The following is a 284,119-nucleotide window of genomic DNA, read 5'->3' as shown; positions in this document are numbered from 1 at the left end:
CCTCTGGGCCTTCCTCCTCAGCCTCCTCCCGGCTCCTCTGCCCAGCCCCTTCCTTCAGTGGTCCTCCATTTTCTCCCTGGGCATCCCCCCCCCCAAGACCTCCCATGGATGCCTCCCAGGCCGCCCGTCTCCCCACGCCCCCCTGGTGACAGCAGCAGGCAGGGCCCCCTCCCCAGAGGGAGCCAGTCCTGAAGTGTGTCCTCCGTGGGGGTTGTGGATCCGGGTCCTGAGGGCAGAGCCGGGACGCAAAGGATGCTCCGCTTTTTAAAGTTCTAGCAGCTTCCATGTAGAACTAATTTATCTGTGCGTGAGGCCCAGATCTGTTACGCCCTCCATTCTAAGGTGGATCCGTTGTGTAGTAAATGGTTCAGTTCGTCCCGGGGGTGGGTAGTGAGGGAAGACCACATATCAAAGCAGCAGATAAATGATAAGATAGGACTCATCCTCATCCCTCCCCTCCCCCCTCCCTGCAGCCATCAATCTGCAGATCTGACCTATCCTGCCTCTGAAATATTTCTGGAATCTGGCCCCTGTCCCTTCCCCATCCAGACCCCCAAGGTACCTCAATCCCCTCATCCGGAGGAGTTCAACACAGCCTTATTCCTGGTCACCAGCCTGTCCCTCTTTCTACAGCCAGCGTGACCCCCCTGCCCCTCTTTCTTTCTCTCTTTTCCTTCTTCCGTTCTTTCCTTCTTCCGTTATGTCTTCCAAAATATTCTAAGCATACTGAAAAGTACAGAGAAATATATCATAGCACCCAAGTAGGCATCACAGCTTTGTCAAATCTTAGTATTTCCCTCCAGTGTTTCCTTAAATAAAACCCTGTCTTTAATGAAAGCCCTTGGGAGCCCCCCCCCCCCCCCGCCTTCCAAGCCCCATCCTTCTTCCCTCTTTGTGGAGGTAACCAGTATCCTGATTTTTAAACTGCTCATTCTCATGCCTGCTTTTACTATTTTGGTGACGTATTACGTATCCAAAGATCCAGGGGGCTCATTTGGTCGAGCATCCGACTTCAGCTCAGGTCACGATCTCACAGTTGGAGCCGCAAGTCAGGCTCTGTGCTGATGGCTCTGAGTCTAGAGCCTGTTTCCGATTCTGTGTCTGCCTCTCTCTCTCTCTGCTCCTTCCCCTGCTTGCGCTCTGTCTCTCAGTCTCTCAAAAAAAATAAACATTAAAAAATGTAAAAATAAGGACGCCTGGGTGGCTCCATTGGTTAAGTGACTTCGGCTCAGGTCTTAATCTCGCAGTTTGTGAGTTTGAGCCCCACGTCGGGCTCTGTGCTGACAGCTCAGAGCCTGAAGCCTGTTGGGTTCTGTGTCTCCCTCCCTCTCTGCCCTTCCCCTGCTCTCTCTCTCTCTCTCTCCCTCAAAAATAAACATTTAAAAAAATGTAAAAAAAAAAAAAATTAAAAACACTAATCTTTTTAATTATGGAAAATTTCAAACGTATACAAAAATAGTCTACTGAATGCCCGTTACTCACCACGTAAGTCCAACAATTATCAACTCATCCTATCATCCCCCATACCTTCTTCCCACCTCCGCCATTTTGAAGCAAATGATATTTTTTTAGCCTCTAAGTATTTCAATATGTGACTCTCCAAGATAAGGGAAATGCCATTGTCACACCTCGTAAAAATGTGACAGTAACTCCTTAATATTAAATATCCAGTCAACATTGAAATGTCCCCAACTGTGGCACACGTGCTTTTTGTACAATTGATTCAATTTGTTCCAATCATGGTCCAAACAAGGTCCCCACATGGCATTTGGTTGGGATGTTTTTCAAGTGTCACATACATGATTCTGCTGATCAAAAGAATCCAAACAGGGGCACCTGGGTGGCTCAGTCAGTTGAGCGCCCGACTTTGGCTCAGGTCATGATCTGGCGGTCTGTGAGTTCAGCCCCGCGTCGGGCTCTGTGCTGACAGCTCGGAGCCTGGAGCCTGCTTCGGATTCTGTGTCTCCCTCTCTCTCTGACCCTCCCTCAGTCACCCTCTGTCTCCTCTCTTTTTCAAAAATAATAAATTTTTAAAATTTTTTTAAAAAGCCGAACAGAAAAGAGAACATACGTATGATCCTGCTGATATATTTAAAAAGAGGCACAAGTGAATCCTTGGTGATAGAATCCACAATTCTGGTTTCTCTGATAGTGGGGGGCAGCTACTGAAGCATAAGGGGGTGGAAGATCCTTCTAGAGCTGGAAATGTTCTGTCTTCCCTTCTTCACGTATTAGTGAGAAAACTACCACCGGGAGAAAGATATCATAGACGGGCTCTTCCTTTCATCAGCTACCTTTGATGACCTCGTGAGTCCTAAGGGAAAGGCTTGTTAAGTGCCGGACTCTATATTCCCGTTTTCACATTAATGAACAGATTCTCCGGCAGCTTCCAAAAGTGACCTGTAATGTTGTTGGTATCGCTACGAATCCGTGGGTTGTTGACACATTTGGTGTGCTGTGATCCTTTGCGCTCACTCTGGCTGATGTTTCAATGTCCCGTCTTTACTTGTTTATTTTTTTAAGTTTATTTGTTCATTGGGGGGAGGAGGAGAGAGAGAGAGAGAGAGAGACAGAGAGAGAAAATCCCAAGCAGGCTCCACACTGTCACCACAGAGCCGACGCGGGCGGGGCTTGAACCCAGGAACCTCGAGATCACGACCTGAGCCGAAATCCAGAGTGGGACGCTTAACCGACTGAGGCACCCAGGTGCCCCGGAGTGTCCCATCCTTAAACAGCGGGAGCCTCTGCAGGTGGGCACCCCAGTCCCTTTGACATCAACACTGAGTACCCTTGGGAGCTCCGTTCAACTTAACTGTCATGTGCTCTTGGGTCGTGGACTCGGTGAACTTCCGGAAATGCAGACGTAACGTTCTCTCTGCTTCTTAGAATCCTTGAATGGAGGAAGTCCACTCTCCTCTTCCGGGTTCACGGGGCATTTCTTTTTTTTTTTTTTACTTCCTGCAGGTGGACCTCTCCGTCCCCATCTTGAACCCAGGCTATTCGTCCTAAACCTGCCACACCCCCCGCCCCACCCTGTATCATTGGGCTGGCAGCTCCCTTACCTGTCGCCTTCCCCCACCTGCCCCGCCTGGCCGGCTATTTCATACCTCTGGCCTCACTTTGGCCACCCCAGGAAACCTTTGCTGGCTGTCCCCACCTCCTCTAATGCCGGGTTGGGTGGTCCCCCCCCACAGGGGCATGCTGATGGAAAGGCCCACAGGGCACTTCCCGGAACGTCTGTCACTGGGAATGTCACGAGATGGAGAAGGCTCTCAGGGCGTGTCCCCTGGGCAGCCGGAAGGCCCACTCCGATAAACCCCTGGGGAGGTGAGTTGGCATCCTGGATCGGGTGCCCACGCCACCTTCTACGGAGAGAGGGCCACAGGGCTTTGTTCTGCTGCCCGTGGTCTGCAGGGTCGGGTCAGAATGTCACGGCCCGGCACCGTGCTGGAGGGGACAGCCGAGCCCGGCAGGCCACCCGCCCGCCGGTGCCCTCTCCAGCCCCCAGCTGGAGGCGGACCTTAGTAAGTGTGAACAAATACCAGAGAGCCTTGGGCTGAAGATACTACCCTACAGTCTTTGGCCGGCCCCATCCTCCAGTCCTAGATAGGGCTTATCACTCGAGTTGTAACTCTTTCCCTGTCTGTCTGTCCTCACTCTGTACCACCCCGAGTTTCAGGCTTCCTAGGAGCAGGGTCTGCCTTTCTTATCTCCTGCTCTGGGCCTAGCGCTTAGCATCCGGCCTGGCTTACAAATGGTTCTGGGTACATTCTTGTTGGATATGGTCATTACTGCCTTGGGAGACATCTCAAAATGCATTTCCCGCCCCCCCCCCCAAGCCCCAACCACCAGGTCCCTCTAGAATTCCAGCTGGGGGGAACCTTTGGTGAAAATTCGGGTGCCAGGACCCCCCCTCAGAACCCCCGCGTGTTTATTAAACGAACGTCTTGGTGGAAGGGAGCCTGGGTGGCTCAGCCCGTTAAGCCTCCGACTCTTGATTTCGGCTCAGGTTCGAGATCTCACGGTTCGTGAGTTCAAGCCCCACGTCAGGCTCTGTGCTGACAGTGTGGAGGCCGGCTGGTATTCTCTCTCTCTCCCTCTCTCTCTCTGCCCCCTCCCCTGCTCGCACTCTGTCTCTCTCTATCCCTCTCTCTCAAAAACAAAATAAACATTAAAAAAAATGTAAAGCTCCCAGGTGATTGCCACGTGCAGACCGAGGACCCTAGCTCCCGATTGCACGTGCCCCCGACACCTGTCCCATGGCCCATACCAACCCAGGAGGTGCCAGCGGGGGGACTCCTCACGGCCTCTGCCCTTTGACCTTGGCCGAGGGTCTCCCCACTAGGCTGAGGCATCCAGCCAGGGACCTGGCAGGCGGGCCCTGGGGGGCGGCCGTGCCGTGACGGGAGCCCCCCTGCAGTTCGAGGAGATCCACGAGGTGATTTCACGCTACAAGACGCTGATAAGCATGCACCACGACCTCATGCAGTCGGCGCAGGAGGGCCAGGAGAAGATCGAGCGCGCCAAGGCACGGCTGGCACGCTACATGGAGGAGAAGGACGACGAGATCCTGCAGCACAACAACGAGCTGGCGCGTCTGCAGATGCGCTTTGACCGAGCCCGCAGCGACGTCATCGTCTGGGTAAGCGTGGGGGTGGGGGCTTCTGGGTGAGCAAGGGACACACACACACACGCCTGCTCATGCCCCGGCCCCGTCGCCTCCCCAGGAATCTCGCTGGGCACACATCCAGAACACGGCCGCCAAGAAGACCCTCTTGCTTGGCACCATCAAGATGGCGGCATTGAACCTCTTCCAGATCGTGAGCAAGCAGCTGAAGGAGACCGCCGCCGTGTCCCTGGAGGACACCCACAAACAGCTGGACATGGTAAGAGGGGGTGCAGGTGCCCTGCCCAGCTGCCTCGACTGAGCTAAGATGGCTGTCCATTGGTCCAGCGGAAGAATGAACCCCACAGAGCAGCGGTTCGCAAATTTACAGGATCAGAGAGTCCACCAGGTCAGGGGAGGTACTACTGGTCACCGCCTCCAGAGTCTCTGACTCGTGGGTCCAAAATGAGAACCCAGGGATTTTCATTTTTCAACAGGTTCCCAGGTGATGGTGCTGGTCTGGCTTCCACGCTTTGAGAACCACGGCATTAGCGCTGAGACCCTTTTGACCCCAGTGAACGCGGGCCCCAACGGGGACCCACGATTGTATTCATCGCTGGTGCAAAAACAGTCTTCTTAGATTCTAGAGACGTGCTGAAAGCTCCGCGCCTGGGCCCACGCTTTGGGAAAAGAGGAAATTGGGGGTGGGGGGAATCAGCAAGTCTAGGAAAGTGTTGGTGTCTGTCTTATTAGGGGCACCCTGAGATTGTTCTCTTTGAAGTAACTAAAAGGAAATTGGAAAGGAAATAACTTTCTCACTATGCTTCAAAGCCGTGTGATGCTGTGTCCATGTGCCACCCCCAAATTGGTCTCCCTTCCGTAAATTTTTTTTTTAACGTGTATTTATTTTTGAGAGAGAGAGACAGAGCGTGAGCCGGGGAGGGGCAGAGAGAGAGGGGGACACAGGATCCGAAGCGGGCTCCGGGCTCCGAGCCATCAGCACAGAGCCCGATGCGGGGCCCGAACCCACGAACCGCGAGATCGGGACCTGAGCCGAAGTCGGACGCTTCACCGACTGAGCCCCCCAGGCGCCCCAGAATCATCTCACTTCCCACCAAAGGCACAGGTATCCCGCACTTTGGGGAGCTCTGTACCAGAAGACGGGTTAGCCTACTTCCTGTCAGATGCACAGAACCGTGACTAATTATTTGTTCCTTTGGCAAAAGCCTTGAGTGCTGCTGTCAAATAACAGAAAGCTCCTCAAGACTGGGGTCTGTGTTTTGTTTAGTCGTTTGCTGTATCTCGGTGTCTAAAACAGTGCCTGGAACACAGTAGGCGCCCAATAAGCGTTTGGTGAATGAATATCAAACCCAAGCCAACGAAAGCAATGGACCAGAAGGCATCTCCCTTATTTAACAACAACAACAAAGTAAAACCCGTGAAATCTAAAGATGTCACCCCCGCTGACCAGCCAGGAGGAGGGATTTCCTCAACCCGGAGAACCAGCCTGCAGCTCAGAGCACATAGAACAGAATTATCGACAGTTCAAAGACGTCGAAGGCAGTTTGTAAGAAAGCTCGCTCCCGAAGCCACAATTCTCAAATTTTCTGCCAGCAGGAGGCTTGTGTACCCTTCACGTTTATTGAAGACCCTCAAAGAGCTTTCGTTTGTATGGGTTATAGCTGCTGATATTTACCGTAGGAGACATTCAAACAGAAAAATTAAAAATCTTGGGGTGCCTGGGTGGCTCAGTCGGTTAAGCATCCGACTTCAGCCAGGTCATGATCTCACGGTCCGTGAGTTCGAGCCCGCGTCGGGCTCGGGCTGATGGCTCAGAGCCTGGAGCCTGTTTCCGATTCTGTGTCTCCCTCTCTCTCTGCCCCTCCCCCGTTCATGCTCTGTCTCTCTCTGTCTCAAAATAAATAAAACGTTAAAAAATTAAAAAAAAAAAAAGAAAAATTAAAAATCCTTAATTCCTTGTTCAAGGACAACAAGAAGCATGTTAACGTAAATGGCGTTCCTGACGCAAAGCACATTTCCAAAAGAACGCTCTGTGGGACGAGGAACATTTCTGCAAATCACTTAATGTCTGGCTTCCTGGAGGACAGGTGGGTTCTCCCTTCGGCTTCAGCGTTCGTCTTGTTGTGACAGCCTGTGTCACAGAAACGTCCCGCTCTGGTAAAAGCCACTGTTCACTCGTGAGCGAATAAGAGAGACAAAGACAAATGATGTCTTAGTGTTATTGAAAAAGGAGCTTAGGGGCGCCTGGGTGGCTCAGTCGGTTAAGCGTCCGACTTCGGCTCAGGTCACGGTCTCATGGGTCTGTGAGTTCAAGCCCCAACTCGGGCTCTGTGCTGACAGCTCAGGGCCTGGAGCCTGTTTCGGATTCTGTGTCTCCCTCTCTCTCTGCCCCTCCCCTGTTCATGCTCTGTCTCTCTCTGTCTCAGAAATAAATAAACGTTAAAAAAAAAAAAAAAAAAGAAAAGGGTCTTGACACACAGGACTTTGCTGGGGCTCTGCCCCAGCCTTCCAAGCAGATAACATTTCCAAAGTTACTTGACCACAGAACCCTCTTGGGGGGCGGAGTGTGATCGCTTATTATAAGAACATAGTTGGAGGAGTGCTGCACTTGTCTTCTCCGTGATCTTGGGGAAGTTACTTTCCTTCAGTGACTCTGTTTCCTCTTTTGCAAAACAGGAATTGTATCTGCAATAGTAACCGTATGGGGGTGGGGGCGGAACGGGGCTGCTGAGAGTTTTGGACGGTCCGCGTGGTCCCATCCCCAGGAACATCCTTGAAGAGGAGACATTTAATTTGATTTTATTTTTAACGTTTATTTATTCTTGAGAGAGAGACAGAGAGAGGGGGAGGGGCAGAGAGAGAGGGAGGCACAGAATCCGAAGCGGGCTCCAGGCTCCGAGCTGCCAGCACAGAGCCCGATGCGGGGCCTTGAACCCAAAACCGTGAGATCATGACCGGAGCCGAAGTTGGACGCTTAACCGACTGAGCCACCCAGGCGCCCCGAAAAGGAGAGACTTTAGAACTGAGATCGTAGAGGCCATCTAGGCCAACCTGTTCTCCCCCTTCCCTTCTTAAAGATGAAGAAGCTGAGTGCCAGAAAGATGAACCGATTTCCCCAGGGCCGCGTGAGGAGGCCAGGTGCCCACGTAGCACGCCGAACGCGTGTTCCTTGAAACAGAAGCTTGCGAATAGAACTCAAGCTTCCGTCGATGACTCAAGAGGATCTTAAGGGGCGTCAGTTCTGGGTTCCGAGCAAACGCCCACCGTGAAGGCTGTTCAATTGTGGAGAGCCGTCTCCCCCAAGCTGCTGGCCCTGCCTGCCGGAGGCTTCTAGTACCAGGGTCTGCTCTGACATCCCCTCGGCCCCTCCCCTCCCCAGACGGTCAGCTGGACTTCGTGCTGTCACCGTGTGTGCCTCCAGGAGTTCCCTGGTTTGTGCACTTCTAGTCTGCCAAGCCTGAAGCTTCAACTAGAATAATTGTCAAATAAGGGAAAGTGGCCCCGAGAGAAATCAGTCACAGGGAGACAGTGACTCCTTACAAGCCTCTGCCCGGCCATGCTCCGTTTGGGGGTGGGGTGGCCTGCTGCTGTCTGGGCTGAGCCCCGGTCCCCTTGCCTTGTTAGATCCAACAGTTTATCCAGGATCTGTCAGACATCTGGACAGAGGTGAGGAGGAAGGAACAACAGCAAGTCCGGGTTTAAGGAGCAGCGGTGGTTCCAGAATGTTCTGAGACAGAGACGGAGAGAGAATAAGGCCCTGGTGAGCTTGTGGCCCACCCAGTCGGCTCCGTCTAGCCCTCTGGGACCCCAATGCCTTCCTGCTGGCGAGCACCCCACCATTTACCCCTTAAGGCCTCAGTCCCTCCCATCCCCGAAAACCATTAAATCCTATCAGACGTTGTTCCTAAGTTCTGTCTCTTTTTGGTTTATTCAGGGGGAAGAGGGTCCACCGAGGGGAGAAAGACACCCCCTCTTGAAGCTGGCCACTTAGGCCGCCCAGGGACCAGAAGACGAATCTCAGGTCTGGCAGCTCCCAGGCTTTGGACTTGCACGCAGAACTAGACCAGCACAGGGTGAGAACGTAGGACCCTTCTTTCCCCTATCACTTCAAAGAAAAGATTCTTTTTTTTGAAGTCGGTGTTTCTAACCGGGGTGCAAAGACTCACTAGAAACTATGGAGGCAGCTTCCCGAGTGGGAGTTCGACAGGTGGGGAGTCAAGAACCCTCCCCAACCCAGGGAACGAGCCCTGCCCTGCTCCCCCTGAGGACCCACAACGCGCAGTGTGGTACCAGCAGCACTAACGTGGGTATCGCAGGCAGGCTGCCCGAGGACGCATCTTAGCGGGCTGGAATGAGAGTTGAAAACCAGCAAAAACTGAACTAAATGCGGACCAATGCAAAGTCTTGCACTCGGGGCCCCAAACTCAAAACCATCAGGGCAGGTCCGAGACCAGACAAAGAAAGCGTTTATGGAGCCTAGACTTGGCGCACGTCATCCGGGTGAAAACCCTGTGTGGCACCACCGTCCCCGTCCTACGGGACAGCACGCTTGCTCAGGGACAAGGTCGCCATTCACATTGGGTCTGCCTGCCCTGGGCAGGTGCTCAGCTCAGCCAGGCGCCTCTCAGAAAGCGAGACCACCCGTGGCTTCCCCTCCGAAGCGGGTAGCAGAACAGGACTGAACAAGGTGATGGGGGGGGGGGACGCTGGGATCCCCAACTGACAAACACTTGGGCAGCCTCCTCTCCGCTGGGGTCCTGCGGGAGGCCCCGGCCAGCCCGGGCTTTGGAATACACCCTCTGCATCCGCCAGGTGGTTCTCAAGGCTCGCTCCCCAGACCCGCAGAACCAGCAGCACCTGGGAACTTACTAGAAATGCAAATACTCGGGCCCCGCCCCCAGACCTGAAAATCAGCAACTGCGGGGGCGGGACCCAGCCACGGAGGGGGTTTAATAAGCCCCGCCAGGTGATTCGGTTGCCTGCTTCCGGTTGACTGAGGGCCGCTGCTGTGCCGGGAGCCGCTTTCAAGGACCTGGGCTCCTCCCGCGTGAGTAACAGTACCGGAATCCAGCCTGTGCCAGTCGGGGTGCGAGCAGAGACTAGAGCCCCCGGAGGACGCACACGGATGTGTGTAAAGGGCTACAGTACAGGGATTTGACCTCAGGCAGGTGTCAGTGGCCTGTACAAAGCTGACGCTGGGGCTGGGAGCCCACAGCGGGAGGCAGCCGGGGAAGAGAGACGGGGAGGGTGAATCCGAATCCGCACGCACAAGCCGGAGTCCGTGAGGACGGACAGAAGCCGCATCCCGCCTGGGGGGAGCCGAGCACGCACACCTGGCCCGGGGACCGAGCCCAGGAGCCGGAGGAGGGGGGCCCGGGGAAGGGGGGCCAACTGCCGAGCTTCACTTCTCCCCCAGGCCTCCCACGGAGTCTCTCTGGGACCCCCAGGCCCCCTCCCCAGAGACACCCAGGGAAAGTGGCTCCGGGAGCTCCTGCTGCCCGGGCCCCAAGTGCCACACGGCCATCCCCTCCGTGTCACGTGGCCCCGGCCGGAGGGACTTCTCCGTGGGAGGGGCGCGGGGAGAGGCCATCTGGAAAACCCAGGGTGGCCAGTTCTGGGGGTGGTGCTCGGAGGGAAAGGGTCGAGTCTCTTACTGGAGGGACATGGGCGTCAAGGGCCCTCCCGGATCGGATCTGTGGGCGGAGGCCGTGCCTCTAACCCAGCTTCCCCGAACCTCTGAGCCTCCTGGGCTGTGTCCGGGGAGGCGGGAGAGGGTGTGGGACCGACAGTTTCCCAAAACCCTGTGTCTGTGAGGTGGGGGTGAGACAACCAGCCGGCAAGGACTGAACCCAGGTCCTGGGTGGCCTAGGGCCCCCTCAGCCCTGCCCCAACCCCCTTCCCCTCTCTTCCTCTTCCCCTCCCCCCTACCTTTCCCATTCCCCCTCCCTCTCTCCTCCCTCCCTCTCTCCTCCCCCTCCCCTCCCCTCTCCCCTCCTCCCATTTCCCCTTCCCTCCCCGTCTTTCTCCTCCTCCCCTCCCTCCCCCCTGCTCCTCATCTTCGGACTGTCCAGTTTCCTGCTTAATTGAACACGCTCAGGTTTACCTCCCCCGCACGTTTGTGCACATGTGTGTACAAATCACTCCAACACTACTGCACTTTTCAGGTTTCCAAAGGGGCCCGGCCCCGGCCGGGGAGGAGAAATTCTGTGGGTCTAGGCAGATTCTTGATTACGAGCAAAGCCACAAACCCGCAAACTCCTTCCCAAGCCCACAAAAAGGGGCAGAGCACATGCAGAAAAGCCCAGGGATCCTCACAAGGACTCTCTCACTGAAGAGCGCCTGGGGCAGCCGGGGACAGGCCCTCCCCCCCCCCCCCCCCCCCCAGCCCCTCGGCACCGGCTGCCCTAGGCCCTGGACCCCCAGAAAGAAGTCCAAGGCCTGCCCGATTAGGGCAGAGCTGGGCTCCCAGATGCATGAGATCACCTTCCAAGGAAAAGCTGGAGTAAAGGGCCTGATTAGAGCGTTCCCAACTAGAAAAGACACCAGCTCGTTAAAGCAGAAAGAACGGATTGGTTCCAGAAATGAGTGGTTCTCATCAGCCAAGGCAGGAAGCAGGGCTCCCCGTGTTTTCTGGGTAAAGGGAGGCAAGGGGAGGGGAGACCTTCACGGACTTCCTCTCAATGCTAGAACACCCCGATCCCCATGGAGCCCGTTAGCCCTTCCAGCCAGAAAAGGGGGAGGGGGCTGGAGGGGCTCTGGAACCTTCTTATTTCAAGCCAGCTGTGGGTGGATCACTCAGGTACCTGAGCAAGCTCCCCGACTCTAGGACCTTCAGTCTTAGCAATCTCTATGGGAAGCAGGTGCGTGCGCGCAGCAGGATGGCGTGGGCAAGCGGTGCCCCCCCCCGGGCCCAGGCCTCCAGAACTTCTGCTTCTCCCACACCGAGACGCTGTGACGCTCGCTGAGTGCAGGCCTCACCTGGGAAACTCACCCTCAATGGCCTGATGTTTCCACGTGCTTTCCCCCTTTGAAACTTTTTTTTTTTTTAATGTTTATTTACTTTTGAGAGAGACAGACAGAATCTAAAGCAGGCTCCGGACTCTGAGCTGTCAGCACAGAGCCCGATGTGGGGCTCAAACTCATGACCCTTGAGATCATGACCTGAGCCGATGTCGGAGGCTTGGCTGACTCAGCCGCCCAGGCGCCCCTCCCCCCTTTGAAAATTTAACATTTTGACGTTGAGACCGCTCCCCACGTAGACCAGGAGTGCTCGAGGGCACGGGGCCATGGGCTGGATCCAGAAACAGCCAACGGAGCCAAAGCCAGCTGCACAGAGATGCAAAACTGTGTGTGTTTTCCAGCGCGTGCAATCTGTGCACAGACCTGGAGCCTTAGACCAACACGCACTAATGATCTCACAGGTAGACCAGGAGTCCGAGGACGCACCGGGTTCTGCCCTCAGGACTGTTGTCACAATGTTGGTTGGACCAAGCTCTTTCCTGGACAGTCTAGGGAACAACCCACTTCCGAGCCCATTCGGGTTATTGGCAGAATAACTGTGCAGCCGGGAGCCTGAGGTCCGCATTTCCTTGCTGGTGCTGGCTCTCTGGCAAGAGGCTGCCCGCATTCCTTGTCCTATGCCCTCTATCTTTGGAGCCAGCAGCGCAGTCATTGTCCTGCTTTCCATCCCTCTGGCTTCCTCTTCTGAACCCAACCGGAGAAACTCTGCTTTTATAGGACTCGTGAGGGGCACCCCGGTGGCTCAGTCGGTCAAGCGTCCGACTTCAGCTCAGGTCACGATCTCGCGGTCCGTGAGATCGAGCCCCGCGTCGGGCTCTGTGCTGACAGCTCGGAGCCTGGAGCCTGCTTCGGATTCTGTCTGTCTCTCTCTCTCTCAAAAATAAACATTAAAAAAAAATTAAAGGGCTCATGATATTAGGTTAAGCCCATCCAGATCATCTCCCCCTTGCCATGTAACATGGGAGTCATACCAGGGGGTGATGGTCTTAGCAGCCGTGTTAAAACTTTGTCTTCCGCACTAATCAAGAAAAGACCTCATTGGGGCGCCTGGGTGGCACAGTCGGTTAAGCGTCCGACTTCAGCCAGGTCACGATCTCGCGGTCCGTGAGTTCGAGCCCCGCGTCGGGCTCTGGGCTGATGGCTCAGAGCCTGGAGCCTGTTTCTGATTCTGTGTCTCCCTCTCTCTCTGCCCCTCGCCCATTCATGCTCTGTCTCTCTCTGTCCCAAAAATAAATAAACGTTGAAAAAAAAATTAAAAAAAAAAAAAAAAGAAAGAAAAGACCTCAGAACAAGAGGGACTGTGACAAGGCGGGGTGTCGAAGGCCCAGATGAGGCATGGAGGGCAGGAACCCTTTCAGATGTGGACCTGACCTCCCATTTATGCGCTAGTGATAGCTTTGGGGTTCCCCTGGGGCTTATTGCCTTCTTGGGGGGGTCAACGAATGGACTTGAGTCAGTCTGGGAATCTCCTGATATTTCTTGAAACTTTTACATACACGCATGTATGGATTTTTCATGAGTGAGGGATGGGGGGGGGCAGGAGAAATTCCCTACCTTTCGGTAGATTTTCCCAAGAATCTTAACAAGACTAGGAAGTACTTTTTTTTTTTATTAACAGTTTTATTGAGATAGAATTCCTATACCATAGAGCTCATTCACTGAAAGTATACATTTCAGTGGCTCCAGTCGTGGAGCCATCGACACAATTTCAGAACCTCTTCATCACTGCACCCCCAGAAAACCTCCATAGCCGTCAGCAATCTTTCCCATTTTCTCTCAAACCCCGGCACTCAGGAACTACTAATCTACTCTCTGGATCTCCTATTCTTGGCATTTTCTGAAAATGTTTATTTTGAGAGTAGATGAGGGGAGAGAGAGAGAGAGAGGGAGAGAGAGAGAGAATTCCAAGGAGGCTCCACACGTCAGCGCAGAGCCCGGCACGGGGCTGGATCTCACAAACTGTGAGATCATGACCTGAGCTGAAATCAAGAGTCGGATGCTCAACCCACGGAGCCACCCGGGGGGCCCTATTCTGGGCCTTTCATATAAGTGGAATCACTCTATTGCCTTTTGCTTCATTTACTTAGTATAATGTGTTCAAGGTTCGTCCACGCCATAGGATGGGTCGGTACATCACTCCTTTTTATGGATGAATGATATTCCATTGTATAGACACAGCACGTTTTCATATCCAGCCATCAGTTGACAGACATTGGGATTGTTTCTCCTTTTTGGCTTTGTGAATAGTGCTGCTGGGAACATTCTTGTGCAAGGTTTTCTGGGGACATCGGTTTCCATCTCTCCTGGGTTACGTTCCTAGGAGACAAACTGTTGGTTCCATGCAGGAACTCTGTTTAACCTTTCTAGGAAGGGCTAAACTATTGGGAGCTACTGCATCTTGAGATACCGGGAGTGCTTTTGTATCAAGGAGTAATGGAAAATTAGCAAAAAGGAAGGCCAGCTGGCCAGGAAGAGTCAGAAGAAAACCAGAATTTGGTGAAACAGTGGCCCAGGACACAGTTGAAGATCAATGAATGAGATGCCCAATTACGTGCCATCCAGAATCCAAGGAAGGAGGCTGGACTGTGAGTTAGGGACCAGGAAGCCACCCTCCCCTACCCATAATTCACTTCACAGCCACCCCAGGCAGTATCCCTGCTCCCACCCACCCTCCCCCCTCACACCCGGGCTTCTGTCAATCAACAGATAGCGGTGACATTGAGTGCCTCCTATGTACCAAGCCCAGATAGAAGCGAAGGGGACAGATGGGGAAACAACTGATGTGGGTTCTACCTCTTGGAGCTTATGGTCTCTTGGGAGAGACATTAAACCAGTGGTTAGTCACACGGCGGTGAGGAGGAGGAGGAACAACGAGAAGAAGGTTGTCCTAACACAACATGGGACACCCTGGGTCTGGAAGGGCTGGGGTCACTGGACCAGAGACAGCGAGGACAGAAGATAGGCAGGGTGGGATCACGCTGGGGCTCGTGGGGAGGTCTTTCCAAGGATCTTGTGTTTTAGTCTAGCCTGAAGGGCACGTAGAGGGTTTTATTAAAGAAACACAATAATACGAGGCCAAAGACTGCGCTATGAGCAGAAGTTTTCTTGTTTTTTTGTTCTAGAGTGACAGGCTCAGAAACCCAGTTTGGCACCCAATCTAGGATCTGGGGAATGAGGTTTGGGCAAGGAGAAAAGGAATAGGTCTTTAAACCTGAAAAACAAAAACAAAACTCACACACCATGTCTGTCCTGTGCCGGGAAGGCAAGTCTGGTGAGATCCGAGCTTCGTCAGGTGGGCACGGGGTCCTCACCATTTGATGGCAGGCAGGGCGCCTGGCCCAGAGTGACGGCTCACACGTCTCAGCGCACGCCAGACCTGCACTTCTGTGTGTGGTCTACACAGCATGTCAGATTTAAGCCGGGGAAGAGCATGGTCAGACTTGCCCTCGGAAAAGATGGCTCTACCTCCTGAGTGTGTAGAATGAACTGGATGGGGCACAAAAGGAGGGGGCCCAGGGGGGCCCGGGTGGCTCCGTCAGGTCATGAGCTCAGGGTCCGTGAGATCCAGCCCACATAGAGCTCTGTGCTGACAGCACGGAGGCTGCTTGGGATTCTCTCTCCCTCTCTCTCTGTCTCTCCCCTGCTCATGCGCTCACACACTCTCTGTCGAAATAAATAAATACACTTAAAAAAAAAGGTGGCTCGAGTGGCCACAGGAGACCATGTTACTAAAGGATAATTGTTTTTAACTCAAAATTTGTTAATGTTTTTATTTTTGAGACAGAAACAGAGCATGAGCAGGGGAGGGGCAGAGAGAGAGAGGGAGAGAGAATCCCAAGGACTTGCAGGGGAACAATAATGCGACAGATCCAAGTGGGGTGTTGTGGGTGGACCGGGGTGCGGAGGGTCCACAGATCTTCCCGGCTCCCGACAGCAGATCCTGGGACGCCTCAGGAAGCCTGGGGCTCTTCAGAATCCAGATGGAAACTTTCTTGGCTTCAGTATTTGAAGGCCCCTGCCTGCTTAGCATTGCACATTACCTGGGATCTCTGGGTTCCCAAATCTTAACTCTCGATTATTTATATACTATTTAAGTTCCATCTCCTGCTTGAATTTTTATTACTTACAACGTTAAGGATGCAATTTTGGGGGTGCCTGGGTGGCTCAGTCGGTTAAGTGTCCGACTTCGGCTCTGGTCACGGTCTCACGGTCCGTGAATTCGAGCCCCACATCGGGCTCTGTGCCGACAGCTCCGAGCCTGGAGCCTGCTTCGGATTCTGTGTCTCCCTCTCTCTCTGCTCCTCCCCTGTTTGCATTCTGAACCTCTTTCAAAAATAAACATTTAAGAAATTTTTTTAAAAGGATGCAATTTTTTTTTCCAACGTTTATTTATTTTTGGGACAGAGAGAGACAGAGCATGAATGGGCGAGGGGCAGAGAGAGAGGGAGACACAGAATCGGAAACAGGCTCCAGGCTCTGAGCCATCAGCCCAGAGCCCGACGCGGGGCTCGAACTCACGGACCGCGAGATCGTGACCTGGCTGAAGTCGGACGCTTAACCGACTGTGCCACCCAGGCGCCCCTAAAGGATGCAATTTTTAAGAGGCAATCTAGCATCGTGGTTTTAAATTTTTTTTTTTTTCTTCAACGTTTATTTATTTTTGGGACAGAGAGAGACAGAGCATGAACGGGGGAGGGGCAGAGAGAGAGGGAGTCACAGAGTCGGAAACAGGCTCCAGGCTCTGAGCCATCAGCCCAGAGCCCGACGCGGGGCTCGAACTCACGGACCGCGAGATCGTGACCTGGCTGAAGTCGGACGCTTAACCGACTGCGCCACCCAGGCGCCCCGCATCGTGGTTTTAAATGCAGACTCATAAACTCTGAGCGCCATGACCTCGAGCATGTTTCTTAATCTCTCTGTGCCTCTGTTTCCCCATCTGTAAAACGGAGAGCCTTGCAAGCAGCTCATAGGATTGCTATGACAACCTATGCTATGCTATGCTATGACATATGCAATTATGCTATGACATAATTGACATAAATCAATTAATGTACGTACATCGTATTACGTACCTGGGACACAGGAAGTCTGGAATATTTTCTGTCATTGTGATTCCGGTGATTGAAAGAATTCACGAGCCATCATTCTGTTTCACTCTGCTCCAGAGGAGCCTGGAGGTTGGGACCAGGATGCCTGTCTCCATCAACACTGTGGTCCTTAACTAACGAGCGAGTGTCAGGAGTGAACACACAGATGGGAAGATTCAGCCGCGTCAACAAATAGCAAGGGTGAGAACTTCCAGCATCGTTGCCATCGTGTGCACGTTGAGTGCCTGCAGTCCCCTCCAAGTGTGGGTCTGAGGCACCAGAGAGGGGATGCTGGAGACAGTGATCACCCACCTCCCCATGCTGCCCCAGCCCTGCTGGGGGAAGGTATCGCTGAAAACGTGAAGGTAACTCCTAGTGGCCTCTTCCTTCTTGAGACACAGCAGGAGTGATGAAGACAGAGGGTAAGGGTGGTATTTATGCCAAGTTTTGGCCCATCCTTTTCTCCTTCCCCACAATTTTTTCCTGCATGTGCCCTCCAGGATCCCCTCTGCCTCTTAGAGCAAGCTGAGGACTGGTTAGCGGACGGTCCACACAGTGCCCCTCCTCATGGGAGGTACCAGCAGAGTTTAAAATACTCCTTCTAATAATCATTATAGGTACAAAGCTTGTGTAGCACTTGCAAAGAGTAGGCTTTGATACTCTGCTCTACAAAGAGGTGGAGCTAATTCCCTTCCCCTTGAGTGTGGGCTGGGCTTCCCAGCTCGCTTGGGAAGAAAGGAATATGGCGGGAGTAAGGGTTTCTGCCATCCAAGAGTAGGTCATAAAAGCACTGTGGTTTCCTCCTTTCTCTCTCTGGGTTCCATTCAGTCTGTGGAGAAACCAGCTGCCATGTCACAAGGACACTCAAGCGACCCTGGTGGGGAAGTCTACACGGCGAACAAAGTCCTCCCCCACCAATAACCATGTGAGTAGATCTCGGAAGTGGGTCCTCCCACCTTAGATGAGCCATCAGATGCCTGTAGCCTTGGTCAATATCTTGACTACACTTCATGATACACCCGGGGCCAGAATCACGCAGTTAAGCTGCTCTAGATTTCGGATCCTCAGAAATCATATTATTGGGGATTAGTTTTTTTTGTTTTTCTTTTGTCGTGATCTCACTTTCTCAGCCCTTTCTTGGCTGACAGCCAGTCTAAAGCAGCCACCCCATCACTCTCTACTATCCAAATCCCATATACTCTTTTATACCACCTATGACTACTTAACTTTCCTCTTTGTTCATGGTTTTTAGCTAGCTCCACTGTAATTTAAGTTCCATGAGAGCAGGAATAGGTTTTGGCGTATTCAGAGGTGTGTGAGCATTATTGGCAGCCGTGCCTGGTACACAGTAGGTACTCATTAAGTGTTTGGGGGGTGAATCAAACGAATGAAAGGTATATTCTTTCACGGAAGGATCTGTGTTGATCTTCGCATCTCCGCGATTCTGAACGCAGTAGCTGGAGCGTGATCAGAGCTCGGTTAACATTCCAGGACAAAAATAACTTTGTAAGATAGTAACGAAGTGAAAAATGAATAGTGGTGATCCCCGAACCCCTCATAAAATATGTGTGATATTCTTTTACGCCCCTAAGTCTGAGGTAACGTATTCCCTAGACCTACCGCAGATAACTATGACAAAGAACTAGTTTTCTTTTTCTTTTTTTTTTCCTACTCACTTGAAAACAGGTTGCGGACATCGTGACCCTTCGGGCCCAGATACTTTAGCGTGTTTTTCTAAGAACAGTAACACTGGATAATTTTATTTCAGTTTATTAGGATTTATGACACCCATTGTATTTGCCACGGCAGCACATACACTAAAAATAGGAATTATCGCACCCATGAATTCGATATGGGTTAATATCTAATATACAGTTGATGAATTTCTCCAACTATCCCAATGGCTCCCGGCGTCATTTAGAGCAAAAGACAAAGTCCTCACGGAGGCCATGAGGCACCACCAAGGTGCATTGGCTGTTCCCTGTGTGTCCAATTTGCTCTCATCTCCTTCAAGTCTTGGCTCAGATGGCTCCTCCTCTAGGGGGTTGACCATGACTACCCGTTCTTGAACTTCAGTCCCCCCACCCCCCCCCCCTGGCTCTCCCCTCCCCTTGCCCTGTAGATGTTTCTACACAAAGTATCCTCTTGGAACCTCTTCGATTCTGAGTAGTATGTGTCTCCCCTATTAGCATGAGAGCCCTGGGAGGTCAAGGGCTGTGGTCTGTGTTCTCTGCAACGTTCTACCGCCTAGAACGGCGCCTGGAGCAAACATCAGCGGCTGGTTGCAGGCTGGGCGCGAGCCTAGAGATGTGCCTCCCACCGGCTCTGGCAAAGGGGACCTTGGGTGGTGTAATGATAATGGGCCACGCGCCATCTCTGCTGGAGAACTTGGCCACATTTCGGGGAGACCCGGACAGGATGAGGGCGAGCCCTGCTAGCCAGAGAGGGACTGAGGGATGACGGTATTTGCTGGACTCTTATCCCTGGCACCACGATGTTCTGCCTCACATCCTGTATCTCAGAACATCCCTCTTACCCCGGAACATTTTTATACTCCCCTTTAAGAAAGAGTTAATAGGGGCACGTGAGTGGCTCAGTCCGTTAAGCCTCTAACTTCAGCTCAGGTCATGATCCCACAGTTTGTGAGTTCAAGCCCCACGTCGGGCTCTGCACTTGGAACCTGGAGTCTGCTTCAGATTCTGTGTCTCCTTCTCTCTCTGCCCCTCCCGCCCCCCCCCCCAAAATAAATACACATTTAAAAAAAGAGTTAATAGTACTAATAATCACTGGCATGTCATAATAAATGCACCCCGTGTAACAGTCATGATGCCAAACCCTTTAAACCTGGTGTCTCTAATGTAATCCTCTAATATCCTGCCAGGCGGGTTTTATCGTAAATCTCATTTTCTGGACAAAGATGATTCAGAGGTTTAGCTGACTTTTAAAATTCGTATTTAATTTACTGAAATTACAATTCAAAACATCTAGCTCTCTTCCTTAAGCTCCGGCTTACAAATCTTATTCTATTTATGCCCAACATATTTTAACTCTCACTTCTAAAAGGAGTTTGAACGTTTGATTCCAGTGACCAAGTTAAACTCCCGTAAACATTTTAAATTGCAGGCAAACATCTATTGTGTTCGGTTTCCTCTTAGTGTACTTTAATGGTGTGACAAGACAAAATCTTTCCAAGTATGTAAATTCACATTATTCACCCAATAAATTAAACTCAAATCAATAAATTTGAGTTCTCAGAAATGTTCCAATACTATGTATAAGTTTAAGAATTCTCAGTTTAAAATTCTAAAGCCAGAGGTGCCTGGGTGGCTCAGTCGGTTAAGCATCCAACTCTTGGTTTCGGCTCAGGTCATGATCTCAGGGTTCGTGAGTTCGGGCCCCACGTCGGGCTCGGTGCTGACAGCTCAGGGCCTGGAGCCTGCGTCTGACTCTGTGTCTCCCTCTCTCTCTGCTCCTCCCCCACTCGTGCTCTGTCTCTCTCTCTCTCTCTCTCTCTCAAAAATTAACATTAAAAAAATGTTTTTAACAACAAAGAAATAAAATAAAAAAAGAGGGGCGCCTGGGTGGCACAGTTGGTTAAGCGTCCGACTTCAGCCAGGTCACGATCTCGCGGTCCGGGAGTTCGAGCCCCGCGTCGGGCTCTGGGCTGATGGCTCGGAGCCTGGAGCCTGTTTCCGATTCTGTGTCTCCCTCTCTCTCTGCCCCTCCCCCGTTCATGCTCTGTCTCTCTCTGTCCCAAAAATAAATAAAAAACGTTGAAAAAAAATTAAAAAAAATAAATAAAAAAAGATTAGTCAGGTCATTTCTAAAGCTAAAGATCTCTGAGCCAGATGGAATCCAGCATTCTTCCCTACTTGACGGCCGCTGTGGACCAGGCAAGGCTTAGAGATATTAAACTGATGTGTGATTGAATCATGGTTCAGGAATCAACTGTTTTTCCACCGAGTGGTGGAAATTCAGGCGTCCGCCAACAACGGGAGGGGACTTGGGGAGGCCGCCAGTTCTTCCCAGGTCTGTGACATCACACCCCATTCTTCTAACCACCTGGGAGGTCAGCCAGCAATTAGGGCAGGAAATGGGGAGACTTCCGTCAAGAATCCTGTGTTGCCTTCTCTCCTGCCCTAAAGGGTAAAGGTCACCCGGTGGGACCAGAAGACAGAAGCAGCAGAGAGAGGTCCCTTCCGAGGCGCACAGAGGCGCCCAAACACCTGTTTATTGATCTCCTTTCGAGTTCCATTAAGCCCAGGTAGGCTGATAGGGCGGATGGATTGTTCCCATTTTTCATTCATCCAACAAGTATTCATCGCGCGTGTATTTCGGGCAAGGCGTTGCCTTCAAGGAGCTCACGGTCCCCAGCGGAAAGCAGTGGCCGGAGCTGGGGCTGAATGTAATCTACGTCACCGGAGGCTGGGGAGGGAGGGTCATCTCCCTCTGGTGGAAAGAGATCAGAGCTGGCTTCGTGAAGGAGGGGACATGCGATATTCGGCTGTGTTTGCTGGGCACCTACTATATGCCCGAGGGGCTTGGGGACGAACGAGAAAGAGCTAAGCAAGGTACTGCAGGTTACGAGGGGCTAATGTTCACTGAACGCTTCCGTCCCGCTGACCCTGTTCTAAGGGCTTTACCCCGACTGACCTGTGTAGTCCTCCCTGCCCTCTGTGAGGCAGGAAACCCTCGACGCCCCCATTTTGCGGGTCAGGAGACTGATTTCGCTTGCCTGTGGCTGCACAGCAGTCCCCTCCCGTCCGAAATGTAATGGCTTCGCACAGCAACCGTTGTATCTTACTGTTTATTCGGCGGGTCAGGAACTCAGGGCTCAGCGGGGACAGCTCATCTCTGCTCCACTGGGTGGCACGGCATCGCGTCCGCCACATTCACAACGCTGGTCAGCGACTGGCACAGAGCCAGCCCGGGTTCGAGGGGAAGGGATTCGGAGTCGACAGGCAAGGAGCGGCAAAGTCATGTGGCAAAAGACACGCGGGATGGAAGGGATTGCTCTGGCCATCTTTGGAAACAATCTTACGCCAACGTGGGGTTTAAGTGACTTGCTCGACGTCCTACCGCTAATAAGCAGGCTGTGGGCGGTCAGCGGGGTGCAGGTGAGACGTGCAGAAGCGTGGAGAAGCTTCGCGTACGACGGAGCCTGGAGCGTAACCGTTCAGGTGGCTGCTTGACGAGAATGAGGCAAAAAACGCTAGGCCGCGGATGACCTTGAGTGCCAGGCTAAGCTGTCTGGACTTGACCGTGTAGGCAGTGGGAAGCTGCGGGAAGGTCTGGAGCGGAAGGACTTGTCCAGGACCGTGCCATGGGGACACTGGGAGACTGGCGGGCCGGTGAATACGGACACTGCCGGAGTGATGCTCTCTGATCTGACCCGGATAGCACAGGAGGGAAGAGAGGGGCGGGTGTGTATGCAGGAGACATCCGGGGTGGATCCCACCTAACCCTGCAACTTGGCATTTAACAGGTGAGGAAACCGTGACTCCGAGAGGTCAACGCTCCGGGATGTCCTAGCAAAGCCACCGGCAAAGGCAGAGGGTAAGAGGCCCGTGGGTGAAAGTGTAAGCGGAGGGTGGGGGCCCGGGGTCCGGGTCTCATGACCCCTAATGCATTCAAGTGCAGTGGCAGCGTTCGCGGTGGGAAGCAGGGAAGTCGGGGCTCCGTTGACTTCAGTGTGGGACACGTGGCACCAGCCTGGCATGGCTGTCGGTCCAGTGCGCTGTCCAATGAGGGGGTGACTCGGCTTGAGTCAACAGAAAGAGCCCGCCCCGGGGGGTGGCAGGGTACCTTCTGTGCTGACAGCTCAGAGCCTGGAGCCTGCTTCAGATTCTGTGTCTCCCTCTCTCTCTCTGCCCCTCCCCGACTCGCTCGCTCTCGCTCTCTCTCAAAAATGAATACATGTGTAAAAAAATTTAAATAAAACTTTTTCAAAGCAGCAGGGAAGAGACAAGAGGGGGTGGGATACACAGGGCTTGCAAAGCTCTCACTTTGAAAAGATACTTTAAAAAAAAAAAAAGGGAAAGAGCCTGGTTGATCTCACTCTTAGCATCGTTGGCTGAAAGGGGGTTCCCCACCCCCCTCTGTACCGGTCGCTCCCCGGGATCTGTATTTTCTATTCTCCTGACACACTTTGTGCACAGAGAGCGCATTTTGGCTCCCTCCAAAATCGGGCTCTAAATTTAGAACCGGCCTCAAAACTTCTGCTCTTTGAGCTCGACTCGTCCGGCTCGGCCCAGCCTGCAACAGCCACTTATCACCATTCACGTTCTTCCTATTTGGTTCTCCGGTTGTCTTAGAAACGGGAACGGGTATGATAGGTCGTGGCCAAGAAGCCTCAGCCAGAGCCTCACCAGGACCCGGTGCCTGCTCTTTGCGTAAAGAACGTTCCCTCCAAGCAGAAAGCGTGTCGCCCTCGCTATCTCCGAGCTGGGCCCCTTGGGCGCCTTCCAAATTCCTCCGGTCTCTCTCCCATCTGTGGCAAGTTCCTGCCCTGTCTTCTCATCTCTGCAATCGCCGGGAAGGGGAGGAAGCCGTCCTTGGTTTGTGCCTCGGCCAGCCGCTTGCCATCTGGACTCAGGCCGATTAACCCCCGACCTCCAGCCAGCAGCCTTTCTGTCGCCTCCTTCCACGTGCCCAGGCGGGAGAAGGAGCTAAGAACCTCCTAGTCCCTCCCAGTCTAAAACGAAGAGTGGGACAGGTGGGCCTCCACCCCACGGTGCGCCCCGCTTGAAACGGCCCGTGCCTGCGGGTGCCTGGGTGGCTCGGTGGGTTAGCAGCGGGCTCTTGATTTCGGCTCAGGTCATGATCTCACGGTCCGTGAGATCGAGCCCCACACTGAGCTCCACACTGGCAGTGCGCGGAGCCTCCTTCGGATTCTCCCTCTCTCTCCCCCTCTCTCTCTCCCCCTCCCCTGCTCACACTTGCTCTCTCTCAAATAAACTTAAAAAAGAAAAATTCCACGCCTCTACGAGCGTGACCATTTTACCCAAGAAATGGTCCTTTAATAATCAAAGAGAGGAGCATCACAGAATGCCATCCACGCATCCCTGAGGGCAGCAGTGATGTCACATACCGAGTTCCAGCATCCCCTCGAGGAAATCCAGAGGCATAACCCTCCAAAATCACCCAGAACAATTCTGCGGGAGACCAGGCCCATCTGGGATCCCATCTGCAGTCGTTCTGAAGGTCCGTCCTAACCTTCTAGAGCAGGTTTCCCGAATCGCTCTCCGCGGAACACCAGGATCGCAAATGCACTTGGCCTTCGTCAACCTGTTGTCCGATACGTTTGGGGAAAGCGAGGTTGCTTTGCTGCAGGACTTCTCAGAGCCTTAAGGCTAAGGTGGCCTTGAGTACAGAGCCACAGACATTTTGCTTACCCTTCATAGCACTGTGGTTTTCCCATTGTGCTATTTCCCATTGTACTGATGAGAAAAGGAGTCCTCAGAGAGACTTGCACGTGAAGGAGTTGGGATCTGAATCTAGAGGCCACGCGCCTAACACAACGTTCTTATTTTCTCTCCCCATGTTAGTAAGTTCCAGAAAGAAGTTACGGGCCCGGAGAGGCTGCCTTTGTCCCGGCTGAGACATCTCAGAGAAACAGAACAAAGGGCGGGTTTGGCGGGAAGGAGAGGATGAGAGTAAGGGGGACACGTTAGGCATATGTAGAGTCAGGTGTAAAGGCTCACAGCTGTGACGGGGACGGGGACTCACAGACATCTCCGCTGCTCCTCACCACCGGAACCAGTCTCTGGGGCCGGTCAGGTGGAGGTCACAAAGGAGAAAGACACACAAAGACTTGTGAAGGTTCAAAGATGCCCATTCTAGAAACATCCGCCGTGCACCCAGATGCGTACCGCTCCACTGCCCTCCCCAACGTCACCCCCGGGTGGCCAGACTGCTCCTAGGGCATTCGAGAGTCTGGATCACCAGTCCCTCGTTCACTGAGGGAACACAGCGCCCTGTCTGGGAGACGCGGTGGCGAGAGAATCTATTGTTCTCCGGGAGAGACACGCCTTAAAATAGTGCTCCCCAGTGGTGTCGTTGCAGCCAAAGTAAGTCCTCTGAAGGGAAAGAACAGGGTTCTGTGACGGTACGTTTCAGAGGAACATGATCTAGCGTAGGGAGCCATGTGGCCACGGAGGGAGACCACTCGCCTGTCCCTTCCAGAGGCCCTCTTGCGAGGGACGCAGTTGGCTGGTGGCCCCCAGCTGCCACACCTTCAGCCTCAGTGTTCACACCGAGTGCTCCCTCCCCAGGGAGCTGCTAGCCAAGGAGGGAGCACAGCGGGGGACACTGTGGCAGGGCCATCTGCCGGTGGGGACGCTCTCAAGGCTGTAGTGTAATCTGAAGCTCATCCTTCCCTCTCCCCACTTAGAGGCTCCCCACCCCTCCCTGCCCCCTTCACATCACTTGGGGATCTGCCTCTTGTTGAACAACAGAATTCAACGGAGTAAATCTGGAAGGTCTCGTTGGCTGCAGTCAACAGTTCATGAATCCAGCAGCGTCCCATCTAGCAGAGAGAAAGGAGCTCTGAGTTGCTGTACAAAATGAAAGACTTTTATACGCAGAGGAGCGCAGGAAAAAGGAAGTTCTGTACTGGCAAAATAAATAAATAAATAAAAAGTGGGTTGGTTATTACCGGGTCACTTTCGTTTAATGGATGGCTGGGGTCTACCAGGCAGATGACCATCGGTGCTGATTAGGTGGTTCTTGGCTGACTGGCCCAAGATTCCATTTCCGGGAGAGCCGAGACTGGAATTAAGTTGAATCTTGGGGGCACCTGGGTGTGGCTCTGTCGGTTAAGCGTCTGACGTCCGCTCGGGTCACGATCCCCGGTTCATGAGTTTGAGCCCCACGTCGGGCTCTGTGCTGACAGTGTGGAGCCTGCTTGGGATTCTCTCTCTCTTTTCTCTCTCTCTGTCTCTCTGTCTCTCTCTCTCTCTGCCCCTTCCCCACTTGCACTCTCTCCCTCTCTCAAAATAAATAAGGAAACTTTAAAAAAATTCTTTAAAAAAGTTGAATCTTGGTTTGGGGACGCGGGGCTTAGCGTAAACAGCTCAGTTTGGATGGAGCCTGTTGTCCTTGTGTTTAAGACAAGGAAAATAAGAAAATAAATATTTTGAGCTGAATGATACATGGAAAGATAGTCCATCACAATTTGTAGTAGAGAGCTCAAGGGGTGCTTAAGGGAATACACTTGGCTTTATTAAAAAAAGAAGAAGAAGAAAGATATAAAATCAGTAGTCTGAGATTCTGCTTCAAAAGCTAGAGGATTTGACGAAAAGCAAAGTCAACCCACAGTAAGTAGAAGGAAGGAAGCAAATAATGATAAGAGCAAATATTTGTGACATAGGAAACAGATGAACAGGGGCGCCTGGGCGGCTCGGTTGGTTAAGTGTCCAACTTCAACTCGGGTCATGATCTCGTGGTCCATGGGTTCGAGCCCCGCGTCGGGCTCTGTGCTGACAGCTCAGAGCCTGGAGCCTGCTTCGGATTCTGTGTCTCCTCTCTCTGTCCCTCCCCTGCTCTCTCTTGCTCTCTCTCTCTCTCTCTCTCTCAAGAATCAACATTAAAAAAATAATTAAAAGGAAACAGATGAACAGAAAATTAACAAAGCCAAAAGTTGATCCATTGAAATATCAAGAAATTTGAAATTCCTAACTAGATGGATCAAGGAGAGAGATAGGAGGAGATCTCGCGGTTTGTGGGTTTGAGCCTCACGTCGGGCTCTGTGCCGACAGCTCAGAGCCTGGAGCCTGCTCTGCATTCTGTGTCTGCCTCTCACTCTGACCCTCCTCTGTTCATGCTCTGTCTCTCTCTCTCCCTCAAAATAAATAAGCATTTAAAAAAAATTGAAAAAACAACAACAATTTACAACCTCTCAAAACTGATGCAAGATGAAATTGAAAACCCAAACAGTTTTATCTATCGAAGAAATTGAATTCATGATCAAAACCCTTCCCACAAACAAACAGAAACAAAGAACAACTTCAAGCCCGGATAGTTTTACTGGTGAATTCTCTCAAATATTTAAGGAAGAAATAACACCAAACTTACACAATCTGTCAGGAGAAAAAAAAAAGGAATAGGAGGGAACACTTCCTGATTCATTTTTATTTCCTTTCACGTTTATTTATTTTTGGGGGGGGCAGGAGCAGAGAGAGGGAGATAGCAGTGAGTCTAATGCGGGGCTCGAACTTGTGAACTGTGAGATCATGACCTGAGCCGAAGTTGGATGCTCAACTGACTGAGCCACCCAAGCACCCCTTCTGAATTTATTTTATGAGGCCAGCAATACCCTGACACCAAAACAACAAAGAGATTATAAGTGGATGGATGGATGGATGGATGGATGGATGGATGGATGGATGGACGGATGGACAGAATCCAGGTCTCCATATCTCAGTTCAATAAGATTTATTTCTTCCTATGCTACCTATCCAGAAATAGGTCATAAGGAAGGCTGTGCTTGTCGTAGACACTCAAGGATCAGGTTGATGAAACACCCATCTAGACGCCTGCTTTCACTAGGATCACGGCAGAGAAAGGAGACATGGTGAATTGCATACCGATTCTTAAAGCTTCTGCCCTGAAATGACCTATTTCACTTGTGCTCATGTTCATGACCATGTCCCAAGGAGATGGGGAAGTCCTCACATGTGCTCAGCCAGGGAGAAGGGACAGTGACTCTCTCAGGAGCCACAGCCCTATACATAGTGACAGAAGAGCCTAAATAACCCAATGCGAGTGACTCGCCCAGTGAGAGAGGACAGAGTGGACAACACGGGGACCCTGGGACCTGGCCTTAAGAAATGCCACCACCCTGAGAGAGGGGATGAGCCCGTGACAGAGGCCGAGATGGGGTAACCAGGGGTGGGGTTGGGACCGGATGTGTTCGTGATGAGATGGGCCAACTGCGTCCAACGTGACCGAGGGGTCACGTAAGACGAGGGTGAGAACATTGAGGACATCACCAGACGTCACCAGTATGTCAGTGGAGCGACAGAGGAGGCAGCCAGAGTGGAAGGGGTAAGAACTGAGCGTGAGGCAGAGACAGGAGCGCGGAATATGTTCGGACACCCTTTGAAGACGCTGGCGGGGAGGGGAAGAAGGCTGTCTACCTGGAGGGGAACGATGTGTGTGTAGAGACGACTCGTGTGCTCTTTCGGCGGGAGAAGCTAGAGAACGTTCAGATGTTGACGGCAAGGGCTGAAATACACAAGAGAAGGCGGTCAGGGACAACGCGAGGTTCCTGGAAGGCGGGACCTGGAAACCGGAGGTGACAGAACGAGGAGGGAGGCGCCTTGCGATGGAGACAAGCCAGCAGAGGAAGCAGGGGAGAGGCAGTGGAAAGGAGGGAACAGAGCGGGGCAGCGGCGGGAGGGGGAAAGTCTGCAGCGGAGTCTTGGTGGTCCCTGGGGTGGCTTCCAGTTCTGGAAGCCCTTCCAGTTCCATTCTGACTTCCAGTTCTGGACCCTCTGGAGCCTCACGACCCCCTTTTTCTTGAAAATATTTCATGCATCCGTCCAACAGATATTTATGGAGTGTGTGCCATGGGCCAAGCCTGGTCCTGAGCACTGCAGGTAGAAAAGTCAAGAAGACAAATGCCATCCTCGTCCTCAGAATCTATCCCAACCTCTTTGGCGAGGCAGGTGCCCTCGGTTTGGACCGATAGACGTGACGGATATGGGGGCCAGGGGGGAACGGACTTGCCATACCAGGAAGAGGGCTGTTGGGTAGGGTTTGTCATGGGGAACGTCTTGGGGACTCTGGGCTTTGAGGGCTGTGACGTGCAGCTGTGTGCGGTCGATCATATGCATGCAAAGCAAGAGAGACGGATCGAGAAAGCGACGCCCTTGTAGGAAGCGTGCCCTCTCTGATTTCTTGCTGCCCCTTTTCACTTTTGTGATAGACGCTTGAACACGCAGACGATGAAGGAGAGAGTAGCGCCGTGAACTTCCGAGAACCCGTCATCCTCTCTAGGACTGCCCCCCCCTTCCACCGCACCCCTCTGTCTGTGCACGCCGCCGCACCCCCCCCCCCCCCCCGCCGGCAGTCCATGGTGCGTCTTGTCACAAAATCTCAGTTTCAGCTACTCCCGAAACCACGACTACGTCTCTGGGCTCTTCTGCAACGTGAGTCCATAGAGTTCTCTCGAAACTTCATTTCGAAGTGAATTTTCTTCCTCTGGTAATGGAAAGAATCCTGCCTAATTATAGAGACCCAGAGTTTCGTCCCACCCAACCTTATCTGCCTGTCACCCTGGGCCCAAGTACCCTTTCAAGGGCATCCGCCGTTTGCTTATCTACGGCTGCATAACGAGTTATCCCAGACTTAGTGACCAGCCTCTAAGATGGCCCTGAAAGATCGTCACTGGCTGGTAACCATGCCCCTGGTGCAGTCCCCTCCCATATCCTATCAAGGTGACTTGCTGAGGCCAACAGAATACAGTGGAAGTGATCACGTGCGACTTACAGTCGGGGTCGTAAGAGACATCGCGCTTTGCCCCTTGTTCCCGCTGGGCGTTTCCCACTGCACAGCCCTGGGGGGCTTCCTGGAGGAAGCAACAATCGAACCATACCCTAAAGTCTTATCCTCCTCTCCGAATGCTCAGTGGACACAGGTCTCTGAAGGCATCTTCGGTGATGAGACTCACCCCTCAGGACGGGCTCTCGAGCTTTCTAGGATGCCCAGGGACACTTCTCATCAATGTACGCACCCCCGAGGGCAGAAAGCCAGTCAAGGCCCCCAGCCCGAATTTTCCTGCAGGGCCACACCAGAGCAGCTCCTCGGGGACCCCCTGCCTCTGCGGTAGCTCAGAGAAGTGGAGCTGAAGGAGGGGCCACAGTCCTCGGGGCCAGGAGCGGGGGCCGTCCCAAAGCAGGTGCCGACACACAGACACAAACGTCCAGAGCTGAACCGTCAGTGTCAGGAGATCGAGCTACTAGCCTCCGCTCGGGTCCCCCACCCCACCTCTGCTGACCAGCTGTCTCCCTCCCTGTCGGTGCCTTCTCCAAAGGGGGAGCCCAGAGCCTGCTAGAACGTCCACCCCCTTCCAACCACTCCTGGCCTTCCCGCCCACACGCCCCGCTTCCTGGCAGAGCGCCTCCCCCAGGCCTGCCTTCTCTCCTGTCCTCATTTGGACTCCAATGTCCTCTTCTTCCCTTCTGCTAAATTTCCTTGTTAATGTCACGGGCAGTGGGAGGGCAGGAGCGCGTGTCTCTGCGCGTATCCCTGTGTGCGCGCGCGTGCCGGAAGCCGGTGTGGGGGTATGTGCCCGTGTTGCCAGGGGGGATGGGCTCAGATGCCACAGGAGGCTGGGGCCGGAAGAGGCCTCCCTGCTCTGGCCCCTGCCCACCCCCTGCCTCACATCACCCCACACTCCCCCAGCTCTTGCCCCTAAGCCTGGAATTTCTGTTCCCAATCCCCAGCCACTATTAGGCAAATTACTGCTTGTCCTTTAAGGCTCTGCTGTGTGTCACCTCCTCCCAGGACCCTCCTGGAGCCCCTGAGTCTGGGCTGGGTGTCCCCTACAGCAATGGCTAGGTACCCGGGGAGGGGGGGGGGGGGCTGCTGGAAGGGCCAGGCCGTTGCCTGTGCTGGTGACCGTCCCCCCCAGCATCAGAACAGCACCTGGCCCAGAGTGGGAACTCGGGCACAGGGGGTGAACGTAGCTGTGGGGTTTGGCTGCTGGGACAGGGCACTGGATTAGAAAGAATGGGAGAGGGTAAAAAAAAAATTTATATATATATATATATAGATATATATAATAGATATATATATATACTATATAAATATATATATAATATATATTTATAAATATGTATTTTTATAATTAATATTTATATTTATAATTTATAATATGTATAAATATATATAATATATATAAAAAATATATATTCTTTTCTTTTCTTTTCTTTCTTTTCTTTTTTCTATTCTTTTCTTTTCTTTCCCCCCACTAACAGTCTAGCCTAAACTTTCTCCTGGTGTGTTAAGGTCAAGGCCACCGCAGGGATGTCCGAGGAATGAGGGTTCATCATATCCTTGGAGATGCGGGGGGACTGTGCCCCCCACCCCGCTACCCACATACACACCGGCACCCTCCTCCCCCTCACCCCCCCCCAACCAGGCTGCTTTCCGGAAGGAACGTGGGTTTATCACTCCTAAATTCTAAACTTGCTGGTTTGGGGCCAGGATCAAACACACTGCAGCTCGGAGCCTCCCCTAACCGTCCTCAATCAACCGTCCTCAATCCCACCCCAAACTCCAGGGGAAGTCGGCCCCGGGCCTGGGCGAACGGGGCGGGGCCTCCCGAGCCCCCGCCCCGCTCCCCCAGCCAATCGCTGAGTCCCTGGGGTTTCCGGAGCAAGGGGTGGGGGCAGGAGTCCGGGAGCCCGGCTGCGAGGGGTTCGAGCCAGGCAGGCCGCGTGCTCCGGGGACTGACGCAACTGGAGAATTTGGCTTCTTTTTATCACATATATCATTTTGCCATATATGGTCACCAAACGCTACTGGCAGCGAGGCTCGGGCCCAGATGGTGGGCTCCCAGAGCGAAATGAGCTACATAGCAGCTCAGAACAAACAGACCATCGCTCACTGGGCTGGACAGGTGGGTGGGCCAAGAGAGGGGTTATATATAGTTCTGGTCACATTCCTTCACTAATGCATGTTGGCCCCCAAATGCGCAAACAATCTCCATTTCTGGCTCTTTTTACTGAATTTGCTAATTGCTATTCTATAACCAAGGGAACCGAAAAAAAATCCCGGCAGGAATGTGGGGGGAAGAGAGCCGCGGGCCATTTCCCTTCCTTGATCCTGTGACCCTCCCCGCCTCCTCTCGCCTTCTTCCCTCCTAGCCCCCTGAAGTCTTTCTCACGCAGCCACCGCCACCGCAGAGGGGCCCCCCTCTGCTGACTCTCCTCGTTCACCCCCCACCCCTGCCACTCCCCACCCCTCCAGCCCAGGTGAGGCTGGCCAGGTGCAGAGGAGCCCAAGGCTGGGCAGGCTTCAAAGTGTGGACACAACCCCCCCAGCTCCCAGAGCCTGCCCTTGCCAGATGTTGGAGGCTGGTTCCCCCCCCCACCCCCAGACTGTCTGACCAAGCAGGAGGTGGCACTCCAGCCCTCCTAGGGACCCGAAGGTCGCTTTAAGGCCAGCACAGGAAGCCAATCCCCGAATTCCAAGAGACCCAAATAAATAAATACTGGGATTCCCCCAAAGCCAGTGTCAGGACTTCACTTTCTCCATCCAGCCTGAGGTCTCTGGATTTCTGAGGTTCGCACCTCCAGCCCGGATCTCCTCCGGAGCACCAGGCTCGCGTTACAGGTGGGGACCCAAGCCTAAAAGCCTAAAACAAAGACAGACGGATCGAGGTTAGACCAGCTCTTGAGTGGTGGGTGCACGTTTGAGGGTGTTCGCAGGAGCGGCCGAGCCCCCAGTGTGAAGAGACCAGCTTCAGAGCACATGCACTCTGGGGGAAGTGTGGCTTTGGTGACCCCCGTCTTTAAATTCGCTCCAAATCCCAGGGACGTGTTGTTCCAGGATATACACACTGCCTTCTGCATGTGAGAAACCGGAGGCAACTTTTATAAACCGTGGGTGTCCCGGCCCGATACCTTGTGACGTAATGGTCTGGGGTAGGTCTCTGGCGTGTGATCTGATATATATCTGTTTCCCCAAGCTGTCCTGGTGACCTGATGTGTGCGTGCCACAAAGCAAGCTGGGGCTTCCTGGGGCACGAGCCCCCCCACCCCCAGCTCCTGATCGCAGGCCGGGCCAGCCTTCGGTCCCCCAAGCAAAGCCACTGACCAGGAGGCAGACGGGACCTAGCTGGTCAGGAAGGACGAGCCCCAGCCTGGGAGTAAGAATCCTGACTGCCGCCCGTCTCTGCCCTGAATTACCAGAGCCCATTCCTCGACCCTCCCAGTTTCTTAAAACCCCAGTCTCTTCCACCACAGGGTCTGGAGCCAGGCGAGTTTTATAAAGACCAGTGAAATCATTTACGCAGTAGGGACGCAACTGGACAATGACGATGCTGGGTGCTGAAGATGTGTTATTTCACTTGCTTCTGCTACCCTGCCCACTTCAAAGATGAGAGAATTGGGGCCCAGAGAAGCTAAGTCCCTTGGCCAAGGTCACTGACCGCATGCGGGAACTGGAATACAATTCCAGAGCGTGCGTGCCTATAAACCACGATTGGTGGGCACACACCAGACTTATTCCTGGCCGTCTTTGGGGGGATGTCAAGGCCAACCCAGGCAAGACCAGTTCTGGGAGGGTGCTTGAGGCCGTGCAGAGAGATGCCCTCCGCCGTGGGCTGCCGACGAGTGGGTCTCAAAGCCTGCCTCTGTGTTGTTGTTGTTGTTTTTAATGTTTATTTATTTTTGAGAGAGAGACAGAATGTGAGTGGGTTAGGGGCAGAGAGAGAGGGAGAGGCAGAATCCCAAGCAGGCTCCACGCTGTGAGCCCAGAGCCCGAGGCGGGGCTCGAACCCACAAACCGTGAGAGCATGACCTGCGCGGAGATCAAAAGTCAGACACTCAACCGACCGAGCCCCCCCCCCCCCCCGCCAGGTGCCCCTCTACCTTCTTTTGAGCAAAATCGGAAGGAGGAGGAATTTAGGTTGGGGGAGGGTTGGCGGTGAGCTTCATGTCAGGAGGGGGTGAAGGTAGCGGCAGTCTGGGGGATGGTAACTAGAACGGGCTACTCCAGGAAAAGCCAAGGGGCCCAGGGAGGGAGGTCGGAGGAATGGTCTTGACTGAGTGGACTTAGACGTGACAGATGGGAGTTCAAGAGGCCGATGATGGTCGCTGAAGGGCTTGGCTGGAACGTGGGGTGAGCCGCCACAGTGGGACCTTCGTCAGGGTGTTTGAACGGTCCGGCTGTGAAACCAGCACCCTCCCCTCTCATCGTCTCTATGAGGCATGCACACACACAACGCTTAAGTTAAAAATTAAGAAAACCAAGTTTTGGGGCGCCCAGGGGGCTCTGTCAGTTAAGCGTCCGACTCTTGATTTCAGCTCAGGTCACGGTCTCACGGTTCATGGGTTCGAGCCCTGCCTTGGGCTCTGGGCTGACAGCGTGGAGTCTGCTTGGGATTCTCTCTCTCTCTCTCTCTCTCTCTCTCTCTCTCTCTCTTTCTGCCCCTGCCCCACTGGCTCTCTGTATCTTTCTCAAAATAAATAAAAGCAAACTTAAAAACAACAACAACAACAACAAAAAACCTGTTCCCGTTTCATGGAGGCCAGACTCCCAGGGTTCTTGCCTCTCTTCCCTGTGGTGAACCCGCGAGCCGCGAGATCGTGACCCGAGCAGAGAAGGAGAGTCAGATGCTTAACCGGCTGAGCCACCCAGGTGCCCCTTTGGAATTTTCAAACATGGACAGAAGCAGAGAAAACAGTACAGAGAACCCCCTCATACCAACCACCCTGTTTCAACACTTAGCAACACTCGAGCTCTTGCCTGATGACCCCCTCACATGCGGGTTGTTTGTTTTGTTTTTTTTCCCTGGAATATTTAAAGGGAATTTCAGATACATTATTTCACCCATTAATACGTCAGTTCTTATCTCTAGCAGATAAGGACTTTGTTTTGTTTTGTTTTTAACACAACCATCATACCATCGTCACATCCAACAAAACCAACCGTAATTCCTTCAGATAACATAATCCGTGTTCTGTTTTGTCTGGTTGCCTCAGAAATGCCTATTTTGGCCTTGTTCGGCTCGGGGTGCAGACAAGGTCTGCACGCGGCCTCAGGGTGACATGTTTTGGGTCTTTTCATTTATGACACTTTCCGCCCTCCTGCTCTGGTTTTCATGTCGTTCTGTTGTTGTCGTTGAAGAAACGGGGTCATCTGTCCTGTAGAATTAGCCACGTCGGCTGACTGTGTCCTCACTGAGTGCCTTAGCTGTCCCTCGAGGGTAAAAGCATACGTTCAGATTCAGGACCTGGGTTTTCTCAGCCCTCGAGGCGCATCGGCGTCACCTGGGGAGATGTGCAACATTTCAGAATCCCTGGCCTTGCCCCTGGTGGTTCTGGTTCGGCAAATGTAGGGTAGAGCCCGGAGCCTCTTTTTTTTTAAGTTGCTCTGTTGATTCTGCTGTGTATCCCCTGGTCGAGAACCACTGACCCCATAGTTGGGCTTTTCTCAAAAAGGGCTGCTGATTATCCCAGAGGAGGAGAGAGAGCAGGGAGAGGAGGAAGGAGGAGAGGGGGTGGGAGGGGACACAAGAGGGGAGGAGGGACAGGAAGAGGGATGGGAGGAGGGAGAAGGAGGAGAGGAGGTGGGAGGAGAGGAGGGAGAGGAAGAGGGAGGGGTGGAGGGAGTGGAGGAGGGACAGGAGGAGGAGAGAGGAGGGAAGGGAATAAGGAGGAAAGGAGGAAGGTAAGATAGGAGGGAGGGAAGGAGGAAGGAGAGAAAGAAGGAAGAAAGAGGGCAGGAGGGAGGGGGGCAGGGAGAGGAAGGGAGGGGAGGAGGAGTTGTTACCAAATAGCTACTGAGCACCTAGCACTAAGTTAGACTAGAATGGCATTGTTGGGGGGGGGGGGGGGAATAAAAGACGTTCAACTTGCCGGCTTAAAAGTTTAGACCGGGGAGCCAAGAGTCTGACTGTAAGAAAGAACAGATTTCTATTACAAGACCTAAGCCTGTTGTCCCACAGGTCACTTTCATACTTTGTGAGTCTATCCGTGAGCAAGAGAGGACTAACGGACAGATGATGCTAAAACACAAAGATGCTCTGTGACATCGGGACCTAGGCTAAGTCCCTTACGTGGTTTATAAAGCAAGCCTCGTTCCACTGCAATGAAAAGAAAGAGAGCTCCTTTCTGTCCTCTTAAATAAAAGTCTATAGTCAGTATTTAAAGACTATCATTTGTGGGGAGCCTGGGTGGCTCGGTCAGTTGAGCGTCCGCCTTCGGCTCAGGTCATGATCTCGCAGTTGATGGGTTCGAGCCCCACGTCGGGCTCTGTGCCGACAGCTCAGAGCCTGGAACCTGCTTCGGATTCTGTGTCTCCCTCTCTCTCTGACCCTCCCCTGTTCATGCTCTGTCTCTCTCTCTCTCAAAAATAAAGATAAATATTAAAAAAATTTTTTTAATAAAGACTATCATTTGAAAACGTGATCTTTATGACTGAGTGTGAAAATATTTTTTAATTTTTTTTTAAGAGAGAGAGTGAGCAGGGGAGAGGGGCAGAGGAAGAGAGAGAGAGAACCTAAAGCAGCCTCCACACTCAGCATGGAGCCCGATGCAGGGCTCCATCCCATAACCCTAGGATCACGATCTGAGCCGAAATCGAGATTCGGACGCTCAACCGACGGAGTCACCCGGCGCTCCCTGAGTATGAAAATGTCTCGTTATTCACAGCGGTGAGTCTGATATTAGACAAGATGCAAATTGGGGGGGGGGGGCAGGGAAGCATAAAGGAAAAACTCACAAGTTTGACTCATCAAAACAGAATGTATTTAATGCGGCGAAACAAAATTAAGTCAAAAGCTACAGGTTAGGAGAAAATGCTGGCCACATGTTTTTCCAACATAAAGAAAACTCTCCAACAAGTCCGTAAGAAAAGTACAAGCAATGACCAGGGGGAAATGGGAACAGTAGTTCGCAGATAAGGATTTCCACGTGGCCAAGAAATAAAAATATGGTCAAAGAAGGACAAGTTAGAACAGCAGTAAGATACCTTTTTTGTTTTTCACTCATAAATTGAACAAAGAGTCAAGCGTGTTCATGGCAAATGTTGGCCAGAGAGGAAGTGAATTCTCTCAGGTATTACTGGAACTGTAGATTGGTCGGACTGGGGGTCTGGAGATATCGGACAGTATCTACTGAAGTTGTAATGCCTGCCCCCCCCCCACCTTGAGAGCCCCGCCGCTTTGGTACCTAATCTGAAGAATCTGTTCATCCAAAGAGCCGTTTACAAAAATGTCTTTCGTTCACCTGTTTATTCCGTGAATATTTCTTTTTTTTAAAATTTTTTTTTCAACGTTTTTTTTTTTATTTATTTTTGGGACAGAGAGAGACAGAGCATGAACGGGGGAGGGGCAGAGAGGGAGACACAGAATCGGAAACAGGCTCCAGGCTCTGAGCCATCAGCCCAGAGCCTGACGCGGGGCTCAAACTCACGGACCGCGAGATCGTGACCTGGCTGAAGTCGGACGCTTAACCGACTGCACCACCCAGGCACCCCTATTCCGTGAATATTTCTTGAGTGCCTACTGTGTACCACAGTTTTAGACACAACAAGCACAGGGCATCAGGAAAAGGGTTTTCAGAGGCGCCTGGGTGGCTCAGTCGGTTAAGCGTCTGACTTTTGATCTCTCGGCTCAGCTCATGACCTCGCAGTTCGTGAGATCGAGCCCTGTGTTGGGCTCTGTGCTGACAGTGTGGAACCTGCTTGGGATTCTGTCTGTCTCTCTCTCTCTCCCTCTGCCCCTCTCTCCCTCTTGCTCTCTCTGTCTAAAAATATATATATTAAAAATACCCATACTATAAATTATTCTAGGGATGTCTGGATGGCTCAGTCGGTTAAGTATCCAACTCTTGATTTTGGACTCAGGTCATGATCTCGTGGGTGCGTGAGTTCAAGCCCCAGGTCAGGCTTCGTGCTGACAGCACAGAGCCCTCTTGGGATTATCTCTTTCTCCCTCTGTCTCTGCGTCTCTCTCTCTCTCAAAATAAATAAACTTAAGGGGCACCTGAGTGGCTCAGTCGGTTGAGCGTCTGACTTCGGCTCAGGTCATGATCTTGCAGTTCATGAGTTCAAGCCCCACGTCGGGCTTTGTGCTGAGAGCACACAGCCTGCTTCAGACCCTCTGTCCCCCTCTCTCTGCCCCTCCCCTGCTTACACTCTCTCAAAAATAAATATTTTAAAATAAATACATATATTCTATAGAATCTTAAAAGGATGAAATGGGTCTCTATGTACTGACATCATGATGAATTCTCCAAGATATAATGTTGTTAAGTAAAAACAAACAAAAAACACATAGAACCTAAAGCCTACAATCCAGTATGTAGAATTTAATCCCATTTATGTAAAAAAAAAAAAAAGCACCATGTTATATATAGGTACATGTATGGATGGAAATGAAATGTTCTGGAAGAAAACCCAGCAAATGGGTAATGTGGTCACATCTGGCAAGGGCTTAGGATTTGAAGGGAGAGTCAAGGAGAATTTTTGCTTTTTTCGGTATGGTTTGAATTTTCACAGTGGGAATGTTTTTACAAATGCCTCGCATATTAAGAGGAAAAGAAAGCACTGTTACAGAACATAGAAAAAGATGGAAAGCTTCCCAATTCAATTAACAAAACTAGCACACCCCTGATATCAAAACCCAACAACGTTAGCACAAATACAGAAGGCTAGGGATCAATGTCACTTCTGAATATGGATGGAAAATTCCTATGTCGAACATTAGCAAATGGAATCCAGCAGTATATAAAAAAGCATGACTAAGCAGCGTTCATTCCAGAATCACAAGGATGGATGAATATCGGGAAATCTATTCATACAATCTATCGAGACAATCAGTACTGCCCTTGGGCCAAGACAACAGCACCCCCCTGCCCCCCACCAACCTCCAGCCCTCCTCTCAAAGGTTAAAGGATTCCTCTCAGCCAAGAAGACTTGTCCTTCCCTCTTCCCTAGTAGACCACACTTTCGGTACTGGGACTCCAAAATGACCCGCCCAGTTGGCCCCAAGCCCACTTCAAGGGCTGCCTGGGTCCGTGCCCTCAAGGGTGGCACATATTTTATTGAACAGTTTGACATGCTGGTCTGCAATTTCTTTTTTTATTTTTAATTTAAAAAAGGTGTTTTTTAATGTTTGTTTATTTTTGAGAGAAAGAGAGAGACAGAGCATGAGTGGGGGAGGGGCAGAGAGAGAGGGAGACACAGAATCCCGAGAGGCTCTGAGCTGTCAGCACAGAGCCAGACGCGGGGCTCAAACCCACGAACCGTGAGATCGTGACCTGAGCCGAAGTCAGACGCTTAACCGACGGAGCCACCCAGGCGCCCCTGGTTTGCAATTTCTAAATAATTAGACATATAACAGACCAGGCCTCCATTTATACTCTTGGCCCAGGCCCCAACAACCAGGGCCACCCAACAATAACAGAACCCAGGAGAAGAAAAGGGTGATACCAAAAATAGAACCAACATTGGAAAGATGGATTGAGGGGAAGAAGGGACAGACAGTGGGGTGGGGGGGGTGGAATTAGAGACATTCTAAAACTCAACCACTTGGTCCTTGATATATGTTTGCCATTGCCTTCCCTCCGCTAGATGCAGTGAGGAATACCAGGGTAAGGAGGGGTGGAGAAGAGAGTCTATGAATTTAGAAACTTTGAGGGGGTGGCAGCGGGGACTGCAATTTAAAAATTAGGAACAACTTTTCTGTTACCGAAGAGGGACTTTGCAATTTCTCTTTAAGACCAACTGCTTTTTTTTTAATTTTTTTTTTCTTTAACGTTTTATTTCTTTTTGAGACAGAGAGAGACAGAGCATGAACGGGGGAGGGGCAGAGAGAGAGGGAGAGACAGAATTGGAAGCAGGCTCCAGGCTCTGAGCCATCACCCCAGAGCCCGACGCGGGGCTCGAACTCATGGACCGCGAGATCGTGACCTGAGCTGAAGTCGGCCACTTAACCGACTGAGCCACCCAAGCACCCCAAGACCAACTGCTTTTTATCATCATTTGTCTTGGCCAAACAACGCTAGAATTGACCCTTTGTCGTGCGACTATGACACAGGTACGCACCCACTCTTCTTAGACACGCTGTGCGGTCAACACGCCCTGAGTGCCTTTGTTAATTGTGGTGGGTTCCTCGTGCCATTCTCTTTGTCTGCTGAATCAGAGTGTGTAAGAATGTGGTAGTATTCTGGCCTTTTCTACGGAGAGGTGGTTTGGGGCTTAGTTTTTAAGGGAGGTTGACTTCTGGAGACGAGAGTCTAAGGAACAAAGCACCAGAGAAGGTACTCTGACCTCTGAGACTTCCAAATCGTCTTCTATCTTTAACTCTGCCCTCCAATGATTTTTAAATATTTTTTCTTTTTAAGTAGCTTTATGAAGGCATAATTTACATATCGTAAAACCCACCCATTTTAAAGGGACAGTCAGACAAGTTTTAGTAAAACTTAAACAGCCGTACAGCCATCACCAGAGTCCAGTTTCTAGAATTTTTCCCGTCACCCCAAAGATTTATTTCGTGCCAATTTATTTCATGCCTTGCTCCCGCCGCCAGCCCTAGGCAACCACTGATCTGCTTTCTGGCTCTATAGTTTAGTCTTTTCTAGAAATTTCATATCAATAAAGCCGTACCCTATGTAGTCTTACATAAGTGCGGTTTCTTTCAGTCAGCGCCGTATTTCTGAGGGGCCTCTGTGTTGTAGAATACATCAGTCCTTCACCCTGACGTCGTGTTCATGCCATTACTGAGTCGTCTCTCATCGTATGCTTATCCCACGTTTTGTTTCTGTTTCATCAGCTGACGAACATTTGGGTTGTTTACAGTTTGGGGCTATTACGAAAGTCGTTGCCGTGAACTTTTGATACGAGACTTTGTATGAGCACACGCTTTAATTCCTCTGGGGTGTATGACCTCAGAATGGGATTGCCAAATCATCTGGTGAGTTTGTTAAGACTTTTAGGATCTGGGGTGCCTGGGGTGGCTCAGGCAGTTAAGCATCCCACTCTTGATTTCGGCTCAGGCCATGAGCTCATGGTTGTGGGATCGAGCCCCACGTCGGCCTCTGTGCTGAGCGTGGAGCCTGCTTGAGATTCTCTCTCCTCCTCTCACTGCCTCTCTCCCCCGCTATTACTCTCTCTCTTTCTCAAGATAAATAAATAAACATTAAAAGAAGAAAGGTGTTTAAGAATCTGCCCAACTGTTTGCACAAGTGACTGTATGGTTGTAATTCTCACAAGCAAGGACTAAGGGTTTCATTTCCTTCACGTCCTTGTCAGCACCTGGTTATCGTCACTCTTTTTCATTACAGCCATTCTGGTGGAATATTTCATTGTTGCTTTAATTTGTATTTTCCTAACGCCTGATAATGTTGAGCACCCTTTCATATGCGTTATTTGCCATCTATGTATCTTCAGGGAAGCGTCTGTTTAAGTCTTCTGCTCGTTGTTAAAATTGGGTTATCTTCTTATTAAGAATGAGGGGCACCTGGGTGGCTCAGTTGGTTAAGCGTCTGACTTTGGCTCAGGTCACGATCTCACGGTTTGTGGGTTCAAGCCCCATGTCGGGCTCTGTGCTGACAGCTCAGAGCCTGGAGCCTGCTTTGGATTCTGTGTCTCCCTCTCTCTCTGCCCCCCCCACCCCGCTTGCTCTCTGTCTCCCTCTTTCAAAAATGAACAAACATTAAAAAAAAAAAAAAAAAGAATGACCTGTTGTGGGGCGGAGGAGGGGGGGGCGCGCCTGGGTGGCTCAGTCGGTTGAACATCAGACTCTTGATTTCGGCTCAGGTCATGATCTTATGGTTTGTGAGATCGAGCCTTGCATCAGGCTCTGCACTGACAGCATGCAGCCTGCTTGGGATTCTCTCTCCCCCCTTCTCTCTGCCCCTCCCCTGTTCATATTCTCTCTCTCTCTCTCTCTCAAATGAACATTAAAAAAAAAAAGAACGATCTGTTAAAAACATAAATTGTGTCAGGGTGCCTGGGTGACTCAGTTGGTTAAGCATCCACCTTTGGCTCAGGTATGATCTCACAGTTTATGAGTTTGAGCCCCGCATCTGGCTCTGTGCTGACAGCTCGGAGCCTGGAACCTGCTTCGGATTCATTCTCCCTGTCTCTCTGCCCCTCCCCCACTCACACTTGCGTCTCTCTCTCTCTCTCTCAAGGATGAATAAACATTAAAAAAAATTTTTTTAAAGGTACTTTAGGGGCGCCTGGGTGGTTCAGTCGGTTAAGCATCCGACTTCAGTTTGGTCATGATCTCAGTTTGTGGGTTCGAGCCCCGCGTCGGGCTCTGCGCTGACAGCTCAGAGCTTGGAGCCTGCTTCGGATTCTGTGTCTCTCTATCTCTCTCTGCCCCTGCCCCTGCCCTGCTTGCATTCCCTCTCTCTCTCTCTCTCAATAAGCATTAAAAAAACATAAATTGGGTCACGTAACCTTTGTGGAAAACGTTTCAGCGATTCCTTGTTCGCCTCCCTCTCCTACACCCCCGGCTAACTCCCCATCATCCTTCTTCCCTCCCTTCCGATGTCTCGTCTTCAACCTAAGTCAGGAGCCTCTCACGTGATACTTTGTCAGGGCACTGGCTACCCTGGTAATGAAATATTTGAATGTGTGGTTTAAATCGTGGCCTCCCGTGCCCTCCGACAGGCCCCATGAAGGGGCTACGGCTACGGGCGCCATCTTGGTGCCCTACGGCAGCCTCAGCATTTCGCCATCGCCGGGCACACAGAGGGCTTCCCGAACACATTTGCCGAATGAAAAACCGAAACAAAGAGGCCCTGCTTCCCTGAGGAGCGAGGTCCCTGAAAGGCCAAGTTGGTTCCCAGCCAGGGGATGACAGCAGTGTGAACTGGCAGGAGGGTCAGCCATGATGGGAGCCGCAAAGAGGAGCCGTGCAGTGGAAAATCACAGGACGTGTCTGAGAGGAACTCGTACACCAGGAAGCGTCTGTACCAAGAGCCTGACCTAGAGACGGGCCTCTGACAGGAGAGAATTTGCACACTAGGCATTCCTTCCTGAGGAATAGTAATTTGGCTCTTGAACTGGGAGTCAATGAGAAATCACCACAGATGAGGTACAGAGAAAGCTCTACTGTGGGAGAGGCTGTGGGAAAGGCCTCCGTGACTCAGTCTCAAAGGAGAAATTCCCTCTCTCCACACCCCAGGTTATGGCACAAGAAGCCAACGGGAAGCCGGTCCTGTCAGGACAGTTGACAGGGCCGCTGGCCTCTGCGGATGTGCCGGGAATTTTCTCTCAACCTTTTTCTCTCTCAGCCCTGTTTCCTTCCTTGTCTCTCTCTTCACTTGGAGTGAAAACTTGTTCGTGGGTGACTCTATCTGTTTCAAGTAACCTAATGTTATTCAACGTTTGGGTACGTTGAACTCTTTGAGATATCGCACTCAAAAAAAAAAAAAAAAATCTAAGTGTCCCTCCGTGTCCCCAAATGAGGTTCTTCCATGTTATAGGTTTCCCGTAGGCTGGTGGCCTTGGACCGATGAGCTATGTGAGCCAGAATCCCTTTCATTTCTGCAAAGCTGTGTGACTTTTGATGACGGAGGAGAGAAAGAGCGCTAACCAAGAGTGCAGGGTGACTTGGAAAGGGTCAGCTGTGAGCCAGATGTTTCACACGCCACACTGGGAATCCCCAAGGGCCATGGGGATGAGGGACAAGGTACCCAGGACTGGGTCTTGAGACCCGGCAAAGTTTTAAGACCCTCTAGCAGATTGTGATTCAGAGAACCTGGTGGCAAACAGTGCCTCTTAAACCATGCGCATTGACTTCTTCATTCTTACACGTACAGGAGAGAGAGGATCTCTAGAGAATACACCAGGATATATGGTTACCTACTCTTGGGGAGGGGGAGGGGGTCAGGGATCAGAGGCAACATTTCTACCAGGTAACTTCAAACAATTGTTTTTATTTTGAAACAATCTCCACTTTATATGAAAGCGGCAGGTATGGTAAAAACGAAAAACAAATGAACAAAAAAACCAAAACAAGACAAAAAAATCAAAAAGCAAAAAAACTTTTTTTTTTTTTTTCCTGAGCCATTTGAGAATAAGTTGCCGAGGGGCGCCTGGGTGGCTGAGTCGGTTGAGCGTCCGACTTCAGCTCAGGTCATGATCTCACGGCTCGTGGGTTTGAGCCCCGCGTCGGGCTCTGCAGTGATAGCTCGGAGCCTGGAGCCCGCTTCGGATTCTGTGTCTCCCTCTCTCTCTGTGTCCCCTTCCTAGCTTGTGCTCTCTCTCTCTCTCTCTCTCTCTCTCAGAAATACATAAATGAACTTAAAAAGAAAAGAGAATAAGTTGCTGATAGGATGCCTCCATCATCCATGGTGGATCCCCTATGGCCAGGACCTTCTCTGACATAGCCACGATACAATCAATAAAAACCAGAAATTAACATTAGACCCGTTTCCGCCATTCACGTTTCGCCAAGGGCCAAACAACGTCCTTCCTAGAAATGAAAGGATCTGGTTCATAATCACGCATGACTGTGTAGTTGTCTTTGGTCTCCTTCGGTCTAGAACAGTCCCCGAGAGCCTAGAACAGTCCTCAAGAGCCTTCTCAGCCCTCGAAGACGTGGAGATTATAGGCCAGTAGCCCTAGAGAAGGTCCTTCAACTTGGGTGCGCCTGACGTTTCCTCACGATTAGATTTGGGTCCTGGAATCTCCGGCAGGGCCGTCACCGAAGTGATCTGTGATCTTCTCACATCTCATCCCGCCAGGTGGCACGTGATTTTGATTTGTCGCGTCGCTGATGATGTCATCAACTCTAACGGCTTCATTAAGGTGTTGTCTGCCGAGATTCTCCTCCGTAAAATTACTCTTTATCCCTTTGTAACGAATGGGTGTTTCATGGGGAGGTCCTCTGAGACTATGTAAAATGTCCTGTGCCATCTCAGATTTTCAGTGCATTCGTTTTTTAACGTAGAGACTCGTAGGTCCCTATTTTTTTTTTTTATTTTTTTTTAACGTTTATTTATTTTTGAGACAGAGAGAGACAGAGCATGAATGGTGGAAGGGCAGGGAAAGAGGGAGACACAGAATCGGAAGCAGGCTCCAGGCTCTGAGCCATCAGCCCAGAGCCCGACACGGGGCTCGAACTCACGGACCGCGAGATCGTGACCCGGGTGAAGTCGGACGCTTAACCGACTGAGCCACCCAGGCGCCCCCCTATTTTATTTTCTTTAGCTTCTTAAACTTTACTTTTTTTCCGAACCGTGTGAATGTATTAACTATTTGAAAACTATTTTTTATTTTTATTGTTTTTAAGTAATTTCTTTTTTTTTTTAAATGATGATGTATTTATTTTGAGAGAGAGAGCAAGCAGGGGGGGAGCAGAGAGAGAGAGGGAGAGAAAGAATCCCAAGCAGGCTCTACACTGGTAGCCCAGAGCCCTACTCAGGGCTCAATCCCACAAACCGAACCACGAGATCATGACCTGAGCTGAAATCAAGAGTCGGATGCTTAACCGACTGAGCCACCCAGGGGCCCCTAAAAGGGAACTTTTTTTTTTTAATGTTTATTTTTGGGAGAGAGAGGGTGGGGAGGGGAGGGGCAAAGAGAGAGGGAGACGAGGAATCCAAAGCAGGCTCCAGGCTCCAGGCTCCCAGCTGTCAGCACAGAGCCCAGTGCGGGCCTCGAACCCATGAACCATAAGATCATGACCTGAGCCAAAGTCAGATGCTTCACTGACTGAGTCCCCCAGGCACCCCTAAAAGGGGACATTTAAAAAAAATTTTTTTTAACATTTATTTATTTTTGAGACAGAGAGAGACAGAGCATGAACGGGGGAGGGACAGAGAGAGAGGGAGACACAGAATCAGAAGCAGGCTCCAGGCTCTGAGCCATCACCCCAGAGCCCAACGCGGGGCTCGAACTCACGGACCGCGAGATCGTGACCTGAGCTAAAGTCGGACGCTCAACCGACTGAGCCACCCAGGCAGCCCCCAAAAGGGGACATTTTAAAAGAAAGGACCTGAAGTCTAAAACCGTCACCGATCACACGCCTTCACCGAAGCCATCATTAATCCTTTGACCAGGCTGAGGGTGTGTGCCACCCAAGGTGCCTGGGCATGTGTGTGGGGTTAGGAGCGGGTGTCATCAACCCCAGTGGGACCCAGGGCTGAGAGTGGGAGCGCTGCTTTTCTATATGGAGGTGGGTGGCTGTTACCAAAAGCAGGGAGAACAGAAAGTAGTCATGAAAGACAATAGCGGGTGTGGAAACAACAACATACAGACCAGGGGCTGTGACCGGAGGTGGGAAGGAGGGGAAACAGAGGAATAGAACTGAATGCCAGCAAGTCAAGCAACAGGCCCCCAGGGCCGGACGGTGCGGGGCCCGGGAGGCCCCTGCTTGCTGGTGTTGCGAGTTGCATGCTGGGTCACTGTCCCTAAAGTAGGGACCCAAGCGGGGCCAGCTGACCCCAGCTGGCTGAGTGGCCTTTTCGGGGGGCCTGGGGATCAGCTCCTGGGAAAGCGGAACACGTCTTCAAAACAAAACAAAACAAAACTGAGCCTCGGTAAAAGACTTCCGCTGACGGGATGACCTGGTGAATCTCCTAGTTGTGCTTCCCAGGGGTGGCCGTGAGCCCAGCGTCTGACCTTGGGACAGATGCCGGTGCGGAGAAAGTCATCGGCCGCTGGGCTCTTTGGGAGACCCCGTTTTGTAAACGCAGGAAGTATCGCCACATTACGCGAATTATGCTTAATGCCGCTTACTGTGTGCCTCTCCCCCCCGCTTTTCTCTCTCCCCACCTCCCAGCCGCAAACCCGTGTAGTCTGCTTATCATTCCTGCGTGCACGGATATTTTAGGAAACTGTTTGCATGTTGGCGGCTGTCCCTAGTCTGACCAGCACACCTCCGCAGACAGACACATTCTGCAGATTTCTAACAAAGCAAATATGTTGGTTTTGGCACAGGTTAGCCCCAACTTATCAGACTATATTGCTTGGTTGACTAGGAGAAAATATCTAGGGAAAACACATTTTATGATTTTAATTGTTATTATAGGTACTCTCAAAAAATAAATCTGTGATCTGCAATATATTTCAGTGAAAGAACTCACATCTGGTTCCGATTAGCTCTGGAGTCTGTTGGCTGACTTAGCACGGGAGTCTTTTCTGGAAGTCAGCTCTGTGTCTCAGGGATTTTGTTTTCACCCAGAGAGGCACAGTGGAGACCTTGTTCCAACACAAAGGCATTAACTGTGTGACCCCCTCAAAACATGGCAGTGCTAACCAAAGACCTTACAGCGTCAGAGTCCTGTCCCGGAGGACTGAGACAGGCAAGTCTGAAGGCAAGGGCAGAACGGATGGAGAGTTCCAGAATAGCTCCACGGAGTCTCTGACGTTTGAACCTCCGTTCACAAGGAGGGACCAATAGTCTTTGATCAAGACAGTGGCACCTCTCACCCTTGTTCTGGGTAAGAGGACAGAATCAAAACCCTGTGATATGTTCACTTTTGTCATGAGCAAGATGGCGGGATTAATGGCGGGTTGGAAGAACGAGAGGGATTCAAGTTCCAGTTTCTCCCTCTCAGCTCACGTTGGGAGGCTTGCCCATTGGGAGCCATGTGGAAAAAATAGCATCCTGCCCTTCCTCTTGGGACATGAGTGGCTCTTGCTTGGGGTGGCCTCCTTTCTCTCCATCTATGTGGCCTTCAGTCCCCCAGCCACACCCTTCAGAAAGCCTTTGATGAGTTGCCCCATGCAAGTCTCCGGGAGCCACTGAATGACTAGTCACTTTTTGTCACAAGTAGGGAGCTACGTAGATACAGGGATGAACGGGTGCCTCTTGAGATGGAAATGTGTGAATAATAATATTTCAAACAGCCAACAGTTGTGGAGCATTGACTGTGTGCAAGACGCTGCTCCAAGAGCGTCCCAAGGGTTAACTCACTGAATCCTTACCACGGCCCCACGGGGGGGGGGGGGGGGCCACCATGATGATCCCATTCACAGGCAACGAAACAGTGACAAAGACTTGGCTGAGGTAACTCAGCCGGTTCTACAACAGTCATCGGCGACACTGTAATAATTCATTTATATTTCACAGGAGCATCCCTTGCGATGTTTGCAAATGACACAAAAACACTTAAAAGCATTGAAAATTCCATGAGAATTCCCGGCTCCTGGTCACAGTTTTGGCTCTGTCCAACCTCAGCGTCCTGATCATTCTAACCGTGCGTCGTCCCTCAACAATGTGCCCTCCTTCCCAAGCCTCAGCCCCCCGCCCTTATTCAGACCTGCCTCTGTCTGCCCCGAAGTGTTGTCATGGCCTCTTATCCGGTTCCTGGCTTTCTGTTGCTTCTGTCCTCCAATTCAGGTATCGCTTCAACTTTTCCAGCCTTGTGCGAGTTACGCTCTTTGACGCCCTACATTCTCTCGAGTGAGGAACTTGAGCCCAAGTACTGTGGCAGGTTATGGGAATTCAAAGTGGAAAGGTCACAGTCCTCATCCTCAAATTGTCTTCCATAGCGAGAAGACAGACTTGTTAACAGATACACAATCGCCATCATAGGAACATAACAAACACGGCAGTCGATGAAGGGTCTCCATCTCCCCGTGGGCTTCAGAGGGGGCTTCACAGGCAGGGAGCTTTGAGCTGGAGGAATGAGCCGGAGTCCTGAGTGGATCAGGGGAGCAAGTTCCAGGTAGAGGAACAGTGCACGGTGATAGGGAGCAGAGCGAGAGCCTGGGTGCACAAGGGTGAACTGTTATGTCTGGTGAGAGCACAGAGTTTGATGGGAGATGGACGGAGTTGAGAAAACAGGAGCCAGACAAGGTCACTCTGTGATTGTATGGGCCTAAGTCCAACTGCAAGGGGGCGCCTGGGTGGCTTAGTCAGTTGAGCATCTGACACTGGCTCAGGTCACCATCTCACGGTTCACGGGTTCGAGCCCCGCGTCAGGCTTGCGCTGACAGCTCAGAGCCTGGAGCCTGCTTCCGAATCTGTGTCTCCCTCTCTCTCTCTCTGCCCCTCCCCTGCTTGTGCTCTGTCTCTCTGTCTCTCTTTCAAAAATAAATAAACATTAGGGGCACCTGGGTGGCTCAGTCGGTTGAGCGTCCAACTTTGGCTCAGTTCATGATCTCACAGCTCGTGAGTTCCAGCCCCGCGTTGGGCTCTGTGCTGACAGCTCAGAGCCTGGAGTCTGCTTCTGATTCTGTGTCTCCCTCTCTCTGTGCTCCTCCCCGACTCATTCTTTCCCTCTTTCTTTCTCTCTCTCTCTCAAAAAAAAACATTTTAAAAAATTCAAATTACTCATTCTTGGGTCAAATTCCAGGTACCCTTACATCCCCCAAGTTTATTGTACTGGAAAACCCACAAATTAAGATCCCCAATGGCCTGTGTGTGTGTGTGTGTGTGTGTGTGTGTGTGTGCAGTGAGTTTTTACTTGATTGAATCAATTACTTCCGGATGGTCATCACTTAGGCTCCGTGATGGCCACAGTCTAGCTCCCGTCTCGTCGTACTTGGTGGCATTCCTCGTAGCAAAGGGGAGCCGTGGAAAAGTGAGATGTGTTCCAAGAGCTCAAGGAAATAATCATCGCTGCCGTTTGCTGGCATTCAGCGGGGCGCCCGGCACGGGACACACAGCCTCTCGTGTAATACGTCGTGAACCAGATAGCATTATGCCCATTTTCCAGATGGGAACCAGCCCCAGACCGTTGCAGCGCTATCCCCAGGCAGCCCGAAAACCAGGGTTGAAAGCCCGGTCTGTGGCTCCTAGCCATGTCCCTCTACCTGGCAAGGACCCCGGGGCTCCGTGCGGCATTGAGGCCCTTGCCGGGAGGAAGCCCGCTCAGGGAAGACCCTGCGGACAGAGCAGCTCTGACCCCAGGCTCCTCGGCCCCAATCGGGAGCGGAGCGTCCCCGGCAAAGGCAGGAGGACAGTTCCTAGTTCCACAGCACCAGTGATCTATGGATCTAGATCTCAGCTACGCCGCTCCTGTGACCCGAAATAAAGAGAACTGGTGTAGACGTGCGTGGGGAGGAGCTGGGTTTTGACTCGTTTGAAAAGACTAACTTGCTGAGGCTCTCAGAAGAGGAATTTGGGGAACTGAGTGTCCTCAGACCTCTCCACCTGCTCTCCGGCGGAGCCCTGCCAAGCGGCCGCGGAATGCAATGCCCTGCGTGTGCCCAGCCTCCCGGGGCTCATCCAGCTCGCTCATCCCGCTGGGGCACAGGTCCTGCAGCCGGGGTGGGTGGGGGTGAGCTCCTCGGGGAGGGAGAGCTCCGGGCTGCCGGCTCCCGCTCGCTGCATAGTTGGAGCCCCGGATAGCCGTGCGCTCAGAAGGAAGTCAGAGTCAAACACCGCGTGGCCTCCATCAACACGCAGGAAGCAAGTTGGGTCAGGGCGCCAGGCAGAGTTGGGTCTCCAGCAAGGAAGATGGCGGCCTGGATGTTCCCCGCGGTGGCTGGACCTCCCGAAAGAGCAGGAAAGAGGCAGGGAAGCTAGAGAGAAAGAGGGTCTCCCCCCGGGGCCAGGAGGGATGGAACGGGGCCGGTTTGCTGGGACGGACAGAGGGGAGCGTACAGATGCATTTTTTCTTTAAAGACTAAAAACCCAGGGTGCCTGCGTGGCTCAGGCAGTTAAGCGTCCGACTCCGGCTCGGGTCATGATCTCACAGTTCGGAGGTTCGAGCCCCGCGTCGGGCTCTGGGCCGACAGCTCAGAGCCCGGAGCCTGCTTCCGATTCTGTGTCTCCCTGTCTCTCTGTCCCTCTCCCCTTGCGCTCTGTCCCTCTCTGTCTCTAAAGGAAATAAATACACTTACAATAAAATCATAAAACCCTAACGAACCCGCATCTTTTTCCTGGAGGAAAGAAGGATTTTGCTTCTGTGTCTGTTTTAAAAGTTAGAAAAAGTAGCTGTGTGAATCTGGACGATCACTTCAGCTCTGTTGAGCCTCCTACCTGTGCAATGGGGAACGAAACCAGAGGATATTCTGTTACGATCCCTTTAATGTTTTTAACGTTTATTTATTTGTTTATTTGGGGAGGGAGGGGGGAGGGGCAGGGAGAGAGGGAGAGAGAGAAGCTCTGTTTTGACCCCATTTAGTGTGAAGGTCAGAGATACTCAAACCTTCCCAAGTCCTGCCCCAGACCTACTAGTCAGAGTCTCCAGGGAATGGGCCTGAGAATCTGTATTGTATTTTACTAATTATTTAATATTTTTTTAGAGAGGAGGAGACTGAAGTCTTATTTTTTTTTGATTTAACTTTATTTTTTATTTTTTTTTAATTTACATCCAAATTAGTTAGTATATAGTGAAGCAATGATTTCAGTAGATGCCTTAAAGCCTTATTTTTTTAATGTTTATTTTTTATTTCTTTTTGAAAGAGAGAGAGAGCGCACACAAGAAGGGGAGGGGCAGAGAGAGAGAGGGAGGGAGAGAGAGAATCCCAAGCAGGCTCTGAGCTGTCAGCAGAGCCCGACATGGGGCTCAAACCCATGAACTGCGAGGTCACGACCTGAGCCGAAGTCGGACGCCCAACCGACTGAACCACCCTGGCGCCCCAGCATTATTTATTTATGTACCCAGTTTTATTGAGATATAATTAACGTACAGCACGGTATGAGTTTAAGGGGTACAGCATAATGACTTGATGTGCATATATGTTGCAAAATGATGATTGCAGTGGGTTAATATTAAGCAGTTACCAAAAAATTCTCTTTTCCTTGTGATAAGAAATGTTCGGACCTACTCTCCTAGCGACTTTCTTTCTTTTTTTTTTTACATCTTTAACATTTTTATTTATTTTTGAGAGAGAGAAAGACAGAGCACAGCAGGGGAGGGGCAGAGAGAGAGAGAGAGAGAAGACACAGAATCCCAAGCAGGCTCCAAGCTCCGAGCTGTCAGCACAGAGCCCGGTGCGGGGCTTGAACTCACAGACTGTGAGATCATGACCTGGGCCAAAGCTGGACACTCACTCGACTGAGCCACCCGGGTGCCCCTCCTGGCAACTTTCAAATATACCATACAGCATGGTTGACCACAGTCACGCAGTATTTATTTACCTTACAGCTGGAAGCTTCTACCTTTCGACACCTTCGCCCGATCCCTCCCACCCCCAACTGTGGCAACCCCAAATCTGATCTCTGTTCCCACGAGTTTGCTGAGGTTTCTGGATTCCACTTACGAACGAGATCATGCACCATTCGTCTTTCCGTGTCTGGCTTAGTTCACCGGCATCTCTGTTTTAGTCGGTACCCTGATGAGTCTTCCCTCAAGAAAATTCAGGAATTGCTGTAGGGGACGGGACCTCTCTAAACTCCCCCTGCCCTATTTTGGAGAAAGGAACAGAGGAGAAGAGCCTGGGAGCACGGGCCTTTCAAGGGCTCCGCATTGTGAGGGACAGGAGCCCGCAATCCTGGGGTCTTTCCGTCACCTGTGGTGTCTCCCACCTGACCTGCCGTTTAGCAGCCCCGGGGTTCTGAGTCTCTTCGGGGGACTTGCTCACACACACATCCGGGCACCCAGAAGGGGTAGCAGGTGACGAGCAGGGAGCCTGCGGGGCTCTCTCCAGATCCAGGTTTCAGAAACAGGGGTTCTGGCTCGTCTCTGCCGCTGAACTTGAGCCAGGACTTGGCTTCTCTGAGCCCCCGTTTCTTTACTGCTGAAGCAATCAATAGACTAATATTTACGGTAATCGGGGAACATCACCCGGGTCTAACTCAGGCTTGCCAACAGCACCCAGCGAGGCATCGATAGAAGGATGTTGAACAGTATAAAACTCTTCACCAGCGGCTCCCGGAGTGTGCACCATCGTGCGGGCTATTAACAGTCTTCCGTGAAAAGAAAAGCGTCTGTAGTCAGTGGAGGAAATGCCTGACTTAAACTGAATTAAACAGCCTTCAATCTAGGACTTCTCTGAGTCCTTTATGAATGCGCTGCGCTCCGCCAGGACCAAGGGGGCGTGTGGGGGGCTGGAGGGGGTAGGACTCAGACGTCCTCAGGCCGGTTTGTTTGGTGACACCCCGAAAATGGTGGAAACGGCTCTTTCTGCGTGTGTGTGGCGAGGCACACGTAAGGCGAAACGCGGCTCGCGAGCCTTAAGCGCGCTCACACCCTTGTGTGGCGGCCATGACCTTCTCTCTCTCCAGGACGGTTTCGTCTTCCCGGCTGGCAACGCTGCTCGTTCAACTCCCGTCCCCCTCCCAGCTGTGTGCATCTGAGTCCTCTAGGGACCTCACGTAAGTGGGATCACACGATATTGGTCCCCTTTCAGTCAGCCTCGTGTCCCTGATGTTCATTGACGTTCGTAACATAGACCCAGAAGCGATGGCTAGAACATCTCTTGGGCGAGGGTTCTGCGGAACATGCTTTGGAAACGATGCTCTTTCTAGATCCGAGGGAGCCCTCTTAAGCGAGAAAATTTGCCAGGGACATTCCTGCCTTAAATGATTCGGTGGGAAAGCATCCGGGTCAGGAGTTAGTACTCCCACGCCTCCCTGAGGAGGACCCCTGCGGTCCCTACTTTCGGCCATGGTTAATGAAGTGTGATGAACCAGATGAGCTTTTGAAGTAGGGGCGGTTTAATGCCATCTCCCACTGCCCCTTTCAGCCTTTCCCACCTCAATCAGCAAACTGCTAACAGGGAAGACAGAGCTGCTGATGTTTCCTCTTCCACGTTCCCACGTTCCTACCACAGGCGTGGCTTCCCTTCTCTTCCACCATTGCAATTCCACCATCATTCCACCTTTTTTTTCCACAAAGAGAAGAGTAGTCACCTAGTTTATTCTAGGCCACAAAAGATGAGCCTCGGGGACAGCCCTGTTCTATGAGAGAGGAGTGATTTCCTACTTTCTTCCTCAAGAGCCGACTTCTCTCTCCCGTTAGGAATCTCCAGCTGCTGCTTGAATTTTAAATATAATAACCAGGTTTATACATGAGGCAAGCTTTGCCTGGTTCCCTTAGCAACGGCTCTTAACTTTTACAGCCTGCTCGGAGCTTGTTCTAAAGGAACTTGTGGATTTCATGAAAATAACATCTCCATGATCCTGAAGGGAAGATATTTTAACCTTTCAAAAGGATGGAAATCTAAAATTAAGCCACAAGGCAGAAGGAAACCCTTGGAGCCCCTAGAATAACCTTCATAAAGTCTCGCGCTAAAGACCAGAGCTGTATTTGTGAGAAAAGTGTTTAGCCCTGGAAATTCTGTTTACTCTTTTCTGATGCATCCTTCTCAACAAACGGATAACAGGGAGGGGGCTACTAAAGACAGACAGTTAGCAACAGTGCTAAACCATCTGATCGCCTGGGGACAAAGGAGACAGGAAAACTAAAAAAACCATGATGCACTGCGCTGTGACATTTCCGACAGACCCCCAATCAAAACGGCCAGAATAAAGTAAGCGTCCAGTTTTTGTAAAGATGAGCCTCAGTTACCTAGAAAACTTAACTGTTTTTGAAGAATCTGGTGTCAGCAGAGCCATTTATAATTGAAATGTCAAGCGCCATTATGTTTTGAATCAAAAAGCCTAGCAAGGCATTCAAAGATAGATTAAAAAATCTATCAGTTGGATGAATCACCACTGGTGTGTTCCCCAAGCAGGGGCAGCAGGGGAAGTCTTGGGTAAGACTAACTCCTAGATTTCCCAAATGTTGGGAAAACCACCATCTCAAACGCAAGGGTGGTCCTCTTGTGTAGGCAGAAGCTGGGATTTTAACCCAACGGCACCTTGCTGCATTCGTTTAAGGAAACCCTCTAAAGGGTCTTTGATTCTGTGAACGTGTCCCCTGCTAGGGAAACGGGGGGCTTTGCTTCTCTGCATGGTAATGTAAACCAGTGTCTTCCCCAAGGGCAGGGCTGTATCAGGGCAGGGCCTCAAATTGTTTCTACTGGGACCGCGTGTGACGGACATGGTCTTGTCCAAGACTGGGGACACTTATCAGAGGGTCCAGGAAAGATGTCTACAGGCTTATCTTCACTGCCAGCTGGCAGAGGTCCCCTAAAGGCAGACAGATAGGTATGACCTGAGTCAATCCTTAAAATTCCCCCAGGCCACATTATTCTAGAACAACCGTGTCATCTAGACTTTTGAAAATGTGCTGATTCCAGAATATTGCTTGGATGCCCTTTGGGGACAAAGAGCAGGACCACATTCTTCCGGGTGTGGGTGGGGTTTACCCAAAAAGGAATGGATGTTCCCATAAATGTCACCCTGGGGTCCCCGAAATAGGAACTTGGAAGGCGCCTTAGACTCTCCAAGGGAAAAACCATTTCTCGTTCTTGGAGCCTTGTGGTCTGAAAAGCCTAGACTCTAGGGAGGGTTTCCCCCAGTTACTCCCCCCGTGGGAGATGAAGTTGAAATCTGCACGGGGGGACGTGACAAGGGCCACAGAAAGACACCAGGAGGGGACAGGGTTCCCAGTTCACATGCCGGACGCTGTGGTACAGTTGCATTCCCGATCAACAACAGATGATATTTTAGCATAAGTACATCCCAAATATTGCATGGTTCCTAATATTGCACAGGAAATACTTACACTGCAAAACCATTTGTTGTTTATTTGAAGTTGAAATTGTGTAGGCTCTTGTGCGCGTCTCTTCTGGAGTTCGGGAAAACTTGCAGAGGAGAACCCAGGAAAAGTCTGTGGTCAGGGAGGCGGTGATGGGGCGGGCGGGGCGGGGGCGCCCTGGGCTATTGGAATTTGGACATTAAAGGGCGATGTGATCTCCCGACCTGAAGTCTGTCACACTTGGGTTACAATTCCAACATGAGGCATCAGGGTTAAGGACTGAGATACCGTTATGTATAATAAAAATGTATGTTTGGTCTTTGACCCCATTTCTGGCACAGAGCTCTTAAATTTTTTTAATGTTTATTTATTTTTGAGACAGAGACAGGGCTCCAGGGGGGTAGGGGCAGGGAGGGAGGGAGACACAGAATCCGAAGCAGGCTTCAGGCTCCGAGCTGTCAGCACCACAGCCCAATGTGGGGCTGGAACTCATGAACCGTGAGATCATGACCTGAATCAAACTCGGAGGCTTAACGGACTGAGCCACCCAGGTGCCCCTGGCGTGGGGTTTCTTAAACTTCTAGGAATATCCTAAATGAAGGGAGCCATAAAAGGTGCCTTTCCTTTTGTTAATGAGGTGACTCTCTCCGGATACACCTGTGGGAGGGGGCCGGTTGCCAGGACAACCAGCCACGTGATTAGGGGGTTGGAACTTTCATCCCACCCCCACCTTCTGGGAAGGGAAAAGGGTTGGAGCTGGAATCCATTGCCAGAGGCCACTAATTTAATCAACCGTGACTCTCCTGACTGTGCAAGGAATCCGCTATAAAAACCCAAAAGGACGGCTTCTGAGACCTTCCAGGTTGGTGAACACGCGGAGATGCGGGGGAGGGGGTGGTGCCTGGAGAGGACACAAGCTCTGAGCCCCTTCCCCCCGCATCCTGCCTGTCCCACTTCTTTCCCGCTGGCCCTGAATTACATCCTTTTATAATAAACCTAGGTAATCCGGCAAATCAGACGTTTCCCCGAGTTCTGTGAGCCTCTCCAGCAAATTAATCCAGCCCAAGGAGGGGGTCGTTGGAACCACCCATCTCCAGCAGGTCCGGCAGAAGCGCAGGTGATAACCTGTAGTTGGTGACTGAGTTGAACTGTAGGAAACCCAGCTGGTTGGGGTGGGGGGTGGGGCCCCCCTCCAACCCCGATGTTGGAATTGGGTGCAGAACCCTCATAGGGGCGTTTCTACACAAGGGCCTCCCTGAGCCTCCGAATTATCACACAGGGTATTGACATGAAACTTACCCTGTTGTCTCTGGTTCAGCCGAGCCGCCCACGCTGAGAACACGGGATGTCAGGTGCCCACGTACCTACTAAAGACAGGCTCGGAACCATCTGTGTGGAACTCCCTAAAGTGATCCAAGAAACTGGTGGGGGACCCTCGGAGCATCAGCCACTGAAGGTTGTGCAAGGGAAACTGAGGCGTGCACAGGAGACTGGATAGGGAAGGCTTTCCCTGAGTCATCCGTGATGAGGTGCAAAGGAAGGGAGGGGGTGATCTTCCCTTCCTGGAGCCCCGCGAAAGGGACCTTCAAGTACTTGGAGAGCCTGGCTTGGTCCCAGGGGGTGGCCTCACGCTGGAGCCTGCCACACCTGGAAAGTAAAGGGGCTCAGGACAGCTGCAGTTCCACTGAGTGACCGGACACAGGTGCAGGGACCTTCTGGTGGTCCCTGTGCACCCATGGAAAGTGGCCAGGCTTATGTTATTTGAAAAGGGCCTCCATGAAGAAGCGAAAAAGAATGATGCTGAGTAGACGTGGCCCACTTAGAGCCCAACTGTGTGTGGTGCCATTTATATGAAATTCTAGAAAGCCTCATATTATCTACAGTGCGCTAGAGAGCTGGTCAGGGTTCCCCCGGGGGTTGGGGAGGGTCGAGAGAGAGGAATCGCCAAAGGTCATGAGGAAATTTGGGGGAGTGATGGAATGTTCATTATCTTGATTTTGGTTCCTAGGGCTCCTTCAGAAGTGAAAACTTATTTGGACGCCTGGGGGGTGGCTCCTTCTGCTCGGCATCCGCCTCTTGATTTCGGCTCAGGTCATGATCTCACGCTGCTTCGGGAGTTCGAGCCTCGCATGGGGCTCTGTGCTGACAGCATAGAGTCTGCTTAGGATTCTCTCTCTCCTTCTCTCTCGGCCCCAACCCCATTCTCTCTCTCTCTCTCTCTCAAAAGAAATAAACTTAAAAAATAAAACTTAAAAACTTAAAAAAAGTCAAAACTTACAATGAACTCTAAATATGTGCAATCTGTTGTATGCCAGCTACACATATCCAGATACAGTTGTTGAACCAAAAAAGGACTCCAGGATAAGAGAACCTTCTGCGGAGAGCCCGTCTACTCCAGCAGAAAGAGGTTGGATACAGAAGCTAGTGGGGAAGAGGGCTGACTTAGCCCTGAGTGGTGAGCCAGGTGGATCGTTATCCACCCCACAAAGTAGTGCTGTGGGCTGTCCCCAGTGGGAGGCTCTCTGGGGAAGTCATAAAAGAACCCCTTGTCACAAGGAGCCAGAATCTGACCAGCTGCCACATGCAGAGAGCGTTCAAGCCAAGAAAAACTTGCCCTGCCCCTCATTCCCCATGCTATCCTCAGCCCTAATTCTACAAGAGCCTGAGGCAGTGAAAGTGAGGAGCGAAATCAGGGGGACCCCCCCTCACCTCGGTGACCCCCTTCCCTGTTGCAAATTTCCAAACCTGGGGCAGGGGAGATCAGAGAGATCAGATGGCTGAGAGATCAGAGTTCCTTTCTCTCTTTTTTTTTTAATGTTTATTTAATTTTGAGAGAGAGAAAAACAGAGCACGAGCAAGGGAGGGGCGGAGAGAGAGGGAATCACAGAATCCGAAGCAGGCTCCAGGCTCCCAGCTGTTAGCCCAGAGCCTGACGCGGGACTCGAACTCCTGAATCGTGAGCCAAAGTCGGACGCTCAACCCACGGAGCCATCCAGGCACCCTGAGATCGGCGTTCTCATGCAAAATTTGATTTCAGAGTTTCTCAATTCCTGAGAGACTCTGGTGTGGGAAAGATAAAATCGTTTCCTGTTTACATACCGATGAGTCCGGCTCACTCAATAACCAGTTGTGTTTGATCGTGCAGAGTCTGTCTACCTGGTCTACTCTCCCACAAGGAGTAGAAGGCAGAGACTATCTGAGACGATCCCAGCAACCTGTTGCGATACCTACCTGTGCAAAACGCTTAAAAGAGTGCTTGATGAGGCGGTGTAGGTGCTAGGAAAGGACTGTTACCAGCATCTCCTTTTCCTCTTGGCTGTCTTGGTGGTTTTCCTAAGGAGGCCGGCTGCTCTCAGACGCTCAGTCTGTATGTCAACCGCCCAATTCTGCAAGAGCGGAGCCGAACCCTAACCGAGAGGTTGCTGGAATCCGGGTCCCAGAGCCTGATTCGGGGTCCGATGGAAACAGTCCAGTGAAGAGGCGGAAACCGAGCTGTTCTGCTGGGCCGCTGTCTGCAAGTCTTGCCCTGAAAGACAGGCGTCAAGGTACCAGGCGATGATTTCTCAGTTATTTCAGGAGGCGTAGGACTCCGCAGTGTTATTCTTGTCTCCAGGCAGACACAATGCCTCCAACTGCTGTCAGTGTTTACGCCACGGGGGGTGGGAGGGAGTGCTGCTGGGGGCCGCACCATCGGGGCTCAGTCACTGGCCCGTGGGTTTCCGGAAGCATCGCGGGATCCGCGCCGCCCCATCGGGCAGGCTGGCACAGAAGGCTTCCCGGTGGGCGTCTGATTTGGGGTTTTCGACGGGGTTGTCAGAGTCTGGGGCTGGAGGCTGTCACGGAATGGTAGGGAGCCAGGGGATTCTTGCCTGTCTTGGAGCCTCCAGGCTGCTTCGGGCGCGGGACAGGGGCCACTCCTGGGTCTCAAAGACTCTTCTCGGGCCTCAGAGCATTTCAGAACCCTCCCATCTAGAGGGTGCAAGGGCAGATACGCTGCCTGTTACAAGTGGGAAACCGAGGCAGGCGAGTTGCCTGCAAAAGAGGGACAGAGACACTGAACCCACGTCAGTCCTTAGGGGGACGGCTTTACCTTTGTTCCCTTCTGGTGGCTCAAAAACCATCCTGGCATGCTCACAGTACAGCTACCTTCTGTCTCATTTTACCGCGTTTCTGCTTACCGGTTGGCCAAGGGCTTTGGGCCGTACGGACGAGGGTTGAAGTCTTGTCCTGTGGCTTGCGAGCGCCAGGAAGTTCACAATTGCCCATGAGGCAAGGCTGCGAGCTTCTGCAGGTGGGTTCCAGCTGGGCTTTGGAGGGTGGCGTCCCCCAAAAAGATTTACGCAAGTCCTAACGCCCGTACCTGCGAATGTGACCTTATGTGAACTTCGGGTCTTTGTAGGTGTGATCGAGTGGGGGGGGGGGGTCATACTGAAGCAGGGTGAGCCCCCATCCAAGGACTGGGGAGAGTCGGACACAGACGCAGGTATGGAGGAAGAACACCATGTGACAACAGAGGCAGAGGTTGGAGTGATGGGTCTACAGGCCAGGGAACTCCCACCATTACCGGCAGCCACCAGAAGCCAGGAGCGGGCATGCAGGGATCCTCCCGTAGAGCTTTTGGGGCGAGCACAGCCCTGCTGAACCCCTGATTTCAGACGTTGAGCCTCCATAGCCGCGAGAGAACAAATCCCTGTCCACGTAAGCCACCCAGCTAGTGGTGGTAATTTATCATCAGCCCCGGGAAACCGGTGTAGATGGGTCGGACTCCGAGATGCAGAAAAGGACTGCACGCGGTTCTTCTAGTGATTCTCACGACTTCCGGACGCATATGGTGCCCTCATGGAATAATTAGTAATTGGATGTGGCTGGAGGCAAGGCGGTAGAACGGAGGGAGCCTGGGATGGTGGGAGATGGTGGAAATACGGTCTGGGGCCTCAAGTGCAAGGTTAAGGAGTTCAGCCTTCATCTTGTATGAGACGGGAAGCCATTAGCATTTTTGATCAGAGTCGAACTGTCCCTAGTGACTTACTTTTGTTAATCAGGGGGTAAGAAATTGCCTTCCCAGTATGGCACTGGATTTTTTTTTTTTCCCTGTCCTCCTCACTAGTTTGGGCCGCAGTCATGTCAAACGGTGCTGGGCTTAGTGCCACAGGAAGGATGACCCAAAGGTAGGGAACAGGGTCTAATCTCCTTTGCATCCTTACCCCACAGAGTAGGTAACACGGATTATTTAGGACGTCGGCAGCAAGTGACGGAAACAGTTTCCTTAGGCAACCCGGCAATGCACTGGTTCGCAAGCCGGGGGGAGAAAACGAGGGGGCATGTGATTTTGCTAGCGCTGCTGGGACACTGTGACGTATAATAAGAAATAGACATTTGGTCTTCTTCCCAGTTCCTGGCACAAAGCTCCAAAAACCCTTGGATTTACCTAAGGGATGAGAGCCATAAAACGTGTCTTGTTACGGTCAAGAGGCGCCTTCTGGAACGCTCCTAGGCCACCTCAGGATGGGGACTGGTTGCCAGGACAACCAGTGGTGGGATTAGAGGGCGGGAGCTTTGGGGACGAGGCTGGGGCTGGAGGTTGAATCAATTGCCAGAGACCCGTGATTTCGTCAATTGTGACAGCGTAATGTAGCCTCCGTATATACCCCAAAGGAGGGGCTCCGGAGCCCTTGGGCACTTGGTGGGGGGAGGGGGTGCACTTAGGGCATGGAGGCTTTGAGCCCCTTCCCCATACTCCACCCTCTGGATCCCATCTACCTGCTGTGTTCCTGAGCTAGGTCCTTGTATAACAAACCAGTCATCTAGTAAATAAAAGGTTTCTCCAGTTCCGTGAGCCGCTCCGGCAAATCACTCAAGCCCGAGGGGAGGTCGTCAGAACCTCCGATCGCCAGCAGGCCGTTCGGAAGCACAGGTGACAGCCTGGACTTGGAGTTGGTGCCTGAGGGCACACCTGAGGGACGGAGCCCTTGAGATGGGGGGGGGGGGGGCTCTGATGTGGACGGTGCCAGAACTGAGCCGAGTCCTATGATGCCCAGTTGGTGCCTGAGAAGTGCTTGGTGGGAGAGAACCCCCCCTCCCCCCGCATCTGGAGTCAGAGGTGCGTGAGTGCGGTAGCCGTGAGAGAGTCAAAGGGAAACACAGGAATAGGTTTCCTTCTCAGAGACCCCAACAAATGACCACAAACCAGGTGGCATAGAACCTCAGACACTCCTCTCTCACAGTCCCGAACATTAGAAGTCTGAAGTCAAGGCGTCAGCAAGGCTAGTTTCTTCCAGAGTGTCTCTCTCTCTCTCTCTCTCTCTCTCTCTCTCTCTCTCTCTCTGTCTCTCTCTCTCTCAAAAACAAATAAACCTTTAAAAAACATTTTTTTTTAAGGTTCGGGAAATAACAGGTACCTGTACACCTGTAATTAACATGACGTTGGATGTTACCTAGACTTCAATGATCAAAATTTAAAAAAAAACAACAAGAAAAAAAAGCAGGTGCCCAGCATCAGTCTGAAAGAAAATCACTCTTTTTGTGCAAAGCTTGGTATCTCCTTCTAGAACAGGTGGGGTGGAATCTGCTGGTTTCCCTATCTTGCTATTATTCTCCTTCCCTTTGGTAACAACACCGCCATATTCCTTTAGGGTAATCCCCCCACTACCTCCGTTCCAGCTCTGGGGGGGCCGGGGTGGTCTCCTGAAAAGCCCGGACTGGCCATCAGCACAGTCCATCATCCCCTTGGCCACAGCGATTGGCACCGAGAAAGGCCTCCGGTGTGTCTGGTGGGTCCTCATTGCTAGACTTTTTCTAGAACTACTGGTACAGAGAAGCGTTCTTTTCCGCGGGGGTTGCTTAGTAGGATGTGAGGCTTCCAGGGACCATCTGTACCCCTGCCTGGGACAGCCTGCCTCCGAAAGGAACCAAGACGGAAGAAAGCAGGGCTGAGACACAGAATCTGCAGCCTGGTGACATATTTGTGGCAAATGGATCTCCCACCAGACTGAGGGAGAGGTTTACAGAGGTGCATCAGAGTGGAGTTGTTTGCTGCTGACCTGTGATAACGGAGGAATGAGACCAGGCCCCGTTCATCCATTTATCCACCTGTCTGACCAACAAATCCTTATCAAGGATCTACAAAGAGCCAGGCTCTTTGCTAGTTTCAAGAATGAGTTAAAATAAATACAATAAGATAGAAGCCCCATCTTCAGGGCCTTCCTGGGCAACGAGGAATGCTAAAGGCGTGTTTCCAAATTATAATGTGGAATGGAGGGGCATTCCCAGAGGAGGAACTTCTTGAATAAGGTAAAAACTGTAAAGGGACAAGGGGACAGGCCAAAAATTGCACCGTTGTAGAAGATGAGAAGTCTGACGGGGGAAATCAGGCAGCCTCGAACGCTGGGTTCAGAGGTAGCTGGGGTGGTGCAGTTGGTTGAGCATCTGACTTTGCCTCTGCGTGTGATCCTGAGGTTCGTGAGTTCGAGCCCCGCGTCAGGCTCCGGGCTGACAGCTCAGAGCCTGGGGCCTGTTTTGGATTCTGTGTCTCCTTTTCTCTCTCTGCCCCTCCCCCACTCATACTCTGTAGATCTCTCAAAAATAAATAAAACCTTAAAAAAATAAAAAAGAAAGAAAGAAAGCTGGGTTCTGAGACAGGTATTGGAAGGCCAATGGAAGCCAGTGGAAGACAATAACTTTTTATTTTATTTATTTATTTATTATTTTAATGTTTACTTATTCTTAGAGAGAGGGAGACAAAGCATGAGAGCAGGGGAGGGACAGAGAGAGGGAGACGCAGAATCTGAAGCAGGGTCCATGCTCTGTGCTGACAGCTCGTGTGGGGCTGGAGCTCACGAACCATGAGATCTTGACCTGAGCTGAAGTTGGACGCTCAACCGCCTGAGCCACCCAGGTGCCCCATAACTTTTTGATTTAAAATTTTTTTTTTCAACGTTTATTTATTTTTGGGACAGAGCGAGACAGAGCATGAACGGGGGAGGGGCAGAGAGAGAGGGAGACACAGAATCGGAAACAGGCTCCAGGCTCCGAGCCATCAGCCCAGAGCCTGACGCGGGGCTCGAACTCCCGGACCGCGAGATCGTGACCTGGCTGAAGTCGGACGCTTAACCGACTGCGCCACCCAGGCGCCCCAACTTTCTGATTTTAAAACAGGAGCCCCGCAGAGTATCTCCACGAAAGCAATCACAGGGTAGAACGTGGTTGGAAGGGCAGGAGGCAGAATGTGGGAGCGGTTTTCCAGGTAAGACGTGACAAGGTCCCAAGTAGGGGAATGTTCTGGCTATTAATTGCTGCATTGACAAATGACCCCAAAACTTGATGGCTTAAGAAAAAGAAACAGAACCCGATGGCTAATAACAACAGTTTTATTTATCTTCCAGTTGGAGAGATCAGGAGTTCGGGCTCAGCTACAGGTGCATGTCCTTCTGTCCCACGTAACACCAGCCCGGGTCACTCGGGGGGATTCAGCTAGTAGGCCTGGAGGGTCCGGAGCATGCAAGATGGCTTCACTCTTGGGTTTGATCTCTTTGGCGGGAAAGGCTGGAAGGCTGACGTCTGTTGGTCCCCTCCCCCTCTTCATGGGGTCTGTTCAGCAGAACACAGCTGTAAGCGTGTGAGTTTTAAGAGACAGGAAGTGAACATGGTCTGCCTCTTAAACCCTGGGTCTGGAGAGTAGCACAGTATCCCTTCTATCCTACTCTGTTGGTTCAAGTGGCACAGAGTGGGGACACCTCGGAGCCCGGGGCCCGCTTCGGATTCTGTGTCTCCCTCTCTCTCTGCCCCTCCCCTGCTCCCACTCTGTCTCCCTCTGTCTCTCACAAAATAACAAAAAAAAAAAATGTTTTTAATAAAAAAAAAAGTGGGGACATGTGTTTTGTATCTCGGTGGGAGCGTTGTGTACTCCACTGATACGGAGGCCTCTGATGCACCCACCAACACACTCAGCTTGCTTCCCGCACGAGTGTTTCCTGGAGAACCTCTCCACTGACCCCTATTTTAAAGAAACAGAGGGGCGCCTGGGCGGCTCAGTCCGTGGAGTGTCCGACTCTTGACTTCAGCTCGAGTCATGATCCCTGGGTCATGGGATTGAGCCCCAAGTCAGGCTCTGCGTGGAGTGTGGAGTCTGCTTAGGATCCTCTCTCTCTCTCTCTCTCTCTCTCTCTCTCTCTCTCTCTCTTTCTCTTTCTTTCTCTCTCTTTGCCCTCTCCCACACTCATGTGCTCCCTCTCTCTGCAATAAATTTTTGGGGCACCTGGGTGGCTCGGTCGGTTGAGCGTCCAACTTCGGCTCAGGTGGTGATCTCATGGTTCATGGGTTCAAGCCCCCCCGTTGGGCTCTCTGCTGATCGTTCAGAGCCTGGAGCCTGCTTCAGATTCTGTCTGCCCCTTCCCTGCTTGCACTCCGTCTCTCTCAAAAATAATTAAACATTAAAAAAAATTTTTTATAAAAATAGATAAATAAAGTTATAAAAGATTTAAAGAAATAGACATTTCTGGCATTAAGAAACCATTTGGAGGCTTTTGGAAATTCAGATCAGTTTTATTTCAAGGTAGACTCAAATGCCCATGATACATTATTGAGTTAAAAAATAATAATAAAATAAAAGCAGGGGCACCGGGGTGGCTCAGTTGGTTAAGCATCTGTCTCTGGAGTTCAGCTCAGGTCATGATCTCACAGTTCACGGGACTGAGCCCCGCATCTGGCTCTGTGCTATAAGTGTGGAGCCTGCTTCGGATTCTCTCTCTCCTTCTCTCTGTCCTCTTCTCCTACTTGCATGCACGCTCTCTCTCTCTCTCAAAAAATAAATAAGCATTAAAAAAAACAAAACAAACAAAAAGCACATCGAAGAGCAGATTGTATAACGTTTGGGGGAAAGGTGTATGTATAAATGCTTTGCAAAAGGTACGGAAGGATACTGTATCCACCAGGACAGGCGAGGCTATGTCTCTGTCTTCACTGTGGGATTCAGCTTTCTGGAACATCACTCCTCTTGTGACAGAAAAGGGAGCCACAAGCCAGTTCTTAAAGAGTCTCCTCAGAAGTGACTCTGGTCACTTCTGCTCACGGTTCATTGGTCAGACAAGTCCATGGCTAAGCCTGACACGTTAGGGTGAGGGCGTGCATTCCCTGTGGGTAGGAATACAAAATACTCTCACAGAATCTACTGACCCGTAGCGATTACTCCTGAGGTCCTAGTGCAGGGGGGGGGGGGTGAAAGAGAGGTGAATTTTCACTTTCTTTTTAAAGATTTTTAAAAATGTTTTTCTATTTATGTTGAAGGGGGGAGGAAGGGGCAGAGAGAGAGAGGGAGAGAGAGAATCCCAAGCAGGCTCCAGGCTGTCAGTGCAGAGCCCGACTCAGGGCTCGAACTCACGAACCCGGGAGATCACGACCTGAGCTGAAATCAAGAGTCGGACACTTAACCGACTGAGCCATGCACACGCCCCGACTTTCTACACTTGTATATTATTTTAATGTCTTTCAAAAAGCATGCGCTAGTTTTGTAATTAAAAATACCTTTTAGCTACCTTCTTTCTTTTCGACTTTGTATTGTGGAAAAATTCAAACGTAGGCAAAAGCAGAGAGGAATTGTATGATGAACTGCGCCCCGGCCACTATGACCTGTCACCCAGCGTGCAGGGATTCTTAACTCAGAGACAGTCTTGCTTCAGTAATAACCATCCACTCCTCCTGGGTTATTTTGAATAAGTTGCAACATTGTATTATTGTGTCTTAAATATTTAAGTATGTATCTGTAGATTGCTTTTACAAATAACCACGGTATTATTATCATGCCTAAAAAAATTAGCAGTAATTGCTTTCTATCATCAAACATCCAACCAGTGTTCATTTTTTCCCAATTGTTTTACACACACACACACACACACACACACACACACATATAACATAAATATAGGGGCGCTGGGTGGCTCAGTTGGTTAAGCATCCAACTTCGGCTCTGGTCATGATCTCATGGTTTGTGGGTTCGAGCCCCGCATCAGGCTCTGTGCTGACAGCTCAGAGCCTGGAGTCTGCTTCGGATTTCGTGTCTCCCTCTCTCTCTGACCCTCCCCTGCTCATACTCTGTCTCTCTCTCTCTCTTTCTCTAAAAAATAAAATAGGGGCACCTGGGTGGCTCAGTTGGTTGAGCTTCTGATTCGGCTCAGGTCACGATCTCACAGTTTGTGGGTTCGAGCCCCCCATGTCGGGCTCTGTGCTGACAGCTCGGAGCCTGGAGCCTGCTTCAGATTCTGTGTCTCCCTCTCTCTCTGTCCCTCCCGTGCTCATGCTCTGTCTCTCTCTGTCAAAAATAAATAAAAATGTTTGAAAAAGTTAAAAAAAGACATATATTTTAAACATATATATGATATATATATACATGTTAACATATGTATATAGTTAGCATATATATATATATAACATATGATATACATATGTTATATATATATATATTTGCGCAGTTTGTTTGACCAAGTTCCAAATAAGGTCCATACGTCAGGTTTGCTGATACATTTCGTCTCTTGATTTTTGACCTACAGATCTCTCTTATAACCTCCCTCTCTCCCTTCTTTTTAATATCCTTGCAATTTATTGTTGAAGAAACTGGGTTCCTTGTCCTGTAAAATTTCCCGAACTTTTCAGATTGCTCTCCCCTGGTGATGTTTAACATGTGTGTCTGTTCTCTGGATTTGCCGTCAATCAGCAGTAGGGTCTAGAGGCTTGATTGGATTTAGGTTTGGTTGTGTATGTGTGTATATATTATGTTGGCTTATATACTTGCACCAGGAGACAAAAGTTCATTTGCTTTTCTTCTTGTGACTTAGCAAACGCTTCATGATGATTGCCTAGATCCATTATTTTCAGGGGTTATAAAGCTATTCCAATTTCAATTCTATCTTTCCTCTGTCATTTATTCGCTGCAGTAACTTCTGTAGCGAAAGCTCTTCCCTTGTCATTCTTGGGCTGTCCCCAAGGTGCAGTTCATATAAGGAAAGGCAAGCTTAACACTTAAATTTTTTTTTAAATCTCTATTTGCCTGTTTCCAAAATCATGACATTGCTCGGTTAGTGTCTTCACAGCCAACCCAATAATTCACTTTTTGCTGTTGTTTTAACCACGATGAACGCATGTATTTAAACCTATTTACCATGTTTCGATTTATTGTTACTTTTATCAGTGTGCCTGATAAATTAAATGGCACCTTCCGTCTTTGGCCAGAGGGAGCTCCTTCCAGCAAGCTTCTGAGAACGTCCCTCACGGCTCAGCCATTGATATTTCGTTTCCAAGTTCATGTCCTATATTCCTGCTGCCCACCTGCGCTGGACCATTTCTCCAAGGAGCCCTGGTTTGGTTAATGGGAAATAGTATTATTTACCACAATTTGTAGCCCCTAGGGGTACTCATTGTTTCTAGGCCTTTTTAAGTGGGCAGAGCCAGGAAATACAGTTGACCTTTGAAGAATGCCGAGGGTTAGGGGACACCCAACCCCCTCACAGTTGAAAATCCACATGTAACTTTTGACCCCCCAAAAAAGGTAACTCTGCTGATAGCCTACTGTTGACAGGAAGCCTTATCAATAATAGTCAGCGAACACATACATTGTATGTTCCGTGTATTGTATGCTGTATTCTTGCAATAAAGTAAGCTAGAGAGAAGAAAATGTTAAGATGTAAAGAAGAGAAAACACATTTAACAGAGCTGTGCTGCATTTATTGAAAAATTCCACATACAAGCGGATCCGTGCCGTCCAAACCGCATTCATCGTTCGAGGGTCGGCTGTAGTTTTTTTAATGTTTTTATTTTATTTTTAAGATAGAGGGAGCGGGGGCGAGGGGGGAGGGTGTTGCAGAAAGAGAGGAGGACCGACAGTCCGGAGCAGGCTCAGTGCTCACAGCACAGAGCCCGATGCAGGACTGGAACTCGGGAACCTAACCGTGAGATCATGACCTGAGCCGAAGTGCGATGCTTACCCGCCTGAGCCCCCCAGGTGCGCCCCCCGCCCCTGGTCAGCTACGTTTTTTTTTTAATGACAAAATATTCTCATCAATTCTTGCCAAAACTTCTGATTCAAAGTCGGTATTACAAAGCTTTTACTTAGCCTCATCTATCTTACACTATGCACCTGCTTTCTCCTACCCAGAAATCCTGGTTCTGGACAATATAACAGAACTGCCCTTTCACTTCCTCCCACAGCATGCACACAGCAGGATGAATCGCCGACACTACCACCGACAGTGGCTCAAGGTTCCTTTCCTTTCCTTTCTTTTTTTTTCTTTCCTTTTTCTCTTTCTTTCTTTTCTTTTCTTTCTCTTCTTCTTTTCTCTCTTTCTTTTCTTTTTTTCTTTCCTTCCTTCCTTCCTGCTTTGTTTTTTTTTCTTTTTTCTTTTTTTTTTTTTGCCAGTTCTTTCATTTTTAGGCTATCCCGCTAGGAATGTACACTCAAGTTTCTATGCTTCCAACTCACTTAGGAATAGCTTTTCTCTGTGTGGTTATGACTCAGTTTGGACAGAGAGTCAGGTTAATTTCTTTTATCTCCTTTAGATTTTTTAGTGATGATCCTTTCTGAAAACTTCAATTTCCGGGGGCACCGGGGTGGCTCAGTCAGTTAAGCGTCAGACTTCAGCTCAGGTCATGATCTCACGGTTCACGAGTTCGAGCCCCGCGTCGGGCTCTGTGCTGACAGCTCGGAGCCTGGAGCCTGCTTCGGATTCTGTGTTTCCCTCTCTCTCTGCCCCTCCCCTGCTCATACTCTGTCTCTCCCTCTCCCTCTCTCAAAAAAATTTTAACTTCTATTTTGCATAGTTATATAAAGTAGTTACCTGGTTCCAAAGTCATATCTACAAAACAAAGTATATTTAGAGAAGTCCAGCTTCTATCCTTTTCTCTCTACCCAAATCCGTCTCTCTCCCTATAGGTACTTAAATATATACAATATAACATGTATATTATACATATATAAAATATACATACTATACAAATATATATGTATATAAGGGTATATTTTGCAATTAAAAATTTTTTTAAAGATACACCCTTCTGGGGTGCCTGGGTGGCTCAGTTGGTTGAGCATTTGACTTAGGCTCGGGTCACGATCTTGTGGTTTGTGGGTTCGAGCCCCTTGTCGGGCTCTGTGCTGACAGCTCGGAGCCCGGCGCCTGCTTTGGATTCTGTGTCTCCCTCTCTCTCTGCCCCTCCCCAGCTCATGCCCTGTCTCTCTAAAAAAGGAATAATCATTTAAAAAAAAATTTTTTAAACGACACACCCTTTCTTACAATCTACTTTTTTCTTAAGTTTATTTATTTTGAGAGAGAGAGAGAGAGAGTGTGAGTGAGGGAGGGGCCGAGAGAGAAACCCAAGCAGGCCCCACCCTGTCAACGCAGAGCCCCACGCAGGGCTCGAACCCACAAACGGTGAGATCGTGACCTGAACTGAGATCGAGAGTCGGACGCTTAACTGACTGAGCCACCCAGGCGCCCCCACTCTTTCTTCCGTTCTAAGCATAGTCTCCTCCACCTTGCTCTTTTCATTGGCAGTAACTCCAAAGCAGAATTTTCCTTAGAACCTGGGAAAAGGAGTTCCTACCCTGGGTCCCTGCCGCAGATCCCATGCTTTAGAGGGGACCCTCCCGCCTCCATTTCTCAAACACGAGCAACACAGTCACTGAAGAAGCCCGGCCCCCAGTACTCAACACTGGCACAGTAGAGCGTGATGCGGGACCCAGAGCACACTGTCTCAAAGCCAACACCGTGCAAGCCCCGGGGAGACGCTTCTCCTGCCTCTCGCTCGGTGGCCTTGAGCAACGGTGACTGTGCCTGACGTCTGGACCGCCTGTGGGCTGTGCTCCCACCCCAGGTGGGAGGGGGATCGACATAGCTTTGAAGTATGGCAACGGTGTGAGCCAGGCGAATGCTCAGGTTGGAGCAAAGGCAGATAAACGAAGGCCCCAGATCCCCCGAGAACAATCTGACTCCCCCTCGCGCACTGAAATAGACCTGCGCAGCCGTGCCCGGGGGGCGCCCGTTTCTCTACAGCTTTGCCGAGACTGTGTTGTCAAACGTTCGGGTTTGGGCCAATCGGATAGGTTGGAAAGATCTGTGTAGTTGGTTAATTTTTATCGTCCTTGTTAGGAACGAGTTTGAGCATTTTTTCACAGCATCAGGGACCATTTCATTTCCTTTTCTGTAACTTATACGTTCATGTCTCTAGCCTGTTTTTCTGTGGTGGGACTGGGTATTTCCTTCTCTACTTTCAGAAGCTTCTAGAAGGGATAGTGAAGCTTTGTGTCTGCGAGCACCTGCAATCCTTGTCTAGACTGCACTCTGGATTCGATTTGGGGAATTCAACAAAACATAAGGCATCATCCGTGCCCCCAAAGAGCTTAAAAAATTAACTAACAGCACAATACATGAGCAACTCTGTAAAGCAGTAGGGAAAGAGAGATCTCACCAGAGGACGGCATTAACTGCCAGATACAATGACCCCAGAAATTCAGAGAGGGGGAGTGATCGGGGTCTGGTGCCCAAAAGGCCTTAAAAGGGGTAGTTGGTTCTCAGTTGGGTCTTCAGAAACAAATTGGAAACATACCAGAGAAAGTTGAAGGTAGAAATCCAGCTCCTAGTGGGGAGGGCGTTGAAAGCTGGGTGGAAAGTGTGGGCTTCTTGTGTAGACCACAGGACCCCAGACCACAGGACCCCAGGAGGAGGAGAAAGACGTGTCCTAAGATAGCAGATGAGAGAATACAGGCCATTGACCCGGAGGCCTGAGACACTTACACCAGCAACCCTCCTCCACATAACCCAGCACCATGGAGGGGGGAGAGAGAAAGAGAGAGAGAAGCAGCAGAGCTTGGGGGAGGGTGGTGGTCTGGAAGACGGAACATTACCTAAAAGGACTAATTTTTTTTTAAGATTAAAAGAATTTTTAAGTACAGTCCACCCCTCCGCTCCCCCAACGAGGCTCAAACTTATAACCCCAAGATCAAGAGTCCCATGGTCTGCTGACTGAGCCAGCCAGGTGCCCTGTGAAAGCACTATCTATCTATCTATCTATCTATCTATCTATCTATCTATTTAACTGTTTATTTCTTTTTAAGAGAGAGAGAGAGAGAGAGAGAGAGAGAGAGAGAGAACGAGCAGAGGAGGGGCAGAGAGAGAGGGAGACACAGAATCCGAAGCAGGCTCCAGGCTCTGAGCTGTCAGCACAGAGCCCGATTCAGGGCTCGAACTCACGAGGCGTGAGATCATGACCTGAGCCGAAGACGGTTGCCTAACCGCTTAACTGGCTGAGCCAGCCAGGCGCCTGTGTGAAGGCACTATTTCAATAATCAGATCAGACAGAGGGTTCCCAGCGAGGGCTAGCCATCATCATTCGGGGATCATAAGGGCGTGAGCAAAGAACGAATGACCGATTGGCGACCGTCCTTGGCAGTAATGGTAAAGCTCCGAGGGGCAGGCAAGCCCAGTGCCCTGTGCTCTCCTGCTGAAGGCCATGAGCATCCACTGCCTGGACCCACGCTTTCCCCCAGCAGGAACCGGCCGCCTCTGGTCTGACAAACAGATTCCTTGGCTGTGTTTCTGTGACAGTTATAACTGAGGAATTCGGCTTATTTTGGGTGAAATCCCTGGAAGTCCAAGTTCAGATCTCAGTCTGGGCGATGCAGCCACATTTTCCAATGAGTAACTCCGTCCAATATAACTCCTGGCAGGGCGACCCTATCCGTCGCTGGGAGAATGTGCCGTCATGCGCGGTAAATAGCAAGACCACGGTGTGTGGGTCTTGACTCATCTGTCAGAGAAGGGGTATTTTGAAACCTTGACCTCACTTGCAAACATGTGTTTGCACATACCTTTTGTCAGATGCAGATTTTCTGTTCCCAATTTAGCTCTTCCGAATTTCTCCCACCCCCACCCCCACCCCCCCGCAATGAAAGATGTGGCTATGAAGAGAGATAGAGAAACTTTTAATAGATCTTGACTCCAGGTATGTTTGGGGTGGGGGGGCGCTCATCTGTCTCTAGGCCAGCTTCCTGTTGACTCAGGAGCCAGGACTAGGGAGACGAGAGAGCAAAGTACCAGAATGATAACAGCTTGTCATTTACTGAGGGGTTACGTGCATTCCAGACACCAGGCTCGCGGCTTCGGGTACGGCCGTCCCCGAACCTACGTCGTGACCTGGCACGTGGGAAGGAAATGGAGACCCAGAGAGGCTAAGGGACTTGGCTAAGGTGGGGTCACTCCTGAGCTGGGGTTCGAACTCGGGCCGCGTCTCCAAAGCCTCTCGGTTTAACCCACGTGCTAAACATCACCTGGAGGTCACCTGCTTGTAGCACAAGCCTCGCCTCCAGTTGGGGACCCGGAAGAAGTCTTAGGCATTTTCACAGGCTGTCAGGCATTGTAGGGAAGAGAAGGTAACTGGAGGTCTCTACGATTTGTGAATAGACACTTTGGGAGAAGAATGGCCATGCCTCTATTTCGGTCTCCCCCAGACTCCCTGTGGTCTTGACGGCCTCTGCCCGCCTGTCCGTACTTCTGTCCAAGCTGAGCACAAGCCCCCCCGTTTCCGTGAGTTCTTTCCCACCCCTCCCCGCCCCCCACCCGAACACGTTGGCATCTTTGGAATTCTACGACCCGTCCTGAGATGCTCTGAACTATTCTTCTCCGCACGCAGTAGGAGCTCTGCACACAGTAGGCACGCCACAAGACTGCCGTGGCCAACCGTGCTGATAACACGGACAACCCCGGATGGAGAGTGAGCCGGTGACTTAGGGCGAATCGTGGCTCCGCCTGCCTGCCGTGTGCTCTTGGGCGAGTGTCCGACTCCGTGCGTCATCTGTGAAATGATGACGGGGTGGCTTCTACGGCCCCTTCCGCCTGCACAGGTCGAGATTCTGTGATTTCCCACACGCCTGTCTGAAGGTCAGACACGGGGTCTGGAGCTCCTTTGTGGAAGCTGGGTTCCTGGGCAGGGCCTCGGCGTTGCCAACCTGCCAGCCAACATTCACATACGTTCTATGGAAAATAGTGCTGTTATCAGTTGGCTCAGAGCCATAGACGTTCTCGATAGAAGGAAATTGGGGGATCTCCTTCTATGAGCGCATCAAAGGGCACCATTTCCTCATACGCCAGAAACACTGCACAACTATGAAAACTTGACTTTAAAATAGGGGGGAGCCGGGGCGCCTGGATGGCTCAGTCGGTTGGGCGTCCGACTTCGGCTCGGGTCACGATCTTGCGGTCCGTGAGTTTGAGCCCCGCGTCGGGCTCTGGGCTGACGGCTCAGAGCCTGGAGCCTGTTTCAGATTCTGTGTCTCCCTCTCTCCGACCCTTCCCCATTCATGCTCTGTCTCTCTCTGTCTCAAAGGTGAATAAACATTAAAAAAAAAATTAAAAAAAGGGGGGGGGGAGTGTAGGCCTTTGCTTGAGCTCCCCCAGTGGTGTTTCTCACACCAGAGAGCTTCCGCAAGGCTCCCTGGGGGACGCACTGCACCGGGTGGTCCCATCGCTGGCTTCCCAATCCCAACCACTTTTGGCCAGACTTCTTTGAAGAAGAAAATGAGCTGGGGAGCCTGGGTGGCTCAGTTGGCTAAGCATCTGACATCAGCTCAGGTCATGATCTCGCGATTTGTGGGTTCAAGCCCCTCGTCGGGCTCTGTGCTGGCAACTCAGAGCCTGGAGCCCGCTTCGAATTCTGTGTCTGTTCCTCCCGCACTCTCTGTCTCTCTCTCAAAAATAAAATAAATATTAAAACTTTTTTTTAAAAAGGAAGAAAATGAGTTAACTTGACTAGAATATTCTTGCTCATCTACCAGTGGGATCCTGGAGAGTTTCTGACGACAAACGTCTTTCAAACACCGATGATGGATGCCACCTCATGTCAGGTGCCTTGGGGACATGAAGTCAGGCAAGACGTAGTTTTCCCCTTAAGATGTTCATAATCTAGAAGAACAAGTCTCGTCTACGGGTCACCTGAGCACCAGAAGAATTATGATCAATGTTATAAGGAAGGGACCCGGGCGGGAATGTAACCTGGTTCCATGAGTGCCCCTCACAAAGTTAACTGGGACATTGTGTGTGTGCACATGTGCCCTCAGGGCAAGGAGAGAGTGTCCATAGTTTCCATGAGATTGTCAAAGCTTTCGGTGATTTTTTTTTTTTTTCCTGTGTAATCCTTCTAGAAATTAAAAGAAAAGAAGAATCACATTTGGTTGGGCTGGAGGAGGGATGGGAAGCAGAGGTAGAGGCTTTTGGAGGAGGGAGGTGCCCGAGACCAGCCTCCAAGCACAGGTAGAATTTCAGTAGGCGTGGATCTGGGGAAGGCCCTGGCAGAGGAAGTGTTGTGACCGGATCGGGGTGGTGGCAAAGCCTGGGGGTGCGTTCAAGGAATTAGGATTAATCCAGTTTGTGGAGTCACCGGGACAGGGACTAGAGGAGAGCGTAAAAGTGGCAGAGGCGGGATTTGGTATCACGAGCTGACCTGCTACTTGCCATTGATTACCAATTTGTCAGCGGTCCGGCTCTGTGCCCTGCCTTCAGGGAAGGAGGAACTGTGCCCCGGAGAAGCTCATGTTTTAATTTAGAGAGAGAGGTGTGAACAGGCAGGAAACAAAGTCGGTTTAAGTACAACAGGAACTCAACGTTTTGGCCAGAGTATTGAGTGAAGCTTCAGAAGGAGGTGAGTTGACTCAGCCTGCACACTATGGGGGAACCCAGCCAGGTGGGTGAGTCGAGGAGGGGCCTTCCCATGGGAAACAGCACCGGCAAAGGGGGGAAGATGGCCAGAAAGAAACAAGAGAGGCCGTTACCGGGAGAAGCCACTGTGTTGAAGGGACAGGAGACAAGCGTTTCCGCGAGTAGGTTGAGACCCCATGAGCATCACGCGAAGGAATTTCTTATTTTCGCCAGGATCTCATTGCCTTTTCCGTAAAATCCAGCCCTCCCGGTAGAAATCCTACCGACAAAAATTATTTTGGTGGGGGGGCACCTGGATGGCTCAGTCGGTGGAGCATACACCCTTGATCTCGGGGTTGTGAGTTCGAGCCCCATATTGGGTGTAGAGATTACTTAAAAACATACAATCTTTGGGACACCTGGGTGGCTCAGTCGATCAAACGTCCGACTCTTGATTTTGACTCAGGTCATGATCTCATGGTTTGTTGAGTTTGAGCCCCGCCTCCAGTTCTGTGCTGACATCACGGAGGCTGCTTGGGATTCTCTCTCTCCCTCCCTCTCTCTCTCTCTGCCCCTCCCCCACTCGTCCTTTAAAAAAAATCTTAAAAATCTTTAAAAAATGAATGCTCTGTCATGGAATGACAGTTACGCAATGTCATTCCATTGCGCGAGAGAGACCAGTTATGCAATGGAATGAATGTTTATGTCCTCCCCCCACCCCCCCACCCCCCACCAAATTTGTATGTTGAAATCATAGCCCCTAATGTGATAGGAAGTGGGCCTTCGGGAGGTGAGTAGGTCATTAGAATGCAGCCCTCGTGTGTGGGACTAGTGCCCTTATTAAAGAGGCATCAAAAAGCTCCCTTGCCTTTCCAATCACGTGAGCACACAGCCAGAAGATGGGCTTCTACAAACCAGGAAGAAGCCCTCACCAGACACTGACCCTGAAGACACCTTGATCTTGGACGTCCAGCCCCCAGAACTGTGAGAAACGAAATTTCTGTTGTTTATCAAGCATCAGTTACTTGGAATTCTTTTATAGCAGCCTGACTGGACTAAGGACAATGACGCCACGTCATACGACAACAGTCAGGCTTGATTTTGAACTCGGGCCCTCTGCGCCATCACATGATTCTCCAGGCTCCCACCGGGTCCCATCTAGCAGGGACCAGCAGACGTTGAGAGACCAACAACCTTGCTTTCGCTTCAGACCATTGACCAGACTCCGGGTTTCTCCAACGGTTTGCCTTCCGGAGTCCCCGGAATGATGACAACCTAGGTTCTCCAGTAAACCTTCCGGTGGCTTGTTTCTTGCCCACGTGAACCCCAGCAATGGTTGTCCACATTGCTAACATTTTCCTTTCTCCTGTTATCCTTTTCTGCCACCTCTTTCTCTTACTTTTCTGTCCATTTGCTCCTTAAATATTTACTGATTGGCAATTACTCTGGACGCTTGGGAATCCCCGGATGTATAGGGTATGGCGTTGGCTTTCGACAAACTCCGGGACCACTTCCCACCTTGTTTTCTGCTGCGTGCAGTACATCCTGTAGTCAAATGCTGTTACTTCCCACTGTTTTCTGGTATCACTTTTCCTTGCCTGGGTTTTGGTCTCTTGCACCCAGCCCACCATCCTTTAAAAAAAAAAATTTTTTTTATGTTTATGGGGTGCCTGGTTGGCTCGGTTGGTTCAGCATCCGACTTCAGCTCAGGTCATGATCTCACAGCTTGTGAGTTTGAGCCCTACGTCGGGCTCTGTGCTGACAGCTCGGAACCTGGTGCCTGCTTCCCATTTTGTGTCTCCCTCTCTCTGCCCCTCCGCCGCTTATGCTCTGTCTCTCTCTTTCTCAAAATAAAACTTTTAATGTTTATTTATGTTTGAGAAAGAGAGAGACAGAGCACTACCAGGAGAGGGGCAGAGAGAGAGACACACACACACAATCCCAAGCAGGCTCCAGGCTCTGAGCTGTCAGCACAGAGCCCGACGCGGGCCTCGGACTGACAAACCGTGAGATCATGACCTGAGCCAAAGTCGGATGGCCAACCAACTGAGCCACCCAGGCGCCCCTAGCCCACCATCCTTTTTTGCTGCCATCCTGCTCGCCTTCTTGGGCTTGGCTAAAATGGCATCTGGAAAGCTAGAAGGGATCTCCTCATCCATCCATCCACCCATCCATCCATCCTTCTACCCAATAGTTCCTGGGCTTCTGTTATGTACGAAGCATGGAGCTAGTTCCTGGGGATACCAGCTGAACAGACTGGACTTGCCCGCAAGGTGTTGACCGTCTAACTCTGTGCCCTGTGCTCTGTCCTCCGTGGCAGCCTCCAGCCATGTGTAACTCTTGAGCGTTTAAAGCGCGACAGGTCTGAGATGAAATGTGCCGCAAGTCAAAAACACATTGGATTTTGAACACTTAACACAAGGACAAGAATGTGTAACATCTTATTAATGATTTTTAACCGATGACGTGTCAAAATGTACTATTCTCTCTGCCTTGGGTTAATACGTTGTGAAAATTAATTCCAGGGGCGCCTGGCTGGCTCAGTTGGTTAAGCGTCCGACTCGGTTAAGCATCCGACTCTTGATCTCGGCTCAGGTCATGACCTCACGGTTTGTGAGATCGAGCCCTGGGTCGGACTCTGCACGGACAGTGCGGAACCTGCTTGGGATTCTCTCTCTCCCTCTCTGCCCCTCCCCTGCTTGCGCTCTTTCACTCTCTCTCTCTCTCAAAATAAATAAACATTAAAAAAATTGATTTCATTGATTTCACTTCACCTTTTCTAAATTTTTTTAAGTTTACTTATTTATTTTGAGAGTGACAGAAAGAGCACAAGTGAGGGAGGGGGAGAGAGAGAGGGAGACAGAATCCCAAGCAGGCTCCACGCTGTCAGCACAGAGCCCGACGCGGGGCTCGAACCCGCAGACCGTGAGATCTTGACCTGAGCCAAAACCAAGAGGCCGATGCTTCACTGGCTGAGCCACCCAGGCGCCCCATCACCATTCACTTCTACGGGACAGCGCTGGTCTTGATGGAGGCAAAAACATGTAAGGAGTTTTAGACATTTCTATAAAAATGTGTGCATAGGATTCAATGGGCGATTATTTTTAATTCAGGAGGCCAGGAGACCCAGGAGGAAAGGAATCAGTTTCTGTGTTAAGCGTTGTGCTAGGCACTGTAGATATGCTTTTGCTCCATGTAGTATCTTCGTGAGTTGGCTTGCCACAAAATACCTCACTTAATCCTTGCACCAGTAATCCCCACATCTCTCCAGCCTGCTGGGACCAGGTGACCGGCATCTCTCAGCTGGACTTTTGCTGCAGCGGTCTCTTTTTTTTTTTTTTTTTCAACGTTTATTTGTTTTTTGGGGGACAGAGAGAGACAGAGCATGAACGGGGGAGGAGCAGAGAGAGAGGGAGACACAGAATCAGAAACAGGCTCCAGGCTCTGAGCCGTCAGCCCAGAGCCTGACGCGGGGCTCGAACTCACGGACCGCGAGATCGTGACCTGGCTGAAGTCGGACGCTTAACCGACTGCGCCACCCAGGCGCCCCATGCAGCGGTCTCTTAAATAATCTTCCCACACCCCGCTTCAATCCATCCACTACATTATAACCAGTGGGATCCTTCTAAAACGCAACCCCAGTCATGTCAGTCTTCAAATGAAAACTCTCCCGTGGTTCCCTGTAGTCCTTCAGATAAAATCTGAATTCCACCTCGGGGTCTACAGGCACGATCTGACCCCCGCCTACCTCCTTGGTCCCAGAATTTCGCTGCCCCTCCTTGCTTGTTCTCTTGGCTCTGGCGACTCTGAACTTCTTTCTGTGCTCGGAAAACCCTGCGCCCTCTCTTCTCTGGGCTGTTTTCTCAGAAAGAATTTCCCCCCCTCTCTGGTTAACGTCTTACTCTTCAGATTACATTTTCAAAATTACTTTCTCTAAGAAGACTGTCTGGGACATCCCCCGTCCCCACCCCTATATTTATCATACTACATTGGATTCCCGTAACCTTTTTTGGATCAGGGGACTCTATGAGAATCCGCTAAGACCTGTAGATCTCCTCCCCAGGAAAAAAAAAAAAAGGCACACAATAAATTTTGCATGCAATTCAAAGGTTTTATAGAATTAAAATTCCTTCTTTTTAAATGTGTATTTATTTATTTAGGGAGAGAGAAATCGAGCAGGGGAGGGGCAGAGAGAGGGGGAAAGAGAGAACCCCAAGCAGGCTCTGTGCTGTCAGCTCAGAGCCCACTGTGGGGCCCGATCTTACGAACTGTGAGATCGTGACCTGAGCCGAAATCGAGCGATGGAAACTTAACCAACGGAGGCACCCAGGTGCCCCTGGCATTAAAATGCTTTAGATTTCCATGGACTCCAGACTCAGATCCCCTGCTCTAAAATTACATAGTTATTTATAATTATAATTATCGGCCTATTTGCTTATATCTCCTGCTAGACATATGCTTCTATAGGGCCCGATCTGGCCCCTGCCTACCTCCTTGGTCCCAAGGGTAGAGACTATGCCTATGTTGATATAGGCATTTCCTCAGCACCTGGCACAATCTAGACACAAAAAACACTCAACAAGTATTTGCGAAAAAAAAAAAAAAAAGCATTTACAGCAGATGTGACCTGCTCTATGATATTAGGATGCAGGGACTATCAACTATCATGCCTTCGTGTTTCTAAATCACCTGAAATCTGACTTAGCCTTATCCTACATAGTTGGCAAGAGGTCTTACGTTAGTGCATTTCAGGAAACTCTTCTCATGGTTCGTTTGTATTTTTTTTTTCTTCCCAGAACCCCAGAGCTTAAGAGGCTCAAGAAAATTCTGGAAGGTTTTTTCCTTTCTCAGCTCATTGGAGTCTCTGTTTTTAGCATTACTCCTGCTGATTCAAGATGTCAACAGGTGGGTACTGATCTGTCAGGCTGGTCAAATGTGATTGTCCCTGGCAGGCTGTAAGTTGGTCATTACAGTTGTCTGTGCCCTGGGGTGCCTGGGTGGCTCAGTCACATCTGACTTTTGGCTCAGGTCATGATCTCACAGTCTGTGAGTTCGAGCCCCGTGTCAGGCTCTGTGCTGACGGCTCAGAGCCTGGAGCCTGCTTCGGAAATTTTTAAAAACAATTGTCTGTGCCCCAAGGCCCTCCCAGGAACCATGTTGAAAGGAGGCCCCTCTCTGTACTTGTCACGGACACTCTAAACCTCTGACTCCTTCCCACTGTCAGGGAAACTGTTCTTTTCTTTTTTTGTAGTCTCCATGCCCAATGTGGGGCTCGAACTCAAGACCCTGAGATCGAGTCAGTGTTCCATTGACTGAGTCAGCCAGGCACCCCAGGGAAACAGCTCTTCAACTCAGAATTACTACCCTTTTTATCTCTCTTGGATGATCTGGCTTGAAATTCCTCAACAGGCATAACAAGGCCGGAAAACTCAAATAAATGGCTAAAAAGACTAGGCAAAGAATGCCAGTGAGGGTGGCTCGGTCAGTTAAGCATCTGACTTGTGATCTCAACCCAGGTCTGGATTTCAGGGTCGTGAGTTCGGTTCTGCGCTGGGTGACAAGCCTACTTAAAAAAAGAAAGAAGAAAGAGGAGGAAGGAAGGAAGGAAGGATGGGTGTCAGTGAGTGAAGCAGGTCGGCTCTAAGAGACCACAGGGATCAGTGGTGACTGAGGCATACTGGGGGACACATGCTTTGTCTAAGAATGAGTGGCAGCCGAAGCATCACCAAATTGCTGTTGAATTTCCAGATCTTCCAATTTTTTTTTTTTGAGCGAGAGAGAGAGAGAGAGAGAGAGAGCACAAGTGAGCAAGGAGCAGAGGGGGAGAGAGAGAGAGGCGAAGAGGAAGGGAGAGAGAGAAGCGGGTTCGTGCTCACCCAAAGTGGGACTTGAACTCACCTGACACGGGGCTCGAACTCACGAACCATGAGATCACGACCTGAGGCAGAGTCCGATGCTTAACCGACCGCGCCACCCGGGTGACCCCAGATCATCTAATTTTTCAAGGGAAACCGGAAATCTGGATTTTCATGTGATAGCTCTTTTTAAAAAAAAAATTTTTTAATGTTTTATTTATTTTTGAGACCGAGACAGAGCATGAGCTGGGAAGGGGCAGAGAGAGAAGGAGACACAGAATCCAAAGCCGGCTCCAGGCTCTGAGCTGTCAGCACAGAGCCCGACACAGGGCTCGAACTCACGAACCGCGAAATCGTGACCTGAGCCGAAGTTGGACGCTTAACCGACTGAGCCACCCAGGCGCCCCTCTCTTTTTTTTAATTATTAAGGTGTATTTTGCAAATCATGTCATTCACAGTATAAAATTCAGTGATTTTTTTTTTTTAGTAGATTTATCAAGTTGTGCAACCATCACCATGAATCAGTTTTAGAACATTTCCATCATCCCAATAAGATCTCTCATGTAGGGGCGCCGGGGTGGCTCAGTTGGTTGAGCGTCCGATTTCCGCTCAGGTCATGAGCTCCCGAGTCGGGCTCTGTGCTAACAGCTCGGAACCTGGAGCCTGCTTCGGATTCTGTGTCTCCCTCTCTCTGTGCTCCTTCCCTGTTCATTCATTCTCTCTCTCTCTCTCTCAAAAATAAATAAAAACATTTTTAAAGTAAAAAATAAATTAAAAAATAGAAAATAAAATTAAAACAAAAAAGATCCCTCATGTAAATATACCATTAATCTCCGCGCTGTCCCTCCTCCCCCCACCCTGGCCCTCACCCCAGGCAACCATCATTCTACTATGTCTATCGCTCTGCTTTTTATGGGTATTTTAGATAAATGGGATCACACAAAATGTGGTCTCTGTGTCTGACTTCTGTCACTGAGTGTAATGTTTTCGAGATTCACCCATGTTGTTGCACATACATACCTATCTGTAGTTTGTTCCTTTTTATTGATGAGTAGTACTCTTTTGTATGGATGTAGACATTTTGTGTATCCATTCCCCAGTTGATGGAATGCCTTTTTCTTTTCTTTCCTTTTCTTTTCTTTCCTTTTCTTTTCTTTCCTTTTCTTTTCTTTTTTTCTCTTTCCTTTTCTCTTTTCTCTCTTTCTCTTTTCTCTTTCTTTGTCCCTTCCTTCCTTCCTCTTCTCTTTTTCTTTATTCCTTCCTTCCATCCTTCCTTCCTTCGTTCCTTTCTTTCTTTTCTCTCTGCTGTTGTGAATATTGTCACTGCTGTGGGCATTTGTGTGCAAGTCTTTGGGTCCATATACGTATTACATTTTTGTTGTTGTCGCTTGGTAGTTACCTAAGGGTAGCCTCGTGGATCCCTTTATGTTGAAGTTTTTAAGCACGTGGCAGATGATTTTTCCGAGTGGGTGCTCCATTTTATATTCCCACTGGAAATGATTGAGCTTTCCTGTTTCTCTACGTCCTCACCAACACTTGCTATTGTCTATCTTTTCGGTTCATTCCCAATGGGTGTGGAGTGGTATCTCATTATGATTTTGATTTCCTTTTCCCTAATGGCTAATGGTGCTGGATAGATTTTTAAATGTTGGAATTCTTTCAAGTAAAAAAAAAAAAAAAAAATATGCTTCGTATCAGCCCTGTGCAGATGGAACAAAAAAGTTTAGAACAAAACAGGTTCATGGGCCGGAACCACCCTGAGGGAATGAGTTTGGACTTCTGACCTAAACAGTGCAAAACAATGGTCTGTGAACTTTCTCTTCTGGGGGTAAAGCAGCCTGGACTGTCAGCAAAAATTACTATGGAGAAAGAAGGGAAAGATTTCTTTCACTTGTAATGAACTTGTAGACTGAAAAACAATTGTTAATCTATTATATTTCGTGATGCCCCTTTTCCCCCCTGGTACATCATCCTGTTATGTATCCACTGAATGAGTCCTTAAAGTATCTATTTATATCTCCCTTTTATTACTTTTTGAGAGAAAGAGTGCGAGCAGGGGAGGGGCAGAGAGAGAGGGAGACACGAATCCGAAGCAGGTTCCGGGCTCCGAGCTGTCAGCACAGAGGCCGTCGCGGGGCTTGAACTCACGAACTGCGAGATCGTGACCTGAGCCAAGGACGCTCAACCGGCTGAACCACCCCGGCGCCCCATATTTATTTCCCCCTCTTAAAGATGAGGTTAAAGAATTGATCAAAGGTTTAAACACCCAGTAATGGCCGAGATGGATTCAAAACCAGGTTTATTGGGTTGGAAGTCCTGTGTTTTTCTCATCAAAATGGCAGCAGATTCTGGAATACAGCTCCATGGGGGAGAAGCCTGGCTGGTTGGATGATAGAGGTAGGAGGGACATGATATTGGAGCCAGGGAGAGGAAGGGATCAGGGGTTTCAAGGCTGCTTCCATTAACAGACAAAGGGAAGTTGGAGAGAGGGTGAGCCTGGGTGGTGGGGTGAAATGGAAATAGGAAGAAAAGAGCTTTAAGACTTGCTGCTTTGCGGTTTCCCTCTCCCCCAAGTACAGATTTCCAGCAGGCAGTTAAAAACATCAGGTCTAAATGTTTGGAGAGTCGCCGGGGCTATAGAAAGATACATTTGGGAACATTCTCTTTGATAATGATTTCTCATTAAGACTAACATCCTTGTGACATTTAATTCTGGTGAGTTTCCTGCCTTCTGATGAGGATCCACTGAGTTTGTTTTAAAATTGTGGGAAGCGGTACCTGGGAGGCTTAGTCCCTTAAGCGACCGACTCGATTTCAGCTCAGGTCATGATCTCTCTGTTCATGAGATCCGAGCAGCGAGTCAGGCTCTGTGCTGACATCGTAGAGCCTGCTTGGGATTCTCTCTCTCCCTCTGTCCCTCCCCCACCCCCGCAAAAAAAAAAAATTAATTAATTTAAAAAAAACGTGGGGGGCGTCTGGGTGGCTCAGTCAGTTGAGCGAGCGTCGACTTCAGCTCAGGTCATGATCTCACAGTTTGTGGGTTTGAGCCCCGCATGGGGCTCTGGGCTGACAGCTCGGAGCCTGGAGCCTGTTTGAGATTCTGTGTCTCCCTTGCTCGCTGCCCCTCCCCCACTCGTGCTCTGTCTCTGTCTCTGAAAAATAAATAACGTTTAAAAAAATTGTGGGAAACTACAGACTTGGTGGCTAACAGGGTTGTCTGTGCATGAATGCTCTAGGCGTGGCACACTGCATTCAGAAATGACCAGAAATGACCAGTGGAGTCTCTGAACACGCTTAAACATTCAGAAGAGGAATGTCGTTCGCGTCTTTTGCACAGTTAACCTGTACTCCCCGTGCAGACTGCATTAAGGGCAGACCTCTTCATGAAGCCAAGTCACAAGTCACCTGGACAAGGAGCGGCTTACCCCAGGGGCCTGGTGGGGGGTGGGGAACCAGATGCACTAGGACAAAGGACACAGGACCTGATTCCGACTTCCCCCCCGGAAGGACTGCGCTCAGAGGCCTCTTGGAGCCCTCTCTGAATTCCACCAGCCAACCCTTCCTTATCATTTCCTGCCTTGTTTTTTTTGCTTTATTCACTTTTTTTTTTTTTTAACCAGACTGCAAGTTTCCTAGGCTTACCCACTTACATCACACGTATTGCAACGCACCCATCGCCAACATTAAATAACTGCATTTTGCTCTAAAAATTTGGGAAAGGGCTTTTGATGATTTGCACTTTTCGGCAGAACAAGTAATTCGTTTTGCTCTTGTGACTTAAACTCTGTTGTATGTAATTATGTAAGTCATGTTACAGTTGCCTGGATGCTGCAGATATTTCAGATATTAAATATTTATTAGCTTCAATTTTTCCAGTTTCCTTTCCTTATTTTGGAGCCTCCCCCTCCCCCCAACCCGCCCCCTCCAGTTCTCCAAAGTCTTCTGAGGCCTCCGAAGAGCTTACAGGCGCTAGGGGATTGGACAGGGGGCGCCTTGTGATGAATGAATGAAGCAAAGAACGAATGAGTGAGGTGAACGAACGTCCTTTTCCCGAGTCTTCTCTCCTAGGCGGGCTCGCGTCTTGTTCTGGGATCTCAGCCCCAGCCAGGAGCCCGGGTAGGGAGCGAGGCCCCTCCCCGCGCAAACACCCCAACTGCGGCAGCGGAGAAGGCCGCCCGGGATCGCGACGGCGGCTGCGGCGCGGCCCGCGGCCCGGGGCCCCCGGCGGCGCCCGCGCGCATGGGCAGAGCCGCCCGGGGCCCCGCCCCCTCCCCCCACTGCAGGTGAGCCGCAGAGCCGCGGCCCCCGCCCCCCCGCAGCAGCGCCGGGGGTGACGTAAGGCCTGTGGACCGCGCTCGGGCCCCGCCCCTGCAGGCAGCGCCGGGGGCCCGCGGTTCGGCGGTGGGAGCCGGTGCGGCTGCGGGGCACGCCGGCTGCGGCACGGAGAGGGCGCGGCGAGGCGCCCGAGTGGGCTGCCGCGTCGGCCCGACGCCGGGCGAGGCGCGTCCGGGCGCGGCTCGGGGCTCCCCGCCGCGGCACACCTGCCCCGGCGTCCGCACGGCCCGGGCCCCCGCGGGGTCCGCAGCCGCTGCTCCGCGGGCTCGCGGGCTCCCGGCCGGCCCCGGCTGTCCGTCTCCGCGGGCGCCAGCCAATCGCCCGCGGCTGCCCCGGCCGCACCTCCCGGAATCTGTGACGGGCGTGCGGGACAGCCTATGAGACTGCGGCCCCGGCGGCCTGGGCTGGGAGCGGGAGCCAATGAGCATCATTCCAGGTGGGTGGAGGGAGCGGACCTCGGGAAGGTAGCTTCGTTCGGGTTGCTAACGTCTTCCCTTGGAGATGGGCGCGCAAACGGACCAGTGGGTCTGGGGGCGGCGGTGACGGGCGTGGAGCTGGCCCAATGAGGGTGGGAGTGGGTGGGGCAGCCCCGAGCGGCAGTGCTAAAGGAGCCCGGCGGAGGCAGCGGTGGGTTTGGGACTGAGGGGCCGGATCTGTGGTCTCGGCTGGGGACGTGCGCCGGCGCCACCATCTTCGGCTGAAGGTGAGAGGTGCGGCGGCCCGGGTCCGAACGCGGCGGCCGCGGGCGGGGACACGGCGGTGGGGGAGGGAAGGGTCCCGGGCCGGGGGAAGGGTGCGGGGCGCCTGTGGGAGGCGGGAGCACGGAGAAGACCGAGGGGGCGCTGGGTGGAGGGCTGGTGCTGCGGAGCCGGAGATTCGTGCGGGGACCGGCCCTGGCGGGGGGTGCGGAGGGAACCGACCCCGGTGGGTGGAGAGCTCTCTGGAGAGTCGAGGAATAGGGTCCTGGAGCTTCAGACCCCTGCAAGGATCGCGGCCTGGGTGTGCCGGGGGGGGACGACCCTTGGGGGGGGGGCTGGGGATGGCAATCCGGGGGTGGGGATGCAGGGACCTGGTCCTCGGTGTGTGGGATCCGTGGGGCACGGGGGTCGGGAGGCCTAGAGCTCCGGTGGAGGCCCCGGGGGTCCCGCGAGGGGAGGGAGCCGCGGTGCGGGCTGGAAAGCGCGATCCTGGGTGTGGGTGGGGGGCGCCGGACAAGAAGGGCCGGCTCCTGGGTGGGTTCCCGGGCGGATTAGGCCGGCCCGGCAGCCCGGGTGCGGTAGAGGGTTCGCAGGGCTCGGAAGGCCGGCGGCGCTCCCGGCCCCGAGGGGTGGGGGGCCCGGAGGGCAGGGGCCCCTCCGCACGGCCCGGGCAGCGCGCGGCGGGCGAGGGTCCGAGCCGGCCGCCGGCGCGCGGAGGGGTGGGTGGACTCCGCCGTGGCCGTGGGGCAGGAGCGCGGGCGGGGGGCCGCGGGGGGCCGAGGCCGGACGCGCGGCGAGGCCCGGGGCGGGGTGGGGGGCGAGGCGGGAAATGCGGCGGGGGCGCGCTGCGGCAGGGCGGCCGGGGGGAGGGTCAGCCCTCGCCTCGGGATCCCTTTATTGTGTAAGCGATCCGGGCACGGCTCGCCGCGGACTCTCTGGCTGGCCTTCTGCAGCTGGGGTCACACCCTGAGCCCATGAAATGGGCCTGGAATGGGGTCGGAGGGGAGTGGAAGCCGCCGAGTCGCGGCGTTCGCGGGGGCTTTGTGGGCCTGCGGTGGGCGGGTGCGGCTCGGGGGGACCCGGGAGGCCCCCCGGCCCGGCCGGCCGGCCCGGGAGCCGGGGCCTGGGGAGGGAGGCTGGTCGCTCGGCGGGTCTGGGCTCAGCTGGGTGGCGTGGCCTCTGCCTGTGACCGTTATCTGTTTCTGGGGCCTCTGCGGCTCCGTTCAAGACCACTGCGGTGGATGCAAGGGGGTGGGGTGGCTGGGGTGGGGTGGGGTGGGGTAGGGGAGAGCAGGCGGGGTAGCTCCAGCCTGCGAACGGAACAAAGGCTGCTGTTTTTGCCCAATAATATAATATACTAAATATAATACTTTGGCTTTGCTGAGATTTTTTTTTTTTAAATGCTGGGAACTGAAGATTCTCTGAGGCAGGCTTCATTATTCTCGATAGCACCTCACTCTGGAAAACTTTAATCTATTTATTGTTTTATTTCCTTCATCAGTCTGCCCTTACCAAGTATTCTCTTAGTCTCATGCTTTTGACGTTGAAGTATGCCCCCGTCTGTCTCGGATTCTGAAAAAGTGGCCATTTTATTTTATGCATCCTTTTACTTCTGTGTCTCAAATTCGGTTCTTCCCTGGCCTTATCTGGAGAAAGCATATGGTGTAATCGGGCGGTGTGCAGCCCGAGCTTTTGCAGCAAAGGGATGTGACCCCAGAGGTTGGCTTTTTATTTGGGCTCCTTGGGGAAATCATCACAATGAAGACAGACAGAATGAAAGGCGAGCTGGAGGAAATTCTGAAGGGCACGTCGTGCGGGGAGGGGGAGACTGTATGCTTCAGCATTTGGTGGACTTTCTCAGCGAATGGGAAGCATTGAAATTCCTGGGGTTGCCTCCACACCCAGCGGGAAGGTGTTAGCAGAGAGAAGGTGCGGGCCACAGATAGCGGGTGCCCTTTTGCGTTTGGTTTGGGGACGTGCTCATTTGGTTCCGCGGCATTTTTGGCGCATTAATAGGTTCCCACGTGCCTGTAAGGTGAAGTCGCCTCAGTGGGGGTGTTAAACCAGGTGGGACAATTCTGTTTTAGTTGATCTGTTCTAGAGGGATGTGCTGTCACAGATAATGTATCCATCGTTGTTTGGCTTGGCGTGCGTAAGATCTTCACAAAATTGAGTTGTTTTCCCATCTCTGTGCCTATAGTAGGTGCGCGTAAGATCTTCACAAAATTGAGTTGTTTTCCCATCTCTGTGCCTATAGTAGGTGCCGGGAGGCAGCTGAGAAGTTTGCTGGGTGGCATTTCGCTGGAAGTAAAAAATGGCCGTGGGAAGGGTGTGTGTGTGTCTAAATCCAGTCAAGGGGATGGGGCTTTGGCTCAGTAGGTGGTTCCTTCGTCTACAGATCAATGACTTCGCTACAATTAGCCAGTTATTCCAGATGATTCCAAACACCTTCCAGTTATCTTTCTGTCTGTTGCAAAGAGCTTCTTCTTCATTCCCTTTTCTCCTAAGTATAAGTGGGTTTTTCTTTTCCTATTAAACGTAAAGCCTTTGCGGGATTGTGCTAGTGTATTCAATTGCTGAGCCTGCCTTCTTGAAACCGGAATCGATAGGATTTTTATTTGGTGGAGAGGCAGCGTGGAGCATATTTCATGCCCTTCAGAACACCCCCGGTCACCTGGCTGGGACTCTGAGGTTAACCCCAGCTCTGCTGCTTGTGACATCCGCGACCTTGCACTGGTTATCGGCTTTCTCTCCACCTTAGCGTCTTCATCTGTAAAGATGGTTTGTGAGGATTGAGAGTCGGTAAAGGTAAACCATGTAGAAAGAATAGTGCCCGGCCGTAATTAACGATAGAGAGCAGTGTTTGCTATTTTTAAAAATTGTGCTGTTCTCCCTGCCGCAGACTAGGCTTTTGGGAGTGGGTTCACCGTTAAATAGCAGTATTCTCAAGATTGGGGACCAAAGGTACGAAGGAATGGAGTTAAAATGAACACAGCCTCCTCGCTGGCCGCCCGAACTCGATCAGACTCAGCAGCCTGAGTCCCTACTACCTGCTCAGCCCTCTGCTAGAGTGCAGGGAGAGCACCAAGAATGCCAGGAGAGCAGTCGAAAATGTGAGGACGAGAAGGATTAAGTTGCCAGATTGACCTGAAAAAGAACTTCTCAGAGGGCCGCATTTGGGTCAGGATTGGGAGGAATGGTAGGTTTTGGGTTGTGGAGAAGGTGAAGGTCACGATGAGGGTAGGGACCACGCCTGTGATACTTGGTCAGTGTCCTGTGGCCCCCGGAAGCGGCTAAGTGCTCACCATACAGCCAGGAACAGGAAACGGTCCGGTCCGCTCAGCATCTAATTACTTGTAGGAAACTCTGGAAAAGTGGAAGTAATTTGTAATCTCACTATCCAGTGAAGATTCAATGTGTATCTGTTCCTATTTATCCACTTATTATCTGTTTTTAATTCATTATCTGTTCCCTTTTAAAAAAAAAAAGTGCGTATGTAAATTTCCCCCACAACATCAGGAGCATTTTATAATTAACATTTTTGTGATCTATTGTTTTCCCCCACCTTACATGACAATCATTTCCTCACCTAGAAAAAATACAGATAAATTTAAAATGTACCAATTTGGGGTGGCACTTGGGTAGCTCAGTCCAATAAGCGTCTAACTCTTGATTTTGGCTCAGGTTGTGATCTCACGGTTCATGAGTTTAAGCCCCGAGTTGGTTCTCCCTCTCTGTCTCTGCTCCTGCCCCACTTGCGCTCTCTCTGTCTCTCTCAAAATAAATAAACTTAAGAAAATAAAATAAAATGCACCGATTCGGCAAACTAATTTTTAAGTATATAATTTACTTTAAAAAAAAAAAAAAAAAAGGGTCTGCTGCAGAAATGACCTGTTAAGCTATTCTAATTTATAGCCACCCACTCAACTTAAGCATATAATTACATGCCCAATGTAATTACATGCCAATTACAGAAATTTGTGCACGCACGCGCCTACGAGAAGCGAGACCACTTCCTAGGTGTCATGTGGGATATCCAGTTCATATCTCTTAATCATGAGAGTAACTTGTTGCCATATTTTGTTAGGGTGGGATATTTTCTCTTTCAAAAGGCTGCCATTTGTAAAGGTGGGGTGTGTGTCCTCTTGTCCGGGTCCAGATTGACCTTGGACGATTCCCCCCTCAGTGCCATGGCTCCCTTCTTAGCCGTTTGCAAAGTATACGTTGCAAAGACAGAAAGCGTGTTACTGGTCTTACGAAAGCCGGTCCCTGGAGGTGATGATGGGCGTTGGAAACCATTCTTCAGACTGTACATGATCCCCGTGAAAAGTTTCTGTACTGTATGGCCCCCCTGCACGTGAATGCCAAAGAAGGCAAATACAAGTTGAACTCTAAAACATGTTAGCATTTTTGTTTGGAGAAGTCTTAATGCTACATCTTTTGTGATTTTTTTTTTTTGTTCGTTTGTTTCGTCTTGTTTTCTGATTTTTGTTTTACTCAAGTCCATGATTTTCAAAATGGTAGCATATACGTTTTAAATCAGGTTAAGAATTAGTCTAGAACATTGGGTGTCAACCTTTGTTTCTATGCCAGCATACCTGTTAACGCCAGTGGCTCACCATGGCAACCGGAGAACTAAGGAGTGATGGTTCTCAAAGGGGGGGGGGGGGAAGCCAGGACCAGCTGCGTCTGGGAAGTTGTTAGAAATGCAAATTACCAGGCTCCGCCCCGGACCCGCTGAACTGGGGACTCTGGGATGGGGCTCCAGCAAGCCTTTTGCGTGCTGCACCCGCCAAAGTTTGAGAACCAGCCTCTGGGGCGTGCATGTTTGTGATGCGTTGCCTTAGGACAAATAATTTCTGAAATGTACGTTTTTGTACCATTTCGGTGATTTCACAGAGCTTGAAATTTGTGGACCCAAGGTTAAGAGCCTCTTAACAACTTTGGACTGCTTTTCTTTTGAGATTTTATGTTTAAGTAATCTCCATACCCAGAGTGGGGCTCAGACTCCCAACCCTGCGATCAGGAGTCGCCCGCCCCACCGACTGAGCCAGCCAGGCGGCCCTGGACTACTCCATGATTGGCCTTGCAGCTTTCTGTCTTTTGCCTACTAAGAACCCCCATCGTTTTGTGGGGGAGGCAAAAACTGGGAAGATGTGATAGAGCAAGAAGAGTTACTCAGTTGGCTTCTTGGGTTGATTTGGACGAGGTCATGGAGACCATACTTCTGGGATTTGTAATAACCTGGAATTTGGGGTAATAACAAAAGTGTTTAATGGTGGCGTCAGATTCCACAAAGATATTGTCAGGCAGGAGTGATGAGTCACATCGGAAAGGTGAGTGATGACTGTAAAATCCCGTCATTTGATCCGGAAAGTCAGGGGGACAAGGATAGGACGAGACGCAGCTGAGAGGGGCATGTATGGAGCCATGGCCGACGGCTCAGTATGAACCAATGGCAGATGGGTGTTGAGTCAACCCGTTAGGTCTTAAGATACATTAATTGTGAAAATCACGAATGTTCTAGACTAACTCCTAACCTGATTTGAAAGAACGTGCTTTTTTCTTTAAAAAAATTTTTTTTAACGTTTATTCTTTTTTTTTTTTTTTTTTTTGAGAGACAGAGACAGCACGCGAGCAGGGAAGGGGCGGGGGGGGGGGGGTGCACAGAATCCGAAGCAGGCTCCAGGCTCTGAGTGGTCAGTGCACCGCCAGATGTGGGGCTCGAACTCCCCGTGAGATCGTGACCTGAGCCAAAGTCAGACACTTAACCGACTGAGCCGCCCAGGCGCCCCTTGATGGTTTACTGTTTAGCAGCTACTGTGCCTTTTGTAGCTCTGTCCCCATGGCCACCGTAATTCAGGCACCACCTCCGTGACCTTTCATCAGGAGTCTCTGCTTTCCTTGTCTTCATTCTCCTTTGCCTTCTTGACTCCCTGTTTAATTTGTGGCGGGGGCGAGAGAAGAGATGAGGTGGGGCGGCGGGGGGGGGAAGTCCCGCAGGAACTCGGCCTCTTCCCCCTGCTTGGTTTTCAGCCCTTGGTAACAGAGGGCATGTCTTGAGGGCTCCTAGTTTGTGGTCACCCCTGACATTTACTTTGGATGCCCGGTTAGCGTGGCCGTGAAGGGGATGGCCCCAGCGCCTCTGCTACCGTTGATGCTTCCCGTCGGCCAAAGGTTTTGATTTAAGTTCCTCAGAGGAGTAAAATCTGTGAGTTGTCCAGTATTTGTAAACACCTAACCTTGTCCTCCTCCTCGTCTTCCTCTCCTAGAGGCAATTGCTCTTGGATCCTTCTGTTTACAATGGCCCAGAGAGCCGGACTCGAAGACCCAGAGAGGTACCTCTTTGTGGACAGAGCGGTCATCTACAACCCCGCCACTCAGGCCGACTGGACGGCTAAAAAGCTAGTGTGGATCCCGTCGGAACGCCATGGTTTCGAGGCAGCCAGTATCAAGGAAGAGCGGGGAGATGAGGTCATGGTGGAGTTGGCCGAGAACGGAAAGAAGGCGATGGTCAACAAAGATGACATCCAGAAGATGAACCCACCTAAGTTTTCCAAGGTGGAGGATATGGCGGAATTGACGTGCTTGAACGAAGCTTCTGTGTTACACAACCTGAAGGACCGCTACTATTCAGGACTTATCTACGTGAGTATTTCCGGCCACGTGATCGTGGGAGGTGGTGGCTGGGAATTCAAGTAAATTGCACCTGCCGTCGTGGGAGCCAAATGAGAACGTGCAGTACCCGCGCTCTCTGTTTAACGTGACTGTCCGTGTTACAGATAGAAAGGCCGCCTCTTGCTTACCCAAGTCTCCCATTCCTTTGTATCTTAGCGTGTAATTTTATTTTATTATTTTTAATTTATTTTTTAAAATGTTTCTTTATTTTTGAAAGAGGGAGCACAACCAGGGGAAGGCTAGAGAGAGGGGGAGACACAGAATCCGAAGCAGGCTCCAGGCTCCGAGCTGTCCGCGCAGAGCCCGACACAGGGCTCGAACTCACGGACCGTGAGATCGTGACCTGAGCCGAAGTCGGACGTTTAACTGACTGAGCCCCCCAGGCACCCCTTAATGCGTGATTTTAAATAATCCAACCTGCGATTAAATATACTCACGTGGTAGTTGAAGACTTTCGTAGTGGTTTGCTGGAGTACGATGAGATCAGGAGAGCGTGTGGGAGGAAGACCGGGGCGTTGGATGTGGGGTGAGAATTGCGTTAATAGTAGGATCCAGACCGCAGACCCGCGGGAAGTCCGTGTGTGTCCAGGAGCTTGGAGCACAGGGCCCTGCCAGCACAGAGGATTCCGTGAGGAGTGAGGGCAACCGAGTTACCGAGTGCAGGCTGGTGGGAAAAATGGAGACTGAGAAGTTTTGTTTTTGTTTTTTTTTAATGTTTTATTTATTTTTGAGGGCAAGAGAGAGCACGAGCCGGGGAGGGACAGAGGATCCGAAGCAGGCTCTGTGCTGACAGCAGCAAGCCCGATGTGGGGCTCGAACTCCTGAACCACGAGATCACGACCTGAGCCGGAGTCGGACTGAGGTTTTTAAGAGGAAGCCAGGACGAGACTGAGGCCGGGGTTGCCCTGTGGTCAGCGTGTGTTGCAGTCACTGACGATGTCACTGACCATGTGGAAAGAGTTACTAAAAATACTAAGGGATAAGGGAGAGCAGAAAAACGCAAGCCAGATACCCGAGAAGCTCTAGAATGACCAAAAAAAAAAAAAAAAGCTTGAGGGGATAGTAGACACAGGGCGGCAGTGGCTTAATGAAGGCTCTAGAGAGCTTTGATTCAGGATAAAACAAAGCAGAGGGAAAAGTTGATTTCGTAAAGGTCTGAGTTGGGAAGAGAGCGGTTGAGTTTCTTTTTTTTAATGTTTATTTTTAGGGGGGAGAGAGAGCACGGGGGAGGGGCAGAGAGACAGAGAGACAGGATCTGAAGCAGGCTCTGAGCTGTCAGCACAGAGCCCGTTGCGGGCTCAAACTCACAAACTGCGAGAATCACGACCTGAGCCGAAGTCGGATGCTCAACCGACGGAGCCGCCCATGTGCCCCACGAGGGCCATGGTTTTGTGCGAGGGGGGTGGGTGTGCTCCCGGGGCACTTGGTCACTCAGAACTAGTTTTCCCAAAGAAATTGGCTTATCTGGTGACTATTTACTGAACACTGTGTTCTAGGTGCTGGGGAGAGGGTGTGGGGACAGGCCGGGGCCCTGCCTTTCTGACACATCCCAGAAGGAAATGAAACCGGACTGGGGATAGAGTAAGTCGGGAGAGTGGCTTTCCGCAGCGGCTCCGTGAAGGGCTCTTCGAGAAGGTCGCGTTAGGGCTGGAACCTTTCTGATAGGAGGGAGCTGCCCAGGGAAGGATCTGAGGAGTGGATGGTTCTCCCACAACCTTTGCCAGAGTAGTACAGTCAAGCCTGGCGGCCCCCCCCATTTCTGTTGTCTCTGTGAGGTAAGGCGCAAAGTGGGGGACACCCACCACGGTTGGGAAGACGGTTTGAACTGGAAAAGGTTTGGGGAAGAGAAGTCACCAGTAAGAGCATCACGGGAGAGCAGCATCGAGGGTCTGGCCAGGATTGCACAGCAGAACGTGTGAGGCCACCACGTCCTGGCCCGGCTTGTGGTTTTGCCAGGGCGCAGGCCCGTCCCGCCCTGGGAAGGCAGGGGACCCGTGGCCATCGTACCCATTGCCTGCACGGTCCCCCTTCCCTTCCTCCCTGGTCCAGTGGGCTGCAGGGGTCTGGGGGTAATAAGGGAGCGAAGGAGGGAGGTGGGTCGCGATGTGAGATGTCCGATGTCACCTGTCAGATCGCCAGCTGACATCTCAGATTTGAGCAGGGGTCAGTGTCGGGTGCTGTCTGGTGCTGGAAACGCGACACCGGGGGTGCGGGGAGCTGCAGTGTGGAAGGGAGCCAGCCGCCTTTCCTGCCAGCCTCTTTACCTTGATTCCCCGCCTCCGACCTCCTCGCAGCTTCCTACGAGTGGGAGAGAGGAGGGACATTCAAAGGGGAAGAAGATTCTGGGTAAAAGGGAAGGAATCGAAGAAAGGACACCTGAGTTCCTCTGTAGTCCTTCCTTGCCGTGATTCTAAGAGTTTGCAAGTGTCTTTTATCAAGTAAGTTTGATTTTTTTTTTTTTTCTTTCCCAGCTAAACTCAGGGACAACCTGAGCGAGGTCTGAATTTCTTTTCCAAGCGCAGCCCCCCCTTGGTCTTTAGAGAAGGACAAGCTGAGTTCATCTCGAAGCAGTGAGGTCCCAGCAGAGCTCAGAATTTGGGACAGTCGTGTCTGCGGTTAGTGGGGTGGAGGAAGGGCCCCCGCCAGCGACAAGCTGGAGCACTTGACCTTCAAGAATCCTAGTAAGAGGGGCGCCTGGGCGGCTCAGTCAGCTAAGCGTCTGGCTTTAGCTCCAGTCATGATCTCCTGGCTCATGAGTTTGAGCCCCGCGTCGTGGAGCCTGCTTGGGATCCTCTGTCTCCCTCTCTCTCTGCCCCTCCCCGCTCTCTCTCTCTCAAAATAAATACATAAACTTAAAGGATCCAGTAAGAAAGTGGGGCTGCGGGTATCCACGAGGGTGAGGAAGATGTCCTTGGTGTTGGGATTCACCAGTGGGTGGAGATTGAGCAGCTGAGATGCAGACTACTGTAGGGAGTTGGGAGCGACCTTTTGGACGCATTTCTGGAGACCGGCGGTAATGCACATTCACGTGAGTGAGTTATGTTGCCAACAGGCTTAGTTAAGTCATTTCCTTGTATCTTCGTCGAATGTACCCTCCCCGACCTCCCGCCTCCTCAGGTCACGTATCTTCATCCTCTCTCCTAGTAAAACCATCTGAAACCTGTAAATGCCTCCTCTGCTGCTGATTTAGCTCACCTCACACGCCGTCTTTTGATGCGTGGTATTTTTATTCACCAGCCCTAGATATTTTCTGTTTTCCGTTACGATTTCTTGTCCAACCTGTGAACCACCTAAAAGGAGACTTTAAAAATTTCGCAAGGCAGGGTTTCTAAGTTGTCTTTTTATTACTGATTTTTAAGCTGCATGCATTGAAAAGAATACGGTTCACATAATACCGTTCCTTGTTTTTTGTGGAGACTGGCTGTGTGCCTTGTGTATCGTCAGTTTCGATGAGCGTTCTCTGGGCCTGGTGAGAGCGTTAATTCTGTTATTGTTCGGTGGGGGGTTCTGTGTGTGGCCCTTGGACTAAGCTTTTTAATTCTGTCTAAATCTTCCTTACTAGTTTTTGTCTGCTTTGTCTATTAATTCCTGAGAAGTGTCTTAAGATCCTCCGGTGTGTTTTATCAACCAAGCCTACATCCCCAACCAATATAGTGTAGTTTTTGCTCTTTACGAACTTGTACCTGAACGAATCCCATAGGAGATGGTCTTTGTGTCTGTTTCTTCACTCAGCATCACATTTTTAAGGTTCATCTGTATTGCTTTGCGTTGGTGTAATCCAGAAGTTCTCAAAGCACGGCCTGTGGACCCTCAGGGTCTCCCTAAGACTGTTCCAATGGATGAGTTAAAGTGGCTCTCGTGATTATCTGAAGACGTTACTTGCCCCTTTCACTGTCAATGTTGGTACTGAAGGTACAGAAGCGATGGTGGGGGAAGGCAGTGACCCCAGACTGTGCTAGCAGTCATTATAATCCAGTGTCGCATGAGGCTGCCCTTGAGAAAGCAGGAGAAATCATTGATTTTATGAAATGTCAACCCTGGAGTCTTTTGAATATACCACGCGATGGGGTGGTAAAGCATGCATAAAACACTTCCATACTGAACCGCGGGGAAAGGCAGGGGCGTAGTTCTATGGGTTGCAAACTGAACTCGCTATTTTTTTTTTTTTTTAAGAGTGCACAATTTTTATCTGATAGAGTGACTGTGACTCACAGATAAGCCACCGTTACTCAAACTGGGGTGTTCAGCAGACACCTTTAGAGAAATGAACCAAGCGGCCCCGTCCCTTCAGACGGAACAGTTGATCGTCTTTGTTGCCAATGCCAGAATCTGAGTTTTCGCATGAAAATTCGGATTTGGGGAAACTCCCGTTTACCCCTGTGGACGTGACGGCCTGTCAGCACTTGCAACCCTTTCCGATGAGACAGAGGGCGATATTAATGACAGATTTTTTTTTCCCAATGGCGTACGATGAAATGGCATCGTCTGGAAGGCCATCATAACTCACTGAGCCAGCGTTTTCCAAATGATGTGCACATAGTTACAGAATCACGGATGGGTTAAAGACTCTTTCAACAGGCAAGATAAGCTGTTGGATTTTGACGTAAGGAACAGGATGCAAGTTCGTCGACAGGGATACGTGTGCCACGTTGCGTCTGATCTTGAAGAAATTCTCACTTGTCGAGTCTCGGGGTAGCATCCAGGGGGAGTCTCCACGGTAACTGGGAAAGGCAGTTAAACTCCGGCTCTCTTTCCCAAACCAGCTATGTGTGTGAGGCTAATTTTCTTCATTTGCTCCAACCGACACAACATAGCACCACAGATTGAATGCGAAAACAGATTTGAAAACCGAGCCACTTTCTCTCGAGCCAGACAATCAGAAGATTTGCAAAAATAGAAAGCAGCACCACCTTCTCACTTTCGTTTTGGAAAACGTAAGGTTATTTTCGTCAGAGACGTTGTTGACGTTAACAAGCATCGTTATTTTAAAACGAAGAGATTTATTTTAAAATGGGTATTTTGAAATGAACAGGTATATGTTTATAAAAGCTTGGTTATATAAAATGAAAGGTCTCTGGGGTCTTTAATCATTTCGAAGAGTGTAAAGGGGCCCTGAAATGAAAAAGGTTGGGATATTTCGTTCATCCTGTTGTAGCGTTCTAGCATAACGTTCCACGGTAAGATTTCTGGCCCAGTTTATCCACTCAGCTACTTTTGGACATGGGTGTTTGCCAGTTTGGGGCCAGTACCTGGGGCCCACAGGCGTGCCTTTCTGTACGGTGTGTGAGGAGTGGGAATCCCGGGTGGTCGCGTACACAGATCTGTAACTCCTACATGCAGTGTTTCTAGATAAAGCCTGATTTAGGCAGATTCTAGCAGGAGACAGAAGTCCCCGGTCTGAGAGGGGAAAGTAATGGTATATTTCACGGGGTTGGCCTCGGCCCCATTTGGAGTCGGATTCTGTGTGTGGTGTGAGATGGCTGTCCAGTTGACCCAGTGCTCCAAAGTGCCACCTTGTCACATATCAGGTGCTCCTAAGTGGGCTCTTAATTGTGTCGGGGGACTGTGTGCCCATCTTCCGGCTAAGATCACATTGTCTTTAGACTAAGTGTTGGTATCGGGTGTGGTAGGTGCCCTCATTTTTGTTATTCTTTAGGGTGGTTTTGGCTGTGACATCTTTTGCATTTCAATATAATTTTAGAACCGTATGTCAGTTTTACATACGCACATGCACACACATGCACCCTCGCTGGAATTTTGTTTGGGATTTTGTTGATTCTGTAGATCAGCTGGGGAGAGAAGCACGATCTTGGCAATATGTGATCCTCTAGTTCATGGCTGTATCTGTTTACTTAGTTCTTCATCTTCCATGATCTGTTTTATGGCTGTCTGTGGAGGCCAGGATGGCTCTCCTTACATTTATTTTGGGGTATTTGATTTTTTTTTGGATGCTACTTAAATCGTGGTTTTAGCATTTTCTGATGGATGCCATGATGTAGAAATACAGTTGTCGTGGTTTTAAAAAAAATTTTTTTAATGTTTGTTTATTTTTGAGAGAGAGAGAGAGAGACAGAGCATGGGCAGGGGAGGGGCAGAGAGAGAGGGAGACACAGAATCCGAGGCAGGCTCCAGGCTCCGAGCTGTCAGCACAGAACCTGACATGGGACTCGAACTCACGAACCACGAGATCATGACCTGAGCTGAAGTCGGATGCTTAACCGACTGAGCCACCCAGGTGCCCCTGTCATATTTCTTACAAATAAAATCTTACTAAGATTGTTTATTGGTCATGACAGTTTAGCTGGTGATTCTTTCGGATTTTCTACGTTTTTTTCTACTTTTCTATGGATATTCCTTTTTTGTTTGTTTACCTATTTATTTTAAAAGAGAGAGTACACAGGTGGGGAAAGGGCAGAGAGCAAGGGAGAGAGAGAGAATCCCAAGCAGGCTCCACACCATTAGCACAGAGCCCAGCGTGGGGCTCGAACTCATGAACCGTGAGATCATGACCTGAGCCAAAACCGAGAGTCGGACGCTTAACTGACTGAGCCACCCAGGCGTCCTCTATGGATATTTCTATTGGATTTTCTTTTTTTTTTTTTTTTTTAATTTTTTTTTTTCAACGTTTATTTATTTTTGGGACAGAGAGAGACAGAGCATGAACGGGGGAGGGGCAGAGAGAGAGGGAGACACAGAATCGGAAACAGGCTCCAGGCTCGGAGCCATCAGCCCAGAGCCTGACGCGGGGCTCGAACTCACGGACCGCGAGATTGTGACCTGGCTGAAGTTGGACGCTTAACCGACTGCGCCACCCAGGCGCCCCGAATTTTCTATATGTCTACAAATAGTGACAGTTTTATTTTTTCCTTTCTAATTCTTGCACATTTCTTTTATTTGCTTTATTGTGTTTCCTAGGACCGTCAGTAAATATTCGTTAAACAGCAGTGGAGATCATCGGTGTCTGTCATTCCTGATCTCAGAAGTGTCATCATTTCACCATTAAGAATGATGGTTGCTTTGGGGTGCCTGGGTGTCTCCGTCAGTGGAGCACATGACTCTTGACTTCAGGGTTATGAGTTCAAGCCCCGTGTTGGGTGTAGAGATGACTAAAAAAAATAAACTTAAAAAAAATGATGGTTTGGTTCCATTTTGTTTTGTTTTTAATATTCTTTATCAGATTAAGGGAATTCTTCTATTCTTAGTTTTTATCCTGAATAGATGAATTTTTAAAATCCTGTTTGGATGTCACTTGTCAAATGTTTTTTCCAGCATCGAGTGAAATGATAGTGTGATTTTTCTGGCTATTTTGTTATGGTGGTGAATTACATATATTTTTGAGTGTTAAATTAACCTGGCAAGGGCTAAGTATTCTTTTTATATACTGGATTCTGCTTGCTAATATTTTGTGTAGGATGTTTGCATCTATATTCATGAGTGAGATTGGCTTAAATTTTTCCTTGTTTTGTAATATCCTTGTCGTATTCTGCTCTCAAGTGATGCTGGTTTTATGAAATGAATCAGGGAATATCTCACCTTTGTGTGTTCTCAGATATTGCTTGGAGAGGGTTTGTGTTATTGCTTTTTAAAATAACTATAGGGGCGCCTGGGTGGCGCAGTCGGTTAAGCATCCGACTTCAGCCAGGTCACAATCTCGCGGTCCGGGAGTTCGAGCCCCGCATCAGGCTCTGGGCTGATGGCTCAGAGCTTGAAGCCTGTTTCCGATTCTGTGTCTCCTTCTCTCTCTGCCCCTCCCCCGTTCATGCTCTGTCTCTCTCTGTCCCAAAAATAAATAAACGTTGAAAAAAAAAATTTAAAATAACTATAGTTTTCTTTGTAGGCACGTTTTTCTTTAATAGATGTAGAACTTTTCAGGGGCGCCTGGGTGGCTCAGTTGTTGAGCATCCAACTTCAGCTCAGGTCATGATCTCATGGTTTGTGGGTTCAAGCCCCACGTGGGGCTCTGTGCCAACAGCTCGGAGCCTGGAGCCTGCTTCGGATTCTCTGTCTCCCTCTCTCTCTCTGCCCCTCCCTTGCTCGCACTCTTGTCTCTCTCTCTCTCTCAAAGATAAACCTAAAAAAAATTTTAAAAAAACCAGATGTAGAACTTCTCAGATCTCTAGTTTCTTCCGTTAGTTTTGATAATTGTGTTTTTCTAGGAATTTCTCTGTTTCATCTCAATTTTCAAATTTATTGGCATAAAGTTGTGCATCATACACTCTTATTTTCTGTAGAATTTGTAGTGACACTCTCTTTAATTCCTGATCTGCTACCCTTTTTTTTAAAAGAAGTCTAGGGGCGCCTGGGTGGCTCAGTCAGTTGAGCATCCAATCTCGATTTCGACTCAGGTCACGAACAGGGTCGTGGGATCAAGCCCTCTAGAGCATTGGGCTCTGTGCTGATCATGGCGCCTGCTTAACATTTTCTCTCCCTGTGGGGATGAGCACTGGGTGTTGTATATAAGTGATGAATCACTGGGTTCTACCCCTGAACCTAATACTATGCTGTAGGTTAACTAACGTGAACTTAAATAAATCATACACTCTAAATTTTTTTTTTACATTTATTTATTTTTGATAGAGACAGAGCACAAGTGGGGGAGGGGCAGAGAGAGAGGGAGACGCAGAATCCGAAGCAGGCTCCAGGCTCCGAGCTGTCAGCGCAGAGCCCGACGCGGGGCTCGAACTCACAAACCGTGAGATCATGACCTGAACTAGAGTCGGACGCTTAACCGACTGAGCCACCCCGGCGCCTCATAAACTATACACTCTTAAAAAAAAAAAAAAAAAAACACAACAAAGATTCTCTTTCCTTCTCCCACTGTCCCCCTCCCCCGCTTTCACACTCCTTTTCTCTCTCTCTCTCTCTCTCAAGTAGAAAAATAAAAAATAAATAAATAAGGAGTCTCCCCCAGAGGTGTAAGTGATAGGTGTTTAGCTATCTTCTGCAAGTCCCAGTATGTTGTATTCTCATTACTGTTCAGAATACTGAGGGTGTCTTCATGGACGTTGCGAGTTATTTAGAAGTAGGTTGATTAATTTCTAGACATCGGGGTTTTCAGGGGCGCCTGGGTGGCTCAGTGAGTTGAGCGTCCGACTTCGGCTCATGTCATGATCTCGCGGTTCATGAGTTCGAGCCCCGCATCATGGTCTGTGCTGACAGCTCGGAGCCTGGAGCCTGCTTCGGAGTCTGTGTCTCCCTCTCACTCTGCCCCTCTCCTGCTCACACTCTCTCTCTCTGCCTCTCAAAAATAAATAAACATTAAAAAAATTTTGTTTCAAAAATCAGGGGGTTTTCAGGTTGATTTTGTTGTTTCTCATAATCCCTTTGGTCAGAGAACAACATACCCTGAACGATTTCAGTCCTTTGAAGTTTGTTGGACTTGTTTTATGGTCCATCATGTGCTCGAGCTGGGTAAGAGGTCAGCACGCTCTTGAAAAACACACACATCCGCTGCGATTGGATGCAGGGTCCCTCTTGTGCAGTGTATATCCTCATGGTTTTCGAGTTTTATTTGCTGTTCTCTATCGGTCACCATTAATCTGTTCCTCTTTTCAGTTCTGTCATTTTTGCTGTATATGTGTTGGAGCTATGTTGTCACATGTAGCCAAAGGTGGGATTTTTAGATCTTTCTGGTGGATCCTTGTGAAATGGTCTTTTTTTTAATTTTTTTTTTTTCAACGTTTATTTATTTTTGGGACAGAGAGAGACAGAGCATGAACGGGGGAGGGGCAGAGAGAGAGGGAGACACAGAATCGGAAACAGGCTCCAGGCTCTGAGCCATCAGCCCAGAGCCCGACGCGGGGCTCGAACTCACGGACCGCGAGATCGTGACCTGGCTGAAGTCGGACGCTTAACCGACTGCGCCACCCAGGCGCCCCGAAATGGTCTTTTTTTAAATAGTAAATACTTCTCGGGGTGCCTGGGTGGCTCAGTTAGTTAAGTGGCTGACTTCTGCTCAGGACATGACCTCATGGTTCGTGAGTTCAAGCCCCGCGTCAGGCTCTGCGCTGACAGCTCGGAGCCCGGAACCTGCTTCGGATTCTGTGTCTCCCTCTCCCTCTGTCCCTCCCCCACTCGTGCTCTGTCTGTCTGTCTCTCTCTCAAAAAGAAAATTTAAAAGTAAATAAATAGAAGTAAATACTTCTCTTGGAAAGTATTAGCTTTTTTCCGTTTTGCTTAGTGTTTGCACGGCTTGTTGTTTTCCAGACTTTTATGTTCAGCCTTCCTGTGGTTTTCTACGTAAGATGGTTGGTCTCTGATGGACAGCCTGTAGTTGTTATTTTTGGCCCTAATCTGACAGTATTAATATTTTAACCAGAGTATTTAGCTGATGTACGGGTACAGTAGTAACTGAAAAATTTCAGTTGAACTCGGCCATCTGACCCCTTGCTCCCTCTTGGTCCCCCTGTTCTGTGCTTTTCCTTCTTTCTCCCTCCTTTTTCGATGAGGTAACGTTTATTGTTACCATTGTACCTTTTCACCTCTCACCCTGTGATGGGTATTTTTGCTCTCGTCTTCGTCATTCCTTTAGCGGTCACCTGCTCTCCAGCGCAGCCTTGACCGACCAGAGACTGACTGCCACTGCTGCTCTTTACCTGCAGTGGACGCAGAGCGGCCCCGGAGCACTTGAACTCTGTCTCTGCTGCCTCCCAGCCCGCACGCTGCTGCTCAGTATGTTGACGTGGATTTCTGTGTCTAGATTTAAAAAAAATTTTTTTTAATGTTTATTTTTGAGAGAGAGAGAGAGAGAGAGAGAGAGAGAGCGCGCGCGCAAGCATGAGTGGGGGAGGGACAGAGAGAGGGAGGCACAGAATCCCAAGCAGGCTCCAGGCTCTGAGCTGTCAGCATAGAGCCCGATGCAGGGCTCGAACTCACAGACAGCGAGATCATGACCTGAGCCGAAGTCGGACGCTCAACTGACTGAGCCACCCAGGCGCTCCTCAATTTTTTTTTAAGTAAGCTCCACGCCCAGCATGGGGCCCGAACTCACAACCCTGAGATCAAGAGTCACATGCTCCATTGGCCGGGCCAGCCAGGTGCCCCTCCTCCTTCATCTCTCACGTTTCTTCCCCCCCCCCCTGGATTTAGAGTCCAGAGCTGGTGGCGATTTTCCCACCGCGCTGTGTGCCGTTGAGAACCCAGCCTGCAGTTTCGCTCTCGTACCTTTGACGCTAATCTGTGCTTCTTTGCACCGGCGGTTCCTAAAATTTTCTCTTTGTCTTTGGTTTCCAGCACACTCACTCCGAGGTGCTTAGGTGAAGTTTGCATCTCTGTATCAGGCGTGGAGCTTGGAGCATTTTCGTCTGTGCCTTGATGGCTTTGGTTGGTTTTGGAAAATTCTCAGCCATCGCCCCTTCCAAGACCACTTCTGCCCCGCGGTCCCTTTCCTCCTGCTAGCACTCTTGTGCCACTGAGTCCAACCTTGTCACCGCGCCCCATGCAGCCTTCCCATCCTTCTGTATTTTAATCCCCATCCCCCGCCCCGCACCCCCGTGCTTAGCTCAGATATTTGCTTCTGATAAAGTGTGGAAGAACTAATTCTTTCTTCATCTGTATCTAAATTGTCTTTAAACACACCCGGTGAATTGCTAATTTCCATTACTTAATGTTGCATTTTTCATTTGGGTTTTCTTTTTATGATTTTTTTAAAGGCTTTTTATGTTTGTTTTTTTATGGTTTCTTTTTATGGCTTTTCTTTTAATGGTTCCCGATTCTCTGGCAGAATTCTCGATCACGTTTTTTAATCACTGGAACATGCCACTGTCCAAGGTAACAAGACGAGGCGATGCAAACAGACTCACAGGGGTGCAGATGTTATCCTGGATTGTAGGTGTCTCATGTGCCCGTGATTGTACGGAAAGAAGCGCGGAGGCAATGACGTTGAGCTGTGTCTAGAGTCCTGCTCTGGGCAGGCGGGTAGGCGAACGGGTCTAGCACGCGTGGCTCCTCATGGATCAGGGGCTCAGGTGAAAGCCTGGGACGTTTCCCCTCCTCCCAGCGGGCAGGCTCCTAGTTTCTGTGCTCCTGACCTTGCATGCTGCTCAAGATTTCACTCTGCTCAGCCTCCTGGTGCTCAGCCACCGATTTTGGGATTTGTGACTACCGTCTGCGTGAGCAGGACTTAATGATTCTGTGTCATCATTCGCTCACGTTCACACTGCCCTTAGGTCTCATAAACGTTTATTGCAGCGGGTCTACTCACTTCAGGGTCCAGAGACGGTCACTCTATGCTAAGTAGTTCTGTCTCTTCTGATCTGTCTGTCTCCCCTCTTTTAGTTGAAGAAACAGAGTCCGTTCTGTAGAACCTCCCATAGTCTGGATTTTGTTGATTGCATTTGCGTCCAGAGGCTTGATCAGATGTGGATTCAGGACATGCTTAATGCCAGCTCGTCTCTATCTGTGGTGTTGAGATTCACAAGTGAGTCAGCCCGGGGTCTGGGGTTTTGTTCGGCGGACGTGTGTATGGGGAGTGTCCTTGTCTGCCATTCACCTAAGGGTTTAGCAACCAGTTTGTTTTCGATGATTGTCCTTTTTTACAGAATTTTGGCCTTTCTTCCCCCAAAGAAGCAATAATGATTATTCTAGTGTCTTTACCCTTGTGCCTTCTTTTATTATTGTACGTCTTGTCCTGTTCTTCTCTAAGAGGGAAGCGCTCTCGGAATAAATGTGCCCACTGGATCACTTATTTCCTGATATCCGTTCTGCTCTTTATTTTCTCCACTGTGGGGTTTTGGGCTTTCATGTCAGAGGACTGCTTACAGCCGTTCCTTGCCGGCCTCAGCCACGTCTCCTTTCCTTGTGCATTTCTGTTCCAGTTGGTGGAGTCCCTGTTCTGCTACATTCTGCTGCACCTGTAAATCTGTTTCCTAAAGCTTCCTTTTAGCTGATTTTGTAGGCAATTTCCATAGGCACATCCTCTCTCTGAAGCCTCTGGATGACGATGCTTTCCTCCTCACACAGGGTTTCGGGTTTATCGTTTCAAACACGCGTGCGAATTTCTGTGGGTGCAGTGTTTGCAGATGGTGTGGGTGAACTCTCCTTCGGGTGGTGGCCTGATGCCCTCTGCGAGCTGCAGGGGGGGAGCGGCCTGGGTGAGACCCCCGTTCGGTCCTGCTTCTGCTCTGCGCCCTGGTGCAGTCCTTGGAACCTTGAAAGAACGTGCGCGCACATTCCTGTCGGATGGTGGGCGTTCTGGGCAGAGAGAGCTGCGTGTGCAGAAGCCTGGAGGCGTAAAGCAGGGCAGCGTGTCTACAGGACGGCAGGTTTCTTGTGCAGGTGTTTTTGCCTGTCGCTCTGAGGAAGGTGTGTAACAGAAGCTGGTGTGTCGGAGGCCGCACAGACGTCCGTCAGGCCTTCACAGTGCTTCAGAATGTTCTCTTGGCTTGTCCAGCTCTCCCTAGGCGCTCTCCCGGGCGCGCCTGCTGTAGCGCATCCCCATTCAGCATCGCCCAAGCTCCGTGCGCTCAAAGGGGATTCGTTATCTCCCCCACATATCAGACTGTTCTTCCTGTATGTACATCGGTTGAACGCTGGGGCTGTTAGCTCGCTTCTTTGGTGGTCTTTATGTGCAGACCTGTTGAGCGCCATGGAGTCTCCCTCCCCCCAGCTCTCTCGTGACCCACCTCTTCCCTCTCATCTGAGCCCCGGCACTGTGCTGGGACTGGGGCAGTAGTAGTCTCCACTCCCCGCTCCTCACCTCTTGCCCTCCGGCCTCTTTTCCGTGGGGCTACCAGATCGATCCTTTTATAAACATTCTCCTTCCCTTCCGTGGCTCTTCTCCCCTGAACCTCTGATACCTGATCGCCTGTGCGGGCAGAATCTAAGCGGTTGAGTCCGCCCTTCTGAGCTCCCACCGTGCACGTTCCGTGCTCGGCGAGGCCGAGTTGTTCACTCTGCCTTGCCTATATCCTGCCACTAAGTTTCATGCACTTTCTATTTTATTTTTTTTAAGTCTATTTATTTATTTTGAGAGAGGGGAGAGAGAGCAAGTGGGGGAGGGGCAGAGAGAGGAAGAGAGAGAGTCCCAAGCAGGCTCCTCGCCATCAGCACCAAGCCTGACGCAGGGCTCGGTCTCTCGAACCGTGAGATCATGATCTTGCTGAGCCACCCGGGCGCCCCGCTCCCCCTATTTTCATGGCAACTTCTTTATCCCTCCTTTTGCCCTTTAACTAGTTTTTAAAAGGACATCAGAGACCATCTAGTCTGAATTTTGTACCTCGTTTCGCAGTTTCTGACCAGACGGCCTTGACTTTCGGGGCCTGGGGTTGGTTGCGTGTGCGGCTGCAGAGTTTCTGTCCCATTTATAATCGCGTTCATCTTTCTCCTTCTCTTTTCTTACCGCTCTCTTTTTAGTGTCTCACGTGTGTGTTTAGTCTGTTGTCTTCCTACCTGGAGGTGCGTGTTTCTTGAAGGCGTAAAATGTCTCGTGTGCCTATTCACACACTGAATGAGGTCTAATTGGAACTTTGGAGTCAGAGAGACAGGATTTTAACAGCGTATTGCCCTCCTGCCATGTGCCCCGCGGAAGATGAAAGTAACCCAGCATCGCTTCCGTTATCATTTCTACAGGAGCCCGGAATTGGAGCTCATTTCCAGAGGGTTCAAAGTCAGCTCTTCAAGCACTTAAATTGAATGATGTTTCCACATAAACATTTTTTTTTACTCCCCCTCTCTGGCAAGCACAGGGTACTGATGATTATTTAACCTTGTTTTTAGATGACGTACTCATATTTGTGAGACTGAGTCATTTTGTGATCCTGAGTCCTCAGAAAAGCACCCACCGCATGGGAGACACATATGTGGGAATTATTTCTGAGTTAAATGTCGCTGTTAGGATCTGTTACCACGCCATACGTGGTATGGGATGTTAAACTGAATTTCCGTATTTTAACTTTCTTGCATTTATTTGTTTTGTTTTCTTTGTGGTCGGTCTATAATTTACCTCTTATAAAAGTGAAGTGTAGAATCCGTAGCTTCACGATAGACTCCGATCTAATTTTTGAATGGAAAAGGGGGGTCTGTATAAAAATTCATCGAGGGGCGCCCGGCTGGCTCAGTCGGAAGAGTGTCTGTGACTTTTGATCTCGGCGTCATGAGTTCAAGCGCCAGGATGGGTGTAGAGATTACTTAAATAAATAAACATTTTTTAAAAAAATCATTGAGACGTATAGTTAGGATTTGTTAACCTGTCTGTATACAGGAGCCGGTCAGGCTTGTCTGGGACCTGAGCTGCCCGGACGAGAGAGCCGACAGTCAGAAGACCCGAGTGGCCAGCGAGGGAGGGGGCAGGCGCCATCTCTGGCCTCAGGCAGACAGGGGCGATGTCCCTCTGGCCAGCTCAGAAGTAAGGCCAACAGCTCCTAGCCGTGAACTTGGGGCAGAGCCTTTCGCCTCTGCCTCCTCTCTGCCCACACCCGCACCTCCTGTTGTGACTTAGGAAAGCTGTGGGGGGCACAGCCTGAGATGAGGTTCTGACCCGACCACTGCCCTCCTTCCAGCAGGCTCCCGTCCCCGCGTTAGCACCGGTCACTGCAGTGTGCGCCTAGAGCCGTCTCCAGGGTGCCTTCTGGCGGCAGCTGCCAAGGTTTCCGCCTTCACAGACACAGCTGTGGCTGAGAAACCCTTTAGGGTCCCCGGGGAGCGGGCCACGCAGCTGAACGCCGTCAGCCCCGGCCTTTGTAGCGTCCTCTTGCCTGTGGACTCGGTCCCCCAGCTCACCTTCATTAAAAGGCCTGCGGGGCGCTTGGGTGGCTCAGTCGGTTAAACATCTGACTTTCGGCTCAGGTCGTGAACTCGTCATGGTTTGCAGGTTCGAGCACCGCGTCGGGCTCTGTGCTGACGGCTTGGAGCCTGGAGCCTGCTTCGGGTACTGTGTCTCCCTCTCTCTCTGTCCCTCCCCCGCTCCTGCTCTGTCCGTCTTTCTCTCTCTCAAAACTAAATAAACATCAAAAAAACAAAAAAGGCCTGCTTCACAGTGCCACGGACTGCCCCTTCCAGATGCCTCGGTCCTTGGAGGACTGGGGCCCCCGGCAGCAGCCTGGCGGTTCTGTTCTTCCCTGACCCCGACCGTCAGTTTTGTACACTCTTCCCAGAAACCATTCTTAGCGAATTAAGAAAACCCCCAAAGCAAAAGTGTTCCTAGTATCGGTTCTGATAATGGTAACTGTGCTGGCCAAGAAGGGTTCATGTCTTCTAGACTAATGGCTCTTAAAAATTGCTGAGGACCCATGGGGCACCTGGCTGGCGCAGGGGGTGAAGCATGTGACTCTTGATCTTGGGGTCATAAGTTCGAGCCCCATGCTGGGTGTAGAGATGATTTAAAAACAAAGCCTTTGAAAAAAAAATTGAGGGGGCGCCTGGGTGGCTCAGTCGGTTAAGCGTCGGACTTCTGCTCAGGTCATGATCTCACGGCTCATGAGTTTTTGAGCCCTGCGTCGGGCTCTGTGCTGATGGCTTGGAGCCTGGACCCTGCTTCACATCCTCTGTCCCCCTCTGTCTCTGCCCCTCCCCTGCTTGCACACTGTCTCATAAATAAATAAAAACATTAAGAAAAATAAAATAAATTGAGGACCCTTTTGTGTCCTTTAGTGTTTGTGTGGTTTATATTTATCGGTACTTACTGTATTTGAAATTAAAACAAATTTTAAAAATATGTATCAATTCACTTAAAAATAGTAAGCCATGTATTTATTTAAATAAATTCATTTAAAATAAGTGTACAACAGGCATGCCTGGGGGGCTCAGTCGGGTGAGCGTCCAACTTCAGCTCAGGTCATGATCTCACGGCTTGTGAGTTCGAGCCCCGCGTCGGGCTCTGTGCTGACAGCTCGGAGCCCGGAGCCTGCTTCGGATTCTGTGTCTCCCTGTCTCTACTCTTCCCCCACTCATGCTCTCTCTCTCAAAAACGGATAAACATTAAAAAAAAAAATAAGTGTACAACAAGTTAACATAAATAATCTTTCACAAAACAAACGCTGTTTTCCACAGCAAAATACTTAGAGAAGTTTTATGTTTTTGCGAATCTCTTTAACAACCATGTTTTCAGGTAATTGTGGGTATTCTTCTTTGAGTCTACACCCAAACTTAACACATGGCATTTCCTAAACGATTAGCTGCAGTGTGGAATCTGGAACTAGATTACTGACCTTTTCGTACCGTGCACACTCGGAAAAGAATAGCCCCGAAAACATGAATCACGGGCTGCTTGAGCCTTTTGCTGGTAGCCCTGTGAGGTTGGGAAGCATATGTTGTTATGGCCATTTTACAGATGAAGGAATTGAGTCCAGAAGAGTGCCCCTTAATAAATGATCTGTGGGAGAACTGCCTGTGGCTTGGAATCGTATATCCTCGGCTAGATTTAATTAGAAGAGATTAATTACTCTAGGGATGAAGGCTCCTGTTCAGATTACTGTATGGTCTCTGGCTGTGTGATATATTCAGGGATTGGTTTTTTTTGTTTTTTTTTTTAACGCTGTATTTTATTTTTCTTCTAGACTTATTCTGGACTCTTCTGTGTAGTCATAAACCCTTACAAGAATCTTCCAATCTACTCTGAGAATATCATTGAAATGTACAGAGGGAAGAAACGCCACGAGATGCCTCCACACATCTACGCTATCTCTGAATCTGCTTATAGATGCATGCTTCAAGGTAACTGGGAGGGTTAGAGTACTAAATACTCAGTTTCTTAAATGTGAGTTAGTGGTTTTGTGTCTCAAAGGGCTTTAAGCTTAAACAATCTTGGAACGTAGTTAAGTGTTTATTGTGGAGGAATTATGAAGTCTTTTTTTTTTTTTCTAATATGTTTATTTTGAGAGAGAGCACGGGGAGGGGCAGAGAGGGAGAGACAGAATCCCAAGCGGGCTCCACACTGTCAGCGCAGAGCCTGATGTGGGGCTCGATCCCACAAACTAAGATCATGACCCGAGCTAAAGAGTCAGATGCTCAACCGACTGAGCCACCAGGCACCCGTAAAATTTTTTTTTAATTAATTGATTTATTTTGAGAGAGTGAGAGAGAAAGAGCATGAACAGAGGAGAGGGGCAGAGAGAATCCCAAGCAGGCTCTGCAGTGTCAGCACAGAGCCTGACGTGGGTCTCGGTCTCGTGAACTGTGAGATCATGACCTGAGCTGAAATCAAGAGTAGGATGCTTAACCGACTGAGCCACCCAGGCGCCCCTGAATTAGGAATTTTTAAGATGGCAATGGGCAGTGTGGCCATTTTCTAGAAGAAGTAGGTAAGTATGACTGTTGCTTCATAATTACTTCACATTAATTTTTTTAGTTAAAAAGCATCTAGTTTTTATATACGTTTGCTGTCCATCACAAACCGGGATAACCAGAACTCTCTTGGACTGGGTTTTAGCATCCATAGGAAGAGCCACGGGAGGGATGATGGAAAAGGTAGAGGCTTCATTGGGGAGCGAAAGGTCATAAAATATTTCTGTCGTAAATACGTAGAAGAGGGGACAACAGAAGTTAGAAAGCACTGGGCCGGTTGGTGGATCGCAGTGGCTTCCTTTTGGGCTTAGGATGAAGTATAAATTTGAAGAGTCATCCCTTTGAATCCTGGCTTTAGACACAATGGTGTACGGAGGGACATTTTCCTGAAAACCAGAACGTGGCCATTTTGAATGCATCTCCCTCTTACTGCTCAAAAAGATAGCATTGAACACGGGACCTCCTAGTGCTCTGTGAGCTCTCCTGTAATAACGCTCCCTCTCATCTCATCTTTTACAAAATAAACTCGGCAAAGTACGACAAACTCGATCGGCTCTTATAAAATAGTTCCGTGGGGCGCCTGGGTGGCTCAGTCAGTTGAGTGTCCAACTTCGGCTCAGGTCACAATCTCACGGTTCGTGGGTTTGAGCCCCGCGTCGGGCTCTGTGCTCACAGCTTGGAGCCTGGAGCCTGCTTCGGATTCTGGTGTCTCCCTCTCTACCCCATCCCCACTCATGCTCTGTCTCTCTCTGTCTTAAAAATAAATAAAACATTAAAAAAATTTTTGAAAAAAAAAAAGTAGTTCCGTGATCTTCAGGAACCGGATGTGATCTGTCCACCTGTCACTGCATTGCAGGCCTTGGGGGCTGGGTCTGACGGGTAGCGGGAAGGCCAGCCCCTGCTTTCACGTTTCGTTGGGACGCTTATGTACCAGGTCCCTGGAGGCAAACAGGAAGGACTTCAAAGCTAGAAGAGTGACTCTCCAGAATCCGTTTAGGCCGAGAAAAGATGAGATTTAATATGAGTTCTTAGTTTCAGAGCCAGAGAATACTAAGAAAATGGCTACTGCTGGGGGGGGCTTTCAGACCGCGGAGAGAGAATGGCCAGCCTCTTTGGTTTTGGTTCTGTGTCTCTGCGAAGAAGAATCTTTATATGCAGAAAAGCGTTTGTATGAACGAGCACGCTCTGCCTCATATGGGAGAAGCCATTGGAGACAGGACACTCCTTCTCCGGTTGAATCCATATTTCCGCATCCAGACAAGTACGTTCTCACAGTTGACGTGGCTGACCCTCTGGTCTCTGAAGTATCATCTAGAAAAGGGGGGTTTCCGGAGGGCAGTTCCAACTCTGAAAAAGGGGCAGAGGCTTCAGACCTCTGAGCTTCACGTACCTGCCAGGGAGGGTTCTAGAATCTATTGTTGACAGTCTAGGAACAACGTGACAATACACGCCACATACCTTTCGCTTAGCGGGAAGGAAAAGCACAGTGGACGGTGTTAACGACAATCAGGACCGCCACACGGCGTTCCAGAGTGTCACAAACGTGACGTCCCCAGGGCTGTTGGTGGCAAAGGTGCCCATGGGGTACTGGTGACTAGCTGAGGTTGTCCGGGTTTGTCAGGGTGTGCACTAAAGGCCATTTAAAAATGTTGCAACATTCTTCTCAGCATGCAGGACGCACGCCCGTGAAATTTGTAGATGACGTGAAACTTTGCAGGGGAAATAAATACATTTGACGAAAAGAGAGAGTTTTTGAAATTATCTTGACAGGTCGATTGGAAAAACTGAATCGAACGAAATAGTTACCAGTGATTAAATGCGAATCGTGTCCCACGACCAGGTTGCCAGACCAGCCCTGTGCGGACAGAACAAGGAAGAGGTGGCTTACCAGCATGTCGTGTCGTTGCCGCTATCCTCATGAGTACTGCCGTGAACATTTATTGACTATTCCTGTGTGCCGGGCACTGGCCGGATGTTTCATGTGCATGACATAATCTACCACAACCATCCTATAAAGTAAACAGAGTTGCTGCCCCTGTTTAACTGGGGCACCAAACAGTTAAAAACTCGACCCAAGAAGATGTTGGTCGTAAGGGGTTATGAACTAGGATTCAAAGCCAAGGCAGTGTGACACATTCGCATCCACAGTCATGAAATTCCACGTGAAAAGCAGAAAGAATTAGTTGATAGTTTTGGCTACATGACAACTGAAAGTTGTTAAAAAAAACAAACCAACAAAACAAAACACCTGTCAGCAACCCTATCACATTCCGTTCTGTCGGTACGGGCTACACGCTGATGTACCGCACAGCTCCGTGGGGCTGGGCTTGCACTCGGGTAGTCGAGTAATAGCTTACACTGCCTACCAGTCCTGGTCCGTGTAGGTTTTCAGTTAGCACTGTGAGCAAAACCTCCAAATGCCACGGGGGCCCGTGAAGAGATCGGTAATCATAATTACTGGTCAGAGTTTGTGTCTTTAATGCAAAGAACCAGAGGAGAGCTTACCTTTCTTCCTAAGTTTGGATTCTAGGGGACACTGTACCAATAAAATGCAGAGTGGGTCTGGCACAGAGTAGTTGCTCAAGAAACACTGGCTGAATGAATGAATGAATGAATGGCAGAGTTCTTGGACATAAACTTGATTTCAAAAATCTCAGCTTCCCGTTCTTGTCAGATTTGTATCTAAGTAAAACACAGACCGCAATGTAAGTAAGTGCTTCATGCTTTCTAGTGTTAAAGGGAACTTAAAATTTAAACGTTTCCAATCGCACGCTGTTGATGTAAGAGATATTTTTTTAAATACATGTATTGACGTATTTTGCAACATTGTAAAACTCACTTCTTCTGGAAGGTATTTTTGGTAGATTCTTTGGGATTTTTCTGTGTAGACCAGCATGTCTTCTGCAGATAGAGACATTGCTGTGTCCTCCTTCATGTCTTAGGCTTTGGGTTTATTTTCTCGCCTTGCAATAATGTTCAGTAGGTGTGGCGACAACAGACATCCTTGCCGTGTTCCTGGTCTCGGGCACACCTTTCACCTTTTCACCATGAAGGATGGTGTTCACTGGACACGTTTTCTGTTCATGAAATTCTTTTGTATTCCTAGTTTGCTCAGTTTTTTTTTTCTTCTTTTAACACGAGTGAATGTTGAGTTTTGTCAAATGCATTTTCTACATCTATTCAGATATTCTGTGGTCTGTAGATAAGGTGAGTTAGATCGTGGGCCTTTGGGTGCTGAACTAATAACCCTGCGTGGCCAGGACGAAGGTCACCTGCTTCTCATGTGTGTACCCCCTTTGTCTGTGTCACCGGATTTGATCTGCTCACGTGTTGTTGAGAATTTCTGTGCCCTTGCTGATGACAGAGATTTGTGTGTCATTTTCTTGTATTGTAACGTCTCTGTAGCTGTAGCATCAGAGTCGGGCTTGTCTCTGAGAATGGATTGGGAGGGAGAGGTTTCTTCCTCTTGAATTTTCTGAAAAGTTTGGTATGGTTTTTTTCCCCCTTAAATGTTGTGTGGAATTCACTAGTGAAATACGTTTTCTTTGCAGGAAGGCTTTTAATTACACATTCAGTTTATTTTTACCTGAGGTGTAATTGACATGTAACGTTATATTAGTTCCACAACATCAAGTTCTTTAACAGATATGGGGCCAATCAGGTTATTCGTTCTTCTGAAATGAGCTTTAGTGGTTTACGTCTTTTTAAAAAGTTGCCTTTTTTATCTTAGTTCTCGGACTGTGTCTGTGGGATCCTAGGTAGCTGTTCTCTGTCTTATTCTAGACTTTGGCAATTTGTGTCTTTTTCCCGATCAGTTTGGCTGGAAGTTTATCAATTGTATGATTTTTTTCAAATAACCAGAATTTGGTTACATTTTTTTTTCTTCTTTTTCCTGTTCCCCATTTCATTGATTTCTGTTCTTTCCCATTTCCGTTCTTCTTTCTAATTTGAATTTGATTTGCTCTCGTCTAGTGTTTTAAGGTAGGAGCTGAGGTCATTGATCGGAAACCACTTCTGCTGTTGCATTTTGATTTAACTCAGTATGGATTCACTGAGTACCTCCGTGTGATTCTTAGGAGGTGCTTTGGGAAACACTGAGCTAGGAAAGGACTCCATAGTCTTTAGGAGGCTGGTTGCATTTTTGAAAGCAAAATGGTTTCCCTCAAATATCATCTCAGGCTCTGGTTACATTTACAGGTTTTTAGAGATCGAGGTCGTCGTACGTTGTTATAGTTGTTTAGTCGGCAGGGTGAGGAGGATTCAGTGAGGCAGAAGGGAGGCGTGGTCGGATCACGGCTGGCGAGCATCTTAGAGGTGATCAAGCCCAACCCCTTACTGCACGGATGGGGAAACTGAGGCGCAGAGCCAGCACAAGACCAGACAGACGAACATCGAGGACAGAGAAGTCTGGCGAGCAGAGCTGGCTCGGTTCGGCTCGGGCTGCAGCGGTGAGAAGCACAGGACATGAAGTACGGGGCAGATTGGAACAGTAGGTGGTGGTTGTGAGGGTTTCTGCTTTCGAACAACGATGGCAAGTGTGTACTGATGCCCGAAGGGAGCCGTCCTGAATTAATTCGGAGGCAGTTGAGTTTTGGTTAGTTTTTGTATGTGTGCACCGGTTCAGAAAAGCCGTAAGAAACTTGGTGTGGTGGGGTTCTCTGGAAGTTGCTCAGACCTGGAGAATTTAGGGCTCTGGGGGTTCCTATTTACAGTGAATAAATACGGATTTGTTAAAATCCTAGCCGCATGGGTGAAGAATGCGGGAAGAGCAGGGCATCAGTGGCGCATTTATAGATGCGGAGTCAGTTCGCGGCAGAGTGGGAACCAGGGCACAAGCTTGCAGAGCCCAGGGCGGCACCCAGCACTGACTTTGAGCCACCGAAGGTGCTGGTGTAGGGAAGCGAGCCGGATCTCACGCAGCACCGCCTCGTGGGCAGGCATTGGCGGTATCGTGTGTCTAACTCCAGAATATGGTTGAAAGGAGGACGCACCGAGGAACCAGAGGGGCCCCAACTGAGCTGAGCACGGAAGGACACGTGGGGACACACGGTGGCCGTGGGCCTGGGGGAGCGCGTGGAAGGAAGGGCATGTCATGACCCCTGCGAGAGCAGACCAGTAAAGGAGGCAGGGGTCAGCCTCGTCCTGTGAATGTGGCCTGCGCAGCCGGAGGGAGGGATAGGGTGGTGGTCGGGGGCCGTTCCCAGTTCAATGAGACTTGAGGCACTGGGCAGTAACACGCTCTTTGTAGAACTCAGTTTATGCACAGGGTGTACGAATGGGTTAGTTTATTTTAATAATACCGTGACATTTATTTCTCTTTGACAAAAGCTACTTATGCTGGTGGAGGGTGCCTGGGGGGGGCTTGTGGGTTAAGCAGCTGACTCTTGATGTCAGCTCAGGTCTTGGTCTCAGGGTCGTGAGTTCAAGCTCTGCGCTGGGTGTGAAGCCTACTTTAAAAAAAAAAAATGCTGTCTGTGCCTGAACTACTGTGAGACCCTTATTGGGTCCTGATGTAGCCACCCAAGGGCGAGCAGCCTCTGCGTAGGAGTGACGAAAGATCCACCTGGGCCGGTCCCTGCGAGCGCGGGCCCGGGTCATCACCCCTCAGCGGCTGCGGGACCTGGGTGGATGACCTGACCCCCTCCAGGAGCATTTTCTCGTCTGCAAAAATGGATATCCACGCGCATAAATGATTAGAAATCATACATCCCACGCTGGGGGGCCGGGAGGGGGCCTGTCCGTGGGCTCGCTGTGGGTTTGAATGTCACCTTTTCATTCGAAAAGATTTAAGTCGTTCGTCACTTTAACGTCATGTGCGAGTCTGCTTCTGCTGTACGTTGTTTTGTTCTTTTTGGTGCCTATACCATCGGGACCTGAGACGCTGGTTACGCTTCATTTAGATGTCTGTCCACCTTCAGCCTTCCCCACTCAGGGTTTTTTTTCTCTCTCTTTTTCTAATAACGATTCCTCCCTAGTTGTGAGTGTTCTCGAAGCCTTTCTGACTGCCATCGGAGTCACCTGGGCAACTTACTGAAACAGGGAATTTCAATCCCAACCCCCTGAAAATGATCCTGTGAGGGAGGGGCCCTGGGGGACACGTTTTTTATAAGGTTCCCCAGGTGAAGCCGTTATGCACACGGCTTGAGCGTCAAGGTTGATTAGGCAAATAAAGCCTCCGAAGCCCGGCTGTTATTCGCCCCCCCCCACCCCGCCCCCGAAGATCTGGCCTTGTAAGGCAAAGCAAGGGTGACTGGATTTAGGGCCCTGTAAGGGTTGGGGAAGCAGCGGGGCAGGAGTGGAGTTACTAATACTCTGTGGGCCGTTACTGCAACGTTATTGTATCAAGTGTTTAAAACACCAGGCAAATGGTCACTTTCTTTTTTTTGTTTGTTTTGTTTTGTTTTCTAGATCGTGAGGACCAGTCAATTCTTTGCACGTAAGTAAATTTCAAACGTTCGGACTTGTTTTCGATTCTGTTGGAAACTAAAGCAATTGGGGGAGGTGGTGTGGGGGGGTGCAGAGTAGTAATTTTAAGAATTTGACGTAAACCTTGGCACTTACCATTTTAAGACTAAGATGATGTGAGTTGTTTAAATTGGGGGTTCACTGTTTGGCCGTCAAACCAGGCCTTTCCCACGTTTCTCAGCATTAATCTGTGACACTTCGGGCTTGAGTTTATTATATGTGCGCCTGTTGGGCTACTGGACATTTCACCCGGTGAACATTACCGACAGTCGTGGGCCTTGTGTGCTGAGTGCTAGAGAGTCGGAATTGGACGAAGCCGTATCCACAGCAGGACACCATTAGATCTGCTTAGAAGAGGATTGTTAGGAAGACCGGGCTGGCTGCGGTGTGCATGGCAGATGGACTGAAGACCGGTGGGGAGGCTGTTGGGAGTTGCAGGCGAGAGGCAGTGACCTCAGGCAGAGGTGTGACCGCATCCGGAGCCGAGCAAGGAGACCCGCTCAGCGAGGAGGGGGAGTTAGTGAAAGGGTCCTCACAGCCTCAGTGGGGTCATTTGCTGTGCTGTGCGCCTGAATGTGGAGCTCAGGAGAGGGCTGGTCCAGGCGCCGAGACCTGACCCATCCGCGCAGCCCTGTAAAAGGAGGGGAGCGAAGGCCGGGTGTGGAGCCTCGAGGAAAAGTACATTCAGGGGTCGGGCAGAGGTCAGCGAGGCTGAGGGGGCAGAGTGAGCCCCGCGGAGACAGGTGCATCGGGTGTGACCAGGGCCAAGAGGGAGGCCGGGCCAGGTGCACTTGAATGACGGGGAAGTGGAAAAGTTAAAACCGAAAGCCTCCGGTGTAGGCCTGCTGCTCCGAAACAGAGTGAAGGCTGGTGGGCAGGTCGGCAGTGGAGAGTTCTCTGTGCGAGAGAGTAAATGCTGATGAGAGACCCGGGGGGCTGGAAATCGAGGAGGTTCTCCTCAGACGGCTTCTCTTCTATGAAGTGGCAAGTCCGGGATCTAATGCGGGGACAGCGGTCGGAGCAGTTGACACGGGTCTGTGGGTGGCATACGTTTTCTTCCAGCGGGGCTTAGCCTTTGGGTTCTACAAGTTAGCTTTTCCTGAACAGCAAACCACCCTGAAACTTGACTGCTTAAAATACCCTTCCCAGCAACTGGGTCGGGCTCCTCCGGGTGGATCTGGGTCAGGCCGATCAGCCCAGCTGGGCTGGCCCTGCACCTGTGCAGATGGGGGGTGGGGGTGGCACTTGTGGCCGAGTGCTCTGGTCTCACCTCTGCATCCCCTCTCATTCTCCAGCGGGCCGACCCGGGCTTTTCACGGGGCGGCAAGGTTCCGGGAGTAGCAGGTGGGCGCATCGTTCAAGTGCCTGCTTGCGTCCTGTGTGCTGCCTTCCCACTCCCACGTGAGACACGCGGCCCAGGCCAGAGTCAGGGTGGGAGACGACAGGGAGCAGAGAGAACGAGGCGCGAGACAGTCGGGGCCCTTGTTGTGGACCATCTCCCAGCAGAGCGCCGGACTGGAACCAGGTCCAGTCCGTCCAAAGGGGAGCGATGGCCGGTTCGGCCAGTGGGGACCAGTGGAGCCAGAGAATCGAGAATATTGGCAGGAGAAGCTGCCGCCGTGGACGGTGGGACGGCGGCACAGGGGAGGGGGTGGCTGGGAGGAAGCAGGGTGGTCGGGCGCGAGTGCTGGGGTCCGGAGAGATCGAGGATTGACGTTGGTGACACTGGTGTGTGCACAGGAAGGGCGGGCGGTGTGGCCACAGGCGTGAGTAGCTGGGGAGGGAGGAGGGGTCCCAGGGGCCTGGGTGTGGGATGTCACACGCACACATCACGGAGCGTGTAGCGCCAGCCATTCATAACGCGGCATGAGTTCACCTAGAGGGTGTCCTTCGTTCCAAGATCGTCTCCCTCCCAGTTTTTTGGGAATAAAAAGTGCTTTCTTTTTTGAAACAAGACTGGAGGTTTTTGTTTTTAATGACCTTACTGGGGGAGATAAATCCGATGCTGTGACCTCAGAGAGGAGGGGTGGGGCAGGGCGGGCGGGGGCTTTGTCTGGAAACAGCATCATGGTAAGTGAGGAGGATGCCACTGACTTTCTTCCAGACGTGGGTCTGGGGCGGGGTGGGGGGGGGGAGACCAGGGTGGTCCTCCCCTGAGAGGTCTGCCTGGGAGTGGTTGGGGAGGGGGGGAGCTAGGGCATTCAGGAAACCAGCCAGAGGACGGAGCAGAGCACTCGAGGAGGAGGTGGACAGTGTGGGTGACTTGCTTCCTCTGGAATGGGGGTCCCAGAGTGTGCAGAGGAAAGGGGGGGAGCAGAAAATAAGGGGGTGTGGGAGCAGGAGAAAGCGCGAGCAGACCTAAGTGACCAGAGGAGCCAACGTCTTGGGCGTGAACACAGTCGAGGATGGCAGGGCTGTGAGCCTGAGGGACCCTAGACTCCATCTCTGGGGGGCGGGCGGCGGGGTGGCAGAAGGGGGAGGGGACTTGGGTCTCTGGAGGCGGCGGCCGCGGCTGGTACGCACTGGCTTCCGGTGGATTCTTAGCTCAGGTGGGCAGGTGCCCACCGGGTTAGTTTCTAGACCCTGTTCCTTCTCACGATCCCTGGTGGCTTCTCGAAGAAGCCCGGTGCCGGCTGCACCAGGGTGGTCCAGCGCCGCCTCCGGGCGTGGAGGACGGCAGGTGAGAAACGCACCAGGCAGTTTTCAAGGATTTGGTGTTACCGGAGCGTATGGCGTGAAGTAGAGAACCGACAGCAGCTTGAACTCAACATACTGCAAAATTAACCTTCGTGCCTGTGCGGACAGGATGCATCGCCCAGCGTCCTTACTTGTGTCATCAGCTTTTAGGACTGTAGGCCCCAAGATCTTACGGTGTCCCCTCCTTCTCTCAGGCCCCCGTTTCTAGTCACGTTGTTGGACATTTCTGTCTTGTCCTAGCCGGTCCCGCACCTAATATCTGGCCCATTTTAGTGGATCCTGGCTGACTTCTGTGCCTTCCCTCCAGGGAGGAAATATGCCCAAATTGGGGCACTTGCGTGGCTCAGACGGTTATTTCAGCTCCGGTCATGATCTTACGGGTCCTGGGTTCGAGCCCCTGAGTCCGGCTCTGCACTGACAGCACGGATTTTCCCTCTCTCTCTCTCTCTCTCTCTCTCTCTCTCTCTCTCTGCCCCTCCCCTGCTCTCGCTTTCTGTCTCTCAAATAAATAAAACAAGAACTTAAAAAAAAAAAGAAGGAGCATGCCAAAATTGGAACCCCCTACACAGTAAGGGCCAACCCACATTGATTTTTCTCTCATCGGGCCCTTTTTTTGTATATACTGCACTTCTTGTCTACTTATTTCTGTCCTGTGCATCTTGTTTTGCAATTTATTAAGGTAGGAACCCTGACTTACCGTGACTGCTTTTTAATAATCCCTGAGAACCTGGCATGGTGTTCTGAACATAGTATCTACTTAGGAAATAGATAAAATTTCAAACAAAAGAACGAAATCTCTTAATGAAGGAGGAACCACGACAATGGACTAAAGAACAGATTAAGAACTTTTAGGAACTGGTGATCCTATATGTTTTCAAAGGAAAAAACCTTTCTGGCATCATTTTTAAGAGGCATTTTATTTTGAAACTTAAAAGTCATATGGATGTAGAATGGTGTATTGCCCCCATGAACCCATCACCCAGCTTCAGTGATCTTAATTTTTTTTTTATGTTTATTTTTGAGAGACAGAGTGTAAATGAGGAGGGGCAGACAGAGAGGGAGACACAGAATCGGAAGCTGGCTCCAGGCTCTGAGCTGTCAGCACAGGGCCCAATGCGGGGCTCGAACCCACGAACTGTGAGATCATGCCCTGAGCTGAGGTCGGAAGCTTAGCTGACTGAGCCACCCAGGCACCCCTCAATGATTTTAAAATGTTTACCACATTTCCTTCATTTTTTCCCTTTTTTAAACCTTTGCTGATGCATTTCCGCCAGTTTTTATGTTTAAAAAATTCAAACCTATGAAGTTGAAAGAACGATGCCTTAAATGGCTATATACCTTTCACTCTGTGAATTCTCTGTGCACACAAACAACTTTTATGAGTAACCATTTTATGAATCATTGCAGACCTCCTGACACCTTGAGATACCTCAGCAGGTGTCTCCCAAGGGCGAGGGTGTTTCCACGGAACCGCGGACCGCTAGCACGCTTAGACCAACGTCAGTTCCATCCTGTCTACTGCAGAACCTGTGTTTGGTTTTCTGTGCTATTTCTCAACCTATTTTTTGTAACTTTTAAAATCGATGATCCTGTCGAGGCTCACTCCTTGCATTAGTTAGGTCTCAGTATTTTGGTCTTTAGTATTTTGGAATAGTCTCACTTTTCTTGCTTTTTTTTTTTTTTTTCCCTCCATTGGCTTGTATTCTTCAAAAAAGCCAGTTACTTAGAACCTGATCTGCAAGCGTCTTTTAAAGATTATCCATTGCAGGGGCCCCTGGGTGGCTCAGTCGATTAAGCAGCCAACTCTGTGATTCTCACAGTTAGTGAGACTGAGCCCCACGTCAGGCTCTGCGCTGACAGCACAGAGCCTGCTTGGGATTCTCTCTCTGCCTCTTTCTCTCTTTCTCTCTCAAAATAAATAAATACACTTAAAAAAAATCTTTAGGGGCACCTGGGTGAGTGTCCGACTCTTAATTTCAGCTCAGAAATTCCGCACGGTTTGTGAGTTCAAGCCCCACATCAGGCTCCATGCTGACAGCTCAGAGTCTGCATGGGATTCCCTCTCTCTGCCCCTCCCCTGCTCGTGTGCTCTCTCTCTCTCTCTCTCTCTCTCTCTCAAAATAAATAAACTTAAAACAAAACTTTAAAAAAAGAAAACAGTTATCCATCGCAATGCAGTTTTGACACGGATTACCCGGGGTGCACTCCCCCACACAGGGCCCTCACTGCAGACACCAGCCTTAGGGGGGCCCAAGCTACCTGTACCTCTGACCAGCTGGCTATACATTTGAGGGTTGCTACCCCCTTGGGTTTGACCGTTCACTAGGATGACAAATCAGAGCCAACCAAGAGAAGAGACCGCGAGGGTGAGGTCTCGGAAAGTCCCCAATGTAAAGCTTCGTCTCCTCTGGCTCTTCCCCTCCCCCCCCAGCATGTTATCATTGTTTATCCCCAACCAGGAAGCTCACCCAAGCTTTAGAGCCCAGAATTTTGGGGTTTCATTAGTAGGCACGATCGATTGAATCGTTGGCCATGCGATTGAATTCAGTCTCCAGCCCCTCTCCCCTCCCAGGATGTTGGGCTGGTTTCACACGGCTCACATGCCCAAAGTTGCAACCATTTGCTTGGTCTTCCAGTGTGGCCAGTGCCCGTCCTGGAACACCGTGAGTCACCTCATTAGCACAAGCTCTCTGGGCCCACCGTGAATGACAGAGACCAGGCTGATTGTCGATTGTGCAGGATCTGTTAATAGTCACACAGGAATCTAGGCATCGGAACCCCCCCAGATGTGTAGGAGAGGTGAGCTACAGCCTGCTTGTGGGCCAGCGAAGAAGACAATCCGTGTGTCGTCTGTCTGCAGTGTCGGGACGACGGCAGCCCCACGAACAGTAAGCAGGGAGCCCGGTGCAGGGCCTCTCCTCCTTGACTGGGTGGTTTGGGAGCTTGGGTGACCATGTTTGACGAGGCTTTGTGTAATGTCTGGAAGCAGGAGACACTCAGGGGATGACCGCTGTGGACTTAATGAAAGCTTAGCGAACGCTAATTTACTTTTGTCACCCAGAGTGCCCTCTGTGGGCACTTGTAATGAGTATCATTTTAGACTCATTTGTCATCAATTAATAGGTTTGCATTTAGGAGCCGAGGCTCCTAGTCTCTGGTTTTCTCTTCTTGAGCGCAGAGTAGCCATCAGCAAGTACCTTCTCTTTTCCTCTCTTTTAACTTTTCCAAGCATCTTATTGTGGATATTTCCAAACCTAAAGCAAAATGGGAAGAGTTTTGAATCCAGGATCCTAGACCTACCACCTAGATTCCACCAGTAATATTTGACTGTATTCTGTGATACACTGACCTGCTCAACCTTGTGTCCACGCATCACTCCATTTTCTTGTTTGTGTTGGGAGGAGATTCTTCCTTTCCCACCTCGCGTCCAGCACCCGGGGATTGCAAATTAATTGGCCGTAGAGTAACAGGAGAAAAGACTTCTATATTCTGTACTAAACTCGATGGAAAAGGAGGACGAGGGCTTCAAGGAGAGAGCATGAAGGATTCTGTCGGGCTTCATGATGCTAACAGACAGCTGAATTTGCACTTCCTGGTCTGTCTTTTTCCAATCCAGAGACTCCCTGGGATGATGGTCAGTGGCAGGTGTATTTTCAGGAGGCTCTGCTTAAGGTTAGATCTGTTTCCTTCTGTGGCTGCTGGTCAGAAATAAAGCAATTTTTGTGCCACTTTGATGGGCTATCAGTCCCTTCCTTTGATTTATCTCAAGTTCAATTGTAGATATCCGCACACTTCCCCTGAAACACTGCAGTGTAGGTAACGCTAACTAAAGCCCAATATTTATATCTTTATCTTTGGAGACATGATTTGCACGTGATGAAATACACGAGGCTTAAATCTGCTTCTGCTGAGTTATTCCTATCGTGTGAACCTCTGTCAAGATGGAGAACGTTACCGTCGCCCTGGAAGAAAGTTCCCTGGCAAATCCCCACCCCCACCTCTTTCAGCCTCTTTCAGGCTTTCTTTGTTCTTGGATATCACTGGTTGTGATATTTAATAACCCGTTTCTTGTTCTTATCTACTATAAGCTACATTGTGACTTGAGAAATCTAAAAATGGGAAACAATGTGTCTCAGATCTGAGAGGCTAGGAGATGTTCCTAGCATGTTCTGTGGTGCCTTTGAGTGCCCACCACGTAAAGAAGTCCAAGGGCGTGTAGCTGGGATCCTTTCAAATTTAGCACCCAGCCAAGCTGGTTAAGTTTCCTACGTGAGATTAACTAGTCAATTTTACGTAATAGTTATTTTATATTGAGTCCTTCTGTGTACATAGTATCCCAGAGAAAAACACAGGTGGAAGCAACATTTTTTTTTTTAATCTACTACCTAGGTGGTTTGATAGCCACTCTTTAACCTTTACTGTTTTAATCATTTACTCTGAACTTACTTTTCCACCAAAAGGATGAACATCTTAACTTCCCCTCTGGCCTCATCTGCCTACAACCACCTGGCCAGCCTTTTTCCGTGCAGACTCAGGCCGGGCAGTGTGGGCTCCCAGTTAAGCGTCTACCCCCCGTGTGCTCATTGTTCTCACGTCCTGCCATGTTCGGTAGTAAAGACACTCAGGGTCTCCTTTATCCTGAGAAAGCCATGCACTTGGATCCCACGTGATTGGAGGTGAGATCCTATCAAGAGTGTTTCGTCAACATGACTTTCTTCTCATTAGAATTAAAAGTCACACTGCAGCCACGTGGGTGAGGAAATGATTCTGCCCTCTAAGCTCCCTTTTTAGAGAGTAATTTGTTTACATTTATGACTTCCTAACTGCTGATTAACTCAAGTTTTTCTCCTTTTACATGTATTTGGCAATGTAACCTTTATAAAACCGTGGTTGCCCCACACTACCCTTCCATCAGGATGTGATGAGACTTTTTTCTTTTTTTTTTTTAAAGACTTTTTTTTATATAATTTTTTTTAACATTTTTTTCTTTTAGAGAGAGAGAGAGAGAGAGAGACACACACACACACTGAGAGCAGGGGAGGGGCAGAGAGAGAGGGAGACACAGAATCCGAAGCAGGCTCCAGGCTCTGAGTTGTCAGCACAGAGCCCAACGCGGGGCTGGAACCCACAGACTGTGAGATCATGACCTGAACTGAAGTCGGACGCTTGACCGACTGAGCCACCCAGGCGCCCTGACTTTTTTCTTACTGTTAAGGAATTTCATGTGCCCTATACAAATACACTAGGTGGTGCTGACCGAGCCCGCCTAGATTTAAAACAATTAGTTCTTGCCTAGGAGTAACCTATGTTAAGAATTTAAGATCAGCAAATTGGTAGAATTGATTAAATAGCTAAAACCCCAAAATTCAGTCAACTAATCTTTGACAGAGGTTCGCAGGTAACATCATGGGGCAGATAGGCCCTTTAATAAACGGTGCTGGACAGCCACATGGGAAAAAAAAAAAATGTAGACACAGGCTTTACACCCTTCACAGAATGAACTAGAAAACGGATCATAGACCTAAACGTAAAACCCAAACTATAAAACTCGTATACGACAGGAGGAAATGTGGAGGCCCCTGGCTCTGGTGATGCTTTTTCAGATATTTAAAAACGTGACCCATGTCTAGTCCTTCAGACTAAAGACATGACCCGTGAAAGAAACAATAAGCTGGACTTCATTAATATTAAAGAAGCTTCTGCTCTCGAAAGGACAACGTCAAGAGAATGAAAACGTGAGCTAAAGACTGGGAGAAAATATTTTCAAAAGGCACGTCGGGTAAAGGACTGTTACCCAAGATGTGCCAGAAATACGTAAAATAAGAAAACAAACAACCTCATTAAAAAATGGTGCAGAGACCTCAGCACGTGACGTGGATGGCGAAGGAGTGCACGAAAAGATGCCCCACGTCACATACTAGCCGCACACACCCGCTAGAACGGCCAGAGTCTGCGGCGGCGACAACGCCAAATGCTGGCGAGGCCGTGGAGTGACAGGAACGGTCATTCGTCTCTGGTGGGAGAGCGAAACGGCGCAGCTTTGGAAGGCAGTGTGGTGGTTTCTTGCAGAGCCAGGCGTACTCAGCAGGATCCACCGGGCACACGCCTTAGCGTTTCCCCATCGGAATAAAACTTGGGTCTGCACCAAAACCTGCTTCGTACACAATCACCTGAACTAGGACGCAGCCAGGATGCCCTCCAGCAGGTGAATGGATAAAGTGGTCCATCCAGACACTGGAATGTGATCCAGCACTAAAAAAGAAACGAGCTCTCAGGCCACAAAAAGACACAGAGGAACTCCAGATGCGCATTAGTAAGTGAAAGGAGCCACTCTGAGAAGTTCCAACTATATGACATTCTGGAAAAGGCAAAAGCATGGAGACAGTGAGTAGATGAGCGGGTGCCGGGGGTGTGGGAAGGGAGGGGAGATGACTACAGGCAGAGCACAGAGGAACTTGATCGTCCTTTGCATGATATTCTAGTAGTAGGTACGAGTCATCACGTGTTTGTCCAAACCCATAGAATGTACCGCAAACACCTGGAGCGGAGTGAACCTTAACGTGAACTATGAACTTTGGGTGATTACGGTGTCCCGTTTCAGTGATGTTGATAATGGGACTATGCGTGTGTGGGCACAGGGGTATATGGGAAATTTCTGCCTTTCTCGATTTTGTTGTAAGTCTAAAACTGCTTTAAAAACAAAAATTAAAAAGCCCCCACACATCTAAGGCGACAGTGCGGTATACAGTTGAAAAGCCATTGTGATGTCAGTGGAAGTCTGGTATTCTCTCTTGTCTCCCGTGAACTAGCGCCACGACCCCACAGCCAGCTTCTCTGGACCACAGTGTGCTCTTTGTGCACTCTTTAGAAGATCCTTTGTCTTAGAAATGCTCAAGTCTTAAAACTGTGGGAAGTTTTGGATTATTGTAGGTGCATCTCAATGGGAACTAAATTATGGGGGAAAGAAGTATGCAAATCAGCTTGTGAATGGAAGTTTAAAATGTTCTTGGCAAATACGCCAGGAAAGGGCACTAGCCTCTTTGCAAGTGTTAGCGCCATTAATCTTTGCAGTAGCCCCGTTAGCCCCAATTACGTGTCCCGTTATCCTCGGCTGACCCTGCCTGGTGTTAGCGCGATGGAGGACCTGAACCCAAGCCCTTCTTTTTTTTCTTTAAAGTATATTTATTTTGAGAAAGAGAGCAAGCCAGGGAGGGGCAGAGAGAAAGAGAGAGAATCCCGTGCAGACTGTGAGCTGTCAGCACAGAGCCTGATGTGGGGCTTGAACTCACGAACCATGAGATCATGACCCGAGCCGAAAGCAAGAGTCAGATGGTTAACCAACTGAGCCACCCGGGGACCCTGAACCCAAGCCCTTCTTGACCATAAAACCTCTGCTCTTGCTAATAAGCTGCTTTCTAACAGAACAGAGCTTTGAAACTACAGGAAAACATCAGCTAGTGTGTGGGCGGTGGGGGGTTGGGGGGGAGTACATGTGTTGTTGGTTTTCAGATGGAGGTCATCTGAAGCAAGAATTTCAGGCAGAGGGTGTTTTTGAAACTAGATTGGATTTGATGTCACAAACATCCAGAGAGAATAAACACAGAAGCAGTTAAGATCTGGGGGAGGAGTCTCTCGCTGGAGAAATGTACCCGTGGTCCAGAAGGAACTCCAAGAAAGAGCCCACAATGGATCACGTGTTCGTGGTCCATCCCCCTGCTTCTCAGTACTGTTGGTTTTGACATTTTGTTTTGGATGGCACGCCTCTTTGAGAAGCCAGTGAAAGCCACAGACCTCTCTAGAACACTCGAACACCTCCAGCCTAGAGGCACCCCGGGTCTTATGTGTCCCGATGTCCTGTAAAGGACACAGGGCACCCCCCCCCCCTCAGCGGGCTCCTGGCTGTGTGTGTCGTTGGCCTCGTACTTGCACCCCGTGGGCCGGCAGCGAAGCCTGTGGCATCTCCAGGGTAGGGCTCCTTCGTCGGTACATACCGTTCGTGGGCGGAAATGAGGTCAGATCCTCGTGTCTGTCCTCCTCGCTCTTCGAGGTCGTGTTCTGTGCTCTCCTCCCTGAGGACTCTCCTGACTCCTCTGAGTTCCGTCACATCTTCACTTGTGTTCAAGCCGCTTTTATCCCTCCGCTTCTGGCTGGGACAAAGGTGCCGCTCGTTCCCCTTAATAAAAAGTTGTTTCCAAGAATTCTGTGCCGTGGATCCTGCCACCTCTTTCACACACACATTCGGGTTCCTTTTTTTCTCTTTTTCATACTTCTGTGGATACCCTCGTCTTCATCGTTGCTGTTAGCACTCTTGCCACTTAGGGAGACCCCTTTCGGCCGGGGCAGCGCTAGGCTCCTTCCGTGCACTTAACCGGAGCTAGAAAGGGGTAGACAGGATTTGAACGTAGGGTAGGTCATTTTCACACCGTAAGCCACATTCTTAACCATTACGCTAGCGTTATAGAGTCATAAAATAATTCAGAGTCCAGAAACTCAAGGTACTTCGTGAACGGTGGGTGAGGGGTGCACAGTAATGGGTGATGTTCACGGGATACAAGTTATGTGCCTTAGATGAACTGTATTTTTTCTTCACAGCAGTCTTCCATGTGAGAAGCTACCGTCCACATTTAAAAATTTTTTAATTTTATTTATTTTGAGAGAGAGACAGCAGGGGAGGGGCAGAGAGAGGGAGAGAAAGAATGAGAAAGAATCCCAAGCAGGCTCCACACTGTCAGCATGGAGCCCGACGTGGGGCTTGAACTCGTGAACCGCAAGATCGTGACCTGAGCTGAAAGCAAGAGTCCAGTGCTTACCCGAGTGAGCCTCCCAGGCACCCCGCTACTGTCCACATTTTAAGACAGGGGATAGAAGGTTCCCCACCTCCCCTCTTGAGAACTCAGTAGTGAGGTATTTGGAATACATTCGTCTTTGCAGTAATAGTTTCTATGTCAGAGTTACCTTAGACCCGAAGTAGAAAAAATGTGGCAGAGTTTATATAAGCAGTTGAGAGGCACAGCCCGGGGAGTGTGACCGGGAAGGAACAAAATGCTTTAGGGACACACCGAAGCCTGTCCAATAGAGAGGAGTTTGTGGAGAAACCACAGAGGCAAAACTTAGCTGAAAAGGAACAATCATAAGTATTTTCGAGACAAGTAATGATCACTCTAAACGAGAGGCTCATTTCTGGGCGTAAGAGAAAAGTTATTTGTTTGAAAACAGCCGCCAGCATCATGATTAGCCTTGAAGCACTAAGTATTTTAAACAAAGTTAACCAAACAGAAAACCACGATCCTAGCTATTGAGCAATTATGCTTGAATAAAATCCAGATTCTTTGCCGTGACTTGGGGCAGCCCCCCCCCGCCGACCCTCGTCCCTGCTGCATCCGGAGCCCCCGCGGTTCTCTGCCTCTCTGGTTGCCTCAGCTCCTACACCAGCCCCGTTCCTGGCAAAGATACTCCTTTGTGTTTGGGTCTCCATCCCCCCCGCCCCGAACATGGCGCCCCTGGATTTCACTGGTCTGTTTTCCCCCATTTTGGAGGCTCCCCCCAACCATCGAGTCTCCAGGAAAGTGTCCTCTGCTCCTCTCTGCCTCCTCCCCAACCCCAGCTGCCTCCTTGTTGCCCTCATGGCGTCCCTCATGTCTTACCGCTTCTCTTATTTGTTTTTTGTGGTTTATTTTACGTCTTTGCCCCTGAACTTGAGCTCCCCGAGGACGCAGACTTTGTTCACCGCTCTAGCTCTTGCCCTTAGAAGAATGCCTGGCCTGGGTGGCTCAGTCGGTTAAACGTCCGACTTCGGCTCAGGTCATGATCTTGAGGTTTGTGAGTTCGAGCCCCGTGTCGGGCTCTGTGCTGACAGCTCGGAGCCTGGAGCCTGCTTCGGATTCTGTGTCTCCCTCTCTCTCTACTCCTCCCCCACTTGTGCTCTGTCTCTCCATCAAAATTAAATTAAAAATGTAAAAAAAAAAAAATTAAAAAAAAAAAAAAAGAAGAATGCCCAGTACACAGGGGTTGATTTGTATTTATTGAATGAGTGAATTAAAATGTATTTTCTTATCCAGGTGCCAGTGGTAGCCAGGTAGAAGATAAAGGACGTTAATAGCAGGAATAAAAAATATAAAAGGGAGCCTAGGAATAAACTTAAAACACGTGCAGGACCTGTATTCATTTATTCATTGGTATTTACAGAGCCCCTACTGTGCTGGGCACCAGGATTTCAAAGATGTATAAGACCAACACAGTCCTTGATAGTTGCGAGCATAGAAAACACAAAATTTCCCCGAGAGACAGAACACCTTTTCCCATTTAAAAAAAAAAAAAAAGTATGTTAATGTTACTTAATTCAAAATTCTGTCTCTTGTTTTTTTATTTATCGGGCAAGAAATGAGTGAGGCGTGACAAAACAATTATCTGAAGTTTATCTGAAAGAATAAACTTCAGAGACAACTTGTTTTTTTTTTTTTTAATTTATTTATTTTGAGAGAAAGTGAGAGCAGGGGAAGGAGAGAGAGAGAGAATCCCAAGCAGACTCCACACTATCAGCACAGAGCCCGACGTGGGGCTCAAACCTACAAACTGTGAGATTATGACCCAAGCCTAAGTCGGGGCGTTTAACCAACCAAAACCCCCCGGTGCTCCCAGTTCCTCCACTTTACAAATGGTAGCATGGAGGCCCGAAGGAGACCATTTCCTTCCTCAAAGCCATACAACTAGTTGGTCAATGGGGCTCCCTTTACCCAGAGCCTCTTCAGTTTAGATTGTAGGTGTCTGGGTGCAGAGAAAATAATGCAGCCAGTAAACCCACTGACATACTTAAGTTGTGGACAAAAATAGTGCAATTCAGAGTACACTTTCCAGAAAGGGTGGGAGCTTGTTAGAAAAATTAGACTTCTAAGGCTTGGGTTGGGTACAACGGGTTTAGAGGATTATTAGTCGACCATGTGTGTATTAACGTTTTGGGGTTTCAGAAGGGTTTTTTTTAAGTTTGTTTATTTTGAGAGAGAGCAGGGGAAGGGCAGAGAGAGGGAGAGAGAAGAGAGAGAAAGGATCCCAAGCATGTTCCACGCTGTCAGCTCAAAGCCCAGTGTGGGGCTGAAATTCATCAACCGTGAGATCATGACCTGAGCTGAAACCACAAGGCAGATACTTAACCGACTGAGCCCCCCAGGCGCCCTGGTTTTTTCTTTTTTTGTTTTTTTTCCCCCCTGAGGCTTTTTTTTTAAATCTAATTAGATAATGAAATTTTTTGTTTTATTTATCTTTTTTTACAGTTTACCAGTGATTTAAGAATCACTGGGGCTTTTTGGGGTGTGTGTGTGTTTTTAGAGTTTATTTTTTTTATTTTGAGAGAGAGAGAGAAAGAACATGAGCAGGGGAAGGCCAGAGAGAGGGAGCGAGAGAAAATCCCAAGCAGGCTCCACACTGTCAGTGGAGAACCCAACATGGGTCTCAAACTCACAAACCATGAAATCATGACCTGAGCTGATATCAAGAGTGGGGATGCTTAACCAACCTAGCCACCCAGGCGCCCCCAAAATTTCTACTTCAATCCAAATTGAGATTTTTATCGATTGTGAAGATAGGTTTGCTTTGATCCGATCTTAGGGACCCTTTGATATTTGAACAGAAAGGCCAGAACTCAGGTAGCGCTGTGTGTCCAGAAGCTTCCCTGAATTTCAAGATCAGTACTTGAGTAGAAATCAAAAGCAGCCTTTGAAACGTGCTAGCCTTGTTTTAAAACGTAAAGCATACAAAGTGGTGGCTTCTGTCCCGGTTCATCACAAAATTCACGGTGTTCGTTCACTGTCTCTACACCTTGCGTAGCGGCTGTGGGTCAGCACTGCACGAGGTTCCGTGGATTAAAAAAAAACTAACACAAATAAACACAAATGCACAGTAAACAGACGCACATGCATGGGGTCCTGCCCTTTGCCCCAGGAGCCCAGGATGCGAGGCCGGCAAGTGGCTGAGGAGATGTGACAAAATATGTACAAGGTGCTGTGGCTGTAGGAACACTCGTCCGCTCCTTTGGGGGAAGAGCGAGAAAACCTTGCCTGGACCTGAGCAGCAAGGGGCAGCCCAGAGGTCTGAAGCTCCTTCAGATTAAATCCCCAGCGGTGGATGGGTTTCTGGTGCTGAGGAATGTTTTCATGACCTCTTACGATAAATGCTGCTTCTCTGGTGGAACCCCCAAACTCCTTGAAAAAAAAAAACAACAACACAGCACTCTGAACATTTCCCTGTGTCTCACTGGCATCTCCAGGGGGTGGAAAAAGTGTGTGGTAATTTAATACCATTTAAAAATAATAACAATTTTCTGACTTCTGCCAATCGGTTTTTATCCTACATCCTCTTTATTTCCTACCAATTCTTGTTCCAACTCCATTTAATTTTGTTAATTACAACTTTGGAAGGTGGACGCCCTGCTTTCTTTAAGACAGCCTGTGTTACTGTTTCTTTCAGGGGTGAATCAGGTGCTGGGAAGACAGAAAATACTAAGAAAGTCATTCAGTACCTTGCTCATGTCGCTTCTTCGCACAAAGGACGGAAGGACCATAATATTCCTGTAAGTTTTCGTTCCGTTGTTCATTTAATGCCTCGGTTTATTCTTTTACGATTGCAGAAACCAGAATAAGGAAGCACAGCTACTCAGTGTGCTGCTGGAACTGACCGCCCCCTTGTCTCCACGACCCCCACCCAGAAACTTCCTCCGCTCAGGAGGGAATTGTAGTACCTAGGTTTTCTAACAGGCCAACCAGAATTACGATTCCGGCTTGAAGCCTGATTTCTTGCAAAGCTTTGGGAGGAATGGTTAACGATCAAAGAGCAGTGTTTTGAAGATTGCCTGTTTCCACCAAAAGATGGTCCTCAAGGGTCTTTAGCTGTCTTTTCTGAGCAGGGACACAGGCTGTTGCCACTGGCCATAGAAGCTTGAGACGAGGATGGAAATTTGGGGGCAGTCGATGATAGAAAAGGGGTACAAATAAAAGGGGGTCAGTGATCCTGAATCTGCCCAAGTGGCAGCTGATCCGAGGAACGCCAGCCAGATCCGCTGTCACAGCTCTGAGGTGGACGGTCACGTGGTGCTTTAGATGTGGCTCACCGCTTAGGGAAAGGCCCAGACTCGCTAACGTTTGCGTTTATCTGTTTGTAACAAACAGCAGGAATCGCCAAAACCAGTGAAGCATCAGGCAAGTGCTTTTGTTTATGCTTCTTAGTCTTGAATGTTTGCGCTAATTTCTGTCTCTAGATCGAGTCTCTATTAGAAACAAATACCAGGAGTTGTGAGTGAAATTTACCGCAAAAAAGAAAATTTGATTTTGAAAATGTGTTGCTTAGAGACATCATCTTTTGTGAGCAGCAGCATGCCCTTTGGCTTTAAATGTGTTTTCGAGACGAGTTTGAGTATTTCTCTGCCCTTTTTATCATGACATTGAATCACCTGTTGAAGAAGCCTTGAACCCTCAGGGTTTCGTGTGTCAAATACGAGATGGAACGATTTCAATTTTTCTTTAAGTACACAGAAGCCTCGCTTTGGGCCATACGTTAAATTTTTGAGTTTGGGGCTGCAACTCTAAAGTTGTACCTTTTCGGATTTACACATTTCTAATAAAGTTTTTTACGGCCCGTATGTATTTTAAGCTGAGGGCCTTGTTGATATAATATGTAAAATTATCCTTTGTTATCCAGGGCATGTGGTGGAGGAGTGTTATTCTTACTGGTTATCGAATGCTCTCCCCTTTGGGCTCCACAGAGCACAGCCATAGACAGAGCCTTTCCTGCTACCCTGGAGGAGAGGGACATCTGTCCTGGACTTGACCCTTTCCCTGGCACTGGATGGCTTCGGTCTGGCTGTCTGCCACAAGACAGTGAAACAGAGCTAATACGAAGCAGGAAAGCACAATGTTCTAGAAATGACTTACTAATATAAAGAAATTCTTAAGTGTCTATAGGAATAGTCCTATAGACAAGATTTTCAGAAACCCTCCTTAAAATTCTCAAGATGTTCTCAGACAGCAAAGCTGTGCTAAGGCCCTATGACGTTCTGTCTTCTCCTTCAGCTGTAGAGAGCAGATCATTCGTACAAATAGGAAGGGTTCACGGAATCATTGTTGTCCTAGAGGACATTTAAAGGCTCTTTTGCTGACTACAGAAGGAACCTCTAGACCAGAAATTAGCTTTTCTCTGTGTCTTCGAGGTACTCGCTAAAATGACCTGTTAATGTGCACTTGGGTCACTAGTGAATTAGCATTAAATAACTACTGTACAGATCGGGGTTTTCCAAATTCCACCACGGAATCCGTACACCATTACTGTTAACGTTTTGTTTCGATGTCATTTTAAACCACAGAATGGATCGCTGTTGTGTGAGTAGCATGCCTACCCCTGGACTGTACTTTGGGTCGGCTCCGTCGACAGGGGGCACGTTTTCCCAAAGACAGGGCAGCGACAGCTTCTCTGGCCATGCCTCCCTCCCTCCGTCATTGATTTGCATGTCCTGCTGCATGAACTCACTCTGCACAGATCTCCGGGGCTGCTTTTCCCATGTTTATTGTAATAGTAGTCTAGTCCGGTGGGGGCTGTGCTTGTGTTTCTCGAAGACCGAGAAGAACACTGGTCCTCAGTTTTTCCTCCCAGCCCACTTGAAGACTAGGAGATGCTTGTGGGCGGTAGTGACCCTGCAGAGGGTCCCGTCGAGAAATGACTTCTTTGCCCACAATCGCTCCCCCTTCCCGGGGACCCCCTCACCCCATTTTGAGAATGACTGCCAGCAAGCAGTCTGTACTTTGCAAGGTGTTTCATTTGGTTTGACATCCCTGGTTTGTGAATTTACATTGAACGTTACAGGCAAAACTTAGGCACCCAGGAACCATTTGTATACATTTCTAGCCTTTTGTCACTAGACACAGTATGCGTTGTAAGAACAAGGGAGGGGAAGGCGTTTCGAGGCCCCTGATTTGGGGAGTCCTTTATTTGTCTCTCTCTGCTCATTCCTTGTTTTTTTTAACAGCTTCATCAAAATTTAATTCACACGCCATAAACTTCACACATTCATACAGTTCAGCATTGTTGTTTTCATTACACTGAGTTACACAGTTATCCCTGCAGTCAACTTGAGCGTGTTTTCATCCCCCCAAAAAGAAAGCCATTTGGAATCACCTTCCATTTCCTCCCAGTCCCCAGAAATCATCAACATACTTTCTGTCTCTGCGAATCTGTCTGTCGTGCATAGGATACTTGAACGGAATCCTGGCATTCTTTCCCTTCGCATGATGTTTGCACGGTTTATCCGTGTCGTAGCGTGTACAAATACTCCATCCCTCTCCTTGGCCGAACGGTATTCCCTTACGGTAGGTAGGTCCCACTGTGTTTATCCATCCATCCATTGGCAGACATTTTGGATTGTTTCCACTTGGGGGCCATCTTGGACAATGCCCCAGGAACATTTGTGCGTAGGGTTTGTGTGGACCTGTGTTTCCCGTTCTCTTGGGCAGGCACCTGGGTGTGGGCCGGCTGGGTTACCGTAGTATTCGGTTTAACGCTTGAAGGAACCGCCCTCCATTCCCACCAGCAGTGCATGAGGGTGCCCCCATCTCCTCGCCAGCACACGTCCATGTCTGTTTTAGCCATCCGGATAGGCTTTTGTGCTTACCTTTAAAACTTAATCATTATTGTGGAAATAGGAATAGAAACCACTTCTTAGAATTCAGGCCACAGTGGTTAAGCAGTAAACGTGAAGCGTTTACCTGCAAACTTTGGATACAGTTTTTATGACCAAGTTCAAGTCCTGCTTGGCTTTGTGCCCAGCCAGCTGGAGGCAGTCTGTGTGCTGGGCTCCCTCACCATAGGTCGCTGTTACGGACCCTCAAGAGTCTGGCGCAGCGTTCAGTGCTACGCCAGAGCCTGAATCTAGGGCAGAGTTAAACACCAGTCAGTGATTTCTAAAACCTAACCGTCCCCGAAGAAGGGACTCCTCCAGGCCAGCCCGCCTGCCCCTCCAACTAGCAAGTCCCCCACCTCTGGATGGCAGCTTCCAGATGACTTCCTATCTACTGCTCTGAACGGCCTCGAACTAAGAGGATGGTGACAGCAGGCACAAGTGCAGAAATTCGAGCCTGCCGGTTGAGACGAAGTCTGGTTCTCAGCGTGACGTCGAGCTGTTGCCACCCACGTTCAGCCCTCTTGTGGGCCCTGGGACACCTACGTCTGTACCCAGTCAGGCCTGCAAAGCCCAGCACGACCCCAGCCTTGCTGGCTCAACTGGAGTTTTCAAAGGGCTTTTTTTTTTTTTTTTTTTTTTTTAACCAACTTCAAACTCCTCTATCATATCATAGGTAGATATTAATATACCATATAACAAACGGAAGGGTATAGTTTTCATCATGATTGGTAGACTTTTAAAGCATCATAGAATTAATTCTAAATACTTAAAACTGTAAAAACAATTTCAGTAGCTAATGCTGATTAGTTTCCCCTACATTCCCAAAGACCTTTCTCGTTATCATATAGAATAATCGAAACCAGGGCCACTGCCCCTCCAATTCTGGTGGAAGGGTTAGCACTTAGTCACTGTCCCCTGATGGTTTATAGCTTCATAGTTTGGTTGAGAGAGGTTAGCGCCATTTAATCAAAGTGTGAAATTGCACAGCACAGAAATGATCAAATTCAGCGGTAATTTCTTAATTTAAGACCCTTTTTGTGTGCTTTACGATGACAGCTTTGTGTTCAAGCTTTTTGTGATTCATTGAGGACTTACTGAGAGCTTTGCTTGGTCCCATTGATGTCACCAGCCCATTAGGAGAAAAGTAATACCACAACCCTGCTAATAACATAGTGACCCCAACAGCAGAGACACAGAAGCGGCCCAGTCGGCAGGTTCTATGGAGACAGTGCGGACCCTTCACCCGATTCTTCCTGCCAACTTTGGCTCAGCACCATCCCCTCCCGAATGCTGCTAGAATATTTCAGGACCTCTGATGCCACAATCATTCAGCAAACACTCCCAGAGCATCCTTTTGACCTGACACTGAGCTAGGTTCAGGGGATACAGCCAGTTTATTAAAAGCCAGCAGGAGAAAGGATGGAATCCGTAAATCACACACATGAGCACACCCACATGCACTCACACACAGAGAAAAGACTCCTTGTAGCCACATCTAGGGAGTATTAAAATGGGATATGCAATACTTTACCTCCAAGTTAGGAAAACATTTGAAAGGTGAAATGTCACTGAAATTATTTTTATTAGGATTTGGCGGGATGATAGTGTGTAATTCTAAGGAATCTATATTCTGTCTAGTTCCTAGATCTAAGTAGCAATAGATCTTTAGTGCAAAGGTAGTGCCCCACTTAGGAAAATTCAGTGTTTTTCTGACGGTTTCTACATTCTGATCACAGGCTGAGTGAGGCAAGAAGCATTCTAGAGCCTGATTTTTGCAGAGCTCGTACACCCAGGGCTTTGCAAGATGCCAGCCGTGGGCACGGTGATGTGGGCGACTGCTGACCTCCAGGGGAAAGGCACTTGTTAGATTACAGAACGATGCCCCTTAATGATGCCTCTCAGTTGTTAAAAATGGTTGCCGGGATACCACGTTTAAGAACCCTGGAAAGCCTATAATGTTTAGGAAGCTTTACAGCAGAAATGTGAAGTCCATAACCTGGGAGACTAACGCTACAGGGAGCATATTGTCAAATGCCAGGAAAGGAAGTTCATCCCGCACGTCTTAACGGGACTGGTTCCTGCCTGGTTTCAGTTGAACACCATTGTAGACTGCACTCAACACCTGTGAAGATCTGGGCAGTTCAGATCAGTGCTGGAGGGCAGACCTGTGGGGGGAGCGTATCTCACTGGGTCCTGTGCCTCCGGAGTACTTTCCCACCCTCGTAACGAGCGAAGGAGTCCAATTCCAGAGTTAAACGCCAACTCCATGTATGGCGTTATATTTGTTCTTTTGGGATCTCATCATGCAACGCTCACATAGCAACTGGCCGGTAGTTAAGATCCTTGCATGAGGATCCTTTTATCCCTCTGCTCAGAGAATCACATTTGCTAGTGGTTTGACATCCTGTCTCTAGGTCTAGATTACTGACTGTGGTATTTTAAAATACAGGGGTAAGCTTTGTGTTTGGAAAAAGCAGATGTATCGAAGTTCCTATGATACACTCGAAAATTACGTTCCAGGAACACACCACCACTTTGTAGTGCTTTCCGTGGCCAGAAATAGCATCTTGCTTTCTCATGCAGCTTCTTATTGTGTGTCATGATTAAAGCACATATTAATATACTTACATCTTTTGTTTGTGGAACCTATTTCCTAGCCGAATTTGCACATTAAGACACTGCATAAAGCCTATATTCTATCACATACTCTATAGTAAGCATTTTTAAATTTGAGCAAAAGTCAGCCGCATCCCCATCTCCACCCTCCCTGAAAGTGTCAGTGAGGATATCATCCTGTCGGCATCATTAGGGTATCATGTGCAACCCTTGGAAAAATGACACATCTACCACTAGGATAGTGGTTATGAGAATTGTCTGCCTTCAGTCATTGGAGCAAGGCAGTATAAAAATAAACAGAAGTGTAAGTATTAATATGTCCTTAATTGAAGTGTTAAGCCGAATTTCATTTCATGAAAACCAGTTTGTTTTCTTTTCAAAATTCTCTGCGTAATTTACATGCCCTGCCCTCAAATTGATCTGTTTAACGTGACTTTTTCTTCCCCTTCCGATCACTTTATACATGCTGTTTTTCCCTTTAGCAGAGCCTAATATGACTGAGAATAAAGCCACAAAGGTTACGAGATGGCAAACAGAATAAAAACACTGAGGAAGAGAGGAAGTTTATTGTTTTGTCCACCCCACCCCCACCCCAGGATTGGAGTAAAGATGTTAGATTAACCTAATCTGCTTTTATTTGTGTGTGCGTGTGTGTGTGTGTGTGTGCGCGCGCGCGTGCATACGTGTAATGTCTTTTAGGGGGAACTCGAACGGCAGCTCTTACAAGCGAATCCAATCCTGGAATCATTCGGAAACGCGAAGACCGTGAAAAATGATAACTCATCTCGTTTTGTAAGTTTAAAAGCACCCGAAACTTATAATTTCTCAGATTTTTAGTGAAATGTCTACTGTGATCCAGCAAAGAGAGTACTTGTCTTCCTAGATTTTAGGGAGAGGCTAATAAAGGATGTGGTACAGAATGATACAGTCCTTAGAAACGTGATGTGTCACATGTAATTTGCAATCTTCTGGTAGTTTTGCATTTTAAAAAGGAAAAAACGTGAAAGTAACTGTAATCCTGTATTTGCATATGTAATTGTGTATTGTACGGGTAGATGATCAGGTAGCCTCTCTGAACTTCTTCGTCTTTGGGGATGGTCTACAATACGTGTTGCCGAGCGGGCATAGAGCTTACATGAGGATGCATGTGGAGTACTTAGCACAGTACCGAGAATGTAAACGCTCCACAAACCAAGTTGGCATTCAGTGTAGTCAGCTGTCCTTTTCATACTTGCTGTTTCTCCGGGGATATGGATGTCAGAAGAATGCGACAATATGATTACTTCTCTCTAAAAATTACTTCTCTTTAAAAATACTCCTCTATGAAAATAGAGCTTTCTTAATTCCTGGAAAGCTCTCCCCTCTTCCTCCGTTTGACCAGCTGTGACCGTTTGCATGAGGCTGTTCTCCTAAGCGGTATGTCCCCTGTCCAGCTACGCCCTATTGACGTGTCAGTGCCAAATCTTCTCTAAAATCATATCCAGCAAAATGGGCGTGCCTGCTGTAAACTTCTTGCCTTGAATTATAGTCCTCAAGATTCAGTTAACCATTTTCCACAGATTGGAGAGGGTCTTCAATTACAGTTATTTCTACTTAAATCATTAGAGTTAATTCTATGTTTTTCCTCCCTCCTCCCATCCTAGAAGTATTTGTACAATTCAAGGCCACATCAAAAGAGACTTTACTAATGACTCCTTCATGGATAATCTGGGGGAATCTAGTATCACGGTGACATACTGTTCTACTCTGAGTATAATGTGAAGTCCTGGCGTTCATATTGATTTTCTGATGGCCTGGGTTGTGTGATTAGTGGAAGCAGCCAGATATGGAATCACAGAGGACCCATTGAGCCCGAAGGTAGCTAGCTAACCCTCTGTATGAGTTGGTAGGACTGCCTTGATTTTCTTTTGGAGGCTGGAGGTCCAGGGTTAAGGTGTGGCAAGGTTGGTTTCTTCTGGGGTCCCTCTCTGTGGCTTACAGATGGCCATCTCCCGGTGTCCACGTGGTCCGTCTTCTGTGTGCATCTGTGTCCTGTTCTTTTCTTGTGAGGACACCAGTCGTGTGGGACTAGGGCCCCAGTGACCTCATTTTAACTTAATTATCTTTGTAAAAACCCTCTCTCCAAATATAGTCCTGTTCTGAGGCAGTGGGGGGCACCTGGGTGGCTCATTCAGTTAAGCGTCCAACTTTGGCTCAGGTCACGATCTCGCAGTTCGTGGGTTTGAACCCCATGTCGGGCTCTGTACTTACAGCTCAGAGCCTGGAACCTGCTTCAAATTCTGTCTTTCCCTTTCTCTCTGCCCCTCCCTGTTCATCCTCGGTCTCTCTCAAAAATAAATAAACATTTAAAAAAATTTTTTTTTAAAGAATTTGAGATGGGACACGACTCAGCCCATGGCACCCAAAGAGGTAGTTCGAGTGCGAGAGGCTTTCCACATTATGGAGGAAATAGGAACCTATTTGTTTGGAGTATTGTTTATTCCTAGTAAGATAATCGCTTCATCCAAGTTCATTAGGTCATTATTTTAGCTTTTTATGGACAGAGTGGAATAACAAATATGCCTGTGTCAGGAGAAAGCATAGCTGTGACTTTGGGGTTTGTAAAAGATCTGGGGAAGCTAAGGTTCATTTATAGGGTTTTATCATCCCCTGGGTCATCAGCACTGAGCCTGAGCCACATTTAAATCTTAAATTCTTCCTCCTGAAAGCCCCGCATTTAGCGGCTGTATCACGGGATAGAAGACAGTGAGCTACCAGCTTTGGGATGTGGATCTCCATGCAGATTTACAAGGATTTCTTAGTGGAAAATGCTTTATTTTACTACATAAATCAAGTTACCAGTCTTTTCTGATTTCCCCTGCCCCAAGCCACACTTTAAATTCAGGAGAAACCGTTTTGTGCCTGTTTGTCTCATCTTTGCCTGGAAAAGAAATTATTGGGACACCAGGGTGGCTCACTTGGTTGAGCATCTGACGTGATCTCGGCTCAGGCCATGATCTTGTGGTTCATGAGTTCAAGCACCACGTCGGGCTCTGCACTGATAGCATGGAGCCTGCTTGGGATTCTCTCTCTCTCTCTCTCTCTCTCTCTCTCTCTCTCTCTCTGCCCCTCCCCTGCTTTGTCTCACGCTCTCTCTCAAATCCATAAAAACCTAAAAAAAAAAAAAAAAAAGATAAATTGCTGCCATCCGGTCCTTTGGTAAAGACTGTAGTGAGTGCGTTACTAAGCAGTAAGGACCCATCTGCCTGCCAGCGTTTGTACGTTTAGGACACGTGGAAATAGGATTCCGTATTAGTTACCTGTTGCTGTGTAACAACTTACCCTAACCCTGGTGACTTGAAACCTGGATCATCTCCGCTTCCATGTGATGGGTGGTTCTGACTCGGCATCTCTTGTGAAGGTGCCACGAAGGTGCTGTTGGTGAGGGCTGCGGTCATGTGAAGCTTGATGAGGCCAGAGGCTCTTCTTCCAGACTTACCCGGGTAGCTTTTCGCAAGAGGCCTTAGTTCCTCCAAGGCATTCCTCACCTCAAAGACCTCTCTATAGGGATGTGTGCTCATGACATGGCAGCTGGTGGTCCCCAAGAGCAGATGACCCAAGAGAGCAAGACAGAAGCCACACAGTGTTCTTTCCCATCTTAGAAGTCACGGGCCAACGCTCTGATGTAGTTTGCTGGCCACAGAGACCAACCCTGATACAGCGTGGGAGGGGACTGCACAATGACAGCGGTACTGGAGGTTGGGGGTTACTGAGGCCATCTCAGAGGTTGGCTGCCGCACATACATCATTAGAGAGATTTCCGTATTGACAAAGGCAGATTATAATCTGTAATTTGCAATACTCTGGATTAGCGGTTCTCAATTGGAGACCCTCAGGGGACATTTGGTAGTGCCTGGAGGCATTTTTGGTTGTTTGGTTTCGGTGATGGGTAGAGGCCAGGGATGCTGCTAAACATCCAACAGTGTACAGGATGGACCCCACGACAAAGAATTATCCAGCCCCAAATGTCCATTATGTCGAGGTTGAAAAATCCTGCTCCAGCTTGTTTCTTTAAATTAGAGTCTGAATCAGGGCGCTTGGGTGGCTCAGTCGGTTAAGCATCCAACTTCAGCTCAGGTCATGATCTCACGGTTCATGAGTTCGAGCCCTGAATCAAGCTCTGTGACAGCTTGGAGCCTGGACCCTGGTTTTGGATTCTGTATCTCCCTCTCTCTGCCCCTCCCCTGCTTGTCCTCTGTCTCTCTCTCAGAAATAAATATACCTTTAAAATTTTTTAATTAGAGTCTGAATCAAAGTAATCACTTGTCAAAATTTATTTGCAAAGTAATTACTATACACAAGTCTCCTTAAAGCTTATTATTTATGCATCCTGTTCTGAAAGTGCATGTAAATAATTCTGGTAGGAACTTGTTTTACATCGTACTGGCAGGAAGAACTTCTTAGGTTGTTTTCTAGCAAGATCCTGCCAGCAAGAATACCTACCCAGTCTAAATCCTCAATAAACCCTGTTTGAGCTAGAGTTCCACCTCCCAAAGGTCTTATTCTGCGTATTCTATTAAAAGCTAATCTCCTGGGGCGCCTGGGTGGCTCAGTTAAGTATCCAGTTCTCGGTTTCAGGTCACGATCTCATGGTTTGTGAGTTCGAGCCCCGCATGGGGGCCCTGTGCTGCGGGTGCAGAGCCTGCTTCAGATTCTCTGTGTCAAAAATAAGCAAACTTAAAAAAATTGTTTTTTAAAGCTTATCTTTTAAGAAAATATTTTTCATTAAGGCAGTGTTCCTACACATAGCTAGTTCAACTGAGAAACAAAAATGTCTTTAAATTGTTGACTTGGTTGAGTGTCTGATTTCGGCTCAGGTCATGATCTCCCGATTTGTGGGCTGGAGCCCTGCTTTGGGCTCTGCTGACGGCACAGGGTGCATCCTCTGTCTCCCTCTTTCTGCACCTCCCCACTCATGCGCTCTTTCAGTAAACATTTAAAAAAACAAAAATAAAATAGTTGACTTTGGGCTGTAATTCTTAGGAAGTCAACTTCATATTGATATTTATAGGATTTTTCAGAGAAATAGCATAGCCAGCTACTAAACTATCCAAAGGCGTTAACCGCACCAAGCTACAAAAGTAGTTGATTTTAGTGGTTCCATAAAAAATAGCGGAGTGAGTGGCCGCACGGGCTGTCGGGAGCTCAGCTAAGTCGAGGCCTCCCTGTGACGGTTTCTGTGGGCGCTGCCGCCGCCAACGCTTTGCTTCTCGCGGCGTCAGCGGGCGGCCCCGTGTAGGCCCGTCTTTTAATCACATGTTCCGGAATTTCCATCTCGTTGTGCAGTTCGGCTCATTACTGAGCTCCTGCCCTTTGCCGGGCCCTGTGGTGCCGCCTCGTTCTTGCCGTTTGGCGGTCTTCGTGGTTTTCGCAGCTTTAACGTGTTCCAAATGGAACCTTTTCTATTCAGAATGTGCTCCTTCCGTCTTCTGTCACTCTACGGTGCCATCAAACCTCCCGGCTGCGGGAGCGTGAAACGCAACGACGAAAATCCTCCCGGACTCTGCCTTGCCTCGTGGCCGGTGTCCAGACTGGAGTGAGCCCTGTGGGTCGCTCTTCCAGAACGTACTGCCGGTCTGCCCACGGTTGCCCGTCTGTGTCTCCTGAGCACCTGATCGGGTTGTTCGTCCGTCGCTGCCTTCCTCACCGCGCTCCTCGGCGTCTGTGGGCGGCCGCTGTGTGTCGTGCGGGAGCGCGCGGCATCTCGCGGAAGGACGTCAGCCTGTTCTCGCGATACTTCGTTCCTGGCACGGCGCCTTGCACGTGCGCGTACGTAGTGGGCGTCTCGTAGTTACGGAATGGGCTCGGTTAGGCTGCGGCGGCCTACTGGGTGCCGCCCGCTCTTCCAGGCCCCGGGGGCGTATCCGAGCCCCTGGCCTCCTCAGGCTCCCCTGCACCCGGGCCTTCAACCTCCGGGCACTGGTGACCACGTGCGGGCCCCGGGGCTGGACGCGTGGGCCGTCTGAGATCCGTGAAGGGACGGCTGTGTGGCCAGGACAGGCGGGGGCGGCGCCCCGCGTCCTGCCGGAGGAGCGACAAGTCGCGGAAACGGCAGGTGGACAGGGGAGTTGCGCCGAGTCGTTATTTGCGGTGAAAATGCTCGAAACTACAAACTCCCATCAGCTTTTAGAGTCCATTTGTTTCCATCTCTTTGATCTGATAGAGACGAATCATTTCCTGAAGATGATCTTTTTCTTTCCAAGTTGCGAGCACATGGTCCGTATTAAAGGGGATTCTTTGAGGAGAGCATTACCCTTAGGAAAATAATCGTTCACGGTTAGCCCCGGTCTGTTTGTGGAGAAGTCAGATGCATTCCAGATGCAGGCGGTTTGTGTGAGATGAGTCTCTGGTAACGGAACTTTTAAAATGGGGACTTCACTTTCTGCCTTGTATCCACAGATACATCTTGCATCTATCAGGAAGCCCTCTGTATTCGTGCAAAGATCTTTTTTTCTCCCCCAAACGGAATCAAGCCGTTTTGGCAGTCCCCAGTTTCATGTGCCCTTTTGGTAGATAATGAGCCTCAGTAGCGAGAGCCCCGTAAAGGCCCCGGTGCCCTGCCTACCGCTGGGTTACCAGATGACGGTGAAAGCAAGCCAGGGTTCTGCACCCCCACGTGTGCTTCTAAGCAAGCAGACACTAAAAACAGTTTGTAAGTAAATTGAATGCACTCACTGCTGTCTCTTGAGTACTCCCAGCCTTTCCCTAAAGATTCCCCGGGGGCAGATGTGACCATGTCAGCGACAGAGGACAGTTTGCAGCGGGAAACCAATCGAGCATCGAGCCCAAGGCAGCCTTCTCGACAGACACGGCAGCTTCCGGGCCTTTCTGGAGTCTTAGCACCTTGTTCACACCAGACCGGGGGTGTCTATTTCCAGTCAGTCCACGTTACCCCCGGAATCTTTATATCCGTTACATACTACGCAACAAGATCCCTTAGTTCACGTGAAAACCCGTCTTGTTAATTAACGAGCTTCTGGTATAGTTTGGGGGTCACCGTAGCTGAAGCCGTGGACAGCGCCATCTGGCCTCTGGATTAAATCTCGCTCGTTACTCTAGATCAGGCACTAAGGGAACCTGTCGTCAGGGGAGCATAAAGGGGCCTGCAGGTGCCACTTTCAGTAGCTGCTAGCCCAGAATGCCGTGTCTCTGGAAAACAGTGGAACCGTTTCCCTTGTAGCCAGGAGGTCAGGATCCAGTTGTGGTGTGTCAGGGACCGGTGTTGTTCGTGGTAGTTTTACTCCAGAGAGCTTGCAGATAAACCAGCATGGAGCCTCCCTTTAATTACCCTGTGGCTTCAAGCAAACTAACATACTTAGAAACTGTAAGATTACTCGGCTCCAGTGGTACTCCTGCGAAGCTTTCTCTGTCCTAATCGTGTGACGCTGTTCTCTGTGTCCCCATAGCCCCTCTCTGTCCTTTGGAGGGGCCCTGCCACCATGTCCCTCAGGTGTCGAAAGAGCAAAAGCCTCATGATTCTGCTTCTGCTCGGGGCCATTAGGTCAGCATCTCTCAGTGCCATGGTCGTACGATTTGTGCAAAATGGTCATTTGTATAAAAGTAGTGCTCGTGTAACCTCACAAGAGCCTGTCTCAAAAGAAGACAAGTTTTCTCCTGTTAAAAAAAAAAAATCTACGCAAAACTTCCTGTCCCCACTCCCCCCACCCATAACAGAACCCACCACCCAAGTGAGCAACTTGTCATTTTTGTTTTGTGACTCTGAGTAGCAGAAAAATGCTAAGTGTTCTCTAGCAAGCCCTAAAAGATGGATTTGCGTTGTGGTTTTATTTATTTATTTATTTTAATGTTTGTTTATTTTTGAGAGAGACGGAGAGAGACAGAGCATGAGCAGGGGAGGGGCAGAGAGAGAGAGAGGGAGACATAGAATCAGAAGCAGGTCCAGGCTCTGAGGTGGCAGCACAGGGCCCGACGCAGAGCTTTGAACTCACCAACGGTGAGATCATGACCTGAGCCAAAGTTGGTCGCTTAACCGGCTGAGCCACCTGGGTGCCCCTGCATTGCGGTTTTAGATGGAACGGAAAGTGTTGTTAACCTCACAAAGTTCGGTGATTTAACATCAGCTTTTAGGCCAGTGGGCGTTGTGGATGCCAGTGACAGACGCCATCTTGATTTCCTAGAAACCTGGTTTCACGTGTTCTGTTCTGTTGCCCACATATGCCCAGTCATAACTGTCAGACTTGTGGTTTAGCCTGTGTCGGAACGGTTTCTCGTGTAGTCAGAGGCATTTTCTACATGGCCCTGCTCTTGGTCACAAAAGGCCTTTGCATCCTACAGGAATCGTGCTTCTCCCCTCCCTCCTAAACACTCTGGGCGTTAGCAGCATCTGAAGCAGACCCTTCGTGGAATGTCCGTTGTGGGTGACATGGCACCCCTGGTGTTACTGAACCAGCCGTGCATTCCCGGGCAGAACAGGGCTTTCAGATAACGTGAGGCAGGATACTTCCATGGTGGTGGGAGTGGAAGACCCAGGAGGAGGGCGCAGGGGTTCGAGGTAGAATTTACTTGCCTCCCCCATCATTTGTTGGTCCTCCAGCAGGAAATAGCATTAGATTTCCCCACGTGCATTCTCTTTTCACCTTGTTTTCCTCGCTTGGTTTGCAATTTTTTTAATTGGAAAATTGGGTGAGTTCTCTGTGAATGCGCATGATATTGAACAAAAAAAATAATGGGGACACTTGGGTGGCTCAGCAGTTAAGCATCCAACTCTTGATCTTGGCTCAGGTCATGGTCTTGCAGTTCTTGGGATCGAGCCCTGCGTTGAGCTCTGTGCTGACAGCTCGGAGCCTGCTTGGGATTCTCTCTCTTCCTCTCTTTGCCCGTCCCCTGCTCTCTTGTTCTTTCTCTCGAAATAAATAGACATTTAAAAATGAAGTATGATTTTAGTGAATTATCCTCTAGTTTTCAATTGCAAAAGTCAATATTACTGAGGTATAATTTGCACATAATATAGTTCAAATTTTTCTGCGGTAGCATCCCAATACTTAAGTACTCGTTTTTTGTACATAGAGCAAATATTTATGTGATAAATGTAGGCCTAACATGGGAAAGGTGAGAAGGGTCCTGGTGGGTAGGAGCATGGGTGGGTGGACTGGACACCCAGTAGAAGGGTGTGGGCCAACATGTAATCTATTCGTAGTAAATAGAAGGAACTAATTATGTTTTTTTAATTTTAAATTTTAAAATTATTTACAGGATCCTAAGATATCTTCCTTGGTGACTTATAAAAATTAAGCTGAGTTTTGCATCAAATAAAATTCACCCTTTTTAGGTGTACAGTTGGACAGGGTTAGACAAATGTGTATTGTAGGGAGCCCAACACCGTGGCCCAGAGAGAGAATATTTCCTTCCCTTGGGAAAGCTTCCGTTTGCCTTTGTGTAGTCTGTGTAGCCCGGCCCTGGGAACCACTGATCTCTTTTGTTTCCATGGTCTGTTTTCTTCAGAATGTCCGGTGAATGGGCTCCTACAGTACGTAGCGTGTTATGTCTTGCTTCTTTTGTACAACGTCCATCCACGTTGTTGGGTATTTCACTGGTTTGTTCCTTTTTATCGCCCAGTAATATTCCACTGTGTGAATGGACCACGATGTCCTTGACCATTCTCCACTTGGTGGGCATTTGGGTTGTTTCCATTTGAGGGCTGTTGAGAGTCCAGTGGCTTTGGACATTCATGCGCAAGTCTTACATTTCTCCCGGGTCACTGGGATTGGGATCGCTGGCACATACGGTGACTTCGGTTTCACTTTATACGAAACTGGCAGACTTTTCCAAAGTGGCTGTACCATTTTGTATTCTTACCAGGGTGATAGGAGCGTTCTGGTTCTGTCTCTTTGCTGGTCTTGCTTCAAAACGTCAGCCATTTTAGTGGGTGTGTGCTAGTATCTCTTTGTGCTCATTTTATTTTGCTTTTCTCGAATAACCGATGACGTTGAGCATCTTCTCATAGACTGTTGACCATTTACGTATCTTCTTTGATGAAATAACTGTATAAATATTTTCCCCAGTGTTTTCCTTGGGCTATTTGTCTTGTTAACTGAGTTGTAAGAGCTTTTTAAATATCGTGCGAACAAGTCTTTTATCAGGTAGGTGTTTTGCAAATATTCTCTGCCAGTGTGTGGTATCACTCTTCATTTTCTTTACAGTGACTTTTGAAGAAGTTTTAGATTCTGATGAAACCCAGTTTATCTGTTTTTAATTGATAAACCCTAAAGCTTCATGCTCTTTGCATTCTTTCTAGGACATCTTTTTCTGCTAAGGTCATAAATGATGGTCTCTTATTTTTGTTTTGGAAGCTTTACAGTTTTAGCCCATCCTTTTAGGTTTGTGATCTCTTTTGTGTTAATTTTTTTACGTGGTATGAAGTGTCTAGGTTCTTTTGGTTTCATTTTACACATTTCTCAAGCACTGTTTGTTGAATAGATTGGCTTTCTCTATTAAATTACCTCGGCGCCTTTTGTTGAAGGTGAGTTGACCGTTCCCATGTGGTCTATTTGTGGACTCTCTTCTGATCCCTTGATCTGTTATCTCTAGCCTCCCACCAATACCAATCTATCCTAATAAACACAGCTTTCTGAATTCTAGTAATGTGAGTCTCTGAGCTCTGGTCCTCTTTCTCAACATGGTTGTGATTTTTTTTGTCCTTTCTATTTCCCTGTAAATCTTGGAATCAGCTTGTCCATTTCCCCCCCGAGGAAAGCCCTCCAGTCCCTTGACCATTTATTTGGGTGATGAGCGAGTGTATAGTGTTTTTACATCATCGTCATTGTTAAGTTTCTTTGTTTTGCAAAGGGTTTAATTTGGCCTTTATATCTGTATTTATAGGGGAGATACTTGCTTTTATTTTTGCCTTCTTGTTTTTATGACAGCTGTACCGTTTGGGGTATTCCATATTACAGGAACTTTATGAAATGAGTTACAAAACAATCCGTTTTCCATTTCCTTAAAACAGTTCTGTGTGTCGTGGGGAGACCAAGTATTCCTTAGGGATTTGCAAAACTGTTACACCAGACCAATCCATCGTTTTTTCAAGAAGTAATTCTATTAGGGCCGAATGCAGTGTTCCTTTAATGCTGTCAAATGTCTTTGATCTCAGATTATGTGGAAGAGCTTCTTAAAAGTTGTAAATGATTAGGGTCTCATTTTTACTATGTCACAGTCCAGGAAGGTAGCCTATCTGATTGCTGCTTTTTTGGGAACTTATCCAGGCTTTTTCCTTGTCTTTCTATTCGAGGCAGTAATTAAGACCCATGTTTGCAACCAACTGATGGATACTTACCGTGAGGCACTGGCTTGTTACTTTCCTACAGTGTTCACACCCTCTGTGTCTTTACTTACTTTCAGTTTTCTCCTGATTTACTTCCAGGGCAAGTTCATCCGCATCAACTTTGATGTAACTGGCTACATCGTTGGGGCCAACATTGAAACGTGTATCCTTTTCCATAACTGCATAATCCAAACCGAAGAGGCGGTTGATCTTCCTCCGGCCCAGGGCAGCCCCGTGTGGCATCACTCCCACTCCCCAGGTGATCAGACTGAAGCCCAGAGGGATCATGACGTGGTCAGACACTTCCAGCTACTGAATGTTCATGCCAGAGTGTGGTGGTGGTGGTGGTGGTGGTGGTGGTGGTTTTTCATGCCAGTCCATACCGTGTTCACACAGCCGGGGTAGAGGAGAGTCCCACTGAGGGGAGAATCACCTGCACTTGAACCCAGGAAACGTTGGCGCGGTAGGAGAGCCTTGAGGTGAGCACCTCCTATTGAACTGCTCCTGAGTCCATGCTGGGTTAGCCCTTATTTACCGTCTGCTCGCGGTATTAGTGGGATGGGCATATACCGCCCCCCCCCCCCAAGCCTTCTGCAAGGGCACAGTTCCAGTAGTTTCAGTTAGCGTTACGCAGAATATAAGTAGAGGAGAAACAAATGTCAAATACAAAGAGTCGTCCTACAAGATGTCATCTGCGTAGAAGGGCCTTAAGAAAAGAGAAATCTATGTAGAATTACTTCGATTAAAGAGGTAAGGGGCACCTGGGTGGCTCAGTCGGTTAAGTATCTGACTTCAGCTCAGGTCATGATCTCCTGGTTCAGGAGTTCGAGCCCCGCGTCGGGCTCTGTCTCTCAAAAATAAATAAACGTTTAAAAAAATTGAAACAGAGGTAATAAAATGGAAAGGATTCCAAGTGATAGTGTCCCAATTAGGAAGGATACAGGTGACAGTTCTCTGCTACCTCTGACAAGTATCAGGGACCCTGTGATAGAAGTACAACCTTTCGATCCCTCAGGTAAGGGATAATTCAGAATTGTATTTTACGTCTCCAGATACGCTCAGAGCCAGAAAGTACAAGAAACACTTGGAAATGACCGGGGAATAAATCTCGAGTTTCTTCACCTTGGTCCTGCCATGACAGCTTTCCTGTAAACGTATTTTCCACCAAACATGGACGATGTGTTTGGGATAATCTAATTTACAGAATGGATTCACTTTGGTGAAGTGAAGGGAAAGCTGACTTCAGAAGAGGTGGTCATCTTCCAGAGCAGAGAAACGGAGATTGTGTGACAGCCCAGGGTGACTGTCGACCAGAGACCCCACATGGGTCCCAGAGATGCACCCCAAACGCACAGGCGGGTGTGCTGTGGTCTGAAGTGCAGAAGCAGGTTGGGGGCGAGCCTCTGGCGTGTGGGAAGCCCAGGCGGAGGGGTTGTGGCCGGCTCTGGACAACCAGCATAGGGGGCCGGTGGTCAGTCTGGTCAGGGCCATCTCGGGGTATTTGGAAAGTGGATGTAGAGGGACCGGAGCCACTTGTACGAGGCTGTGTGTGCCAGGCTCTTGGGGACCACGGTGGCCAAGCACGCATCCTGAGGTCCACCTGAGCCCTGAATTCTGTCCCTGTGCTCATGAGCTATGTTATTTTGAGCAATTTCCTTTGTGCCTTGGCTTCTTTGTTCATAAAGTTGTGATAAACTCCCAGAAGGCTTTTTCAGCCTTCAAAGGCTTGAGCTCATTTTCTATAGCTTCTTAGAGTTCCTTGTTTAGTGCTGTGTTCTTTGACTATAACCCAGATGAGGGGCGGGGCGGGGGGGGGGGGGTTGACGTGAACACCCTCTCGGTCCATGATTCCCGAAGATTAGTGAGGAACGTGAGTGCATATATTTTCTTTCCTTTTTCACTTATAGGTTTTAATCATTCAGAACGGTTCATCGCAGGAGGGTTAGTATATATCAGAGAAAGAAAACGTTTTACAAATTAAATTCGTACAGTCACGGAGAGAGGGCCACCTTTTCAATTCGATCCTTAACCATCTTTGCTCAGACCTTCTGGAAAAATCTCGTGCTGTCCGTCAAGCAAAAGATGAGCGTACTTTTCATATCTTTTACCAGTTGTTATCCGGAGCAGGAGAACACCTGAAGTGTAAGTTCACAAAGTTTCCTACTATTTTGTATTTATTTGACTATCTTTTCAGTATTATGTTTTTTGTTTTCTTTTTTGAAAGAGAACATTTTGGGGAAATAGTACAGTTGACCCTTGAACAAAACAGGGGCTGGAGGCCTAACCCACCCCCCAACTTGTGAGTCCCCAGAACTGAACGACTGATCGTTGGCTGCTGCCTGGGAGCCTCACCGATAACCAGTTTGTTACACGTACTTTGTAGGTTGTATACACCGTATACTGCGTTCTTACAACGAAATAAACTATAGGAAGACACACTAAGAAAATCACAAGGAAGAGAGAATACATTTATAGAACTGAACTGTCCCCCCCAAAAAAAAAGCTGTGTGTAAGTGGACCCGTGCGGCTCCCCCCTGCGATGTCCAGGGGTCGACCGTAGTTTCGTACACACCAAAATGAAAATGAAATAGAATTTCCGTGCCACGGGTAAATACTTTTTAAGTGGCAGTTCTATAGATGGTGTTACGTCATCTTTTGTACGTTTGTTTCTTTTCTTTAAAAAACTTTTAAATTAGGGGTGCCTGGGGGGCTCAGCTGGTGGAGCGTCCCAGCTCCTGATTTCAGCTCAGGTCGTGATCTCCCAGTACACGGTGGCAAGCCCTGTGTCTGGCTCTCAGCGACAGCACCGAGGCTGCTTGGGATTCTCTCTCTGTCTGTCCGTCTCTCTCTCTCTCTCTCTCTTTCTTTCTGTGCTCCTCCCTGGCTCTTGTGCGCACACTTCTCTCTCTCGAGATGAATAAAATAAGCTTTATAAAGAAAATAACATAAAAAACGAAGAAGTTTTAAATTAGAAGATACACATTTTTATACAAGTTCGGTTTCAACATTTATGAATATAAAAAGTAAAAAAGAGGGGCGCCTGGGTGGCTCAGTCGGTTGGGTGTCCGACTTCAGCTCAGGTCACGATCTCGCGGTCCGTGAGTTCGAGCCCCGCGTCGGGCTCTGGGCTGATGGCTCAGAGCCTGGAGCCTGTTTCCGATTCTGTGTCTCCCTCTCTCTCTGCCCCTCCCCCGTTCATGCTCTGTCTCTCTCTGTCCCAAAAATAAATAAACGTTAAAAAAAAAAAAGTTAAAAAAAAAAAAGTAAAAAAGAATAAATTGATAAAATTGAGTAAATATTTTTATTCCCAGGTTTATAACTGAACATATACGTTTATGCTTCCACTAGTACTAGATGGAGCTTATGGTGGACTTTTATGCATGTATTTTGTCATGAATCCCAAGGGCTGGAAGCATAGGACTGGCTGGGGTAAAGTTCCGAGTCAGAGGTATCTGAGGGAGAAGGAAGGACGTCCGGCTTCCTGGTCTCCTCTGAAATCGGCACTGAAAATTCGGCGCTCCTCTTGTGCGAGAGCAGACACCTGCGTCGTATCACCTTTGTCACCTGGGCTGTAGCCTTTCGCTCACGCAGACATCTGTGGAAGCGTTGAGCCCAGAAGTGAGAGAAGGGACCCGTAAGGGAAAAAAAATCAGCAACAAATAAAGAGAGTAATTGCACTGAGAAATTAAACATCCGAGACGATACGGTCCGTAATGCCGAAGAAGAGAACTCTCGGGCTTTCAGACCGGCAGTAACTTCAGTCGTAATGAACCAAAAAAATAAGATCAAAGTGTTAAAAGAAGGAGAGAGGAAAAGAGAGCAAGCGGTAGCCAGTAGAGGTTAAATGTGAGGTAGGTGAGAATTCAGTGACAGGACAGAAACTCTCGGCAGGAGAGCACATGATAACATCGAGTGTGAAGATAAACAGCTGTATCTATTCTGACCCCTCCTTAGAAACCTCCTTCTGGTCTCCACACCTTTGGCGAAAGGATGCGTTAAGTTCCAACTCAGGGCCCCTAAAGTACAAGTAGTCGATGGGGGCGGCTGCTATGATAACTCTGTCATAAATGTGGGTTGCACATCACTCTGAGAAGCAGATTTACCAGCAGACAAACGGGCTCAGAGGGTTTCGGGGCACCGGCCTGGCTCAGGACCTGCCTATTCCACATTCTGTACCTTCTACATCTGGGTCTTTACGTTCGTGTCGTCTTCCTATTGATCCCGTAACATTTGCTGTAAACTACTTTGCTAAGATAAAATTACAGACTATAGGCCTTGAAAACCGTCCCTCAAAAGCTGGCTAAACTATTTAAATGTGAAAACAGTAAGGCCTAGTTATCTGGAAAAAGTGCATCCTTTCCCGGCTACCGATTTCTTTTCTTTTTTTTTTTTAATGTTTGTTTATTTTTGAGAGAGAAGGAGGGGCAGAGAGAGGGAGACAAAGGATCCAAAGCAGGCTCCACGCTGACAACACAGAGCCTCATGTGGGGCTCGAACTCACAAATCGCGACATCATGACCTGATCTGAAGTCGGGCGCTCAACCAACTGAGCCACGCAAGTGCCCCGGGCTACTGATTTCAAATATCCTATAAGCCACTGTCCCAGAAACTGCAGTTGGAATGTTTGCAATTTCCACCCTCGTTTTCCCTCCTCGATAGGATGGAAAACTGCATTTTTTTGAAATGAACCTATGAAGAAAAAGTGTGACAGGAGGAAGTGTGGTGGCATGGAGGGGGTGGGCCACGTCTCCCGTGATCGGCCCAGCCCAGCGTGAAGGTGGGGGTGCTTCGTCTGTTGATGGTTATTTATTAAACTGTATGCGTTATGTTTTCTCCTAGCTGATCTGCTCCTTGAAGGATTTAATAACTACAGATTTCTCTCCAATGGCTACATTCCCATTCCGGGACAGCAAGACAAAGATAACTTTCAGGAGACCATGGAAGCAATGCACATAATGGGCTTCTCTCACGAGGAAATTCTCTGTACGTGGGTTTTCCCCCAATTCTGCTACTCGCTTAAATAAGACTTTAGCACAGCCAGCGGGGAGGGGGGAAGAGCGTAAACTAGGAAATGACAGAAAATCATGAGAATCACCCGTAATTGTACAAATTCCTGAGACCTATGTTACTGAAAAGCTGTTTACAGCTAATTTTTAGCACAAAATAAATTAGAATACGTCTCTGCTGCAATTTGATGTAATAATTTTATTTTTCTCTGTATCCATGTAAAGCAATGCTTAAAGTGGTATCTTCAGTGCTACAGTTTGGAAACATTTCTTTCAAAAAGGAGCGAAATACTGACCAAGCGTCCATGCCAGAAAATACAGGTAAGCTGACCAATATGATTTTATTTGTTTACGTGGTTCGTTGTTGTGCCACGGCCACAGTTGTGTCGTGCTGTTTGTCGTCATGTTCCCAAGCATAAGTTGCCAACTCTCCATAACGTAAAGAAGTTCTCCGTTGTGTCTGTTTAAACATCCGGCCGCGTTTCTTCACAATAACATCATAAAGCTAAAGTTGTACTTCTCACGCGCCAGGTGACCAGTAAATTTTCTCTTTCCTAGGCTGTGTTTCATTTCACTTCTGGAACTTTTTGATTGAGCCTGGCCCTTTGAAGTAGATAGAGTCTCAGAAAAGGGAGTAAGACAGACAAAACTCACATCATGCAAAAAGATGTGTTTGTCAGCATTTTAATGGGGAGTGGGGAACCCAGGAACTACTTTGAAATATCCAATCAAATGAAGTAAACCAAGATCTAACCCCACCATCAGGTATATTTTTTTAGGCTCTAAAATGTCATTTATCATTTTAGCAAAGGGGTGTGGGCCGTTGGCTTTTTGTGCTTCTTTGTGTTTTTCAACTTCCCATCCAGTACGTACACGCATGCATTCGTACACACGTTAACTAAAAGGGGCCAGGACCTAGAGGTCGAAGCAAAGCAGTTGGTACGAGCCAGTGGCAAGAGCCACAGACCGAAGGAAGAAATGCCCTCTGCGGCACGGCCTGTCCTGCCCACACAGGACTACTGTCCAGTTGCTGACAACACGTGTGGATTGGTGGGGAGGGGCGGGTTCGGGTCTTTGCCAGTAAGAACTTGGGTAAGTTCTATTCCCGGTGTAACTCAAAATGTGCTTATCCTTATAGAACTTTCTTATTTTAACACTTAATCAAAAATTAGAGGGGTGCCTGTGTGGCTCAGTCAGTTAACCATCTGACTTCGGCTCAGGTCATGACCTCGAGGTTCGTGAGCTCGAGCCCCACATCAGGCTCTGTGCCGACACTGTGGAGCTTGCTTGGGATTCTCTCTCTCCCTCTCTCTCTCTGCCCTTCCCCCACTTGCACTCTCTCAAAATAAATAAACCTAAAAAAATGAGAATAGTCTTCACACTTGTTAGAACTTGGCAGTGTCCCCAGTGAGCGCGTGAGGAGGTACGTGCCCGGCTGCCGAGAACATTAGTAACGGAATGAGCTGTTTATTGAGTGCTCGCTGTTGGCCATGCAAATTTTTAAAAACCTTTAGGTTTCTTGCCTACTAAATATTATTGGGATCATCATGCACGACCAGTTATCCTGGTAACATGATTTAAATTAGCATAAATGCTATTTTTCTCATTCTGTGCGTCATCCATGGGTTCTAAGACTCCGTAACTTACGCTGAATTACCCAGAATAAGTAACTGCTGCCTGTTCCTTCTTACCTAAGGATGAGTGGTACTCATTCGAAAGGATGAAGACCTGAAACCTGTCCTTTTTTGAGACTTACTCAGTTTATTTCTGGAGGTTTCTTACCGAACGTGTTGTGACTAGCTCGTAGGTAGAAGCCTAGTACTTAGGAAACGTTTTACGCTCTAGTTGCACAGAAACTCTGCCATCTTCTGGGGATGAATGTGATGGAGTTCACTCGGGCTATCCTCACCCCCCGGATCAAGGTCGGCCGAGACTATGTGCAGAAAGCCCAGACCAAAGAACAAGTGAGTTTCACATTGTTATTGCACATTTGTTTGAATGACCAGCTATCATCAGAAGACCTTCCTATTGGCAGGTAACAGACCTTAACAGAAACTCTGTAACAGGTGTTTCTTGGTACTGTGTGTGGTTTTTTCCCTTGTATGGTTTTCTCCAGAAACAATTTTGAAGTGATTTTTTTTTTCTAAAGTAAATTTGAAATATCACCTCAGGCTTTCCCCAGGTAGGTAGATCATCCAGCAGGACAAAGCTGTATAACTTCGGAAGCCCGCTCGGCCGTAGGGCGCGCTGCTCCCGGGTCCCTGTGTGGGTGGCCCAGCACCAAGAATGTGGGCGTCGGATCCACCCGTTTCATGGCAGACTCCTTTAAGACTGGGCAGACAGGCTGCACAGAGCCCCAAGGGCCCAGGAAAGAGTCTGTTTTTCCTAGGCATCTTCTCCCTTCTCCTCAGTAGATCATCTCCAGTTTATGTTTACCTGTACCTTTAACTGTCGCTATGTCAAATGGAGACAACGTTAAGTAGCAAAAGCTATTTGAGTTCTGGGAACAGTATAGAGCATTAAACTCCAGGTAACCGCTAGTAATGCTTTGTAGGCGGTTTCCAGAATAAAAGGTTGTTGTCTAATTACAGGCAGATTTTGCAGTAGAAGCACTGGCGAAAGCTACCTATGAGCGGCTCTTTCGCTGGCTCGTCCACCGCATCAACAAAGCTCTGGACAGGACCAAGCGTCAGGGCGCATCTTTCATCGGAATCCTGGATATTGCTGGATTCGAAATATTTGAGGTAGGTCTTTCTCTCTCCTGCTCTTCTGTTTATTCTTTTAATAAACACGAAGGCTCACTCTGTACCGGGTGCACTGCAGGCACCCGGGCTATAATGGCAGATGAGCAGGTGCGGCCAAATTAGGGTGCCGTGAGGAGGAAGTGGGGGCCCAGTCACAGAAGGTGTCTCGGGAGCTACAGGTAAGCATACCTGAGGAGGAGAAGCCCCCGGCCTCTGTGAGTTTTCCTACGTGATGGGAGTAAGTCAGTGGTCTTGTATGGGAGAGAATTTGTCAAGTGTTAGAAAGTGCTAGAAAGCCGGCATGGCTACACCTAGCTGACCGGAGAGCGAGGGGTAGCAGACACAGACGGAGATGGTGCTCTGTGTCCCGAAGATGCTTCACGGGGTCTGGTGATAGATTTTGGTGTATTTTGCTGTTGCTGCGACTGGCTTTCTCCACGCCCTCTGCATCCATCCCGTCACTGGTTTGCGGTCACAAGTCTGCTGTGGTTGTGCCAAAACATTGATACAATGTCAGTCTCCTAAAAATTTACATCTTTATGTCTCCTTTGATGGACTGACTCCACGGTGAGGCACAAATACTAAATTAAATACTCCGTGGGACCAGTGTGATATCCTGGCCACCACGGGGTATGGAATTGCCTTAGCTTTAAAATGAACAACTCAGACGATCAGTCTGGCCTGAGCAGCTCTGAGATATGTCACTGGGGGGTGCAGTCTTAGCCACTGAGCTGCCGCTGTCGCTGTAGGAGATTGCTTGAATATGTTCTGATCTGTGGAAAACTTGAGAAATCATGAAAGGTGGCTGGGCATGTGCGCATTAAAAAAAAAAATTTGTCGCCTTCTTCTACATAATCAGAAGGTACAATGAAAGAAAAGATCCCTGATTCCAGCCGCAACAAAAACGGATGAGAGACTGAAGAATAAATTTAAGAAGAAACAGCATGGTTTACTGAAGGCAACCTCCCAGTGCTACTGTGAGAAACAGAACCACCTAGAAAACGTACCATGTTCTCAGGGAATTTCCACCTCATAAAGCAGCAGATCTTCCCCAAGTTACTTCTCAAGCAAACATGTCCATTCAAAACCTACCGATGGAAATACTATTTTTAAAAAAAAAATTTTTTTTAATGTTTATTTTTGAGACAGAGACAAAGCATGAATGGGGGAGGGGCAGAGAGACAGGGAGACACAGAATCGGAAGCAGGCTCCAGGCTCTGAGCCATCAGCCCAGAGCCTGACGCAGGGCTCGAACTCACGAACCGTGAGATCGTGACCCGAGCTGAAGTCGGACGCTCAACCGACTGAGCCACCCAGGCGCCTGCCGACGGGAATTTTAAGGGTGGGGGGAGACGAGGCAACCTTCTTCTAAAACTAATTTGAAAGTTGAATTAACGGAAAATAAAGAACAGACCGTAAAATTCTGAAAAAGGAATGAAAAGGATATTAAAAGAAGTGAAACATTATGTAAAGTTAAACTGTACTTCAAGAAGTAGGTCTTGACCTATGAATATATGGACCATAGAAAAATGGAGAAGGTAAAAATGCAGGATTGTGGTAGCGAGTGTTATTTGTCTTGGGGAAAGAATGGAAAAAACCTAAATGTCCACCATTAGGAAATTGGTTCAGGGAATTACAGTATATCCATACACTGGATATATTGGGTCCTGTACACCCAGTATGAAGAAGGAGCTGGCTTTATATCCTCCTGTGGAAAGACTCCAGGACAGATCAAGTTAAAAAAAAAAAAAATCAAGGTAACACACACATGTGAGTGCACAGAACATCTCTGGAAGGATCACGAGAAGCAGGGGACAGTGGCTAACCATAGAACAAGTAGGTGACGTGAGTGAGACTTCTCATGTGGCTCTTTGCCCATTTTTTTATTTATTTACCTTGAGAGAGAGAGAGCAGGGGAGGGGCAGAGAGAGGGAATCCCAAGCAGGGTCCACACCATCAGCGCGGAGCCCAACGTGGGGCTTGAACCCAGGAACTGTGAAATCATGACCTGAGCTGAAATGAAGAGTCAGAGGCTTACCCAGCTGAGCCCCCCAGGCACCCCTCTTCGTCCACTTTTAATTGTACACCACGCATTACCATTTTAAGTACTGATTATATGAAAACGTAGTTGTAGTTTAAATGTGGAAGACAAGTTAGGAACTCAATTTAAAAAAAAAAAAAATGCCATGCCACATAGTTGCCCAAGCTGCATAGAGCAGTAGGGTCTCCTCATCCCACGGCAGAACAAAATCCATTTACCTAAACGTGAATACGCACAACCGGGCAGTCTGCAAATATTCCCGGGAAATAACGGTGCTGAGCAGGGCGAACACCGCGTCCCTGCCCTCCAAGTGTGACCGCATTCTCAAGCAGTAGAACACCCCCACGGGGAGAGGATTGGAACAGCTTTTTCAGACTATAAATCTCCTTGGAGACGGAGTACACGTTCCCTAATTGAAGATCACTTTTCATAATGAGAGCAGTTATTTATGGACACGTGCTTCTCACGAACAGCATGGAGGCTCAGGGGAAGAAGGTTGAGAACTTCTAGCACCTAAGGTGATTGTGCTTAAAAATTCTTCCTATCCACCCATCCATCCGTCCTTCCCATCGGCAGCATCATAGACAAACCGGCGAGTTCCCGAAGAAGGAAACGGCGGTGTCTGGAACGTGTGAGAAGACGATCCAGTTCCCATCCTGACGTCTAATGAACACACGAGGTGGCGTCCCCGTCGGGTGTGCGGCTGTTGATTCGACGGTTCTGTGCGCTCCGTGCTCGCCACGAGGAGCGTGGTCCCCCTCCGTCACCACTGTGTTGACACCGGCAGAGGGCAGACCCTTGTTTAAGAGGAGGGAACGCGCTGACAGGCGGCTGGAGCCTCCCGCTCCCCGAGCACCCTCATCAGGCCTGGCCAGGGTCTCGTCCACCACCCCCCAAAGCCAGGAGGACCTAAGTTGCTCCAGAGCCTGTGGATGAAGAGAAGAGCGGGAACGGGAGCCCGTCCACAAGGCTTCCAGACACTCAGCCCAGTGGCCTCTGACCTTCCCACGCCTCTTTGATTTTCTGCCTTTTCTCTTTCTCCCTGTCTCGCTTATCCCTTCGCTTCTGTTTGCTAACCATTCAGCAGTGGGCACGGAGTTGTTTCACACGTAGATGACGCGCTTAGCGCACAGAGTTTAGTGTTTCCCTGCTCTGCGCATTCCGGGAAGGTCCCCCGCGGCTGGTGCGGTGAGAGGCCGAGGCCCCTCCACTCAGGCCCCCTCCTCACACAGAACCCATGCTGCAGCTGGTCCCTGAGAACTTCCCGTGGGGGGTGTCGGTAGCGGCTGATCGATGATTCCCGTTCTCTCTCTCCCCCTCCCTCCCCACGTCCCACATCCCACATCCCACCCCATGCAGCTGAACTCCTTCGAGCAGCTCTGCATCAACTACACCAACGAGAAGCTGCAGCAGCTCTTTAACCACACGATGTTCGTGCTGGAGCAGGAGGAGTACCAGCGCGAGGGCATCGAGTGGAGCTTCATCGACTTTGGCCTTGACCTGCAGCCCTGCATCGACCTCATCGAGAGACCCGTAAGGGCGCGCTCCGGCAGCGCGGCGGTCGTTCCCACAGCGTCGTCCCCGAGGGCACCTAGCCCACCTAAGGGGTCTTTTCTCAAGTAGGCTCCACGCCCAGTGTGGAGCTCAAATTTGCGACCCTGACATCAAGAGTCGCGTGCTCCACCGGCTGAGCTGGCCGGGCGCCCTCAGCCTAATTAGCTTTAAGATAATTTTCTAACATAAACATTGTAGAAAAGAGATGCTTTGATGAAATACCTGTTTGAGAAGTAAGTAAGCAGCCAGGGAAGGCCCTTCCTCCGCCCTCTCGTGTGTGAGCCTGCCGCTTGCAGACCCCCCCTCCACCGTGCCCTCATCTCCTGCCCGGGCCACACAGGGCCGTCCAGGTCATCCGGGAGCAAGTCACGGCATTTAGACCCCTTGTTCCCATAACTAAAGCTCATCCTTGTGAGCACAAGGATGTTCTTATTTGGGCAGGGTTTTTCCTGATTTGACTCTTCCAGGGGTTTGGGGGTAGATGTACTTTTTTTTTAATTTTTTTTTTTTTTCAATGTTTATTTATTTTTGGGACAGAGAGAGACAGAGCATGAACGGGGGAGGGGCAGAGTGAGAGGGAGACACAGAATCGGAAGCAGGCTCCAGGCTCCGAGCCATCAGCCCGGAGCCTGACGCGGGGCTCGAACTCACGGACCGCGAGATCGTGACCTGGCCGAAGTCGGACGCTTAACCGACTGCGCCACCCAGGCGCCCCTAGATGTACTTTTAATAGCAGTCCTAGCACGTATCAGAGGTCCTTTTCTTCTGGTTTAGTGTTCCGCAGAGATACGCAAGACCACACGTAACTCGTGCGCTTATGATCTCCAACAGATGTCCGTGACTCGGCCGTGTGTTCTTTGTTTTCCCTGGCAGTCCGAAACCTGTCTCCCAGACTTCCAGCTCTTTAGAAACCCCCGACCTAAAGGAGCAGTGATAACACAGAACTTGACATTGAGGGATGAAGTAGCAGAAGTAAAAAGGAGCCATAATCGTGGATATTCATAGTCGTGCTGTCACTGAGCCATTTAGAAAAGGTTAAGTTACACTGGGGATCCTGTTTCAGAATTTAGCAGTGTTTTCACTGAAAGGGATTAAAACGTAAGAACTAGAGTACAAAGATGGATGTGTCCTCATTAGTGTTAATGCGGAACCTCAGAGTCGTCCGGTGAGTGGGGTACGTTCAGTCACCTACGACTCTGAACCTTTGCTTCTGGAAGATTACCTGATCCTGCTTGCCTTCGATTCCAGTGTTCCTTTAGCTGCTCCAAACCCTCCGAGAGCCGCAAACTAGTGAGCCCTGGGGTCGGGGCCCATTACAGGGTTCTCCCAGCTTCTACCTGCTGGCACTTTGTCCGGCCACCTTCCTCTGACCATGTGGTTACATGTTTCCTGTATGCTTTAGTCTCTGTCACTTTTTAAGCAGTATTTGTACAGAGCCAGCTTTCCCGATAAACGTAGGAAAGCTGCTCCTGGATATGGATTCCCAAGGCTGATCACGTAGGCTCGCCCTAGACTTGCCGCATTCAGTCTCGTGTCACTGACGTGTACTTGCGGTGTGGTGTGGCAGTGCGGGATGACCCAGCAGCGGCGACCTAGGCCAACACATTTGGAGTGTTTCATGTCCCTTTCCTGGGCCCTCTGCCTTCCTCCAGAAGGGAAGTCCGTGCACCGACTCTGGGCACTTTTTCTTGATTGAGACCTTCTCATGTGCCCTGAAATCCACCGTTTTGTGGGATACGGCTCAGTGGGTTTCGATGCTCACAGCATCGTACATCATCTCCACTGCCTGACTCCAACGCTGTCATCGTCCCAGAGACCCCAGGCCTCTCACAGTCCACTATCTGCCTTTGTTTCTGGGCCTTTCTTCAGTGAACCAGTTGAGTGAACTAAAGTAGCGATTCTTGCGTTGGTCAAATACATAAAGTAATTGATAAATTATTTCTCCCCCTTTGATATTTTCCGCTTAATGCTTACTAGTCTTGCCGTTTGACCGGGCGCTGTGTATTTAACCATCCCTTAAAGAGGAACTTAAATCAGTTAGGATGTGAGATGTTGGAAGCATTCCATCCAGTTGAGGTTCACTTTCGTTCTGTTTTTCTTCATTTTTTTTTTTTTTTTTTTTTTTGAGACGGAGAGAATCCCTCCACTACCTTCCGTCCTAGCAGTTTGGTTTCCATAGCTTCAGAAAAGTCTTCCTCATCCTGGAAACTAACCTGCCAAGTGCAGAGGGGCATCCTGGCGTTGAAAGCGAGTGACGGTGAACTTGTCCGTTCTCATTATCAGGCCAACCCCCCCGGCGTGCTGGCCCTTCTGGACGAAGAGTGCTGGTTCCCGAAGGCCACGGATAAGACCTTTGTCGAAAAACTAGTTCAAGAGCAAGGCTCCCACTCCAAGTTTCAGAAACCCCGGCAACTGAAAGACAAAGCAGACTTCTGCATCATCCATTACGCGGGGAAGGTACGGGCTGTGTAACGGTTAACGGTAGCTTGGATTTCGCCGCATCTGATGGCGCTGGTGACAGACGTGCGGGTAGACGTCCGCAGACCCTAAACACCGTGTGTGTCACCACCGCGTGGCCCTTGAGACAACCCACCTTTCAGATCGTCCCCGAGAACGTTCTGGGTTAAGGCTGAAAGCGTTTCTTGTTTTGTGTGTGTGTCCGCCTTCCCCCCCCCCCCTCGTGTGGCCCGCCACGGCCAGGTGGACTACAAGGCAGACGAGTGGCTGATGAAGAACATGGACCCGCTGAACGACAACGTGGCCACCCTCCTGCATCAGTCGTCGGACAGATTCGTGGCAGAGCTTTGGAAGGACGGTAAGAACGCGCTTCCGCCTGGAGTTCAGCTTGTCCCGAAACTTTTCCGGTGAAGACTCACATACGGTCCTTTTGCGTTAGGTCCGTGTGCGTGTATTTTACTTTAAAACTTGCTTTCCCTAGAGCAGGGCTGCCGCTACATCGGAATTTACCCTGGGAAACAGAACGTCTGCCTTCCTGGTCAGATGCTGTGGGAAGTGTGGAACATTCTAGGCACAGGGCCGGAAAGAACTGCACACGTGCCTCAGGCCACCCAGGGCCCAGTGTGGTTCCTGTGCAGGGGTACTGGGGACGCAAAACCAGAAAGGCCCTGTACACTCGCTCTGGGTCGCATGCAGGTCCGTGAGCTGCGCCCCCTCCCCCAACACACGCAGTAGCTGGTGAACAGTTCAAATGCCCTGCATAGAGAGTAGTTGTTTTTATTTCCGTCAGCCCTCCGAGATCTTGTATTTACATGAGCCTCGGGTGTCTCGTCATAGACTAGAAGGTGCTACGATTACCAGGGAAACAAAACGTCCGCGTGTCCATGCGCGGGGGGGGGGGGGGGGGGGGGGGGGGGGAGGGGGGGGCGGTGCTTTCCAGAGCTTTGCTCTCGCTCCTGCCTTCATCCTGATTGTACCCCACGTCTTCGCTCGGCCCCAGGCCCTGCGGGCCCTTCACCCTGGATCTGGCCCGAGGCCAGCCTCCTCAGGAGCCTGGCTCACCCCCACCTTCTCTGGACTATCTCCAGACCTTGTCATCCAGCCCCCTCCTCGGAGATAGAAAGAAACCCAGGAAGCAAAAAAGAAGGGGCAAGGGGTATTGAGGCAGAAGGAACAGGAGAACGTGAGGAGGGAAGGATAGGCGCTCCGGTCCGGAGCGATCGCGTCCGGCAGCTGCAGTGAGCGTGAGGGCCCCGCCGGCGTGGGCTGCTGCTCGGCACACGTGGGTCCCGGGAGAGATCGTGCGCCCGAGACCGGGCGAAAGGAGGGGTTTGGTGGGAGGTTAGGTGGTCTTGGTGCCTGTGGGGGAGAGTCTTGCACCAGATGCTGAGTGCTCCCAGTTAGCGCAGCGGCCTGGGCGGTCGAGGCCGCACCGAACAGATGAGGGGGCCCCGGGCCTGTCGCGAGGAGACGGTAGCACAGGACACGAGACTCCAGAGCCGGAGTGGACGGACCCCCTCCGAGCTCTGGTTGTCACGAGGCCCGGGAAGGCCTGCACTCGCAGGGGGTGATGTGCGAGGGACGCATCCCAGAGAGACGAGAGGAGTCGGGCTGCCCGTCCCCTCGGCGGAGACTGACCCGGGCGCCACGGCTGGGGGAGCGGAGCCACTGTGCCCTCCTGGCGCCCCCGTAAGAGCTCTGAGCACAGGAAACAGAGACAGATGCACCCAGACCACAGCTGTGACGGATGCCACGCGAATGGTAGGGAAGGAGCCTCTGGCCACGTTCGGTACAGGGAAGGAAGGGGGTCCCTTTGGCTTGTGATGAGGCAGATTGTCACGGAGGAGTTGTCCTCGTCCTTGGAAGGGAACAGCGTGTTGAGTCACAAAAGCTGACACGAAGGGAGGCTCGTGGCTGCAACCGGGCCACAGAGAAGTCTGACCTCCGGTCTCAGGAGGACTTGACTCCATTGGAGAAGTGGCTTCCATAGGTTTGTGAGCCAGGGGTGACAGCGTGGGGGTGAAAGCACGGAGGTGAAGAGGCAAATTGGCAGTGATCTGTGGGTTGGGATGAAGGACCTGGGGGCAGGGAGCTGAGTGTGAGGAGAAGAGCACAGAGGAAACCAGCATTTCTACCATTGAAGCCTCAAAAACTGATTTTCTCCATTTTGAATGAGGAGAGAAGGTGTTCAGGGAATAATGACCGTATAACAAAAGAAATTAGGTCTTGGGCGAACGGACTGGTCCTGATGTTGCAAACCACTTTTGACTCTTTATTTACGTATTTATTGTAAACAATTTTAAATTTTATTTTAACATCTATTTATTTTTGAGAGAGAGGGAGACACAGAATCTGAAGCAACTCCAGGCTCTGAGCCATCAGCACAGAGCCCAACGTGGGGCTCGAACCCACGAACTGCGAGAGCATGACCCGAGTTGAGTTGGATGCTTAACCAACTGAGCCACCCAGGCGCCCCCTTGACTCTCTTATTTTTTTAAACTTTTTCTTTTTATTATTATTTTTTGAGACACTGAGAATGAGTGGGGAAGGGCAGAGAGAGAATATCCCAAGCAGGCTCCACTGTCAGTGCAGAGCCCAGTGCAGAGCTTGATCCCACAACCCTAGGGTCATGACCTGAGCCAAAGCCAAGTTGAATGCTCAACATACTGAACCATCCAGGCGCCCCATTATTTAATTTCTTAACCAGAAATGCTATCGTGGGAAACACCTGGCCCATTCATACAGGACTCCCTCCCACCACATGCTTACCATGGTCGTCCGTGAGGTCCGTGTTGAGACGATGAGAGATGTGTCCCTGCCCCCAGAGCTTGTGACCTCGTGGGAGAGTCAGGATACACACAGATGCGGTAACAGGATGCGCGAGCCTCTGTCTTGGCTCCAGCTTCCTCCCTGGGCTTCCTCCATCCATCTTTCTCCTTTAGCTCTGCGCCTTGCCGTCCCCAGGTGGGGGAGCGTCGGGCAGTTGTGGGTCAGTGGTGTTAGGAGGGTAAGATCTGGCAGGGCCTGGACTGCAGGCGTCCATGCGTGTTCCGTAGCCCAGATGGTGTGTCCGACAGGTAGGACCGTGTCTGGAGGGTCCTTACCTGCCTCTGTGTTCTCTGTCCATGGAGAAGTTAGGGTATTTAATTCCAGAAACGCCAGCAGCCTTGCAGACTCTTCTGGCCCCGGCCCGAACTCCGTCCATCTGCACTTGGTCCGTGGCTCGGAACCCCTGGGAAGGTCAGGTGTGCCCCAAGCTTGATTTGGCCATGCTAGCCTAGCATCTGCTCTGGAATAATCCCACGTGTTTGGTGTCCTGATGATGCTACTGTTAGCATAAGTCCTGTTGTCCATCGGCTTAGATGGACGGCGATGTACTTTAATCTGAGCGACGGGATCGCAGAAGTCTCTCGCTGTCGGTGGTGAAGGGGAGCCGATCTTCCAGGTGAAGGTCAGGCAGGACGGCGGAACCGTGTTTGTCCGGTTCCGAGGTTTGCATGTTTCGTACAAAAAGTCAGCACCAGGCACAGCGTTTGACGGGGGTTCTAGGGCAGAAAATTCACCAGTGCTCACTCTGGGTGTAGGGATCTTGGGAGAGGGGAGCTTTTCTGTAGGAAAAGAAAATAGCCCTGGAAAAAACAAGTCCTTGTTTTTTCTCTTTTCGTAGCCACGTTAATGCAAAAGCAGACAATGAGCAGCCGACCACGAAAGCAGGATGTATGAGTCGAGCTTGCCTGTGAAGGCACAATCCCTAGGGTATAGAATATTTTGGTTTAAAATAGGCTTTTAGGGTTTTATGGAGTTCACTCAAGGCCAAACCAGGAGCAGTGTAAGATTTCTGATGGCAGCCCTGCCCTAGAGATTCCTAGCGCCCTCCTTTTTGCTAAAAGATGTTTCGGGATTTCTGTACCAGCTGCACACGACTTCTTGCCACTCCTTGGGGCTTGTATCCAGAAATTTAAAAAGCTAACGATTGCATTTTCATGTAAATGTGCCTCCTGGGGTATTTTCCGTGAGTAATGGGTATGATCCAGAAGTATCACCTTATGATTTGAAGTTCTTTTAACGTTTTGCTACAACAGAACTTGAATTTTGTTTTCCTTAGTAACTGTTGCTAATTTGTATTTGAAACCAATATGTTTACAAAATTTGCATTGGAAGTCAAATTACGCAGCGGTGTGCATCTTTGACCGTAAAAGCCACTTAACGTGTACACTTAGCAGAGTGCTCGAACTTCACTTAGCAGAGTGCTCGAACTTCCGCAGTCTCGTCCCGATTTGCTAATTGCAAGATAATTTTATGAACAATTCCAGTACTGCCTTATTTCTCTTAAATTTCATCCTGCATTTACATAATCCCGTAATGCTGATACGATCTGATGCTGACCCTCAGGCGTGGGGACGTTTGGAAGATTACTTAGTAGAGAACTTTGTCCAGAAGTGCAAATTCTCTGGGCAGTAATGTCACAGGGGCCGTGTTGTAGCCCGATTTCAAAGTTGACTTGTGATGTCAAATGTCTATCACACTAACTGAAGTATTTGTGTATCTGCTCTTCTGTTCTGTTTTTGCTGTTTCTCTGCTTTAGAGATTCAGAATATTCAGAGAGCTTCTTTCTATGACAGTGTTTCTGGTCTTCATGAGCCACCAGGTGAATGTATAAAGCCTGTAGGTCTTCTCAACAGAAGGGTTTTAAGCCCACAGGAAGAACTCTGGCGGGGGGGGGGGGGGGGGGGGGGGGCTGGTGGGGGGGGGGGCCGGGGAGGGCAGGGTAGACGTGGGCGTGGGGCTGGTTTCTGGGTTTCTGTTTCTGTTTTGCTCATAGACCTGCATGAACCTTTCATTTCATGCTCATTTTTATTATACTTCGAGGCAGCTGTTTGAGTGCATAAATGATACAATTGCTACCGCATACACATTGCTTCTGACTTTACGCATAGCACTTCCAGCCCTGCACAGTAAAAGGTACGTCCCTACCTTTTCCAGTAGTGCCGTTTTGATACACAGTCCTCCAAGGGAATGCTGGGAACCAGTAGTGTCTCCCCGGTCTCTGAGCCACCTCTGCACCTGGGATTCCAGAAAGGGATTGTTTGTCTTCCTAAGCCACGAACTTCCAGAGAACAGATAATTACACCTTCCTCCCACGTGCTGGTCTCATCATTATACCTTCTGTTTGGAATTTATGTACACGTATAGTTGCCTGGCTTTTCTGTTGGAACTAGAGACCGTGGAACCATCCACAAGGCCCGACGGCGCAACTGAGACCAGGATGGAGTGCGGTGTTTGGTCGAATTTGCACCTGGAACCCAAAATTGAGCTCCAGACAGCTGAGCCTTGTGGTCTGAACCCTCGGCCCTGGTTTCAAATACAGCCTAGCCACGGCTGGAGGCCCTCCAAAAGCCCTGCCCGGAAAGAGTATCCCCAGCCTGGTGATCACACAGTGAAATTGTCCAGTAGTGAAATCCCAAGATAGTCAGATTCATCTCGCACGGTTTCCCTTAGTGATTCTTGAAGCGTGTTAATGCTGAGACCTGCATGCATGTCCAAAGTTTTTTAAAACTCAGTCCAAGGAGCATGCCCATCTTTACCCAGGTCACGATCCGCACCATCAGCTCTGGGTCGCATCCGGTGAAGGAAGTGTGTGGGGAGCGCTGGGTGCCGGGGTGGGGGCCGGACTGTACCCGAGCCGGAATGCACCCTCCACAGGAGAGTCCAGAGGAAGACACTGTCTGATGCAGTCCCCCTTGGCCTCGGGGAGTCCTGCCCGAGTCCAGGACATGGGGCGAGGGAGACAGAAGTGGGAGGTAGTTTTGAGCTAACGGGCTGAAAGGTTAGTGCTTGATCTTTCGGACTTGGCCCCAGCATCGAGGGCCCTCTTGAAATTCCTCCCCCCCCAACTCTTCTGGATTCTTGATCGCTTTAGAGAGTTCCAGACTGAGCTCTTTGAGAGCAGGGACCGTGCTGGTCCGCACACGGTCAGTAAGTTGTGGGGAGAGCGACTGAAAGGGGACGGGGCGGGTCTTCCCTCGCCGGCAGCACAGATGATCTTCTTGTAGGACCCTGATCTTCACGGTGTGCGGACCAGGTGCATTTCCGTGCCAGCAGCGCCCCGTACAGAGCCACCCCTAGGTGACCTCCTCACACTGGCAGGGAGCGAGCTCGTTCACCTCCCCATGGTTGGGTTAGTCGGCAGAACCAACGGTCAGGGTTCTCCATCTCTCCCTGTCCTTACAGGGCCTTCCGTCCGTGCACCGTGGCTAACTCTGGTCTCGGCAGCTGTGCGTGGTGTTTCTGCAGCAAAATGTCTTTCTCCCCGATAAGCGTTATGGGTTCCAACCCCAAAGAGGTTTTGAGTGAAAACATGGGGCTTCAGTGTTTCCAGTGACTTCTCAGAAGAACGGATGCAGCAGTTTCTAGGCTTCCAGGTGTCTCTGGCGTGCTAACACGCAGCGCGTACCCTCATGGCGAGAGAACACAGAGCTAGGGAGGACGTGCGCATCCAAGGGCCCCAGAGTGTTAGGGAAGCAGCACGGAGAATCCATGCAGGTTCTGGGGTTAAAGGGGGGAGGCTGGGGTAGAGACGGGCTTCCAGAAGCATCAGAGGAGGAGCAGAGTTCCCAGAGGCTGAATAGAGAGGTCATACGAGTTCCTGCTGTAATCCAGAGGACAGTTTTCTTCCAAATCTGCTTTGACAGTCTAGACCTTACGAGATACACCAACAACGAGCCAGCTACGGGGGACTATAACCTCAAGTTCTAGGCAGCGTGTCTGGACTCCCAGGGGCGGACGGCGGGCTGTGTGTCTGCCGAAGGGCGGTGCGTGCCCCTCCCCCGACTGTGACCCCGGCTCTGTGCCTTCCGTGTCCTGACCACCATGAGCACCAGGTGGCCACTGACGGCTCTGGAAGGCTGGGCTCCACCAGAGAAAGCGTGAGAAGTGCAAGGAGCAAGTTCTAACTGTTGCTAGAGGACCCTCCCTCTACGCCCCCCCCCCCCCCCCCGTCCTGTCTTCATAGAAGCTGCGCTTGAACTCGGTGGCCGCCGTTGGCTTGGACAGATTCACCCAGGGGAGGCTAGCCAGCACTGTGGGAGGGCTTCGGGTCCGTCACAGGCCTGTGGGGGTCTCCCTCCATCTTCTCAGAGCCACCGAAATCTTCCTTCCTTCTTGTCGTAACTGAGGGGGAAACTTTTCCCTTAGCCAGGCCTCCAACCGAGATGACAATGTTCTGGCTTCAGAAACGCTGAATGGGTTTTGCTTCGGTCCAGGAAGTTCCATGTAGACGCGAGCATCGTGACTGGTAGATGGTAGTTGTTTAATCTCCTTGTAACTTTTATCCACCAGTCATTATCTCTGTGTTTAGTGCTGTTTTAGGACCTGTGGGTCGGGGCTGACGCAGTGCGTGTGCGGAGTTAAATCGTGGAGGGAGGTGTTTGGTTGTGCAGAATAGTCTTGTCCTGTTTTGTTTTTATCTTGAGTCTTTTTTTTTTTTTTAAGTTTATTTATTTGGAGAGAAAGAGAAAGTGCAAGCAGGGAAGGGGCAGGGAGAGAGGGAAAGAGAATTCCTAGCAGGCTCCAAACTGTCAGCACAGAGCCCAATGCGGGGCTCAAACCCACCAACCATGAGATCATGACCTGAGGGCGCCCCTTGTCTTGAGTCCTCACAAGAGCTGGGAGCTCCAGGAGAAGCCGCCTCCCTGCACTGTATCTGGACTCCCCGAGGTCACGTGGGGATGGTGACCCTTGACTCTCCCAGGGTTATCGCGAGTGTCACATGTGAGGGTCTGTGAGCCTGCATCTGGCCGCACCCATGTTGCTGCCGCTGTAATTACGAAACCCAGAAGATCAGTATATGTCTAGGTCCTCGGCGGTTACCTAACGCACGTCCCCTTTCTTCACCGTGCACCAGGGCCCAGCCGAGGGCAGGCGGACTGTGCGCCCAGCGAGCCCGTCAAGGTGAGAGGGGAGCAGGTGTGCGGGAGGGGCTGTAGACAGGAGGGGGTCCCCATCTGCCCAGACCACTCCAGGCCCTGCCGGGGCAGTGAGCCGCAGTCCCCTGGAGGAGGAAGACCCAAGGATCGCATGCTCCCTGTCCACCTGTGGACTTCTGGAATTTTTCTAAAAATTTCCAGACATTCTAGAACAATGAACAGATTGGTTCCACCACCCAATAGCGGAACCGGCACTAATGTGTTGTTACCACGTAATGGAGATACGTGGAGACACCTTTCGATGTTAAAGATTGTTTCTGGGAATTCACGGCTGTTGGATATTTGTTTCCGAGTCTGCTCTTAACTGTCGGCAACGTTTTAGTGCGCGTTAGAGTAGGATTGTCTTGATTTGTTCAAACGAGTGTTGGGAACGTGCCGCATGCCTAGTACGGGCTGGGTCTCAGACACCTTTCGTAGGTACACTGGATACAGTTCTCATTCATCGTCTGGCTACCGATGTGAACGTTAAAACAAGTTCCTCCCCCCTGTTTTGGTTCCTGCAAGTGCATTTCCAAAGAACGGACTCAAATACAGAAGTTAAATTTAGTAGCACCAGTATTTTGGCCCACGCAGATGCGAGGGATGTGAGAATCTCGTAGACCTCTTGTGTCCTGAGATCATCCCCTGGAAGAGCGGGTCAAGCATTCTGGCACCAAATGGTACGGTCCTTACTTTTCAGAAAAAAACCGTCGATGGCAGTTTTAAGAGATCGATGATTATAAATTGCATCTTTTGTGCTTTCAGATTCTAAGTGTGCCCTCACGGACGGTGGGGCTGCGGGGCCCCCCCGACTTCTCACCGGCCACATACGTTTGTATGGACGAACAAATTAAATTTTTTTTTTTTTCAACGTTTATTTATTTTTGGGACAGAGAGAGACAGAGCATGAACGGGGGAGGGGCAGAGAGAGAGGGAGACGCAGAACCGGAAACAGGCTCCAGGCTCCGAGCCGTCAGCCCCGAGCCCGACGCGGGGCTCGAACTCACTGACGGCGAGATCGTGACCCGGCTGAAGTCGGACGCTCGACCGACCGCGCCGCCCGGGCGCCCCCGGACGAACAAATTAAACATTAGGGTAAAGTAGCTCGAGGTCCTGTCGGGCTCACGGGCGAGCAGATACTGTGAGACGCGCAGCAGCGAGCGGCGCCACGCGCCCCCGGCGCCGCGGACCGAGGCCGGCGGCAGGGATCGGCAGCGCTAACGGGCCTCGTTTCTGCCGAGAAGCTCATGTGCGCATTTTCTGCCTTTCTCTGGTGCTGCCTTCGCCGTTTCGACGAGAACAGTCTTTTCAAACAGAGGTCTTTCTAGGCCTTGATTTGGGAGTGAAACCCTGTGCTACTAGTGTGGCCCGGATCACTGAATGAAGTTCCCCAGGTGTCTCTTGTCCCCTCGAGATCATTTTGCTCAGTTAAAACCTGACTCTCGGGGCGCCTGGGTGGCGCAGTCGGTTGAGCGTCCGACTTCGGCCGGGTCGCGATCTCGCGATCTTGCGGGATCTCGCGATCTCGCGGTCCGTGGGTTCGAGCCCCGCGTCGGGCTCTGGGCCGACGGCTCGGAGCCTGGAGCCTGTTTCCGATTCCGTGTCTCCCTCTCTCTCTGCCCCTCCCCCGTTCATGCTCTGTCTCTCTCTGTCCCAAAAATAAATAAACGTTGAAAAAAAAAAAAAAATTAAAACCTGACTCTCGGTTTAAGTTTTTGAATTAAAAGACAGACAGACTGAAAGTCCAAAGCATCAACGTCGTAAAAAATTCCGAACATTTAGCTTTGGGTTACCTTTACTAATACCAGATTTGAAAACTCAGGTTCGTGAAGATGATGTTGTTTGTTTTTAGTTTAAAAAGCAGCCCCCACTCAGGACTGCGTGCTTAGACACCAGCACGACATCGTGTTGAACAGCTGCCCGTACAGGTCAAAGAACTGGCGGGACCGGTGCGGCCGAATCCCCGCAAAGTATTGCTCACACTTGGCTCGCCGCCTCTTTCGTTGTGGGCGTGACCCGTCCTTGCGGGTAACTGTATCACCGAGGGGGTGTTTGCTACGTAGTTTATTACACAGTTGCCAGGCACCGTTTTCAGGCCAACACGGGTCGGAGTGGGGGGGGAGCAGAGGAAATCGTCTGAGCTGGTGGTCACAGGGTCCAGAGACACCAGGCAGTGGCTCTGCGGGTCCTGCACGTGTGCCAGATGCTGGGGAGATGTGCCCAGGGGCGCTCTGCACCCTGGGAAGAGACCCAGAACAGAGGTAACATTGTCCCAGGATCTGGCCTAGACGATCTGAAGCCTAGAGGAGGGGCTGGCCCACCGAGTGTGGAGGCAGGGTGGACAGCGGGACCTAAGAAGAGGGAGTTAGGTGAAGAAGCGAGGACTTACTTTTTTTAACGTTTTATTTGTTTCCGAGAGAGAGCCAGAGTACGAGCAGGTGGGACAGAGAGAGGGGAACAGGGGATCTGAAGCAGGCCCCAGGTTCCGAGCTGACAGCACAGAGCCCGATATGAGGCTTGTGAGGCTTGAACTCACAAGATCGTGACCTGAGCCCAAGTCGGACGCTTAACCAAATGAGCCACCCAGACGCCCCGGGAGTGAGGAGTTTAAACGCCCAGAGGTGTTTGCCAGGATGGCTGGAAGAGGGCCGGTTTTCCGGGCAGACAGGAAAGGGCAGGGACCTGAGGGCCTCGTGTCTTTGATGAGGCGCACCTGTTCTGTAGTTGGAGCTTCAGTGGGGGGGGAGGGCCAGAGGCCCCTTCGTTGAGCACTGGAATGTTCTCCAGGCACCTCCTGCTTCTCTGAGGTCGGTCACGTCTACAGGGGAGGCAGCCGAGACTTGCAGCAGTCAGGGGAGCGGACTCCGTCCGGGTCACACAGCTCGCGAGTGGCAGGAGCTTCCGACTCGGGCCTGAGTTCTGCGTCACCGGCTATACTCCTGGGCTGAGGGATCTGGACCACGGCCTACAAGCTGCAGGAGAAATGGAACGGTCTGAAGTATAGGAACAAGGAACTTGTTGAGTAGGGTCTTTCAGAAACACCCATTAACCCCCACCCTGGGACCACAGGCCAGTGTGGCAGGAACACTGGGGGTGGGGGGTGGGTGGCAGAGGGAGGCCGCATCCGGCAGGAGGTTACTGCAGAATCCAGGTGAGCCGCAGGTGCCCAAACTGAGCCACGGAGCGGGGGGACACGCGGAAGACATGTCCACATTTGGCTTGACCGGTTTTGGTGAGCGGCTGGTGTGAGGACAGTCGAGGTGACTCCTGGTCTCTGGCCTCGGTACTGGCGGTCCCTTCTGCACGGGAGGCACAGGAGGAGGGATGGGGGTAGATGGAGGGCGTGGCCAAGAACCTGCTCCACTGTGGGATTTTGATCCCTCCCACTTCTGGCTTCTTCTCATCTTCCTGTCTGGTTCTTCCTCTCTCCCCATCTTGGCCCCAGGCCCTCGTCCTGGGCATTCGCCCTGGCGTGGCCCATCCGGTCCCGTAACCGCTCCCATGTCCCTCTGTCTAGCGCAGACCGCCATGGCCGGGTGTCCGCTGGCATCTCGTCTCGGGTGCCCCAGGGTTACGGGGTTCGGGGCCTGTGCCCCCACTCACAAAAACCTCTTCTCCCCATCCTCCAGGGGCACCGTCAGCCCCTTGGCTGCTCAAGCCAAAGTCCCAGGACTTGTCCTTCCGGTCTCTCTGCCATACTTTCCACATCGGCTTGATGGTTAGAGCAAGTCAGTTCTGCCACCGGAACGTCTTGAGTCTCCCTTCTCGCTCCCTCCCCTCTGTAATCGCTGGTTCAGCTGCCATCATCCCGCTCGGGACCTGGACGGGCACCGCGTCGCCTCTGGTGACCCCTCCCCAGCCCCTTCTGTGTGCGGCCACCGGCGGGGGGCGCCCCAAGTCTCTCTGCCCGTAATGCTTCCTTGGCACGAGCTTCTTTCACACCTGCTGCCCCTGGGCCCTCACACACACTGTTCCCACTGCCTGGAACCGTCTGCTCTCCACTGGCTCATTCTTACCCTCCGGGCACGAGATAGAATTGCTTCTGAGAGATCTCTAGCCACCCACCTCCCTTGTAGCACCTTGCTCTTTCTTTTCAATGCTCTTCTCACTGGTGGTAACTGTAAACGTACTTAACCTTTGCTTCATCTAGTCGCTGACCTATGCGTCAAGCCTGCGACAGGCCAGACTTCTGCTAGGTGTGAGGGATGCGGCGTTAACGAGAGCGTGTGGGAGGCAGAGGCACCTCTGTGACTTTGGAGTGGAGAGGAGTGACACGTGTTTGGTGACCGGTGCCGGGTAGTCAGGCAAAGCTAGTTCAAGTCGCAAGGGAGGTCACCCAGGACGAGAGCGTGCCTTGAGAAAAGCAGGTGGAGCGGTGCGTGCCTCTATTTGTAGACCGCCTTGTTCCGAAAGGGTGTCCGAGGTGAGTGGAGTTTGGGCCCCAGTGGGTGCCGTGGCACTCGGGACGAGAAAAGAAGTCAGCGGGACCGGAGTAGCCGTAGAGGTAGGTGGAGGCCCGGAGGAGGCGGTGTGCAGAGAAGCCGGGGTGGAGAGGGCCGTCAGAGGCCGCCGTGATGGCCCCCGGCAGACGGACCAAGGCCAAGGGCAGGTAGACGCTGCTTGCGGTTGGCCTGTCGTTGCCTGAGCAGCGTCGGGCAGGGGAGGCGGGTGGGCCGGAAGCCAGCCCGCTGCCCAGGGAGCGGGCGGTTGGTGGACAGCACGACGTGAGGGGTGGCCGGCGTGAACTACTCTAGAAAGAAGCGTGGCTCTGAGGAGACAGGTGGGTGGACACGACGGGGTCAGAGGAAGTTCACGGTTCCGTGGCGCGTGCCGGGCTGGGGCTGGGCACCGTTTTCCGCTGGAACAAGTGAGGAGGGACAGCTTGGAGGCACAGGAAAGAGAGGGGGTGGTGGACAGACTTTGGGGCACGGGCGGGCGTGGCTTTGACCCCAGCCTCCGAGTGTGGTGGCTCTGCTTTGAAGACATCGTAGGGCAGTGCGCACGTGGGCTGCAGGTGAATCGGGTTTTGTCCGGCCTTCACCAGCTGCGGTTGAAGGCCTGCATGGTAGGAACCTTACCTCCCGGGTCACGGTGTCCTGGCCGTAAAAGCCGCACTGGACGCGGGGCCTCGAGTGGGGTCTTGCTCACAAAGCCCCCTCCCTGAGCACCAGGTCTGGGGAGCAACCGGCAGGAGTGGAGGGCATTCCCGGGGGGCTCGGTGGGTGTTGTCCATGCTCTTAAGGCATTCCAGAAACACGTCTGACTTATTTAACAGTTGCTTTAAACGAGAGCACTTCACGTGCCGCAAGTTCTGGCAGCCACGCTGTGCGTGGAAGGGTCGGGTCCGCGTGGGTGCCGGGACCTGTCGGCTGCAGCCGCCAGAGCACACCTTCTTGGAAGTTTCACCGTCGCTGCCCTCAGCTGAGGCTCTGCTTCTTGTCCGGCTGCTTCCCGCCCAGCCTTCTCCTCCCTTTTCAAAAGCACGCTCGTGCCTGGAGGGCAGAGCTGGAGCTCGCTCTCTCCTGACCCCCCGGGTTGACGTAACCCAGCCAACCACTTCAGTGATTTTGACTGAGAAGCGGGACTCTGGTCCCCGACCCTGGGCGCCACCGTCACCGATGTGCTCGGAGCCCGGGTACATCTTCATAAGCCGCTTCCCAGTAGACACGTCACAGCATCAGCTTGTGTATCAATAATGCCAGCAGCGATCTCGCATTTCCCAAGCGATGGCGGGTGTGACAGGCAAGATGTCCCACAGACCGCGCATTCCTGACGCCAGCGCAGCGGGAGGCATCTGCTGGGATGTGGTACGGGGCTGTCCGAGCACTGAGTTCCCTGCCATGGGAGTGTGTGGCTGTTAGTTCCACGGCTTGTGCGGTGTCTAAATACGCTGACTGCCTTACCTCTCTGGCATCTCCTCATCTGTCCCCACAAAGCTTGTGCTGCTGCACTATCACTGTGTCTTCTCTCGCCCCGCGAAAGAGGTCGCCGGGCTCATTTTCCTCTTCTTTTTTTCTCTTCACCAGTGGACCGCATTGTGGGTCTGGATCAAGTTACTGGCATGACGGAGACCGCTTTTGGCTCTGCCTACAAAACCAAGAAGGGCATGTTCCGTACCGTGGGGCAGCTCTACAAGGAGTCCCTCACCAAGCTGATGGCGACGCTCCGAAACACCAACCCCAACTTCGTCCGCTGCATCATCCCGAATCACGAGAAGCGGGTGCGTGTTAAGCGGAAGATGGGCCGGGGTTCAGAATCGCCCTGGGTCAGGTTACGGAGACGGAAGGGTGAACGTCTCGTTTGCTTGATTAGGCTGGAAAACTGGATCCGCATCTGGTGCTGGACCAGCTTCGCTGCAACGGAGTCCTGGAGGGAATCCGGATCTGCCGCCAGGGCTTCCCCAACCGGATAGTTTTCCAGGAATTCAGACAGAGGTACGGCAATCCCTTTTTCCCAGGACGTATCACGGCGCATCTTGATGTGCTTTGGAACAGTGATAGCACAAAAAACGTGTCCCGGTCTCTTGTGTAGTTTCACTTTTATTTTCGTACAGGAAAGGGATAATCCACCATTACCTTTATTGTTGCCCAAGAACGTTGAGTGCCTTCTCTGTAGCGCTGACGTGCCGGCAGGTGCCATGGGTGCTCGGAAGGCTAGTTCCTGGCCGTGCGAGAGAAATAGCTGGGGCTGGGGATTGACCTTGCACTTGTACACATAGCTCTGCCCGAGACGTACACATCATTCCTTAACTGGGTTTTTTAAATATCTGAGTAAGGAGCGCCTGGGTGGCTCAGTCATTTGAGCGTCTGACATTAACTCAGGCCATGATCTCATGGTTCATGGGTTCAAGCCCTGCATCGGGCTCCATGCTGACAGCTCAGAGCCTGGAGCCTGCTTCGGAGTCTGTGTCTCCCTTTCTCTCTGCCCCTCCCCTGCTCACACTCCGTCTCTCAGAAATATTTAAAAAAATACATAGAATAAAAAAATAAACAAACGAGTAACGTATGTTCCTTTTAGGAAAACTTGAAAATACAAGAGAGGGGCGCCTGGGTGGCGCAGTCGGTTAAGGGTCCGACTTCAGCCAGGTCACGATCTCGCGGTCCGTGAGTTCGAGCCCCGCGTCGGGCTCTGGGCTGATGGCTCGGAGCCTGGAGCCTGTTTCCGATTCTGTGTCTCCCTCTCTCTCTGCCCCTCCCCCGTTCATGCTCTGTGTCTCTCTGTCCCAAAAATAAATAAACGTTGAAAAAAAAAATTAAAAAAAAAAAGAAAATACAAGAGAACTAAAAAGGTAAATAAAAATCACCCAGGAGTGACTCTTGAAAACATTTTGGGATATTTCTTTCCATCTTCTTTCGATGACTATATCTGCATAGGTGTGTTTATGTGTAAACGTATGTGTATTTTTTCCACCAGGTACGCACGTGTAGACTTACAGTCTTTTTATCGGTAATACAGAGTAGGGAATAGGATAGATTAGAAAAGGATTACAAACAACAAAAGGCAGGAGATAACAGAAGTGGATGCAGTCGAAACGAACGAAAACGTGAGAAATAGTTAAATTGTGGACTTAGGTCATTGGCTTTTTCCTTTTTCTGCTGGAAGTCAGAGTTTCGATTACGGCAGCCTTGGCCGTTCCATAACCAACAAGTCTGCAGGTCAAAGAAGGGCGCTTTCTGCTGCCGTTGCAGATGGAATCCAGCTGAGAAACTATTCTAGCCTTTATGGGTTTGGGGGAGACCTTTCTGGGGCCCCAGCTGTATGATGAACACTGGGTGGAACTTCACTTCCTGTTGATAGAAGAAAGCGCCACAACTGGCATCCAGAATACAAAGCTGATGGAGACAGCCAGGATCCGTCCTTTGGTACAAGCAACGTCTTTCTGGTAAAATTCCCTTTTATTGAGGTACATAATGTGCGTAAAGTGCACAGATCTCAAAAGTACAGCCCCGTGAACGTATGTCCCCCCCCCAGACCAGTGCTGTGTTGAACGTCACCCTGGTCCTCGCTAAGCAGAGCCCTCTGGGTGTTGCTCTTGCAGCCTTTTCTGTTGCATAATAAATGCCTACAAGTCACCCGCAGGGAGCCAGAGTCGTCTTGTGCTTTAGGCCTGAGAACACGTTGGGGGGCGGGGGGGCATGAAAAAAGACTTTTTCAAACACTATGCTTTTACTTTTCTCTGGCACAGCTGCTTCAACCTAGTGTTTGTCCTTGGAGGATTAACCTCATGTTCAGTTTGCCTCCTGTTTCAAGAAACAGAAGGTAGATGTGCAGAAAATCTCAGATTACCCCCTGGTCGTTTCTTTATTGTTACTTTGACACGATTCTTGCCTCTTAGAGAAACGGAACTCAAAGTTTCCTTTTCTTTTTTTTAGTATTTGTTTATCTTGAGAGAGAGAGTGCGAGTGGGGTGGGATGGGTGGGCAGAGAAAGAAGGAGACACAGAATCCGAAGCAGGCTCCAGGCTCTGAACTGTCAGCACAGAGCCCGACACGGGGGCTTGAACCCACGAACCGCAAGATCATGACCTGAGCGGAAGGCGGAAGCTCAACCGACCGAGCCACCCAGGCGCCCCGGAACTCACAGTCAGTAGGCAGACATGTCCACTGATGTTAACAGGAGATCTTTGGGCTGCTTTTCTTACAGATACGAGATCCTGACTCCAAATGCTATTCCCAAGGGTTTCATGGACGGCAAACAGGCTTGTGAGCGAATGGTAAGCTTCCCTCGACCTCTCTGGTTTGCAGACTATCGATACGGTGTGTCCCGTAACAAGCTGTGAATGGACTCTTCCCTCTTTCAGATCAGGGCTTTAGAATTGGACCCAAACTTGTACAGAATCGGACAGAGCAAGATATTTTTCAGAGCTGGCGTTTTGGCGCACTTAGAGGAAGAAAGAGATTTAAAAATTACCGACATCATCATCTTCTTCCAGGCCGTTTGCAGAGGTTACCTGGCCAGAAAGTAAGTGGATAATCGCGAATCCGACACTCGCGGAGCATGGGCGGGTGCCGAGCGCTGTTCTGTGCTGTAGGTGCAAGGGCACCTTGGCCTTGAGGAAACGGGCCAAGACAGAAAATAAAGGGCTTGGGGGTCTTGCTTCGGCGTGGGTTTCTCCGAGGCTCTGAGATCCGCAGGATGGGGAAGGTGCCGGCCCTGGGCAGGGGGGCTGGGAGGAGAGCAGCTTTCCAGTAGGAGCAGCACAGAAGCAGTTCTAGAAGGCGTGCCCGGAGCCTGGCAGGTGAGGGAAGCAGGGAAGGAGAAGCAGGAAGGACGCTGAGGGGTGAGCTGAAGACCCTGGGTCTTGAGGGTCACCCGGCTACCGCGACAGGACAGGCTGGGACCAGAGAGCAATCGGGAGCGCCGTGGTGGGAGACCCTGGAGTGGAAGACGGCCGTCCCCGGCCCACGGTGGTGACGGAGACAGACCGGTTGCCGGACCCGGATCCGGTTGCTTAGCACTGGAGTGGAGCCAGACGCGGTGATGGTGTTTCCTTCACCTCCTCCCGCAGGAGCCCGGGGCCTCGGAGGGGAGGGTGGGCCTGCTCCGGAGGCTTCGGTCCGCAGCCTGACGTGCCCCGTCGGCCTGGCAGCAGGGCAGCTCCGGGCGACGGGCAGTGTGCCGCCCGACGCTGTCCTGAGGGATTTCAGCCCGGTCAGGAGGAGGCGGGATCTGTGAGTCTTGGCCCACACGTGACAGAGTCTCGAGTAGAAGAGGCGGCTCGGAAAGTCCGAGACTGCGTGACGTCCTCAACGATTCACACCCAGGCAACGGTGCGCAAGGACAGAAGGCTTGGTTTTTCCGTGTCCTCGCTTGCAGCGTGTCACCGGTCCGCAAAACACCGCTGTCACCGTAGCTGCCGCAGCACAAGACGCCTGACGGAACAGGAGCGGACACGGGCGGGTGCCTTCCTCATGGCTGCCAGCAGCCTACAGCTGTCAGGAACGCGGGACGTTAACTATATACGTTGTGCAAGCACGTGCCGCTTCCTCCCTGAACTCTGAACCCTGCAAAATTATCACCGAGATCCATAATCAGAAACGAAGATCTTTTTTTTTTTTTATAATGTTTATTCAGTTTTTGAAAGAGACCGAGCACAAGTGAGGGAGCGGCAGAGAGAGAGAGAGAGAAAGAGGGAGAGAGGGAGAGAGACATAGAATCCGAAGCAAGTTCCAGGCTCCAAGCTGTCAGCACAGAGCCCGACGCGGGGCTGGAACCCACGAATCGTGAGATCATGACCTGGGCCGAAGTCAGACGCTTAACCAGCTGAGCCACCCAGGCGCCCGAGATCTCCTCTTAAAGATTAACAGCGAACACGAGCATGTGACCGCTACATAAGGCACTGAGCCTGTCATTTGCAGCTCCAAAATTGGGCCTTCGAAAGAGCCAGACTAGAATTCGGAAAGAGGCAGAGCAGCGCGTACAGGTCAGACACACAGACGTGGACAGAAGCCCGTGAGCTGGCAGCCGGAGCACCCTAGAGGCCACTGGCACCGGTGGACAAAGAGGGAGGAAACAGGGCTGTGGCACGTCGGCCTCCTGACACCGGGACACCAGATGACGTACTTCAGATGCGGGTCCCGGAGCCCCCGGCAGAGAGCGCGGTGCGCCCGGCAGACAGGTTCAGCTGAAGGCAGTGGCGGGTGGGGTGGGTGGGGGGAGCCAGCTGCCTCGTTCAGACAGAGTGGCCGGCATGTTCTTGACTCGTCTTCTCCCAGAGGCCACGGGGACATCAGGGCGACGGTCCTCAGTAAGGAGGTTGAGGGATTTCTACGGCAGCCCTGAAGGAGCCTGCGAGAATTGGAAGGCAGATGCTGTTATACGGTGCTAAAAACTGCATTTGAAACTGTTGTTTTTGTAGCAGAAACTATTAAAATTAAGGCTTGGCCGAACTGGCTCAGCTGGTAGGAATAAGAAGGAAGAAGATTTGGTAGGAGCGACACTCAGGGCAGGTGTACAGCCACAGCCGGAGGACATTTAAGCAGCGAGTTGGCGACACGGAAGTTCCGGGGTCCCGCGAGGGAACGGGACCCGCAGGGCAGCAGAAGGGGGAAGAGGAGCCGTCCGTGCTCCTGAACCGCGACCGTCTAGTCTTGAGGCCGTCCCGCGTGAAGAATCCAGTGGATACTGGTCGTTGCTGGAGTGAACGCATAATTCTAGACTTTTCTTCCTGTCTTTTCCGTTCGCTTCAAGTGCATCTCTTGCCCCGGAGAACCCTGTAGCCAGTCTTACAAAGAGTTATGGAAAGGATGCCGGAGGAACGATCACAGATCTAGGGGCGCCCGATGGTTCTTTTGTTCACCCGGCACGTATTTTGAGGGGCCCTGAGTACGTGTCTCCCTGGGTTGGATGCTGGAGCACAGGAGTAACTGGGCCGTGCTCTCTGCTCCCGAGGAGCCGAGCCTGGTTGGGAAGGGGGCTGCGTTTGTGGATGGGGTGCAGCCAGCCTGGGGCCGCGACAAGGTGAAGGAGGCCACGAGGTCACCCTGGTGACCTAGTTTTTCGTAGTGGGTGGTCCGTAGGGGCGTGCAGCAGACAAAGCCGTACAGACCTGCCTGAGGGAGAAGCTCAGAGCCCAGGAAGCCCTTCGACAGTTCAGGAGGTGATGGGGGCGGAGCCAGAGTGCTGGGCCACAGGGGGCACAGGGTAGGGCCTGGGGAGCCTGTGGGTCCCGAAAGTGTCATCGTCAGTAGAAAGACAAGTCACCTACTAGGAGGAGGGGCAGCACAGTGCCATGGGTTGGGGGTTGGGGTTTGTTTAGGCCAGAGAGGGGGGTTGGGGCTTCAGAAAGGGGGCTCCGATCCTGAAGGCGAGGGAGAAACTGAACATACTGCAAAGGATGACCAGTAAGTGGGTCTGGGATCATTGGCCACTGAAGGCAGCACAGGGGAGTGGGAAAGCCCAGACTTGGTAACGAGGAGACTGGGGCTCGAGACGCGTCTGCGTGTCCTGGAGGGACGTGGCCTGGCCGATGAACGTCTGTCTGTCTGTCTGTGAACAAGAGGCATCAGCTCGACTGTCTGCGGGTCCTTCCGACTCCGGGATGCTGCAGGGCGGAGGAAGGGCGGGCAAGATGAGGCTGGAAGGGGACGATGCCGTGTCCGTGCCAGGTTGGAAGAGGAAGTAGTTAGCGATCAGGTGCACCAGCCAGGGGAGCGTGAGAAACCCGGGGAGGAGGGGGTTTCTTCGTGCCCGGAAACGTGCGGACACGGGCACACGGCGGAGGACGAGGGACGCTCGGGGCAGCGTCTGCGAAGAAAGCGGCCGGCCGCCATCAAGACGCGTTTTCTCTGCGCACTAACCGTCCTCCCGGTTGTCCAGGGCCTTCGCCAAGAAGCAGCAGCAGCTGAGCGCCCTGAAGGTCCTGCAGCGGAACTGCGCCGCCTACCTGAAGCTCCGTCACTGGCAGTGGTGGCGCGTCTTCACCAAGGTGGGCTTCGCGGCGTGGGGGGAGGGGGAGCCTGGAAGGTCACGGGGGGGGGGGGGAGGGGAGCCTGGACGAGGCCGCGGTCCCCGCCCGGGCACAGGGTGACGTGCGATTTGATCCCGTCACAGGTGAAGCCGCTCCTTCAAGTGACCCGCCAGGAGGAGGAGCTTCAGGCCAAGGACGAGGAGCTGCTGAAGGTGAAGGAGAAGCAGACGAAGGTGGAGGGCGAGCTGGAAGAGATGGAACGCAAGCACCAGCAGGTACGCCCGGGTGCCGCTCACGGGGACCCACCTGCCGGCGGCCGCACCCGCCACAGTTGGGTTCACGTAAACCGCAGTCCGCCTCCCCTCACGCGGTTTTGCCTCGGCCCTTCTTGGACACGTAGGTGTCCCATTTGCCACCAGGCACGCGTTCCTGACACCTGCTGCCCGTGGGACTCCCACCGTGTCCCCTGCCTGGGATGGCTCCCGAGGGCCTCGAAAGTAAAGACGAGACCACGCCGGGCCACCCGAGTCCTGCGTCAGCGTCCTTCGCCGGTGGGGATGCTTCACAGACCAGGCAGGGGCTCGGGAAGCGTGTGTAGACGACCGGGTTCAGGGCCTGAGAGACTAAGGATGAAGGCCAGGGGTATCCCTTGATCCCAGACGGCCGTAGCTGGCCCCCTGAACACACTCGAATAAGATTTTCCCCCCGCCTCTGTCAGTTACCTTAATGGAAGAACAGGAGCTCCTAAAGTCGCGTGAACTTAGTGTTGTTCAGGATGACCTGAGACGACAGAAACCAGCGGAAACGTTCTCTAGCTCGCTTTGCCGTAAAGAATATTGGAAAGTTTTGCCAGCGACGTTACAGATATCTAAGCCTCCATTTCTACGGTGATGAGCACGGCCGCTGAAATCCGAGTGACCGTCTGCGGTGGGGGGAGGCGGGGGGCAGCGACCGCACTGACGCTCGGTTGTGGTTGCAGCTTCTGGAGGAGAAGAACATCCTGGCGGAGCAGCTGCAGGCGGAGACGGAGCTCTTTGCCGAAGCGGAAGAGATGAGGGCGAGGCTCGCCGCTAAGAAGCAGGAGCTGGAGGAGATCCTCCACGACCTGGAATCCAGGGTTGAAGAAGAAGAAGAAAGAAACCAAATCCTCCAGAACGAAAAGAAGAAGATGCAAGCACACATTCAGGTACGTAGGACGGTCTCCGTCCGGAACCGGGTTGGGTTTTCCGAGCGGCCCTGCCGAAGAAACAAATGGAAGCTGTGGGTTTGCGTTGTGTCCCCTGAGGGGCGACGGGAGTCCACGTTCCAGGTCCTGCCCTTCAAAGATGGCCGGCGATGGGAGCGCCCGGTGGCTCAGTCGGTTAAGCGTCCGACTCTTGGTCTCAGCTCAGGTTGTGATCTCACAGTTTGTGAGTTCGAGCCCTCCATCGGGCTCTGCACTGACAGTATGGAGCCTGCTTGGGATTCTCTCTCTGCTCCTCCCCTGCTCGCTCGCACGTTGCGCGTTCTCTCTCTCTCTCTCTCTCTCTCTCTCTCAAAACAAATAAACTTAAAAAAATTTTAAGACGTCCAGCACTAAAAGCACACACATAACAGACTGTCTTCGAGCGTCTTCCAGCGTGCAGAGTGATTCAGAGTAGGAGCATCGCAGGGCCTGGAACACTTTGTAGGGGACCCCGTTTGTCCTTTGTGTTGTCACTGATGACGGCACTGCTCGCTCCGTTCACTAGATAGGCCTCTGTTCGGGAGTTTGGTTCATAAGAAGGGCTCAGCTCCAACACAGGAGGCGGCCAGGAATCAGAATAAAACACTTAGCCCTTCCCAGGAGTTACCATGTTACGGAGACACAGGCTGTCCTCCCGCGTAGTGCAAATACACGGTTCAGACAGTGCTAACTCTGCCCACGGCCTAGGACACTCCCTTCTCTTTTTCTCCTTGTCTCCCACACCCAGCCTCCCGAATATGTTCTTGAGTGTCACGGTGTCTGTGTCTCAGCCACCATTGCTTCGTGGGTCCAGCACCAGACTTTCATCCAGGTCTCTTCTTGAATTTTCTCTCCCCTGATAGCTTACCTTGGCAAAGCTCAGACAATTCAGACGATTCTCAAAACCGCAGAAGATCTCACGTTATTTCCTTGGCAAAGACCGCGTGCAATAACTCATCTGGACACTTTCCATCCTTCAAGGCACTCGGCTTCCCGGTGCCTCCTGATAGGTTAGCAGAAGATAACGAGACCTGTAAAAAGTGCGCCCTCATTCAGCAAGTCCAGTTCTGGGACTTTATTCTAAGCGTAAATCGATGCAAGCCAGCTGGTTATGTACCAGTCAGGAGTGTTAGGCCACGGCAGTTCCGTGCAGTTACAGGTAAAAAGAGGCTTATTGTCACGGGGATCCCTAGTGCATTACTAAGAAGTGTGTGCGGGAAGATCGACGTCAAAATACGTTTCTGCGACTTAACGAGTTTATATGCGTGATTTTATGTGGGACCAGACAGAGACCTAGAGTTTCTGCCGACAACAGTGAGCTCTCCTTGGTGGTATTGTTACCCATAGTTGGGACTTTCTTTTTAAGAGCATGTGCTCGTTTGAGAAATAACGTGTATTCGTGTGGGGGAAGGGTGCCCAGAGTCCCTCCCCCCCAGTGTCCCCAGGCCTGGTTTTGTACGCTCCAGCTGTTAACACCCTCGTGTGAAATGCCTGTGTTTCTTCAGCGTGTGCAGAAAAACAGATCTGTCCTGGGGGAGCAGAGTTAGTGTTGTATTTTGCTTGTTCTGTACTTCCTATCCTCCCCTTCCCTTCTAGATTCCTTTGGGGCTTCTCGGGTGTTGGCACTGTTCTCTGAATTTATTATCTCATTTTGTGACATGTAAGTTCATTCAAACACATTCTAAAAATATTGAGGGTAATAGGTTTTATTTTCTGTTTTTTGTTTTCTTTTTTTTCCCCATTTTCCTCCATCTGAGGAAATCCTATCCAGAAGTCAGAATATCAGAGGTCCTGCAGTCCCCGCATGGCCCCTGGGAAAACTCAACCTCGTCGGTCCCTCCTCTGTTCCTTTCCGACCTGTGAGCCTTTGAGGGACTTCTGATGTGTACCTTTTTCAACCAAACAACTGGAGCTGTTTTTGGTTTGATTTTAAGATGAATTTCCTAATTACGGTATCAATAAATGCTTATTGTAGAAAACCTAGGGAACACAGCACCTCTGGTCTCCTCCCTCCCATCACCCCCATTACCGACATTTTTTCTGCTTGCCTGTATTTCTAACCAGACATACAGATATAGTTGAAATTATACTGAATGTACTGCTCTGTTCATTGCTTTTATGAATTTAGGACCGTGCGGTACAGGGATGCACCTGACCAAAACCAGACTGTGGGAAAGAAACCGTATGACAAATGACCTGTTCTGTTTCAAAAACAAATAAATGGCAAGGAAGGGAGGCAGAGATACACGGGAGCCTAGAGAACAAGGAGTCTCTAGAGGCTTTGGAGTCACAGTGTGTGAACCTTATTTGGATTCCAGTTCAAATAAACAAATGTATTTTTTTTAAGTTTATTTATTTTGAGAGAGAGGATCCCAAGCAGGGTCCATGCTGTCAGTGCAGAGTCCAACGTGGGGCTGCAACCCACGAACTGCGACATCGTGACCTGACCCGAGATCAAGAGTCAGACGCTTAACAGATCGAGCCACCCAGGCGCCCCAAAAATGTATTTTTAAGCAATTTTTATCTTTTAGAGGTACAGCCTGAAGGTTTTACAGTAACACATGAGGTTTGGGATTTGCCGCAAAATAACCCAAGAGGCGAAGGGGGACCGCGGAGGTAGAGAGGAGAGGACACTGGCCGTGAGTCCGACGCTTGTCAAAGCTGGGCTGACGGGTGCGCCCTCCCGGCTCGTTCTGCCGCTGTGTTTGAAGTTTTCCACGAGAAAATGACCGTCTCTTGCATGGGTTTCATTCCCGAGTCAACCATGATAGGTTTTGTAAACAGACCGTTCGTGGATGTGTCCGTACAGCCCTGGTCCATAACGTACATGTGTACTACATATGATGAGGCAGGGCAGGACACGGAAGTGTGTCTTACCTTAGAAAACTGCACACGCCAGAATCCCACCCCACTTGGGGATGGGCTCACACGGTGAGGCAGGCTTGAGCCGAGACCACCCCTCTCTCAAATACGAATTTTAATTCCTATGTTATTCCCCTTCACAAATACACCCTCTACTCAGCAAGAGATTTTGTGGCACGTTCACCGTCCTTTGATACTATAAATGACCTTTTTATGTACATCGCACCTGTGGCTATGTCCCGAAATGGCTGGTGTGAAAGGAATGCTGGTTTTCGGAGCTTGCTGTCCTCTGCCACATTGGCTTCCAGAAGGATAGACCCGGGCTGGGCTGCAGCCTGCAGTGGGTGCAAACGTCTGCTTCTCTTCCCTGTGCTTCACATCTGTAAAAACACCCCTGCCGTTCGGCGTTTCACCACACCTCAGCGTTTCACTTGCCTGCGCCTTCGTGGAGGGGCGCGTGGTGGCGTCCTGTGGAGAGCGGGGGGCGGCTGACTGTGTGCTCTGCTTCCCAAGGACTTGGAGGAGCAGCTGGACGAGGAGGAAGGGGCTCGCCAGAAACTCCAGCTGGAGAAGGTGACGGCAGAGGCGAAGACCAAGAAGATGGAGGAGGAGATCCTGCTTCTCGAGGACCAAAACTCCAAATTTATCAAAGTAAGAGACTGCCTCTGAGCTGATTTTGGGGGTGCCTGGCTGGCCCAGTGGGTAGAGCCTGAGATCGTGAGTTCAAGCCCCATGCTGGGCGTGGAGCCTCCTTAAAAAGTGGATTTTTGAGGGGCGCCTGGGTGGCTCAGTCGGTTGAGCGTCTGGCTTCAGCTCAGGTCATGATCTCACGGTTAGTGGGTTCAAGCCCCACGTCGAGCTCTGTGCTGACAGCTCAGAGCCTGGAGCTGCTTCGGATTCTGTGTCTCCCTCTTTCTCTGCACCTCCCCTGCTCGTGCTCTATCTCACTCTCTCTCTCTCAAAAATACATAAACATTAAAAAAATTTTTTTAAAGTGGATTTTAGAATGTGGGAAATCCATATGTTGACAGACTCGCTGAAAGGGGCTTCCTTCAAGAAATTCTCAAGAGTTCAGGTTCATTTACTTACTTTTTCTAACACTCAACTTCTATAGATTTGTAAAGGTAGAAAGTCTTTAGTTTTTTAGATCTTGGGACCAAATAGCCTCCTCATCCTTCAGATGTGTAACATGCACGTTTTGTGTGCATCGGTCCCTCCTTGATGACCAGGTCCTGCCCGCGCACGCACAGCTTTGCTCCATGCGGGCTGCGGGACTCGGCGGGGGGGGGGGGGGTGGCGCAGGGGGGGCCTACACGAGTGAACCTCCCACCTCTCGGGAGCGATCGGAGCCACGGGGGGACGTGGTGCCACAAGCCCGTTTCCTGAGTGACACCACACCCCACGCGTGGTTGTGCGTGTCTTCGCTGAAGCGGTGACTTTCTACTCAGGAAAAGAAACTCTTGGAGGATCGCATCGCGGAGTGCTCCTCTCAGCTGGCTGAAGAGGAAGAAAAGGCCAAAAATTTGGCCAAAATCAGAAATAAGCAAGAAGTGATGATCTCAGATTTAGAAGGTTAGTATTTGGGGTCAGAGAAACGTGGGACTGGGCTTGTGAGTGTTTAGATTTTACTTAAATCATGACATGTGGTAATGGAAAATGGGCGTGCCGATTACTAATCAGTTTGGATTCAATTACATGGGCGTATTTTGAGTTGTTATCTGCTGCCTAGTCTCCAAGTATTTATGATGGGGTAGCGCTAACCTAAACTTTGATTTTATGAAGTTAGATCCCACGGTGAAACGCCTTGCCCCCTTGATGGACGCAGCGGGGCTCTAAGTTTGAGTCGTAGAAGCCAGTGGACTTTGTGTTTAATCTGACAGCTGCGTGAGGGCGTATAGTGTTCACTTCACAAAGAGACTGATGGCTACTGCCACGGAAAGTGTTGGGGACAGAGAACCCGCTGAGGGGAATCGCATCGCACGGAGACGGCAGAAGCTGTGTTGGGAAATCCCAGGGTGTCTACAGAGCGGACCCTGGCTTTCTACACAAGAACCCGGGAAAGAGGGTGGAAGCTGGGGAGGCATCCACGCATCTGCCATGTCAGCGGCTCGACCCTGTGTCTGTTTCAGAGCAGCGCACGGCGCTCAACGCCCAGCTGTCACGTGTCCCCACAGCACCTGCGTGGCCGTGACCGCGCTCTCCCAGCGCACTGCTTTCGCAGTAGGGAGAAAACGAGAGGGTTTTTCAAAATCTATCTCAGGTTTTGTTGTCTCGCTGTCGCTTAGCACAGACGAGAGAGGATGGCAGCGGGAGAGATTTTCATAAACCATTTTTGCCAGCGCGTGGCTCTTCCGCTCAGGGGAGCACAGAGCACACGTGCCTGCTCTGTCTCGGCCGTGTGATCAGCCCGTGGTGCCCAGTCTCCACCTTCCCACACACTGGCTCTGCTGGAGGACAGTCCTGGGAAGGGAGGGAGCGCCGGCGTAGTTGAAGAATCGTCGCGGGACTGTGACACCTGCCCCCACTCTGTCCTCTGCCTCCGTGCCCAGGACCTGTAGTCCTGGGTCCTGCCAGGAACTCCCAGGGAAGGGGGATGGGGCTCCGGGCACACTGCCCTCGCCTCTGCTGAGCCCCTCTGCAAACCTGGGCCCAGCGATGGCTGTGGGCTCCCTTCCCACGAAGTGACAGAATCCACCCAGTTTCTTCCTGAAAATACCATCCTCCCACCGACCGCTCTCGCCTGCAGCTTGATCTCCGTGGGTTTCTGACGACTGAGCTGTAGACACGGTGGGGTCAAGGCAGTGGCCACTTTTCAGTGAAATGGCGTATTTTCAGCTCGGGTCGGTTTCTCTCTCGAATTCGTTCATGTGGCCTGTCACTTGTCGGTTAAAGAGCTTCTTGGCCCTTGCCTTTCAGAACGCTTAAAGAAGGAAGAAAAGACCCGTCAGGAGCTGGAAAAGGCCAAGAGAAAACTCGACGGAGAGACCACCGACCTGCAGGACCAGATCGCGGAGCTGCAGGCGCAGATCGACGAGCTCAAGGTCCAGCTGGCCAAGAAGGAGGAGGAGCTGCAGGGCGCGCTGGCCAGGTCCGCCCCCCGCGCGGGGCCGTTACCGCGGGCTGTGCGCTCGGCAGAGCGTCCGGGGCTGGGCGCCGACGAAAACCCCGAGACGGGGACGCGTAGTCTCCTTGCGGGTGTGGCACAGGAGGCTGAAAGAGCCGGGAGTCCACGGCTTGTGTCAGGGCAGCAAGGAGCACTCGTGAACCACCGTCGGTGTCCACGCCTAGGGATCGCTGGTCACCGAGGTCCCTGGAAACTCCCCCCAGAAGTCCTGTTACCACACCCAGCGTTTGGTCTCCGTGTGTTAGAGAGTAATTCCACAGCGTGTTTTAGAAGTTGAGGGGAAACCCCTTTTCGGAAATGATCCCCTGCCAGGGGCGCCCGGGCCGCTCATTCGGTTGAGCATCCGACTCTTGATTGCGGCTCAGGTCATGATCTCACGGTTCGTGAGTTCAAGCCCCACATCGGGCTCTGTGCTGACAGTGTGGACCCTGCTTGGGGTTCTCTGTCTCTTCCCCTCCTCTCTCACCCTCTCTCTCAGTAAATAAACATTAAGAAAAAAATGAATCCCCCTCGCTCATGGCATGATTTCCTATTGAGTTTTAAATCATTTTAGAATGGAAATCATGCCTAGTAAATATATTTGTATCTAATATTTCTTTCTAAAGAAGAATTACTTGGTTACATGGTCATGGAACTTAAACTTTACCATTTATCCTAAGCCAGTAAATCTCGTAACAGACCTCTTTTTCTGCCCTCTATCACAGTTGGTCTCATTTTGGCCAGATGTTCTGCTTTTCCTCTTAGAGGCGAGAGCTGGAATTCTGGATTCCTGTCTCTCACCCCAAGTATCCCAGCTCCTCCAGTCAGAAACTCTGCCAGCACTGAGCTAACATGCACAGCAGGTGTGAAGGCAGCAGGCCTCCTACTGACTTGCAAGAACTTCTTCGGATTTGCCGCTTCACTGTAGGCTGGACTGGACTGCCGCCCTGAGCAGTGTGCTCTTAACATTTTACTCTGGAGCGATTTTTTTTATATTCTGATCATTAAAATGAGCTTGTCTGTCCTTTTAATGGAAAACCGCAGCTCTCTGGAAAGGGGGCAGGGTTCCACTCCGGTTCTGATGCTGCCGGTTCTGATGCTGCCGGTTCTGGTTCTGGCTCTGGGGCCTTCAGGTCATCGACCCCCGTGCCTCCTCCCCCCGGCCACGGGCAGAGGGACATGTGACTGGGGTCCGCTCGCAGAGGGGCACGGCGGGGGTGGGTTCCCCCCGGGGCGCTGGCGGCCGCCAGCTGAGCCCTTCTCGTGCTGGGCGATTTCGCAGGGGCGACGACGAGACGCTCCACAAGAACAACGCGCTCAAGGTGGTGCGTGAGCTGCAAGCCCAGATCGCCGAGCTGCAGGAGGACTTCGAATCGGAGAAGGCTTCGCGGAACAAGGCGGAGAAGCAGAAGCGGGACTTGAGTGAGGAGCTGGAGGCCCTGAAAACGGAGCTGGAGGACACCCTGGACACCACCGCGGCTCAGCAGGAACTTCGGTGAGTGGCGCACAGGCGGGCACCCCTGTGCATTTCTGGCAGAAATGCTTCGGGCGCGGTGGCCTCCCTGGGGACACGGGGCTTTTCCTTTCGTTGTTGTTCTCAGTATTTCTTTCCCTCCGGGAAGTAATGGCCAAGGAACAGGGACGGGCAATGATGGCCAAGGAACAGGGACGAGATAGCTGTGGTTAGAAACAAACCCGTGTCTGGTGGGGGAGGGGCGGCTGGCGGGGAAGGACCAGCAGACTGAGGTGTGCGGGCTGGGATGGGATCGGGAAAAGCCACACTCCGTGACGGACGTCTCCAGGGGCAGGTGCACAGAGAGTTGGGCGGAGGCTGGTACCAGACCCGGAAGCCTGGAGGGGCAGGTGGGTCAGACAGGATGGGCGGGACTGTGGGCGTGGTCAGCAGAGAAGGGAGGTTCACGTTTACCAAACGGAAAAGAAGGCAGGGCAGAGGCACGTGCCGTGTGACAGGCAAGGCCACAGCCAAGCGCAGGCGGGAAGAGTCAGGGGCATGTGGAAGCCTCGGGGAGGCGGCCCAGGGGAGGGGCTGACTGGGGGCTCCTGCCGGCAGGAGGAGTTGTGACCGCTGGGTTGTGACCTCCCAGACTGCTGCCCTGGCCTCTTCCCGCCCGTCTGTTTGCTCCTCAAGACTCCAGCTTCCCCGGGCGTGAGGGGCTGGTAGACGCGGCCAGCCGCGTGCAAACAGAGGCATGCACACATGCACCCACGTGTGCACACACGCCCCTCTGCCCGCTTCTCCGGGGTGTCCTCGCTCTGACGTGGCAGCTGAGCTAAGGCCTGGAATGAAACACGAAGGGCGGGAGGGGAGTCACCTGTGAAGACAGGTGTGGTCAGGGAGGTAGGGAAGGACCAGCATGTGTTCACCCGGCGGGGTGGGGGGTGGGGGGGATCTGGAAAGGGGGACGTCACCGGGTCTGCAGAGAAGGCCGCTCTGAGGGTGAGGTGGCTGTCAGATAGTGGGTGTCGGCGAGGGAGTGGTCGGTGATGGAGGAGCCTCGCGATGTGTCTGGGGCTTTGCCCATGAACACGTAAGACCACGGCAGGGACGACAGGTCACGTCCCCAGAGAGAGCCGAAGCCCATGTGAGCCAGGCCGGGCCAGGCCTCCTCCCCCTCTTCAGAACAGCCCTGCTGTCAGCAGGGTTAAGTCCCGGCCTTCCCAGTAGAAGGTCTGCTTTTAAAAATCTGGCAACGGGGGTGCCTGGGTGGCTCCGCCAGTTAAGCGTCCAACTTTGGCTAAAGTCATGGTTTCACGGTCCGGAGTTCAAGCCCCAAGTCAGGCTCTGTGCTGTCACAAAAGCTCAGAGCCTGGAGCCTGCTTCTGATTCTGTGTCTCCCTCTCTCTGCCCCTTCCCCGCTTGCACTGTCTCTCTCTCAAAAACCAACGTCAAAGAAAAATTCTTTTTTAATCTGGAAACCACTGAACTAGACCTTATTGAATTGTCAATTCTCAATTCTCAGCTGGTTTTTTGACCACGATAGAAAAAAAAGGCTCCGGTCCTTTTTTCCCACTCCCCTCTTGAAAATAAACAAGTCGATACACGCGCACGTTTATTAAAACCACGGACAGGCTCAAACGTAGCGCTCATGGGTGCCGTTTTGTGGAGACTTCCGGTTGCCCGCAGCTCCGGGGTCTTGGTGCTGGCGTGAGCCGCTCTGGCCAAGGACCCCCCTGCCTCCCCACCGGCTCCTCCCCGTGCGTGTTTCCCCGGGTCGGTGTGAAAGTAACCAAACTTGGCACAAACTCTCTGGAGGACTTCCCGTGAAAGACGAAAAACAGTTGGGTGGCTCAGCCTGGAGGGGGGGCCGTGCAAGACTCCTGGTTTCATGTAGGAATTCGTACCCGGAGGACCGTGCCCCGCTAGCGGGAGAAATGATGTTGCCGTGTGACGGCCGACACCACGGATCATTCACGAGGCCAAAGTGGCCGGATGCGGTGTCCGGCCTGGCTGGGCTGACGCTTACGTCCGGTGACCTCCCCCCTCTACCAAGTCCTTCCCCTGGAGGAGACTCAGGGACAGGCCCCCACCCACCGGGTCGAGCCCAGTGAGACCACAGAGAATCTTCTGATCCCTTCTGTCCGGCTGCCTGTGAGCACCGGTCAAGGGAGGAGAACGTGCCCCGAGTCAGCACCCGAGTCCCCGTCCTAACTGCTGATGCGCTCGAACCTCGGCGCGAGTTTGCCAGAGTTCTTCAGGCCGGTCGTAAAGCCCCAGCCACTCTGACCCCTGATGTCTGCAGCTTGTGCGGGGGTGGGATTTGCCGTGCTGGTTTCGGGCTTCATCAAGCTCTACGCTTCTGGTAAAGATGGCGCTGGGACGGACAGATCTGTGCAGTCTTCTTCCAGTTAGCGAGGTCACCACCCTACACCTGTTACAGCAAATGACAAAAACGCTGGAAAACCACGTAAAGATATTTAATATTAACATGATCTTCGTTCCCTAAATGCAGGTTAGAGCAGACCTCGATTTATCTCAGGATCCTAACTACAGCTATGTCACAGGGACGGGGAGAGTCCTGCCTCCGTCGGGATGCGCCGTCCTGTGATGCGGCCTCCCCCACCCTTAGCTCTGGAAAGCCACTTGGGGACCCACCTTTTCTAGCTGCAGTGAGACGTCCGCTGGGGTTGTGGCAGGCAGCTGGCCATCTGGCCTTAACCAGCTCCTGCCCCCCACCACCGTCTGGTGACCGTAGGGACGAGTACTGTGTCTGACCGTACGTCAAGCGGAGGAGTTGAGGGGAGCTGAACTCTCTCTGGAGGGATCCCCAGGGTCACAGCGGACACACGGCTTTCCGGGACCTACCAGACCAGATAGTTATCAAAGGAACTGAGGGGATATCTTTTGCGTGACGATGGCGACTCCCCAAACATAGTGAGGGCCGTTCTAGGCCAGGGCCTGTGCCCAGTACTTCGCCCGTGTGACCCTCACAGCCTCGTGAGGCCAGGGTTCGGTCGTGACCCTCGTGCTGGGGGTGCAGAAGCCGAGGTTGAGGGTTAACGTCGTGCGGGGTCGCGGAGTTGGGAAGCATCACACCGTGTCCGTCGCCTCGGGGGGAAACTGATGTCCTGCGTGAAACAAAACCACAGCTTCACTGTGTGCTTGATCGTGTTCTAAGTCGGTCCGTCGGTTAATTCTGAGCCGCTTTCTCTACGATGTGTCCGTCTAGCACCAAACGTGAACAAGAGGTGGCAGAGTTGAAGAAGGCTCTGGAGGAAGAGACCAGGAACCACGAAGCCCAAATCCAGGACATGCGACAGAGACACGCCACAGCCCTGGAGGAGCTCTCGGAGCAGCTGGAACAGGCCAAGAGGGTGAGAGGGGCAGGCGCGCGGGCCCGTGTCTTGCAGGAGATCGGCCATCGGGCGCACATCCGTCCAGTCGGTGCTGAGCCCAGCCTCGGCACAGCCGTGGGGGCTGACCGGCCGGCAGCTCGCTGCGTACCCGAGGGGTCACGGGCCCTTGACTTTTTGTTGTTTTTTTCAATAGCCGGGGGGACCCGGCGGCCGTCTCCAATCCCGTTCCTCCCAGGGCCGCCCTCCACCAGCGCCCCCCCCCCTCCCGATGGCCACGCTCAAAACCCTTGAGCGCTCTGTGCCTGTCCCCATCTGCGGCCAGCCGGTCCCCAGGCCCCGCGGCCATTTCACGTGTCCCTCACGCTCTCCTCCTTCCTCCCGCCTCTGGCAGTCTGAAGCCACCACACGCGGTGTCGCCCTCCTTTCGCCGCCATCCCCGTCCTGAGTCTCACACAGGCTTCCGTCCTGACAACACAGCAGCTCGTCCCCCCGCTGACCCCCGGGGCAGACGGGCGTCCTTCCCCATTCCTCCCCGTCGCCCTTCCTTCGTGCCTTCCGCTCCCGCTCCGGGGCCCCCTTCTGTCCTCCGCGGGTCCACACGTGCGCTCTCGGTATTAACGTTGACTGGACGTGCACATTTGCATGTGTCTGTCACCATGCTCAGTACGCCGCGTGCGTTGCCTTTAACCGTCACCACAACCTTTGTGCGGTAGACTCTCGACTGTCATTTCCGTTCAGAGGATGAGGAAACTGAGGCCGGCAGGGTCAGGAAACTAATCGAGGGTCACACAGCCAGAACGTGGAACGGCAGAGTGGAGCCGGGCACTCAGGCCCCAGAGCCCCCACGCGACCCCCAGCTGCACCACCTCAAAAGCCCATCCCCAGGCCCAGGCCCCCCACGAGGCGATCCCTGCAGCCGTGCGACCTGTTGTGGTCACCCCTGCGCTAACACCCCTGTGTTAGTCTTACCCCAGCAACAGGGGTCTCAGCTCCTCACTAAGAATAGTTTTCTCGACGGAACACGTTTTCTAGAAAGGATAACCCGAGTGGATGATTACATGACGGGACGTACCCCGAGTCGCCCCCACGCTGACCAGGATGAATTCCGTGGTGTACTGAGCCCCCACACGTCTGGCTCCCCTACCCTGGGCAGGGAGTCCAGGGCGTTTCCTCCATAGAGATCTCCGTGCTCAGGGGAGAGCGGAGGTTCTCATTCGCTCACTCCGATGCTGAGTGCAGCCCGGGTGTCAGGCACCATTCTGCTGATACGAAAAGCAGCGCCTTGTGTGGAGTGTTCTAAAAACGCTGGCAAACTTCTCTTCCCTCCCCGCCTAGTTCAAGGCAAATCTGGAGAAGAACAAGCAGGGCCTGGAGACCGACAACAAAGAGCTGGCGTGTGAGGTCAAGGTGCTGCAGCAGGTCAAGGCCGAGTCTGAGCACAAGAGGAAGAAACTGGACGCGCAGGTGCAGGAGCTCCACGCCAAGGTCTCGGAAGGAGACAGACTCCGGGTGGAGCTGGCCGAGAAAGCGAACAAGTTACAGGTGAGCCCGGAAGACCCAACTCGGGACGCCCCCGCGGCGGCCTGTCCGCGGCCGTCGAGCCCCTTGGGGACCGCTGCCGTCCAGGGCGCGTGGTGTGTTTAAGTTCAGTCCTACTAGGTGTCTCAGGGACGGACAGCACGAATTGGCCTTAACTGTAGTAAATCCCACACTGAACAGTGGGTATAGCTTTGGGCTTTAAACACAACTTCAGCTGCTCCATTAGACCAGTCAGTAAGACAAGTGGGGCAGTGGGCGCAGAAACGGGTGCCTAGTGTTGGTGCTAACTTGCGAAAACTGGATTTTTTATACACTGCTGGTCCAAGTATAAATTGAGACAACGTTTTCTAAAGAACAGGTCAGCAGTTTTGGGGTCACAGGCCTTAAAAATATGAATACCCTGGGGCGCCTGGCTGGCTCAGTGGGTAGAGTGTGGGACTCCTGATGTCAGGGTTGTGAGTTCAAGCCCCACACTGGGTGTAGAGATGACTTAAAAGTAAAATCTTGGGAGTGCCTGGCTGGCTCAGTCAGTTAGGCGTCTGGCTGTTGGTTTCGGCTCAGGTCGTGATCTCATGGTTTGTGAGTTTGATCTCATGGTTTGTGAGCCCCTCTTTAGGCTCTACGCTGATGGTGCAGAGCCTCTCCCTCCCTCCCCCACTTGTTCTCTCTCTCCCTCTCCCCCACCCCCACACGCTCTCTCAAATACTTACAAAATTAAAATCCTGGAAAAGAAAAGACAGTTCGTATACATACGAAAGACAAAGACACGTGTACGTATAGGATACCCTACGGTCCAATAAAGTGATGTCTAGTAACGTAACCCAGGGAGGTAAGGGTCACACACAGACTCTGCTTCTGAGAATGCTCGTTGCAGAAATATGTACGAAAGAGCGTAATTGGAATAACTTTCATGTCCGAGTGTGGACTCCTACGCCACCAATAAAGACGAGACGATAGAACAATGTCTGTGGGTGAGAAAAGACGCACGTTCCGTGGTGCTGCACTAGAAACGGCTTCCAGAGCCGAGCTATGCCAGACGCCCGAGACCACCGGGCGGACTCCCAGGACTCCGCACGGGGGCCTGCCCACGGCCATATTTGTCACAGTGAAAGGATACAGAGCGAATCAGTAAAGGGAAAAGGCGGGAGGCCCTGAGGAAACCAGGTGCGAGCTCCCAGCAGACCCCCTTGGGGGCAGGGAGCTGGGCCGGCACGTGGGCCGTCCTTTCCACGCGGAAGCTCGCGGAGCCTCGGGGCCCAGCGGTTTGGTTGGGGGCTGGTCCCGACGGCCCCACTGCCTGACTCCCAGAAGGAAGGCACGCGTTCGGCATACAGCACGGTGTTTACACAAGCCGCTTTGTGCAAACGGCACGGGGAGCCGTTCTATTTTAGGGAATGGTAGGCGCTCTCGCGAAATCCAGCCGAGGGCCTTTCTAAGGGGAGCGGTCTCGGGCCTCCCCTGTTAACTCTTGCCTGTCCGGGGAGGTGTTCTCCAGAGAGAGGCCGTTACACAGTGTTACTAACGTCATCATACGTTACCGTCCGGGTGGCAAGGAGGCGAGGCAACTGACCCTCGTGGGCGCCTGTGGACGCTCCCTCCTTCCGTCCTTACGTCACCCCCTGGGCGCGTCGGGCTGATGAGGAACATGAAGCTAAAGTGAGGAGCTGGCGGCCCTCTGGCCGCTCCCCTGCAGGTGACGGAGTCCGAGCTGAAGGCTGGAGGTCTGTCTCTGGTGAGTCCAGAGCCTTCCGCCACCACACTGTCGCCAAGACTGTTGGCACGTGCCCTCTCCAGAGGATGTTGCTAAAACGAGTAAAAACAGGAATGTCGTTGGCTTGCCTTACGCGTACGGAGACGCTCTCTGCGCACCTTCCCTTCGCTAATGCGACCGAGGGTCAAACCGGAGTGAAGGGCCACCTGTCGTCCCTACCCTTCTCCCCACTACCTGCTCCGCTCACAAAGAATTACAAAAGGTCTCCTACCGTGGGGATTTGGTGGGGGAGGAGCAGGTTAGAGCCGTCACGAAGGAGGAAAAGGCAGCAATGTTTTTACCACGTCGTTCATGAAATCTGGCCTTAAGACTATAGCTAAATATTCCTGATAAATCTGTACCACCAGATTTTTAAGCTTAAAAAGAACTTTAGATGGGGTACGAGAACTTACACTCCTCTAAATCCCTGTAACTCTAGAAGACTAGGAATTTACTTGCACTCCTAACACAGGGTTAATGCATCTCAGTGTGAAAAAGGATTAAATAACAGTGCCTGCTGATCTGGGAGCCTCTTCACATAGCAGAGGAGCCACAGAGAGAATTTAGTGCAGTCTCTGTTTCTTCATGATAAAAAACAAGACGGTGAGCAGGAATGCGGAGAACCGCGCTCCGTGCACGGGCTCTGCCGTTACATTCCTCCCTGTCCTTCCAGCAGGGACTCTGACGTTGTCTGCGGCAGCTGGCACGGTGCCTGCCTCTGTGGGCACTGTTGGGAGGCAACGCCTGTGATGGAAGTCCTCCTTGGGTTTGGGGGTTTCAGGATCCCTCCTCCTCCCCCGGAAACACTGCTGTATTTGTGTGCGTTGAAGAGTGGTGAGGCCGGACCTTTCTGTCTGCTTCCTGTCGCATCACACTGAATCTTGTATTCCTTCCTCCTTGCAGAATGAATTGGATAATGTCTCCACGCTTCTGGAAGAAGCCGAGAAGAAGGGTATTAAATTTGCCAAGGACGCAGCCAGTCTGGAATCTCAACTACAGGACACACAGGTATTCTGGGGGGTGAAGGCCCTTGGTCACAGCTCCGCCGGTTCTGTAATCTACAAGTCCGTGGAACAGGCCAGCCCCACAATTGCTTTCTTACCATCTCTGATTCTGTGCTCAACTTTTATTTGAAACCATCTTGCATCCTAACGGGCCTTGACGCTCAGGAAGTCTCTGAGGCTCAGTTATCTGGACGCAGAGCCCTCAGCGTCTGGCAGGCTTGTGGGCACCAGCGGGCACCGCCTGGAACATGGTTCACTGAGCAGCGGTCCTACTGCGCACACAAGTATAGCCGGCTGTTTTAAAGAAGATTTTTTTTTTGTGGTTGAAATTACGTTACACTGACCTAATAGTCCATTTCGTAAAAAGGTAGGTTGAGGCCTTCTTATCGAAACATGTTAGGGATGTCTTCACGTCAGACAGAAGTTAGGATGACAACTTTGATATGAAAATAACACAGCACTTTCTTCTTGGGAGTTTTACATCTTCTTTTTATTAAATGTGCTAACTTTATAAGAACGTTGATTTGCTAGGTGCTGGGGATACAGGGGTAAACATCTCTTGGAGCTTACACTATGACAGGGCACATCCTGGTCAGTGAGACTGTGGGAGACCAGGGGCGGGTCACGGGAATCAGTCTGGCAGGAAGTTTGTAAAGGACAGACAGCTGACGGGTTGCCCGATACTGCAGGTAAGCATAATGAGAAAGTGCCTCAACTACGGGACAGAGGAGTGGGGAGAAAGGTCTGCCAGAAGTACGGAGATGCTGGAGACGGAGGCGTCTCGGGCCACTCAGCTCCTGGCCTGGGTGCCTGCGGTGAACGGCGCTGCTGTTCCTCAAGGACAAGTTGAAAGCAGTATTTTGGGGGTGCCTGGGTGGTTCAGTTAAGTGCCTGACTCTTGATTTTGGCTCAGGTCGTGATCTTGCAGTTCATGAATTTGAGCCCCACGTAGGCGCCTGCCTGGGATTCTCTCTCCCTCTGCCCACCCCCCGCCCCAGTCGCTCACTGTCTCTCTCAAAACAAATAAACATTTAAAACAAGATTTTTAAAAAGCAGTGTTTCTGTTAAGATCGTCCATAAAATGATCAGGCGTGTTTTTAAATCGTTTGTTTCTTAAGATCACGGGGTAGTTGTGACCCACTGAGGCGCTGTGTTTTTTGTGCCGTGAGTTTGTTTTTAAGAAAGGTGTTTCTGTTCAGTGATCGATGTAACTCCGGTATCGACCTCTTGTGAAATAAACAGGAGCTTCTTCAGGAGGAGACGCGCCAAAAGCTGAACCTGAGCAGTCGCATCCGGCAGCTGGAGGAGGAGAAGAACGGCCTCCAGGAGCAGCAGGAGGAGGAAGAGGAGGCCAGGAAGAGCCTGGAGAAACAAGTGCTGGCCCTGCAGTCTCAGGTGCGCGTGTGCCCGCGGACGCCGCGGGGGCCTGGACGTGTGCGCTTAGCGACTGACGTCCTCTCCGCTTGGGACAGTTAACTAGGTCGTACGAAACTAAGCCCCGTAAGCGTGTTCTCTGACCCAGCCAAGTGCCGGTACTCCGGTGAGGGTGGGGGAAGCCTCGACAGTGACCTCGGACTGGGTCCGCTGTGCAAGGACGCAGACCAGCCATCCTCTTAACGACGAGGAGCTAAGACATCGTTACAGTCTGAGCCTCGCGTGCTCGCAGTCACGTATTGATTTATACGTCTTTTCTCCAAATACGGAAAACGAGCTTTCTCTGTTCCTCACCTGTAAAAGTCACTGGGGTTGTTTAACGTGGGTCTCTCTTCCCGTACAACCAGCTGACAGATACCAAGAAGAAAGTAGACGATGACTTAGGAACAATTGAAAGTTTGGAAGAAGCCAGAAAGAAGCTCCTGAAGGACGCGGAGGCGCTGGGCCAGCGCCTGGAGGAGAAGGCTTCGGCCTACGACAAGCTGGAGAAGACCAAAAACCGCCTGCAGCAGGAGCTCGACGACCTGACGGTGGACCTGGACCAACAGCGCCAGATCGCCTCCAACTTGGAGAAGAAGCAGAAGAAGTTCGACCAGGTGGGCCCTGCGTCCCTGCGTCCCAGGGCCAGTGCCACACGCTGCCGCCTCCTGGCAGACGCTCTTGCTGTCGTGGTTTAAAATAATCTTCGTGTTTATACGTATTTGTAGGTAATTGGAAAGGGAGAAAAGCAGAAAGAAATAGCACCCATGAACCACAGTAGGGGGCTCAGCAGGAAGTCAGACACACAGTGAATGAGAAGCGTGTTTGTCGCTTTCGCGTTGTTTCTAACGTGTCCCGACACCGTTCCGTGCAGCTGTTAGCAGAAGAGAAGAACATCTCTGCTCGCTACGCAGAGGAGCGAGACCGCGCGGAGGCAGAGGCCAGGGAGAAGGAAACCAAAGCCCTGTCCCTGGCGCGGGCCCTCGAGGAGGCCCTGGAGGCCAAGGAGGAGTACGAGAGGCAGAACAAGCAGCTTCGAGCGGACATGGAAGACCTGATGAGCTCCAAGGACGACGTGGGGAAGAATGTGAGTATCCCAGGGACCCGGCCCCCTGCGGGGGAGGATCTGGGAAGGCGTCTCCCGACAGCGCAGGAGCATGGCGGCGTCCTGGCCTGCGCACGGATGGGGACTGAGGTCTCCCGGGACAAGCTGTCGGACCCTGCGGTCTGTGCTCGGTTCTCGGTGCCTGAGCCACGAGTTCTCGTGGCGGCCCTGACCGATGGTGACGCTTGGTTTATTCCTGTCACCTTCACGTCCCCCCCCCCCCCCCCGCCCTACGTCCTGGCAGGAATGTCACTGTTCCCGAGTCACAGGGAGTTCCCAAGCACAGGTACCACGAGGTCCCCCCGGGCCAAGGACAGCGGCCCCTGTCCTTCCTGGCCCGGGCCTTCCCAGCTGAGACTCTTGGTTTTCCCTGAAGGCTTCAAGTGCTTTGGGGGCTCGTTGACAGTCTGGAAGTTTCTGTGATGCTGTTCTTTACTGCATACACGCTCTACAAGAGCCGGGGTGATGTTTATTTGTCCCACACCCCTCAGGTGTATGAGGTGTGGAGGATTGTGAGGCCGGGCTGGGGCCGGAAGCAGTGCGTTCTCCCCAGGAGGAGCCACTTAACCTCCTGATCTGTATCATCTGCCAGACAGTGTTGCACTTGCCCTGTCTCAGGAAGCTGAGACATAGGGGCTCTCTGGCCACATCATAAAGGAGGGAAGACTCTCCTCCCTTCCTGTTGGGTCTCCTACAGCCCGGTGCCCGGAGGGTCAGCCCCACGGACAAGAGGCTGCCTAGACTAGAAGTGGCCATGATGGCATAGTCGTACATAGACGACTCCACAATGACTTTGTTTTTTTCTTTTCTTTTTTTCTTTTTTAATTAAGTAACCTTCTGTGCCCAATGTGGGGTTCAAACTCACAACTCCACAATCAAGAGGTTCACGCTCCACCGACTAAGCCAGCCAGGCACCCAGCTTTCTCGTTCCTTTTAGTTTTCACTAGAATAATGGACATGTTCATTCCACCGACCTCACTTTGGTGCCTAAGCAGCAGCAGGGGCTGCGGGGCCTCCCCTGCCACGTCTCCTGCTGCCCCTGGGAGAGGCGGCATGGCCGCCTGAGAGGTGTCTCGGGGACGGATCAGAGGGGACGCGGGGCAGACGCGCTCCGCACCGAGAACTAGGTGGGGGTGTGTGGTGGCGAAGGTCGGGCCACTTCTCACGCGTCCCCCGCTCCACAGGCCTGACACACCTAAGTAGTTACAAGTTCCCACGTACATCTGCAGCACAGGTGAGGTTTTCACAGCAAGACGGGATCTCCCACAGCACCTTTCATGCGCAGACAGCAGGCAGATGGCCAGTCCACAGACGGGCTCCTCGGACACCGTGCTCTGCTCATCGTTCTTTGGCTTTTAAATACGTCTCCACTTCAAGGTCACCGGAGAAGACCTTACTGATGATAGAGCACGAGTGATCCATCAGGAGCTCCGTGCTGCCGTCTGAATAGCGTGCCCCAAAACGGGGGACAGCAGGGCCGTAGCAGGAGCGGGGCCAGGAAGCTGGCCCAGGAGGGACCAGAGCGGCCTTCGTGCCCTGCGGGGGCCTGTAACCGATGAGAACACAGACCACTGTCCTTGTCCGTGCCTCTGCCAAGGCTCAGCCCTGTGCCGCTGCCTCCTGTGGTTTAGGTGCACGAACTTGAGAAGTCCAAACGGGCGCTAGAGCAGCAGGTGGAGGAGATGAGGACCCAGCTGGAGGAGCTGGAAGATGAACTTCAGGCCACGGAGGACGCCAAGCTTCGCCTAGAGGTCAACATGCAGGCCATGAAGGCCCAGTTTGAGAGGGACCTGCAGACCAGAGATGAACAGAACGAGGAGAAGAAGCGGCTGCTGGTTAAACAGGTAAGCGGAAGGACGCAGGGCCCCCGGGGTCGAGCCTGTCTGGTCTCCGGGTCCGGTTGTGGGTCCATATGCTGCTGGTTCGTGTCGGCGCACGTCAGCTGGAGCTAAATCCATTTATGTCCTCGTTTGATTAGCTTATTCTCTGAAATCTAATGTAATTATTTTTGGTTTCCTGTTTCTCAGACAACAGCACTGCTGTTGACAAACCAGGAGATTTACCGATGACTCAATAGGCCTCGTGTGGTGGGATGTCCAAGAACATGTGGTTGGGTGCAAATTCCGTGACTGTCAAAACGTGCGGGCGAAGGAAGGAACCCGGACGCCCCTTGCAAGGGGAAGTTCGCCTCACATCCCTTGTTGGGAAAAGGAAAACCGGATGCTTACATTTTTTGGTTTTAAAAAGTTGCTGGGCATTTAGAATTTTGTATCGTTTTCCGAACATATGTAAAACTTCTAATTTTAAACGTTTAGTTTAAAATCTAATTGTGGATATTTTGACAGTCCCTTGGAGTTCGTGGTATCGGGTCTTGGATCTGGAATACATTGGTCTTACTTTGTTATTTTCACTGCACCGGCATTTAGCACACTAGTCACTTCTTGCCAGATAGTCACCTCCTACTTGGTGACTTCAAAGAGCATGTATTTTGCTCCCAGTTTCTGTGGGTCAGTAATTCTGAACCGACGGGGCCGGGTGCATCATCCGAATCCGAAGGCCAGGCCTGGGCTCGGGGACCCACGTCCGAGCTGGCTCCCCTCGGGTATTGGGGCCTGAGACCTCGGCACCTGGCCGCCTGGGCGTCCCCGGATGAAACCACCCCAAGAAAATGTCTCCTGGCTTTCCACTGTGTCATGCCACCTCGGCCGGGAGCTGGAGATTGGAGGGGAAGGGCTCTGCCTCCTGTGTGCCATCACGTGGGGGGTGGGGGGAGTGGTGCGTACAGGGTTTTCGGCTTAAAGGCCTCTTTGAACAAACTGCAGCTCCTGGGCTTTTCTGTTATTAACGACGGCTGCTCCGGAGCAGAGAGCACCTACGATGACAGGCTGCCGATCCCCGTGTGGGGACACCTGGGTCTGGCCAGACATAACCCCGGTGCCTCCGTTAGGTGCGGGAGCTGGAGGCGGAGCTGGAGGACGAGCGGAAGCAGCGGGCGCTGGCGGTCGCGTCCAAGAAGAAACTGGAAATAGACCTGAAGGACCTGGAAGCTCAGACGGAGGCCGCGAACAAAGCCAGGGACGAGGTGGTCAAGCAGCTCCGCAAGCTTCAGGTGCGTGCGGCCAGCGGGCTCTGACGGAGCACGCGGTGGCCGGGTCGCGGGCCACAGAGGCGGCACGCGTGCATCTCGTGTCTGCGGGCCGCGCGTGGCCCCTCAGCAAGTCCGGGACACGGCCCCCGGAGACGCTGAGCTACGCGCGAGCCACCCAACAGGAAGGTGGTGCTCCCCTCCCTCCCTCCAATCGTGGCTTAGCACTTCGGCCGCTCGAGTGATGTGCCAGTTTTCACTGTCGCGGTGACCGATTTCCAGAATATCTCCCGCTATTGTGGGATATAACGGACCCTCTCTCATAATAGGCCCTTTTCTATGACAAGCTTGAGAAAATTTCCATTTCTCTGGCCGTGGTGATTCCACATCTTAAGAATGTCTTCTAGGGGCGCCAGATGGCTCAGGTCACGATCTCCGCAGTTCGCGGGATCGCGTGCCCCATGTTGGGCTCTGTGCGGATAACGTGGAATCTGCTTGGAATTCTGTCTCCACCCCCCCCCCCCCCCCCCCGCTCGCATGCACTCCTTCTCTCGCTCTCAAACTTAAGATGAATGTGTTCTAGCAAAATCTGAGAAGAAACACCTATGAGCAAAGAGCACAGCTGAAGTGGTATTTGTGACAGCAACAAAGGGAAACCGCCTAAATGTAAGTGGACTGCCAGCCATTTCCATGGTGGGGCCACGGATGCAAGGAAGGGACTTAAGTCCATAAAGGAGGACGGAGCGCAGGCGGCTTCCTTCACGGCCACACACGCAGAAAGGTGTTCGTGGACAGACACAAACATAAAACATTGAAAAGGAAAAGCCAACTCTGGATAATAAGTTTAAAAGCAACTTAACTGCTTCCTTGTATTTTTTTTAAAAAGCCAGCACAAAGCTCTTATTCTGACGAGCTTATTACAAAGATTATTAAGCATATTACAGAGACTATACGTAACTGTGATTTTGTTTACATAACAGCTGTAGGGAGTTTTAATTCACAGACCATGCAACGTACCTGCTTATTTTCAGTGTATTTTAGTACATTCACAGGGTTCTACAAACGTTACCTCTATGCAATTTTGGACATGTAAATCCCTCGAAAAGAAACCCTGCACCCCGCAGCGGTCACTGCACACGATCTGCCCTGTGTGGCGCTAATCGACCATTCGTCTGCTTTCTGTGTGTCGAGATTTGCGTATGCTGGACATTTCATATAAATGGAATCGTAAAATATGTGGCTTCTGTGCCTGGCTTCTTTCCCTTAGTGTGTTTTCAAGGTTCACCCGTAGCGTGGCATCCATTAGGACTTCATTCCTTTTTGTTACCATATAACGTTCCATTGTATGCACTGCCCACAGGTCATTAATCCAACAGTTGATGAATATTTGGGTTGACTTTTCGGACACTCTGAATACTGCTGCTATGAACATTTGTGAACATTTGTGTAGACGTGTGCTTTCAAGTTCTCTTCGGTAGATACATACCTAGGAGTGGAATTGTTAGGTTATGTGGGAATTCTGTGTAACTGCCTGCCCCGCCTCTCCACAGTGATGGTCCCATTTTACATTTCCTACCAACTGTGTGTGGGGATTCGAGCTTTACTACGTCCTCACCAATATCTGCTATTCGTTTTTTATAGTCATCCCAGTGGGTATGAAGTGGTATTTCATTGTGGTTTTTGATGTGCATTTCCCTAATGACTAATGAACATCTTTTCACTTGTTTATTGGCCCTTATCTTATTTGGGAAAAATATCTTAATCCTCTGCTCATCTTCCTAATTGAGTTGTCTTTAATAACTGAGTTTTGTAACATTTCTGTATATATTCTAGATGCTTCTTGTGAGATCTATGATTTCCAAGTATTCCATTCTCTAGTCTATTCACTCAGTGTTGCTGTGTACAATACAAATTTTTTGTTTCTTGTGCTTTTGTCATCCGATCTATGCAACTACTGCCTATGCCCAGATCATAAAGACTTATTCCTATGTTTTCTCCTAAGAGTTTTACACTTTCAGATTTTTTTTTTAACCCGTTGAATTAGTTTTTGTTGGTTTTTTGTTTTTTTTAAGTTTGTTGTTTTTCACATGAGCGGAGAAGAGGGAGAGGGAGGGAGAGAATCCCAAGCAGGTTCCACACTTGAATGTGGGCTCAAACCCACAAACCATGAGATCATGATCTGAGCCAAAGTCAAGAGTCAGATGCTTAACTGACTGAGCCAACCAGGCACCCCAGAAGACTCTTCCTTCCCCCATTGAATTATCTTGGCTCTTGGCACTCCCGTCAAAAATCTGGCCATAGATTTATGTGTTTATTTCCGGACTCAGCTCTCTTTCGTTGATCTATATATCTTTTCTTATGCCAGTGTGACAGTCTTGATGGCCGCGGCTTCGTAAGTTTTCAAATTGGGAAGCGTAACATCTCTCGCTTTGCTGTTCTTTCTCAAGACTGTTTAGCTTTTCTGGTTTCTTACAATTCTTTACAGATTTTATGATCAAACCTGCAAGCGGCATGTGGGCCAGCTTGAATTTCGATAATTTGTTGACTGGGTAGATTGATCTGGAGAGGACTTACCATCCTAACAATACTGTCTTCCAGCGTATGTTCCAGTGTATGAACGTGATTATCTTTCCATTTATTTAGCATTTCTTTTTTCAGTGATGATCTTTATAGTTTTGGTGTACGAGTCATATACTTTAGCTAAATTTATACCTAAGTACTTTTGAGAGAGAGAGCGTGCACACAGTTGAGCAAGGGGCAGAGAGAGAGGGAGGGAAGCAGGACTCACCCAGGGCTCAAGCTCACCAGATGCGGGACTTGAACTCACAGACCGTGATCTTGTGACCTGAGCCAAAGTCAGATGCTTAACCAACTGAGCTACCCAGGCACCCTGTTTTTTTTGTTTTTGAGGCTTATACGTGTGATTGCTTTCCTGATTTTTGGAATGTTTATAGTATATGGAAATACAGTTGATTTTTGTATATTGATCTTGTAACATTGCTGAACTGGCTTCTTCTAATGGTTTTTTGGTGGATTCCTTAAGATGTTCAGTATACAAGATCACATCAGCAAATCAAGCTAGGTTTTTTGCTTCCTTTCCAGTCTGGACATCTTTTCTGGTTTTTGCCATGGCCTAACTGCTTTGACTAGAACTGTTACAGGGTTAGACAGAAGTGGCAAAGTCAGACTTCCTGCTTCATTGCTAATCATAGGGGAAAGGCACTCAGTCTTTTCACCATTCAGTATGTTAGCTGTTAGTTGTTCACTGATACCCTTTATCAGAGTTGAGGGACGTCTCCTTCTATTCATTTTACTGAGTTGTTTTTATAATGAAAGGGTGTTAGATTTTGTCACCTGCTTCTTCTGCATTTATTGAGATGATCCTACGGCTGTATTAATTGATTTGGGATATAATGGTGTATAATTCTTTTGGATTATACAAACTGATGGATCCAGTCTGCCACTATTTTGTTGATTTTTCCATCTATTTTCATAAGGGATATTGTTCTAAATGTTTTCTTGCGATACCTTTGTCACTGGCATGTACTTTATTTTTTGAGTTTGCACGTGCACACACCAGCGGGGGAAGGGCAAAGGGAGAAAGAAAAGAACCTCAAGCAGGCTCCATGCTGCTTGAGGAACCCAGCTTGGGGCTCGATCCCCCAAGGATCCCCATAGGATCATGACCTGAGCCGAAATCAAGAGTCGGACACAGCCGAATGAGCCCCCCCCCCCCAGGCGCCCCGCCATATGCTTTCATATTTACAGTGACTGTACTTGGACTTTTATAATCCGGAAACAATATGTTTAAAATCTGAGAGCAGAAAGTCCTCTAAAACCTTCTTCCTACTTAATCTTAGGCTCAGATGAAGGATTACCAACGTGAATTAGAAGAAGCTCGTGCATCCCGGGATGAGATTTTTGCTCAATCCAAAGAGAGTGAAAAGAAACTCAAGAGTCTAGAAGCCGAAATCCTTCAATTGCAAGAGGTCTGTTTACTTACTTCCTCATCCATTTGTTCAAAAAATGTTTACCCTGTATATTCCTCTACCTGGCTAACGGCCAGGGGACTGGTTAGTCACTTTTGGAGCGACTTACCAGGCCATGCTCCATGTGTTATAAAAGGCAGTGGTGTTGATTTAGTGTTGGGAAGCATCGGGATGGTTGAACTCTTAAGTGTTCTACGACCGCCCTGGTTTACATAGTACTTAAAAGGGAAGCTGCAGGTTTCATTGACTCCCCGAGTGATTCATCTTCTGATCACTTCTTTCATTTATCTGTTTTGGAAGTTCTCCTGAAGAGGGACTGATGGGGGCTTACGTGTACTATGGGGTCCCGTCCGCGGTAGACACACCTGACCATGCAGGTTTATTTTAACAGCTTTATGGAGATGTGAGTGACGTACAAAGGACTGCACACAATGTGTGTGTCCACACATCGCTGTGTGAACGGTGAGCACAAGTATTCCAACCTAGGAAAGGGAAGAGCCACTTGAGTTGAAATGTTGTTATCCGTTAATACGAAAACACGCCCACACAAACACCTAGAAATGATGGATTTGTTGTCACCAAAGACCCTGAATGTAGAGCAGAGCTTGCAAGAAAGAAGGGTGTCGGGGATGGAGAAGGGACTAAAAACCAAGTGAGTCGACACTGAGCAGACCCCAAGCTCCCTGGGAGAGGCAGCTTTCGGTTTGGATCCCTCTTTGTTTTGTTTCCTTGATTTTTGCTCTGATCCTTGCTTCCTTTGGGTTTTTCTTTTTCTGCTTTCTTGAGTCACACACGTTAATTTTCCATTTTTTCTCTTGTCCGGTTCTGCTCCTAGAACACTGCACATTCCCCTCCAAGTCCTGTCTTCACTGTGTCCTAAAAAATCTATGCTCTTGTCACCATTTAATTCCAATTTTTTCTCATTTCAATAATGGTTTCCTTTATTCCATGAGCAACTTAAAAGTGTGGTTTAAATTTCCAAATGTGTGGATTTTTGTTCTTGTTGATCTCTGTTTTCTTGCACTGTGGCTAGAGAATAGAGACCAGAGCAGCTGTAGGGTCTAGAACATGACCAGTCTTTAAAAATGCTCCACGTCTGCTTAAAAGAACACCTGCTCCTCCGTGAAGCAAATGTTCAAGATCTGTGTGGTTCATCGTGGAGCTGACGGGGACACGCTCAGGGGAGGGGGCTCTGGGAGCCTGCCTCCCGGAGGCCCCCAGGGCACGAGCTGCGTACCCAAGCACACTGCCAGCCTTTTCAGAAAGTGTTTATTTCAGACTTTAGATAAGGGAGAAGAGACCCCCTGGAAAGCTAGCCCTGCCCTTCTGTTTCTTTTTCCTTCCCTCAGGCTCCTCCCCTTTCTCCCACGGGTTGCCCCAGTGGGTGTCCACGGCACGCCCGGCCAGTGGGCAAAGGACGGAGCACCAGAGGCCAGATGGCAGAGCTGATGCTCGGTGTTTGTTGATCTGAGGCCCTGGGGTCGGGCCCAGAGTATCGTGGCTGCCGCCCTCCCAGCTGGGCTCGCTCCACCCCACGGGTCAGGACGGCATGTGCCGGAACCCGGGCCTTTCGCCTACGTCCCGTGCGCTGACGTAAGAGGTGAACACACATGCCAAGCACACGGGCGAACTCTTTATGCGGCCCTGCTCCACGGGCATCTTTAAAGCTGTGCTTTTGCCAAATACGGCATTTTCAGGAAGCGCCAGCTGGTGGCAAGAGGCCCAGATGGGGAGAGTCAGAACCCCGAGTTTCTGCCGCCGACCAGTCTGGGCACCTGGCGAATCGCGTCAGCCGTTAGGCCTCCGTTTCCTCACCTGTGCAGTAAGGGAAACGGCGCGGCTCTCAAATCCTGAGAACAGGATTTTAGTCTCGACCCACGTGGGCTAAGAAACGCACCCTGGCTGCCTCCTGTGGCGAACCCTCTTCCGAAGAAATTTGTGGAAAAGCTGCACCAGGCAGTTCTTCCTCCAGAGGACAGGCCCGGCCCGCGGTTCACAGAGAGCCGCCCGCACCGCCTCAGAGCCTGACTCCCGCCTCCTTCGGGAGCCAGGCCCTGCTTACTGCACAAGCCTGAGGGCTCACCCTCGCCCACACTCCCCACGGGCGCTGTGGTCCCCACTTCCCTGCACAACTACCGCGTTTCCTGGGACCTTGATGTTCACCGGTCAGTCCCGTGGACCTGACCTCCAAACTGCACTACTGTGTACGTGACAGGTCCTTCAAGACCGTGAGCCGGTATAGTTGCGGGCTTGCAGGAGGTCTGTGCCGCGTTTAGGATTAAGAAACACCCGCTTTCTAGGGAGGGTGGGAACAGAGCTGCCTCTTCCGTTGGAAATGGCGGCAGAGCCCTCCCGTGGACCGGGAGTCCCCTCTGGGGACAGTTGTGCGGAAGGACGTGGACAGTAGCACGTCACCCGGCTTGTCTTCAGCCAGGCTGTGGCTTAATCTCTCAGGCCCGGCAGCAGCAAGGGGGCCGGAGCCAGGGTGGCCGCGGCCGGCTGGCTTCACGGTTGAGGAACCCGTTACCCGGAGCTTAAATCCCACTCCGACCTTCCTTAGGAACTCGCCTCCTCTGAGCGAGCCCGCCGCCACGCCGAGCAGGAGAGGGACGAGCTGGCCGACGAGATCGCCAACAGCGCCTCTGGCAAGTGAGTCTCCTGGCAGCGGGCGGGAAGGATGGGCTAGAAACCGGCGACGGTGCCACCCTCCCCGCTCAGGCGCCTGCAGCCCATCCCCCCGGGGCACACCTGTCACCCGGGAAGGCCGGGTCGTCTGGCACCTAGAAGTCCGTGGTTGACTTGCTCATCCGCTCGGAGCCTGCACGGACGGGCACAAGTTGCTGAGCGTCCAGATGGCCTTGGCGCCGGTCGGCCGCACGACCCAGGCGGGCCCCACCCCCTCACCGGCCATTCCCACCGCAGGAGCGAAGGAGGCACAGTTGGAGCTATAGCCCGATTGGCGCAGGCCGTGCGGCCCGGCCGCGCAGGTCTCCACGCCCAGACTCGCGAGGTTTGGCAAGCAGATGCCTTAAGACTTCGAACGCGTTTCTCGTGAAGTCCTAGTTCTTTCCAGTTAAGACTCTTTCTCCGTTTAATTACCGCCCTGAGGATTCATCACGGTCCTCTTCTAGCACAGTCCGGGGTAGAGGGTGCCAGGATCACTTTGGAGGTGGGACCCGGGCCGTGGAGGACAGAGGGAGGTGCGGCAGGGAGAAGGGACGGGGCCCGGGCTGGGGTGGCGGGTTCGGAAGCGTCCTCGCCGGGGCTTGTGGACAGACTGGGGGACGGGGATGGGTGCGGGGGAGAGAGGAGAGCCCAGAAAGCTCCAGCGGCGGGGAGGTGAGCTCCCCGGGGTCGTGCCGCGGCCCCTGCTCTGAGCGCTGTCCCCTCCCCGCCCGGCCAGGTCTGCGCTGCTGGATGAGAAGCGGCGTCTGGAGGCGCGGATCGCGCAGCTGGAGGAGGAGCTGGAAGAGGAGCAGAGCAACACGGAGCTGCTCAACGACCGCTTCCGCAAGACCACGCTGCAGGTGGCCCGCGCCGCGGCCCGGCGCCCGGGAAGGGCTGCACTGCCCCCGTGGCGCGAGCGACTAAACCCGGCTCTCCTCTCCAGGTGGACACGCTGAACGCAGAGCTGGCGGCCGAGCGCAGCGCCGCCCAGAAGAGTGACAACGCGCGCCAGCAGCTGGAGCGGCAGAACAAGGAGCTCAAGGCCAAGCTGCAGGAACTGGAGGGCACCGTCAAGTCCAAGTTCAAGGCCACCATCTCGGCCCTGGAAGCCAAGATCGGGCAGCTGGAGGAGCAGCTGGAGCAGGAAGCCAAGTAAGAGGGTGCGGCCGCCCTCACCCCCAGACCTCCCTGCGTCTCCACTGCAGGCCGGGTCCGGGCCGAGCCCGGGAGTCGCGGCCCAGACCGCCACACGCCCCTGGCCCTCTGGTGGCACGGGGACACCTGTCACCCGAGTGGGAGACAGAAGGTGGTGTCGGCCCGTGCTGGTGACTTCCTGGTGCCAGAGGAACCCCGGGCTTCCCGCTGTCCAGACTCCACTGCATCCGGATAAAAGGGCTTGTTGGCGGCCGCCGTAATTAACATGACTTGCCCTTTCCAGCTAGCTCCCTGGCTGTCCATTTTTGCATCACATTTGTGAAGGAACAAAAGAATATTCTCTGTTCTCAGTGCAGTTCTCCATGTGGCCTATCAGGGCCTGTGTGGGCCCGTCTAGAAGCCTGCTGATTAGCTTGGCTCCAACAAGAGTCAGTGTTAGAGCCGCACTAGCCCCTGGCGTCTTGGTAGGCAGTCCGTCAATTTTAAATTGAAACGGTCAGTTAATAAATTGGGTCTTGGTTTGTTTGGTTTTCAGGCTAAAAAGTTAGGTAATTAGAGTAACCAAAGTTTTGCCCTCAAAAACTCTGAATTCAGTTTATGGGACAGGTAGCTTTGCCCTTGAGATCATCACTGAATAAAGCGACCAATAGCTGTGTGTCAAGCCCCGACACATGCACGTTTTCTGCCTGGCGCCGTTAGGATACCTGAGAGGGAACCCATACTTTAAGCAGAGGGGAAACAAAGGTTTCCGGGCCACAGCAATTACACCATCATTCTGGTCAGAGGTCCTGGAAAAAGTCTAGCTTGTGTCCTCTCCCGGACAAAAAGGACCTTAAAAACGCTCTCCTCGTTCAGCTGTCGTTTCTAGAGCCGCGAACACTAACGCGTTGGTCACTTGAACAGGGAACGGGCAGCCGCCAACAAGCTAGTCCGCCGCACGGAGAAGAAGCTGAAGGAGATCTTCATGCAGGTGGAAGACGAGCGTCGCCACGCAGATCAGTACAAAGAACAGGTAAGGGAAGAAGGCGGGCCCGGCGTTACCGACCGACTGGCGAGGGTAAGAAAGCGTCACAAACGTGTGCCGTCCTCCCCCTGAAGGCCCAGAGCAGCTCCTGGGCACTGGCTGGACTCAGGGTGGACACGGACAGAAGAAACGTGCCGTGTGCGGGACCTGCGGGGTCTTCTCACGTGCACCCAGGCACCTCTGTCTCCGCATCGAGGGGAAGCGCTAACGGGACCGGTTGCCGCGGCCACGTCCGCTCGGTCTGCTGCCTGGGGAGCCCTGCTCTCCCTCTGGCTCCCTCTGCCGTGATGAGACTTGTCACCGCAGACACGGGGAGGGAAGGCGGGCTCCACTCAGGCTCTCCCTCCATCCCCCACCTTCAGGACCTAGCGACACCCAGGGCAGTTCCGGGAGGGGGAGACCCGCGAGGCACTGGCGCGTGTCTGCGTCACAGAGTTCCGGTGTCCGCTCGCCGGACGGCTCTGCACTTGAATCCAAACATACCCTCCGAGACACCCGCATTGAACGGACTGTAGAAACTGCCACCTGCTAGGGCTGGAGACCGTCCACATCGTTGGCTCTCGTACTCTGCAGGAAGAGGGATTCCTCCTCGTGATCCCACGGGGCACTCCCGTGAAGACCCTAAACTGTCGTTTCTGCGGAAAACTCAAGGGGGGGGGGGGGGTAGGATCTTACATGTTTTAAGTCTCCTTTAGTATATGGTTTGCTTGGTAGACACTGGCTTTGCTGAGAGCGGCAGGCTGACCAAGAGGCTCAGCCCATCCCCCGTGTGCGTGCGTGCGTGTGTGTACACGGACGTACATGTGTGCGCTCACGTGGCTCTCGGGGTGGTGAGCTGTGCTAAATGCTCAGGATGTGGCCGTGCTGACTCTGATCTCCCCGGTGTGGTCCGACTTGGTCCCGTGACCTCCCCAAGATGGAGAAGGCCAACGCCAGGATGAAGCAGCTGAAACGGCAGCTGGAGGAAGCGGAAGAGGAAGCCACGCGTGCCAACGCGTCTCGGCGTAAACTCCAGCGGGAACTGGATGATGCCACGGAGGCCAACGAGGGCCTGAGCCGCGAGGTCAGCACTCTCAAGAACCGGCTGAGGTGAGCGACCCCAGGGGCTTCAGGGACAGGCGCTGGGTGTCGGAGAGTCCGTGGCGGGAGCCTGGCCGGCAGCCGCGTCTGTGGGCCTAGCGCCTGGGCCGGAGGCCCCTTAGGTTCACGTGCGGTTACTCGTTCTCGCTCCCGAACCACTTGGCATTCACCCCCTCGGGATTCCCGGCCTTCGGCGGTCCTCCGCCCCTGACTAGCGGACGACACAAATCCCCAGCACGAAGCTGGAGGGCCAGGCCAGGTGCCCGTCCTTGTCCGGGCATCCGCAGCAAGGGGGCCCCGGTGCCATCGCCCTCCTCCCCACACGGACTCTGACCCGCCCCCAGAGCCTAACTCTCTCCCTCAGAACGTGCCAGCACGGGCGTCAGCAAACAGGCCGTGCGCTGCTTTGTGCACAGCAAGCTAAGAACGTTTTTACGTACAAAGGGTTCTAAAAAAAAGCCAAAACAAGAACGTGCACCAGAGACCTTCCCGGCCCCCAGAGCCTAATTAAAACACGGACTGTCTGGCCGCTGTAGAAATGCTGCTGCTTGGTCAGCAGGTAGGACCTTGCCTCTGTCCGTCTTCCTTCCCGTCTCTGTCCCAGCAGCTGGCTCGGGCGTCCCAGACCGGGGCCCTCCCGCTGGGTGCACCCCGTGCTGGCGGGGGTGCAGGAGAGGCGGCCGCAGAGCCTTTCCCGACCCCGCCCGCCCACCCCACGCGGCGTCCTGAGGAAGGGCGCCCGGTTCGAGTCCGGAGATGGCGGAACAACCGCACGGCCCCGTCGTCTGCTCTGTGTCCTCTCCAGGCGGGGCGGCCCCATCAGCTTCTCCTCCAGCCGGTCTGGCCGGCGTCAGCTGCACATCGAAGGGGCCTCGCTGGAGCTGTCGGACGACGACACGGAGAGTAAGACCAGCGACGTCAACGAGACGCAGCCGCCCCAGTCCGAGTAGAGCCCCAGGAAGCCAGCGGAGGCGGTACAGAGGGACAGTGGGAACTCGGCCGGCGCCAGCCTGCCTCGGGGCCTCCCACACGTTGAGGAAACTGGCGAGCTCTGGGATTCCTTCCTGAAAGATCAACTGTGTCTTAAGGCTTTCCGGCCTCCACATACTGTATCCTGCTTCAGATTTAAGTACAGTTGCTCCCCTTTTTATATATATACGTACACAAAACCTACACCTATTAAACAGACTGTCTCATCCTTGCATCTATTTTCCATATATCCACCAAGAGACCATTTTATAATCCATGTTAAGAAGAGAAATCGTTTTCCAGACCAACTCCAGACCCTCGTTGCCAGTCGCTGGGTTATCGGGGTGGGGGGGGCAGCCCTCCCCCTCCCCCCCCCTCCCCCCCGGGGCTGCCCAGTCGCTCTGCATGCTCTCTGTCGACAGACAGGTAATTTAGTTCTGTGTTCATGTGGCCCCTGACTCCTCAGCCACATCCAGTCTCTTAGAACATTGTGGAACGTAAGCTGCACTCGTATCTCCTTGTATTTCCTCCGAATAACGATCGACACTATTTCAGTGAGCAAACTGTGAAGGGGGCTTCGGAAAGACCAGGAGGGTGGGTCGCGTTGGGGGGGAAGCGGCATCCGTTCGGGGTCACCATGAGTTGGCGATGTCGCCACATCTCTCCCTGTGATCGGTCCCCGGCCAGGGCCGGTCTGTGCGGCTGCGGGTGGCGGGCCCACGCGGACCCTGAGCCCCCCACCCCCAGGCCCTGCCCGTGCACTCACTAGTCCTGGTCCAGGCGCAGGTATAGCCCCGGGCAGAGGGTGGCGCAAAGCACCCCCCCCCCCCGCCCCCACCCTCCCAGCCAGGCTCGCATGCCGACCTTTGCAAATTCAGCCGCTGCTTTGAGCCCAAAATGGAAACAGTAGTTTTTGTGTCCCAGACTCACTCCAAGTTTGTCGAGGAGGTTTTACCGAACCTCGGGAACCGATGCCATCTGCCTGAATGTTGACATGCCCGTGGACGCGAATCTTTTTTCATTTCTCCTCCTCCCTTCCCCCCGGACAGTGTTACAGTGAACATTTAGCATTCTGTTTTTGGTTGATAGTTAAGCAAACTGACATTACAGAAAGTGCCTTAGACACTACAGTACTAAGACAACGTTAAATACATTATTTGCCTCTGTAACAACTTACTGTATAAGTTCTGACTTTGCTTCATATCATGTACCTCTCTAGTCAAAGTGGTATTATAAACATTCAGTGACAATGAATCAGTGTTAATTATAAATCCTTGATCCTCTGCAACGTGCTTGAAAACACCAACCTTTTGGGTTAAAAGCTTTAACATCTGTTAGGAAGAATTTGTCATGTGGGTTTGGAACCTTTGGTTTCCCCCCCTTTAACGAATTGTACTGGCTGTTGACCACCAGACACCTGACTGCAAAGAATCTTTTTTCTTGTATTCCCATATTTCTAGACAATGATTTTTGTAAGACAATAAATTTATTCATTATAGATATTTACGCCTGCTCTGTTTACTTGGAGGAAAAAGCACCCGTTGAGAATAAACAGACCTCAATAAACGACAATAATCGTGTAAACGTGGCATCTGTTTTCATCTTCTGTTCTCAACGTCCCACCTGGGCTCTGACCGGAGGCTGTGAACTCCAGACTCTGAACGCGGCCGGCCAGGCCCGCCGTTTCCGAGGGCGCTGTGCTCCCAGAAGCTGAGGGGTGACGGACTGGCTCTCTGGGCAAGGCTTGGCTAGGAGTCCGGCTCACACAGTGGCCCCAGCGTGTGGACGCGTGGCGGGGGGAAAGGGCCGCTGGGGCTGGAGACCCAACGGTTAGTGGAAAAGGGGGCACTTCAGGGCTGCGAGATGAAGCCTTCAGGAGGGTTTCGGGCACCAACCAGTGCTCGTTACCGGATTCCGTGTTTCAAGCGGTTTCAGACTATGGCTTCGGGCAGGACGTCCGCACATGCTTTGGGTAGAGGCGCCCGGGTGGCTCGGTGAAGCGTCCAACTTCGGCTCGGGTCACGATCTCCCAGCTTGTGGGTTCAAGCCCCACTTCGGGCTCTGTGTTGACAGCTCGGAGCCCGCTTTAGATTCTGCATCTCCTGCTCGCTCTGCCCTCCCCAAATCCTGCTCACGCTCTCAAAAATAAAAAAACAAAAACGGGGGGTGGGGGGGGGCACCTGGGTAGCTGAAGTCGGTTAAGCGTCCAACTTCAGCTCAGGTCGTGATCTTGCAGTTTGCAGGTTTGAGCCCCGCGTGGGCTCTGTGCTGACAGCTCAGAGCCTGGAGCCTGATTCGGATTCTGTGCCTCCCCTCTCTGCTGCTCCCCTGCTCACGCGCTCTCTCTCTCTCTCTCTCTCTCTCTCAAAAATAAACGTTAAAAAAATGTTTCTTAAAATGCTTTGGGGAGGATTCAGGGGTGAGATCCGAGGGCAGCCTCCCTAGTGTGGGCCAATGAGGAGAGGCTGAAATGAAACACGAGGGAACACACAACCCCCCAGAGAATGTGGATTTTTTTTTTCTATTCCGTGACAGTCTCCGGTCAGGCCGGTTCTGGTTGGCCAGGCTGCCTGGCTGTGGTGGGAATGTAATAAAAAAAAAAGGCAAAAGCGCTCCCTCTGTCCTGTGTCACTACCACACAAGAGGAGGAGTGCAGTACCATGTTTCACGCGTGTCCTCACCCTCACGTTCAACATCCCACCAAGCGTCTGTGGACTTGGAGCTTTTCGCAAAAAGCAGGAACCCTTGCCTGGTGGCCGGCTTGACTGGTGTTACGTCGACAGCGGTAACGGTGTTTCCCACACCGCTCGGCCGTCCCGCGCCAGCACAATCAGGGGACACATCACCTGCGTGGACCGGTCCCATTCCAGATTCCACAAAGATGTTCGCCAGAAGGAACCTCTCCTAACTAGCCACCGCTTTGTAGTCCAAGGAGAGGCAGCCCAAGGAAGAGGGTGTGCGGGAGCGGGGCTCCGAGCGGGTCAGAGACTCAAGCCAGCCAGTTGCCACCCAGCAGGGGCCTGGCACATCGTGCGGAAGATTTCAGGCCGGACCGGGGAAGCCCTGTCCTTTGCCGAGACGAGGTTTAGACGCAGTCGGGCTCTGCTGGGGTTTTATCTGCGAGCCGTCATGCAGAACACCGCAGGCGCTTCCTTTTTTAATGCAGATGGCCCAGAGATTATTTTAATTTGCTTTAGTGGGGATAACAGACCTGTCCCTAGCCTGGCTGGCTTGACAGTATACTTTTTTTAATGTTTTCATTTTATTTTTGAGACAGAGAAAGACAGAGCATGAGCAGGGGAGGGGCAGAGAGAGAGAGAGGGACACACAGAATCCGAAGCTGGTTCCACGCCCTGAGCTGTCAACACAGAGCCGGACGCGGGGATCGAACTCACAGACCATGAGATCATGACCGGAGCTGAAATCGGACGCGTAACCGACTGAGCTGCCCAGGAACCCCGAGAGTATACTTCTGAAACCCCGCCATCAGAGAGACCAGCCCTGTCACATTTCCGTACCGCCACCGATCTTCCCCATCCCTGGAAACCCCAACATCGATGAAGTATGGGCCAGAGCACCAAACTTGCTCCCAGCCGGCCCTCCCTATGGCTCTGGGTCTGACCGACCCGTGGCCCCTTCCTCCTGAAGCCAGTGTGGTCAGGACACAGAGGCGGCTGTTGTCAAGGCTGGGGAAGAAAAGTGCCCACAGTTGTCACACTCCAGGAAACACCACACCCTGTCAGGTGGAACTTGACCACCTCAAAAAAAGAAGAAAAAAAAAGAAAGAACCCATAGTGGAACAGGCCGTGGGCTGGAAAGTTTGTTTAGAAAGTGAGACGGTGGCTTCTCTCCCCTGGTTCCAGGACAGGGCGTGAAGCCTGCAGCTGAGACCAGAGCCAAGTCCCAACCCGCAGAGGCTTCCAGTCACTCTGGGAGGGATACGTCTGCACCGACAGCTTTCCCGCATCCCAAGCGTTGGCGAAAACGCCGTGTCCCGTGCCAGCTGGGAGGACCAGCCGAGGACCCTGCACACCCGGCTGCCATTGGGGAATCTAGCAAATCGCGTGAAAGGGTCTCATGCGATTCTTGCCAGAAATCAAACGCGAAACTCTCTAACAAGGATGCGGAACCAGAAATTCGCACCTGAGTAAGTCAGGGAGGTCTGTTTGTTTTTTGAGTAGCCTAATGGCTCCCTCCCTGCTGCCCGGATGTCATGAAACCTTATTTAATGACGTCACGTGACACAATCAAGACCGTGAAACACTGGCTCTGACAGAGCCCTCCCTCGAAGTGCTGTGCTGCACAGATTCTGAGATGCCCATGTTCTCACATATGGGCATCATCTCCCACGATCGCCATCAACAAGGGGCAACTGTGACCTTGTCATCGCCAGGCTCCTCCTGGTCAGGTCGGGAAAGCCCGACATCAGACCTTGCAGAGTAAGTATCAGCAACTTAGAAGAAACTTCTGGAGCCGAGAGCAAAATAAAGCTCTTCAGTAGTGCTGAACGTCACCAACGCCCACCATGGCCCAGAGGACGACGCTGTTTGGGGAAACACAACAGAACTCTGGGCGGTGACAGTTCAGAGCGCCGGAACCACAGTGCAAAATTTCAAGAAAACCTCTTCTGTTTTACTTTTTATTTACGAACCGTGATACGGAAACGTGCCTAACATGGTCAGAAAGAGCTCTTTCAATAAATATAAAAAGTCTAAACGAGCATTTCCCTTGGCGCAGTTTTCTTAATGGGTCACAAAATAAAGGTGTATCTTACAGGTGTGCTGGGTTTGAGATTCTAGGAGATTCTGGGGAGCCTGAGGGGTATGTGTATTTTTAACTTGCCCAACAGGGACGGCCAGTCGGCCGGCAGAGGTCAGGGAGCCCCTGCTTTGTGCTCCCGGCCCGAATTCTCAGCACAGAGGTCTCCGGGCCAACTTGGACCAGGAAAGAAAATGTTTCGTCACTTCCATTTTGAAAAATGAATTTGGGCAACTTCACAGGAAACTGTAGAACACACAAACTATTTGCATCTTTTTCTTTTCTTTTTTTTTTTTTTTTTTTAAATAAAGCTGCAGACAACATGCTCATCCGTGTCCATTTCCCAGTGGCTACTCCCATCCCCGTGTGTTAGCACGTCCGCACGCCCACATCTCAACGGCCCCGTGGTATCCTGTTCGGCTACAGAGTCCTCGTGACCATCCCCGGCCATCAGACATTCACGTTAATGCCGCTGAGACTGTTTTATTCGTCCTTACTGCTATGGGCGATTTTCCCAAAAGGAGAAAGAGAAGAGTTTTCCTAGCAGATCACACTGCTACACTGATCAAAAGCTTACAGAGAGTAACTTAGTGACACCAGTAATGCAAAAGTGTACCTATTCTCCTAAATCCTAGGTGACAACGGAACTTGATTTTTTTTCCTCCCTGGCTAAAGCAATCACTATCTTTGGAGACAAAAAAAAACGTGTTTCTTAACTCCACCGACTACCTACAGGGAGCAACGGGGCTCTGAACTCATTCAGACCTCACTCTCCTGACCGTGAATCCAAGCGCGTGCCAGAGAACCTACTGCCCAGGCCTGCCAGCCGAGCGCCCTCCTCACCTCGCCTCCCACCGACGGATCGTGACGGATCGCGACGGGGGTATTAGAAAACACCCCACAGACGGACAGATCTGGGTTCAGCGTGCCTCGTTTCCCTCGGGGAGGCTTCAGAGTGGACAGGAAACCCTAGCAGAAGACCTGTGGGGGCAAGCGTGACCCTGAATGGCCAACCCCACGTGGTCGCCCAGCCCCAGCACCTGCAAGCTGTGTTCTCGTTTCAAATTTGCCTCTTGACTCGCGCTAGCTGATAAAGGAAGTCCGCCACGTTAATCCTTACAAAAGGGCTACCGCATTCCCCCGTGTATCATGTTTTTAACTGCCATGGGGCCAGTTTTCAGGTAAGACGCGTGAAGTCACAGGGAAGTGACTCACAAACACGCCTCCTCACCCGGCCCCCATTTTTAGGAAAGACTCAAGTAACAAGCCTCCGTTTTTAAGGTCCAGCTAATGTTCTCAATTTGCTTCAAACTTTGGGGCAAATATAGACAGGAACACAGTCGATGAAGTAAAGCTGGAATGATGAAAAGGCTCATCTTAGCGTCCTCTAACCTCACTGCTGGGACCCATCCCCGGGCTGGCCTCGTTCCCACCAGCAGCCAGCAGCGAGGCAGGACGGCTCTCCACCCCCGGACACCTCCCCTTTCCCAGAGCCAGTGTCCACGTTGGCCCTCGGAAGGCCCGGCTGGGAGAAGCAGAGTCGGTACCCGACCGGCACAGGCCTGGGAGACCAAGCTTGTGTGAGCCCCCACGGCTCATCGTTTCCAAGCAGCCAAAACCGGCTCATCTCCTGAGACACGAAACAGAGTCGAGGCCAGCCGGCGAGGCCCCAAGCCTGGAAAGGTGGAGCGTACAGCAGAAAAGCCCCAAGCTGGTTTCCAGTCCCGGCTTTTCTGTGACCTTGCTGTGTGAGCTCAGGCCCGAAACGGAAACTCTGCGCCCCCCTTCCCATCTGAAAGCTGGGCTGAGCCAGCTCTTCCTGCTCTCGGGCCACCTGTATCTCGTTCTCCCGTCCTCTCCTGAGCTCAGCATTACACCTCTGGCTTCTGCTCTTAACTGAGTTGATGGGGTGCAGTTTCTGGCTATTCTGGGCTGGAAGGAAGCAGAACACTGGCCCCTGCTCGCCTGTAGGAAGGCGTCTGGGGGGCAAGGGGTGGGGACGGGCGGCGAAGCTGCGTGTCACTACCTGGGGGGACCAGCGCAGGGAGGGCTCGCTCCTCAAGGGTTCGTGAGAGCCGGGCTAAGCAGGGCATCAGGAGTCCTGGCGAGACAGCACACTGAGACGGGCGGCTGACAGCTGGATGGGCAAACAGTCCAGGGTCGGGGCGCCTGGGGGGCTCAGTCGGTTAAGAGTCCGACTTCAGCTCAGGTCACGATCTCATGGGTACGTGGGTTCAAGCCACGCGTCGGGCTCTGTGCGGACAGCTTCGGATTCTGTGTCTCCCTCTCTCTCTGCTCCTCCCCTGCTCACACACTCTCTCAAGAATAAATATTTTTTAAAAAGTCCGTGGTAACTTTCATGCCTGGTGACATAACGTACTATCTGAGCAAGTACAAAGTAGGCTCTTCAGCCAAATGATCCAAACGGAAGGCGGAGGATAAGACCAAGAAGTCAGCCGGCTTCCTCGGGGGCTCCTGTGCCAGGGGCCGCTGCGGCTACAAAAACACCCAAAAATACGTGAGGGTCTCCTCCTGAAGCCTGCAGCTTACACGGTCCTTTCACGGACCTGGCCCATGCTCTCCTGGACCCAGAGGTGGCAACATCTGGTAAATGACAGACACATGGGTTCCTGCAGCCAGCGCCCCCCCACCCCCCAGTCATCACTGACCAGCAGTCTGCAGGGGATGATCCCAGGGGCGTCTAGCTGGAAGGGAAGTGAGAAATCATCTGGGAGCCAGGGGCCAGGATTCAGGGCTCAGGGACTCATCCGTGCCTTAACTGCATTAGCTCTACTTCTGTTTTCCATCTGAGGCTCCTGCATGAATACAGAGACCCGCTAGGTCCTTAAACCTCTGATCGGATCCAATCCTTGCAGAGATGGCTGGGATAGAAGCTGGGAGCAGAGACGAGTTCTCTCCGCAACTGCTCGGCCAGCGCACCCAGGCCCAGCACACCCAGCACCCCGAGGGTCTCTCGGTGAGTCCGCTTACAACACAATCTAAGAACCGACTAACAGGATATTCCTGCCCCGTACTAACAGAAGAGATTTTTACAAAGGTATCGGACTTATTCCTGTTTCTTATTTGCTTACAAATTGGATTCACTTTTCATTCACTCACAGTTTTAAGACTACAGACTATCTGGTTTATTTTCACTCATCGTTACAAGCATTAGGGTTCGGAACCTGACACATTCGTGCAGCCGCCCCAGTCTCCCCATCCCTCAAATCCAGTCACTTTGTGTCTTTGCTCCCAAACACCCGGCATCTTCTCTCACTTGCCAACATCAACCTGAGGGATGAGGAGAGAAGCCCAGATCCAAGTGACATCCAGCCCCAGAACACGGACACATGTCCTAAAAGCAACACATCCAGAGGGCGGGCTCCTGGATCCACCACCCTGTCCCTCCCTCCTCCCTCTTCCCAGACCACCATGTGCAGCCCCAGGCCTTCCTGGAAACTCCTGGAAATCACAGCTACGAGCAGAGACCGGCACCAAGAACCAGCATGAGAACACCTGCATCAGACACCTCCTCGGGAGACCGCCCAGCTTTTCTTTGCACTGCCCCCCCCCCACACACACACACAGCTGCCATCTGTCTGCACACCTCGAGTCAGAACCCAAGGGACATTTCTGAACCGGGCTTTGCAACTCTGGTCTTCTCTCCCAGGCTGGCAGAAACCCAATAAAGCAACCTCAATCCGTTTTGTTTTGGTTTTTTCTGTGAAATTTATTGTTTCCACATTAAAAGATTTTTTTGAGGGGAAGTATTTTCTTTTAACCACATGATGATCCTATGCAGCTGCCCAGAGTAGGACACCATCGTAAGTCATTAACATGCCGTGTGAGTTCTGAATAAATAAAAGCTACAAAGCCCAAGTTATATACAAATATCTTAGGCGATAATGTTTACAAACCTATGTACAATAAAACAAATGTAAACAGTAAATGCAGCATGAGAGTAATCAAGATGATCGGGAGCAACCACTTACGGCCAGTCTGCCCACCAGAAGCCCCCTGAATGGGGCCGCTCGACGCTTCCTAACACAAGTGGACAGGCCCTCAGAGGACAAAACAAAACGCCCTGAAAGATGTCGCTTAACTGAAGGACCAGAGAGCTGGCAAGGAGGCTGCCCCCGCCCCTCACCCTGAGTCTGAGGCACACGGATGAGGAGCAGATGGTGCCCCGGCCCCAGAGGCTCCCGCTAGCTGGGGTCCAGACGGGCATTTCGCTGCTCTGGGAGGCAAGTCTATGGAATGATAACCGCTAAAGTAAAATCAGAAGGTGCAGAAAATGTTCCCTAATTCAGTGACCTTCCCGACCCCCGACCAGCAGCAGGTCACACGGTGGGGAGTGGAGCTGGAGAACACGCGATCATGAGCGCTGAAGAAGCGTGGGCGGGAGCTGGCGGGAGCTGGGGGGGAGGGGCGGGGGCATGTGTTGACCTGATCTGGGGGAGACCTTCTAGAAGGTCGGCAATGTCTTAAACACAACTAAACCCTATCCGTACAGCTGGGTGGGAGCTATGGGGCAGGCGTGATGATGATGGGTACTTCTGCATCCAGTGACCAAGGAGTACACGGACGTGCCACCTTGTGACCCACAAAAGTGCAATCATGTGAGACCAACGGCACCACGGCGAGAAGAGAAAATAGCCAGTATTGATATCGCGCAGAGTCCTGGGGCCAGGCAGGGCCCAGCAGCCGCCGCCGCATGCAGCCTGCCCTCTGCCAGCCGTGGGGAGGCAGACGCAGGGGCCCAGGCCGGGCCCAGGCACCGAGGGACGAGGCGTGGGTGTCCTGGGCTGTTGGAGGAGGGCAGGCGCCCCCACCCGGAGGCCGGGCACTCACACACTGAGAGGCAGCATACCCGGTGCTGACGACGGGCGCGAGGAGCCCAGACCAGGAGGAGGAGGCGCTGGGTCAAAGCCGTTTACTGCCCTGTGGGGGTGACCAGAGCACAGAGGGGAAGGGAAGGGAGGGAAGGGGAGAGAGAGAGACTGTCATTTAAAATCACTCGACACCCGACAAGAAATGCACATGCCCTCTACGGGCACTCCCCTTCCGGCCCACAGCAGGATCGTGGGGCCCGGGGAGAGAGGCTGCCGGGAAGGCGCCAGCCGGTCAGAGCCTTGAGAACTCGGGGGTGCCGGAGCGAGATTACATGCTCCCCGCTCGGCAACTCCATCCTGCCAGCCACAGCCCTGACCTCTCCCCTGCGGAGCTGGGCTGAGTGTCTGCCAACGGGAAGTCGCTAAATAAACGATGGTGCGACTCAACAATGAATTCTATACGACCATTAAAGACACATGCCACAGCCTTAATAGCACGGGGAAATACTCAGAATGTAATTAACACTAGGTAGAATGAGCAGTTACCGACCTGTATGTGTTCAACAACGTGAAGGAGAAAAGTAGTTAGGTGCTAGATTCTAAACTGCAACCTCTTATATAAATGGACGTTACTTCTAGGCAGCTACATCTAGAATGTGCTAGAATGTGCGGGGAGGGGGACGCTACACATATATGCATATAAAATCATATATGTTACGGAAAGAAAATTTAACGAGTTACTTTTCCTCCATCTGGGTAGCGGGTAAATTTTGTTTAATACTTTATACTTTTTCTTCGTTCTCCCAATCTCCTACACTACACGTGAATATCTTAACAAGACAGAGGAAGAAGTAACTGTTAAACTGTTTCCCAAGCAGAGCCAGACAGGGGAGGCTTCTCTGCAGAGGCCTGAGTGCCGTGCCCAGCCCAGCCCAGCCCCCAGAGCCTGCAGCCAGCACCCGGCACCCAGGCCCAGAAGGTGCAGAGCGCCCCAGCCCCGCCCAGCGGCCCCCACAGCCACAGGAAGCAGCCAGCGAAGGAGCACAGGGCTGGAACCTCTCTCAGGAAGCCACGCAGCCCTTCCATACTGAACACGCTCCCGGGGAATCCGCCCCACTAGCGATCTGAGAGGTGCAGCCAAGCGCGGGGCCTGCACCGTGCCACGCGTGCCATCGCTGTCCCCCGCCCCCCCCCCCGCCACCACCTGCTCATCACAGGGGTCCGGGGAGTTGAACACGGGCTCAAGGAGAGAGGTTCTCTTCAAAGGAACGAGAACAGACACACACACCCTACAGGTTCATCGTTTCATACACTAAAGAAGCAACTCGGAGAAACGGGCATGCACAGAGACGACAAATGACCCTGACCGCTCTGAAGAAAGAGTTAACAGCTGAACTCTGAAGTAACCAAGCTCAGAGCAGAGATGCTGCCTTTGGAATCAAGCGGGGTACACTCAGACCAAGAGCAAGAGGAGGGGCTCTGGGAGGCGTGACCCCCCCCCAACTTCCTCCCCCAGCGAGCACACCCAGGAGCTCCCCTTTCCTTTCTGGGCTCGGGGAGGGCGGACATCCAGGCTTCATCACCTGTGAAAACTTCAGATCACCCTCTCCATTCTGCCTGTGACTCTCCTCAGGGCAGGGCCGCACCCCGCCTGCCACTGCAGCCTCCACGGGACAAGCCCCGGCTGTCATTCAAGCGGCCAGTCCCAGGGCCCCAGGACCCACTTCCTAGTCCTAGACGCTCAGCAACAACGAGGCAGGCCTCCGCTTTAAACATGTGACCACCAGACTCCGGTCCCAGAGCACGGCACAGGCCCCGCTGGGCACCAAGCAGCGGCCGGCACCTGTTCCCCCAGGGACGTGCAAAAACCCCAGGAGAATGGCCCCACGTGCAGGTTTAGGGCTGGGGTTCCTGCATTTTCAAGCTAGATAGACCTTAAAAAACGCCAAGTTCATCCCTATCGTTCTATTACTAAAGAGACCAAAGCAAGCCCAAGCCCAGCCTAGGCTCACCCCGTGAACTTGTCAATGGGGCGCAGGCCACATTCTCTCTTCCCTGTCTGCGCCTGGTCAGAGGGCACCCGACAGCCCTCGGCAACAACTCCGGTGCTCCCGATGCCGCCCAGCTCTAACGGGGAAAGCGGCAGTGCAATCCAGAATATAAGAGGAAAACAAGTAGGTGGGCGATTCCTCTGTGTGGGCAGAAATGCGAATTCTTGATTTGAAGGCAGGATGACGCACAGAGAGAGTAACAATCTGCCAGGGCCTCTCTGGGCACCTGAGTCAAGGTGTGAGAAGTAAAAGGCCGGGTGGGGGTGGGTGGGGGGCGAGGGGGAGGAGAAGAAGAAAGAGGAAGGAAGGGAGGGAAGGAAGGAAGGAAGGAAGGGGAAGAGAGAGAGAGAAAAAGAAAACAAACCAAAGGAAGGGAAAAAGGAAGGGGGAGGAGGAGCAGAAGGAGGAGGCTGTCTGCCGAGGTCCCCTGGGGAACAGAAAGCTGTGCAGTGGGGAAAAGGCTCCAAGAGAAGCAACACCCCCTGCCCCCCACGTCGGGTTTCAGGAGCAGCAAAAGAGCCAAAGGGACATGTCCCAGTGGAGAGGGAACAGGCAGGGATGGCGAACCAGATCTGGGAATCACCTACACCAAAAAGGTCCCAGAAGCTATGAAATGTTATGGTCTTACCACCATAGTCTGGTTCAAGAGTCTGAAAAACGGAGAATCTAGCTAAGGGCAGATACCAAGGTCGGCTGTAAAATGGCAACAGAAGAAGTGAGAAGGCGGACAGAGCTAGTCAGAAGGGCAAGAAATCTCTCGTGACAGAGACAAAGCACGGAGACGGAACCCTTCCCAGCAGCAAGGACAGGACGAGAGAAGGCCGGAGGTGCTGCGTGAGTGCAGGCTCCCAGATGAACGGATGCTCACACAAGCCCCAGCAGCTCTGCGAACTGAAAGGTGCATTCCTGACAAGACAGATCGTACACACACAAGTCCGTCTAGAACATTCCAGCATACTTGGGGATACACGAGTGAGTGTGGAGGAGAGAGCCCCCACCAGCACTGGCGCCTGCCTTGAGAAAACAGAGGGCTCCGGGCAGCAGGAAGAACCCTAGTTCCATGAAGTCGAATCAGATGTGATCCCCGGGCCTGACAGGGACACTCCACCCCCTCGCCCAGACTTCCAGCGTCATCACCGCAGCCCCTGACCCTACATCACAGGGGTCACAGGCCTGCTGGCCACAACGGCCCCAGGACCGCCACCACCAACTGTCTTGTCCTGCGCGGCCGAGCCAGTACGAAGGGGGACAGTCGGCCCAACGGGAACCTGACAGGCCACTCGCGGGCTGTTAAGTTGGTTAAAGCAGAGTCAGCCCCATGCAGTTAGTAACACCACTCTGTTAATGCGTCTTCCACCATATACCATGACTGCGAAAGAAGGAAAAGAGCACAGCAAACAAATTCAGTTACCCATGAACAACGTGGGAAATATGACTTTTTCTTGCCTAATAAAAAAAAAAAAAAAAGGAAAAAACATTACACAGTAATACAAGTACGATCTTCACAGCGTGTCCTCAAAGTGGTCTAGTCTACACCCACCTACACACAGCCCAAACGACACGAGCCCGGCTTACAGACCAGGGTACATGCTACTACAGAGACGAAGCGAAAGCGGATGAAGAAAACAGAACGTTTTCGAGAGAAGTCCGGTGGCTGTGCTACATGTGAGGTTTCGACACGAAGGGCCACCGGTGGCTGGAGGACACGGAGCCATGCCGGGGAAGGAGGTCCAGCGAGCCACAGTCTAGAAACCGGCAGAAGCGATCAGACTAGATAAAACCCTGTTTCTGGGAAGCCCTCAGATCGCCAGAACTTACAGGATATTTTCAAATCACATGCGCTACTATCTGAGGAGAAGGCGGTATCATGTGGTTCCATGTGGTCAGGCCTCACTGCATCTCAGGATTCTGAGGGGCGGGGAGGGGCGGGGCGGGGCAGGCACACGCGCAGGCACCTCCTCTACTGAAGCCCCTCCCTCACCGTGGGGCACTGGTAAGCTCAGTGACAGAGGCACAGGCACACTCCTCCGGAGCGGGACGCAGGACAGGCAGGTTCCAGAGCCAAAGGCTTTTTAAAATGAAGTTTTTCCTGCTGCTCAAAGTCCAAGCTACACACTTCTACGCTTCTGTAAGAAATGGTGTTTTTTCTTTTAACCCAGCAGACTGAAAAGTGGAACTGGGAGGTGGGATATTCCCCCCCCCCTTCCTTCTGCATGGTTAGATTTTACCTAGTCACTGCGGCAGCAGGAAGAAAGGCAGAGTTTAGAGCCAGGCAGGCCAGAAGGAAGCCAGAATCCAAGCAAAGGGGCAAGGAAGGACGAACACAGCAAAAGCACCAGAGTGAGCCTCGGGGATATGGCAACTAGACAAACCTAATTCCAGAAAGAGGTTAATATCCGGGTGTGTATGTACAATCCATATAAACTGAGCACTTGGGAAAAGGCAGGCCCACAATAAGCACATTTAATTCTTACCATAAATAGTTCTATTAAAAATGTGTACTATTTAAGCCAAAACTAAATATCACCTGTAACTGTTTCTCTCAGGAGGCACGCCTCCAGGTTCGGTTCCGAAAATAAAGCCTACACGTGCATCCAGGATGTTCCTCAGGGGACAGGGGCTCCGCGACGGTGCCCAAAGCCCGCGCCTGGTTCCAGGTTACTCCGAATCCTCCACAACTACCTTACACTGGTCCATCTCTGGGCATCCCTGCCCCGGGGCTCTGCATCAGCGCTCAGGAAGAAGCCAGGAGCAGCGACCCTGAACTGACCATGTTACCCCTCCTCCCCCTCATCGTGACTGTTCTAAGGACCCTCTACATACAAAAGCATCCCTCCAACCAGTCCATTTCTGGTTCACGCCTGTTCTCACGTCACAGGGCATCCGAGGCAAGAAGTATGATGCCAGATAAAGACTAATAACTACTCTATTGCAGGTTAATCACAAGTTGCAAAAATCACAAGTTGGAAAAAATAACTAGGTACTGTTTTCATCGTTCAGGAAAACTACCCCGAAACTCCCCCTGTGAATGGCAACTTTCACGTAAAATATCTGTTTATTCCGCTTGCCATTACAGTATGAAAACAGGCACTCCTCAAGATTGCCCGAAACCCCTAAACCTGAGGAAAATTAATTTTATACTTACGCTCCCTGAGGAATCCCAACGGTCAGAATGAAGCTCTGATTCATATACTGCTATTCTAGAATGTGCTCCTTACTGAAATGTGTATACTTGAAGGAAGAACTCCCGTAAGGGAGAGAGAGAACCCAGAACACTCCACAAGGGTGGACAAAAGGCGCTGTTCAGAGCGGACTGTGTGCCACATCCAGTCCTCCCTAAATGTGCCATAGTGAGGAAAGCTCCTTTAAGAAACTGAAATTTCTAGAGGCGCCTGGGCGGCTCAATTAGTTGAGCGTCTGACTCTTGATTTCAGCTCAGGTCATGATCCCAAGGTCATGGGATCAAGTCCAGTGTTGGGCCCTGTGCTGAACATGGAGCCTGCTTGGGATTCTCTCTCTCTCTCTCTCTCTCTCTCTCTCTCTCTCTCTCTCTCTCTGCCCCTCCCCCAGTTCTTGTTCTGTCTCTCTTAAAAAAAAAAAAAAAAAAAAGCTGAAAATCTCTAGACTTGCATCTGTATCGCTTTCATAGAACAAGAACAGCCTCTACGTACGACTCAAAAAACAAGCAAGGGCTCACGGTGCCTCAGCCGCTGTTCCGGGAACAGCCGCGTGAGGTGACGTGGTCAGCCTACCCAGACCACGGTCCTAACCGGTTGTAGCTAAATCAAGGCACATCCAAAGGATAACAGTGCAGCGTCGGTCTCTTTCACTCGAGGTACGACAGTATGTGCGGACATGGAAAGATCTCGAAAGCCTAAGTCGTTTAGGGGGCAGCAGAGCAATATTTAAGGTACAGCCCTACAGACTCTCAAAAGCATGCGTCAGACGCAGAAAAACAGGACCCTACGTGCCTGGGAACAGGCATAAGGGTGTTTACACACCTGTACCAGCTGGAAACTGCTAAACTGAGGGCGTACGACTGCTTCCAACTTACGCCAGTTTTTTTTTTTTTTTTAATTCTCAACTCCCCCAAACCACCTTCTCATCATACTGAACCGGTGCCTCCTGAACTGTATTTGATCCAGAGGGTTCATATTCTTCTAAAACGCAGAGTCTGCACGGTCACGACCACAGTGCTCTCGTCCACCCTTACCACAAACTGGCCGAGAACATCTCCCAGCCTTGAAGCACCCTGACGACAAGGACGGTACCACGGCCACCTTGAATACCCAGAGCCTAACACTGCTGCCTCGCAAGAGTCTGCCTCCCGAGACGGAAGCCTCAGAGCTCCCAGGGCAACAGACTCCATGGGGACCTGAAGACAACAGATTTCAGGTCCCCTGAGATCTGGGTGACACCATCTCAGGTAGGTTTACCGGACACAGTTTACCTTTCTGAAGTTCAATAAGCTCACTTAATAACGTGCAACGTCACTGCTCCAAACTGTCATTTAAAAGGTCCAAGACTTACCCTTTGTCAAAGAAAGACGTGTGTCCTGATCGAGGGAACTTTGTGCTGTCGCTGTTCATCAGCCCACAGTTAACATTCCCTGAAAGATAGGATTTTCGTGATGCCTGGTCCTTTGCAAAATTCCTGCAAGCCGCTAATTTGGATTCTAAAGCCTACGGAAAGAAGGAGGAATGATCTGGTTGTCAAAACAGTAGCTGTACATAAAAATCTGCATTTTAAGACACTTCTATTTCAAGACTAAAATTGTACTTTCTCAGTGGATAATGGTAGCCATTTAAGCCACAATCACCTCACTAACAGAAAGAGGGGATATTTATGCTGACTCCGACATCATGAGCTCAGAACAAGCTATTCCCCTCAGTGTTACCAAGGATTACAGCTATAATCCTGACCTTCACTAAGAAAAATGTGGCGCAAGTAGACAGAGACAGATGCCAGGTTCCTTTCTGGGTTGTGGACTATCAGAGAGCCATTCATTTCCTACATTCAAGACATTCATTCAAATACTTGCTGAGTGAACACCGTCCTACAGCACGACCTGTGTCTGAGGGATCAGTAGTACAGACCCGCAGTCTGACACTCGGGAAAAGAGTGGTCTAGAAACGAAGATTTAGAAGACATTCACGCCAGGGAGCAGACAAGGCCACGGCTGCGAAGGAGATCAGGAATTCAAGGACAGAACTCTGAGTAAAATCAACCCTGAAAGGGCGCGCATATGAAGACCCACCAAGATGATAAAGAGAACGGGCAGGAAGGCAGGAAGCAGACCTGACACAGGATCAGAGAAGCAAAGAAGGCATCACGTGCACATGCTCGCTCTCTCTCAAAGAAAGAGAAAAGGGGGGAAGTGCCTGGGTGTCCAGTTAAGCTGACTCTTAATTTCGGCTCAGGTCATGATCCCACTAGTGAGATCGAGCCCCACGTCAAGCTCCCGCAGAGCATGGAGCCTGCTTGAGATTCATTCTCTCTCCTTCTCACCTGCTTGCACTCTCGCTCTCTAAAATAAAACTTAAAAAAAAAAAAAAGGCATTTATAAAAAAGTCAGTGTTGAATGTTTCAAGAAGTAGGGCAGAACAAAGAGCACCCATTGGGTTTGGCGGTGCTGAGATCATCAATGAGCAGGGGACAGAGCCCAGACTGGGCTGTCTGGGGAGCATGAACGCGGTAAAAAATGCTAACAATAAATGAAGACACACTTTCAAAAAGCCTTGCTGTGAAGGGAAGGGAGAAAGAGGGTGACCGTTAAAGAGAGATATAGGGTAAAAGGAAAGAATGGATGCTTTTACTTGGATTAAACACTGTAGGATTCGTAATACACAAATATCACATACAAAGTATGTACATAACACATAATGCGTAACCCGGAAAGATTACATACAAATATGCCAACACAGTAAAACGCTAAAAATATAGGAGACACCGACAAGAGGGCTGGACCACCTGGGATCCAAGGCACAGAGGGACAAAATCAGCCATGGGCAGAACATGATACTTTGACCACGGAGATAAAAAGGGAGAATGGCTACAAACACAGGCGATGAGAGGAGAGTAACAAAAGAAGGTAAGAGGGGAAACGAAGAAGTTGAAATCAGATGGCCTTGATTTCTCAGTGGAAGAGGATGCAGGAGTGGGGATGAAGCTTCCAGTTCAAGTCAGCGGACAAAGGAGGACAAAGAAGTGGAAAATGAAACATCCCTAAGAGCACGCAGGGCTGGCAAGTAACCGCAGACCAAAAGCTCTGGTGACGTCTGGGAGGCAGGCTGTCAACTCAATGGATAAACCACACAGGGACTCCCAAGGTCACCATTCGGGCACCATTTCTGAATAGATCACTTAACGTAATAAGCAAAGCAAACAAGGAACAAAGAAAGTTGCGGACAGGAAGTCCAGAAACACGCAGAGCCAACCCAGGGGCGAAGGGCAGAGAACCGCAGCAGAGAAGCCACGAGCCTATCCAAGCGCAGGCGGGAAGGGACCGTGAGAAGCTGCGAGACACGAGACCTGGCAAAGAAAGGCCTGGCTTCTTCCACCCACCAGAAGAAGGTGGTAATTGAGAGTGCCAGGAAAAGGAAAAAGGCCTACAGGCCAGCTAGGATACAAATAGGAAAAAACTGGGCATATTTTGAGTAAACCATAAAAAACCAAATGCTTGACACACGGTTGAGTGGCGCAAACAAAACGACCCAAGAGCCCAGCTCCTGCTCTACGATGGACCGTACACACGGCGGGGGGCGGGGGGGGGGGGGGGGCAGAACACTGTAGACGCTACAAGTTTTCAGTTTTTACAACCAACCAGTGGAGAGTGCAAGATGGGACAGAGAACTCACAAACACAACAAGGAGCTGAAAGTGTAATAAATTGAGAAACAGAGGTTTAAGCATGTCATTTAAAGTTATAAAAATAACCAAGAGACCAAAAAATAAAAACTGGGGGGATGTGAGTTAACTTCATCTTTTTGCTTAAAGCTGAGAAGTCAAGACACCAAAAAATAAGCACATTATTTGAGTTATGGAGCTAAATACCATAATTCTTGTAACAAATGGGATTTTAAAAATGGCTAGGAGAGAACATGACGTACTGTATGAAATAATTTTTATTGTTTTTTATGCTAGGCTAAAATGCAGATTTAGAATTACTCTGATGGTCAGAAAATCACTGTATTGGCCAGAAAAGGCAGACACGGGACCCTGTACCGTGGCCTCCCATCTCTTCGTTATGTGACGCATAATGCAATTTCTGCTTTTTTCAGAAAATATCTCTCACAAAAAAGCATGTGAAGGGGCAGTGGATAGCGGGCAGTTTCAGGGGCAGATCACTGAGAAGAGAGGTAGAAGTCGCCGAGGGAAACAGGAAAGGGAACCAAAGCAGGAGACGCTAACTTCACAGTGGCATAAATCCACACAGCTACGTAACTGCTTCCTGAGATCCAGGTTCAGGGAAGGAGAGGTCCAACTGCTTGACTGATCCAGACGGCAGGTCTCGTCCATGGCCAAAAAGATCACGAGTCAGCAGTGACAGAGTAAGCCATCTGTGGGATCACGGATGAGCACAAGAAATGAAAGCAAGAGATGGCTAAAAGGCCAAGAGGCTCCCACCACTGTAAGGTCAGAGAGTAGGTATTCTAGAAGGAAAAAACTGAATAAGCAGTAAAACGAGTTTAATATTTCAAAAGCCCAACTGTTCTGGAATACCGGGTTAGAGCCAAGGAGACAGCACAGAAGCTCAAGTGGCCAAGGAGCAGTAAGACAGACGTGACTAAGACGAGGAAGGCCCGTCGCGAGCCAGTGCTGAGTCCTGCAGAGACAGCCGAGGGGGTGGTCAGGGGGGCAGACTACAGCAGGAACAGGATTCAGGAGTGGCACAGAACACATAGCAGGCCACAGAGCAATCAGTGTAGAAAAAGATGGAGGGGCCACGATGGGGAAACGGCCATGGGGACACACAGAACGCCCCCGGGGGGTGGGGGTGGGGGGGCCAAGAGCTCAGCGCGCAGGGCCGTCTGCAGAAGCACTAGCGGGCCCGAGTCCCAACACTGTTCCCCGGAGCAGTCTCGGCTCATCACCAGACGCTTCTGTCTCTCTGCTTAATCAAGGCCTTCAGCACAAGAAGGTCCCCTTTTTTTCTTCCCTCCCTCCGAATTAAGAATTCAACACCTTGGCAGCTGAAATACGCGGGGGTAAATAATTGAATGCTTACCCCTACTTTCCGTAAGAGATCCCCCACGATGTTTAGTGCTGATATCCTAGCGGAAGGAGTTAGTGGACTGGTACCAAAACCGTTTGGTATAGCTAGAGAAAAAGAAGAGAGGAGTGGTTACACTTGTTGTTCCCTCTACATCTTGTTGCCGGTTTTGTTGTTGACGTTACAAAGCAGGATACACGCCATGAAAAAGAATTCCAAACCATGGACAGGAAGTACAAGGTGGGACACCATCAATATGTTGAACTGTCTCCTTCAACTGACTGATATTTAGACTACACCTAATTTTACATTACAAATAATGCTAAAAGGACATATATCCTTCAAACATCTAGACAAGGATTTCTGGAGAAGCGATTCCTAAAAATAGAACTGCTGGGTCACAGGATATGCCCATGTCGTCCACCTTAGGAGATACTGCCAAAATGCTCTCTGAGAAGGTTGTGCCAAGGTCAGCAATCTGCATGCCATCAATGATACGAGACATTATCTTTTTGTTTTCTTTTCTTTTTTTTTTTGCCAATTTGATAGTCATTCTGTTGTGTTTTTGTTTCCTCGCTGACTAGATATGTGAATCTCTTCTTCTGGAAATCATCTGTTTATCCTCCACGCTTTATCTACTGGGTGGTCTTTCCTTTAATCAACGTGCAAGGGCCCTATCGACTGTAGACGTTCACCCTCTCTCTTCTAGGTCTTATACTTCTCAGTGTGACATTCATCTTCCAAGCTTTTTGTTTTGGTGGGGGAAGCCTGGGCTTCCTCACCTTGGTATCATAAATATGTTCCTCTTATGTCCTCCTTAGGTTTTCCTAATTTTTTTTTAACATTTACATCAGTTGATCCATCAAATATCGAAGCTTTTTTCTTAAATTTTTTTTTTTTCAACATTTATTTATTTTTGGGACAGAGAGAGACAGAGCATGAACGGGGGAGGGGCAGAGAGAGAGGGAGACACAGAATCGGAAACAGGCTCCAGGCTCTGAGCCATCAGCCCAGAGCCCGACGCGGGGCTCGAACTCACGGACCGCGAGATCGTGACCTGGCTGAAGTCGGACGCTTAACCGACTGCGCCACCCAGGCGCCCCTCGAAGCTTTTTTCAAATGGATAGCCAAATGTCCTGATACCGTAACATGAAGACGACTCGTCTCATCTGAAATGGCACTTCTCATACACTGCATTCCCTATATATTTTAGTTCCATTGACTTATTAGTCTATTGCACCAGAAATAGGCTGCTTTCATTACTGCAGCATTAAAACATGCTCTGCTGTCTTGAAGGGAAAAGCCTGTTGTTATTAGCCTATTTCAAGCTTTTCTTGGCACACTTACTCTTCCAGAGTAACTTTAAAATCAACTTGCCAATTTAAAAGACCCTCTTGGGATTTTCATTAGCAATTTAAATTACTCGTTGATTTGGGGAGAACGGATGCTCCAACAGTCTCCCCACTCGGAATGGGGTTATTTAGTGTGACATTTACTCACACCTTCTTGCACGTCCCTCAGCAGACGTTTTCAGTCATGCACATTTCTTCCGTTTACTTTTGAGATGGTGTCTACCACAGTTAAGAGCTCTTGGGCTAAACTGCTAGATACGAATCCATCTCTTGCACTGAGTAACTGTGTGAGCTTTAGTAAGCCGCCCATATGTAGAAGAGGGCTAATAAGAACACTTCAAAGTCGTTGTGAAGTGTAAGTTAGCTAATACACTCTCGAAACACCTGCCCATAGGAAGCACTCAATGCTACGGAGCGCTGATCAGTACGTAAACGCTTTGTTGCTGCCGTTCACTGTCCTCGTCCTCCAGAATACAATCTAACTGAAGGTGGGGACGCAGTCCCATTCACCACTAGACTCCCAGCACCTAGAATAATGCATGGCACAGAACAGGGGCTCACCAGGGTATAAACAAACTGCTGTACTTTTCTCGGCAGGTATTTCCAGACCTCGTTTTTCCCTATAATCCTCAAATTATTAAATCTGTGCTTTTATGGAAAGATGTCTTAGATGCTTTTTGGAAACCGGCAGTGTTACTCCTAAAATACAATTAAAGACAGACCACTTCATAGAGGACGGCCCTTCAGGCTTGCACTGATTTCGCTAATCTCCGGCTTCTCGTCAGGTCTGTGCTGACTCATCTGTCACACAAGTGCGGTGATCTGGCACGCAGCAGCTTTCAGGTTGGTTAAAGTGCACGCTCTCAGTCCCAGTCTGCAAACGTCCCAGCCTACTTGGACAAATAGCACTGCCTCGGGGTTGACAATCTTAATCCTGTGCCAGAGCAAGCAAGCTCTGTGTCCCACTGACCTTGCCCTGCTCACCGCAGCCAAGTCCCTGAATTAAAACTCTAATGAGCTATGACAGGACGCGCACCTGTCTGGGTCTTACCTCAACTGAGCTCCCGATTCTTCTGATTAGGGCTCAACTGAAGAATTTTCAGAACTTAGCCACACAGTTCTATCAGTACCAGAAAGCAAACCTTTGTTCATTCTCAAATGTTAGGAATTCTGAGATCCTCAAATACACAAGCAGCCATTCTCCAAAACGGACAGTGAGAGTTTTTGACGCCTGCGACCATGTGCACCCTGCCTGCTCTATGTCCTCGGCAGAAACCCCGGCACAAGCGCAAATAACACCACCCTAACGACTCTATGGCATTTTCCCGTTCCTGAGCCAATTTCACCTTATAACTAAGTGAAGGTAGGAGAAGTTCTCTACTGAAGGGCTACTGAGCACTTGAAACGTGGCTACTGCAACTGGGAAACTGAATTTTAAATGTTAATTCACTGTAATAAAAACTTAAATGTGAACGGTCACACGTGGGCTAGCGGCTACTCTACTGGGCAGGACAGATAGAGAGAGCTTACTTCGCTAACTGTCTGAAGAGAAAATCTTCTCCTATCACTCTGAAAGAGAAGATCCTTTATTTACAAAAGGGATGGGAAGAAAGAGCTCCAGTCTGGGAAGAAAAAAGAATGGAGGAGTGGGAGTGGCCGAAGTATCTGCAAGCTGCAAAAATGAAACAAATCTGAATGAAGCCCTGTGGGGGCTCCATTCTAAGGTTCTACGTAGTGGCCGCTAAGTGGTGTTTCTGCTTAGCTGGATATAAAAAACCATACTGGCTGACAGCAAAAGGAACATTCTCACGTACTGCTCGTGGATTACTCCGAATGTCACCTCTGAAAACGGCAGCCACCGAGGCACGTAACAGAAAGCCCACGCCCACCTGAGCCGAATGGTAACTCAGGGAGTCTCTCTGTACACGCCGTGTGTAAAGGCCTCTAGTCTTCGGTGATATGTGAAGTGGCCCAAGAAATAAAACTGTATTTAAATACGATCCCCAAGCTTATGTGTAACAAGGAGGTGTGGCACAAGCAAACACACACACACAGCGGAAAAAATTCCGCATTAACAATAGCTGCCCTCGGGAATGCAAGCTGGTGCAGCCACTCTGGAAAACAGCATGGAGGTTCCTCAAAAAACTAAAAGCAGAACTACCCTACGACCCGGGAATTGCACCACTAGGCATTTATCCATGGGATACAGGTGTGCTGTTTCGAAGGGACACATGTACCCCCATGTTTACAGCAGCACTATCGACAATAGCCAAAGTGTGGAAAGAGCCCAAATGTCCATCGATGGATGAATGGATAAAGATGTGGTGTGCGCGTGTGTGTGTATACACACACACACACACACACACACACACACATATACACACACACGCACGCACACACATACACAATGGAGTATTATTCGGCAATCAAAAAGAATGAAATCTTGCCATTTGCAACTACGTGGATGGAACTGGAGGGGATTATGCTAATTAGTCAGAGAAAAACAAGTATCATATGACTTCACTCATATGAGGACTTTAAGAGACAAAACAGATGAACATAAGGGAAACAAAAATAATATAAAAACAGGGAGGGGGACAAAGCATAAGAGACTCATAAATATGGAGAACAAACTGAGGGTTACTGGAGGGTGTGGGAAGGGGGATGGGCTAAATGGAGGAGGGGCATCAAGGAATCTACTCCTGAAATCATTGTTGCACCATATGCTAACTTGGATGTAAATTTAAAAAAATAAAATTATGTTGGAAAAAAAAAAAAAAAAACCAACAGCTGCCTTGCAGCGGTTAGACTGCCGTGGGTCTTTTTTTTTTTTCAACTTTTCAACGTGAACCTGTATTCCTGCTACCATCAAAAACTCAACATTGCTTTGAAAAACCTGCAACTTCTTAAAGACTCAATGCATTGAGCTGCTCTTATCGTACACGCAGGCGCCACTGCCCTGTGCAGCAGCCGCCTGGGAAACCAACCTCTTCCTCTGCTCCACAGAGTGCTTGACTTCACCAACTTCTAAACTGAAGTCGCTGCTCACCCCATGGCGACCCCTGCTTCCACAGCAGACGCCCTTCCGTCGCTAATCCACCACCGGTGCAGAAAGAAAAGACAGCACAAACCTTTGGGTGAAGGAAAACTGTTTTCCGTCCCTTTGCCAACGGGAGTAGCTGGCAAAGAAAGCGACGCCTGCACAGCAGAGTCCATCTTTTCACAGTCCAGCGTCGGAGAGCTGGGCGCCGACTTTCTGGTGACTTCCTGCTGTCTCTCCCGGACTGCCAGTTCTTGTCTTAAATCTGCAAAATGTGGCACAGGGAATAACACTCACTCGACGAGGCAGACACACCCAGCAAAGTCACATCTGAAAAGCCGTAAAGACATTCCTCCTAAATGACTATTTCCCAAAAACGAGTTTCCTATTTAACGCTTTTTATTTCTTGGGGTATAAAAATGACAACCCTACCGTCTAAATGACCTTTTAGAACTAAAACACGTTGCGGCGCTTGGGAGGGCTCAGTCGGTTGAGAGTCCGACTGTGGCTCAGGTCGTGGTCTCGAGCCGATCAGTTCATGAGTTCGAGCCCCACGTCGGGCTCTGTGCTGACAGCTTGGAGCCTGGCGCCTGCTTCGGATTCTGTGTCTCCTTCTCTGCTCCTCTCCCACTCACACTCACACTGTCACTGTCTCTCTCTCTCTCAAAAATAAACATTTTTTCTTAATTTTTCTTAATGTTTATTTATTTTTGAGAGGGAAACAGAGAGACTGAGTGCAAGCAAAGGAGGGGCAGAGGGAGACGGAGATACAGAATCCGAAGCGGGCTCCAGGCTCTGAGCTGTCAGCACAGAGCCCGATCGATGCAGGGCTCGAACTCATGAACCGTGAGATCATGACCTGAGCCGAAGTCGGATGCTCAACTGACTGAGCCACCCAAGTGCCCCTCAAAAATAAACATTTAAAAAAAAGAAAAAGGAAAAAAAAAGCCAATACAAATGCTACAACCTAAGAGGACAGCGAACTATGCTCACGTGCAAAAAGAAACAGGATGGAGGCCAAACCAAAACTCACACTGAACCTACAGGACACAAAAATAAATGCTCTTTTCAACTCATTTGCTTTTATTCTGTTCTTTTGGGATTACTGCAAAATCAATGAAGTACACTTTTAGAATTTTAAGTGGGTTGGTATGGTTTATTAATTACCAAATGCAGTATTTTGTTATAGAAAGGAAGCATTCAAAACAGTCGCAGTTTTTTTTCTTGCTTTCAAATCTAGAATTTTTAAGCCCAAATTAACATTTCCTTTTCCAGTTATTCAACTGACCTACAGAACACTGACGTTAAAAAAAAAAAAAAAAAAAAAAAGAAGTATACAAAGTTATCCCATTCCTGGGTATATACCCAAATGTCTATCTGTGGATAAATGGATAGACAAAATGTGATCTGTGCATATAACAGGGTCTTATGCAGACTTAAAACGGAAGGAAATTCTGACATGTGCCACTACAGGGATGAGCCCTGAGGACGTTATGCGGAATGGAAACAAGCCAGTCACGAAAGGACAAATACCGTACGGCCCCACCTCTGTGAGGTTCCTAGAAGAGTCAGATTCACAGACACAGAAGGAAGAACGGCGTTGCCAGGGCCTGGGGGCAGGGGGCCAGGGAGTTACACTGCTGTACAAGCATATAGTGAATACATACTTTCCTTTTAAAATTCTCCCTCCCTCCGTCTTTTGTTTAATACATGGTAGAATGCAGATTATAAAGAAAGCAGTCTCTTCTTTATCATATGTGCACACACGCAGTGTTATTATGTGCGTAACACAGGAGAAGACCCAAAGAAACTAAGCAGGACACACACAGTGGTAGCAGTTAAGGTTCTGGAAAACAGACCAGGGTTTGAATCCCCACTGAAAAGCTCTAAGACTTTGGACACAACTCCACCTCTCTCTGCTCAGTTTTCTGACCTGTAAAAGGGGGATAATACTACCTACTTCTTCGAGTTGATGATGTAGGTGCTGAGAGACTAAAAGCAGCACAGTGCCTGACTAAAGGATTGTGCACACAGCCTTCAACCTTGCTCCTGGAGCTGGCTTAGAACCAGGGCTTAGGGACAGTGGGGTAGAGGGTGTTCTTCAAGTTTTAGGTTTACCTCTGGCTTCATCCTTTAACCGCTGTACAGAGACTAACAAAGATTCCTTTTCATCAAGTTCACTTTCTAAAAATGCATTTCGTTCAATGGCCTGATTTAGCCTTTGTTCAAAGTCTTCCAGTGACACTATTGTTGCTCTAAAAAGAAGAAAAAAAAATTGGGAGTCCATGAATTAAATAAATAGCGTGCAAACAGCTAATACAAAAGGAAACTGTCCGTTTAGCTCATGCCATTTCCTGACCTAGAAAGCCTGGCCCAGTTGAAAGAGAATGGTCTCCACCCCCTTGTGACCTCTGGTGGCACTTAGTATCTCTGTGGCTAGTTTGGGCCATTCAATGTATTCTCTTAAATGCCCACCAAAATTCCTTACGGTTCCTTAAAGGAAGGCCACCTATTACACACTTTATCTCCCCCCTGGATTGTAAACACAACAACCACGTTGACACATTTCCAAGAAGACTTTCCAACAATTTTAGAGTACATTAAGAATTAAAAATGTGTTTAAAACACCAAGTCCCAGGTCCCGCTCCATTTACTCCCTTCCATCTCTTCTTCCTGCATTTCTCGTGCTCATTTATTCAACAGACATTAACACGCACCTACTACGTGCCCCCTGCCCACTGCGTGCAGCCTGCTACAGAAATAAAATTCCCTAACCTCAAGTTAGAACTCTTAATGCCTGTGGCCAATTTTATCAAGTCCTATCGGCTGTCAAACTGTCTCTCAACTCCACTCGCTCTCCCCCAACCTTCGGCCCCCGGCTTAATTCCTCATCCATTACCTGGATTACTCCTCAAGGGTCTTCCTCCCTACTTCCAGTTCCTCAGTCCTATCCCATCAAAGTCTGGTGTCCCTCCTTTGTTTAAAAAATTCTTCACGAGGCCCTCATTGCCTCTAGAACGGCTTTCAAACAGCACACAAGGTTCTCCCCAATCTGGCCCCGACCACTTTCAATCTCATGTTGTGCAGCCACACTGTCTCCACACACGTCAACCAAAGTGAGATATTCCCACCTCCTGAGCCTTCCTGCCTCTCTGCCTTTACACCTCTCTCTTCCCCTGGCTGGCCTCTTCCCTCCTCGCAGACTCCAGCTTCAGTGCCAGCGAAGGCTTCCCCTGCTCCCCCACGGTACGCCAGCAGCCGCCGCCTCTGTGCCCTGGAGCCGCTTGGACACTCTCTTCGCTCGAGTACTGACCGTGTCAAAGGTCCACGTCGGTCCCACCCGAGGGCAGCGGCTAGCTTACCTCTGTCATCCTCAGCTCTAGCATCAAGCCAGGCATGTAGGAGTCACTCAGACATTAAGGAAAGAACTACCAGACAGTAATTGTAAAGTAACAGGAATCAAGTTTGGAATGGTTCAGAAACAACTCATTACAGACTGCAGAAAAGCTCGGCAACAGCAACAACAGCAAGCCACTCTAGGCCGTGCGGCAGAATCGTGACGAAAGCAGTATTCTGAGAAAATCCACAGGTTAGCATTTAAACTGAAGAGAAGGAGAAGGAGTAAAGATGTAAAGACAGATCAGTGAGGAAGTCACTACAGAATTCAGGCAGAAGATGTGGGGCCTGCCATAAGTGTGGCAGCACTAAGAACACAGAGGGAAAGACAGAGGAGTAAAGGAGAGGTGTTAAAAAAACAAAACAGAACACCAACAGGACCAACGATGGTAATGAAGGACAGAAGAAGGACAAACAGGGAGAAAACCCTGGAAGGGCATTATCTGGAGAGAGAAGGATCGATTTAGCACCAATGTGATGAAATACCAGAAGGCAACGTTCTGGGACCAAGATCTAGGTGACAGGCTGAGCTGAGAGTTGACAGATCTTCAACCCTGATCGCCAAGTCTGCTTGTTCTAACCAAGTGCACAGCATGCATTTACCTCTTTGCTCGCTCCAGATCATCGTTGGCCTGCTCCAGCTCTCTCACGTACTTATGCAACTGCTCCTTAATGGCCCGAGTCTGACTTAAATCGTCTTCTAATACCGACACCTGCTTGTAGCTCTGTGCATACTGATGTTCTAGTTTCTCCTGAAGGCATGGGTATAGGAAGGAAAGTGTGTGTGTGATTAATATAGAGTTGTCCTTAGCAAAGGAAGTAACCCAAACTATGAGGGCAGGGATCCAAGGAAATTACCCGCAATCTGAGGTGATGGTACTCCTCTCCTCCTTACAATATCAAAAACAAACAAACAAAAAAAGACATTCATTCCAAGCACCTTAACTCATAAATTTAGAGAGTCAACCATCCTCCCCTCAGAAAGAAATCTAATAATGACCTCTCTGAAAAGAAGTTATTTCACTATTTTGTGAAACTACTGCCTCAACCCCACACTTGGGGAGGGGGGTGAACTCTGGGTTCTCAGGCTAAACGCGGCCCGGGTGAGCACAGAGAGGGAGACCACCACCTAGAGCCCCACTGCCCTAGCTCTCACCTGTGTCCCCCCCCCCTTCCCCAATACCCCACCCCACACCCAGGGGCACAGAAACCCTCAAGCACTTGGCTAAGGCAGGTGATGGACAGCAACAAAGGGGGTTAATCCTTTAACTCCTAGAAATCCCTTTTTAAAAAGGGATTTTTTTTTAACCCCAAATGAACTTCAAAAGTAAAGAGGCTATGAATAATGGAATAAATGTGTATTTCATACAAAATAATTTTAAAGTGCCACCAAATGAGGCAATCTTGAGCAAATCAGGCAGCTTTGGAAAATGACAGAATGGCCACGTGTCATGAGAACACGATCGCTAAAAACCGGACGGCTACAGGGTTTCTAAGTGAACTCCTAAACCCCAAACCACCTTCCCCTTGGTTCCATGAAAGAAAAGTTTATTCCGAAAACTCACTTTAAGGCTTTTTTTTTTTTTTTTTTTCTGCCTGCTGCTCTTAAGCTCCACCCAAAAACCGTATCTCTCATGTGAACACAGCCCAGCGCATTCAACACCAGCTTGTAAAGCTGCCACAGTTACCTTTAGTGCTTCGACTTCATACTTCAGTCTCTGGTTATCGGCCTGCAAGTCTCTGTTCCTCTGTTCAGCCTGTACTAACTGTGCCTCCAGCTCTGCTTCTAATTCTCGGCTTCCCTCCTGGAATTCAACTAGCTCATCCCGAGCTTCCTGGAAGCTGATCACAGACAGAGTGGGAAAGAGGAGTTACAGGAGGAGTCCCAGGGTCCGCGGGGAAGACGACTGCAGGTCAGGTCAATGACTGTGCCCGAACGCTGGTGCTACCACAAAATATACTACGCGATAAAGACAGTCTGTCTTACATCACTTACTCTAGGCTCAGGGTTCAGTGAAAGTGACTTAAAAGGTCCAAAAGGACTCACATTTTACACACTCACCCCTAAATCTTTTTTTTTTTTTTTTTATGTTTATTTATTTTTGAGAGAGAAAAAGAGAGCATGAGCAGGGGAGGGACAGACAGCTTGGGGAACAGGGGATCCATAGTGGGCTCTACATTGACAGCAGACGGCCTGATGCGGGGCTCGAACTCATGAACCATGAGATCATGACCTCAGCCGAAGTCAGATGTTTAACCTGAATGAGCCACCCAGGTGCCCCACCCCTAGATCTTTCTTATTTAAGGTATTAATAAAGAAACACACATTACTATGCCACAAAGTACTGTTAAGTGTTTTTCAATACAACTGGTTTCCTTTGTAATTTTATTATTTAATTGTATGCACTGAAAAACATTATTTTGGGGCGCCTGGGTAACTCTGTCAGTTAAGCATCTGACTTAATTTCAGCTCAGGTCACGATCTCGTGGTTCGTGGGATTGAGCCCCGCATCAGATCTGTGCTGAAGCAGGGAGCCTGCTTGTGATTCACTCCCTCTCTCTCAAAATAAATAAATATTTAAAACAAAACAAACAAAAACACATTGTTCTGAGAAGGGGTCCACAGGTTTCCCCAGCCAATTAAGGCATCTATGACACAAAAAAAGATTCAGAGCCCCTGACATAAACAGACCCCTCCTATATCCATCAGCATAATTTACTTGGCTTCGATGAAATAGCAATGAAAGGTTTGATAAGGCTTAACAAGCTTTATATACCAAAGTAGGAAAGTGTGTGTGTGTTAAGTTGCATTTTAAAAAGAAATCTAAGGGGCACTTGGGTGGCTCCATCAGTTGAGTATCCGACTCTTATTTTTCAGCTCAGGTCATGATCCCAAGGTCATGGGATCAAGTCCTGCATCGACCTCCTCATAAGCATGCAGCCTGCTTAAGATTCTCTCTCTCTCCCTCTCTGCCCCTCTCCCCCACTTGCACTCACTGCTCTCTCTCTAAAAATAAAAGATAAAGAGCCAGAAAGAAATCTAAAGACAAATTTGGTGCTTAAAGGGTTATTAATATAAAAGGCTTCCCCAACTAATTAGAATAACTGAGATTGCTATTAAAACACTCCATTTCTATTAAAGCTCTCCTCTCCTCCCCTCTCCAAAGCTTCGCTAGCTCCAAACACTGACAGCACTTGCCTGAAGAGAACTAGCGGTATGAAGCCCTAGACAGCTTATCAGAATCTCCCAAAGACCAAAGGATGAGACAGGATCAGCACACACACAGCAGGCCAAATGTAAAAGGAGGTCAGCTACCAGAAGAAATCACAAACATGAAGTTTTCTTACTGTTTTAATAATTTGAATAAAATTGTATGGCATTTTTGTACTATGTAAATGCAAGCAATGCTCTGTTTCCAGAATCCCAAACCCAACCCCGAAACTCTAAATTTAGCTTTATGTTAAAATGTACACATATCTGCACACACTGGCACTGGTATTCCAAACGCCTTCCCCTAGTTTCAGGATGCTTTTCAATATCATTACCTTTGTTTATACTTCAAGGAAAGTTCCTTCCAATAAGCAGTTTCCTCCTTTAAACTTGAAAAATTTGGTATATCTTCACCATCCATGATCAAGAAAGCCTGTGAAATATTAAAGACAAACTTTTAATGTTTATTTATTTTTTTTGAGAGCAGGGGAGGGGCAGAGAGAGAGGAAGACACAGAATCCGAAACAAGCTCCAGGCTCCGAGCTGTCAGCACAGAGCCCAATGTGGGGCTCGAGCTCACGAACCGTGAGATCATGACCTGAGCCATAGTCTGAAGCTTAACACACTGAGCCACCCAGGCGCCCCTAAAGACAAACTTTTAAATAGAAAACGGGGCACCTGGCTGACTCAGTCGGTGGAGTGTGCAACTCGATCTCGGGTCATGAGTTCAAGCCCCACACTGGGCAGAGAGCATACAATAAATTGATAGATAACTGACAGCTATTTTTTTTTAATTTTTTAAAACAATAGAGAACATAGGAATCTAAAAGTAGAAAATCTGGGACAACATGAAATCTACAGCATTTTGGAGGGAGTTAAACATGACAGACCCTGAGGGTGATTAACTATTATAACTCGGACACACAAATCATCTTACTGCCCAACCTCAGGGACCCCCAATGTTCTGGATAAAGTCAGGAGAGTACATCAACAACGTGCTCTGGTATAGAGGCACACGAGGCACTTTGGGTCAAAGCCCTAGGCTATACAGGAACTGGCCCCGCGGAATCATCCAGCACACCGGGCTCCGGCAGCTGCATTCCAGCCAGCTGATCTTCTGGGAATCGAGTGACAGAACCAAGTTTACTGCCCGAGCTGATGCTACTATAGCATGTCCCCCTCTGGGGTACGATTGCTTCAAAAGACCTATCTGGGACATTTCACGCCAGGTGACCATACTAGGAAATCGGGTACCACATTCTCAATAATTTACTATTATTACACTTCTTTTAAGTCCAAAGCTTCCTCCATAAGCTCACTAATCCCCCAACTTCAATGTCCTCTAATCTTGGTTGCTCACCCAAAGCATTTGGGGGGGGGGGGGATCTATTCACTTAACTTTGCATGTGGACTATCTAAAAACTCCAACTGGCCAGAAAATGAAATACCAAGGTCATTGGGCTCACTCTACATTCCTAACTAGAGTGTCTTACCTCCTACAACCCCCTCCCAAGTATCCCATTTTATGTTCCAGCAATACTGTTCAAAACTGTCTTAACGTGACATTCTGTTTCAGATCTAGATGCTCCTCTACCTGGAATGGCTCTCCCGTCCTTGTGCATTTGGAAAGCGTCTACTTGTCCTTTCAAACCTCGCTGCCATCCCTTCCAGAAAGCCTTTCCTATCCTCACCCAGACAGCACTAAAATCCCCTACACTCCTGTCTGCCATTATACCCCACACTTGCTTTCCTGAATATACTTACCACACAGTAATGCATTTGCTTAAACCATCAGGCTGTGCACTGTTCTTATTTCTAGCCCAACACAATGCCTGCACAATAGCAAGATACTCAATAATATTAACTAAATTAAACCAAAATTGGATCAACCTAATCCATACTGGGCAGCAAGAACTAAAGACCAGCTTTAGAAGTAAATGAATAGACACTTGGGGTTGCAGAGAACTTGGGAGTTCACAGAGCACGATCCACTCACAAAGGCTGAGCAAGAAGTCACAAACAGGAAACTCCAACTTCAGGGTGGGTATACCAGACAGGTAGGTACAAGAGTGATTTCTCATGGAATAATAGTAACATATAACTTCACACACTTGGTTTGAGGCCAACTGCAGTGTTCTGTTTCAGTCCAACCTCTCCTAACCACACCACCCAGTATTACTTTCGACATGTTAGTCAATCTCCCAATTATCTGAAATTACCAATCAGCCTAAGAGTTCTTTGAAAACAGATGGATTCTTGACACACTCCGCCTCTCTCATGGCACCAAGCACAACACTTTGCTCAGAGAAAGTACTTAGTGCTTTCTAGCTTTTCCTGAGCAACTGCTACGTGTCAGACATTGTTGAGCACTGGAGAAGTATTGAGTGCACCAAGTGCCCCCTCCTCTAATGCGATCACTCCTCCACGGCACACTTCTGTCTGTGTTACCCTGCTCTTGGAGATGCCCTTATGGCCCAACAGCACATTAAAATGTAAGCTGCACGGAGTGAGGAGTCCCGCTGAGACCGGCTTCCAGGGCTCCAGTTCTGCCATTAAACTCCTTAAGTGATATGCTTACCCTCTTAACCGTTTTTTTCATCTAATTAGAGTTTGGACTAGATGACTTAAGGTTTCTTCAAGTAGGTATACTGACTAGTAAACATTACTGATTAATTTTATAATCCTATCCCTTCATCCCTTCATCAAAGCTCCCCATCCCCACTCCATTTTCCCAGTTGTAGGGGCAATCTTGTTTGTAGCTACAATATGTAGTGAGGTGTGAATGATGAGGCCAGTCCAGAAGTATCTGTATCCCAAAAGAGTATCTGAAGCCCCTGAAGGCACCACCATGTGCTATCAATAACTCTTGAGAGTTCCTGCCTGAGTCACTGAGGGAAGGGACCTATTTCATAGTAACAAGCCAGATGAAGATATAACTTCAGCACACGAGAGCAAGCATCCAAACATGAGGCAACAATCGCTGTGTCCTCTGAATGCTCTACGTAAGGTCTTTCCCCAAAACGCCCCCAAAAATGTGGATTACATTTGAAATCTATGAATTCAGCCCTACAGAAACTCACAGGCACGGGTCTTCAATTTTGGATAGATGCACTGGTCACTTAAACAATGGCAACCACATACCAATGTGCAATTCAAACATTCGGTTTTTTAATACACAATCCAATAAATTACGGTTTTGCAAAACGTTATGAAGATCAGAGGAACACAAGAAGCAAAGTTTGCTGCTACCTGCTCTAGCTCAGATAAACATCTGCAGAAAAAGGAAAGGTTCCCAGCTAGTTCCTTGAGGGCAGGACCAGTGTCTCACTTATAAATCCCTCCTCCATCACCAGAAACATGCGACACAGTAGAAATTCAACAAATATTCACACTGATTTATCACCTTTCTTTCGTTATTCCCTCTTTACTTTCCAAAGTAATGCTTTCCTTTATTAATATCTAAATTCCTATTCCAGGAATGGCATAAGTAAAAAGATTTGTGAGTTTATTTCTACCATGTATTAAATGGGGATTATAAAACCTATCGTTCTTGGCTAGACAGAATAATCTGTCCGATGCATGCCAAGCCATATTCGTAGTCACTTAAAAGCCTCCAAACAGGCTCCACATCGGAGAATATGGAGCTTATGGGACGTACAGGGGACAGCTTTGGAGACACCACCACAAGCTTGCCATCTAAAATGATCACTATGCAGGGGCGCCCGGGTGGCCCAGTCAGTCGAGCGTCCGGCTTCGGCTCAGGTCATGATCTCACCGCTGGTGAGTTCAAGCCCGGCGTCAGGCTCTGTGCTGACAGCTGGGAGCCTGGAGCCTGCTTGGGATTCTGTGTCTCCCTCTCTCTCTGCCCCACCCCTGCTTGTGCTCTGTCTCTCTCTGTCTTTCAAAAATGAATAAACATTTTAAAAAATATTTTTTTAAATAAAAAAATAAAAAATTAATAAAATGATCACCATCCAGCCCTCTGGTCTTAAATATAAACGGACAACCAAGAACCACCAGACAAATGAGAAAACCCAGCGGTGTGAATAAGAAAACCCCAGGACCTACTGAACACAGAGGAAACAGGTAAATTCAGACAATGAGAGAATTTTTTTCTCACATTAAGATCTCAGGGGGGGTCACTTCCCACACACTTCCTGAGACAGTTCCAGGGGAGAGAGAACCAAGACCTAGGCTGGACAGCAAAGGATACAAGAAACGGTGGCTCCAACGTAGGACTGCAAAGAGAGGTCCCCAGATGAAGCCTAGTCCATCAGGCCAAAGGAGTAACTCAGCCAGATGGACGGCTCCAGAAAAAATGAGGAATCCCGGGTAACAGACCATCTGAGTGGGAAGCTGGAAAAACGTAAGGTTGTGATGAACACACATCACTCCTATGTCTGTAAGAAAAAAAGTAGGAGCGCTGGCTGGCTCAGTCAAGGGAGCACGTGACTCTCAGATCTCAGGGTTGTGAGTTCAAGCCCCATGCTGGGGATAGATATTACTTCACATCTTTTTTAAAAAAGAAAAAAAGTGGGGAGCCTGGGTGGCGCAGTCGGTTAAGCGTCCGACTTCAGCCAGGTCACGATCTCGCGGTCCGTGAGTTCGAGCCCCGCGTCGGGCTCTGGGCTGATGGCTCAGAGCCTGGAGCCTGTTTCCAATTCTGTGTCTCCCTCTCTCTCTGCCCCTCCCCCGTTCATGCTCTGTCTCTCTCTGTCCCAACAATAAATAAACGTTGAAAAAAAAAAAAAAAATTTAAAAAAAAAAAAAAAAAAAAAAAAAAGTAAAAACTTCCGAGAAGTGAAACACACTGTTAGAAAGTCCTAAGCTTTATGTACATTTTAAAAGATTTCAAGTCTACAATGTTTAATTTGTTGATTTACATTATTTTATGCAAATGAGACAAGTTCCATATTTTATAGCCATCAGTGAAATTCCTATTTTTTTTCCCTTAAATTTGCCATAACTTTAGGGGCGCCTGGGTGGCTCAGTCAGTTGAGTGTTCGACTTCAGCTCAGGTCATGACCTCACAGTTTGTGGGTTTGAGCCCCACATAGGGCTCTGTGCTTGACAGCTCAGAGCCTGGAGTCTGCATCGGACTGTCTCTCTCTCTCTCTCTCTCTCTCTCAAAAATAAACATTAAAAAAATTTGTTTTTGTTTTAATTGCCATAACTTCTGTGTGTTGCTCCCTTGTAAGGTTCTAGGATTTGGTGAATAAGTTTGTATTATTTTTTAAGCCTTAATTTTGTAGACTTTGAGGATAATACTTCTTCTCAAAGTATTTCTTGTCTTTGTAGCTAATATTCACTTGGCAGCCATCTTGGTCCCTTCAAAATTCACTGTCATGCTTTGGACCTTCTCTAGATTACATATACGCCTTTCTGAAATTGAGTGATGGGTGCCCCCTCAGAATTTCAACATGTTTTTAAGTTTTCAATACTCTCTCTGCTACAGGACAGCAATCGCTATGGGTCGACTGTGTGGTCCACGGGCTGGAGTCCTTACAGAAGTTCATAATGACCATCAGACGCCGTCCTGGGCAACTGACATTTCTTTGAATGTGTTTTAATGTGGAGTCAATCCTTCTACAGTTGTTTTTAATCTAAAACTGCCAAATCTGAAACTTCTCTGGGGGAGGCTGTTCTGTTGTTCCCGGACCATTTACACGGATCTTAAGACCCGAATGCGGTTAGGACTTTGAAGGGCACTTAGTAGTGTTCCCTGAGGAATCTCACTATTTACACTTGGGAGTGTGCTATAAAGTACCCATTTGTCCCTGATTTTTGGTTCTTAAATAGGGCCATATTCTTCACAAAACTACCAACGTTTCCATCAGTATTCTCTGGTGACTCAGGTTTTAAATAGACTTTCCTGAGAAACTTCTTGAACGTCTAGCTCTATTTCTTGCGTCCTCCTTGTCCAACTACTTAGTTCAGTGTCAAATAACACTAGCAAAATTAATATGCGTTTTTACTTCACACATGTGTCTCTTATTCTCTTGATTCTTATTTGAACTGAATGTTGACTACGACTTTTGCAATTAGAGGCTGCTTTTACAACGTGCTTATTGGCCCCTGAAACAGTAAAATCTACACCTGAAACCTTTTACTAAAGTGACCATCATCTCTTCCGGAACAAACCAATTAAAAACATTTAACCCAGGAACATGGGGTAGAAACAACACAGCATAGTAGCTGAAAGCCCAGATCCCGGAGCCAAACTGCCTGGGTTTGAATCAGAATCCTCTATTCACTCACTGGGTGACCTTGAGCAAGTTACTCAACCACAGTCCCCCAGTTCCTCACCTGTACAATGGGGGTCATAACTAAAATAAGGTTGTTATGAAGATTAAGTGAATTAATATGTGTAAAGTACTTAATACTGGGCCTGGCACATAGTAAACGTAGCATAAATTTTGTTAAATTGTAAAAAAAAAAAAAAAAAAATTGTTTAGTAGTGGACCTTTGAAATACGACCACAAAATAAATGTGCTTCAGAATTTATAACATACAGGGGCGCCTGGGTGGCTCAGTCAGTTAAGCGTCCGACTTCGGCTCAGGTCACAATCTCACGGTCCGTGAGTTCGAGCCCCGCGTCAGGCTCTGGGCTGATGGCTCAGAGCCTGGAGCCTGTTTCCGATTCTGTGTCTCCCTCTCTCTCTGCCCCTCCCCCGTTCATGCTCTGTCTCTCTCTGTCTCAAAAATAAATAAACGTTAAAAAAAAAATTTTTTTTTAAATAAAAAAGAATTTATAACATACAAATGATTCCTTAAAAGTTAATCTCTTCCAGAAGGTATACACACAGTCTGGTGATACCACCATTACTGAAAACATTTTTAAAACTCCTTTTGGAACAGCCTTGAAGACCCAGATTAGAAACTAAAAAAACAAAACAGTTACTTCTTTGTGGTCACACCTCGTTCTTACTGCTTCCTGATTAGTATTATCCAGTTTTATCATTCTGATTTTATTCATGAGAAATAACCTTTTCCAGAAATCAGAATTTTTACAAATGACAAACACTTGCTACCACTGCCGATATTCAAAAGATCTTCTCAGGGGCTGTGAAGAGGAAGTCTGTTCAGTTTGCCTCAGGTTACAGCGGGAGGATGTGTTTACTGTGTTACTTGAAACTATGTAACTGGAGATACTAAGGCTATACAGAGTTAGCCAATATGGAAAACTACACTGCTAAAAAAAAAAAAAAATTTTAAAGCTATTAATGACACGTCAATAATCTCAGGAAGCTGCAATCAAAGCTGATAAATTTGTCCTCTCCCCTGCTACCCAAATCTTCCCTCAATGCCGTGTCTCACACAGATGGGGTACAGATCTCAAAAGTGTGACAACTTTTACATGGGGGCAACATCATACTGTATGTGACCTTTGGATATCTAGTAACTGACAAATCAGCTCATCTGGATATGAAACAGCCTGTCCAAAATGCTGTACTTACAGAGAACCTACTTTTTGTGCAATGAAATAAGAAAATTCATTTCATGTGATGTTGTCATCTTGTTAATGGTTGTATTAGGGACTTAATGAGATTGAGAGAGTTCTTTTGGAATTCACTATAGGTAATGTGCATGCATTTTAACCAAAATCTTGTACTTCTCCCAAAGGTGACATTTACAGTTTTTGGTGGGGTTTTTTTTGTTTGTTTGTTTGTTTGTTTGTTTTTACTTTTCAAAGTTTATCATAAATATGCTCTCCCTTTCAGTCCTGTCAAATTTCTTCTCCTACCTCACAAAGTGGTCAGGAAATTCTGCCAGAAGTAATTTTAAGCGTCAGTAACTGCATTTATGTTAGCGTGATTTAAAATGAGAATAAAAAATAAGTTTTGCAGATGTCGTGAAAGCAAGATCTAAGTTTTTACTGAGGTTCCTACTTACTCTGAATGTCCCTTATCCAACTTCCATTTATTTAACAAACCAAAACAGAACCGAAAAAAGAACAGCTTCGGAAGAGTCAGCCACTGCCACCTGGACCGGGCCAACCTCTAACCAGGGCCAACCCAACTTTCCTCTTGTTCCTTATAATCTCTCAGTCGTAGATGTGAATTTTAGTAAAAATTCGGAAGAGAGATCTTGCTCAGCTCCCCGTTGGTTCTCTTCAACCCACGAACTTAAGGCTGCATTTTACTGCACTTCGTGATTGAGCGAAGCCACTAATTACTCTGGTTCACAGGTGCAGGATACAAAACGATTAGCCAGCACAACCCACGAACGTTCCAGACAGAGTTAGAATCTTCTCTATGACTGGGCAGCAAGCAGGTAAATGTGCTCAAAAAAACAAAAACAAAAACAAAAAACAGGTGAATGCACCTTCTCCTAGCTGTCGGCACAGTTTAGACAAGCCAGATTTTCTGCTCTGCTTTCTAGTTGAGAAGGGTATAAAAATCACACACACACAAATGTGATTCCGAGCCCAGAGACGTGTCTACGGCCATACCACCCTGAACACGCTGTGTGATCTCGGAAGCTAAGCAGGGTCGGGCCTGGTTAGTACTTGGAAGGGAGACCGAGCCCAGAGACGTAAATTCTGATCCACACGAAGCCTTTCACCACTTGTAGACTCCAAAGCCCAGGAGAAATCACTTACCACCTACCGCCCTCCACCCCACCTGGGCTCAATGACCCCCCTCGGCCGGCGGGGGTGCTCTCTGTCATCCGGCAAGAACAGAATCAGGCACAACAACGACTGGGCGATGAGGTTCCAAACAGGCAGCAACGAGGGTTCTGAAATGCGTCAGGGCGCTACAGAACTGGGATTTAATCACCATCGCTCAAAGAACCCTCACTTCCTTGGCAAAACTTAAAAGGTTACTTTGTTGCTAACCACCAAAAAAAGGGGTGGGGGAGGGCGAGCACAAACAACCCAGACACTTTTCCCAACTCCGGGAGGGGCGAGGAGTCACGGCAGTGTCACCGGAGCCCGACGTGGGCTGCTTCCGCTGTCGCCCCAGCGGGGAGAGGCCACGCGAGCTGGGAATCCGAGCGCACAGCCCTCCAGGACGAAGGGACCTGGGGGGGGGGGGGGCGCGGTGAGGGGAGACTGGGCGCGCCGCTGCCACCTCCGACCCGACCACTCCTAGCGCCACCAGCGCCCCGGCCCCGGTGCCACGTCCCGGCCTGCGTCCGCGCACCCCTCACCCCAGCCCCACAGGCCGCCCTCCGGGGGCCGCACCTCGGACCAGGGCGGGCAGGGGGCAGTTGGAGCGGTTGGAACAGTTGCCCCGGACTGGCCGCCCCCAGAGCCCGGGCCCGGCCCGGCGGGGCCTCACAGCCGGCCCGTGGGCCGGGCAGGCTTCCCCCCCACACACACCCCCACCCCAGGGGACAGGCCTCGGCGCCGCCGCCGCCACCCGGCCCGGCCCCCTCGGGAGCGGCCCCGCACCGCCGGCTCACCTCCAATGTGTCAAAAGCGCATGTTCGCCGCCGCTCGACCGACGTCTCCGCTCCGCTGGCCTGGCCAGGCCCGCCCAGCCGCTCAGCTCCGCTCCCCTCCGCAGCCCAGAGCTCCACTCCGCGCACCTCGGCGCCCGGCTCCTCCCCGACACGTCAGGGGCCGCCCGGCGGGCCGAGGCCATTCTGTGACGCACGGGGCGGGGCCCGGAGCATGCGCGCCAGGGCGCGGACGACCGGGGCGGGGCTGCGGCGGGGACGGCGTCACGAGGAGGGGGCGGGCCGGGCCGGGCGCGCTGACGTCAGGCTGGTGGGGGCGGGGGGAAGAGGGCCTCCGCGCAGGTGACCCCGCGGCGCCGCGGTTCCCCCGAGAACACGGTGAGGTTCGGGGAAGTGACGCCCGCAGGGGTGAGACCTTCCTGCCTCCCGGCCTTTCAGCTACCAAGGTCCTTCAAGTATCTTGTGTTTCAGAGCGCTCATTTGTAAGATGCCTCTCGGCTCAGATTTCACCACCGACCCCACCCGCCGACCCCCGACCACCTAGCAGATTAACAGGGGTATTCTCGTCGTCCTTCCCACTAAGACCTGTGTAATTTTTACGGGACTCCCCCCCCACCCCGAAATTGTACACCCGTGCTTGTCTTCCTCCGGCAGATTGTGAAGTTCCAGGAGAGCTAGACCCTCCTGTCTTTCTCATCCCAACAGGTGGCTTGGTCCCAGACAGAGTGGGCACTCAAATACACTTGCTGAATAAATGAATGGATTCTTTGAGGGGAATACAAATATATCCACATATATTTTACGTGTCTAAGCGTCGTTTTGTTTGTGTGTTTATGCCTCTGGAGCCCCTGAAGAATGGAATCCTAGGGGACTCGCGAGGGAAGAGGGTTGAGGGGGGCACTCAGCTCAGAAAGGGGGGAAATGAGGATGAGCAACCGCTTGGGGAGTGGAAACTTGAACAGAGCTGTTTTGAAAACAACTCTAGGAACCTTTATAATTTGCAGTGTAATTATCTCTCTGATGTCAGTACTGCTGGGATAGGATCCTTGGGCTTTTTGGACACAATAATGATGTGAAAGGCCTCAAGGCAAAGGCAAGGTGGGTCTGGGAAGTCCAGCTGTGTTTTGGGGGGAAATGGACATAAACTGGAACAATGCAAAATGGATTGTAAGAGGTGTCCAAATAATAAATATTGGAGAAGAGATCAATGGGTTAAGGAGGGTACCTTGAGCTAGGCTCGGAAAGCTTCAGGGTTGAAAGATCATGATATTGGCTGTAAGAGTCGTTCACCTTCATTGTGCCATGTGTGTATACTGATAATTATGCAAAATGTTGATTTGCATACTCCTCACAATGACCCTGTGACATAGGTACTGTTAGTATTCCCACTTTACAAATGAGGAAACAGAGACTCAGCAAAAGCAAAGTTGCCCAAGGTCAGTCAACTATGAAAAAAAAAAAAAAAAAAAAAGAGAGGACTCGAGATCCAAACCCAACTGATCTGTATTGTTTAATTCCAGAAACCACACTGTTACCCCGATTACACTGCCACTCAACTAGGGGGTCTATTAATAATAACTGCTGTTTATTGGGCTAAAGCACTGTGCTAAGTGCTTTACATCAATTCCCTCCCTCCGTCCACCCAAGCAGCTTGGGAGGCTGGAATTATTACCTTGAGTGTATATGCTGCAAAACTGAGGGTTTAAAGTAGAGTTTAAACCCAAGCAGGTCTTTGTCCAAGCCCAGTGGCCTGGGACACTGCGGAAGCTCTCTCAGGGTCTGGGGCTCTGCTTCCCTGGCTGAAGCTGTGCTCTGACCGATGAGGTCACAGGCAAAGAGCTAATTAAGCAGGCAGACCTTCCTGTGGACCTAGTGCCAAGACAGAGCAGTCCCAGCCCAAGAGGAAAAAATAAAGTCTGCAATCCTTGGCCCCGCCTCCTGGCTGAAGTCCTAGGAAATACACTGAGTCACCTCACGGCAGGCCAGGCCCTACAGAAAATGTTGGCGTCATCTTGCAGGCCACCATCCCATCCTACCCGGTCTGGATCCTGCACCGGTGTTTGTCAGGACTCGTGCATGGGCCCCATCTTAACGAATGGGCTTTGCCTGGCCGGGCTCTCGGTAATATCAAAGCCCTTTACTGATCTCCTTCCTCTGTGCTGTTGAGCATTCTCTCAGGTAGCGGTCAACGACCTTTGCCCCACTCCCTGCTTCCAGTATGCCCATCTAGAGAAAATAAAGAAGCGACGACCGAAAGCAGTCTCTAAAAGCAAACGAAGTTACAAAATCAGCTCTGTGAAGGTAAAAAAGATGAGCGAAGTTGTTCCAGTCTCTACCTTCATCAACTATCAAGTAGGGGGATGCTGAAGCATGGGTCCCCGTACAAGGTCCCTCTGGGATCGAGCTAAAGGGGTCAATATCACAGTCCTTGAGAGGATGCACAAACACTCCCACCTTCCCTGCCACCCACACACTCAGAGACTCGGGAAACAGAGGCTGATTTCCACTGCGGGGTAGTGGGGGTTGACCAGTTGCCTCAGGAGAGGTTTTGGACACAAATGTCAACTCTAGCTAACGAGAGTGCTGGACTCCAGCCACATCACACACAAAGGTGACGCGGTGCACACAGGCCTGCCTTGAAAACTCTGAGAAGATGGGGTATATGCAGCCCTTTGTTGAATCAGGTGAGCGGACACCTCAAAATCAAAGGTTTGATTCAGGTGAATCCCTCCCTATTTTTGTGGCCGGTATTTTCCGTACCCAGGCTGGGCAAGGGACTCCCGATGGCTAGCTGGTTACTAATGGCCTGCTGGACACATCCACCAGATGTCCCACCACCTCCTCTACCTCCTGCCTACCCCCCCCAAAACACATCCTCCTTTGGCCCCAGCTGAAATTTTCAAAATGAGTTTCAGGTTTCTGCCAATGACAACCTCACTTTCCTGGTTACTAAGATACAAAGGCCTCATCAAATCACCCTTAATTATCCCCTTCCCCGGCCTCCGTTTTACTCTCGAGGGCACCAAACCCAAAAGACTCCCTCAAATCCATTTTCCCACTATTTTCTCCCTGGATCTCCCCAGTGCAGAGTCTCCTGTGTCTCTGCCCCCTCCCTTCCCAGACTTCTCTCCCTTGAATTTCGTCTTGTTCCAGCCCATCAGAATCATGTTTCTAAAATCCCTCCGTGTACAGAGCACCACTGCCTCCAAAGCTTGTTTCAGCATCTTGTTGCCTTTGTGGTCAAGTACAAAGCCTAGCATTCAAGGCCTTCCCAAAGCAACTCCAACCCACTTCTACTGTCTACTTCCTACAGTTCACCTAGACCCTCCACTATGTCCCCCAAACAGCTCCCTGCCTCTCTGAGCCTTTTTTTTTTTAATGTTTATTTATTTTGAGAGAGAGAGAGAGAGAGAGAGAGAGAGAAAGAGAAGCAGAGGGAGGAGAGAGAATCCCAAACAGGCTCCACACTATCAGCACAGAGTGTGACACGGGGCTTGATCCCACAAACCGCGACTCCATGACCCGAGCCGAAATCAAGAGTCAGATGCTCAACTGACTGAGCCATCCAGGCACCCCTCTCTGGGCTTTTATTTGACTCCCACTGCCCTGCATGTGACTGATGCTCTCTAGACTTGGCCAGCCCACCTTCCTCTCTGCCTTTGGAAGTCTCATTTATATGCCACCTCCTCCAAGAAGCCTTCCCTGAATACCTAAAGCCCCAAAATGAATGCTCCTTCCTCTGAGTTCAAGTAAAACCTCACATAGTTCGCAGGGGACTTACTGAACACAGCTTTTTGGTCATAGAGGTGTCTGAGCTCCCCACAAAGAACCAAAGCTCACCGACCACAGCGACAATATTGATTGTCCTACTATCCCCCAGCAACAGGCATTTAGCAAACACTCAATTCAATGTGCTTTAATTAAAAGTGAAAGAATGAATCAATAGTTTGGTGGCTATAACTCCAAATGCAAGACCGACAGCACATTCTGGAAAAAGCCCCAAATTCTGAGAAGAAAATACATTATACAAAGCTTCACTAGTATAAAAGGCTCAACTTAGGTGATGTCAGGTTACAAAGAAACTGGACTCCAAGTCGTGGGCAATTATGACTTTTCTGTAGCCCAAATCATCTTTTTAACTTTTTAATGTTTATTTATATTTGAGAGAGAGACACACACACACACACACACACACACACACACACACAGCATGAGCAGGGGAGGGGCAGAGAGAGAGAGGGAGACACAGAATCGGAAGCAGGCTCCAGGCTCTGAGCTGTCAGCACAGAGCCCGACGCGGGGCTCAAACTCAGAAATGGCGAGATCATGACCTGAGCCAAAGTGGGAGGCTTAACCGACTGAGCCCCCCACATGCCCCTGTAGCCCAAATCTTAAACCCAGCCTATAGTACCTACAATCCCCTTAATATGGTTATTAAGAATAACCATAATAGTAATAGGGGATTTTATTTAAAAATTATACTCTTGGATACTCAAGGTGAGGAGTAGCTTTCTAGAAGGTGGCAAGTCTTTCATTCATCAGCTCTGAGTGTAGTGCTTGCTCTGTTCTAGGCCTTGGGGATTCAACCACATCACTCTAAAAAGCACCCCCACCCCCACAGAGTTTCTATTCTAATGGGGAAGACAGACAATAAGCAAGCAGACAAATTTATTTCTGTCAGATCACGACAGGTGCTGTGAAGAAACATACCCAGGGTGGGAGGATGCGGTGTGGCAGGGGCTGGTCCCTGAGTGAATATAGGGTTTGATGTCACAGGATTGATTGCCTTCCTCCATAAAATTGTCAAGGCTCTTAAGATAAAGGGCTGCTATGGGGCGCCTGGTGGCGCAGTCGGTTAAGCGTCCGACTTCAGCCAGGTCACGATCTCGCGGTCCGGGAGTTCGAGCCCCGCGTCGGGCTCTGGGCTGATGGCTCAGAGCCTGGAGCCTGTTTCCGATTCTGTGTCTCCCTCTCTCTCTGCCCTCCCCCGTTCATGCTCTGTCTCTCTCTGTCCCAAAAATAAATAAACGTTGAAAAAAAAAAAAAGATAAAGGGCTGCTATATAAAATGCAACAGAGATATGAAAATAAAAACGTCATAATATATGCAAATGCCTTGAATAGAGAAGTTTATCTTACTTTCTGGCCTACTAAAGTGGGGCATTCAATAAATATTGGTTGGAGGGGCGCCTGGGTGGTTCAGTTGGTTGGTCCAAATCTTGATTTCGGCTCAGGTCATGATCTCACGGGTTCGTGAGTTTGAGCCCCACCTCTGTGCTTGGGATTTTTGTGCCCCTCCCCCCTTCAAAATAAACTTAATTTTTAAAAATGTTTTACATAAATAAAAATTGGTTGGATGCATGACTGCTAAGGGGTCTGCAGAATGCGCAGCCTTCAACCAGATAAGTTCCCCTAAGATAAGGGATGGTAACCAGTTTACGTTTGATTCAAAAATGCTTCCTTCTGGTTGGTCCTTGACCCTGGAGCCCAAACGGCTGAGCCCGAGGTAATCCTGCACCACCTTGAAGACAAGAGGAAATTCCTTTGTTGCCTTTCTTGCATCCTCAGTAGCTTCTAGAACAAACAGTGCTCGCCAACCACACAAAGCCACTGGGCCTTCCAAACCTCAGCTCTGCTGTCTGAATCTCTGTCCCCTAAATTCCAAACTCCAGGCGTCTGTGAGTCCACGGAAAGACAGGGATTGGGTATGATGACTTTGCTCTGGTTTAGGTTCCAAACTCCCTTGCTGCTCCTTCCCTTTCCACTGTGTCTAAGAATGCCGCCTGCTTCCGGCCGGAGGACCACATGTCTCCAGGGCCCCCCACCCTCCGCAGGCCTCCGGGCTGGCTTGCTAAGAAGTGGCCCCGTGCAGGTGAGAAAGAGGACAATTCAGGTTGAGGTTGAAACAGGCCTTCCTGTCAGAGTCCAGCTCTGGTGCCTGGAGGGAAAGGGCCCTCGTCCTTATCCGGGGTGGGGTAAACTGAGGCTTGAAGAGTCTTTGCTTAGCCTCCCTCACCCTCCCCCCCACCATTAATGGAACCTGATATCCTGCCACATTGCCATGAATCTCTTGGAACTGCCCCAATTTCTTCCCCAGCAACCTACCTGAACGGCGGACTTCCTCCCATTCTGGAACCATCTAGAGCCTCCTGGTTTTCCTGGCTTCAGAGCCTCCCCCTGCCATCCAAGCCTCTGTCTTCACTGTCAGTCCCGGCTCCCACCCAGCCCTTTGTGTCACTGCCCACACCCCAGAGCGCCAGCTGCCTACACAGAGAAGGATGATACCACACTCTTAATTGCTAGCTTGGGTAACACCTGGCAACCCCAAGGGCTGTTGACATCACACCTACATAAACAGTGTGACTGTCCCCAGACAGAAGCAATACCTGCTCACATACCTTTACAGAGGCAAAGTGGCGCTGGTTTTGCTCGCTCCCAAACCATTCTAATGAAACGACGGGACTTTAAGGAAATGGGAGTGTTTCTTACCAACCTGTGCTGATTGTACCAGCCAATTTCAGCCAAAACCCATTCCCAGGGAAGCCAGTGAGTCAAAGTTACCCAGACGGGACGGAATGGCCGTTCAATAAATACTTACCGAGTGCCTGTCCTGTTCTGGGCTCCAGGAATAGAGCAGGTCATGAAACAAGCTTACAGAAAAGAAAGGAAACAGAAAAGAAACATTAGCATGTCGGGGTAGTGAAAGCTACTGAGAAGAAACGAATAGGCTAGAACTTTTCAGTGTTTTTATATTTAGAGTGGCATTTAGGGCGACACCTGGCACGGAGCAGGCACTTAACATTTGCTGAATGGAGAAATAACCTTGCAACGAATGTTCTTAAGTTGTAACATATTTTCATTGCTCTCTGCTGCTGAGCACTTCCCCTTTTTTCTTCCTTTTTGTCGAAGCAGTCTTACCATTTAGAACTCCGATAAAGAACTCTACCATAAAAAAAAAAAAAAAAAAAAGACTAACAAGAAGCAGTTGACAAAATTTAAAAATTCAGGCAGCTAACACACATATCGTATTCCCACCTTGCTCCTAATCAAACACATTCCAAGTAGAACAGCATGTGTGCAAGCAGGGGAGGGGCAGAGAGAGCAGGGGACAGGGGATCCACAGAGGGCTCTGCGCTGACAGCCCCAAGCGGGGCTTGAACTCACCAACTGTGAGATCATGACCTGAGCTGAAGTCGGACACTTAACGGACTGAACCACCCAGACACTTTTCGGTACTTTGTAACCAAAAGTAATTAAATGTATATTTTTTATTAAAAAAAAAAAAAAAAGAACGCATCCAAACTCAAAGCAAGATAATTTGCTGGAAATTCCTTGCAAATGATTTTCTTAAGTCTGTGGCTTTTAGGACCTTTTTATTTTTTTTATTTTTTTATTTTATTTTTTTTTAAGTTTTATTTATTTTTGAGAGAGATACAGAGTGTGAGCAGGGGAGGAGCAGAGAGAGAAGGAGACACAGAATCCGAAGCAGGCTCCAGGCCCTGAGCTGTCAGCACAGAACCCGATGCGGGGCTCAAACTCACGAACCGTGAGATCATGACCTGAGCTGAAGTCGGTCTCTCAACCAACTGAGCCACCCAGGCGCCCCTTTTAGGACCTTTTTAAACTCCAGCCTTGAAGCCAAGCCACTCTCTCAGATACAAGAGTCAACGTGGACACGCTGGGGTACGTTTCGACAGGAAGGCTCCCGCTTGCGTGGCACAGATCACAAGAATTAATTTCTTCTGCTAGGGCTCCCTAATTAGCCCCGTCTGATGGGGTTCCCTCCCGTAAACATAAGTTCTGCAGAAGTCTAGTTTCCACCCTACGATCTTTTCTTTAACAAAATTTTTTAACGTTTATTTATTTTTGAGAAAGAAAGAGACAGAGCATGAGCAGGGGAGGGGCGGAGAGAGAGGGAGACACAGAATCCCAAGCAGGCTCCAGGCTCTGAGATGTCAGCTCAGAGCCTGACGCAGGGCTTGAACCCACCAACCACGAGATCATGACCTGAGCCAAAGTGAGATGCTTAACCCACTGAGCTCCCCAGGCGCCCCTCAACCCTACAATCTTTTCAACTTCGTATCTTCTAAACACCTGTTAACTGACAACGTAATGATATTTGGGATTTTGAATGGTAGAACTATCTTGGAGGTCAACTATCGCTAACTTGGAATATCAGGATTGCTTTTCTGCAGCTCACGTATCTGGAGGCCACTGTCTCAATAAAGGGGAACAATACCCTGACCGTTGACGGTTATACCCTAACCTGAGTCCATGGGATCTCGGAGGACATTTCACACTAGCCTTTGTCGATTCCTACTCAGTATAATACGGGAACAGGTCCCCATGTCCACTTTGAAAATTACAAAAGGGGGTTTTGTGGGTTTTGAGGCGCTGTGACAGCAAGAGGCCCAGACAAATGCAAAAGGTGGTCAAGGGTGGCAAGACCCACCCCCCACCCCCAGCCAGAGGGGAGGCCCCGCCCCTCCTCAGGGCTCCCCACCCTGGTGTGAGAGCCCAGTCAGCCTCTGCCTGGAGCCCTTCCCAACCACCGCCCTAGGAATTCAGGAATTTATTCCTCTTGGCCAAATCAGCCCCATCACACTTGATTTTGCTCATTACTTCCCTTCTCGGAGCCTCAGTTTCTTCCTCTGTAAAACGAGCAGGTTGAACCCGATGATACTCACTGTCAGTGCCTGAGAGTCAGGATGGAGGTCCCAAGCACCCTCTCTGGGGGACCTGAGGTCTCTGCCTCTCCTTGGCCAGTCTGCCCTACAGTCATTCCTAGGTCAGTGGAGGCAGGTCCTATTCTTGTCACGCTCCTTTGCGATGCCCTGGGGAGTCCCTGAACTTGCCGAGAGAACTATCTAAAGTCTGGTGTTTTCGTCTCCTGTGGCCGCTGCCACTAATTACCACAAGCCTTCCGTGGCTTAAAACAACACAAGCGCGTGTGCTCTCCTACAGTTCTTGCCCAAAATGGGACCTACAGGGGGCAATCAACGTGTCAACATGTCGGCAGGGGCTGGTTCCTGCTGGAGGCTCCAGGGGAGCATGGGTTCTGGCCACTCCCAGCTTCTAGAGACCTCAGGGCTTCTGAGCTCTTGACCGTCTCCTCCAGCAGCTGTTTCTGGGGTCACATTGTCTGATTTTGCCACACACACACACACACACACACACACACACACACGGCTTGCTCTCCTGAGGACTCTTTCGATTCTGTGTGACCCACCCAGATATCCCAGAATAATCTCCCTTTTCAAAAGCCTTACCCACATCTGCAAGGCCCTTTTTGCCCTAGAAGGTAACACAGTCACGGGCTCTGGAGGTTAAGGATGTGGACAGCTTTGGGGCACTGTTTTTCTAGCTGCCACAAACCATGTTCTCTGACTTCGGCTCAGGTCATGATCTCACGGTTCGTGAGTTCGAGCCCCGCGTCGGGCTCTGTGCTGACAGCTCAGAGCCTGGAGCCTGCTTCGGATTCTGCGTCTCCCTCTCCCTCTCTGCCCCTCCCCTGCTTGTGCTCTCTCTCTCTTTCTCTCTCTCCCTCAAAAATAAACATTAAAAAAATTAAAAATAAAAAAATAAGATAAAATACCAAGTGTCTGTGTCTGTACCATATAACATCACTTTGCAGGCCACCAGTCATACAAAGCCCATCCGTTGGGGGACAAAAATAGAATCCGGCCTGCTGGCTTTACAGAAGAGGGTGATTTGTCCAAGAGCGCACATCAGCAAAGAGCAAAATTTCAGCAACACCCACAACCTCTCTCCCCCGTCTCCGTGCTCATTAATCACAACTTGAAAGCATGTCAACGTTTTCTGAATAGCCCTCCCACATTGGTGATTCATATCGTCTAATACTCAGGTCCCCTTCGGTTACACTCCTGGGTATTTTATATTTAGAAAGTGGAGCGTCCTATGGCTTCCCCTGTCGACCAACATTCCTGGAATCCTATTCATCTGTGTTAAACAGCTGCGTGTTAACTTGGTGCACATTTGGACGGCACCCAAGCGCCGAGGAAGAATGAGCTGAAAACGGAGGTCGGTGGCCAGTGGTGACCTTGGACTGCGCTCCCTGGAGTCTGTCCCAGCTGCAGGCTGGACCTCAAAAACCACTTTAGAGAAGACAGCATTGCTTTCCATATGCACGGCGTGGGATGATATAATTACTCTCCTCTTACATAACAATCGGCGTGCGAGAAGCAATAAAAATAGCTTTCATTTATTGGATACTCGGTATGGGACAGGCCCTGTGATAAGTACCCGCCAAACATCCATTCACAGCAGTTCTGTGAAGTAGCTCTTCGTGTCCCCACTTTACAGATGAGAAAACCAAGTCTCAGAGAAGTTAAGCAACTTGTCCGGATCACAGGGCAGGCATGACAAAGCCTGTATTCATAGAGCCTCTGAAGACACGAGAGAACGAAGAAATCCACCTGAGATGAGGAGGAAGAGTGGAGAACCAAAAAGGCTGGGCAAGCTGCCCGAGGACACACAGCTAACAGGATTCAGGATTCCTCAACGCCCAGACCGGTTCATTCTTTCCGATTTTCTCTCTTAAGCTACTATTTCTTGGATGATTTCGTCAGACACCTTCCTGCTATGCTTCTGTGTTCTCATCACTCACAAACCTCAGTCCTCCCTGGTGCTTTTGTCCCTGTATCATCTTCCCTCGAGTTGAAAGCTGTGGAGAAATCTAATGAGAACCGCAAAGTGACCCTTTAGCTCTTCCTCTGACCCATGGAAAGAAAAAAAAAAAAAAAGATAGAAAGTGCTAGAAAATCTCTGCGAGTCTGTATTCACTGATTTGGAATTAGTAATTATTTAACCAGAAAAGGATTAAACTTTACCTTTCTTCTCTCCTCCCCCAAAAAAAAACAGATTGCTGAGCAGATAACACAGTGGGAACACGGTTAAATGGGGTCATGATCAAAAGGGAAGCCTGTTAATGAAAATTTTAACCCAAAAGAACCTAAATGCCCATCAGTAGGGTATGATCATATATCCACACAATGGGCACCTGGAAGGTTCAGTCAGTTGAGTGTCCAACTCTTGATTTAGGCTCAGGTCATGATCCTAGTGTCGTGGGATCAAGCCCTGCATCGGGCCCCACGCTGAGCATGGAACCTGCTTAGGATTCCCTCTCTCTCTCCCCCACTCAACGCGCACTCTCTCTCTAAAATAAAATAAAATAAAATAAAATAAAATAAAATAAAATTCCTCCCAAAATAAAATAAAAATATATCCACACAATGGAGTATCATGTTACCACTAACGATGACGTCATAGAACAACGTATCATAATATGAGGACAAATCAGGATTAGTAAGTCAAAAGCATGACTACAAATTAAGATGACTCTGTTTTTATTTTTGTAAGTACATGGCTATAGAAAAATTGATTTATATTTTCTTTTTTGTGCATACCTGTATTTTCCAAATTTTCTACAGCAAATACAGATTACTTTCTTAATCCAAGGAAGGGAAAAATATCATTAAAAATTAGAATAACAATGAGATATAACTTTCTGCTAATCAGATTAGAAAACTGTAAAAGAAATGATAATGTGGGAGCCCGGGTGGCTCAGTCTGTTAAGCATCCAACTTCGGCTCGGGTCATGATCTCACAGTTTGTGGGTTCGAGCCCCGTGTCAGGTTCTGTGCTGACAGCTCGGAGCCCGGAGCCTGCTTCAGATTCTGTGTCTCCCTCTCTCTCTGCCCCTCCCCAACTTGTACTCGCTCACTCTCTCAAAAATAAAATAAACTTTAAAAAAATGTTTAAAAAAATAATAATAAGACAAAATAAATGATAATACTCAGTGCTGCTAATAGTATGAGAAAGCCAGGGTGCTTGAGTGGCTCAGTCAGTTGAGTGTCTAGCTCTTGATTTCAGCTCAGGTCATGATCCCAGTGTCGTGGGATCAAGCCCCACATGGGGCTAATATTCTTTCTCTCTGTCTCCCTCTTCCCCTCACCCCCACTCATGTGTGCTGTCTCTCAAATAAAAAAAAAAAAAGTATGAGAAAGCCAATGCTCTTGTACAACACTGGTCAGAGTGCAAATATAACTATCACAGTTACCAGGATGGACTGAATACTTGTATCTTTACTTTCTCTTGAAACACCACAACAAAGACAGGACAAGAATCCTAAAAGGCAGAAATCCACCAGGACAGCAGGACAGTGCACAGAAGAGGAAACAACGGTGGACACAAGATGTTACCAGAATCTGGGGAGATGGTAGGGGGATTGGTGAATGGTAGCTGTTGGAGTGGATCAGAGAAGTCTGGAAACTGAATGCCAACCAGAAGCAAGCAGTGTTGTGCCTCTGTCCTACCGACAGGCTCAAGAATTGGAGGTGACAGCTTATGTCAGAAGGTGGTGTGGGGTGGGGCTAAAAACAGGAAGATCTGTTGAAAGTACAGCGTGTTTACAAAACACTCAGAGGCTGATTTCACAGCCCAGGAAATTGATAAGCCAAGGTATTTATCTTTCCCACCCTAGCAGAAGGAGGACATTTATTCTCTGGAGAAACTAAACCAGAGAAGCTCCAGACCAGAGGGCAAGGCTTAGTCACCATACCACAAAGAGAAGGGAGATAGAGGGAGGGCAGATCCTTCAAAGGCTGCATATTGAATGATGAGATCCCAGCTTCCTTCCCCTGACAGCCCCCCAAGAATGCCTACATCCTAGCTTGTATCCTTCAGGCAGGAGATCAGAGACTCTCTCTCAACAGAACCCAACTGGCTCCAGAGAGGTCTCCCAACCACAGCACCTGGTCTGCCCACCAGATTGCCTCAGGGAGAGGCCCAACAGCCAACAGGATCCTCCACCCAATCCCTCCCCCCACACCCACACGGAGCCTCCAATCAGCTTCTAGTTCCTTGATCATAAAAATGAACATTTAGCAAGGAACCCACAAACATTTGAAAAAGCCTCCAATATAAAAGATAGAACAAAATCACACAAAGGAAACAGGAGTAGTAGATACAATGGAGGGAGCAGAGATAAAACAGAAAAAGAAAATTTATCCTTACCTTTAATGTTTGTTTATTTTTGAAAGAGAGAGAGAGAGAGAGGGGCAGAGAGAGAGAGAGGGAGAGACAGAATCCAAAGCAGGTTCCAGGCTCTGAGCTGTCCGCACAGAGCCCAATGTGGGGCTTGAACCCACCAACTGTGAGATCATGACCTGAGCCAAAGTTGGATGCTTAACTGACGGAGACACCCGAGAACCCCAAAAAAGAAAGACTTTAATATCTTCAGAGAAATAAAGATATCATCACATCCATAAAACAAGAACATGGTGCTACAAAAAAGGAGCAAGACAAGAACCTTTTTTTTTTAAATGAGGGTTGAAATTAAAATATGCAGTTTAAAAAAAGATGGCAACAGAGATGATCTGATGTGTCTGTTCCTAATGAGAAAATGTAAAAGCCCTGTTGGAGGGGAATCAGTGATACATATGTAAAAACTAAGAAAACAAAAAACTGAAGCAACCGTCAACTCCAGGGGGGAGAAATTAAACAAAAGGAAGGAAATAGTAACAATAAACTAGATAGCTCTGAGAACAATACTTACATAGTTATGGCATAACATACTTCTATAATGTAAACTGAACGCTGATTTAACCAAAATTTGTGATATAACCATACCAGGAAGATGTGGGAGCAATGATATAGATAGGGTGATGTATCCTTACCTTTCGTAATAAATAAATAAATAATGACTACAGTAGAAAAAAAGAACAGCCATACAACCACTTTAGAAACAACAAAAATAATTGCTAGTGTTTATGTCTGGTAGGGAGAACTTGGAAGTGGGAAGATGAGACAGGGAAACGCTATTTTTTTTTTATTGTGCGGCTTTAATAAAAAATTTTTAAATAAATAAAAAGTATGACATTTATTAGAGGAATTTGGATGAATGAATTAAGACTATAAATATATGCATAACCTTTCATCCAGCAGTCAATTTGTAAGAATTTATACTAAGGAGGGGCTCCTGGGTGGCTCAGTCGGTTGAGCGTCCGACTTCAGCTCAGGTCATGATCTCACAGTCTGTGAGTTTGAGCCCTGCATCGGGCTCTGTGCTGACAGCTCAGAGCCTGGAGCCTGCTTCAGATTCTGTGTCTCCCTCTCTCTCTGCCCCTCCCTGCTCATGCTCTGTTTCTCTCTGTCTCAAAAATAAATAAAAACATTTAAAAAAATTAAAAAAAAAGACTTTATACTAAGGAAATAATAGGGCTAATATGCAAAGGTGTATGTTCAATGGTGGTTACTGGAGAATTATTTCTTATTATACCAATAAATAGGAAATAGCCTAAACATCCATTGGTAGAGACTGAGTTAATAAATTATGGTATGTCCACACACTAGAATACTACACAGCTGTTAAGAAAGACAAGCTAGAGGGGCGCCCAGGTGGCTCAGGTGGTTAAGTGTCTGACTCCTGATTTCGGCTCAGGTCATGGGTTCCTGGGATAGAGCCATGCATCAGTCTCTGTGCTGACAGCACAGAACCTACTTGGGATTCTCTCTCTCCCTCATTATCTGCCCCTCCCCACATACACACTCTGTCTTACTCGTTCAAAATAATAAAATAAAATAAATAAATAAATAAATAAATAAATAAATAATAAATTAAAAAATAAAAAAATTAAATAAACATTAAAAAAAGACAGACAAGATAGATATTTATAAACTAACATGAGGGGTACCTGGGTGGCTCAGTCGGTTGAGCATCCGAATTTGGCTCAAGTCATGATCTCGTGGTTTCATGGGTTCGAGCCCAGCATCAGGCTCTGTGCTGACAGCTCAGAGCCTGGAGCCTGTTTCAGATTCTGTGTCTCCCAACCCCTCTCTGCCCCTCCCTGACTCTAGTGCTCTGTCTCCCTCTGTCTTTCAAAACTAAATAAATGTTAAAAAAAAAATTTTTTTTAAACTAACATGAGATGATACTCAAGTGATATTATTAAAGGAGAAAAGGTTAAACGAGGTTAGAGGTTAAAGGATATTATTAAAGGAGAAAAGTAAGTAGAGTTGGACATAAGAAATATTTATTGTAGAAGTCTAGTTAATTTCCAGAATATAGAATATAAGAACTCCTATAACTCAACAACAACAACAACTCAATTGAGAACTGTGTGAAGGGGGTGCCTGGGTGGCTCAGTTGGTTGAGTGTCCGACTTCAGCTCAGGTCATGGGTTTGTGGGTTTGAGCCCCTGCATCAGGCTCTGTACTCACAGCTCACAGCCTGAAGCCAGCTTTGGATTCTTTGTCTCCCTCTCTCTCTGCCCCTCCCCTGCTTGCATCCTCTTTCTCGCAAGAATAAACATTAAAATTGTTTTTTAATTTTTTTTAGTCTAGAAATCTGTACGCCAAAAATGTCCATAGTCATCTTTAGGGATGGAATCATGCAAAAACTTTCACTTTCTCTGTATTGTTGGGGTTTATAGCAACTATCATACCAGTTTAAAAAATAAAAAAAAAGGTCTAGTTCCATTTAGAAAATGAAATAAAAGTAGGGGCATCTGGGTGGTTCAGTCGGTAAAGTGTCTGACTTGTGATTTCTGCTCAGGTCATGATCCCATGATTCGTGGGTTTGAGCCCCAAGTCAGGCTCTGTGCTGTGCTGACAACATGTAGCCTGCTTTGGATTCTCTCTCTCTCTCTCTCTCCCTCTCTCTCTCTCTCTCTCTCTCTCTCTCTACTTTCCCCTGCTTGCACTCTCTTTCATAATAAATAAACTTTAAAATTAAAAAAAAAAAAAGAACTAAAAGTAACCTCAAGTCCTGAAGGATATCATCTTACAGTTTACAAAACACTTTCATCATCATCGTCCTGCTTCAGCCTCACAGAAATCCCACAAAATAGAGACACCGTGTCACTCCGTAGACGAGAAAACAGGCTCATGGGCTCGGAGAAATCTACCCGTGAGTGAGACAAGGAGCCAGGATTCGTGGCAATCTCCTAACTTGGTCAGCTCAGTGTGATTGTTAAGTATCACAGGGACGGTGTCTCAGTCAGTCCCAGATAAACCTGTCTGAACCCCGGAAACTCTCTCTGCACCCCAGGAAAAAGCTACCCGGGCAGCCCAGGAAATAGAAAAACAAATCAAGGGATCTTGGGGAGACGTGGACAGGCAGCGTGGTTTCAGGAAGCCACCCAAGCAAAACTCTCGCGTCACGGCCAGAGAAATAACCAGATTCACATACTGACCTCAGCCTTTGACAGCTCCCCCCAACCCCAACCATGGACGAAGAGGGTCCGCAGACCATCAGGACCCCTCGGCCCTGGTGTCTCTCGGGTCCACCCTCGCCTGGCCCAGAACTTCTCCGATCACACTCTCCCACCCCGCCTCGTGCGCCCTACCCTCCCAGTAGCAGGACGGTACCTGGTCCTGTGTCCCAGGGCTCACCGATCAGACCAAGAGCAGCACGCTGGGGGGGGGGGGGGGGGGGGCAGGCTGGACCCGCTGAAACAAAGCGGAAGTCAACAGGAAGCGTGGGAATCACCTTTTGACAGAAGCACACGGGCACAGGAAGTGGGTTGTGGCCTGAAAGCTGGGGCCTGGCATCTGGAAGTGAGGCAACCCTTCCACCTTCCCTGGCCTCTGAGGAAGGGAAGAGAGAGATCAAGCCTCGCTTACCTCCTCGGCCACACTTTTTCACGGCTCCCCGTTTTCACTACACACGCATGCACGCCCCCGTCCCCGTGTTTGGACGGGACCGGAAGGGCAGGGGAAAGGCTGTCACTCACTAAGGACCGGAGACGCACAGAACACAGGAGAGGGTGAAGTCAGACTTGGGGGTCCGAGTCTCACTTTCCCCATCTACGAAATGGGGGTGATTCCAGGGCTGGCCTCACAGGTCATGTGTGCAGCGGGCTTCACGTATGTCCCCTGGAGTCCCTTCAGTGGGTGCTGGTGTCCTTCCTCCTCTCTGCCTCTCCAGACCTGCCCCCACTCCTCAATCATGACCAGATCAGACCACCCCTGGTCTGGGGACTCACCCTGAATGCTGCCTGCAGGCCTCACGTATCATTTAGTCGCACCATATGGGAGAAGCACTTTTTTTTTTTTTTAATTGTTTATGTATTTGTTTTGAGACAGAGAGAGAGCAGGGGAGGGGCAGAGAGACAGAGAATCCCAAGCGGGCTCTGTGCCGTCAGCGCAGAGCCCAACACGGGGCTCAGTCTCCCAAACCGTGGTATCATGACCTGAGCCAAAATCAAGAATCCGATCCTCAACCGAATGAGCCACCCAGATGCCCCTCAGCATCATTTTTAAGAATCACTACTGAGGCCCTATACTGACCATTCCTTTCCCAGGGTGATGTGTGACCTCCCCGGGGTCACCCAGTGAGCGTAGAGGCTGCATGGATCTGTCTCTGTATCCCCAGGAACATTCAGCAGAACGCTAGAAGTTAATCCATAAATGTCGCGAATCTTCCAGATGCTATGGAAACACCACCGTATTTAAAGTGTGCAGGCAAACTCAGGAGCCTGGGCTGAGGACCCCACACCAGTGGGCAGGAGGCTGTGGCAAAGCCCTACAGGAGGGCAGGACCAGGGTAAGCCTTGGCTCCTCTTAGCGCCTCTCTCACAACCCCCGAAAGCCCTAAAGATGTGAAATGGGGCAACAAACCAAAGCTTGATGTGCCAGGAAGTCTAGCTCCTACCCACCCTATCCATCTCCAGAAGGATCCCTGTTGAGCCCGAAGTAAGGCTCAAATCCCCCTCAAAAGCAATTCTTAGGCTTGTCACCAGATCAGAAGACCAGCCCTCCTCCCAGCTTTCTGTCCTCACCTCCCAAAACTCCTTCTTTTCAGATGATGACACCTTCTTCAAGATTACTCCCTCCAATGTACCACTCCCCAGGGTGCCCACCTAGCTTATTCTTTTTTTAAAGTTTATTTATCTTTGAGAGGGAAAGAGAGACAAAGCAGGAGCAGGGGAGGGGCAGAGAGATAAGGAGACACAGAATCTGAAGAAGGCTCCAGGCTCCGAGCAAGTGTTCAGCACAGAGCCCGACGTGGGGCTCGAACCCCTCAGGTCGATCATGACCTGAGCCAAAGTCGGTCACTTAACCAACTGAGCCACCCAGGCGCCCCTCTTCCCATTTTTTTAAGTTGCTATTTTTAAATAATCTCTCCGCCCAACGTGGGACTTGAACTTCCAACCCTGAGATCAAGAGTTGCATGCTCTTCCGGCTGAGCCAGCCAAGCACCCCTCTTCCCATTGTACAGACGAGGAAACTGAGACCCAAAGAGGCCACACAGTTTGCCTAAGGTCACACAGTAAGTGGACTCACACTCAAACTTGCGTTGCAGACATTTCAATGACATTTCATTCTAGGAGGCTGTAAACTCTGAGGACAGAGCCAAGGTTTGCTCCTCTCCCACCTCCCATGTTGCACAGAAATGAGACCTTGCAGGCAGTGTGTTCAAAACATTAAAACTACTGAACATAAGTCATCACCAGGGAGCTGGTTAGAAATGCAGGACCTCGGGTCCCGGGCCAGCCCTACTGAATCAAAACTCATGGGGTGCCTGGCTGGCTCAGTTACTACAGCATGAAACTCTCTTCAGGGTGTAAGTTTGAGCCCCACTTTGGGGGTAGAGATTACTTAAAAATAAAATTTTAGGGGGCGCCTGGGTGGCTCCATTGGCTGGGCATCCGACTTCGGCTCAGGTCACGATCTCGTGGTTCGTGAGTTCGAGGCCCCCATCGGGCACTGGGCTGACAGCTCAGAGCCTGGAGCCTGCTTCAGAGTCTGTGTCTCCCTCTCTCTCTCCCCACCCCCCCCCATGCTTTCTCTCTCTCTCTCTCTCTCTCTCTCTCTCTCTCTCTCTCAGAAATAAACATTTAAAAAAATAAAAATATTTTGGGATGAGCACTGGGTGTTGTATGGAAACCAATTTGACAATAAATTTCATATTTAAAAAATAATAAAATAAAATTTTTAAGAAAAAATAAAAATAAAACAAATAAAATCTTAAATTAAAAAAAAATTTGTATTTTCACAAGGGAACCAGTTAGTTGGTTTATCAAAGTTTTCAACCCACGGCGCACTCAATTGAATTGAACAGATGGCACTATACAGCCACAGAGAAAGCAAACATATAGGGGGGAGAAAAACAACAACACCCTTACAGGGCTCTTGATCTTGGGGGATTCACCGCTGGAGGAAGCACAGAGCCAAAACGTTAGGGCTCAAGGCTCCCCCTGCCTCAGTTTCCACTTCCTAGGTGCTCAAGGCAAGATCTTGGCCCTCAAGTCTGGATGGTAACAACACATCTTTAGAGCGCCACCTGCTGGTTGTGTTTAGGTATTCATGATACGTTTCATCCCCCTCCAGAGAGCCGCAGCTCAGGGTCTGCTGCGGGTTGAGCTGTCTCCGGGATTCTCATCGTCCTTGCCAGCCTGGTTTATTTCTGCTCCTTCTCTGGCCTTCAGCATCCACCATTCACTATTTCTGTTACTGGTTCAGATAACCCGTTCTTCTATAAACGATAATGTGGTACCCCACGCTTGAGGAGTTCCTTGACCTCAATTGAGTTCAGCTCAATAGGCATTTCTTGAGCTCCTATTGGGAGAAAAGCGTATGACTTCAACCAAACATTCCTTATCTCACTAACATTAAAGCAAAGGGTCAAGCCAGGCACTTAGCGTTCCCACCAAGGCATAAAGATTTAAAATGGATCCCTACCAGGGGTGCCCGGGTGGCTCAGTTGGTTGGGTGTCCAACTTCAGCTCAGGTCATGATCTCACGGTTCATGGGTTCAAGCCCCACGTGAGGCTCTGTGCTGACAGCTCAGAGCCTGGAGCCTGCTTTGGATTCTGTGTCTCCCTCTCTCTGCTCATGCTCTGTGTGTGTGTGTGTGTGTGTGTGTGTGTGTGTGTGTGTGTATGTGTGTCTCAAAAATAAGTAAACATTAAAAATTAAAAAAAAAACTGATCCCTATCAGAAAGTATTTGCAACATCCACATGGACATATGTCTATTTACCTATACTTACATCCATCTAAAACAAATAAGAAAAGGGAAGCATCTAACTAGAAACCAGCAAAAGGTATAGATAAGTTCATAGCAGAAGAAATACAAATAGGCAAGGGCATTTTTAAGAAACATCTCTACTTCTATTCTTTTAAATTTGATTTTAAAAATTATTCTATTTTCCCCATTAGCTTCATAATTACACATTCTCTTACCATTCCTTTAATGGTTATCAAGAGATTATGTGGGGGAGCCTGGATGGCTCAGTTGGTTGAGCATCCAACTTCCGTTCAGGTCATGATCTCACAGTCAATGAGTTCAAGCCCCACGCCAGGCTCTGTGCTGACAGCTCAGAGCCTGGAGCCTGCTTCGGATTCTGTGTCTCCCTCTCTCTCTGCCCCTCCCCCACTCACACTCTGCCTCTCTCTCTCTCTCTCTCTCTCCTTCAAAAAATAAAATAAAATAAAATAAACATTTAAAAAAAAAGAAATGACTGTTGTTTAAAAAAATGATGTGCCTCTTTGAAATATTAATCTACCATAACTTGTATGTTTACCACTCCCCAGATAGTGCAAGAATCTTACAATTGAACTCCACCTACCCCCTCCTGCCTTCTGGTTATTATTGTCAAGTATCTTAATGCTTCACATATTTTTAAACTCTTAACATATTATTTTTCTATACAGCCAATATTCACGTATATATCCAATGCAGTTACCTTTTGTCATTCATTCATTCCTTCATTCTTTGTTCCCATTGGGAACATTTTCTCTCCCTGTTTTCATTTGTAAACCTCTCTGTTCCACCTTCATTTTTGAAGAATATTTTTCTCTATATAAAATCCTAGATTGGCAGCTATTTCTTTCAGTCATTTAAAGATTATACCATGTAGCCTTTTGCTCACTTCTGAGGCACATAGGCCATGTGGCCTTGACTTCCACTGTCTCCTGGATCCCATCATTTATCTTGAAAATGAGCTCTCAGTATTGTTATCACTCCTCTACAAGTAATGTGGCTTTTTTCTCTCAGCCAACTTTTTAAAATTCTCTTTTCTTCTGTTTTCAGAAGTTTGACTACAATGTGCCTATGGGGAGATTTTTTGGTATTTATTTTGCTTGAGGGTTGTTGTTTCTTGAATCTGTGGCTTAATGTCTTGCATTAATATTATAAAATTTGTAATCAGTAACTCTTGAACTACTGCTTCTGAACCAGTCACTCGCTATCCTTTACTTGAATGACTCCAGGGAAATGTATTAAGACCTCTATACCATATTTCATATTTCCTTATTTTCCAACCTTTTCCCCTACTCCATGCTTCAGACGATATATTTTCTACTGACCTATCTTTCCATATACTAATCCTCTCTTCTATTGTATCTAATCTGCTGTGAAACCCATCTATAGAGTTTTTTTATTTCAGTAATAGTATTTTGCAGTTTCAGAATTTCCACTTGGTTCTTTTTAAAAACTATTTCTGGGGGATGGGCAAAGTGGGTGAAGGGGAGTGGGAGGTTGAGGCTTCCAGTTATGAGGTGAATAAGTCACGGGAATAAAAGGCATAGCATAGGGAATATAGACAATGATATTGTACTAGCATCCTATGGTGAGAGGTAGTAGCTATACTTGTGCTGAGCATAGCATAACATATAGAAAAGTTGAGTCACTGGGACGCCTGGGTGGCTTGGTCGGTTAAGCATCCGACTTCGGTTCAGGTCATGATCTCACGGTCTGTGAGTTCGAGCCCCGTGTCGGGCTCTGTGCTGACAGCTCAGAGCCTGGAGCCTGTTTCAGATTCTGTATCTCCCTCTCTCTCTGCCCCTCCCCTGTTCATGCTCTGTTTCTCTCTGTCTCAAAAATAAATAAACGTTTAAAAAAAAAAAGTTGAGTCACTATGTTGTACATCTGAAGTTAATGTAGCATTGTGTGTCAATTATACTCAAATTAAAAACTTTTTCAGTGTCTCTAGTTATTCTTCTATGTTCTTGAATACATTAGAGTCCATTACAATAATAGTAATATCTTTTTCTCCTTTGGATCTGATTCTATCCTCTGCTTTTCTCTTGGCTCTTGTTTCTATAAGTCTTGTCTCCTAGCTTATCTGTTAATTTTTTTAAAGTAGGTTTCACACCCAGCACAGAGCCCAACATGGGGCTTGAACTCACAACCCTGAAGTTGAGACCTGAGCTGAGATCAAGAGTTGGGTGCTTAACCAACTGAGTCCAGCCAGGTGCACACACATACTCCTCCCCCTGCTCCCCATTAATTTTTGTTATATGCTGAATGCTGGGTAGAATGAAAAATTGTAGAGGCTCCACGGGATGTTATTTTCCCAGAAGATATATAAATTCTGGTTGACGTTCTTCCAGGCAGTTAGAGTAGGGTCAAATCATATGATCCAATCAGGACTGAGACTACCAGGCTTTGTATGGGCTGGCCCATGTCTGGATGGTCCTTACTCCTAGGTCATAGCCCCGCAGGAGTCTCAACTGAAACCCTAGAGGATTGACCAGATTCTTCTTTCTCGCCAGATCCTGAATTCCAATTTTAGGCCACCATTTTCTGCTCAGCCTCAAGGCCTCCCAAGCAAATCAGCAAATTCCTTAAGGAATTTCTTTAAGGAAAGCAGTGGAGAAGATGCCCCTTACCTCAAAGTGGTTTCTTTCTCTACAGGATCCTGGTTACTTAAGTTCTGCCCACGTTAGCTACTCTCTGAAGCCTTAAAACAGCTGTGCATGCGAATGTGAGTGGGTGTGGGTACTTATGTGTGTGACCTAATTTTTACATTGTTCTCTAAAGGAATCCTAGTCTGATATAAGCCACCGTGTCTTGACCAGAGGCAAAACTCAACGAGGACACATTTTTTTTCAAGAATAACTCGGACTCTTCTGTGGAAAACAGACCATAGGGGGCCAGGTGAGGGAGGAGAGGGGAAGGAAGAAGGAAAGTTAAAAGGCTATCTTGAATTCCAAACAAGTTGCTGATAGTGTCTTGAGCTAGGATATTGACAGTGATCACAGAAGTGAAAGATTTCAAGACTTTTCTTTTTTTGGTAAAGATAAAGTTATAATTATACCAAGGTGAGGTGAGTATAGGGTGACAAGAGGCAATCCCACATGCTGCTGGAGGGAGTCTAAACTGGTACAACATTTAAAAAATATATTTACTTACTTTGAGACAGAAAAGTATGAGTGGGGGAGGGGCAGAGAGAGAGAGGGAGAGAGAGAGAATCCCAAGCAGGCTCTGAGCCATCAGCACAGAGCCCAATGCAGGGCTTGGTCCCACTAACCAAGAGATCACGAACTGACTTAAGCCACCCAGGCGGCCCTAAACTGGTATAACATTTATGAAAGGACATATGACAATATTTATCACAAGTATTTAAAATTATATTATACTCCGACTCATCAGTTCCATTTCAAATAATTATTTTAAGGAAGTAACACCAAGCTTTTGCAAATTAAAATGGTGCAGAGACTTTTTCTACTAGGAGAAAATTGGAAACAACTTAAATGTCAATTAATACATTAAATAAATGACTACATCTGTTAAAAACAAGGGCATAGGGGTGCCGGGTGGCCCAGTCAGCTGAGCATCCAACTCTTGATTTCAGCTCAGGTCATGATCTCAGGGTCATGGGATGGAGACCCACCTTGGTCATCATGCTGGGTGTGGAGCCTGCTTAAGATTCTCTCTCTTTCCCTTTGCCTTTGCCCTTCCCTCCCCCTGCTCCATCTCTCTCAAATAAATAAATAAATAAATAAATAAATAAATACGGGTAAAAAAGAATGTTTATTGGGGACCACAAGCTAACACTAAAAAAAAAAAAAATCAGGCCCTAAAAGTATTTATACAATGCAATCTCATTTATTATCTTACTATAATTATACATTATATAATACATCATTACCTTAACATAACCATATATGGTGTGTGTGTGTGTGTGTGTGTATATATATATATATATATATATATATATATTATACATAAATAGGCTAGAAGAATAAACACCAAAATATTTATGGTGGCTATCCGGACAGGTGTTGTAGAGCTTATGTTTTTCTTCTTCATGTGCCTTTTATGAATTTTCTACATTTTTCCCCCCAACAGCAGTTCTATTTTTATAATCAGAAAAAAATATACATTTTTTTTTTTTTCACTCCCGACTCTGTCCCTGACTCTAGCCTTACCTGTCTCAAGCGCTGAGGGCTCTCAAAGGTCAGGGAGGCTTTCAGTTCTGGGATGAAAGGCTCATTTCCAGCTCTCTTTCCCCCTGAAGCTGCCAGAGCCCCCAGAAAGTGGGAAGAAGTTTCCCTTCCACTCAGGGCCCTGCGATCAAACTTCTGTCCCCGCTTCTTTAGCCTCCCTGCCGGCACCTGTCCCAGAGCGCGCCTGCGCACCGGGGGCTGGCGACAGGCAAGGGCGTTCTGTGAGTTTCACCATCGCGAGAGGCAGTGGGGCGGGAGCGCACGCAGGTCAGGGGCGCTGCAGGTGCGCAGCTCCGCGCTGGGGCGTTCCTGCTCGCCTCGCCCGCTGCCCCACCCCTGCTTCTCTCCCTCCGCCCCGGAGTCCGCACCCACCACCCCGATTCTTGCCAGTTTCATCCTCACGTACGTCCAAGCTCTGTGCCTCCTTCTCTTAGGATTCTTTTCGTTGATCCTACTCCGGCTTCAGGACCAAAGGGCTCTCAAGCATTTAAACCCAGCCTTGAGCTCAGCCTGAGGTGGCTTCTTTCCTGCCGTGAGATCCCAGGCCTCTGTCCCCCACCTCCCAGGCCACCGTCCCTTATTCTCACGTCCCAAGTCAGCGCGTCAGGGTCTGTGTGCACCATTTCAGGCGGTCTGCAAAGCGAGCCTTTCTTCCGCCCCCCCTCCCCCAATTCCCAGTATGTATTAAATGTGCTGTTTATTAGAAGTATGATTAGGGGCGCCTGGCTGGCTCAGTGGGTAGAGCATGGGACTCTTGATCTTGGTGTCGCCAGTTTGAGCCCGACTTTGGGAGTAGAGATTACTTTATTTAAAGAAAATACTTTTAGGGGCGCCTGGGTGGCGCAGTCGGTTAAGCGTCCGACTTCAGCCTGGTCACGATCTCGCGGTCCGGGAGTTCGAGCCCCGCGTCAGGCTCTGGGCTGATGGCTCGGAGCCTGGAGCCTGTTTCAGATTCTGTGTCTCCCTCTCTCTCTGCCCCTCCCCCGTTCATGCTCTGTCTCTCTCTGTCCCAAAAATAAATAAACGTTGAAAAAAAAAAGAAAATACTTTTAATATAATTTATTGTCAAATTGGCTAACATACAGTATGAACAGTGTGCTCTTGGTTTTGGGGGTAGTTTCCCATGGTTCCTTGCTTACGTACAACACCCAGTTCTCATCCCGACGAGTGCCCTCCTCAATGCCCATCACCCATTTTCCCCTGGTAGATTACTTTAAAAAATAAAATATGTATTTAAAAATATACTTTTTAATATTTTGTATGTATTAAATATATATTTATATGTATATTTTATATATTAAAATGTGATTCCATTTATTTTTTCAAGACAAATCAAGTAAACAGTTGTACGTGTGTGGCACTCTGATATGGCAAAAAATACCAGGACAAATGGGCTAGATAATGGCACATTCCTCCACAAGTCCCTCCCCCTTGCCCAGACCATCTTCCCTCCTCCCCTTCCCAGACTCAGCTCCTGCAGAATCTACCTAAGATCATGCTTTTTCAAAGACAACACTGGTGAACGTCGGCGACAAAAGTATGGCTGTGACCCCGCGGTGGCCTCATTGAGCTTCTCGCTCCATTAGGATTCTGAGGAGGGAACTCTGGTGTGGCTCCCAAAGGAGTTTCGAATAGAAAGATGAACGACCGTGTTTCCCGAGCTTCCCTTGCCCCAGCCCCCAGCCCCACACACTTGAGCTAGGGGCTTGTGAAGGTAGATTTGTTCATTTAACAAACATTGATTTGCTGGGCTGTGATGATACCGGGCCCCGTGCTACAGAGGTGAGTCGTCACCCCCTCCTTCAAGGTCTTAAAAGATGGAGATGGGGGCGCCGCTGGGGGGCCGGCTGTGATGAAGTAGAAAGGCATTCGAGCCAGAAAGAAAAAGAGCATGAAAAAAAATCACAGATCTCCAATAGCCCAAGGCCTTCAAGGCATCTGAACTGAAAGCCACCTCTGTGGCCACGCTTCATGACGTGAGACAGCGAGGGCAGGGCAGTGAGGGCCTTGTGTGGAGGCTGAGTGTGTGGGCTTTGTACTGAGGGCAGCAGGGAGCCCCAGAGGTCCTCAGAGGGAGGGAGGGACAGGGAGAGACCTGTGGAAACACTCTGTGGCTTCTGCAGACCCTGGTGCCATCGGGCTAAGGGGGCTGAGGGCCGAGGTGGGAGCTGGGAGTACAAAGTGGCCCTTATTCCGCCTACCAAGCCGTGTGCCCTGGTGGGGCTGCCCTTAACCCGGACAAGGGGCATCTTTGTTTTCTGTTCACAGGCCCCAGGTTTCGCCTGTGCTACCAGCAGCCCCAGGCTGTGTCATAAATGGGGGAGAGCCCCAGGGGGTGGCACAAAGGGAACAGGTAAGACGGAGTTTTCAGAGGCCCCAGGGAAGCCTTGTGGGCAGGAGGAGAGCCCAGGAAATTTACAGGCGCACGAATAAACTGAAACCCCAAAGCAGGACTCAGAGCCAGCTGTGAAGGAAGCAAGGTCAAGGCCTGATAACTGCACAGGGGTGGAGAGACCCTCAGGGCTGCGCTCAATTCTGGGTCCTCCCCGGGCCTCCCTGTGGGGAGTGTGGCCTCACCGGGGAGGCCTGAGGGGGCCGGGCTATGCTGGCTGGAGCAGCGCATCTTCAGGGGTCACTAAAGCCTTGGCCTCTGCCCCGGCTTCCCTGGGGACCAGGGGATCTTCCGCTCCTTACCTGGGGATGGCTAGGCTTTCCCAACTGCCCATAATCCTCAGGCCGATCAAGAGGCTCGTGAGCGGAGGCAGGGCAGGAGGAAGGTCAAGGATCACGTACACACACACACACACACACACACACACACTCAAGAATCAAGGAGATGCCCACCTCCTATCTCACAAGTGTCATTTAATTGCAACCGCCATGAGCATACACAGGGGCACAGCCAGCTTGCCCCCCACCCCGGCCTTTGCCCTGCACCCCTTCTATGACTCCACCCTCATCGAGAGCCAGGACTGAGCAAGCCTCCACTGGCCCAATATGAACAGTCAATGTGACGGCTTCCCTTCTCCTGACCCAACACAGCCCTCGGCATCGCTGATCAGGCCCCGGTCAATGATCCAGGTGTGCCCACACAAGCATGTTCAGCTGAGGAAGATCATTGTCAGGTGTCTCTTCACGGAGGGCAGTGATATAAAGCCCAAGAGCCTCTGCCCTAGCAAAGGTTTGCCTTACCCCTTGATCCCATTCTTCTTCTTCTCCGTCCCCTTCCCCACCTCCCCCAACCGTCCACTGCCTGCAGTTTCTGGCTCCAAATTCACGTCCCCCGCACCCCCCCCCCAGCCTTTTTGACCTTTGATATTTGGAGTGACTCACTTTTACTTTTATTAAAGTGTTGGCCCCGGTTCAGAATGGCAGGAGTGACCATCTTCTTAGGGTGGCTCCGGCTCACCGCCCCCACCCCCACAGCAGGTGGAGAAAGGGTAGAAACAGTGTTGAGTTTTGAGTGTCCCTGCTGCTGGCCACCCAGAGTCTCTCCGGGGAGCAAGACACCCAGGACCCGCAGGAAAAACTCACTCCCCTGGGCAGTGACACCGTAGATGGACACCGTAGATGGTGGGCACAGAGGAGCACTGTCTAAAAGAGCCACCTC

At 50.2% G+C, this 284,119-nt stretch overlaps 3 protein-coding genes and 2 long non-coding RNA genes across 17 annotated transcripts in view; 3 read left to right on the top strand and 2 right to left on the bottom strand.

The window, feature by feature from the left end:
- The window catches only part of CCDC42 (coiled-coil domain containing 42), an 11,226-nt gene extending 2,750 nt beyond the window's left edge, over window positions 1–8,476 (top strand). Inside the window, 3 exon segments of the mRNA XM_032591170.1 lie at window positions 4,421–4,642; window positions 4,728–4,886; window positions 8,252–8,476. Coding sequence (XP_032447061.1) covers window positions 4,421–4,642; window positions 4,728–4,886; window positions 8,252–8,329 — 459 coding nt within the window. The 3' untranslated portion in view covers window positions 8,330–8,476.
- A 1,116-nt stretch (window positions 8,477–9,592) lies between these two features.
- On the top strand, window positions 9,593–23,518 carry LOC115501368. Its single transcript, XR_003964777.1, has 5 exons — window positions 9,593–9,674; window positions 16,813–16,935; window positions 17,563–17,659; window positions 22,220–22,290; window positions 23,049–23,518. It is a non-coding gene; the product is annotated as an uncharacterized LOC115501368 (long non-coding RNA).
- Window positions 23,519–85,126: 61,608 nt separating this feature from the next.
- On the top strand, window positions 85,127–217,638 carry MYH10 (myosin heavy chain 10). Of its 6 annotated transcripts, none has more exons than XM_030295420.1 (43): window positions 85,127–85,204; window positions 91,739–92,114; window positions 109,637–109,793; window positions 116,772–116,799; window positions 131,985–132,087; window positions 132,683–132,712; window positions 138,499–138,591; window positions 149,219–149,282; window positions 151,163–151,261; window positions 153,959–154,102; window positions 154,351–154,446; window positions 155,971–156,089; window positions 156,717–156,869; window positions 160,270–160,443; window positions 162,748–162,921; window positions 163,165–163,279; window positions 167,507–167,569; window positions 176,912–177,105; window positions 177,198–177,319; window positions 179,529–179,598; window positions 179,686–179,846; window positions 183,204–183,312; window positions 183,438–183,569; window positions 184,274–184,480; window positions 187,874–188,011; window positions 188,809–188,932; window positions 190,277–190,448; window positions 191,746–191,958; window positions 195,152–195,296; window positions 196,614–196,820; window positions 199,471–199,575; window positions 200,814–200,966; window positions 201,353–201,601; window positions 201,859–202,071; window positions 203,721–203,933; window positions 205,037–205,198; window positions 209,035–209,163; window positions 211,724–211,812; window positions 212,567–212,690; window positions 212,774–212,982; window positions 213,889–213,997; window positions 214,926–215,098; window positions 215,895–217,638. In XM_030295420.1, the coding sequence occupies exons 1-43, from the start codon at window positions 85,146–85,148 to the stop codon at window positions 216,037–216,039; spliced, it is 6,114 nt and encodes a 2,037-aa protein (XP_030151280.1). In that variant the 5' UTR covers window positions 85,127–85,145; the 3' UTR covers window positions 216,040–217,638. The 6 variants fall into 6 exon arrangements, with proteins under 6 accessions (XP_030151280.1, XP_030151281.1, XP_030151282.1 ...); XM_030295423.1 differs by lacking the exon at window positions 85,127–85,204 and adding an exon at window positions 85,264–85,471; XM_030295421.1 differs by lacking the exon at window positions 132,683–132,712.
- On the bottom strand, window positions 193,523–195,155 carry LOC116738442. Its single transcript, XR_004344396.1, has 2 exons — window positions 194,578–195,155; window positions 193,523–194,353 (listed from the first exon to the last, which is right to left on the bottom strand). It is a non-coding gene; the product is annotated as an uncharacterized LOC116738442 (long non-coding RNA).
- Window positions 198,255–272,804, bottom strand: NDEL1 (nudE neurodevelopment protein 1 like 1). Of its 8 annotated transcripts, none has more exons than XR_004344395.1 (11): window positions 272,703–272,795; window positions 262,912–262,963; window positions 247,245–247,342; window positions 245,387–245,540; window positions 244,302–244,450; window positions 242,421–242,557; window positions 240,394–240,567; window positions 235,926–236,017; window positions 232,230–232,381; window positions 214,811–215,970; window positions 210,416–214,576 (listed from the first exon to the last, which is right to left on the bottom strand). XR_004344395.1 is itself a non-coding variant. In XM_030295432.1 (11 exons), exons 3-11 carry the CDS (start codon window positions 247,328–247,330, stop codon window positions 225,750–225,752), a joined length of 987 nt encoding a protein of 328 aa, XP_030151292.1. In that variant the 5' UTR covers window positions 247,331–247,342; window positions 262,912–262,963; window positions 272,703–272,795; the 3' UTR covers window positions 225,664–225,749. The 8 variants fall into 8 exon arrangements, 7 of the variants coding, with proteins under 7 accessions (XP_032451591.1, XP_032451589.1, XP_032451590.1 ...); XM_030295432.1 differs by lacking the exons at window positions 210,416–214,576; window positions 214,811–215,970 and adding exons at window positions 225,664–225,757; window positions 229,111–229,145; XM_032595698.1 differs by lacking the exons at window positions 210,416–214,576; window positions 214,811–215,970 and adding an exon at window positions 198,256–198,620 and having other exon boundaries at window positions 272,703–272,800.
- Window positions 272,805–284,119: the final 11,315 nt, after the last annotated feature.

Source organism: Lynx canadensis, chromosome E1 (genome assembly GCF_007474595.2).
Source record: "Lynx canadensis isolate LIC74 chromosome E1, mLynCan4.pri.v2, whole genome shotgun sequence".
Lineage (NCBI taxonomy): Eukaryota > Metazoa > Chordata > Mammalia > Carnivora > Felidae > Lynx > Lynx canadensis.
Note: the sequence above shows the minus strand (reverse complement) of the source record. Positions and strands in the feature narration are given on the sequence as shown.

Bases quoted from the DNA above. Each gene is read 5' to 3' on its own strand.
- MYH10 (XM_030295420.1), top strand. From the start codon at position 85,146: ATGAGACTGCGGCCCCGGCGGCCTGGGCTGGGAGCGGGAGCCAATGAG. The intron at 151,262-153,958 runs GTAAGTTCACAA...GTTTTCTCCTAG, and splicing joins AGCAGGAGAACACCTGAAGT to CTGATCTGCTCCTTGAAGGA. The intron at 188,012-188,808 runs GTAAGAGACTGC...CTTTCTACTCAG, and splicing joins AAAACTCCAAATTTATCAAA to GAAAAGAAACTCTTGGAGGA.
- NDEL1 (XM_032595698.1), bottom strand. From the start codon at position 247,330: ATGGATGGTGAAGATATACCAAATTTTTCAAGTTTAAAGGAGGAAACT. The intron at 245,541-247,244 runs GTAATGATATTG...GTCTGTGATCAG, and splicing joins TCCTTGAAGTATAAACAAAG to CTTCCAGGAAGCTCGGGATG. The intron at 242,558-244,301 runs GTAAATGCATGC...TCTTCTTTTTAG, and splicing joins GATCTGGAGCGAGCAAAGAG to AGCAACAATAGTGTCACTGG.